The sequence below is a fragment of the Lepisosteus oculatus genome, chromosome 5 (genome assembly GCF_040954835.1).
Source record: "Lepisosteus oculatus isolate fLepOcu1 chromosome 5, fLepOcu1.hap2, whole genome shotgun sequence".
In the NCBI taxonomy this organism is placed as follows: Eukaryota; Metazoa; Chordata; class Actinopteri; order Semionotiformes; family Lepisosteidae; genus Lepisosteus; species Lepisosteus oculatus.
Window position 1 is genome coordinate 49,602,627 of NC_090700.1, and position 207,222 is coordinate 49,809,848.

A 207,222-nucleotide genomic window follows, 5' to 3' on the forward strand; every position below is an offset into this window, starting at 1 on the left:
TTACTAGAACCCTATTATTAATTGAATAGGGAAAGCTAAACAATGTTAGCAAGTCTCAAGCTATTGGAATCAAAGAAACTAAAGAACTTGAGGACTGTGGTTGACATTTGCTGCTGTAAATACCCACACCAGGGCTCTGTGCTCTGTTATTGTGAGCTTATAGAGTTATGTAGTACAGTATGTTGTAATGTAATGTAAATACATTTTTCTATAGCACACCAGACTTAATACTCTAATTCAATTTGAACAGGACTAAAGCATTGGAAAGATGCACTGAAAAGGCTCACAGACATCTGATGAAATGGAAATTGCAGCAATAGCTTGGTGAGATAGTGCAAGGCTTTTAGGTTGAGGCTCTCTGTAACAATCCAAGAGAGAGGATATTGGAAATGAGACATTTTGTTCCTTATATTCCAAGTTTCTTTATAATTATAACTTGTGTTGTCTTTCAAAATGAAAATCACAATTTTGAAGTTTTTTTCATAAAAGGCCTGTGCTTTACAATTTAATTTTAGCTGCTGCATATTGAGAGTTTTAAAGAAACAAGAGAATAAAGAGTTTGACAGCTTGACAGAGATTGATTTTATTCAGCTGTACCACAAACTGAAACTATTTCTGTTTAAATATTATTAAGACCATTGTTAAAACTATCAGACATCAATAAAGAAAACGTCTATGTAATTTACTTTTAAAATATCAGGTTTTTTACATTTAATACAATCACACTACACATCACAGAAGAAAGCAAACAGTGTAAAGGAAATTTGTTTTTCAGCCATGAACGCTGAATGACTTGTTTCTGATGCAGAAATTATAGAAAGACTTATTCACCGAATTATTTTTATTCTGATTTCTGTTTCTGAAAGCAGGAAATAAATGACTTAGGATACCTCGATCTTTTTATTTGGAATCTAGACAATTTCTCAGGTGCATTATACCCCTGACCTTGAAAAGACTTTGTCGTGAAAGCTTTAAGAACACCTTATTAATTACATATCGTTGTATATGCAGCCGGAGTTGTAAGCAAGGGCTATTTTCACATGACATCGTGTGGTAGCTTTCTCCATACAATGAAGCTTAGGGATTGTGATTGGGTGTCTTTCGTCTTTCACAGAGGCTCGAGGGAGGATCGTTTTATTTGCTGTGCTTCAAGAGCGATAGTGGCATCGGATGCAGAAACACGTGTTCTGATGTGACACGCAAAACGTGTTGAAGCCAAACGTTATTCCATATGCCTCGCTTTCTCTTGCGTAGCTACTGGCAGATTAATGAGAAGTCACATTAAACCGAAATACCAGACTGAAACAAGACGAGATCACACCGGCATACCAATTAGTTTCGTTCGAATAGACTGAAGAAGTTCAGCGTTACCATCATTTGTGCTCTTGGAAACTCGTGCATTAGTTTTCTACTGGCGTCCTCCGGGGTACAACACCCAGGCTCAACCGCCCAGAGACGGGAACTTAGGACCACTTCTGCCCTCTCAACCGCCATCTCGTCACAGCGAGTCAAAATAGTTTTGTTTTCGCCCTAATAGCTCTGGTGGCATGTTTTCTTCGCACAAAGCCAAGTTCTTTCTTAAACCACACTCTCATATTAGAAAGTAATATGACCTCCAAAAAGCAGAAAAGGGAAAATAAAGGAGGACATACTGTAGATGTGAATACAGGTTTAAGTTTGGACTAAATGAAGGAACGTATCACGGACCGTTGACTATAATGACTGTAATCAAACACAATTATATTCATAACAGATCTTGCCTTACAACCATCGCTACAAGCCCATCATGCTCATCGGTTACAACCGTCGTGGGCATCAAAGAGGCAGAACAAAGTTAATAAGGTATGCCACGGGGTGTGCCTTTACTTCCTGCGTAATAAAGGCTAGTGAAGATGGTTATCAAAGAATCGTTCCTTTTGGATGATTTACAAAGCTTTATGTTCCACAAACGAGTCTTTGAAATGTGTAATCGACTGGTGGTTTTCGGAAATCGTGGACACCGTTTTGAAATAACGCAGTCGTCCATTTAAAATACATTTATTTGGCATTTGTCGTTGCTCAACGACAACCTTAGTGTTGCATAGAGAGAGGAAACAGTCTACATACAGTATTAACTAATCCGTATTTTTACATATACTCGAAAATAACCTATTAAGTCTAGTCACGGCTATAGACACAAAGGCACAGGAGTATTTAGCATTTCAAGGAAACATATGATTTTCTTGATTATTTTATGAATTTCGTATTAAAAGGAGGCGTAACTCATTCCATTTGTTTTTCAAAGACAGAATCCAATCAAGATGACGCAAAGTCTTGCAGGAATTCGTTTTAAAAGGACTGTTCAGTATTCTGCGTACGTATCTTCCAACCTGTTAGATGTTGCGTTTTCAACTGACCCGCAGTCTGCTGAAATAAAGGGGTGGAGTTTGTGCGCCTTTCCCCCGTGGCTACAATCATGTTCCTATTAGATTTTCTACCTTGCAAACGCACTGAATGAAGAACGAAGCCTACATCATACAATTACTTGCAGTGAGAGTTGAGGATTAAAATCTCCTTTGAAAAGTGACCTGTAGGTACTGTACTGTTTACCTTAGAGGCTCCTTTAACTCATGAGAGGATTAGAGCTCAAATGAAGTTGAATATAGTGCTGTTTTGTCAACAAAGCACATTAGAATTTCAAGAGAAGGCTCTTAAAATTTTTGGATCACCAGACAAACTGATCCATGGTGATTTCTTTGCGAAGCAGGCTGGTAGAAAGACAAACCAATTTTCAACGAAAGCATCAAACGTGAATGATCCATGGGTCATGCGATTCGATACATCCTGCTATAATTTTCCTATAAGTTTGTTTCAGCGATAGCAGAAGCGTGATCCTCCGAATTAGAACGTTTTTTACGTCATCTGAGAAGTAACCGCTAGATATATTCCCTAGTGCTATTACCAGCCTCATTATTATTTTTGATAAAAACGAAGCAAACTTAAATACACGGCACAATACATTATTGCTTACACTTATACAGCGCTTTTCTGGACACTCCACTAAAAGCGCTTTACAGGTAATGGGGACTCCCCTCCACCACCACCAATGTGCAGCCCCACCTGGATGATGCGACGGCAGCCATAGTGCGCCAGAACGCTCACCACACATCAGCTATCAGTGGGGAGGAGAGCAGAGTAATGTAGCCAATTCATAGAGGGGGGATTATTAGGAGGCCATGATTGGTAAGGGCCACGCCAGGGTAACACCCCTACTCTTTTCGAGAAACGCCCTGGGATTTTTTAATGAGTCAGGACCTCGGTCTCATCCAAAGGACGGCGCCTGTTGACAGTATAGTGTCCCCCTCACTATACTGGGGCATTAGGACCCACATGGACCGCAGGGTGAGCGCCCCCCTGCTGGCCCCACTAACACCACTTCCAACAGCAACCATAGTTTTTCCCAGGAGGTCTCCCATCCAGGTACTGACCAGGCTCACACCTGCTTAGCTTCAGTGGGTTGCCAGTTGTGAGTTGCAGGGTGATATGGCTGCTGGCTAAACAACAAAATGAAACAACTAGGCTTAACAATGGAGCCAGTGAATGGAAAACGCGTTATACTGTACATCATTATAAGCAACAAGTACTGTAGTACTGATGTGGACTGAGAGACACAGCGTTCTAGAAAAATCACCATGTTTTCCTCTTGTGGCTTTGAATATTAAAACCATGAATTAGCAAATCATATAATCCAATTAATTGTTATATACTGTATGCTATGGCTTGTGTGATGACCAAATTACTTCGGAAGCAGGCAAGGAGTTGCTCGCCTCGCAATTCTTAAATACAAAATTAGATAACTGCAAGACGCTACCCTTTCCAATGCGCCTGGCTGTTTGATAAGCGCAATTTAACAATGTGGCTGTGGGTAAACGATTACATAAAGCAAAAGTGTATTTTAGGTCACCCATGTAGGGTGCGTAAAAATAGTGCACTACTGCGTAAAAACAATACCTATTTTCTTACGTTGCGTAAACGCATTATATTCTATGCCGACTTGCAGTCTGGGTCACTTAGGTTCAGTTTGCACAATACACTTAAAATACTGCTTTAGTGTCAGATGAGTGCTGCGAATGTCGAGCAAATTGTAAAGATGTGCTTTTGCACGTGCGCGCGTTATTTTAAGTTGCATTAATGCCAAATAAAGTTAAAGGATCCTGACATTTCCATAACTAGCTCGGAAGGCATTGTTAGCTTTTGTGTTTTGGGCAATCATTAATTAAACTTAAATAATATAAACTTAACCTGGACTGAAAATGTATTGATTTATTTATTGTATTTATTTGGAACAGTTACGGCAGTTTTGGTTACTTAGCATAACAGAGTTATTTACGTGTCACAGGATAAGTCTGTTGCCATAAACGAGAACAAAGAGAATTGCTAGCGGGATGATAAACGAATTATTTCATTATTTTATGTTAAAAAAGGATAAAGTTATCTCCGTTAACTTTAACGCAATGAGTCACCCACGCAGCTTTTCTTACGCACTTAAAGAGGCATCAATGGGCGGGGAGGGGCGAGCCATGTGGAACAGATAAAAGGTGGCAGGGAGGCGCAGGGTACTTAAAGAGCATCTCTGGTAGGCAGAGCAGAACCGCACGCACTTCGGTAGTGTTTGCCTTGCAGTTGGTGTGCAGGACCATGGAGAGCTCCAGGTTATGGATGAGAGTCGTGGTATGCGCTGTGTTGCTGTCCGTCGTCTGCGGTGCTGAAACTAACGATTTGGAAGAAAGAGCCTTGACGGACTTCTATCCGAAAGACCCAAACCTGACCAACGAAAAGCAGCTTGTAAGTTTGGTTTCTTAAAAGTTTTTCTTTCACCTATAACGTATTATCAGATAGTACATATATATGATTAAGTGTCGATCACACAACACTTACGTACATTTTGGATGAAAACAAAGCCGCACTTCAGCTCTTTGGTTTGAAAAACATACAAAAAGCGGAATTTTACAAAGTGACGATCGTACACTCACTTTATTTTGGGCTTTCAATCGGGAATCGAAAACTATTCGATGACCTAAAAAAAAACAAATTCAAAACTCATCCATGAGAGAGGTAACGCCAAAGCTGATCAAAAATAAAACCCTCGTGTAAGCTTTTGTGACTCACAAAATATGTCATCCCAACAGCTTGGAGCTCTGCAGGAAGTACTGGAAAAGCTACAGAGTAAGAGGATTCCAACCTGGGAAAAGAAATTTGGGCAAGTTCCAACGGTAACTATAACCTGAAAACTAGAATGAAAACTTTTGAAGACTATAAGAAATGTAGAGAAGTCAAACACAGGCTTCTGTAAACCGAAGAGCCGTACAGAAGATCGATATTAGGAGTATTAGAGATTTTATTCAGCTAGAAACAATAAATGGAGTAAAAATTAGCATGTTTTGTCTTTATAGATCTGTACGATTTTGATCATTATAACTGTGTCGTTTGATGTTGTTTAGAATATTCAAACCTTTTTAGATTATTTAGGTTATTTAGAGTACATGATGCATGCTATCAATACTGTACTTCAGGTATAAATAATAAACATACCGACAGGTAGATTAGACAAGAGGGGTTTCTAAATCGCGCCATTTAGTGTTTGTTCGAGCAGAGGGGAAGCGCTTTTGTGTGGTGGTCTCCGGTGGAGGTCGTGCTCGGTTCACTCCCTTCTCTCTTCCTCAGTGCGATGTGGGAGAGCAGTGCGCGGTGAGGAAAGGCGCTCGCATCGGCAAGATGTGCGACTGCCCGCGCGGGGCGTTTTGCAACTTTTTCTTGCTGAAGTGCTTGTGAAAACGACCTGAACGAAGACAAAAACAAACTCAATTAAAAATATCAAAATGTAATATATATATATTTTTAGGATACAAAAGGAAATGTTATCAAGTGGACGGTGGGTGAGGTTTTGAAAGACTGTTAGAACCTTTGGAGCTCCTAAACGTTCCTGGACATATTTTATTGTTTATTGTATGTTTATGTGACTTAAAACAACTACATGCATATTAAAAGATGTTATATCTTGTTTTGTAAAGCAGTCTGTGTGGTCACTGAATTCACTGTTCATTTCAAATGCAATACTGCTGTTTTTTATTGCAATTTGCAAAGAGCAAAGTGTGTTTAGAACAACTCCTTAGTCAATGGTCCCATTAGCGAAGACCTTATGTAACAAAGGGGGAGCTACTGTACAGTACGGTACAATTCACAAGTAATAACAGGGGTTCTGACTCAACGCTCTTAAAGGTAGGGAAAGAGCCACCCATTCCTGTTCATTTATTCATATCAAAATTCATATTAAATAACGGGAACGAACTACAGAACGTTTATTTTTACTTACAGTGATAATCTCTCAGTTACTGTGCAAGTGGAGAGTATATAGTAGGAAACTGGGACAACTAAAAGCTTGCAGAGTGATTCACTGAGCTATAAGCAGGCATTTATGTGCAAATCTGTCTGAATAAACATTATAAAAGACCGCACATAATTTAGGCAAATAATCATATATTACCATAAAAGTGTTACATTTTAAATCCCCCAGACTGTGCGTCAGGGAGCTTTTTTAAACACAACAATGGCCTTTTTATGTGTCAGAACAAAGTGACAAAGCAACCATCACAAAGTTCTTTGGAAGTAATTAGCATGGCTTTAATTAAACATACAATAACAGCCAGCCTACCAATACATTGTTAACATAATAATTTTAACATTCTTGCTCACTCCGAAAATATATCTCACAACAATTGCAGGAAAGGGACGATTATACTTAACCTCTGAGTCTAGGAAATAACAGAGTAATAGAGCTAAACAGGAATATTTTAATAGTGCAGGCCAACTCAATTTTTCTTGCTGCATATCATACTGAAGTGATAGCTGCAGCTATTAAAACATTTATGTAATAAAGCATATGAACCTAAAAAAAGATATGCCATTTTTGTACATATTGGAAAGCCTAAATAAACGCTATTGGGATGAGTTTCGTTTTGCAATTCCCAAAAGGTACATAATAGAGATAAGGGCTTATTAAAGCCTGGTTGCAAAGGCTTTGTGGTTATTTTCTTAAAAGCAATCAAAATGCATTTACCTAACATAATAATGGAACAACGATGCAAAGAGAAGGACACTATCCTAGGTATCTACAATGAGTGAGTGGTGCAGTATTTGTAATGATGATTTGAATGTATGACAATTCAATGATGCTGAAAAAACAAATAGGTGTAGTGAGAGTGTCTGATACACTGTCATTCCCCCAGGGGTCATAAATTAATCACAATCAAATATGTTTAGTCAGAATTAAGGGTGACTTAAAAGGCACACAGTGCTTAGAGTTCCGAGAGCTGAAGTTGTAAGGAAAAAGCACCCATACAGTCAGTGCATACACTGCATTAACAAGTTACCTTTAAGTCTAAATGAACAAGATGATCTATTAAAGATATCAATTAACACAGGCGATTAAGAGCTCACTGAAATGAACACCAGCAGATGCCTGAGAACAGAGACTGTGAACCAGTTCCCCATATCACTCCATCCATCTCCTTGTTTGCACTGATTAGAAATGAACTGGTTTGATGGGGAAAACACATGAGGTAAGGTGGTCCATAGTTACGTTTCCATTATGGCCAAATATATCATTCAAAATGGTATGTTTAAATAAACTAAAGATTGAAAATGACGTGAACTGTTAGGGGATACAGAAGCGATAACCGATCTAACCGATCCTCTGTTTCATTGCTCTATGTGTTTCATCACTTACGTTTCTCAAATCCTCTACATTGAGGCACTTAAAACTGCATCATTTGGTTCCAACATTCTATTGCTGCCTTTTTAATGTCGCACACTACATTTTCTTACAAATATGTTGTTTGCCGACTTCTTTGTCCTCATTCTCTCATGGCAGCTCAGAGTTCTTTTCTCTGGAAGAAAGCCTGTCTGTGTAATTGGTGTTATATCACTGCGTTCCTCTGCTGGCTGCTGTCAGACCCACTGAGGGCATCAGTACACCCGCGATGCTCATATACTGTACGTAACTGCGTTTACTGTGAAGGAAGAGACTACCTTCTCCTCCAGGAAATGGAAGGTCGCTTGTCGTTGCTCAAAAGGAAGCCTCTGCATGTCCCACACGCTGCTGGGATTAGCCTGTCACCTTTCAAGCAGCACCATGGGAAATAACCAGACAGGTAGCGTGGGGTTGAAGAAACTGAAGTAAACAAAAGAATCGATCTGGAGGCCTTCGGTGAATCGTATTCACCACAAGACCAGTGCAGCAGAGAATTAGATTACATGGGAATGGACACGTTTAAATTGAGCAGATGGGCTAATTCTTTTGATCCATCCCCAAGCCTTAATTGGATTTTGTTTGTCTTAATAATAAATATTTATCTCTCCCCTTTCAATGTATTTATAAGAACTTGGCTTATTGATCCTAATCCTTTTAGGCCAGGAGATTAATTATGCATACAACACAAAACATAAATAGGCCTGGTTTTACAGACCATAAGTTATTCTCCAAGACTTGTTTACCTGAAATGACACGAGGTAGTCCAAGATTAGTGCCGTCAGGCTGCAAAACCACTGGATAATAATCGCTAGAAAAGAATGACCATTCATTTTAATCATTTACCATGTAACGTCCAACATAGATAATGATGTAAATGGCTTTTACTCTTGTAAATGTATCTTAAAATTCTGTTTTAATCAAGTGACAAAATGTCTTTAACCCAGATACCTCATTTGTAAAATAACTGGAATTTTGCAGGTGGGGCTCAGTTTACTATCTTCTCTCCTATGTCATCCCTTCTTGTTTTTCAGCACGAATACCAACAATGGTCTTTTCACAGAAAATGGAAAAGGATTCAAGTATTCAATCTCATTTGAGATCGAAAAAAGCTCAGCGTTCTGGGTTGCAGACATCTTCAGCAAGGTGCCGTGATCAGTAGAGACGCTGAGGCTCTTGATCGTGATTTGGCCGCGCATAAATGAAACAGCACAATTACATCCTGCGTCGGCTGTGGATTCCTCCTTGCAACATATGCTGTAAATGTAAAATCAGAAGGAGAGCGCTGATTAAGATCTTTTATCACATTTGTGCCTATCTGTCTTCTGCCATCATGGTTTTTTGTTCACTTGTTCTAATTTACATGTTAGTCTATGTCTTTGTCTCTTGTGTCCCTTTCCCATCTCACTCTCTTCTCTGCCTCCTTCAAAACATAACTCTTGAACTTTCATCAATTGAGTATTTCATCAACTGTCTTTCTGGGGCGATTTCACTGCATCTCCCTGAGATCCCCACCAAAACCATTCTATATCATTTCCCTAGCTATCTGACCCAGCTATTTCCTCCTGCCATTCACTGACAGCTCCCCGTCTTTCCACGAGCAATAAGGCCGAAGGCTGCAAGTATCTGGTGCGACAAACAGCCAAAGAATCAAAAAGAACTGCTCTTTCTAGCAGGTCAGCTAAAGGGGAATACTATTTCCATCACTGGGCTCCAGGCCAGCTGCTGAAGAAAGCACTGGTGTCTCTTCGACTGTCTGTCTGCTTTCAGTCTGTATTAGCTCAACTTGCTTTTATTAATAATTAATATATCCCTAGAGGCCTCCGCTTGTGTTGGCAGTAATAGCCGGGTGACCGCATGTAAATATTCTCTAAATTAAGGAAATGATTAAAAACAAACAGTATATTAGAAGCTATCACACTGGGCTTCTTTACTCAAGAAATGCCATGTACGCATTGTGTAATGTGTACTGTGAATGACCAAAACGTGCCAAGGGACTGGAATGAAGCATCTATTTCTGTTTAAGGCGCAGTCCTTTATCAAACCAAATCTTAGGCAGTGCTTGGCAAAGGTGTGTAGCAGAGATGATGTGCTACAGCTGTGATATTTAAGAATAAGAAAAGTAAACGTAACAAACGACTTCCAAGTCTATTTTTTGCTGTTCTAAAATTATTCCCATTGAATGAAGTGTATAGCGTCTGAATCTGTATTGCAGTGCTTGTACTGTAGGTCTAGAAGTGCAATAGTGCACCAGTTAAAAGCCCCTGGAACAGGAAAGAGTTCCTGCTTTAGCACACACATACTGTAGGGCAAAATTTACATACCATTAGTGCCATTTCTCCAAAAACAGCAGAGCATCAATTTATGTAACAGGAAAGATATTATTATAACCAAAGAGCCTTTAAATTAACAGTTTAAGTTTTTCGTAACACTAATGGATATTTTTGTATCCGCTGAAAAGCAATGTCAAGGGGAAATGGCTTTGCAAAATTACATCTGCATCCATTTACATACAGGCCTTCATGTTTTTCACATTTCAGTGTGTGCCACTATGGCTTGGATTATACAATCAGAAAAGGGAAAAGCAGAAAATATGTGCCCGTTCTATGTTTCGCTTTCAGGTCAAGGGTAAATGACTCTGTAAAAATGGGGCGACTTGGTGTTTAAAGGAAGATTTGCCACTTTTGAGAGAAATTGCCACGAGCAAAGGAGCTGACATTTCTGCGACTGAAGTAATAATCCTGGATGATGATGATGATGTTTGACAAATAAAGGTCACTTAGGCCTAATTAAATGCATATGCAAGCAGACCGTTTCCAGTCCCTGAAACACAATCTCTCACGAAGCATAATAAACTGATTTTCAGCATTATGTCAAATTTGACTTGCTAAAAACCAATAACCCCCCCCTCCTCCCAGCATGAGAGAAACAACCAGCAGCAAAATTAAAAATAAATAACTTAGACAAATTAGATGTCTCTTTCAATGCACAATGTTTTGCCCCTTTTAAATTTAATGTTGGATTTTTAATGTCTCGTGTTTGCCTATTACTTGGCTCTACTTTACAGAAGAAGAACAACAATCTGATGCCCAGAGTAAGTAGAAGGGGATGTTCTGAGCTACACTCCCAGCCCCATGCACAAACCAAGCATGCCCCCCTCTGTCACAGTTCCAGGATGGGTCATGCTAACTGGATCAGACAGCTGGTGACTCCCTTTGCTGATTGACAGATTGAGGAGCATGCAGCGTTCCCAGGGCTCTTCTCGGAAGCAGCGAGTGGAGCAGGAAGGAAGAAGGAACGGGGTATGGGAGGAACCCTTGGATTGTTTTTTTCTTACCTTCATATAAACTTTCCAAATCATTTGAAAGTCTTTGAACTACAAGCATGAGCTGTTTTACTGCATCTTGTTAAGCAATAGATCTTACCCTGAACTCTTACTGTGATTTACTTTTATGTCCATGTTTCTCCAGGATCTGCAAATGTGAAGGTCCTGGTATTATATGTATGGTTATAAAATCACAATATTCCACTAATTTGATTTAGGTAGCCTATCAAAATGCTTACATTCCCTACCAAACCATGTTTTTGTAGACAATTATCTATTTCAGCTCATTATAAGTATTTGGTTGACACTCTTTCGTTCATTTGTCCATTTACACAGCTTGACATTTTACAAAAGCAATCCAAAGTCTCTCACTCACGGATACTACAGTAATGTTCCCACATAGGACTTGAATGTACAACCTTCAAACTACAAATCCAGAACCTAACCACAACTCCTGAGCAGACTAGTTGAAAAAAACATTTTTAATGTCTATTGACCAACACCACCACCACACAGACTTTAAACATGTGAACCTGAAATATTTCGGTATACTGTGGTTGTATTTGATTGCAAATATTTCCCGTGCGCTGCAGTTGAAACTCAGTTTACACCAGTTTCTGAGGTTTTTCTGCCCTCCAGAGGCTGAAGGCAGAATTACAAGCGTTACCATGAAGGAATTTGAAATCAGTTCAAGGACTGAGTAAACCTGACTCCAGATTTGGGGTATGCACAACTGCTAGAGATTATTACATAGTTCAAGCAGGATAGAAAAAGTCAAACTGCACTTAACAGGATATTTTAGCTGAATAAGAATGCTGCTTCATAATGAGAAAAAGTACCTGTGTTTCAATGTTGCTTTACCTTGACTCCAGATTTGAAGCAGAACATTAGATTTACCTGCTAAAGGTACATTATTTAAAGTCCAAGTTGTTCATATAAATTCTAACTGCATTTAATGTGATATTCTATCTGATTACAAATAACGTAGTGCAGGTTTTAGACTGATTATGATCCTCAAGAACAACATACGACTATAATGCTTGGGCCTTTAAGGGAGGTGTGGGATAATTCTATAAAGATTACTTCTTTATATTGCCATTAATGGCTTGACAAACCTTGCAAAAAACACATACATTTTTCTGTTAAGAAGTATATTTAAACAGAAATGAACATGATCACTTACGAATTTACAGTAAAAAAAGTAATCTGGCCATTTAAATATATATCTGAAAGCTGTAGAGGAGTAATTTTACTGTCTTAGAAGAAGTAAGCAACCTCTTTAACATCTGGCACAATTGTTAATACAACATCTGGGATTGATCCTGTTAGTAACTCAACAGCTACAAAGACTGTCATCCTACACAATCCTACATTTGTAAGTCTTCACCCCATACATTGCTTAATGTCATTTGTAGTTGTCTTTGTCTGCACTACTTATTTCTTAATGAATGGTTCACATTCCTGTGGGTATATTGTGCAATTACAGACTCATTTTCAATAACACTGCAGTGCATGTACTGTACTGTATGTAGATATTATGTACCACTAATTATTGCCCCAAATATCTGTTAATAGCTAAGTGTTTAGTCAACTGTATAAACAAATATTTTTTAGCAATGTAAGATAAATTAGAGAATCAAGCATTATGATCCAGCTTGCAATTAAAAATTAACTATTTAGGGCATGTTTAGACAACAGAACACAGAAGTCTCTCACTATTTGAAAATTTACAAAGGAAGTTTTCATCAGAGGCTGGCAGCTTCTTCTATTGCACACTGCCACATTCTTGTCAATAGACAAACTTCTAAGCTAAGCCCTTAGAAACCCATAACATGTTTCAGAGTAGACCCAAAAATATCATAAAGAACTTTCCATTAGTAGTCAATGTACATATGATAAAAGATAAAATTATTTGGAGAATAAAACCCTTAAAAAACAATTGCAAAAACATCTGTACTTGGGGGAACAAAATCCAGCAAACAAAATCCCAAATCAGTCCAAGACAAATAGTGAGACAACTGACCATGTTTCCTTTAAGCAATAGTATGCCATGTATGCCATGAAAGGAAACGGCTTAGATTTCCTCATCACCAAACACTCCCTGCAGTGTGCCTACATACCTCTGTCTGAACTGGCTAGATGTTTTGACTTTGTTTTTTTGTAAAAACCTAATTCAGCCCACATATTTCCAGCTGGAGATTTGTAATTACAGTATTAAACTCTTAAACTGTTTTTATTAAAATAACATCAAAAACGGACTTAAATTTGGAACAGATCATTTTATACAGTGATCAGAACTACAGCTAGATATTACACATTTGGTGAACATCTCTGAAAGCTCTGTTTGGACACTTTAAAAATCATGTCTTCTTAACAGCTGAATATAATTATAAAATGTTTCCTGGTACTGATCATTTTTGAAGCAGTGAAGACTTTACCATATTAATCAGAAATTTAACATAAATTGTATTTTTTTCTCCTGTGCATGAAAATCAAACCTTCTTTTACATAGCTCAGTCTCAATTACTTACTTTTCATTCTTACGTTCACTCAATAATATCTTCATATATATTTCTTGCTTCATTCTGAAGTGCTTTAAGCTTCACTTCATGCAAATCATTTTGTCTAAAATATCTTTTAATAAATCAAATGTATATGATTTTCCATATTTAACAGAAATTGTGTTTTGAACAGAAGTATAAACTATATTAAGAACTTTCCAACAAGCTGTTCAACACTGATCCCCGATAACAGAAGAAGTACTCACTTGAACCTGTGGAACATGGGACAGTTTTCATAGTTTCATCACCTAACAAACCTGATGGTTCAAACAGAACCGCATGAACCTGTATGAAGGCTATCCAGCCTTGATGCAGATCCAATGTTTAAAATATTTACATCAACTAAACTTAATATTTTTTGCGCCCAATTTAATTTTAAGCATTGCCTTGCCTCAGCACCAAATTTGTATTATAACTCTGTAATGCCATCTTTTGGTTGTGCTGTCACTCTTATCTAAAGCCAATGGTATTTTTTGTGCCTGCAGGGCTTTCTACAATAAAAGGCAACATCTACTGCGTCCCAGAAGGATGTAGAAGCACCATAGGAAAAGCCTAAAAAAAAAAGAAAATTATGACAATTTTAATTTAAAGTGTTCTTGAGTCGATTGCTTGTCTTATTAAAGGGCTGCAGCTTGCTGTTCTGGCTGGAAGGGATAGCTGAGTGCTGGTGGGAAACCAGAACTCCTCAGCTGATCGTCTTGTAGGACCAAGTCTTCCACATCCCCACCCTGGTACTTCCGCCGGCAGATCTTCACCGTGACCTTGCGGCCCTGGAAGATCTTCAGGGCCTCCTTGGCTGCCATGGCTCTGGCACTGTCCTCCCCACGTCCGTAGCCCGTGCCTAAGTACACAGTCTGGCAGCGCAGCTCACACACCTGCCCCTCCTTCTGGATGCGGCTACTTGGCAGGTCTGGGATGTCTTTCAAGGGCACAAACGCACAGGTCAGGCTGGCCTTAGAAGACTCCACACAGGCCCGCAGGATCTCAAAGTGGTTCAGGTTGGGCCCAAATCCCCCGGCTGACACCAATTTCCACGCCACTGCCTTGTAGAGACGGTTGAAGAAGGGCTGGTGGGCACTGGGGGCGTGTGGAGGAGGTCCTAGCTTGGGGGGCCGCATCGCTGCTTGTGAGTTGGCCCTGTTTCCTGGATGGGTCTGCACGTTACTCCCCAGACATCCTGGACCCCGGACTCCACTTCTGCTTTCTTCCCTGCCACTACCAGCCTTCAGCTTCTTCTGAGAAACATCACACTCCCCTTCTGCCAAACAGAAAATCCCCCAAAATTCCAGTAAGGTTTATTATTCTTTCTTGTGCCTCTCATTTTATTGCTAATGAAACATTTAACTATGTTGAGCTGGGGGGGGGGGGGGGGGGGGGGGGATTCCTACCATCTTAAATGGCAACAATGCATGTACGAAAAGAATCTTTAGCAAAGGACTACTTCCCATATCTCACCCGCAGTGACAGGTTATTTCAAAATGATAGCTGGTACCTTCTGATCTTTTTTTCTGAGGCAAACTTAAAAAGTTTAAAGCTTTTTGATATATTCTTTCCCTTTGAGCTTTCATCAACTACTGTTACACCAGAGGATAGAAGGGGCAGATTTCATCTCCTGACTATGAAAGGCTGTAACTGTGAGTGAGATAATGACAGGGAAAAAGAGAAACTTGCTATACTGATGGATGTAGGATTTTCTACAGCATCAATTAACAGAAAAAGGCAAAAATATTTCAGGCACGTTTGAAAAGTTACTTTGTAGTGTATATATAAGTTATTAATTTCATATAAAAAGAAAACATGATTTGTGAATTATGACCCTCACAAAATAAAATACAACAAGCACATCTGCCATGGGCAGCAACATTGCAGAGAGTATCCAATGTCAGTCCCCTGGTTTCTTTTCCAAGGTATCATGCTAAATATTTTATTTTTAGTAAAAACACAATTCTATTAACAGACCTTCTATTAAAATCTTGTGCACACCCAATGTCCTATGTGCATCACAGACAAAAATGCTGACAAACATGTAAACTGGTCCCTTGTGGAGATGCAAAATGCAAATGCTTAAGATTTTGAACCTTTCTAACATTTAGACTTAAATCTGCAAGGTAAGTGATCCTACTACATAAACAATTCAGAGATGAACTCTACTCTGCCAAAAGACTGGGACTTCTGCCACAGAATAGCACACTGTCTAGATTTGAAGTAAGATTATATTGTTCCAGTAACATGATCAGTGCACTGTGTCCTGTTACATAGATCTAAAGGCAAAAACTGTGTATTTTCAGCTATATGACCATTTACACCGGAGTGGCAGATCCTTGAGAAAGGACTTATTCTAAAGGAGTCAAAATAGCTGAGAGGGTAATCTGTAGAAGAACATGGTAAAGTACACCATCTCCAATAGGGATAAAATGCTTTTTACAAAGCTCAATCTTCCATGGAACAAAACTAATGTTATATGTACATAGCCAATTCCTTTGAAATGCACTCCTAAATAACATCGTCCTGATCTGCATATTCATAGTGATTGGCAGTGAAGCTATTACCTAAAATGCTCACTTTTCCTGGCTGTCACATGAAGAATTACACAAAATAGCACTCAGTTATTTTTTGTGTTACACCTGTGTCAAACTGCATTCTGTTTCCAATGTGGAAAGTACTCTCCAAAGGTACTGGATCTAATCATTACACACCATAGTGCAACCACTTTTGAGCCAAGTCCAATGTGAAGTGAACAGGGCTGTAATACATCACAGTTTTACACACTGCCCATACTTCACCTGTGGAGGCTGTTCTCTTTCCTTTGCCCATTAGCTCATCTCTTGTCTTGCGAACTGGAGCCTCATGCACGACCACCCCTTCTGCCATCTCTGTTATCTTGTCCATGACAGGTTGGGGATACCTGCAAGCAGACAAGAAGCCCTTTCTCTCCAGCCTAGGTCTGAAGAATGCACAGAGTACCCCACTGGAAAGCAACAGTTTCAATTTTGCAGTAGACTACAAGCTCTCTGCTTTAAGAATCTATCTTGCCTTCTTAAATAGTCTTTGAGAGCTTCTAAGAGATCACTACTATTCATTCTTTGCAGCTTTCAGACCATGTTAATTCAGCAAGATTACAAAAAAGTGTGGAGCTGGATGGGTTTATGTCACACGTTTGGATTAAACCCCCACCCAGTGCTTCTTTGTGACTCACCGACAGCCGAGAAAGACGTGGTTCGCCCAGACCATGGAGAGAGACAGCAGCTGGTCCAAGCTGCGGCTGGGAACTCCTGGAGTGATGCCGGTGAAAACCTCCATGTTCCGGAGGATGAACTCTCGCCTGGCACGCCACTGTTTGTCCGTCTCGCAGTGCCCCCGCAGGCTCTCCACCCACTGCTTCAAGTGAGCGTTCTGACGGAGAAACTCCGACACGATGTCGTCTCCACTCCTCCCCTCCGCCATCTCTGCAACCCCAGACAACTCACTTTTAAAAACCGTGCATCACTCCAATGACCTTTCCGTGCGAGAAACCACCACCTCTCGGCCACTCTGCGTGGTTTAAGACGAGTGTTAAATTAAATCTGAGCCGTCAAAAACCGGTTAAGCGCATTTTAAGACGTGTGTGGCGTATCCCAATTACAAACTGTGCTGAGATACGTTTTTACATTCGAACGTTGTATCGAGCCTACAGAACCAAATGAAAATATATTATCATCAATGTGAATTCATCTGAGAACAGTATAGTAAGTGCCCAGCTTCTGTTCGTTCTGTTTTGATCGTTTATTAAATAGTTGCAATCTCGGTACAATGAGATCTATGTTCTGTTAAGACGTATTAAAACAGAGCTCGTCTGAATCTAATAATCATTTTGTTGTCATCATACGTTAAACTATCGAATACATATAAACCACCTTTAATGGCTACTTTTTCGAAGAGAATGTTGGAAAAACTCATAATGTACTTAAGATTTTGTTTATATGTTTTAGTTAAGTGGTTTAACACAGACTATCTCAATAAAGATAAATACATTCCTAGCAGACCTCGTTTACCGGAATGTAGGAATTTAATGGTTAAAACAAGAAGAAAACTAAGTTCCCTACACCGATTACGTAGGCTTTAAGTTAAAACTGACAAAATACACTGATTTTAAAAACCTTAAACTGTTATGAACAAAGGTAAACAAACACAGGAGAGAATTTTAGAAAATGCAGGGCCTACTTAATTCTAGTAGCAAGGCTCAAGTTGCTCACACCCCTTACCAACAAAGGCTTGCTCTGAGCTCTACGTTAGATCTGGAAGAGAGAAAGTGTGTTCAGATGTCGACAAAAAAAAAAACCACAGGCAATTACAAGAAAAATAACCTAACATCGTATTTACTACGAGAACATCCAGCAACTCACCCGTTTCCCTCTGCCAGTAGTACTACATGTCCCAAGACGCAACTACAACAAATAAGAACTACAACTCCCACAACCACACAAGTCACGCTTCATCTAGGCCTACCAGTTTTAACTGGGCTGCGCAAAAAACTATACTTCCCATACTGCACTGGCGTGTTGTCGGCAAACGTCATCGAATTGCGGCGGTATGTTTGGCGGCTGCGTTAAAGAAAATACAGTACTGTGTTGAAGTCTTGGCACAATATTCCGCCTTATATCTTAAATTTCTTTTTGGAAATAAAACTTGCAATGATCCATGAACTGCTGCTTGCTCTAAGTGGGTACCCTGGTACCATATTTACGTGGAATAAACGAACCGGTTTACAGGTGGGATTGAAAAAATATTTTTCTATTGCTTTTTCTAATGCCGAAGATAGATATAATGAATATATTTCCAGCTGTTATTTTAATTTATGTTTTAAAACGCTAAGACTGAAACATGTAAAAAGCATCTGTAGGCTGTGAGTCTTTCTATTAGGCAATACAGAATGTAATTTGTATTGATCCAGTGTATTTTTACAGAGACATACCTATCATTAAAATGTGGTTTGCATTCATTGCTTTAACACTAGATCCAATTTTAGAAAACATTATCATTGCCCTCTTGTTATAGAATGTTTTCTTCGACATTATTAACTGCATTTATTTGCCATTGTAATTCATTACGTACACTCTGTCTCTGTTCGGTTTAAAAGAGCATTGTCCCATTCAACGACAGGCAAAAATAAATGTGTCCCAGTGGTCCAATGATCTATGACTGTGCTGCAGAGAGTCGGTGCTCAAGAGGAGATGTAAAACTGAGGTCCGGATTGCTTAGTCACTAAAGATCTTATGGCATTGTTCAAAAGAGTAGGGGATTACCCCCTGTATTTCTCCCTGAAATTCACCTTTAATCCATCTATTATAATCATGGCGGTGCTGGTCATATCAATTAGATTAGCCACTTGCACTCAACAGTGGGTAGAAAATAACGAACTGATTCACACAAGACCATAGCTTTCCAGTGTTACCTGTATACCAAGAAACCATTAGGTCCGGCAGAAGTTATCAATTAAAAAAGCAGCTCTGGTTTACCACGGACAAGGCATTAGAACTGCTGTGCTGAGAAAAATTTACCACTCTGGAGTCTGTTTTTGATTTTGCCGTTACTTTATAGCACACATTTACTTGCACCCACCTTACCCATATCATCTATTATTGTGTATGTATTACTCTGAGACCTTTTTGTTTTTCCCTCAGGTGTCCCAGGACCTGCCCTTCCTCCATCCCAGTGAGAGCAGTGTCCTGAACAGAGTGTGCAAACTGGGCTCTGACTACATCCGCTTCACTGAGTTCATTGAGCAGCACACGGGCCACGTGCACCAGCAGGTGAGGCACTGCCACCACAGAGACAGGGGCCAGAGATGCGCGCCGGGGGCTGAGGACTTTGGTCTGAGAATGTCTAGTGAGTTTTCACTCCTAAAGAACACGTAGCAAACAAAACAGCAAAAAAGGAAAAACTATTTTCTGGGTTGCAATATTAAAATAAATATGAAAAATATTAGCTATTAAAAGGAGCTGTATCCTATGCTGCTTGAAGTCAAAGGTGCAGAAAAGATTTGGGTTTGTTTTTAGAGTTCAGGCATTTTTTTACGGGAATTCAGATATTGTACTTCAAAACAAAATGTTTTCTGTGGAAGGCTGAATATTTTAAATTAACCTATGTTATGTAATAAATTATGAAAACTAATTCAGACCCTCTACTGCTATTTACCAGCTACTTGCTGTAATTCCAGTGACTTTAGAGAGGCTGATTTATCCTTTATTAAACATTGTAATTTAGCCTGAAAGCAACCTACAGGTTACCTGTTTCCCCTGCTTTTGTAGTGTTCAATGTCCCAGGATGCAATTGTAACAAGGAAGAACTACAATTCCCACAACTGTGTATAAAACACTTTGCTGCACCTGTATCTTTGCTGCTCAAAAACCTATATGCATTATATCAAAGCAATGTAATTATCCTTTCTTTCACTTCAAGTAAAATTGATAATGCTTAACCCCATTATTTTATACATCAGGTTGGGACCGCAGATAAAATACATTTTCATAGACCTTCCTCCTTTTGCCAGGATAAGTAATGCTCAAAATAATTATTAGCGGGATAAGAATAGGGTTTTAACAACTCTTTGTCAGGTTGCGTTGTGTATCTAATTAGCCTTTTCCTCCCACTTTTTAGGCATTTTTCGTTATTAGGAAATTTCCGTCGCTCGTCTAGTGAACGATAATATGACAATATTAAATGTTTTTGTGGAATCTTAGTCTGGTCTGAAAGCAAGCTCATGACAGTGTGAGGGGAACATTGTAGATCTTGCATGTTTACTGGAACCCTGACTGTTCACTGCGCACACAGGAGCACCATGCTTCCCAGCCAAACCAGTCTGGACTCCATGGAATCTACCTGCGAGCATTCTGCACCGGGCTGGACTCCATGTTACAGCCCTACCGCCAGGCCTTGCTGGACCTAGAGCAAGAGGTAGGAGGGGCGGCTGAGCCGATCCTTTCTCTGAACTTTGATAGTTACCAGTTCACACTATACCACACGCAGAATTCTTCTTTCTGCCTCTGTACAGTTGAGTCCAAAGCTTCCCTTCCTGACTACTTATAATACCTTGACTCCCTTCTACCTGGCACTTTCTGTGCTAAGTCTAAAAACTGATATTCTCCCGATTCATGAGACAAAAAAAGCATTACATTGATAAATACAGAATTTATATTAAGTATACCAGTGTACTTCTGATTTTTCATTCATGTTAAAATGGTTTTGCTTTTTTTCAGTTCCTGGGGGATCCCCATCTCACTATCTCCCATGTCAACTACAGGCTGGACCAGGTAATTCAGAGCACTCAGACTTGAAGAGCGCAAGGGTTTTATTATTTATTCAGTAACTACAATAGTTTTTATTACACAAAGTAGTACTTTATAATGTATCGTCAGTGTTCTGATTCCACATAAAATAAATGGTATCAATTTTTTCTTCACTTTTTCAAATTCACCAGGTATAGTCAATGTAGTGTGAAAGAAGCACCAGAAATCATTCTGAATGTAAAAATTTAAGCACAATCACTTATACTGTGGGTGTGATCAGGGCTGAGCTCAGACATGTGGAAACAGCTGTTTTCATTCATTGTTTCTGTGTTTCTGCTCTCTAGTTTCAGCTGCTTTTCCCATCTGTTATGGTAGTGGTGGAGTCCATTAAGTCCCAGAAGGTACGTTTTGCACTGCACCTGGCTGTGCATGAGCTCTGACTCGAAAGCAATTGACAGGTCTGCAGGAAGAGAAATGGAATAAATATTAATGCTCTGTCATAGGCTGTGGAGTTTGTCTCCACAGGATGAAGTATATAAGGATTAATACATTCCTGTAGGTGAAGAGGTCATGCTGAATGTTGCATTTCTAAGTAAAAATATTGATAAATTGTGTTGTTTTAGTGCTAGTTCTAAGACTTGCATCGTTAATCAGTACTGGCGAACTCATTGGTGCATATTGATGGTGTATCAGATGAATAGATATGCCGGTTAAACAATTCTGATGTTATTTTGCATTAGAATGGTATGTGTTAATATTATATAACCTTAAAGGGAGTACAGTCATCTTCTGTTCATCCATAAAACACCTTGGATCAGCAATGCAAAAAAGAAATTGACCAGTGGTGCTGATTCTGTGCACTCCTGTACATTTTTTCTGAGTCTGAAAGGCCATATGGGCTAAACAGTATATGGTACAGAAAACAGTTTGGCTATGTCCTCTCCGCTGAGCAGATCCATGGCTGTCAGATCCTGGAGACGGTATACAAGCACAGCTGTGGAGGGCTCCCCCCTGTCCGCACGGCCTTGGAGAAGTGAGTGGTGTCCCCCTCTTGGCTCAAGACTGATATCTCTGTTTTAAATGTTTTTGTGCTGTGGCTCTTCAAGCCTTTTCTCTGAAGATCACAGTTCAGCTGTACAAGGAGTATTTTTCCTAACACTGGTTGCTAGGAAAAGTTTAGGTCATATCGATGACCTTTAAACCAGCCATACTGTATGTCCTGGTTTGGTGGCTCCCTTTGAAGCATTCACTGTTCTGCACTGCTTTATCTAGCTGTGTTACAGTTTGACCTGTTGGCTGTGTACTTGCTTTCCACCTTGCGTGCTGGTGTTCAGAAGAAGGGCGTTCTCAGTCTGGGTCTGTCACGCAGGATCCTGGCAGTCTGCCACGGGGTCATGTACAAACAGCTGGCAGCCTGGATGCTGCATGGGTTGCTGCTGGACCAGAGCGAGGAGTTCTTTGTGAAGCAGGGCCCCAGCGCAGGGGGGGCGACGCCTGCCCAGGAGGAGGAGGAGGAAGACCTGGGGATTGGGGGGCTGAGCGGGAAGCAGCTGCGAGAGCTTCAGGACTTGGTGAGTGGAGCAAACAGGTGTGGGCCTTAAGGCAGACAGGACGCAGAGTCAGGGATATATAGAAGAATCCCCTTGATTTGCAAATTGGGTATGAGGAAAGAGGAAAAGAAAGGAAGTTATCATTCTGTGACTATAGAAGGATTCAAGCAGTGAGGGAAGTGAGAGACAAAGGGTGAATGCTTCAGAATACTTGGACTCCTTGAGTGAGATTGCTTTAAAGGGGAATTTCGCAGACTGGTTGTTAAAGCTCAGTAGCAAAATAAATTCATTGACAGTGTAGAAAAAAATTACAAATTTCAAATTAAGCGAACAGTCTTGAACTTTGTGAATGTACTGTAACTTGCCATTTTGTCATAAACCCCAACCTGGCCATGGGCGAGAGTTTGTGAGAATTGTGCCGTGATGCGGCCCTTCCTGCTCACTGGTTAATGTAATGACGAATGTAATGTGATGTATGAGCAGATAAGTACAGGTTGTGCAGCAGACATTTCACTGCAGAAATGTTCCAACGTGATCTGCAAGTAGAGTTAACAAGTAAGTAGTAACAAGTAAGCAAAACGATCTCAAAGTTGAGAGCATAATTTCTGTTGGATTAAAAGAGATGTATTCACAAGCCTGCTTCTTTACAAACTTCCTCACTGGAAGTTTTGTTGCCCCGGTCTGAATCGCAGAATATGGCACTGTGCATACCTGGAAATTGAATCTATTTTGTGATGTAAATTTGAGGTTTTATACGTTTCTTTTTACATTTTTCTTTTACTGTGGTTTAAAATGCACTCGGTGGTTTTGGGAATGATGGACCTCTTGTGGGCACACCCCACACCACAGCACTACTGCCTTCCTTTCTGGTCTCTGCAGCGGCTGATTGAGGAGGAGAACATGCTGGCTCCATCCCTCCAGCAGTTCTCCCTGCGTGTTGAGATGCTGCCCTCCTACATCCCTGTCCGCGTGGCAGAGAAGATCCTCTTTGTGGGCGAGTCTGTCCAGATGTTTGAAAACCAAAATCAACACCCATCCCGATCCGGTGAGAGAGCCCTGCCAGAGCCATTTTGAACATATGGTTACTCCTCGTTGTCTAGCCTGTATTAACACTTGAAGCCTTGCCCTTGAAAGATTGTAGTCTCTTTGGCAATCCCTGCAGATTACTAATACTTTTCACATAATGCAGAGGCTAGCCTTGGAACCATTGTGTCTCTGTCTTTCCCAACAGGCTCTATCCTGAAGCACCAGGAGGATCTTTTTGCCGCAGAGCTCCATCATCTCAAACAGCAGCCGCTTTTCAGCCTGGTGGACTTTGAAAACCTCATTGACAGCATCCGCAGTACGGTGGCTGAGGTATTTATTTGCAGATGCACTTCATTGTTATTGCTGAAAATTGCAAAGTTTAACTTTGAATATCACATTGCATTACTGTAATCAACACATTTGCTTCAAAGGATAAATTCTTCTTATTGGAATTGTAAATTACCTCCCAAAGTGTGAGATGGTTCATAACCTGTCTTGGTGTTCTGTCTGCAGCACCTCTGGACACTGATGGTGGAGGAGTCTGACCTTCTAGGGCAGCTCAAGGTGAGATGACAGCAGCACAGCTTTGCATACAAGCAATTGTGGTGTATTTAGATTTCACTATGTCGTGTGCTGCCCATCTGGTTAACCCTGGAGTGATATCCTGTACGTTTTCCTTGTAGATCATTAAAGATTTCTACCTGCTGGGACGTGGAGAGCTGTTCCAGGTGTTCATCGATCATGCACAGCACATGTTGAAGACTCCGCCCACAGCTGTCACAGAGCATGGTAAAAGATTGGGACTTTAGGATCCGATTTAATGAAATATGGTTCTGTATATTCTGTTCACTTTTGCTCTTTCTCTGTTTCTTTGTTCCTTTTTAGATGTAAATGTGGCATTCCAGCAGGCTGCTCACAAGGTTCTTTTGGATGATGATAACCTGTTACCTCTTCTGCATTTCACAATTGACTACCAGGGCAAAGACTCAAAAGGTACAGAATTGAGGAACCTGAGGTGTTATTAAACAGTTGATAACTGCTGAACTGTGTTACAATAATCATGTTTGAACCTAAAGGGGCTACAAAGCGTCGTCAGTAATAGAGGTCTCTCTGCTTCAGAGTCTGCTGGGAGTCGGGAGGGAGCCACCCCCCCTCAGGATTCCTCTCCCCGTGAGGTCCCACCCACTGGCTGGGCAGCTCTGGGGTTGACCTACAAAGTGCAGTGGCCTCTGCACATCCTTTTCACACCTGCCGTACTGGAGAAGTGAGTGTTTGTGTCAAGGGAGATTACCGTCTTTATATCCATCTTCCTCCGTTTGCCCTTGCTTGCTTCTGAGAATTCCCTCAGACAACATCCCTGCTACACCCTTTCTCCTTGTCAGAGAAGTATATCTCCAGACAGTATGTCTTCAGATATGACCCTTTTCTTTTTCTGTCAGATTTCAGAGCTTTTACCCGTTGTCCTTTTTGTGACATGCTTTCCATCCCTCCAAGCCAAGCAGGTGTCCTGATATCCCTTCCAGGTACAACGTGGTGTTCCGCTACCTGCTCAGCGTTCGCAGAGTGCAGTCCGAGCTGCAGCATTGCTGGGCTCTGCAAATGCAGCGCAAGCATCTGAAATCTAATCGGACGGACGCTGTCAAGTGGAGACTGCGCAACCACATGGCTTTTCTGGTCGACAATTTACAGTACTACCTCCAGGTATATCTCCACCCACATACTTGTAATGACATGTTATTATTAGAGCCCCTGGAGTAAAGCATTTCTTCTCCTGGACAGTGTTTCTAAAGTCTCACAAACTAACCTGCGTTACAGTGATGCAATTTCTTTTGCAATACAGGTGGATGTGCTGGAGTCGCAGTTCTCCCAGCTCCTGCAGCAGATTAATGCCACCCGAGACTTTGAGAGCATTCGGCTGGCCCACGATCATTTTCTCAGCAACCTGCTGGCACAGTCCTTCATTCTCCTTAAGCCAGTAAGTAGCACCCAGCAAGACACAGTCTCATGGGTTGTTTTATGGCCTTTTGATTTTTACATCTCCAAGGTTTATCTCATTCCCAATCTTACGTGCAGGTGTTTCACTGCTTGAATGAGATCCTGGAGCTTTGTCATAATTTCTGCACCCTTGTCAGTCAGAACCCGGGTCCACTAGATGACAGAGGCACCGCTCAGCTGGACATCCAAGTCAAGGTTGGACATTTCGTTCTGCACAGCTGTGGAGTGTAGCTGTTGAATCACTTTCTGAATAAATGGATTAAACAGTGTGCAAGCTACAGATTAAATAAATATGCAAATAATTTAAGTTCATTGAATGTCCATATAGTGTTGTCATTACAAAAATCATGTAATACGAGAACCAAAATGAGTCAGTTTTATTCACTTATTCCTTTCATTATCCACTGACCTCTGTGCTTCGCCTTTCTCCCTCAGGGCTTCAGCCGACAGTCGTTCCTGCTCTTTAAGATCCTGTCCAGTGTTCGCAATCACCAGATCAACTCGGACCTGGCTCAGCTGCTCCTGCGGCTTGACTATAACAAGTATTACACCCAGTCCGGGGGCACACTAGGAAGGTAGGACTGCCAAAATAGGAGAAAACGAATCTGGAGCTGGTCCAGATTGTGAAGTCATAAATGATCATTGGGCCTAGACTTAAAGAGTACTACATTAAGGATTACATTGCGGAAATGGCGAGTTTTGTGTTCCAGCTATGTTCAGCTCCATTGGAAAGCCTGATCGATTGCGATGGTTGTATTGCATTTGACGTTTCCATGAAATGTAAAATAAATGTTATATTTTTTCATTTCTTTTTAGTTTTGGATTATGAGATGATCCCGAGTCCAAGGCTTTCTCTTGGCAGCACTGAATTTAATAAAGCATGGAGAAGGAGATCACAGTTTGGTGAACGTCATGAGATACCAGAGTCATCTTCCCAGCAAGTTAAAAGGCACAGCAAAAACACCATGACTCGAGTATTACACTTGATTTATTCTGGATCTCTCGTATCGTCCTGTTGCATTGTGTGTGACAGACTTAGGAACGGAGAGCAGTGCTTACTTGGAAGGACTTGCCCCTGGAAGACCTCCCACATTGTTTGGGCCAAAATCTGAAGACAGATCACAGTTCTTGTGCGAGCCAAAAAGGATTAAGGAAGCAATCGGGAAACCTTTAAGTAGCACTTTCTATAATGTATGTAATTGTAAATAAGCCTGTTATTGTAAAGATGTTCAATTTAAAAAAATGTCTCATTGGTTAAGTGGTAGTAATGGGTTTATAGCTGAAATAAATAACCCTTTTAAGGCTTTTGAAACCTTTTTTTCTGATTTCTCGAGAAAATAAGATGTAAAAAATAAAACCATAATAGAATGAAACAGTTTATTCATAAAAATTGAGGGATAAAACTATATACAGGAAAGACATGCACCAGAACAGTTACAAACACGGGACATTTTGAAAGCCTGTGAGAGGGGTTCTAAAGGCAGGGGGAGGGGTTAGGGAGGGGGAGTGTAGTCGTGTCTGTACTGGGGCTGGCTGTCGTAGGCGAGCTGCTCCCCCACAATCAGGCTCTGGATCAGCCACTCAGGCGACACCACGGGCAGCTCCAGGGCCGCTGCGCACTTCAGCACGGACTCTGGGCACGAGCGGTCCGTCACCAGCAGGTCGAACATTCCCACCGAGATCGCTGCTGCCGGAACAGGGAAGAGGGCCGTCATCAATGAGCTGCTCGCAACTTAGATGTAGCCGAGGTGACGGTTTATTGTGTGGCATTTACATATTAAATTAGGAGCACCTGATGACTATACACGAATCACAAAAGGTAGAGGGCAGTAAATAGAAAAAGAAGAAACCTGGACTACTGCACTGTACTTCCCACACCTTTGTGTCAGAGCAAGTGGATTTCTGTTAAGGCATGGCTTCAAGATTACTTAAAAGAAAACAAGTTTAATGAGTTAATAAATCAGACATTCCACATCATTCACAGTCTCTAATTGAAAATGTTATACATTTAAAGTATAAAGGCATCATTTTCCATGAAATAATGCAAGTGGATACTAACCCAATGACTTACAAAATAGTAATGAAACACAAAAACTCAAGTTTTTAAAAGGGTTCAGAAGAATTAAACGCAAGTTCCTTTGTTCAAAGTTGAAATTTAGATCTTGAATGGTTACCGTGACAGCTGCTAGAGACCTAATTAATCAGAAAGATGGTTTTAGGTCAGGCTGCTTGTTACTGTGCAATATGCAAACATGCAAAGTCAAGGTAGGACATTTTGTTCAGGGTTTGTCAGGTTTCTTGTGACATGAACACAGCACAGGGTCTTGGCCTCAGGACACAATATGATGAGGAAGGGCACTCACGCGGGCTATCAGGGTCCACTTTATACTGGCGCACGGAAGAGGCTCCGCCCATCATGAGGAGTTCGGCCCAGAGTTCCACAGGGTGCTCCGAGACCAGCAGGACCTGCAGGGACTGGAAAGGGCTGCGGCGAGGGTGCCTGCAAGTACAAAGCATGGGTCCTGAGCAGGACTGGGAACCAGCACTTGCAGTACTTAGACGTGCTCTTCCCATCAAGCACTGTGACAAAGCAAGCTCTAGCATAAACCTTCTAAACATGGGAGAGGTTAGTGGAGAAGAGGTAATCGAGAGGAGGCCACCCAGGATAGGATAGCTCATTTGGTTGCTGGTGGTAGCTAACTGGTCTGAGTTTATCTCATCCAGCCATTTCCTGGGAGAAGCCAGCTTCAACACCAGAGCTGGGCAGTATTTTCCACATTCCCCACAACCCTTTGTGTAAAAAACGTTGTTTAAATATTACTATGTGCAGCTAAACCCCACTCCTTCATAGCAGCAGAAATTGTTGGAGAAAAAAACAATCCCATCTTCTGAACTGTTTAAATTTGAGACCGTGAGGCATATTAATTTATGTCAAAAAGAAATAAAGCAAGGCTCGTGTGAAACTGCTCATATCTTGAGGGGTTTTGGTGCACTTCTTCAGCCTAAGTAACCCAAGCCTCATGTGCTCCTTGTCTTACCACTCCACGATGCGGTTGTCTGGTAGCCCCACTCCTGCAGGCAACAGGTAATCCTTATAGTTCAGTAGCTTGTTATCGCGGCAGCAGTACTGCACCCACAGGTGAGAGACACAGGGGACCCCACTTGCCACACACAGCAGGTATTTCTGGGTACGGCAGTACTGGTCTGCAATCAGGAGGCTCTGATAGGCTGCATTGCACTGTGGAGGCAGAGTTAAGCTGTCAGCATCCCAGAGATTTATCATCAGAGACGTGATTGAAACATTTCAGTCTAATCAAAATCTCTCTGCACTCCTACATTTTTAACATCATTAATACCTCTTTTGCTCAGTTCTTTCACTGCACTGCCAGTTTGTAAAACATTCATGTCAGTTTTTCCTTTCTCGAGCGTGCTCAAGCCTCTTCCTTCTGTCCTTAAATTACAAATAAAAAGAATAATTTGATGTTTTTTTTTTTACATGGATGGAGTATCCTACACTTAGGTGAAGGTGGAAATCCTGGTAGTGGAAAGTTCAAATTAAAACGGAGAAAAAACATTTCAAAAGTTTGAAACTGTCCAAACTGTTTAAAAGAGCATACCCAGGGACACAGTGATCTGGGAAACCAGGTACAGAGCTTCAGCTGGAGTAGGACTAGGAGAGAGGAGAAGCTCGAACAGAGTGCAGTATGGTTAACCAGATCACTTTTATCAGCCATATACAATTTCTTGCATTAGGAATTTGTCTTTTCACATACCCCAGTTTGCTCTCCATGACACACACAGGCACACGGACGGGGAGAGAGAAGCTTGGGGTCAGAGTGCAGAGTCAGCCATTTATACGGCACCCCTGGAGCAGCTGGGGTTAAGGGCCTTGCTCATGGGCCCAGCAGAGTAGGATTCCTCTGCTGGCTGCGAGATTTGAACCGGCAACCTTCCAGCCACAGGTGCAGATCCTTAGCCTCAGAGCCACTGCACCGCCTGCCCTCACTCACCTGTCCCTCATTGAAGTCCTGAAGGATGTAGCCCCCTCCCGTTCTCAGCTGGCTTTCTGTGTAGTGCTTGTTATAAGGGGCTGTTTGCACATACTCTGTCAACAAAAACGAACATGTCACACCACGCCTCTTCCATTTACTGCATTGTGGTCTGAATTTGAACTCATTTCACACTAAGCACTATTCACTATTTTGGTGATTGGTGGAAAACAGTGGTGGAATTGTCCCAGTAGTGCAGCAGTGTTGTAGGAAACGGCAACATTCTCCATTTAGGGTTTTTATCTATGCATGCTGACTGGACACATACAGAGGTGACTTATGTGGGATTGATAACGCAGCCATGTGAACTAATTTTGCTACCTTTGTTCGAGGAAGGTGCACTAGCGTGCTGAGGCTGTTTTACTCCAATACTAATTTAAGATTAGTTACTTTCTTTACAAAGCTGATAGAGGAGACTGCAGTATCCTAACCTGAGTTGCTATCACAAGAAAAAAAAAAAACATAATGGCTTTTAGCTCTTTAAAACATAAAAGAACCTTATGTAGATCTTCAAAGGGTTTTTTGAAAAAATTGACTATTTTTATGGTGAAAACAGATAAAAAAAAATGGAGCCTCTTCTGGTGGCTGTACCAGGCTGCCTCACCCTCTTCTCCCTCGCTGCCAGGCTGGTTGGTCTCACGGTCGCTCTCCGAAGAAGCGGTCAGCAGGAAGGCGTAGCCCAGGAAGAGCGTAGCGCTCTGGGGGAGAGGCCCATGGGTCTCCACCAGCTCAGCGGGGTCCGAGGGCAGTTCGGCGCCACTCTCGGAGGTGTTGCATGCTTCCACACGCCGCCCTGGAGAGAGAGGAAGGGGGCAAGAGAAAATAAAGGAATCTGCAGCACGTCTGCTTAAGGGCTCTGAGGGGAGTATGAGAAGGAACCAAATAGGACTCCCATTGCAATGCAGCAAGATCTATTTCAGTTTACTTGAGCTGCAAACACAGTACATAAGCCTAGAGCAACAGCTACAAATAAGCCATCTTGAATGAATCTGCATAACCAGACACATGAAAATAAAATAATACTGGAAATGTTGTGCTATGCTTTTGTTTGCTATGTGCAATTGGCACAAGAGCCTACAGGTAGCTTAAACCTGAAATGGATCATCAATCAACTGCTGTGCAATGGGAGTCATCTTACAGTATGTGCTTCCCTGATAGGAGTTCAGTGACACCAAAGTGTGAGCCAAAAACAAAGCACCTGTCTATTCTTAACCAGTATATAGACAGGCATCCAAGACTGGAGAGAACATGGACACACAGCAAACCCCCAAGAATGGAACTGGCTCTCTTTTTTCAGTGAGTTGTGACTTGTCCCCACTTCCATAACACTTCCTCACATGCAAACAGTCACAGCATTGGACTTACAGATGCTCCACAAAAAGTACCTAAAAATGAGAACAGATGAGTCACATACCATTTTTGCAGAGAAGGGAAAAGGAGGACCAGAGGTTAACAAGAATTTATCAAGGGCAAGATGAACACAAAAATGTTTTCCCTTGTAGATGACAGGAAGCAACACTTGCAATACACTTTAGAAATAAGACATCCAAACACGATTTCAGAATTGCAGTGAAAAGACAAAAAGCAAACTGCCTTTCCAGAAATCCTTAATTATAATCCACACCCAAGAAATGAGTTGAATTCTATCCGATGTCATATGTTAGACGCTATAGGCAAAACATTTTGTAACTCAAACCTGATATTTTATCCATACTAAATTAATAATGGTTAATGATGCACTTGCGAAAATATCAACACTCAGGTGGGGTTGATGTTAACCTGTTTTTTTGTGCCGTGTTTGTTTTGAAGAATGACTTTATAACACATTTTTACTCAAACAGACCTTAGTGGTGTATGAACAAATCGTACGTACATATGTCTTTAAAGTATTTTTCACTTGTCTTTGTTTTTTTTGTCTTTCTCCAATGCAAGCTTAAGTTTCGTTCTGTGCAGAAGCAGAAAGTAATACGGATTCATCCCATTCCCCTCTAAAATCCAGCAATATGTATTTTTAATTTCACATGAATATATAGGCCTACAAAAACAGGCTCAAAGGCAAAATCCCAAAAGAGAAGAAAGTATCACTTTTTTTTTCACACTTAAAGTGTAGCTAAATAAATCTTGTGCTGGTCCTACAATTGCAGATGTATTAACCCCTCGTGAAGCTCCACTACACAGTGCCTTTGTTTTACATTAGCGTGACTCAGTGGAGATCTGCAACTCCACTTGAACTATGAAACAGGGAAAAAAAATCAGACCGGATGTAAAATCAAATCCATTTTATTGATAAAAGCATAAATATGTAGATATAAAAGAAACAAGAAAATGTGATTATTTCATAGTCTTAAAAGTTCACACTGATTCTTTTCAACAATTAAAACGAAGGGGAGGGCATGTATAGGGCAGGGGGAGGGATGGGGTCAGTCATTGTCATTTATCTCCCTCCTCTCTGGGTGGGGTGTCCATACCAGTTTTGGGACAGGCAGACTTCCGCCCTCTCTTGGCGGGACACTTGTCTTCCTCAGCAGCGTTGATGAGCTTCCTCTTGCCTGTGTTGCCGGGGGCTCTGGGGCTCTCGCTGGGCCCGCGGGTGGGGGTCCCACTGGCCCCCACGTTCCCTCTGCGCTTCCGCTTCCCCTCCACCAGGTTATCTGTAGCGGTGAAACTCTGGTTGAAGACCAAGACCTCAAGTGCCATCGCAATACTGCCCCAGTTTGCTATTCAGAGCACTACATCTCCAGAGAGCACAAACTCTTACTAAACAGAGCGGTGCCCAGGAATAATTTCCACCAGGCCCATCAACCCAAATTATTCTTGCCCATGACTTCTGCTTCTTCACAATTTCAATGCGATTCGCTCTCAATTTTCTTCAGTTTTCATAGACTCACACCTTACAAATAGCACTTTATAACCTACGACTTACTGTATAATCCTGTCAATGTATTTTGTAAATAAACTTTTCATATCAAAGACAACGTAAAGAAACTTAATATCATCTGGAGATAAACCACTGGAGACTTATATTCTGCAGAGCCAGGAAGAAAGCCAAGTCAGCCAGGCCCTCAGCAGGCCTGTTCCTCCTCCTGCCTTACCCAGACTGATGTCAGAGGCCTTGGTGAGGGGAGTGACGGGCTCATAGGGGCCCAGGCCAAACTGCTCCCTGAGCCGGTTGCCCTGCTCCAGTGACAGTATGACCGCCATCCTCCGGTACCACTTGCGTTGGCCATCCTTCTCCACGCAGTAAAAGAAGTCAGAGCCCTCCTTCTTATGCCCCTTCACCACACCTGTGTGGGCGTAACAATCACATGGGAAAAGGAGTTGGGACACATCTCACTGGATGAAAAGGCAGCACTTCAGTACTGGGCTGTGTGGCTTGAAAAAAAGACAGCACACAGTGCAAGTCTAAAGTTGGAGCAATTGCACGGAACCACACAGCACCTCTTAACCTCTCAGGTTCAAGGGGGAAAACATGTTCCACACTCCTTGATACTCTCGTTTTCCTGTTTGCTGGAGTTTGCCTATTAGGTTTTCACCCTGTCTTTGTGCATCGTGTGTCTCCTGCAAGGGCTGTGCATATTTCAGTGTACGAGTATGAGACAGGAACAATCCTGCGTGGGAAGGATCAGAAAGATTCTCGGGGTGTGCACACATTGTAGTGGAAAAATACAAATGGAACACAGATCTTTTTTAGGCGGTGGGCACTTAAATAAATAAAAAAAAAGAAGCCTTTTCCTTCCAATTAACAAACAAAGCATCATTTGAATTCCTACAGTATAACCACTTAGTCACCGGGCTTCACTGATCTCCCCAGACTAGAGCCAAGCCAACAGGGCACACAGGAGAGGCTGGGGTCTCAAGCTCTGCCTTCTGCAGGCACATGCCCTTGAAGGTGTTCAACTGACTGCCCACAAAATGGGAAAGAGGCATTTGGATGTATCCTGACTCTGGTCAATCAGCCAATAAAACCACTCTGGGTCAGGCGAAAGGTTTGTGTTCACCAGCACTGAACACATTTCCACGTGTGGAAAAACGGAACGAGTTAAAGGGTGCGAGTGGACGTGGCTCGGGGGGCTCTGTGCGAGTTCGGCTCACCTGCACTGAAGTACTCGTCCTCGGAGAGCGCCGTGACTTCGGTCTCCAGTGGGATGGGGTCGCACAGCAGGATGTCCTTGCCCAGCACATCGCACTCGTAGCCATCGTCGAAGAGCAGGCGGAACCGGCCCGCTCCCGAGTCGCGAGTGATGCAGCCGGAGTAAAAGTAGCCATTGGAGGACCACTTGGCCACGACGCGCAGCCCCACAAAGCTGCTGGCTCCCCCTCCGGTGTCAGGAGACTGGGGCGGCAGCACCCCAAACTCGGGGGAGTTAGAGCGCCGCAGGGGCCTGTGCTCAGGAGGGCTCTCCGACACATGGGCACACATTTGGTTATAGGGCTCATCCTCGGAGGACGAGCTGGGCAGACCTTGGCCACCGTCCCTTGATGTGGGGGTCCCACACTCCCTGCGGAAAGCGGGAGGAAAATACAGCTGGTCACCCATCCCGAGCTGCTAATCACTGACTTGGTGCTCTTAGCTTGAACAGGACGCATCCCTTCGTCGCACTGGTGGACAAAGTCATAGATTTCAAAATAACAGTTCAGAGAAAACAGATGTGAATTACAGAAATAAAAGTAAAAAGGTGGAGAGACACGGGGAGAAAGAGTGTGCACACCAGGTTGAAATACAGACATATGAATGAGATTCAAGGCTTCAGATCACGTTTGTACTCGGTTATAGAACTGGTATAGTTCTGGTATCTGCAGAATGAGTCCACAGGTTACCGAGTGTGCTGACAGGTGTGAAAAGGGAGATGCCGTGTGGCTCCTTCCTCCTATTCTCATAGGTCTCACCTGGAGAAAGGGGTGCGGGACGTAGGCCTGCCTCGTCGCGCCCTTCCACGGGGTGTTAAGGGGGTGAGGGGCCCTGTTTCCAGCTCTCTCGCTCTGTCTTCTGTCCCCCTGGACCCACCTGGCCCATTTGAGCCCCCCTGCTGCTGACCACATGCCTTCCGGGGGCTGGGGAGACAGACAGAGAGGGGTCAGAGCGCACACCCTGCAGGAAAGGCCTTGGGTCTAGTCTGCGCAGGTGGCCAACAGCAGTGGGTAGAGACGAGGCTTTCATCACCAAGGTGGGCTGGGCTGGGCTCTTGGTTCCCGTGTGGGATTTGAGTTGGTAGTGTTTTGTTTGTGATTTCAGAGTGGGAAAAGTTGATCTAAATCTAAATATAGTTTGTTCTTGGTGTGCTGGGCTCATTCATTTACCTTTCTTACCCGTGAGGCCGTTCTAAATAAGACCGTGGTGTCTTTGTTCTTTACTGCATGGACACTGTGCGCTGTGCTAGTCCTGAGCTGCCAGCCCTCATCGCACACCAGCCCAGCTTGCGTCACAAAACTGTGGGAAGATCATCTTTCCGCCACGCTAACAACATGCTCGCCTTCGGACTTCAGTGAGGACGATTTGTTAAGGAAAAGCAGGTTTCTGCACTTCCTGATTAATCCTAAAACTTAATGTTTAATTCTCTCTCACCTCATGAGTGAAAGATTAAAGACACACGGAGTTCGGAAAGGCAGCAGGAAGCTGGGGGGGCAGGAATTAAAAACATGGCACAGAGGAGGAGACAAGTGTGATGACACAGAGAAGGGCAGACAGGTGAAAGAGCACTCCTCTGTGGGGCGTGGGGAGGGAGACAGAAGGACAGGGGAGAAGAGGAGAGAGGGGAGGCACAAAGGAGAGTTACCTGGCGAGCCTGGCAGAGGCTCCGCGGTGAGGTGGCATGATGAAGCCTCTGGTGGCATCCTCGGCGCCCATCCTCCTGGCAGGACCAGGTCCCCCACTGCTGGCCCCGCTGGAGTTGCGCTGGAGGCTGGGCGTCTTGGAGGAGAGAGAGCTGACGTCACCCAGGTCACCTGAGGTCATGGAGCCAGCAGTACGGGATGGGGAAAGGTCGCTTTCCACCACGCGGCAATCCACCAGGGGCTCCTCCGATTCCTGAGGCACACACACCGCGATCAGCGATGCCCCACGGCACCTCATAATGAACAGCCAGATTGGAACAGCGTAGACAAGTTCCTATGGACTGCTCTGCAGGGCTTTCTTACGGTGCAAGTCTCACACAGCCCTCACCTCCGTGACAGTGCGGTCCACTTCCTTCCCGTCCTCGTAATACACATCGGTGATGATGCGGGTCACGACCGTGCGCACCTCCCGAATCGTCCGCACATGCCGTCGGACCGACTGCCCCGGAGGGGGTCGCGGAGGGGGGGACTCGGGGTCTCCCTGGAATACAGAGCAACACCTCAGACCTGACGCACAAGCCCCCCGTCCCCATTATCACTCACCCTAACAAACTCAGCCTCTAGCTTGATTAAATTTGTGTTGCAAATTTTTTTTGATGGTTATTTTTTTCCCCCAACACTGCTGGTGCTAACTTGTATTTAAGTTGTACGTTATTTAACTTCGTTATTGTTGCTGCTGCTCTTCTCCGTTTCTGTTTGGCGATTCCTTAATGTCATTGTACTGGAGCTTACATGCAAATAAGCATTTCACTGCGCTTCGTATGACAAATTACCTGAACAGAACTGATTTTTTTTTTTAAAACAAGACTCTAATGAACTTAATCATTAATTCATCCACAATTTCAAAAGAGTAGGAACTGGTCCAAATACATCTTAAATGCCCATGTGCAGCTCGTTAGGCATCTTTACTCATGTGGGTTTCAAAGTATCATTGCGGTCTTTAGATGGCTGGTGTTCATTCCACAAAACATCATAGACCCAGTCACAAAATGGCACATTGTAATTATCAAGAGAGTATTCATAGAAACACAAGATATAACGCGCACTTCAACAAAACAAAATACTCAAACTGTAATTATATACCGAGACAGCATGCGTTACTAATGAAGTCCCTGCTCCAGTACCTTGCTCATTACCTGCCGGGGCCCACTAGCGTCGAAGCTGGTTTGCTGGGACACCGCCCTCTGCTGAAGCTGGAAAACGAGCGAGGATGTTACAAACACTGGATTGAAAAGGTTTGATAACAGGTTCATTTAAGACCTCTTACAATGTATCCAACTGCTTGCACCCTCTGTCCAAGAGCTGCTCCATCATCGTTTCATTACCAACACTCAACATAATGATCTTTCCAATCGAGAAAAGTGCTGTTAAATGTTACATTAACGCACGGCTCCATATACGTCACGGAAATCTCATAGTTTCACTCACAGGTCTATGCTGACACAGTAGAATGACATGTTTAACTGAATGTATTTCACTTTGCACCTTGGGGCAGTTAGAAAAATCCTGCCTCTACCAAAAGTATATAAAAAGGTCCACAGGATATCAAAAAATGAATACTAAAATACATTTCAATAACCAATAGAAAAGGAAACCTTGTTGATCGTATCCGTCAGTAACAAAATTGAACAACTTAAAAATGCCCTATACGCTACATCTGCTCCGGTACCTTCCTAGGAAGAGTGGGGGTGCCGGTGGCATCAAAGCTGGTCTGCTGGGACACTGCTCTCTGCCTCAGCAGGGCCCTGCTGGCGTTGTCAGTCTGCACGGTGGCGCTACACCTCTCCTCCTCCTCCTCAGCCAGCCCCGGTCTGCCCTCTGTCTGGGTCGCAGTTTCCTCCAGCCGCCCAGATGCCAGAGCGTCTGTCTGGATCTCCTTCTCCCGGACGCTGAGCCGCTGTGCCCGCTGCCGGACCGAGCTTCCCTGACCCGCCTCTTCCTCCGGCGGGCGGCTCGAGGACTGGTCGGACTCCTGGGGGGCACGGCTACAGGGCACGTGTCGAAGAGGCAGTGCCTTCTGTCCCTCCTCACCTGGCTCTCCCTCCTCCGACAGGCCTCCTCTGCAACAACACAGCTGCTGTCAAGCACACTGCGAACAACACACACTTCACCCTGTTGGTCTTCAACATGGTGGATGATCCTGAGCAGTTCTGTAATCTACACGTGTTTAGCCGTTAATAAATACACGCGCACTCACTCTCATAAGAACTGTAAGATCCAGGAGTTTGGACTTCAGGCATTTATTCTACAGCTCAATCTTCTTAAATATTCAACTAAAACTGTATATGCTTCATGGCACGTTGATTCAGAATGGAAAGACAGCTCAGCGCAAAATAAAATAATAAAGAATTCTGATAATTGCCAAGCAGCACCTTGCTTTATCAGCATGTTGTTGAAAGCAATATATGCTTTCAGACAGGCTGGGTTGAAACACGCAGCTCAGCCAAAAAATGTTCTACACCGTACACTGCAATAAAGTCAACAGAAACAATGATTCAAAATTGTTAGATTTTATAACTTGTTTTTTTAGCCTGCTGTTGGGTAGAAAGATTTACATTAATTAAAATACACTTATTGGTTCATTGATATCTCATTGTTTTTTTAAATGAAGGGACAGATTTTGATTTTACAAGCTGAAGCATTATAGTTAAGGAGCAAGAAAGGGTTGGAGTGGAAAATTTCAGAACAAACAGATAGAACAAATGGTTCATGCTCACAGCATCACTTAAAACGGCAACGGGTGTTATTATAAATATGTTTATTGCAAGAAACTACCTGGATGTGTTTCAATTAGATTTCTTTCAAAATTGTTTTCCTAGTATTAATGAAAAGGTGTCATTCAAGTCTGAACACACCACGGCACTATTTTATTTATATTTGTCTATTGATTCGGTTCCCAAAAGAACTCTTATTTTACATTACGTATGTGGCAGCAATCATAATTTCCAATTTGTAAATTATGATATTTACATAACTGTGGAATTATTTGGTATCAATGCAGCTGTTATTAAATGTGTTGTTCCTTTAGAAACCAGTCAACAACAAGGTTAAAAAATCCTTTCATAGTTGTACTTGTTAGCTAGTAGACCTAAGTAGAACACCTGAAGAAGGCTCCATAGCCAAAACGTTGTGTTTCTTTTCAGTATGGAATAAACCTTTACCTTATCCTAAGTAAAACAATGTTTTGACTCTGTGAATTTAGCCTTTCATGTCATTTATTAGGCATGGCCCAGAAAAAATATGTAAAATAACAGTGGCATAATTTAATTAATTAGGTATACAATGCAATCCTTACTGAAAAGGAAGATGTAATTCTTTTTAGAATAAAAATGAGAACCTGCTGAATGAGATCTTCAGTTCAATTATTTGCTAGCAAAAACTCTTGAAAAACTAAACAACTTCCTCTTGTTTGCAATCTTTTTCAGTTTTCAATTGATTTTCTCTGGCAATTAACGCGAGGGAGAGAGCAGCTGTTTTGCAGGTCAGACTCATTTGGATGTTGGCAGCCATCTTGTCTGGGCATGCTGGGAACACAATGTGCCAAGCCAGCTGGCCGGCAAAGAGTTAAATTATTATATAAGGACAATTATTTACAGCTGGGTCCTGACACACACTCAGTCCAGCCAGAGAGGAGGAGAGCTAGGACTTAGAGATCCCCGAGAAAAACCTTGAAGTGACTTTGCAGCAAAACAAATCCAGTTGCTGCTTCTCCTCTTCTCTGGGGAGAAATGCTGGAGCTCAGAATAGCACCTCAGTCCAAGCACCAAAATTCACAAGTGGGTCAGGCACTAGCACAACTAACAGCAACCATGCTGACGACACAGCCAAGCCACTCCAGGACCTACTTACAGGTTTCTAAAGATGTGGTGCACCTTGGGAGGTTTAAATATACTTTCCAAAGACCGCAGAAGGTCATCACTGCACCAGAGTGAGCAGAACTAGTAAGATGTAAATGGTCTAATCAAATGCTGAAGATAACTTTGAGATAACTGCATATTTGAATGAAAAACAAATGGTTAGAGGGTCAAAAATGTAGAATGAAAAGTGTGGTTTGAATTTCTAGCTTAGCGCAACAGATTCTAAGCAAGAGCTTCACAATACTAGAATTTCTACTGGCAGTAATGAGCAATAATAGGATGCATAGCTAAGATAACACTGAGAAACAGTAACAATGCTTTGAAAGTGCCAAAGTATTTCTTGCTAAAATTCTTCAAAAACAACAGCAGATGGCACAGGAGCCAATCAGAATCTTGCAACGGGCTTCCTGTGTGGCTGACAGAACTAAGATAAGCCTCTGTGCGACTTCAGGTCTTCAAAGGCAGGAGGGGAAGGCAGCACTGTACCTGGTGGGGGTTCTGGGCCTCTCTTTCCCCGCTGCCTCCACCTGCCTGCGGACCTCACACACACGGCTGAACACCGACGGGCTCCGCAGGGGGCTGAGAAGGCAGAGAGCACGGTCAGCCGTCTGACAGAGAGTGGCTCGTTATCGCCAATGCCAACCGAACCTCTAAAACAATGCTGGCACAATGTGTATTGTAGCCTTTTTAAAGGCCGCTTTTTGCTCACTTTTTGCAAAAAAAAAAATGTTTGGATAATTTAAAATAAGAACGTAGCAGGAGGGAGAGGAACTTTACACTTTGTTTCAAATCAACTTGCAGTTTCTCTGAAGGTGACACATTCCAGTGCTGACCGGTCTTATTCTATGCGGGCCTTCAGCGTCCAGGGAACTGACATTACTGGAGGAAACTCCATTTAATACGGAACAGTGTCCAGCCTTTAATAACCTCATCCATGTTATGAAACATTCAGGGAAAATCGGTATTTCAATTAAAAGTGTATTATACACCAGGGATAAGTCTAGCCAAATGTCTAAATGAAATCCTGCTTTCAGCAAGATTGAATCATTGGCTAAAATTAGTGGACAAACCCTGGAATCATCTCACTGATGGAGCCCTTCTTAATAAGCTGCTGCATGCCTAGCAACAGTGGCAGGTTACCTGGTTACAGCCTTAGCAACAGTGGTAGCCGTGGCAACAGAGACTTCCTCTTCAGATAATGCTGGTTCTGGAAACAAAAAGAAAATTAATGAAAAGCACTCAAGCTGAGCATCAGATATTACCACTATGTAAGTAAACAATTATGTAACAGCTGCAGTAAGGAACTGCCAGCTGCATGTGAGTTTCTTTTACCAATTTATTTTTCAGTACGGCTAAGGGAGCATTCAGAGACATTATTGATCACCAATATCTTTTCAGGTGGCAAATAACTAGACAAGGATGGGAAAAGGACTTGAGTAATTTCTTTGTGGTGTTTTTAAACACTACAAAGATAATTAAAAGTGTATTACACTCCAAACTGTAGAGCATAAAACAAAATGTCACATTCAACGTTCACAACATTAATTGTCAGCCTTGCGACACCAGATCGTACTCTGCAGACTGAAACATGCCGACTCTGGGCTCTCTTCATTCACTGGGGTCACCAGCTTCATCCTCAGGCTCAGTTTTGCATCACGCTCTGCCACCGCGAAGGCTGAATCGCTTGTGACCCCATCTCCGCCACTCTCCTCTGCCATGATGTCACTGGTGGTCATGGCTGTCTCCCTGCTGACATCACCAGTGACTGCAGCTCTGACAGAACATGACCCCACCTCTGCAGAAGAAAATAACCAGAAACACTTAAGACGCTCACAACGCAGTTTAAAAAAAAACAACAACAATTTGTTTAAGGCACATCCAGAGGTACGAAACCCTGCATTATGTCATCATGGATCCGAATTTTAATCAATAAGAGATCCATTTAGATTTTTACGATGAAATAACTTGTCCTGAGAAGATAAACCTCCAAATCCAATTACTATACTTAAATGCTCACAGAACAGATATGCTGTCACCTCTACCACAGGTAGGTCAGGTATATGTGAATGTTAGAAAGCAGGTAAACTGAGGCATAATGGAGTTTAATGGAGGCATAATTTAAAGGAAACTCACCAATAGGAGTGCTGTGTCGGGGAGTCAGTTTAAGATGGTCAACTGGGGGGGGTGTGGCAGTAGCTGCTGGACGAATCAGCTCTCCTTCCTTGGGAAGAGTAAAGTGAAACGGGATTTCTAAAGGACAAGACAAAAGAGTACCATAAAACTCAGCAGCATATGTATTAAAACACTCCAATCACATAGCTGTGATTTATGAAAAACATCCAGTTTATTCTAGCAATATGTAAAGATTTGTGACCAAATCATATCTTTGGAGGAGCTGAACTAAGAAAAACAAAGACAAAATCAATGTGAAAAATTTAAAAGAACTTTTGCAAGTCTCAGACAACTTTCTTTTAATCTCTAGAAAGTTACACGTGAGGATTTGTCTTGAGCTGGCTGAACCAGGTCAATCAAGGCACACATATAAGAAGCACATACCCCCAGAGCTGTCACTCAGGCTCTTGGCAGCAGAGTTCTCTGCACTCTGACTTTCCAGCTCTCCAGGACACCTCGTGTCCACCACCTTGTCTGTACGCTCTGCTGCCTCGTTGGTCTCAGAGGATTTCTCAGAGGCCTGGTGCACGGAGCCATTACTAGAAGGTACAGACTTGTCTCCCATCATATCCACTTTTGTTCCCTTTGCTTGAACATTATCTGGAATATCAGGAACATTGGCAGAGTCCTGAGAGGAATCCAGGATCACTGGCTGGGACGATACAGTTTGTGCCTTGTTGGGCTGTAGGGTCACCTCCTCGTCTTCTTTCTGGAAGTCCCTCTCACTCTCCTCTATTACTATCACACTGCTGGGAACGTCCTCTCCATCCCCAACACTTTGCCTTTCCACCCCTGGGGGACTGTCCCGTTTTGGGATGCTAGGCTCCTCTGGTGCTGGGAAAGATTCCTCTTCTTCCATTGGCTCTGGAGAAAATGCTTGGCTCTGAGACAGGGCAAGGCAGAGGCCTGACCCCTCGTCCTCTTTCTTCTCTTCCTCCATCTGAACCGGTTCTTCCTCTGAAGTGTCCACAGTCACATCATCACCCTCAGGTTTCCCTGCATTCTGCCCGAATTCCTGATCTGAAGCTTTGATCGAGACGGCCTCCTTGGATCTGGATTCTTCGGGAGCCTCAGGACTCCTGGACTGGATTTCCATTGCCTCCTCTGGAGTCCGAGGGTCGGCATCCTTGGGAATTCCTGAGGAGGACGGTGCAGATTCGGAAGTGGCGGGCTTAAGGAGATCAGCTGCTGCCGGACCCTCCTGAACGCTGCTGGTGGTGGCCAAGTCTACAGTCTGAGGGTTAGGGGAGGAGCTGCTGGGGCTGGCTGATCCTGCTGGCTCTGCACTTTGCAAGCTACTTGGTTTTGTCAAGGCTGTTGCTTCTGATGCTCTCTGCATGTCTGTGGCCGAGCCAGTGACCGATGCATTGGAAACATCTGACACATCGTTGTCCTCGTCTGCAAATTTCTCAGCTTTAGCATTCTCGGACGGGTACGAGTCTTTAGCAGTTTGCTCGATGGAGTTATCCTTTATCGCCTTGGGCCCCTCAGAAACGTTTAATAAACTACTTTCATTTGGCTGCAGAGTGCCGGTAGCATTTCCCATGTCTTTCTCCTTTGTTTGGCTTGCAGGCGTGACTGAGGGGTCATTAGTAGCGGCTCCTGCACTGTCACCCAGCTCCTCTATTTGTGTTAATTCACTGTCATCCTCCTCCTCCTTTCCTTGCGTTTTCTGGAAAAGACTGCTGCCCTCACTGTTTGTAGAAAGCTCTAATCGGAATGACTCCTCTGGTACACTGGGACCTGACTGGCAGGGATTTGCTTTGTGCTGCTCCTGTCTACTGGGCTCTGCCTGAGTGTCTTTAGAAGACCCCGTCTCCAGGGGCCTTAAGGGGCTATCCTTGGGAGGCACCTCCTTATTGCCGCTCTCTGCCACACTGCTGCTACTAGCCTCCAGGCTTGGAGTTGGGACAAATATATCCTGCAGAAATAATGAGACACAATGTACTGAGGGACTGAGGGCCACAGAGACAGTATAGTCTGGCAGCATTAAATGGGCTTGCAAGGAAACAAACCACCAGCAAAAATAACCAACAGATCACTCCCCTACTTAAGAATGACAGAATACCAAACAAAATTTGTCTGCACTTCACAAGTTTCAAAAAACTAGGTTACAGACTCAAATTCCTTTTGTGCTTCATTTTTTCAGAAAAAAACTGTTTCATCTGGCCCATTTTACAGAAATTCTAACTATGTACATTTTACTTTTAACTTAAAATACTTTAGTCAGACTGACTTTGTGCACTCATGCAGGTATATGCGTGTATATACATACATGTGAGAATTCAGGCTGGGATGGCACAGGGAGAGTTTTCTCCAGCACCAAAGCAGGGGAATTACGAGACTTTGGAGATGAACTTATGGGATCTGGGTGGGCATGGAAGGACTCAGTGGGGAGTTGGTCCGTTTCCATTGGCTCTTCTTCTTTCTTCTGTGGTTGTTCAGCTTCATCAGGAGAAACAGAAGTATCCATGGGTTCATCATCACCTAAACACAAACCAAGCAAGCAAAAATAACAGAATCACTTAACCGAAAGTGACCTGTCATTAAAAAAGAACTACAACTGGCAGAAGCAACTGAAAAGAACCATAAATGGGAAACTGCTTATTCCTAAAGCACTAAAAATTACCTGGTTCATCTTCCTGCTCTGTGGGCGAGTTGGGAACAATAATGGGTGTTGGGCCAAAATTGTCCTGAGAAGGGGCCACAAATTCAACTGAGTTCCTAAGGGGAAATGCAAGCAATGATTTAAATATCTAAATGTCAACCCACCCCTCTAGGGAAAAAAAATGTTATTTCTTAAAATCCTTCACAATTCTTTTGTTTTAACAATATCATTCATAGAATAACGTATCTGCACGACTATATTGAATGCCTCAGGTTGTGACTAAGCAACTATTTTGTTCTTTGTTTAAATTACATTGTTAATTGTTAATTACATTGTTAAATAAGACATGTATAATTTACCCCAATGATGATAAGGGAATAATAACTGTCCTATGATAAAAATATTATCATCATCAGTTTAAATATTATCATCATAAGAGACAGTGCAGAAGGACACAGCGGGACTCATACTGGGAGAGGCTCTCCTGGACTAGGGTGGTGTGGCCGGAGAGGTGTAACAGACGGAGGCTGTTTGCAGGGGTTGATGCTGGCATCCCGGGGGTCTCAGGTTCAGCCACAGTGCTATCCACAGTGGAACCTGCACAGAGACAAAGCACTCAATCTCTGAGTCACACAGCAATCAACAGTCTGCAAGTTCCTTAAAAATATCAATGGGGGATCAAAACAAAAATCAACTTGGTCTTTTAACAGACAAGAGTGTGCATTGGAAAACCGAAACAAGCTATCAGGAATTCAATTCCAAAATGTGTAGTTTTTCTCTGGAAATGGTCATGGTCCATGAGAGGACCAGGTCAAGGCCTGTGCACCTGTGTCATCCCTCTCAAAGAGATCCTCCTGAGTGGAGAGCTGGGAGTCCTCCTCCTGCGGGAACACCTCTGACCCCTGCCCCAGCAAGAAGTGGTGAAAGGTCATCTTCTTCTCATTGGTCACTTCCCTGGACTGCAGCTCAGTGGTACAACTGGAAGTCACCTCTGACCTGCAGCACAGGAATCACACACCTTAAACAAACTGCTACATCAACTGCAAGCAGCCCAGCATAAGCCAGATCATGCCAGTTAATCGTGTATCATTACAGGACATCATCAAATGTTACCTTTTCGAAACGTCATCCTGACCAGGGGGAGTCAGGCTGTTTTCCCCCGTTATACTCTGCCCCCTGGCTGTAGGAAACAAAAGAAGTCGATAAATACCACCCCCATCCTCTAGCAGGTCCAAGCACTGCAGTTATGTTTATGTTTTGAACGATGAATGAAACATCACTAAAATTGATTTCTGGAAGGTTTACAGAAGAGTCAGAGACAAAGTTTTTGCAATATACAGTAAATTAGAAGTTCCAACCTAATCCCTGTCCATGCAACATAGTAAACCAATAATAATCAAGTGCAATGTGCAACACTCACCTTGGTTAGACTGCTTTTGAGGGCTCTCAGTCACTCTCCCTGAAGTGTCTGTCTCTTCCCGGCTCTCATGCGCCTCTCCAAGACCCTGACTCTCTGACAACTCCAGGAGACCGAACTGCGACGTTCCTACTGCACACACATACAGGTATAAGCAAGGCCGTGCCCCTGAACGTTATTTGAAATGATTCTGCTGTTTTTTTTAGCATATTACAGTATATCTAATTTTTTTAGTTCAACAAAACCCAAACTAAGCCCACTAAATACCAGATGGTTCCTTAAGCTTCTTCACTTTTAAAGGGCCTTGTTTCCATAGTCAATTTAGCCTGTTCCTCCTTATTACCAGCTGCATGTTATTTACCGTTTTATTTTACCGTTATTTTTGAGCCAACCCGGCCACCTTCAAACAATTTAGGCTTTATCAAATAACACAACTTTAGGAAGCCGTGAAACGTTTTAATCGCTCACACAATCCTTCAGATTGTTTTATAATAACAGTGCCAGAATTAAAATATTAAAATGATTGAAATCTGGGAAGCACAGAAGTCTTGAATAAAAATAAACATCTGTATCCACCACTAAGATCTTTCACTCTCTAATCAGCAACTCAGTTTTGTCTCAAAGCTTGTCAAGTAATGTAAGAAATACCATATTGTGTTGAATAGTATCACATGTTTGGAAGTCAGGTGTGTGAAGGCAGACAGTACCTTCAGACTGGGCACAATGTGTGGTGGAGTCAGCACTGTCTCCCACGTCCTCTCCAGCAGACTCACTGTTCACGGTTCCCAGGGCCCTGGGCAAGGAGCATACACATCGGTCCCACCCACAGCAATTCAACCGTCTGCCTAGGTCGGCTACCTTCCGCACAAAACAGGGCTTCTCAATGCAATCCTTTCTATTCCACAGCAAGGGTTTAATTATTTAATGGCTCACTATTAAGCTCCATTACAGACCTTGCTGCAGGAAAAGAGTTACGTCATAGGGAAAAGTTTCTTTTACCAGCCTTGTAGTAACTGCTGCCCAAATCCTTGTACTGTTCAAATAAGAACACTCAGCCTTTTCATGACCAATTCCTGACAACTGAGAGGCCAGCATGAATATGTCTGGAAAATGTCATGAATAAACGAAAGGCACTGCATTAATTTCACCCAACTTGCACATGAACCAGGTATAGAATATTTAGAAATGCAGAACAATAATTCTCATTAAGTGTAAGGTGTGATCTTCCTTTGGTGTTTTCTGGTGAGATATGGGAGTTTTAACTATATTATTACTCTAACTATACGGAAGACTATTATTCATCACATACCTTTTTGGGCTCTTAAGGGGGCACACAAGCAGCTGACTGTGCTCCTCAAGGGCAGAGCTCTGGGTCTGGTTAGAATCCACAGTGGCTAAAAGAAACAACAACAAGAGAAGAACTTTGTAAAATGCCTTATCATGGAATGGTGCTCAAACACTAGTTGAAGCATGACACTGTGTAGGCAGTCCCAAGGCTTCAGTTCACCAATCTTCCTGTCTAGCTTAGGCTTATCTGCTCCTGGTCTCCCCAGAAAGTCCTACCCGAGCTGGGGTGCCCGTCACTCTGTCCCTCCTGCTGGCCGTCCCCCCCACACCCCTTGCCGCCCAGTGGAGAAGAGATCAGCTCCTTGGAGAAGAAAAAAAGACAAAACAAAGGACATTTCAGTGGGAAGTCTCTTCATTTCAAACATATACCCTACAAGATTGGTTACAAGAGATCAATATCATGCCCCAGTTTCAATTGTTTCTGAACTTCTTTCAGGACAATATGGATGATACAACTTGCACCACATCAGCTCCAATGACATTTAGTTTTTGTATTTTAGATATAACAGAAAATATGACAACATTTGAGCAGTGCAGTAAGGTCATTTTAAAACTAAAGGAATTACTAGGGTCAAATACTACTGGATGCATAATGCCAGGAGAGCACACTTGAGTATGCAGCATCTTTCAAATATGGGGAGCATCTGTGGTCACTCTCCCTCAGGGACTCACCAGAACTGGGCTGTGTGCGTGCGGCTGCAGGTTCGAGAGGCGTTTTGCGAGCAGAGTTCGATAACCACTCTCGGGGTCCTCCTCCAGGGCGCCGCTGTCGGGCTGGGAGTCCTCCACAATCAGGCAGGGGTTGTCTTGTGTGGGGAGGCTGGGCTCCAGCTCGCTGCCCCCTGGTTCCATGGAGATGGGATGGGCTCAGGCTGCAGAGACACAAACTACATCCAAGTCTCACTTCAGGGGCCGGAACTTCAAATCAATCAAACTTCCCCGACTCTGCCACCTCTATTTCCAAACCTTTAGAAAACTGTCAAAATAGGATTTACAGCCCAAGGTGTTTTCCCAGGGTGCAGATTAAATTAGATAACAATCAGAGCAAGATGTTGTTGGAGAAATAGATCTAGAAGGTCTGTTAAAAAATGAGTGTAAGGCATCTGGTGACTCAGTGGCTTCAGCAAGAGGCAGTTTGGGCAACAACCCTAGTTTTTAACGTTTCCTTCAGTACAGAAACAGTGGTATCAGCGTACAACAATGCAGCTACACATGAACATCTCAGGCAATGTTTCCTGAAATTATCCGTCCTGCTACATTAGAAGGGCAATCGTGAGTTATTAGAAGACTCACAATTCAGGGAAAAAATTAGGCTATCTTTAAGATTTAATTTTTAGTATTTGTGAATATTGCTTATTTTAAAACGAGTTTAAAGCGTTTGAAAAAAGAGCTGAGAGATTACGTTGACAAGCATACACTCTTTCATTTAACCACAAAGGTCCACACAAGCTGGTTTGCGCCTTAACTCTCACGAGGCAAAATATCAAATTCGTTCTTTGCAAACCTTTCCTTGCAATTATACTTAACCTTGAGCGTGCGGTCATAAAGCAAATTGAATTCCACAGTTCCTGCATCACCTGCAAAATGTGTAACCTCTAGCACGATCATTTATTTCCTTTAGTGTGAGATCTTTGTTAGCGGTAGCCTCTTTCAATGCAAGCAAATAAATGATGCAATGCGCATGGAAAAAAAGATACAATAAAATTACAGTTGCTGTACTCTGTTGACAAAGTACTGAACTACTGTACGAGTAGTCCCGGATCCAATGACTTTTTTGTGCTAAACCATCAGACACCGAAAAGTTACCATAAATCCTTTTCCATACTTCCTTCGGACCCTTAAATTCTTCTTTCCAATCTTACCTGATTCGAATGGGTACGCATAACCCCTCAACTCCCCGAACCCCAAAACGTCTGCCACTCCATCCAGCTCTGCCCTTTCTCTTCCTTCGCGGCACACACAACCCCAGGGACAGAGCCGATTGGCCCGCACACGTAAGGTCATAGTTCAAGCCATCCCTGTTCCTTGCCTGATTGGTTGCAAGTGGAAAAGTAAGGCGTTTTCTTGCACAGTGAGGTGAGGTAACTGTAGTCACAGAGATACAGCCTTCACCACGTGTCAATACACTTCCGTCCACTTCGTAGAAATGCGAAGACTTGTTTATTGAGAAAAAGTGTAAGATTAATCTAGCACGCTGCCCAAAACTAAGGGATTCAGATCAATTTCTTAAATCTGTGTAGTACATTACGTTTTGCTTCCAAATAATATGTAACACTCATGAGTAACTAATGAGGAAATTTAAAATCTCCGTTCTGTGTCTGACAGATACCTACTCTGTATGGAGTAAGGAGTGAAAATATGTTAAACCGATTAAATAAAGGGGGAACTTTTAGGTACATCAGACTTTGCAACAGCAGAGTGGGGCTTAGCCAGGACACCAGAGTTAACATCTCTGCTTTTACAACCAGTGTCGTATGATCAATCGTTTGACTTGTTCTGACCTCTGCCCATGGGAACTCCACCCCAGTTTTTAAGGGAGTGCCATAGAACAGCAGCAAAAAAAACATTCCAAGGGCAGCACAGTGGTCAGCATTGTGGCTTTGCACCACTGGGGCTCTGAGTTCAATTCTGGATCTGGGGTACTATCTGCATGGAGTTTGTATGTTCTCCCCATGTCTGTGTAGGTTTCCTTTGGGTACTACAGTTTTCTCCCACAGCCCAAACACATATTGGTGGGTTAACTGGCTTCTGGGAAAAGTAGACATTAGAGTTGTGTATCTACTGGAAAGAGTACTGAAAATAATAAATGTACCAAGGCTTTTTGCATTTGTCTGTAGCTGATTTTTAAGTCAAAACCTTGTTTTATTGATAAGCTACCTATTGTTTATAGAGTGTCAATAGCTATGGAAGTCACAATAGTGGTTAAGTACAAATCATGACTCAATAGTAAACTAAACATAATGAAGCATCACTTCAGTAGTGAATTAAGTGGATCTTCTCCTATTTGTACAACAGCTTGTGGCCCATTGGAATGAAAATCATTATGAAATTATTCTTATTCCTGGTGTTGTTCTTTTCTGTTGCTAATCAAATATTCTAAAACACTACTATGGCTAAGCACTTTTTTAGGTATAAGTATCAGTTGGGCTGAAATAATAAGTACAGTAGGCAGCACATAAAAAATAATTGAAAAGCAAACAGCTCACTCAGAAATTTGAGCAAAACAATTAAGCAGACTGATGGAGTCACTGCTTTCAGAAGAAAAATGTCTGCAGGTGGTTAAATGGCTGTAAATTGCTGTTATGCTCATAGAGTTGCATATCTGGACCATCTCTCCAGCATCGCAGAGTACCTGCATCTGTTGCCATAGTAACAAATGATACACAGTTTCAATTGTTCACTCTCTGACTGAATGCTAGGGGCGAGGACAGGATGGAAAATTCACAACTTACATGCAAGCACAAATCGCAGCAGGGAGGCAGCCTTTCTTGTGCGCTAGAAATACCATATTGAGAGTTAAAGAGATTCATAATTCCCACATGCTGCACTAAAAGAAAACTAACATTTAATTTTATGATGAAAGTTTTTTTTTTAATTTCTTACTGCATGTAAGATAAAGTTACTGGATAAACAGCAGACAATAACCCTTCCACTATTCACAGAGGCAGTGCAGTGGAAGCTTCTCTTAATAGCATTTTCACTATGACCTGCAAATATACTTCAACCATGCTTTTAGATTTTGAGTCAATCTTTGTCTTCTTTCTTTACAAATTGTGGCTGAACTCTTTGCCTTTTCAGAAGCTCTATGGCTATTAAATGATGCAGAATAATGTTCATTAATGTGAGACCTCAAGGCTCATCATGAATGAATTTCCCCCGGAGTGGGACCTGAGTTTGATAGGATGAAGCAGTCTAAACTACAGCAGAAGTACCTAGAGCAGTGTACATTAAATTATGGCATTATCATTGTCATGGCCACAGTAAATTCCAGCTATGCCACAGACAACCTTTTCAAATTAAGTTGACAGTAAAGCAGGCTTAACAGTCAAAACATTGTGTTTCTTCTTTTTGGTTTTTGAGTATGGAATTAAACTTTACTTGTCATATTACCATACTACAGTTTTCAGAGGGAGGGTTTTAAATCTTCTTGCTGTTAGATAGAGACTACAATTTATTTGCAAGGAGACAGTAATGTATCGAGAGCTATAGCCAGTAATTTATCAGCAAAATCTAATAGGACATGTTAGATTCAAAATCTGAATGTAATCTGAACCCAAGCCAAGATAGAATTTGAGCTACATCATCCTCTAGCTTTTAAATGGCCTTTTGTCCTTTAAAAAAAAAGCTTGTACTATAGTTACATTTAAATTAATATATCATATGTCAAATATTTAGATGGAATATAATTTATTGAATGATTTCCACATGCGGAAAATAGGCACATCAGTAAACACAATAGACAGACAGATCAAAAACTGTTTTTGATGTGGCTGTCATCTGTACTGTATATTACACATTTATTTTTGTGTGCCGATCAGTGACAACAACTGTGGGAGGCTGTATTTAGGAGAGGGGATATTGGATCAACGCCTCTTTCACCCAAAACAGCGTTTATGCCCAACATTAGGTAAATTATATTTCTTAAAAATTACAACTCTGCGTCCCCATCAAAGTAACTGATACGAAGGTGTGCTCAGATTCAAACTTGTTTGTTGATACAAGGTAATGGAAAGGACATGCATTTGATGGAAAATTGATCTATTTCTGCTCTATACCAGTAGGTACTGGAGAGATGTTAGGCATTTTGAAAATTTCACTCAAACGGATCTAATATGAGCATTAGCTTTCAGAACATTGCCGATATACCACTTTAATAATGGCCAAAAGTAAGTTAATATTAATAATGTTGAATTCTTACGAGAAAACAGTAACGTTACTTACAAATCGCTATTAAAAAGACCACGTATAGTACTGTATATAAACAGTTCACACTCAAGGACCCTACTAATATTAACCGGTAATTTAAGAAAAACACCCCTCGTATAGCCCTGACCCAGGTGGAGAGGAATCACAGCAGCTGAACGCTTGTATAAGCTGATATCGTCGGGACCAGAAATTGTCAAAACGTCGTTAAACGAGCCTGCCCTTGTAGTCACATCACCCATGTCACTACATTCTACAACGCTGCCGGGGAAAGACAAAGACCGATTCCTGGCACTTAAGCCCCTTCCCTACCACCAGCGCTTAAGAAATAGCAGTCTTACCTAGTAATGGCGATGTCTGCTTTTCGATTGATGCTTTTTTTGATGAGGATTTTGCCAAAATTGGCAATGTGTTAATTTCGTCTGCCAGGTTCCACTGTCTTTAACAGCGCCGCTTACAATTTCTCTCTCGCACTTTGCAACTCTACCAGAAACGCTGGGTGTGGGAGACATGGGTGCCACTTAAAGATGCAATGGCATTTTTTGATGAGCGCGTATATGCGTGCGACTAAGTATGTTTGTGTGTGATGTACATGTGTTGTTCAAAGGCAAGACTGAGCTGCTCCTTTCAACACGGATGAGTGAAAGATGGTTTTGTTTTTTTTACCCCAAATCCGTCTTTCGTCTCTATCACCTGAATTTCACAATTGCTGATCAGACCAGTGCTGGTGTGGGAAAAAAACATACTCCTACCGAAGAAATGTGAAGTTTGCAAAATTTACATTTTTGTGTTCATTTTGTGTCTGTCCACATGAGAAAAACAACTAGCTAAGGACCACACTGTTTTTACTTGTTTCTTTTTTGTTGATTAACCCACAGCTACAGATGTGCTATGTGTTTATAATAATTGTCCCCTAAGGGACAATAAAAGTTTATCTTTATCTTATCTTTTTGGTGAGTTATAAGTACATTAGCAGCTGTGCCCACGTGTGTAGTGATGTGCCTTGTGGATGGAAGACTTAAATGTTTGCACAATCCAACTTATGATCTATACATTTGAACATTTTAGCCCCAGGAACACAAAAAAGCTACATGACTGAAGATACTGCATGCATCCTTAAAGATCTGCAACTCCCTGTATCTTGAATAGTGCTGGTAATGTCTTACAGGGCCTTCAGACGTATCTCAGAATGTAAATACAATCTGACAGATTTTGAGCCAATAAACATGTCCGTATCCTCAAACTACATTCAGCTGAGAATAGATTCCTGATATTGTAGTTAACAGGGTTCTTAACCACAACAAAGCCCCATGAAGTGGAGGATGAGCTGCCACACAGTTGCAGAGATGCTGTGCAGTGGGTCCTTGAAAGTGTGGGAGTGCTGTTTCTTTAAAGGGAGGCAGTGGAAATGGGTGATGAAAACCAATGGCCCTGATCACCACTCTGCAGAGCTGGTACAAAATATGGAACCAATATCCTCTGCAAGGTTGCCATGGAGATGTGCTGAGACTGTGAGAGAGTCATATTGCTTCCTCATCATCCATTAAACAATGAAAGAGGGCGGGGTATGAGAGGCAGCACGAGAGCCGCACAAAGGTAGATTCACACTCTCCTGCACCACATGAAAGTCAAAATCTCTTGAAAGGCTTTACCCAGGATGGAAGCCAAACTGGCTAAAATTACACATTGAATGCCAATTTACTGTACTGTATGAACTATATGTTACACGTTCATGATTTTTGTGTGTGGCAATTTAGGGTGGTCTTCAAGTCACTCTTGCATTTGTAGTTTCACATAGTGTGTGAGGCTGAATGTCAAAAATTGTAATCTGTGAAGCAAAACTAATCTATGGTCAATAAATACTTAACATACTTAGGTGGGTACACTAGGATATGTGATTACATTCTTAAGACCTGCTTGCAGGATCAGATTTAAGCAGCTGTCACAAACAGCTACACTGACAGCTGTGTCATTTCTAAGGGAGCTATTTATAGCAGAGCAGTAGTACAGTATATTGTCATACAAGCCTACTACAATTATTTTAGGTTATTAGTTACATGCTATGGGACTCATTAACAAAACACTGACAAGACATATAAAACTGTTTGACTGCAGGAATGTGCATGTCTTAATCTCTAAAGTAAAGAAACTGCTTATTACTTGTTCAACTGCTTGTAACCTCAGGCGAATGTTATAGGGAAGGAATCTTTTTCCTTTTTTTTCAATTTCTGTAGGGGTGTAACCTCATGGAGGAACTACTGTATCGTGTCAAGTGACTGTTTCCCAGTAAGTTAAAAACTATAATAACAGTCGGACGTGTTGTTTCTCAAACCACCACCTGAACGCTTTGGGGGGAATGCTTCTTCCTTCAAAAATAAACTAATAGGCATTTATGCACAATGCACATTTTCAATTGGCCAGGTAAGGCTTTCATTCCTGCATGGGATGCTTCTGCTTCAAGGAGAACGAAATTCATGCAGCACAATTAGCTAGAAACATTTTAGATTTCCAAGGAAACTGATCAAATAACTTCACTTAGCACTTATTTGCATTTGGACTGCTGAAAATCATGTCTGGTTTGCCTTTACATATCAGCTCTACACTGAGAATTTCTGGTAAAGAAAAATAAGAAAGCATTCCCTGTATGCATTTTGTTTTCAAAAAGAGTACAAGCCTTATGTTTATTGTCCATCCTAAATCATTTAAACCTAACCCCAAGCTTTGTACTGCCTTCATACCCAGTACAGAAAAAATACTCAGAGACATACAAGAACCTAGCTCTTATTCTGCAAATGCTTTACAATGCAATTATATTAGTTTTCTTGCAAGTAACATAATGCCTATTAATTCACCACTACTGCTTTTACTTCTCCTACTACTAATAAAAATAAACCTCGGAATTTCCTCAAATGAATCACATCAGCGCGTGTGTATCTCGCCAGTAGGGAGCAGTAGAGGGTCTTGTTAAGGAAATGCTAAAATGCGGCGCGCTGGGCTGCTGAAGTGCTGACTCACTGAGGCCAGCAGGGACACCTGGGAGAAATACAGGAAGCAGCGCAGGCAGGAGAGGTCATAGCCGGCTGGGAAGCCGCTCATTCCTGAAGCCGGCTCGGCCCCTTTCCTAGGCAGCCAATGAATCAGCTTTTCGGAAGCAGGACAGAAGATTCCAGCTGATCTATTACGATACAGGCATGATTTTCAAACAATCCCTTTTACTTTACTGAAGAGACTCCCCATTTGCATTTTGAGTTATAACATATCACTGTTACATGCACATTGCATACAATGTGTGTCACTGTGTAAGTTACTGTCTTTAGAAGTGAATATCTGCTTTCCACCCTGGGCATGAGCTCTCAGAATTCAATGCTCTTCTGCAGAAAGGAATATAGAACTAATTTAATACACAGATACAGTGAACTGCAATGGAGCAGAATCAGTTGCACAACCAGTGCAGCATATCATAGTAGAAACATCATTAAAATGGCATTTAGTCATATCTAACCATTACTGTATAATTATCCTTTTCCAAAAGAAAATGCTTCACCCTGTTTGGATTTGCTGGAGAATAAAGTACTTAAAGTTAATATCATTCGGACCGTGATATTAACTATGATATCAGGCAAAATAAGGATCAGAACTACATATACTGATATGGTGTTACATTTCAGATCACAGTGGTGCTATCCGATAAACTCATCTGAGCCCCTTTCTCCTTCCCCTTGTGCCTCCCATTCTCCTTACCTTTTCTAACCTGCCTCTCCTTCTCTTTCCTGACTTTATTCTCTGTTCTTTTTTTCCTTCAATCTGTGTCCATAATTCTGTTTCTTTCTCTGTCTGATTCTGTTTTCCCCCACCCCTCCTCTCTCTCTCTCTCTCTCTCTCTCTGGATTATTGCCCAGATAGAGCTGATTGCTGCAGTGCAGTGTCATTCCCTGGAGAATAAGTGGATGTGTGGGATATCTCCTGTTCTCCTGCTCATTTTGAAAACAACAACAATAATAATAATCACTCTTTCTCCCACTTTATCTTTTTTTTAATTTCCCAGAGACATTTGTTGAGTATATTTGCTTTGACCTTGAGAAAGTAAAGCTCTGCCGGCCGTGTAGCAAACAACACGCTTGGATGAAAACTGCTTAAACTCAGGTTACACGTTGGTTGCTAGCTTTGTGTGTATGCTGTATACATAGACCCTCATGCCTTTAAACAAAAGAGCAAAAGTGATTCAGAACATTCTTCATTGTAAAACAGTCTGGCTGAACGTTTGTCTACATTCTAGGCTCTTCAGATGTTGAATACAAATGAGGGGAACCGAACGAGTGCCGACTCATCTCTGCAATAACTTAACATCAGTAGAGACAAGATGATTTCAGGATGAGATTTATTGCTTCTTAATAATTAAACAACATGAATCATGGATGTCACAATGGCCCAAGAGTGTGACATTGAGAACCACACTTCCCAAGCTAAAAGTGGGGTCATTAAGGTTGCTGCCATTGTAGATGTGTTACAACAGACTTTGAGGCCAGTTATTAACGTAGAACCTGTTTCGAAGGGATATACTGTAGTTAGAGGCAGAATATACCCACGTGAAGAGGTAACCGGAAGTATACTGAAGCTACACGTAATTGTATCTTCTTGTGAAAGTATTTTTCTATTTTTACCTTCTGAGAAATGACCGTTGATGACTCTACTCAGATGATGACACGGCTCGTATTTACTTATGCGAGACGGAGGCCTCGTGATTTCGGTGTGTATTCTGCACCGCCCAGGTGTCTCTGACATATTCCATACTTACCGACACCCGCATAAACAGAAACAGATTGAAGTAAAGGCACAGAGCTGACATCAGCAACACGGATAATGAAAACGATCTCTCCAACACTGTCAGGGGTTGTTTAAAAAATAATTTAAATAAACCCCAGCGCAAGAACTAATGAAAGCCGGCCACAGCCCCGTCTGATAACCCTACTGGGAGTGAGAGTTTGGCGTATTTCGAGAGCTGTGTCAGCATTTCTCACAGTGTGCTGTCAACAGTAGCTCTGATGCCCGACACAGAGGGTCTGTAGCCTACAAGGTCACGCTTTGGGTAAAGGAAACGTGTGCCAGGCTCTTTAAGTGCTGTTCTATGGTCTACTGGCGCTGTCCTTTAGCAAACCTAGACACAGCTGTTATTTGTTTACAGTACCTCCCCCACTGTGTATGCCTCTATGGCTTTAAATATGATAGTTCTATTTGTGCCGTGAGTGTCTTAATAAAAATATATGAATCCTCGCATTAAGAGTGGTTTATCTAAAGTGATTTGAGAGGAAATAACATTTTACATTGAACAAAAACAATTTTACGGGAACAAATCATTTCGAAAGATCCATGGGCAGCAAGCTAGGGTTACAGGAATAAAATTAGAATATGAATAACAAAATTTGGTTGATTTGAGTTAGCATAAATTGCTCCAATTCCTAACTGCGGATGAATTTGATCCTTACAACCTAAACGTCATAAATTTGTCATTTAAGCGCAGACCACGACACGCGGATGCAATCAATATGTTGTATTGGAAGACGTGGGTTTACTAGTGTTACGAGGAACCGCCCTCTGTGCACGTCTATTGGATGACCGTGACATCAAACATCCGCATGCGCCAGTAGCCAATCACAAACGAGCAAATGGCTCTTTAAATGTGCAGTGCGCCCCTCCCACCGGGACCTCCCCTAGTTTTCCGTCTCGCGGAGAGCTCGTGGCAGCAGTTGTCATGGAGATGGAAGAGGGGCCGGCGTCGGCTCTAGGTGCTGTTGCCATGGAGATGGCGCGGGCTGCGGCAGAGAAGGACGAAAGCGGTGCGCATCTGGGACTCCAGGAGCTGCAGGAGCCGCTTCAGCACCAAGGACAGCAGCAGCGAGCGGCGTCACTGTTCTGCCAGGGGAAGTATTACATGCTGATCGTAATCGGGGAAGTCGCAACAGAAAACCAGCTCCGAGCCGTCAGAGAACATACCGAACTGGGTGAGTCTGCAGGAATGCCCTCGAGTTTTATCGCGCTGCACCGCTCTATGCGCAAGTGTGCTGGAAAGGGTGTCGGGGCTGCAAAACATACCAGGAAGAAGAATCAAGTTGACGCAACGTTAGCCGAGGGAACACGTGAAGGCAGATCCTTGGGTTATAAAGTCTAACTTTCACCAAGTTCAAGTTTTTGCAATGATGAGAGAGGGCTAAGTTTAGCTGGTTTAGGCATCTGGTGCAGAAGAAACAAGAGAAACTCAAGTCAGTGAAGTCTCCAGGGTTTTCTGAATTCCGACAGATTCTAAGCAATTGGAAAAAAAAAGCCATATTTTATCCTGGTCTACCATATCACGCCTTGTTTTTTAAAAAAAGAAAATGTAATGCAATAATAACTTATTTAATACAGCCCAACCCTGTTAGCCCTGTAGAGGCAGAATCTCCAGAAAGTTAATTCATTTCTAACATTCCCGATTGTTTCCAAACTGTAAATCAAACTGTCTTCAAGATTCAAGATTTTTTATTTGCCATATACAACAAGTGTATTGGAATACTTACTCGTTCAGCTGTACCCAGTAACAGTAGAGAAGGAAAAACAGGCAGACATGACAAACAGACATGGACAATAAATTTAGACAACAGACGTTATAATACAGCCAAGACAGGACATAGTGCAAACAGTGCAGTACCTAAAAGCGCAGGTGGTAATTTGAGCTGTTTATGATACGGACTGCTTGGGGAAGGAAACTGTTTTTGAATCTATTGGTCAGTGTTCTGATACTGCGATACCTCCTACCAGAACCCAGGGGTGAAAACAGACCGTGGCCAGGGTGAACTGGGTCCCGAAGTATACAGTAGCTCAAGCTCGGTTGTGGCAGCGGTCGAGATATATCCGGTCGATGGAGGGTAGCTCGGTCCCAGTGATTTTCTGCGCGGACCTCACAACCCTCTGTATGGCTATTCCGTCCTGTACTGTGGCTCCACCTTTCCAAACCGTAATACCACCGGTCAGGACTGCTAGCAACGTCTGGATTTGATATACAGCAAGACTGAGGACATAGGTAACCAGACGATTCCACTACCTTAACATTCTCACGAGATCACGGATAAAAACAACGCTTACAAACGGGTAAACAAAATGCCAATGACGCATCCGTTAGGATGAATTCACGTGAAGCAGAAACGATTTAAAATACTTCGTAAGGCACCGAAAAGTTCCCCAGTTCTGCCTCCAGTTCTTCAGTTCTGCCTTCGGTGTGGAGGAAAACATCGCAGAGCAAGGGAGCTGATATCCCTGCGCAGACTTCATAACCAATTCACATTGCGACGCCAGCCGTCAGTCGAAAAAATTCAAAGGCCGAGAAACAATCCCTAAAGGCCCAGTGCTTAATAAACAAATAATACCGCTGACAGCAGAAATATATAAAAAAATATTTATATTTATATAATATTGCGGAGAGGCAGCAGTCCACTTTGCACTGTTTGGAGTGATGAAATGTTTAAGGATGGGGAGGGTTCCACTGACTCCATGCTCATTTACATTTCACCGCTCATAAAGGCTTTCCGGTACCACAAACCAAACAATCCACTTAAAAAGCAGGGAAAAAAAGAACGAAAACATAAGAAACGAAAGTCGAGACAACGGAAACGCAAGTTTCCTATAATAGGAAAATATGAGAGCCTAGTGACATACTGTATGTCCCTGCTTTGCTTGGTAAGTCTATTATGTATACAGTATATTGTCTGTTATTTATATAATAAAATATGATGCCCTTACCATTTTTCTCCTGCAGAAGGTTTACACTGAATAGGTTTCTGAGTTCATTTCAGCAGATGTAAGTCATGCAAGAACTCACCTAAAGCAACATTAGAATGATAAATATTCAAGTCTGAATCGCATATCATCAGAAAAAAAGCACTATTGGCAGTGTAAAGCAACACTGTATTGTAGGCCTACATTCAACAACACATAAGAACAGTTTTGGCATGCAAACAGGAAACTTAATTTAACTTAAAAACTTAAGGAACTTAATTAAAACGAAAAAAAACCCTTTTAATTAATGTACAAACATTGTTGGTACCAGCGGGGCATTGACACTTCATTTGAAACATGCAGTCTTTGTTTCTTTGTAAGGTCAACACACAGGCCTCACTGTTGTCTGTACGACGATGCTGTAAAAATCACTCAAGGAATATAGAGTCAATTTATGAAATTCCCAGATTTTCAAAACACAGCGTACAAATGAAAATCATTATTTTAAGACATCCAAATAAAGTGCTTCTTATAGTATGTACAATAAGTTGTGATTGCATACACTGGTTACAGTAAATAAATGACTCGTTATTTATAGGTCTTGCTATTGTCTGACAGAAACAGCATTTTATTTTACAGTATGGAGAACCAAATATTTGTGTTAATTTTTCAAACATAATTTAATTCATTATAGTTGTAGCACCAGGTGTTATTATTTAAACAAAATAGAATAAATATAGGATAAAAAATAGGAACATTGCTAAGAACGTTGATAAATGGCACTGATTAACACATTTTATAATATTATCAACAATTCAGCGATTCCTGTTCCAGTGTCTCTGTTGCAAAAAAGCTCTGTGTTTCTAGAAATACCTTTAGTTTGCAGCTTGAATCTTTTTATAACGTTCTGTAGAACTCTATAAGTGTTTTAGAGGTTGAAAAACCTAACAATGCAAAACAAAAACAATGGGATGAATTAAAGAAAGAAAAATAATAATAATAATAATAATTGCTTACACTTATATAGCGCTTTTCTGGACACTCCACTCAAAGCGCTTTACAGGTAATGGGGACTCCCCTCCACCACCACCAATGTGCAGCATCCACCTGGATGATGCGACGGCAGCCATAGTGCGCCAGAACGCTCACCACACATCAGCTATCAGTGGGGAGGAGAGCAGAGTAATGTAGCCAATTCATAGAGGGGGATTATTAGGAGGCCATGATTAGTAAGGGCCAATTGGAAATTTTGGCCAGGACACCGGGGTTACACCCCTACTCTTTTCGAGAAGCACCCTGGGATTTTTAATGACCACAGAGAGTCAGGACCTCGGTTTTACGTCTCATCCGAAGGACGGCGCCTGTTTACAGTATAGTGTCCCCGTCACTATACTGGGGCATTAGGACCCACATGGACCGCAGGGTGAGCGCCCCCCGCTGGCCCCACTAACACCTCTTCCAGCAGCAACCTTAGTTTTTCCCAGGAGGTCTCCCATCCCGGTACTGACCAGGCTCACACCTGCTTAGCTTCAGTGGGTTGCCAGTTGTGAGTTGCAGGGTGATATGGCTGCTGGTCATATCATAAAAAAAACTATTTTTTTATTTTTATAAAAAAATAGTTTTTATAAAAGCTGTATAAAAGTAGTAATATCAACATAACCTCTGCAATATATTATAATATATAACACTAATTAAAACAAAGCAATAGTAATATTTAATTACTAAATGATGAAAAGCTTAGTATTTCTGTTAATACGGGGATCAGAGACACCTTAAACTGTGCACAATAGAAAGACATTCACGCAAGAGAAATGGCTATGATACCAAAATATATAATAAGATCAATTCCTCTTTTTAACGGTTGTGAACTCGAGACACTTAAGTTTCCAGAACATTTTTATGATTTATAGTAAGCTTCTTGGTGCCTGGATAGTGATAAGCAAGAAAGTCCAATCTTCAAGGCCTCGGTACTTTATTTGTAATCAGGAAGATCTTCAATCAATATAAGGGGCTCATTTGATATGAGTAAATAAATATAGACAGGTAGATTAGATTTATAACAAATTCAAGCTATTTATGGTGTAGTTTGCAATTCCAATTTGGAAAACGTGGTCCTGTCTTGAAGTTGTATGAATAACAACTGCAATATATTTGACCTTCAGGCATCTGTGTGATTTATTGCCCTAGGAGAATGCTCCGTAAAGATTTTGTTATGGAATTTCTTTAGCAGGAATTACCTGGGAGGGAGGAGAAAGTGTAAAGACAGGAAGAAATGGTTAGAAGGCAGGTAAACTGTGCCGTGGTGTGGATGCCGGTGGTGTTGTCTTATAAACACGGTGGCATGACTTTTGCTCTGCGGCAGTCTCCAGTCTCTGCAGTGGTGCCTGAGGCAGATGGGCAGTGCCGTGGTAGGGTTGCTGTGTTTGTCACACAATTGCTGAGGGACAGAAACCTCTCTGTATGCAATTCTGCCTTCACTGCGTACCTCGCCATGCCAGGAGCCTCAGGGTGATGGATCACTGTTCTGGCATCAGCCTCACTCCCACAAACTACTTGGAAGCACTCAGACTGGCGCCCTGTAATTTACAGCGTGACGGCTGTGCCAATGACAAACAACAACAACAATGGATTCATCTATGCCAGCGCAAACACAGCTTTATATCCTCACAGTCCTCGGGCATACCAGTAATCAAAAGATTGAGCTAATACCTGTTTATCTTTCAAAAAGGGGTTTATAATGTAGAGGCAAAGTCAGAGCTCAATCCAGGTCAAGTAAGATAAAATGTGAAGTATTATTCCCACTAATCAGACATAAAAAACAGTTACAGCCAATAAATCCATTTGTCACTTTCAAGCTGGTTTAATGCGTTAAGTAAAAGTGCTGGCTCCATATCCAGCTGTATTTGCCCAGCCTGCATTAAGATAATTCTATCAAGATTAAACTTCTGTGAAATATCAATTAATCTTAAATCAGATATGAACCCTTATCATTTTTAGTTTTGCCCCTGGTTTTGCTTTTCAGCCTATAATACTCCTTTCCTCAGGAATTTCAAAAACTCTCATACGAATTGTGCCTTTATCCAGGTCATAACTATGAAAGAAAGAACTAAGGTGACTGTGTTTTCTTTTTTGATGAAACCTTAAAGTTCTTCCCACCCACCAGGAAGCAAAGATTAGGGCCCAGAGAATTACCAGAGGCCTCCCGCTGTGGTAGCAGGACTGACTCCTCTCCTGAGAGACATCTGTCCTGACAGAGGCAGCCATTCTTCCTAACAAAGCATGAGATTACTGGCTGTCTGACACAGCCAGCACTCAGCCCAAACCCTGTGCACAACATCAACCTGTGCATCCCTGCACCTCCATACCATGTAGACTTATGGTAGGTTACAGCTCACTGCCCGAGAAGCCCAAGACCTGAGGTGTGGAAATGTCATTTTTATACGCTTTACCTTGCTTTATTCTTCACCAGCATGCTTTTTAAATGGTTTCAATGAAGGTTAATTTTTTTTGTCCTACTTTTACCATTGTATACTGGAGCAAATATTCATAAGCATCTGCACTACCTAAGGATGGAACTGTTGTTTATGCGAAGAAACAAACACAAACGTCAGCTTGGATACACCACAGACACCAGGTGGTCAGGCTCATGGTCTCTAAACATCAACCTCTTACAGCAAGCAGGGTGCAACAGTGTGCAGATAATACTTTCTGATCACATTAGGACTTAGTGTAGCAGATAAGATTCCCTTTGCATGTAGTTTAATCCATTCCAGGATTCACTATAGCTTAATCATCTGCACCAAAGCTTATGGATTCTAGGATATTCCCAATTAAAAAGAGATCCAACAAAATAATAGTTTGCAAATATGTGGAATAGTTGCACATCATTCTAAACAACACTGTTTCACTTTCTTTAGGTGTCTATACAGTAGGTTAGTTTTCACAGTAAGAATGAGATCTGATGTGTAATGGAATTTGAACTGAAAATGCAATTTGTTATGTCAGAACAGCAAATATAGCACAAATATAGCATTATCACATAGATGTCCAAAGAGGGCATCCAAGAAAGTCTTCTCAATAAATATTTAGGTTTTACATCCACAAATACTGAAAATGCATGGATGGAGTCTTATAATTTTCTTTGCAATTTCCTGTTTTTCAGACATCTGTTTAAAGTTTTCTAACCAGTTTGGGAATTGTGACTCATACATACTGATTTACAATAGATTCTTAATAGGGACCAGAAAAGGCTGTTGTCAACAAATGATCTCCAGCCAGCGTGTGGATATAGATTTATAGACCAAACGCATGGGACGCAAATTGAGTTACAATGAAATACGATGAGATTCGGAGGCGTCATTGAGTCAGTGATAGCTCCCCATGCACAGTGGCAGCTGTGAGAGAATGCCCTTGACATTGTAATGAAGACAATGATTTCTTTCTCTCTCTTTTCGTCACAGTCACAGCTCACTGTGCTGCATTCTGATAAACATTCATGGCCTCTTACTGCGCAAACGTGTGCCATGCTTTGACAGGCAGCCAATAAGAAATGCGTTCATTGAAAACCAATCAAAATTAAATATGTTGCACCAGAGATTAATGATGAATAAAACTGCATAGCTGGTACACACAGTGTCTTTGGTACCTTAATCATAAAGTACCTTATGATTGCTGAGTTTTATTTATGCAAAACCCATTTTGTTACAAAGGTCTTTATATCTGTATATTTGAGAGTGCTTGAGATATGTTTTTACAAAAGAAAATACTTGCTTGCCAGACAACAATAAAAGGGTATCAGGGTGCTAATGATATGCCTCTGATTTGGAGTTTACAGTGGTTTTAAGGCTAGCCATTAAAGTTGAAAGATGGGCTATTTAGGATACAAGCATTGGCTAAAGCTTATGTTTAGATTAGATTAAAGAAGCCTACGTAGTTCAATGGCTTTGCACGTGGTAGCCATTCTGTCTCTGCCCAGTTCCTATTCTACCATGTAAGAAAGATCTATGACAAATATGACAAAAACTGCTGAATAGTCTCAGAATTGTTTATACCAGGTTCTGCTGGGATCCTTGGAAATTTCAGCATTTGTTATTCCCTTTCAAGTGCTGTTAAAACTCTGTGGGAAAGCAGTGGGCTGGAGGGAGGTAGGCACCATTTTCCCATTGCAGATCATCCCACTCTGAGAAAGCCAGGGAGCTTTAATGAGCTCTGCACCCTGAGCAAATCAGACAGGAACAGGACATGCAGCTGCTAACCGCAGTGAGACAGCAGCGGACATGCTCAGATAGAGCCAAAGAGACAGTGTGTGTGTCTGAAACAGCATGAATGCAGGTGTGATTGCATTCTCTTTTATATTGTAAAGCATTATGAGTGATGACCTTTTAAAATACAGTAGATCTTTATTTACCCTTGATCCACTGTAACATTCATTTGAGTAGCTTAGTGGTGAATGAGCTGTAAGGAAGGTTTGTGGTGTCTGTGACCATTTTGTACGCGTTGGATTTCAATGTGTTTTTCACTGCAAACATTTTTGAAGCATTTTGAAAGCATTACTCAGCATTAAAGAGACTGTCCATCAGGGCTTAAAAGAGCCGTGAAGACATCAAGGACACTGGAGAGTTCATTTGGCTCAACCTGCTGTACACCTGTGGCAGGATGTGCTGTTGCATTTCACATCCTGGTTGTGTTGGTGGAAATTAGTCTTCTTCCTTCTGACATGGCAGGATGGTGACCTTCATCAGTCAATCAGTTACAAAATAGCCAGTCACTATTAGCTGTAGTAACACTAAGAAAAAATGAAATGATGACTGGAAAGCGTTACAGTTTGGAAATCAGGGAACTTGGTTCTGCACGGTATAATAACTTGAAAGCAAAACCAACATGTTAAATAAGAAATGCAAGGGGGAAGAATGAAAAGAATTCCTGATTGTTGTTGAACATTAAACCACTAGGCAAATGTTTACTATGGTCATCCACGCTAAAGCAAAGTGAAATTGTGGTAAAAGTATGCACTATGGTGAAACATATTACAAACCTTTATAAGTATGACATTCAAGCTCTGTGTTATGCCTCTCAATAAGTATGAGCTGTGTGGAAAATTACAGAACAGTACGAAAGTGAGATTGCAGTGGCAAAGGGTCCTCTCATTACTGTGTGCCTGCTCTATAATGAAACCTGACAGCAGGGCTGCTTCACTGAATGAATCCAACATGTCACCTTCTAACTATGGAGATGGGCTTCAATTTTTGCAGAGAATTACTTGTTATTCTGAGAAAACTCCAGTTTTCATGCTGCCTCTGTATAGCCTTCTAAGGCACCTGCCTAGTGATAAGAAGATCTTCCAGTCTTGCTCATCTCATTTTAATATCCAGCTCTTACCTGTGTATGTTCTGTCAGACAAAATGATTGATCAGAAGAAGCTTGTCAATGCAGGGTGTTCATGTCCCTAATTCTTCAGAGATTTCCAAAGGCAGACACAACCCAAGATAGAAAGGTCTCTCTTTTATTACTACAGATAGCCGGTTATTTTACACTATGGAAAATTTTGTGTTTTCCATAGTGTAAAATATTTTTTTTCTCTGTCTCCTGCTTTACTGATTGTCCTTGTTCTTTTGACAGGAATTCGGTCATGGGATATCGACCTCACTTCCTGTGACCTTGACCAGCAGCTGCAGCAATTTGTGACACGGCACTCAGCACAGTTCTCCGCAGAGGTCAGAGGTTAGTTTCCCCAGGCCAAGGGGTTTGACGTGTCCACAGGATGGTAGTTCATTTTATAAGAGTAAATGAAAAATATCAAGCTTTTTGTGTACTGAACTACAGTATAACACCAATTAAATCACACACTCTTACAACTTCACATATTGGATTAAACATTTTTATTTGCCAGCGTAATGAACATCCATTGATTTCAGTGCATAAAAGGTTTTAACGTAACTTCCAGAATAAAGGCAACAATGAAGTTCATTTTTTGTTAATTTCCTGCATTTCCAGTGAATGTATCATATGATACAAATATTGGTAAAATCCAGTTCGGCCTAGATCTGCTTTCCAGCATAATTTAAATTGTCACTAATTTCATTAGGAATGTGTGGAGATATTCACAATCAATATTATTAAAAAAGTCATTAATGCAGTGCTTGTTGATCATCCCTCAGATGGAACACTTAAAGTCCGGTCAAGTTTAATTAAATCATATAATGCATCAGTTTTTTCTATCAGTTTTAAACATCACTGTTTTAAGTACTTGCTCAAATGCACTGTCTAGAGTCACAGATGCAACACTACATCATGATTTTTGCAAACATGTCATGATGTGTTGTTAGTCCTGTCTGTCTGTCCTCCAGACTGAAAGCAAGACTGAATGTATGGATTTTGCTATAGATCTGTGAAATCTATGAATGGAAGCTGTGGTTCTGTTTGGCAGAGGGGCAGTTCTTGTCCCAGTCTGCTAACCTTCAATGCTCAGCATTCTTACCTGTCAAGCGCGAGATGTCCAGCTAACACTCAGATATCCAGCCTACATCACCATGAAACATAATCTGATTCTATAGCCATATGCTATGCCCTGTCGTTCAACCCCAGGTAGTTAGGTAAATTATTTTAAACACAACAGAAACAGCCTGTGAGGGAACATTGAAGGAACAGGCGAGGGCTAAAAGTTAAGTTAATAGAGCAGACTGTATCTTCTCAAACAGTGGTAAGGGAAAGATGCCAGAAGCCAGTTCCAGTTGAAGACTAAGAAGATCTATCATGGAGGAGATCATGTTTTTTGTACATTGATAACAATACTGTTACACATTCAGGACAGAATAGCAGCAGACCTCCTCCTTTTGGTAGCTGTGGAACATGAAGAAGCAGTACAGAGCCTTTACTGATCACCTGCTTCCAGTGGAACTGTAAAACACAACATTAGGCTGTTCAGGGAGATCTTGCAATTGATAAATATTATGTTTCGCCTGTTAGCAACTGCATCTTGTGAAGGACAAGAAGCAAGCAGATCAGATTGTGCCTACTCCGGGGTTTACAACAGCAGAAAAGAGCTTTCTGTTTTTTTTCTGGGAGGGCGGGTGTCTTGGTACTTTAGAGAGGAGCAGAGTTTTTAAGTGGGCTACTGGAAATGTAGTAACATAGACAGGGAACTTATTGACTGAAGCTGGACTGCAGGACTCCTATTTGGGTCATTTTACAGGATAGATCGATAGCCAGAATATAAAAGTAAACACAATACCTTGACAACAAAAATAAATCAGGATACAATGTTACATAATGAATCTATAAAAATATAACCTGATCACTGACACAAGCAGATTCAATATACCTGTACATCAATATACAGTATCAATGTTATTTACTACATTGCAGGGTATAGTTCGCATTATTAGAGACATACAACAGCTTTTTATTTCATATTTCTCAATCTTCTCTAATTTTGTTTTTATCCCTCTTCCATTTTGAATTTTGTAAACTTATGTTTTCAATGAGAAACACATGTTCCATTATATGTTCAGGTATGCATAAACGTTCGAAGAAGATAGTTTTCACTTTTAAAAAACAGAATCTTCCTCAAAAGGTTGTGTTACTGTACCTTTTTTGTCCTTATGAAGCAGAACATTATTTGTTACAGTTACTCTAATGATCAGTTTTTGCAGAACGTTTGCCCACGGCAGAATGAAGATGTGGTTCCTTTTAAAATTCCCATTTTAATGGAGGTTTACAGTGTCCAAATTTTGCAGGGTTGTTAAAAATACCTCTTTAAAAAGCCATTTGCTTTTATTTCTCTTAAATAAGACCCTTCAAAAAACTCACCTATCTATAATTCCCAAGATGCTGCAGCAGTCAATCTGACATGAAACCTTTATTGCACCCACACAAAGTTCTCACCTTAACTGTAACAATGACATTTAATCATATCAATAAGCCTTGGTAAACACCCACACAATTCCTGAACACTGCCTCCTGACTATAATCTATAATATTCATGTGATAGCACTTTTTCCAGTACTGCGCTACTGCATTGACAGAAAGGGCAAGGAGTAAACAACAATAGTGGTGAAAATGTCTCTGTGATATAGGCTGGGTCAGCACTGAGGATGAACAAAAAGATTGGCAGACAGGGCTGCTTTCCTGCATGTTAATGTATCAACAGACTAATATGGAAAAGATCGCTGTTTCTTGTCAAGTGGAAACATTCTCCAGCACTTTTATAGTGTGGCACAGGGATTGCAGTGTGTACAGTATCTCTGTCTTTTAGCTTAGCAGAAGGAAAGATGATTTGAATGTTTTATGTCTGTACCAGGGAGAGTAAACAGAGCATGGAGGGCGAATATGGAGAATAAATTAGAAAGATTGTGACATTAAGGAGAGACGAGGGTAGTGTATAGGGTAGGGTATAGTTTTAAAGCTGGAGTATAGTCATAGGAAGATTAGGGGAAAGCATCACATGGAAGCAAGGGAATATTAGAAGAGCAAAATAAGGAGCGATAGGAATAGTACAGAAATAGAGTAGTCTTGAGTTTGGTGCACAAAGAAAAAGAGGATCACATAGCAAGTACATGGATAAACTGCAAACAGCCGAGAGGAAGTGCAGGGAAAAGGAGATTTGAAAAGAAAAAAATATAACATGACAAACTGCTGCAAATGATTGCTTGTCTGGACAAACAGTTGTGCAGGATTATGCATGTTGTTGTATTGTGTTGTGTGGTTAAGATGGTGTTTTTTACCCTCATTCAATACAACATGTTATCAAATATTTTAATCTATTTATCCCACCCATACCCATGTTATATACATTTGAGCCAAGAATTTAGTTCCAAGGGATCTCAATCCATACTCTGTGAGTATGGATTGAGATCCATACTCACTGTGATCCATACTCTGCTGTGAATGTGAGAACAGGAGAAGCAAGAGGAATGAAGTGGCTATCTGTCTCTTGTCACTTGGTGCTGACTGGGAGTTTCGGACTGTTGCATCACAGAGCTCGCTGGCCCGGTGCAGATCAAGCAGGGGAGTGTTGCCAGTGTCTGTAACAGTGGCGCTAGAGTTGACAACAAACGGAGTATCAATATGGAAGGTTATTGCTGCTCTAACACCACGGAGATGGCACCATCAGGGCAACCTTTATTGATACCAGAGAGTATTTGTACACAAAGCCAACTGTGGGATCTCTTTTTATACCTCCTTGTCCAGGATTGTCCTATAATTCCATGGATGATCAGAACCAAGCCTACCATACAATAATACAGCATAAGCTTCCTTCATATAGAAGTAAATCATAAATAGCTTTCATTTATCACATACTGTCTAAAAGTAAAGATACTTCCCAGCAGTGTAGAGAGCATACCACAAACATCAAAAGTGAGTTTATAAGTGAATTATTCATTAAAAAAGCCAGGATTAATAAAAGGTACAGTATCTCATGATGCAGCCCACAGTATATATTGGAAAAACTGTCTGGATGGATGCCCTCTAGGTGGGGAGTACTGTTACTGCAAGACAGAAATTTAAATGTACTTTCTCTAGCCTGGGAAGGATTTTAATATTTATTAATACACTACATATTTTACAAAGGCACATTTACAAAAGCATGCATTGTGGTACACACAATTTATTGAAATGCACTGGGTAGCCTAAACAGTGGGTGATATAGTGTTGTTAGTCCCTTTGTTAACAGAAAGAACTGCATTAAACAAATAAACCCCTTGTGACTAGGATCTGAGTTATCACAAGGACGTGGGAGGCGATGTGCCATTGATTTCAGTATGCAACATCCTTCATACTTTCACAACTGCAGAGAGCCGCAGAGAGTTCTTTAAGTCCTGCCTTGTAGCCTCCATACAACCTCTCTAACAACGTATCGCTGCAGAGTCAAACATTAATATTTATTGAGCTGTAAGGGATAGTTCTGCATCTCTGTTCCCCTTTCTTACTGCAGTGCCACGCTGAGCTGCAACACATCCCTCTCCACATACACCTCTCTCTCCTCCCACCTTCTCTCTTTGGCTGATATCTACCTTTTTATCCTTTCACCTTCTTCCTCTTGTTTTTCTTTCACCTGTCACCATTTCACCTTTTTTTTTCCTTGCTCGTGTTGCAGCTGTCTTGCACTTTCATTTTGTTTTACTGAATAAATGTTTTTTTTTCTTGTGCTCATAGCACCTCTCCTCTTTTTCCGTTCCTCCTCTCTGCCTGCGCAATTCCTGGCTGATCCCTCATTCTCTGCACTATCCCTCCAGAATGAATAATGCAACATCCTCTCTCCCCCTGCCTCCCCACCTCTCCCTCTGTTAGTGCTGGCTGAGTAAATCTCTATTACAGCACAATGGAGTGTGTGAAGAACAGAGCTGAGGGGTGTTAAGAACAGGTTCGCTCACTGAGCCAGTGGCAAATACTTGTTAACCCTGTCGTGGTCGTACCGCCACCCTGCGAGAACGATCAGATGCGTGCCTTTGTTCACCAGTCACCTGTCAAACTAATAATGAGCAAAAGAATGTAAAGGTTTCTAAGAGCTGAAGGCTAAGGGAAGATCAAAGAGCAATAACACAGCTCTGAAACTCCATTTCGGTTGCTAACATTTTTCAGTATTACAAAACAGGTTGTAAAATATAATGTAGAAGCATTTAAGCAGGGATGCTCAGGGATGCCTAGTTCATGATGGACACACCTCTGGTGCTCTGGTTTTCATTTAATCTGTGATCTTAATGATTTAATTAAACCAATTATTTAGATGAAAGCTACAGTACAGTATATATCATCAGTTTGTTTTTGTGTCTTCATCAGTGGTTAATTGAATAGTCCAAAAGCCCTTGCCCAGACTCTGGCTGTCTGGAGTTGCCTATTCGTTAATAAATTAACATTCAATTACAACCTTTTAATGGTACAATTAAAGGTCTTTTTAATTTGAACAATTATAGGACCAGATTAGGTGTCTTCACTGTCGCTAGCGTGTTTGGATTTAAGTATTGCCCAGATATCCAGTGACTTGAAACATGTATTTCCTTGCCCACAAACCTCACCTTTAGCATTTTAAATAGCCAACAACTTACTTGACATGCATTGGGTGTTACTCTTGCCATATACTGGGTGGTATCTGCTTGGTATGACCCAGCATTTGCAGTTTTACTTTTTTTTTATTTCTTTAAGAAACTTGGTTTAAAATGGTTATCTCACTGTCCTGTTGTCCACAGAAAACAGTGTTTCTGTCCATCTTTGTTAAGCATAGCTGCTTTATCTTATTGAGGGTTGAATTGTGCCAGAGCCTAACCCTGCATACACATGGTATAAGGTGGGACTCCACCCTGGACAGGATACCAATTCATTGTAGGTGAGACATTCCGTGTTGGTTTAGAGAATCCTGTTAATTAAGTTCCTTGGAAGCTGGTAGGAGATAATTATACTTTTATTATCAAATAAATAGGACTGCATGCTACACTTTTTGAGTATCAACCTATTCTAACCTTTTTTCAAGGTCATTCAACACCTTTTCCTCATTCTTCTATGACTGATCTTGTGAATGTTAATTTCTGATAAACGTGCTTGCCACTACAGTACTGACAGAAGTACCAGTCCACAGACCTCATGTTGCTCACACAGCTGGATGCATGAGTGACCACAGCTTTTTAATGGCTTTTTAAATCAATCTTCATAAAATAAAAACACCTTTCTGGTCTTGAACTGCATGAATATAACAAAACAGGCTATGACAGTGACAGGCTGCTTTTGGGAAATGAACATTCTAACATTCACAGGTAATAGGTTTCAATGTGATATGGCAATGGATTTGGAGACTTTTCAGGCTTTCTGACTTAAAAGTGGGTTGAAATATTGGTTGTTCGCAGAGGGTGCTCTTGAAAGTGTGTGTGATTATCATTCAACAGATCTCCCCATGCCTCACTGATGCAGAGCTGTGTGCTTGGTTCAAAGAGCTGCCCTGTAGATATAACTTCAAATACGGAAGGAGATGAATAAATAAGTAATGCAGAAATCCCTTCTGACGGGTGGAGGAGTCAGTGAACATACAGCACACACAAACATACAGCATTTAAAGTATAAATTTTATATATGAAATAGTGGACAGTGCAATGATTATGTCACTATACTGCAGTATCTTCCAATAGGACGAGAGTGCTCTGGAGTGCAAATGGTCTTTTAATTCACAACTAATGCGTGTTTTACTTACTCATCCACCTTGAAAAGGAATAGAAAAATGGTGGAAAAAAATCAATCTTTCACAATGTCTGCACCCAATTGACTTAGCTCCAATTCTCCCGCTAGGCCGCGTTGCCGTGGCGACTAGCAATTACTGGAAGCAGGTCTCACTTCAGCAGTTTTAGGAAACACAGAGAAGGTGAAAGGTTGTTCAATATTTTCTTTAGTCTCCATGAAGGATTGAGCCCATGATGTGTCTGAATAAGGCTTTTCAGTAATAATGTTGCAGAGAGGGCAGTATGCCTTCATATTTCATAGACAATGGTTAGAAAAAAAATCTAGGATAGTTGCCTTGTGGTTAAAGCCGGGGCAATGAGAGATAATGTGGCTTGTTTGTTGTCAATTGACAAAGAAAAGAGTTTATATTTAAATGCACCACTGACGCACGTTTTTTCAGAATTTCTTATTTACCGTATAGTATCAGCACATCATTTCTAGAGATCTTTGGAAATCATTGTTTATGCTTAGTTTTACCTTAGCGAAACACTCATTCAGGCCTTTTATGTTGAACGCAGACAAAACAGTTTTGCTGAAAAGTGATTTTATTTCCGTTATAACTGTCAGATTATCACGCAAATCACGCAAAAGGTGATTATGAAGAGGCTTAAAAATACTTTGAATCGCAGGAAACTGTGGTTCCATGGCAGTGCTCCATATTGTTCTTCACTGCTCTCCCTCTGAACTATATTTCTGTGGGCTACTGTCTCTGACATAAAAAATTGGATGACTCAAAACTTCCTTCATCTTAACTGCGACAAGACTGAAGTCATGCTTATTGGCACCCCCCATCAACTTCGTAAAGCCAGTCCTATAACCCTATCTGTTGATGGTTCTGTACTTGAGCTTCAATCTTCAATGTGCAGCATACTGTCAAAACATCTTTTTTCACCTCAGAAATATCACTAGACTACGCCCTATGCTTTCACTAACTGTGGCTGAAAAGCTGATCAACACATTTGTGTTCTCTCGAATTGATGTAATGCTCTACTCGCTGGGGTATCTAGATCTACTTTGAACAAACTGCATTATGTCCAAAATTCAGCAGCCAGAATCCTGACCAGGTCTAGTGCAAATGATCACATTACTTCTATCCTGGAGTCCTTGTACTGGCTTCCGGTCAAATTCCATGTAGACTTTAAAATCCTCATACTCACCTACAGTATAAGGCTCTGTGTGGCTTGGCACCTCAGTACCTGTCTGATCTATTATCACCCTTCTCCCCACCTCACAACCTTCACTCTTCTAATTCTGCTCTCCTTACTGTCCCCCAAGCCCGTCTACATTGTATGGGTGACAGGGCCTTCTCCTGTTATGCCCCCAAGCTCTAGAACTCTCTCCCCAAGGATATCAGAGAGTCACCTTCTCTAAACTCCTTTAAATCCAGACTCAAAAGCCTTTACTTAATTGGTTCCATTCTTCACCCCTCTGCTTTTCTTAGTACCACCATCCATGGTCTCCGATATATATTGTATATATTGTGTTTTATCTTGTGTATTCTTTTTATTTATTGTTGTTGTCATTCTGTAAAGCACTTTGAGAAGCCACCTTTAAAGGCTCTATATAAAATAAAGTTTATTATTATTATTATTATTATTATTATTATTATTATTATAGTAAATACAGTAATATGACATTTATTTTAAATTACCAGAAGTGCACAGAGCAGTGTTTACACTGGCTACCGCGAGTACTAATGAGGTCCCAATGACTTTGTGCACTCTGTTTCTTCCATGTGCTCCTTTGCCCCAGCACTGTGTCCTTGCCTGCTCTTCTCTGCTGCCCCAATCAGCAAGGAGCAGACCCTGTGTGTAGTGGGAGCCGGTCCAGGCTCCCGCAAAGCGTAGTTCAGGACCCTATAGATGGTATAATCCGGAAGTAATTGGAGAAGGACAACAGGGAGGAGACGACAAGGATCAGCATGGGTTGACAGACAGGGGGGCGTGACTATAGTGATCCGGTGCTTGGGGGGCATGGCACAGGCTAACGAGTCCAAAACAGTCCAAATTAGGAAACCAGGGCACAGTCCAACATCCAAAAACCGGGAGGTCCATCCAAGACGAAGACAAGAATAAAAACAAAGAACGGGGACATGGAACCAGGAACTAGGAAGTTAAAAATAGACTGACTCAGCTGCGGACGCAGGGCGACATGATGCTAGACGGGCCTCCAGGCGTCCGTCTTCCAATGCAGAGCCAGGAGCAGCAAGAGTGCCAGGCTTAAATAAGGAGGGACAAACAGAGGGCAGGTGAACATAGTCAACTAAAATACGAAAGGCCCGGAGCGCCCTTAAGAGAAGGGATTCCAATAATGACACTGTGTCACCCAGAATGACCTGCTGACATAGGGTTTGATTCGCCCCAGTTATATAAAACTCCCCTTGAAAGACCTCATGAGGCTGGGGCAGCTCATCACCTTATGTAACACTGATTCCACTGCCTCCACCATCAGCTTCGTGTCTGTCTGGAGCTCATTGCTCGCTTCCTGAATTAATGTGAAATTGTATTTATTTATTCAGATATATAGAGAGATCGAACACAGCATAAAAAGACATGCTTAAAATTCTCACAAGTACGTAATCTACACACATGCTGTCAAACACAGGCTGGAAAGTCCTTCATGACAAAAAGAAAAAAACAGACAGGGTTTGCCAAAGAGCATAGGAGCCACAAGGTTTTATTACAGGTTGCATATTTTAAATGCTCACCTGTCGTAGCAGAAAGCTCCCTGAGTGTAATAAGCATTCGCACTTCAGAAGAATCACTTATTAGCTAATCACTTATTAACACAACCTACAACTTGGTGCTCTAAGACACAGCCATCATGACTGAAATACAAATAGTGAGCATTGCATTCATTGCAAAGTAAGCCCAAGTACCTGACTATATCCCTTCCACCAAAATAATGTAATGACTGGAGTTTATCGCATAATTAAAAATTAAACTAAAGCTGTGTGTTTGAAGGGATACCAACCGCCTGTCCATTTGTCTGTCTGACTGCCTTCCAAAATGTGTGCTTCATATTAATGACATTATAATTTCGCTGATTCCACAGAAATGGCAGTTCTCCCTCTCACCCTTCTCTGTAGCACCCTTCTGAAGAGTTTCCACTGTCAATTTCAGTGACAGGGGGCCCTGCCAACAGTCCTTCTGAAAACCCAATTGCGAAGTCACCCCTCCTATTGTTTCTCACTTCAAAGCAATTTTCTTCAGAGCAAGGTCAGCAATGTCCATAAGTGGCTATCACCGCAATTCTTGATACTCTACAATCTCCCTGTTTATCTAATGAATGCTAAAAATATTCTGGAAGGATAAAGCAGGACAGCCACCTTGCTATGCATTAATCACATTTAGTCAAAGAGTTACTGCTCAGGACAGCATAGGGTAAGTACACTTACAGTACATGTGCTTCAGTGATATTTATGCTTATATTATGGCTCTTGTGTTAGGATGAATGTCAAGAGTAGTGTGTTGCTTCAGTCAGACCAGATATCCTCCCTTCAAAACTACTTCAAAACAATGATTTTATTCTGTGAATTGATGAGAAAATTATAAAAAGTGAGTGGATTGTCTGAAAGAAAAACCTTACACAGGGCTGCTGTCAGATTTATGAGTAAATCCCACATGGACACTGAGCTCATAAACCAAACAGAATGATTTAAATCTGTCAGCTTTGTATATTCTTGATTCTCTCTAACTCAGAGATGACAGCAATGCTGTCATCAGTGCTGATGCCGTGTGTGTAGAGATTTTGGGCTACAGACAGCTTTTTTTTACTGAAGATCTGTCTTTGACAGTAAATACAGATTAATGAAGTCAGTCCCAACTGGCTGGAGGAGTGACTAAGCTGATAGAAACAGTACCTTGCCAAAATACAGTGGGTTTGCCTATACATTCCCACCCGTAGACAGAGCACTTGTACAGTGGTGCAATGGCCCAGTGGACTCCTTGCTCGTAAATGTCACTGGGGATGAGGAAGCCACCTGAATGGATGACATATGTCCTGTAAGCGAGCCGCCATCCGCTTAGCAGGAATCTGGGATTTATTTTTAATCTCCCTCCCTGTCTATCTTAAAGTAACCATTCCCTTTTACACACTGACACCATACTGTTCAATTAAAGAGAGGAAGGAGGGCTCATGCTGGAGAATGGAGCAATACATACTGTACAGTACTTCTTACACAGGAACACAGTCTGTGCCTTCTGAGTGAGGAGCAAGAGGGGTGTCTGATTTGATTAGTGCGCTGTTTGAAGAATTTTTTCGAGTTCAAAATTCAAGTCAGGCTGAATTTGATCTGCTGACTAAGAGCTGTTGTGACTTGGCATTGTGTTTTAGAAACACATGGACATGTTTATGTATCAATGGTGGATGTATCATTTTTGTGTTATCTAGTTGTAAATCCAAGATTTAAAGACTACAGTTCTACATAAGTGATTTTCTTATATTGTGTTTCTTGAACAGTTCCTCTGTCTTTTTCATTTGCAGTCTCACTTTTATAACTGCTCGTTGTATATTTACAGTGTAACCCAAAATTCCCTGAAATAGTGCTGAGTCACAGGCAATATGTGTTAGTCTCAACATTACTATACTTATAGCACGTGTTGTACTGAACTTGTACAGTATATAGATTAGTTACATGAAGTAGTTTATACAGTAGACGGATGCATGGGAATTAGTTAGGGAATTAAATAATTATTATATCACGATTGACAGAATGATAGAATAAAGGGAGATTATGCAAATTAAACTGTTATGACCTATTGTTCGAAACAGAACGTCTAAGTAGGCTTTTCATTTAGCTTCTGGATAAGGCAGGAAAGCACAGACAACTGTTTTGCCTTTATTAGAGCTCCAATAATGTAAGGCAGAATCAAAGGCTTTGAGACCTTCTGTCTCTAGCATTGAAATGGGTCATAACAATTTAATTAGCATATATCCCATTATTCACTGGCAGATTTTTTAATACAACCTCAGATATTTTTTTGTCATCAAAATCGATCTTCACCAGTTTTTAATTCTTTCCTTTCATACAGTGTTCCGTCTCTGACATCCTCTGTGTTTCCACACCCCCATGTAATCCATTTCCCTGAAATACGAAACTGAAAATTACTTTTTTGGAAAAATACGTTTTAACTATCCTTAGTCAAGTAAGACTGGAAAAATATACTGCAGAAAACTGAGGTCAGCATGCTTTGAATCATTATTAGAATTCAATGCAACGCCCCTTGAGTTATTACTTCACGCAGAGAAAATCTGAATTTTACAGTGTCATTTTTTTCTGTTTTTACTCATTGATTGAAACAGCCCAATCTTTTCCTAAATTTTTCAATAAAGTTATGCCCACATTATTTGATCAAATCTTTTGCAAGATTCCTTCCTGAGTACCTTTTAATGGGGGAGGATATGGCTTCTGGTTTTTTCTTCCTCTCTCTGTCTATCTCCAGCTGCCATGGTTTCTGAAAAAGTTGTTCCCATGGAAACAGCAGGAAGCCACCAGTCCCTTTTCCCTATGTATAGCATAGCTCTTGCACTCTGCTTCACACCAGCTTGTGACCTAAACACTGGCATTTCATGGGCAGAAAGGACGGTAACTTCCAGATTGCTCTCTTAACATCAGTGGTGGCTTAATGGCTAAATGGACAGAATGATATCGAACCCGACTGGCAGACATTATAGACTGTTATTGTACCTTTTATAACATACTCAGGCTGGGTCCATTTGGTACACTTGAAGCAGAAAGCCTATGAGTTAAATACCATAACAATAAACCCATATAAAACCAATAAACATCCTTTTCCTAAATGGTTATGAATGATTAACATTAATATTTATCACCTCTTGCCATTTCACAGTGCGGAGGGCAAGAACTGTTTAAACAGACTTCAAATTCAGCTGTTGCCATACATTGTATTATTCAGTGTGACACAGTTAACTTTCTGAATCTTAACATTTGTGATATTCAATTAAGTTCAATTCAATTTATTTTTATATAGCGCTTTTCACAGGAAGGTTGCCCCAAGGCGCTTAACAATGCAAGTAACCATACATATTGTGAATACAGAACAGAAGACTCCTTAGTAAGGAGAAAAAAAACCTCTAGGAGTCCCAGGTCAACTGGCTGCCCAACCCCTTTGGGCATGCTAACATTATATAATAAAAAAGGGAAATAAACGAATGGGGGTATTAATCCATCCATCCATTATGTCTTCTGTATTTCAGTACTCCATGCAGATCTCTGTAGACCAGCAAAATCCTCCTAAACGATAGCTAGTGTATATCCATGATGCCCCTCTTGGATCCATGGCGGCAATGTAGCATCCAACTCAGATGGGGCCCAGCCCTGGCTCCATCCAGACATGTGGGGAGGAGACTAGGATAGTTTGGTCAGAACAGATGTATCTACCTGGTGGGCCAACATAGAGACACACAATGGTATGTACAGCAGCACCAGCAGCCTTTGTTGTGGCAGGCTATAATGTAAGGTGTGAGTAGGCTAGGCTGAAGTAATAGGTCTTCAGTCTGGATTTGAATACTGAGATTGACTCGGCATCCCGAAAATGGGGTGGGAGACTATTCCATAAGCTAGGGGCCCTGAAACCAAAGGCTTTACCGCCAACTGTTTTTTTTATCACACGGGGAGTGTTAGGAGTGGAGGTGGAGCTTGCGATTGGTTGCCTTAATAACAACAGCTGAGAGGAGCGAGACATTTAAGACTCCAGTGTTGCCCAGTCACCTACAAGACTGTCGCTCTTCCCAGTCCCTTCCGGGATTCTAACACTTCCTTCCCACAATCTCCACCATGACTGTCCCACATTTTATTCTCCCCTTATTCGAGTTAAGTTGCGGCCACTAGTCTGCTTCTTCCTCCTAAGGCAGACGCTCGCCTAAAGTGCTCATTAACAGCACCTCACATCTGCTGCAGTCTTGCTTCAGCCTGGCTCTCTCAGTGCCCAGTCCCTGCATATGGGAGATCTGATCTTCCCTCCTCTTTGTCTGCAGCTAGAACAAGACTGAAGTCTTGGTTTGATCTCCACTCTGGGAAGTATTTGGCAAGCTCTTAAGGCCCCCCCCCCCCCCGCCATTAGCACTCATTCCTCTCAGCTGTGGTCACCAAGGCAACGTGTCACTCTCTGTCGAGAGCTCCGCCTCTACACATGAACACACCCCGAGTGATAACACACCTTGAACAGAAAAAGAGCAGATATGGAAGTCTGTTGAGATTGATGTACCCTCTCAGTACTGTGAAATGACAGAAACTACTTCAGTAGTTCGGTCAAACATCTCAATAGAGAGCTTTGTTCTGATAACTCACCTGGCTGAGGAGAATGCCAACACTTATAGGGCTGTCACAATCCTCTCATGAGGGATGAACCAGGGGTCTTCACGGGTAATGAGGCAGAGGGAAAGATGCAAAATCAAAATTAGTAAGATGAGCTATATGTGTATGTAGGCAGGCAGAAGTGGGAGAGACTAGGGTTTGACATCCTCCCAGACTTTTGTAAAAAAACTCAATTTCTGTAGCTCAGTCAAACCTTGTTTAAGATGGATTAAAATAGAGAACTTTACAGGGCTATTTCACCTGGCTTAGGAGAATGACAATCCTTCTGTAAGTTCAGGGCTGTTGAAGCCTCCAAAAGCAATGAGAGAGACCATATAATGCCAAAACAGAATTGTTATGTTACAAAGACTAAACGTAAAATATGAATGAGGATATACAGTACAGTTAAGAGTTGGTACAATTAACAGGGAAATGTAAGGTCCAAAAGAAGCTTTAGTATCATTTCAAAATTGACCATAGATAGAAAGGTTTAGGTCATGCTCTGGATAATAATGGTTGAGTGAGTGTGAAGAAGGGAAATGAATGAGAATCTGTGGTAACAGAAGCCAAAATCCTCACTTATGAAACAAAGTGAGCATGTTTAAAGAGGTCTGAATTTGATGTGAGCTCTGACACTAATCAAGGGATTAGAATGCAGCTATTGGGATTCTCAATGAGCAGGAAATTATGCTGTGCCAATCAAAGAAATATCCAAAAAGTGTTTGGTGCTAAAGATGGCTTAGTTATCACACAGAGGTAGTTGTGTAGGAACTTCTAAAAAGATATAGGATTGGCATTGGTCCTTGGCATTGGTCCTTAATTTCTGAAAAGGATTGGCCTGCAAACTAGTTTGAGCAGCACAGGTTAGGAATTAGTTACAGATAGAAGGAAGGTGAGACTTCTGGGAAGGTTCACGAAATGCAAAGATTAGAACACCTTTACTTACAGTATAAAATCTTCTACAAATATATGAGTGAGTGGATGACACAGATTTGACAGATTTTGGCTCCAATGGTACCCCAAGGAAGAAAACAATAGGGTACAGTTTGTAACACATTACAGAAGAATCCGAGAGTATTCATGAGGTGCGAAGGATGTATACTATTTTTCTGTGTATGAACACTAACGTTTATGGAACAAGTAATAGGTTTATTCCATGCTGAAAAAAAGAAGAAAGACAGCACAACGTTTAGGCCGTGGAGCCTTCTTCAGGTGTGAGGTCCACCTGAACCACTAACATTTATGACCAGTGTGGTGCCCGGGAAAGTTGGAGGTATTTGCTGACCTTCTGTAATTGAGCAGTCATTACAGAAATGTTCTGCTTCTCCTGGGGAAGGAGCTACAGCCTTAAATCTGTAGGCAGGGTAACAGGGTGCTGCAGAGGATTTACAGAAGAAGCAGAATCACTATTGAGAAGATAAGTGATGGAGGACTTATCTGAGGAGTGATGTGCATAGAGTAATTTAAGTGAGGAGTTTTAAGAGCTGACATTGGATGAAAGGGAAAGAAAGGGGTTAGAATAATTTTGCTTGGAAAAGGATGCACCTGGTGAAACGATGCAGGACTGAAGATGGGTTTGGATGTTGCAGATGCTGTGAGCATACTGCTGTGGCAGGAGAGGGATAAATGGAGGTCAACGTGGTGAGATGGCTGAGAGACTTGCAAGAACGCAGCATGGGCTAGGTTTTGGGGTTTTACCTGGAATATAATGGCTTACTGTTTTGGATGCGCTGCAGTTTGGATTTCCTGGAGCAGCAGGAAGAAAAAGAGAACCCACAGAGAATAGCAAGGAAGATCTGTCTCAGGTGAGAGGCAATGTCAAATTCAAAAATGAAGGCAACCTTTTTCTTACTTTTACTTGGTTTCAAATCAGCTGGAGTTTTCATGGCTTACTAAGTCAGAGGAAACTTTTAGTTTTTAAACCTGACATAAACACCAAATGCAAAAACAGTAAGTACGCAAGAAGTGTGATATTTATATTAAGGTTGGTGGAATTAGTGTTTGACGTCCTCTGGAACTTTGGTTTAATACTTATCCCTGTAATTCATAACGATTGCATTCTCTTAACAAAAGATACCTCACCAAGGAAAGGTGTTCCTAAACAGATAGATATTCGCCATCTGCTTTCCATCTGTCACTGGTTAGAAAGCTGTAACCTCTGACCTGGAGCCTCATGCCCCCAGTATTACTTGCAGGAAAGAAGGAGTAGTGGTGGCCAATCAAACTGCATTAAAGCTTTCTCTGCATCCCTTGAGACGGGCACTGCTTCTTTTTTACCAAGCCCTCAGCTGTTGTCTGCACTATCCACTTAATTACCTCTCAGCCCTGCAGACCCAACTGTTAATGAAGACCACAAAATGACATGGTGAAAGATTGCTGTGCAGGCTGACAGATGCCAGAGCTGCATCGCTTTTGCACACCCCAGTGATTTAACTCTGCACCCTTTACCAGGAGACCACACTGTCTCCTGTTGTCATAGTACTCTCAGAGGTGATAGTTGCGCTGAGCTTCTAGGAGGGTGCAAGTCTTTTCCCTTCTCCCTTGGGGTTTCTCAGTGCTGGCTTGTAACACATGGTGAATAGAAGGTGCTGGTAGTAGGTTGGGGAAAGACTGACAACAATTCTTTAAAATAATGATAACTACTCTTCGTATGATTGATGAAGATTTCTATAAAAATATCCCAGTTCTCTTTAGAAACATCCCATTTTTATTAGAGAATTGTAATATTTCTGTAGACAATGGTGGGTTGATTTCATAAGGGAAAAGAAGAGTGAGAGAGAGAGAACTGTGAGTCTTTTTCCAAGCATTGCTTCTGTATAAATGTCGTTCATTCAGTTCACTGAAATACTCCAGATAATTTTAGGTGAAATGCAACAATAAAAGCATTGCAAAGGGTAAAAATATTAAACTGTAAGAAACAGACAGTGTTCCAATGCAGAAGCTCACTGCAGTTTAAGGTCTTTTTTAAGGTACTTTTATTTTTATGTTAAATATGTTAAAAAAAATGTTAAAACTGGCATTCATATACTGTACCAGAACTTGTATTAGAAATTCATATTACAAGTCAAATTAGAACAAGCCAGATGTAATAAACTACAGCTCTGGAAATAGTTATATATATATAGTTACAGTGAATGTTATTCACTCTAAACAGTTATTCATTATAACCTCTCTAAATCGCTTAGAAATAAATTAATCTTCTCTGTTTTTTTGGAAAGGCAAGAGGAAAATGCAAAGCTTTAACATTAAAATCTTGAGGCAATAAATATTAAATCTCAGATTTCATAATGAGATCATTTGTGAATGAGGCATTATTTCTACAGTACAAGTATTTCATACATTGTGGGGGCTGATTAATAATTCAGTGCAGGTTATTGATCTGGGTCTTTAATATCTCTGCAGTTTCTATGTAAGAGCTGTGGGTCAGCAGGATTTGTTTCAGTACAACCTTATCATGCCATTGATTTCAGACAGGGCCCTGCACCATGCTTACAGTACATACACGTTGGTTTTGTTACTAGATCACCTCTATTTTTTGACAAAAACCTTATCTGTTCCTTTCAACTTCTTCAAGGCAAGAGTCTTCAGAGAGATTAGTGAGAGACTCATGCAGGAAGTGCACGTAGCACAGGATTAACAAAAGTTTTTTTTTATGAAATGCATTGCAAATATGTTTAATAGTATATTGTAACGCTTACGGCTGACAGGCACTGTGTAAGAGCCGGCGTACCAGAGCAGGTGATGTCACCGCCCTTCCCTGTGATAGCAGGACCACAGCTACTGGGCTGTGGAGAGATCTCTCTTTAGCTCACGGGGCTAGGTTGCTGCAGAGAGACGCGGGAGTCCCGGGTTCGAGCCTCAGTCGGGATGGGGCCGACCTGATGCGGCAAGGGCGACCGCCTGAGCCCACGTTGCGTTACAATATAATACATGCCAAAATTGTCCTGGTCGTGCTAATTCCAACCAGCCTTCGTAAATTGCCATCTTCTGAATTGCCTGTATAACGTATGGATGATTCAAATTTACTTTTCAAAAGCACAAATACATTTTGAGTGGGTGGCTTAGTGTAATGGTCTATAGAGCATTCATTAATTCTAGACATTCTAGACATGGACTACCAATGTGTATTGAAAATTAATGATTGCAATGTCGCAATGCTTAAATAAATGCATTCTCCCAAATTGAGTTTCCAAACATGAGATGAGACATGAGTCCCAAGTACAACTATGTTTGATGTTGATGGTTGGAAAGTAGACAATGCCTCACTACCACCTGCACACACCTCCTAAGATTAAAATAACATTGGCCAATAAGTAACCAGGTGTTCTGAGAAGCAAAAAAGGGCTGTAATAAGTGAAAGAATAGTTATTCACCTTTCCTTTTTACACAGAAGATTTACAGGTACAAACTAAATCTGTAAAGTAGAAAAATGGTAAAAAGGTAAAAATTATAAAGTACAAATACTGGTCTATACAAGGGCACAGCAAACCGATAGTCAAAATGTTCATGCCAAACTTTTTTTTAATATGCAACTGCTTAACTTTTTTAGGTAAAAAGTCTTCTCAAGTGAGAAGGAACAGAGAAGCCAGGACAGAGAAGTCTTCTGAGGACATTGCTGGGTACAATTTTGTGAGTTCCTGGTAATGCTCAATGTAGCATGGTAACTTCAGAGACAGAGAAGTAAGAGGGAGCGAGAGAGCCTTTGGTGATGTCTGGCTGATGATTTCTGAGTGCTGCTGAATGAAGAGTTCTAAGCCTGTCACTTTCCATTAAAGAGGAGTGCAGAGAGAGAGGGGGGTGCAGAGAGAGGAGGGCCAAGGGGGAGGTGGATATTGGGGCACAGGGAGCAGAGAGGACACATGCTGCCGTAAATGATCTGTGCTTGAGAGTATTATCTGACCATTGTTCCCCGCCAAGGAGCTCAATATAGGGGCGGAGAGATGGACACTGCACGAGCCACCAGACTGTCCCTCCCTCCAGCACTGTCACATGACTACAGCCAGCTGCTGCCTGGAAATGGAGAGAGTTGGAGGTGTGGGAAAGGACTGAATAGCTTAGATAATTCGGTATTTGTGGGATGGGTGTGGCCGCAGATCACTGCCGCAAACAGTTGTCTGTGATTTCAATCTGTGCAGTCAAACAAAGCACATTGGGCCCTGTGAAACCCCCAGCAATCCCCAGATGTCTTCACAAGCACTGCTGTTCTAGATAGGTGGCTATAATGGATGTGCCATGGGTGGGTTTGGGGGTGTCAGAGTGAAAGAAATGTATACAAGTTTATATTTCTTTTAGTGATCCAATGATGGGATTTCTTTAGGTACAAAAAATAATTTTGGATTATTTGGATACAAATGTAATAATGAAGCGTGCTCACAAACACTTGTCAAACTTACAAGTTACAGAAGCCATTATGAACATTTCGATTTCCTTTGCATTCTGAGAAATGCCATTTTGCCATATCATTTCACTTTACTTTTTTGTTGCTTCATTTTTGGACAGATGTTTTTGTAGGTTTGGGTTGGATGAGATGATCTAAAATGGGTGAAAACTGATTAAACAAAATAATTTATCACAGGCTAAAGTATTTGATTTCTATCCATCAATTATGCTGCTTACCATGTTGAAGATTGTAGCACACTATAATGCAAGCACAGGGCACAAGGTGAAACTGAGAACTCACCCAAGTCCATAAAACCTCTCCAGAATATTTTTGGGAGGTGGGAGGAAAACAGAACTCTTGGACAGAAGAAGCAAAATTGGACAAAGTTGCCTGCTCAGATACTGGAAGAATATAGAACTAAGGCAAGAGCTGCTGTTTAGTGATTAATTGGGAAAATGTATCAAATTAAATAATATAAAGTTGTCAGTTTATTTCAACTCAGGCTACACATTATCTCCATTATTGTTTTCTTAACAAAATCAAATAAAAGTTGAGAGGCACATGCTTCCATGTGGCTTTCCAATACTCCTCTCAGTGTGTCTTGACATCTTTAAACTGAGTATCAGATGGTTAACATTATGGACATTGGTATGAATTTTGTTGAAAAGAAAAGGAGGTTTCAGTCTGTCCAACAGAGCCTTTAAATAAAAACAATCAGATGAAATACAGACACAATGTTCTTTACTGTCATTTTTTATATTGTTTCAGGTGTCTCCATATCACAGAATGTGTCAATCAGGACATCTTAGTGGAGTGTAAAAACAGAGACTGCACGTGACTCAGATTTATCTCCAGACTGAATTGCTTTTGGCGCTGCTCTCTTTGTGTCTGGGAGATGAGAATGAGATTTCTTTTTTAGCGCACAATTCCTGCATCCCAACTGCTCCCCCCTGCCTGTCTCGCACTGTTTCTCTGCCAGCTGAAATATTACTTTCAGAGTCTGGTAACTATTTCAGTCAGAGATGTCCCACCCCGCAGCTGCTGGAATAGAGGCAGCTGTGTGTGGAGAGTCTTAACCCTCCCCCCTCCTCACACGTACACACCCCTGACACCCCCACCCCCCCCTTCCTCTGATTTTCCTTCCAGGGCCTCTGTTTAGAAGGGCCCAGACTTCCTCTGCTGGATCGTGGGTTGCCAAAGACACATTTCTTTCCCCAATCAGTATTAACTGTTTCAAAACGGTGAATGAAAGACTGTCACTTCCACTGAAGTGGGGGTGGTGCATTGAATATTTTGGAAGAACCTACTGTGGTTTTAACAAACTTCAGGTCTCGGACCCAGGTACTTTGTAATAGGGTATAATTCAATTATTTGGTGTATAAAATCAGCAATATGAAAATAGCTGCAAGCCCCTTAGCTGAGATTAACATTTCCCACCCTCCTCTCCTTAAAATATGTGTAGGACAAAGTTTCTGTGCCAGTGATCTGTCTGTTAGATATGATTGCAGGGTAGTAGAGAAAGTTCAAGGTTGAAGAAACAGAGCTTTAGTAAAGCACTTGAGAAAGGAGTTTCTATTCTTATTCTGAAAAGTGCCACCACTATGATATTATTTAAATGATCCAGTGCCTTTTAAGTCAAAAGGCTTTTTAAAGGAATGCACTCTGGTTTCTTTTCGTGAGGCACAGATTGTGGGATTGAGCACTTGAAGTAACAATGTTAAAACATAGAGTAGAGTGTTGGAGTGTTGGAGAGCTTAAGAGCTGATTATAAAGATACATAAAAGAGTTCACAAGTGTCAAGAGTGAAGCCTGGTAGCATTCAGTGCAGTGTAAAGCTTTCTAAAAGGACAGAAATTCTGTGATTCTTGGCTTGGATATGGTATCAGTGAATAAGAAACATTTTCAGACATTTTAGTCATATACTGTGCTGGTTTTATAGAAATATTTCAATCTACAATAATAGTATATAGAGCTAAACTTTAAAAATACATTTTCTGCACATATGCAAAATGTATCTACAGCATTTGCTATATGTGTGACCTTAGATGCAACAGTAAATTTCTTATATACAGTCATCATAATACTATACATGTAAAAGTGACATACATATATAATATCAAAGAGTGTGACAGGTCCTTCCAGAGTGTTGATTTCTCTGGAAGGCTCATTCCATTCATTTCTTCTCTTAATAAACAGCCAAAGTGCTGAAAAGAGCAACGGCGAGCTCATCAGAGAAAGCACCCTCCACACTATCTCCTGTATATTTCTATACACTGTTGTTAATTGGAGGCCGGGACAGATACACAGCACTAGGTATTGAGTCTTTGTTCGAGCAGAAAATGTCTACCCTTATTCTTATTAAGAAAATAAATCATTGCTTTAGACAAGCTGATCTTTAATCAAGTGCTTTATCAGTGATGACTTTTGGCTGTCAATAAAAACAGAAGCCATCTTTACATTTATCTTTCCACAAAAAAGAAGCCTGGGGGAATTCAAAAACATCTTCAAATTGAGTGAGCCCTTGGAGGTGTTATTCTTTGTCATTGTGTCTAAGAAGACTGCTTTCCTGGTCTTTTTGACTGAACGTTAAGCAAAAGAGTCACTGGACCCCAAAGCTCTGGAAAGAAACAGCTTGTATGTCGTCCTCTTTGAAGATGTTCACATGCAGCACATGAATTTAAATGTTGCTTATTGATTTTCTCTGAGCTCTTTCAGTCGGAGATGCAAGAACTGTGAGGGCTGAGCAAAGAGCAGTATGCTGCAGAATGAATGTATCACAGAGAGAGAATAGTAGAGAAATTTAATTAATTCATGCTTCTGTTGCTAACTATTTGGATTCCATTATGAAACTAATAGGAACATGTTTTAATATTTAGATTAAGTGCTTTTAGGGATCAATTAAGGTTGAAGAATCAGGATGTTTTGATTCATTCTGTATTTCCCATGATTACAATCAGATCATATAATTTAAAGTTTAACCACAAGCATGAACTAAAGAGGCCTGGAGATTTTGAAAATAATCTTAATGTTTCTTTAACTTTCTTGTATTTTCTGAAAGATATGCTCCCGAGATCAACATATCAGACAAGGTGTATCATGTTAGCTAGGTACCTTCAATAAATGTTTACATTTTTGTATTCACCAGGACAATAGTTGTGAAAAAACACCATTTAGATATTAAGGGACCTTATTTAACACAGCTGTTATATGCTGTTCTTCCCAAACTAAATTATCGTGTAACTGAAAAACATGGGAGTGGGTTTTCCTTTCTGCCCCTTGTTTCAGCAGTTTCTTAGAGATATTTAGAAAGGAGAACTGTTTTTTTCCAGATTCTATAGACTATTAATGGCTAGATATTTGGTACTCATGTAAAAGTAAGCTTGTAGCAGCATGATTTACTTCACAATTATATTGCTGTTATGCTTTTACAAGCTCTTTTTATAAAAAAACGTGAAGATGGGACACCATGGGTGTACAATGTGTCCCCCTGAAAGAAATTCCTTCCTGCAACAAATTGATTCCACAGAATGCATAGTCAAGGAGGCATGTTGCAAGAGGAACTGCATTCAGTACAGCACAACATGACCTGTAATGGATTCTAAATGCATCTGATTCTCAGATGGCAAGTGTAAGGACTTTGGGCTGAATCAATAAAGTCATTTACCGCTGGGATTGGCGCCTGCATATACTCCATTATATCCATTCAAATAAGGGAGAACTGGATCTTTATGAGCCCTGGGATAGCCAAGACGCAACATTTTACTGCAGAAGTATCTTCAAAAAGTAAACTAAAATGCATGATGCCGGGTTTCTTTGAGTGGTCACTCAAATAATGTTTAAATTAAATATTAATAAGAACCCAAGGGCAATAAGTTCCTAGTTAACCAAAGTAGTGAATATAATAAGAGAGATAAAAATCTTATACATTAAGAGTACACAGTTCTCACTGACCCATTCAAGAGAACTAGAATTACTTTGGACATTCTGTCAGAAACTCTTTTTAATGATGGGGTTTTAGGGACTGAAAGTAAAACAATAGAATAATGTAAATAAAAGGGATCTGTTATAGTGCTCATTCTCATTATTTCACTTTAACCATTTAAAAAAAATACCGCATTTTAATTTTGTCAGCTGAGCATCTGGATTGTAGTCGGTGAGCTTTCAAAAGCACCTTCAATCCTCGCTAAAACAAACAGCATGGCATTGATTTAAGATGGCAGAATGAACACACAGTTAGAAGAGGGTAGATCTTAAACTTTGTCTAGTGCCGATGACATTATTGCTTTATTCTTTATTAGAAACACTTTTAAATGAAATGTTCAAAAACAAACAGTGCAAAACAGCATTTTACAATACAGATACACAGTTATTGTTCCGACTGATTTCCTTGGTTATCGTCTGAATTAGACGTACAAATATCTGGCTATTAGCCATGTTGTAGGGTGCTCTAACTCTAAGGGAGGAGCACAAATTGTTCTACTTGCACCACGTATTATGTATACAGTATGTACTCTGTGTCTTGCCTGGAAGGGTATATGGAGTGTGCACTTTCCAGTCCTGACAAGTTAGCAAGCACAAGTGACTGTTCTCCATACTCATGGACTACAGTATGGCACTTTCTCTTGGACCAGGATTAATGTAACACCCATGGATCTCACAGATGAACTGAAATGAACATATCTCATGAGGGGTGAAGCAGAAGGGGGCAGGGCTTGACTGGAGACAGTGCCAGAGAGTCAGTTCGCGGTTCCCATGACATGTGTAGCTAACAAGAACTCCCTGAAGACAAGACATCAGGCAAGGATTCCCTATCCATCTCCAGCGGTGTGCCATTACGTACTGTATAAACTCAGCCAGCCAATAGCACTGTCTGCGTTCAAACCTGCAAACCTAAACTTAAGTAAGTAGGACAAATGTTAAGCTTCAGGTGAAGGTTTCACTTCTGAACATTTAATGGAGGAGAAAGCCTGAAGTTTTCTTCAGCTGGAAATATTTGCTTTTATTGGTGTGTGTATGGATGGGAGGCACGCGTGAAATTCAATGGGCTCACCCCTGGAGGAAGGGCACGAGTAAAGGAGGCACGATTAAGTCAGGAATGTTTCAGCAGCGAAGGAGTTAACCTCTGGCGCATTGTCGGAGTAGCTGGGCGGCCCCTCCCTGGACCGCAGCCGGAGAGCGACCGGCTGGAGGCTGCAGACTGTGTCACTGCATCTCTCTCTCTCTCTGCTGCGCGGCTCTGTCTCCGTATCGGCTCATCCATTCGCCAGGGCCCCTCCCTCTCTCCGCCCGACCGGCGTGCGCACACGAGCGGCTACTAGCTCTCCAGTGCCTCGGCTCCGAGTCTCGCAAGCTGTTGTAGAAATAGCGCTGTCTCGTCAACGGTACGTACACATCTTCAAGAGGAATACAACAACCTGGTATTGTAACTGCTACATAGACGTAAAGAAAAATCCGATCGATCAGTTTTATTCTATAGTGAATATGCTGCATTCTGTTTCCTCTGGGTCGCAATGAATTTCTTGCGCTGTTTTATAGAATTGTTAGATGCTGAGGTGACGGGAGAGGAGGAATCGGATAAGGATAGTATGATAGACCGTGATGGTTGTGCGTACCTACAGTCTGTTTCTGCTGCTGTTCGCCATTCCACTAATCTGTCGTGCGTGTCCTTATTTTATCTTAATTTTAGCTATGTTGTGAATTAGGAAATAACATTTCATTCGTGGTTTTTGGGTGCTCTCAGTTCGTGGGGGTGTTGGACGTAAACAAGTGAAGAATGCAGGTTCCTGGCCGAAGAAAGAATTAAGTAATTAAATAGTCAGACAGCTACTTAAACCTGCACATATGTCTCAGAGGTAGTGGAGATGGATTCCGGCCGATCTAATAAGGTCTCGGTTTAACTGGAGGCGGAAAGAAATCTGGAGGTGATGGAGATTGGAAGAGAAGTCGCTACTGCCGGTGTGCAGAACACCCAATGTCTGCAGAATCGTATATAGTCGTTTTATGTATATAAAACATGCTTTAATGTGTCAGTAACCCAATTCTAAATGCAAATAAGGATTAATGTTTTGACGTGTTCTATACTGGAGGTACAGCCTACATTTGATAATTAAAGCTCTTCAGTCTTGGCTTTCTGGGGCACCCCGCCCCCCCGTTTGATTTACATATAAATTGTATTAATATATGGATGGGCGTTATGCAAACATCATCCTTTATGTGGAATCTGGGCTACTTGTTCGGCGGGGGCTAAGTTGAAGTTGGAAAGCGTTTGGTATGTGACCTCGTTCTAAATGCGACTGGTCTTCAGAGAGAGAAGGACGCAAAACCCGCCGAAGTGCTCGGCTGTTGCTTCCTGGGGAGGACGTGCCTCAGAATGAGCAGGGAGATAGATGGGTATCGAGTGCTAGTTAGTATTGCTACAGTACGTGGATGCAATCAAGACAGATAACAGCTGACAAATACGAACTGCAATAGAGCTATGCTGTACTATACATGGATAGCTACCGCTGCGTAATTAACAGCAGAACGATTGACGCATCTGTGCTGTTTAGCTGCCCAAAATATAATATGCTACAGCAAACAAATAACGGTTGTATTATGCATATATATAAATTATCATTATTATTGCATCATAATAGAAGTTATATCTGCTATGTCGTGTAATTGGAAAATTTTAATATCACAAGTTCGCGCTGAGTAATAGACATTTAGAGTCTATTTTAAGCGTCATTTATTCTTCTGACCTCATATATTACTGCTGTTACTGGAAATTCCTACTAATCTACAGTCGCTACAGCAGAGCCTTTTCCACAGCTTCTTCTTTAAGTGTGAATATGGGGAGTTGATTGATGCTTCTGCAGGGTATGCCATGAACTACCGAGCGGTCGTGTTTTGCGTGTGTGAGACAGGGAGCGAGAGCGTCTGTCCCAGGCCGCTCCATTGTGTGAGTCAGCGGGGTGCAGTGTGTGACTCAGGCTCAGGTTCTGACTCTCGGGACAAACCGAAGGAAGGAACCGTCTGCGGGGCAGACCGCGGTATCTATCAGCCGGTCCAGTGCAAGGACACACCAGGCTGGCATCACTGACCTGCTTAGTGCTTTTGATTTGACAACATTTTTTTAGGTGTGTAGAAAATAAAACGCCACTTGGAAAAAATACCCCTACACTCTACTGTACTGGCAATTAGACTTCTTTACATATTTTATTATTATTCACTAAATTTAAGTCGATATTCCCGTTGTGCATTCGTGTTTGGAGAGGTAAGAATCTGGGCTTGAAAATATATATTTGTATATTATGAATATTTATATGAAACCCAATACAACACTGAAAAAAAATAAAGGAGCAGTTTTCCTCTGTTGTTATGGAACTGCTGAGAGAATGACTCCTGACAATATAATTGCTTTATCAAAGCCAAATACACACTAGTAGTTGTAGTAGAAATTCATTTATTTTAACTAGGTATTTTTTAATGCTTTGCGCATAAGATCCATCTTTGAGCAGTCTCATTAATTGCCATTCAGTTTTTTGATAAATATTCAGGGCAGTTGAATGAATGTTGTTGAAAAATAATCATTTTTCAGTCTTGCATGATTGAAATTGTTTGGCGTCTTCCAATAGCATTTGTTTCCTTGCAGTCTGTCCCTTTGATTACATTTTCTGAATTAACAAAAGTTTTCTGGCTCTACTTTGTGGCAAAGGGTTGTTTTATTCTCTCTGCCGTTTCTTTTTGTTGTTCACTTAATGCATTGAACCCCTTTGGCAGTCAGACATACAAAGTCAGTCACTACAAGGAAAGAAAGCAACAGCCACAAACCACCCTGACTGTCCTGAAACTGAAAAGATAGAGTACTTTCAGTGCTTATAGGGAAAGCATTTTAAAGTACTAATATAAAGCTTATTTGAGTATAGCTCAATGTTTGGAACAATATTAAATGACAATATTTTAAAGCCACACAAGGTGTCTGTAAGAGCTCCACTCTCTCCAAGGTCGCCTGTTCCTGAAGCTTTCTGTATTAGCTAATAGAGAAAGGCAGAGTCACTGTGACTACACGAAGGTCCCACAAAGCCCATTGTCAGTCATCATACAGAGGCACGTTGTTCTCGTTATTGCTGCTTGACAGAAAGCTTTTGAAAAAAGAGTTAATTAGTGTTAAAGGATACTGTTGGAGAGCACACCTTGAGAGATAAAACGCAGGTTACATATCAAAATAACTCTCATGTGATAATGGGCTGTTCTCTCAGTCCATTCAGGAATAGTACTGTTCAATGTCAACATCAGACGCCCTTAACCTGTCACTGCAAGCACGCTATATTTGTATGTGTCAAAAAGAAATATGGGGGGGGTGGCATGATTTATGCTTCTGACAGCAAAATTCTGATCTATAAATCTCGCAGCAATTGGCACATTATGTTCCAGAAAACATATGAAATGCAGAGATATTGCTGCCACTGCCACGATTGAACCCAATTAGAACTATTCATCGTTCATGTTACCTCTCCCAGTTTTATTCCAGGTCTTACTTATGGTTAATTGATGTTGGAAATCTGGAATTATACATTTTCTATTCCATTTACGTTAAACCGGGTGAGGGTGGTTATGCCCTGGAGAGTTGAACGGAGGAGAAGGAATATTTCAAGGCTTTTATGCCAAGGGATGGGGATAGTTGTGTATAAAATCAGTTGTTAAGAAATAAACATCAGAGAGAATCACAGCTGCAGAGTGTCAAAATTGAGGTGAAATATACTTATTTATATATATATACAGTATATATTCCCTATATATGCATATTCTAAGAATGAAATTGCCTTTGCCATAATTGCTTTGTGTTAGCAGCAAGGGTGAAGGAACTGGATGTGAGAGTTTGTGCTGAGCTCTGTGCACACTGTGCTGAGCTCTTCTATATTTCCAGGGGGTGTTTAGGTTCTTAGTGGACCCACTCTGCCCTGGTGCCAGTATGCTTGCCTGACTGTTAATCCTTTTGCCAGCTGGTTACTCGTGCTGAAGTTGCCCCAGTGATTATGCTCTGGTGTTGCCCGCTAGGCCTGGAGAGCAATGCCAGTTAGAGCACAGAGGTGCTGGTGACACATCCCCGTCTCTTCCTTCAACTCTGCAGGCTCCCTTGTCCTTGACTGGCCTCAATCTATCATCTCACATCCCCGCTGGGGCTGCTTCTCATTTTGCCATGTCCCAGACCCAGAAAGACTGAGAGGTGTCGTCACCGCAAGTTAGAGCTGAGACATCAATAATGCAGCGACAACAAACCTGGAGAGGAATGGTGGGGAAACAGCCCCGTTAAAGATTTGTCAGATTTGCATTGTCAAATGATATGTACAAATTAAAATGGCTTACCATATAGTTTTTCAAAAAGCACTACATATCTCTAAAAATCAGACCTTGTTGCTTAATTAACTATTAATATTATTAAGTTTAACCCTTACAAATTACTGGAGTTGTGTCATAAATAAAAATCTTTTCCTGAATCAAAAGTCATTAATTCCCACCTAAATCACAGAACTTGCTAAGAGATGGACAGACACACACATAAGGAATGGAGAGAATCTAGTAATACAGGCAGACAGATTCACAGACAGATGGGACAACCATGCAGACAGGAATGACAGGATGAAAGGGCTGGGAGCTGGCAGGGACGGACAGTGGAACATTCTGCACAAGTAATGAATTACCCTCGTATCTCTTCTGTCCACACAAGTGCTGGACTTGTCTTTGTGGACTGAAGTGTCACGTATTCATTCACTTGGCCAGAGGCACAAAAGGTGGAGCTTTAATTCATAAAGATGGACTTTGAGACATTTACTGGTTACTGATTAGCACTGCAAGGATGCAAGAACACTTTCCTGTTCTAATTTATTTCATGCTTTTCTGAGGTTCAGACCAGCTTCAAAACTCTACTGTTTATAATGTTGTTTAATATGTGGGAAAGGTTAATGAAGTTCTGCGCAATGTCTGGTGTGCATACTACGTCAGCAGCACATGTCATTTTAGAAATACTGGAAATAGCTGCACCACTGAAGTGATGGCATCCGTTCTGGCAGATGTCTGGAGGATTTAATTTAAAAAAACTCACTTATCTGGCAAAACAAAACAATCAATCACCCTCTGTGTATCTTTTTCATAAGATCCCCGCCTGCACAAACAAATTGCTCTTTAAAGAAAAAAGCAGAATGTAACACACAAATTGCAATAAAAGAGTCTCTATGTGACGTGAAGAAAAAACAAAGAAGAAATAACTTCATCTACATCTGTTCTTTGAAATCTAGAACAGGTGGTAATGAAGTTATTCTAGATATTCTGATACTGGTTCTGTTTCCAGCTGGAACAGCAGTCAAACTTTATTAAAACTGGTGATTATAGCTGCTTAGCTGCTAACAGCTGCCACACAAAGCCTCTTGGAACAAGACGCATTGTTACAGTAGTGTAAGATTTAGTAAATACAATACATGCTTTAGAGCTTTAAGTCAGATTTGGTGGTGAAAATTATACCTGGATTTGTTCTTTTCAATGTGTGCTAGCCAGTGAACTACTCTATGTAAGTAATAATAATAAAAATAATAATAATAATAATAATAATAATAATAATAATAATAATAATAATAATAATAATTAATAAAGATTCTGGGCCAAAAAGGATTTTGGATAAAAAACATTTGTTTGAGTGATGTATACAATAGATGCATGTTTCTGTAGTGCTACCCAGCTAATTTCCTTAGGCTTTTTATTATGGTTGTCTATGTATTGCCTATGCATAATCAATCAGATTTATAGCTATAATCCTGTAATAATGTCAGCTACTTGCTGACATTATGCTTTTGCACAAAAAAATGATCCATTGATAACTCACTTCCAAAAACGAGTCTAATGATTGATGCAAACCATAATTCAAATTAAGGCATTGATTTTCTTGCTGTTATTGGAAGCCAGACTCTTACTTTATTGGGGAGCTGTATTTTATTCCTGATAAATAGCTAGGTCTTTGGGCAATGGTAATACTGTGCTTTTCAGAAGGAACATTCATTATCAGTACAGTGTCCCCCGCTAGGCCTGTTCATAGATTCATTGCTGGGGTGTTAGAACACTGTATCACTGGGCACCATGGCTTTTTCTTAAACATGTGCTGACTGTCACATGAACAGGTATGTTAGTAAAAATTATACTCACATATCATAATTATACTATATAACATATAAAAATTATATAAAATACAATAATAATACGGTTGCTATTTGATTGGACTCATATTAATTAATGTGCACTTGTTGACTGTATCCATACACAGATGGTATCTTGTACTGTCTCCAATGTAAAGAAGGAAATGTGTCTGTTTTCTTTCTTCTCTCTCTCAATACAACTTTAACTGTAGTAGGACTTTCAGTTAATGTTAATCTGTTATTGGATTATCTGTTAACATCAAATTCAAGAGAGAAGCAATCAAGAGAGGTCCCTTGCTTCAGATTCACCACCTGCTGTCATTGAACAGAAGTTGGGGTGGAGGTCAAATTCTAATGTCACAGTTCGGCTTCCCTGCACATTAAAGAATAAAAGCCGCTGAAATCCTGATCTTTGCCCAATGCCATCATGTACTCAGCCCAGCCAGCTAAAGCCAAAGTATTAAGTCCACTATCGCTTTGTTCGCCAGATCGTTTCATCATTATTAGAATTTGACCAACCGACTGAAATGAAAGTTAACAAATTACATTTAACGAATGCAGTTTTTTTTCATTAGTTTATTTCAAAGAGTCTGGCTTGGTATTGGAACACAGAGGCAAATGAATTGAGCCTCACTGGGAGCCTGGAGACCTTTGTGCCATTGATTAAGCATCGCTTAAGCATGTAATACACAAGGCTATAATGTAAGAGGGGTTTAGCATGTTACGTGAATGCAGAGCAACTAAGGGGAAATGTCCATAAGCATTCTGAGATTGTCCAGAGGTGTTGTTCAGAAGGCAGCATTGGAATCTCGAGGCAGGAAAGTCTGATTTCATTGCATTGCTGTGTAAAAGCACACTTGAATGGGTTTTGGAAAGCAACAGGAGGTTTTGGCTTCTGGGGCACAAAGGGACAGTGGGGGCCTCAGTGACATATGATGTCACTGGCCCCCCAGGGAGCCATTCTGTCTGGAAAGAATAACTTGTCACTCTGGATTGCAGTGTTAAAAAGCCCCGATTCTGGCTCTGGCATTAGCAGCTGACATAATCTCTCTTTCCTTCTGTTTCTCCGTGGAAATTCCGGGAGTGTGCTTTTTTTACTCTATTCAGTCATCTGTGGAGAGTGGAAACTTGAAAGGGGTGGAGAAGGAGCTGTATTGTGCACGTGTCCTCATGTACTGAAAATGCATGTGGGATTGAAGCTACAGTACGTACTATCCCTGTGGCCCAAAGCCTTTTGCAGTTAAATCAAAATTAATATGAATTGAACTTAACAGTAGTTAATAATAATAATTGCAAACACCAGTTTTGATCATTATTGATCCGAATCTTTGGATCACAGGAGACTATATATGTAGGGAAAGAAAAGCTTATAAACTTTGTGGTTTTGTTTAAGATGTTCATGTCTTTATCTTTTAAAAATAATGATTCCCCCACCTTACGCTTGACTAATGGACAAATGCCTTCTTAGTATTTTACATTGGGTGAGTGAAAAATGAATACACTGAACACAGCATTTTATCTGGAGAAGCTCATCCTGTTCTGTAGTGAGCACTTATATTTTGGTTGTATGTTTTAATTAATATTGCACAAATGGGTATTTGTTTGTGGTCAGAGCTGAGAAGCACTCTCTGATTTCATGTTAAACTGTAACGAATCACAATGTATTATGTTAGCTAGATATGTTTTCCTATATGTAGAGCTTCACAAATGTCAAATGCTATATATAGTTACTTTTTATTCTAGTCACATAGTGCAATGTTTACTTAGATTACCTTTATGATCCAACCACCTCCCAGTCCACCTTACATGAAATATGTCTAATGGAGATCTATGTATTTTTCTTGCACCTGTTGTCACCTAGCTTGGCCATAGTTGGTCTGTTATTTTTTTATTTAGGTTGTTTTTTTCTATGTTGCACTGAACTAGCAGACTCTCAGATATCCAGAACAGATTTTCTTTTATTGCATTTCAGACTTTCAGCTCTTCTGTGTATATTTCTATCTCTAATCCCCTGATTCCTCTGCTATTCCTACAGGACTGAATTAGTTTTGCTTTCACACCCGCAGTATTAAATTGCCTGGACTAAACCCATTGCCTTGAAGATCACACTTTTTCAAATGCTCCACTCTTTTGAGTTTCCTCTCTCTCAAATCCATAGTATTGAGTCCTGCTGTCTTTGTTTAATTGATAGTCTCGCACACCCAAAGTGTGTGTGTGAGAGACCCAAATCCCTACCTCTGAGATCCCTAGCTATGGAAATGTTAAAATGTCATGTCCTGTCAAAACCTGCTTGTCAAAACCCTGCTTAGCATGCATGGCTGATTTTTGTCAGGTGTAGGAATGGTACAAAACCTCCTGATTGACAAAAATTACCAGAGAAGGACATCTTTGCTTCCCCTGCTAGAATGTCATCATTCTGTCCTCTAGTTCAATTTCCATAGTTATCAACACCAGAGCTTCAGTTCTAGGCTGCCTGCAAAAGTAACCTATTGTAAGACTGCATTTTTATGTGTTGCTAGGTTGAGACTAACCTGTTCTTTGCATTTCCCATTTAACTCCAGCCCATCACCTGTGCCGTATCTTTCCATCTGTTTCCCACTTACTGTCCTTCATATTCAGAGCACCGTGTGGGGTTAAGGGGATGCAGCTTTTTGCAGTCAGCTTATTAAACCTGTTAAGAGAGTCTCTTTGAGCTGTTCCAGCTCAATTATCACTATTAATTATCACTAACGCTGAGAGGAAAATACTGTAATAGAAGTGGATCCATCATGAATGTTCTATGTTGGCTAGGCCTCCCTTATAAGGTCAGGTTGGATTTTCTTTGGTCAGATTCAGCTGGAAGCAGCAGTCAGCTTGTTTACATAGCAAGAGAGAAAGTGTTTTTGTGTGTGATGGGGGGTGGGAAACGCAGTTAAAATGTTCCAGCAGTGTTCCGAGCCTTTGAGGCACAGCAGCACAGAGGGGAGGCCAGCAGCCAGTGCTGGAATTGTGTAGGAGTCTGGGAGGCTGTCTGAGGACATTAGAACTGCTACTGTAAACAATCATGGAGAAAAGCTGCACCTTTCAGCCAGACAGTCCAGACAGCAGAAAGATAATGCCAACAGATACTGCTCATAGGTAAAATGTAATGTATATAGTTATGCTGTGCATACTTACAAATTGTTCCTGTATTGCTAAGCATAAATCATTTTTAATTTACAAAGGAATAATAAAGCAAATGTTGGTTTATTAATTTGAATTGTTACCTGGAATTAGTGAATGAAACCAGAAATGTAGCTATTTCCAGATCACACCCATTCCCTTACTGAATTACAATAGAATCTTTAGAAAAAAATGAGTTAACCACAGCAGCTCATAGGTCTGTCATTTACTATTAAACTGTTCTGTTTTCTTTAACACTTCTTGACTTACCATACTAACACCTGTACCACAAAGTCCATTTAGAAAATGCAGTGGACACAAACCTGTGAATACAGTGCCATCCCACTGATTTCCTCTCGTCCCTCCATCGTTTCTGTCGCACACTCCTTGGTCCTTCAGGCAGGGATGTGTTAAATCATATTTTGTCATCTTGTCAACAGTGAAGAAGTAACCTGTTTAATACATGTCTTGCAATTGGCAGGAGGAAATTTCCCCTTGGGCTTCCTACACTCAGTGCAGGATTGCAGTCTCATCCTGAGTTGTGGGATTTATGGGCAGAACAGATAAATCCAACATAACGTGTTCTTGCTCAGAAGGTTTAATGGCACCCACAACCTATCACTTTCTGTTTCTGTTGAATAAGCACAGATTTTCACTATGCTTAGGGAGGTGCTTTAATCCTGCAGAGATGGGCTTTGGTAAGCAAAGAATCTGGAAAACATCGAGAAGCCAAATATAATAGTATGAGTGTTAAGCACTGTCAGTGAACACAACGGATTCTGTTTACCAGTAGGAAGAGAATGTTGCCCTGCTAGGTTGTTATGTTGGAAAGCATGGTCTTGTCGGTACTTAATATTCATAATAGTGTTTTATTCACTTTTTAATTTATATAGCATATATGCATTTACATCCAGTCCAAGGTGAATCCTGCCTTGTGTCCGTTGCTTGCTGGGATAGGCTCCAGCTCCCCCACAACCCTGTATTGGATGAAGCAGTTAGAAAAAGGATGAAAATACAGTACTGTATATACTGTATTGCCTTTAAATAACAGACACTGTTCATACATATTAGAAAGCGAGAAATTCCTTAATGCAAAAAATCCTTGACCCATGAGCTTGTAATACTGCATATTATAAATTTTGACAGTTGGAATCATGGAACGAATGATATGTTACTGCTAATTGATAGTTTACAATAAACAGTGGTTCGGTAGTCACAATTGATCTGGTTAATCAATCTCTTCATTTGAGCCTTACAGTAACACATTCCCCCACACAGACAAATTCACACTCTGTGTGTTTGTGTGTCTTGTTTGGTTGGGTTCCTCATTATAACTGTTTAGACTGTCAGTTTTGTTAAGTGATTTTCAGCAACATAAGGTAACACTCATTGATGTCTGAAAATTGCCACCTAGATTTCTGATCGTTTTAGTTCTGAACATATTTCCTTCCTACTGTACAGTACAAAACAATTTCATGAAGGGAAGAAAGGATTTATTTGGAACCAGTTTTATGGACAAAATGGCCTCTTGAGCTGGGCTACCTTTTACAGTGTGACAAAACAAATGATAGGAGCCAACGGTGGGACTCCACACAAAAACCTCTCCCTTTTTATTTCAGTGTCTGGAGTCATTAATGTTCATCATCTTCTAAAACACTTTGGCCTCCTTCATAAGCTCTCAGGAAAGAGAGCTTTCTGCTCTTATCCAATTGATAGTGTCTCTCAGTGCTCTGCGGTGCACAATGCCAAGTGCTGATGCCTTTCAATGTTGCCAGGCCTAAGTGGAGGGAGGGAGACGTCAAGCCCACTTCTGGTGAATGATGACACTGCTCTTGCCACCCAGCTCATGCTCGCTGGCTTGCCTTGACACAGACTCTCCCTCTGTGTGTCTGTGTCTCTCTGGCACCAGCTCCTTGCCACCTGCCTGCCAGCTCGTCCTCATCCAGGCACCCCACTCATGGATGAGTCTTCCCAAGCTCCTCAGTCTCTGAGCACACATACAATGGGTTACCATTGTGATGGAAGAGTTGTGTTGGGGATTTTTGGGGAGATGGTTGCCTTGACAACAGCTGCAGCAGGATTTTGTATTAAATGCTGCGTTGGTTTAGCTGTACAAAATGGCTCCCTCTGTGACTCCCAGTTTGAGGCTAGGCGTCTGACAGTAAAAGAGGCCGGTTTCTTTCTCCACACAAACACATAGCCATGCAAAATTTGACTGTAGACCTAAGACTGTCCAGGAGAGGACACTATTTGTCTCCACTGACATGTCTAGCAAGAGTCATTATAGCATCACCTGACAACAATATGGGTTATACATGTATCATTTCTACTTTTACTGCACAAAATTCTTTCAAATTTATTGCCTGATGTTGGAAAAAAATTACCTTGACAAACTGGGGGTTTGCCTCTCTTCCAAATAGGTTCTTGGAGTTTGTCCTGTGTCCTGCAATTTTTTCTCTCTCAGAAAAGTCTGTTCACAGAATTTCAGAATACATACTCTAAAGTGGAGCAGCATTACACAGCAATGGCCCTTTTTCAGGTAAAGTGTTTTACAAGTAGATTAATGGATAGGTTATGACAGGATGACATTCAAAACCCCTGCTGAGACGTTAAATCAAGGTCCTGACTCTCAGTGGTCATTAAAGATCCCCGGACATTTCTCAGTAAGAGTAAGGAGTTATCCCAGTGTCCAGGCCAGATTCCCCCCCTCTGCCTTTACCGTGGCCTCCAAATTGCCCCCATGTATGTTTGGCTTGCACCTGCCCTGAAATAGACTGGCGCCCCATCCAGGGTGTACCCTGTCTTGAGCCGGGTAGGCTCTGGCTTCTTGCGATACCTTATGGTAAAAAAGCGGTTTGGGAAATGATATGACATAACGTGACTGACATTGATATTTTTTTCATTGCAACATTATTCTTAGTAGTGTGAAATGTATTTGTGCTAACTACTTGTAGCTAGCTATGCAGAGTCCTAATTTTCAAAACATCAGTAATAAATGATCATCAAGAAATCTTACTTTCTATACAGATGGGCAGTAATGCCTTGTTTTTGTCAGAGTCCGGTTTTAGTAGATGAAGGATGAAGTGGTCAGATCTACATTTGAATTTGCTACACTTAAAGCATGGGAAAGTCTATGTAAAACAAAGTGTAGTGAGTTATCAGTACCACTGATGCCTTTTGAATAACAGTTCAATTTCTAACCCCATTTCGCTTTGTCATATTATTTTTAAATGGCTCAGGTCATGCATGTACAGTACATTGATTTTGTTTGAAATATGGACACATACTCAAAGGTAAGGTCTATATCTCACTAACAAATCAACGGATTGCTATCCTCTGAGGTTAGACAGTCTAAACAACAGTTCAGCCTGTCTTAAAAGCAGTGGAGATTTAATATTGTATTAACTCATTCATATTTCATTTGAAATTGAAACACATAATTATGCTTGTTATAGCCCTTGTTGTTGATTAGCAAAACCGTATAATTCCACTACAGCTTGTCTTTTGTAACTGTTCATTTTTCCACAGTCACATATTTCTTTATGAATTTTCTTTCGTTTTCAAGTCTTTTCAAAAACACAGTTTAGTCTCTAAAACCCCCGGTGATCGGAAAGGGTGAATATACCCAAATTTGCTGTTTAGAAAAGGTGTCTTTTTTTTCCTCTTTGAGTCTATTTGACATGTATATCCTCAAAATTGTTTTCAAGTTTCCTTTGAAAAAAACTGGCATTCACAGACATAAGAAGCAGTCAAAACCTTAATCACCATAATCATCATGATCATAAGCCATAGATTATCACCAAATTAAAATATGTGGGGTTTTTTTCACAAAAGAAATGCTTCATAAATCATAAGGTAACACTGTCTATTACACAATGAAAAATAACTTAAGTGATGACAATGTGAATGTCATGTTCAGTGACATTATCAAGAAGAATTGACAGCACTTGGTATTTTGACAGACATGACCAGCAGGGAGCTATAGACATGGGCAGTGGTAGTGGTAGGGCTGGGCAAGACCCCTCCCTAGGTGTTGGGCAGAGCTTGAGTAGCCCTGGTGAGATTAACACTGATGCTTTAATAGGATTAACGACGGAAGCTCCCAGTGTTGGCCAAATCACACGACTTGGATTACAGGAGGAAATTAGGACAAGTTTCCTGAAAAAGGTGCTGTGAGGAAGACGAAGAGAGAAAGGAGAAAAAGAAAGATTATATGGCACGTGTCATTGAGTGTAATGTGATTCAGATAACATTCAGATGGTTGTTTTGAGAAATGAAGCGGTCTTTCTTCAAATGCTGAGCTTCAAGAGGCTTAGTTTTCAACGGATAAGTGTTGTGAGCAATGGAGCAGCAAACAAAACATTTTTGTGTTTCTCCTATGAAATAATGTTTTTTTTTTCAGTGAATGCCTGAATATTAATTTGGCTTTTTGGATAATGTGGAATGATTTCAGACATCTTCCAAAGCATCAGTGATTGCCATCACAGTGGCTAAGGATCTTGATCAGAGTGGCTCCTCCAGGGGCTGTCCAGGGTCCTGAAATCAAGTGAGGCCTCTCCCACCTAGCAATTACTAGATATTTATATCCAATATAGCAATGTGATAATGCTATACAAGTCTTTTATTATAAATCTAATCTGCAATGCTCAGTAGCTGCAATAGTTATTTTGGAGAAGAATAAAACACTACATTTTAGTGAACAATTTGCTTGCTAAGATAGGCTGGCTGGATGGATTTCTTTCATAATATTGGATATTTTCCTTATGTAAGGCTGTATCATTTGTTTTCCTTCTCACAGAGTAATACCAAGGCAAAATACCTGATTGTACACAATAAAGAGAATTGGCCTTTTTCTCTTTCTTTTGAGTTCATGGAAAGCAATGTTAAAGGGTGTGATAACATGAATATTAGAAAGTCTTTTTGAAAGACTTGGGATTTAAATAAGTAGATAAAAAGAATCTTTACTGAAATGAGTCATAGCAAAAGCGTCTTGAAATATTTTGAGATTTCGCCAGCCAAAGCCTTGCTATTGCACAACCCCTAGACTCTTAAAAATAGTTTTAAACCATTTATGTTCATAAAAAATTACTTGTTGTTTTCCTTGACGTTTCATGCTTGTTAAAGCTTGAGAAATGAATAAAAAATTAGAAGTTGGCTGTACATACCGCACTTCAAAGACCCGATTAAACCAACCAGTAAACCCGAGGAACAGACTTAGGCTGACATATGTGGCAGCACTTGAAAAACTAAGCAGATGGTTACATTCACACTTTTTAAACAAACTCTGTTTTAGCACTTGGTACAAATGGATATCTCATTATGGTTTGTCATATGCATATGCATTAAAGTAATATTGTAAGAGAATAAATATTTTTATGTTTGTTTTTAATCATATTCTCACATTCAGTTGGCTGCACTCAAAGAATTATTTTAAAAATACACCTGAAAGATTAATTTGAATATCTCCATAAAAGTGGCTGTGTGTGCTTATCTATTTATGGAAAGGTGTTAAGACAAAGCATTACTGCTGAGTCTGGAAGACGCTGAGAGATGGAGCTGTCCCATTCTCCCCTGGGAACTGGTATGGGGGGCACTGGGATGAGGAGGGAACAGCCTTTCTGATGCTCCCTCAGGCTCTGTGGTCAGGGGGTGGGTGGGGGAAGCTATGAGCAAGAAGGCGTCACAGTTTCTGTATTTAGGCCGCATTTCCCTCAGGCCCTAAGAGGCTTATTGCATTGGCCAGCAGTGTGCACCCTGGTCTCTACAAAGGCAGGCCTGCACAGAAGTATTCCGGGCTTAGAGGGTACTGTGCAGCATGGCGGAAAGTTTGAGAGGGCCGAGAGAGCATAATCTGTTGTGTAAGTATAGTGGCTCAGTGGGGTTAGGGGCTGGAGAACTGGCAGGTGCCTTTGTGGGCGCGGTCAGTGACAGGCAGTTGTGCTCGTTTGTCACGTAGGCCTGGGTCAAGACAGGGTTTGTGTGTGTTGGGAGAGGTTATTTCATTGAGACTGTTGTTATTTAATTGACTCTTTCGTTGGAAGGTGGCATGGGATAGTGACAAGTCATTTGTCCAGTTTTAATTTTCCTGTTGTTTCTTGAACATGAACACAGTTGCTTTGAGGGATATGCATCTACTCTAACAGTATTTTTTTACTTTTATTGATTTTGCTGTTGGAAAAATGGAAGCCATTGTGGGTTGAAGAGGTTCATATGTCATATGGAACTGAGTCCACTTTATTTGTGCTTGTATCCTTCTATTCATACTGTATGTATGCATTTGTGTCTTTAGTTATTTGGACAGATACTTATTCAACATGAGATGCTGTGGTTAAGGCTTGAGTTTCTCTGGTGTCCGTTATTTGTCAATGGGTGTGCTTTATGACAGCTACCTGTAATACCTACAAATATTTTATCCTGAATTTTTTACAATTAATAGTTATGGTCTTTCAACTGATATTATCAGTAAGAGACAGCTATTTGGGAATCCCTAATGATTTCAGTGATTTACCAGCAATGCTTTCTTATTATCTAAGATGAATTTGGTTCATAAGACTGTGGTAAGTTGTCAGTGATGGAAAAATTCAATAATTTTTTTCAAATGCCTTTGAAGGTGACTCTTCTATGTCAAATTGCTGCTATGTCATGCAGTTTCTCTGCGAACTAGATGCTCAATGTCAGCAGGACTCGTACTGGGGATATCAGCTAGGGCTGCTTCTTGTCAACAACACCCATGGAAAAGCAGGTTGCTGAGAGAATGTAGTTGTGTGGAGATCAAAAGGACGAAGTTGATTTATTTAGATTTCTCCCTTCAGCACTGTTAGTCTGGTGTTTTCTGTGATGGATGTGACACTCCAAGAAACATTCATAATTACTGAATTAATTAATTAATTTTTAACTAAGAGAAACTTTGAATATGCAGATAGCAAGAATTGGGAGTCTTAAAAGACAGAACAGTGTCTCATTAAACCAAAACTATAGAAGAAGGAGTTCTACTGGAATATTTACACATTTTGGACTTGTTTCAATGCTAATGTAAGTGATCCAGGCCAGCAGCATTTTTATGTGCATCTAATAGTAGCCAAACTCATTGAAGGTTACTCTCTCCCCCTTTTCTTTTGTTTCTTTTTTCAACAATAACAACAAAAGCTAAAGCACAACATGGCTTAAGGTTGCTCTTTGTAGAACATTTCCACATTCTAATCTTCTAACTAATAAATCTTACCCCCTTCCTAGTTTTAAGAAACCTTTTTGGCAAGTAAGAAATAGAATCTAGAAATTTCCAAAAAGGTATATCAATGTTTTTTTTTGTGTGGGAATTCTAGTGCTTTCTGCTTCTTTAGTTATAACTTGCTAATGTATTGTATCAATTTGTCATGAGCAGCATTTATTATTAACATATTCACCTACTCTTAATATACACCTACAGTTTTCATTATTTTGTTCCTAACCCCTAGGCTCTGAATTCAAGTAGAAGCTGCCCAATCCCACACTTGTGAGAGTATCTAAGATACATGTGCAGTCTTTAACAATGCTGGCTACCACTGCAGAGTTTAGTGTTAGGCTGTGTAAATAGGAACTCCCAGTACAGCAACACAATGAAAATCTCAGAATAAAGGACATTTGAAAGAGTTCTGTTCAGTCTGAACTTGACAAGTGAAGTCTTCAATGCTGAGCTTGTGTCGTCTATAAATAATAACTCCTGATGTTTGCATGAATTCGATCACAGAGCTTCAGTAATTAAACAGCGTGGCAACGCTTCCTGCGTTGTGAGTCTGAACCTCCTCTTCGTCCCCCTTTCGCACTAAAATGATTAAATCCTTTCTAATTCTCTATTCAACATTCCAGTGACATCCATCACTGCCCTGTTTGCCCCTATTAAATGTTTATGAGCAAAAAACAAGATGGCACACAATAGTACAACATTTTTTTATTTACATTTAATTTAGCTTCTGTATTTTTAGCTCTTTCACTTTACTTTTTTACTGTACCTAATTGTATTTCAATTGATTTTCTCACTGAATCCCTCTCCTGTCATCAGCAGAGATAAAGATCACTCTCTTGAGTTGTTAAAACTTCTGACATATCCTTTACCTTACGATCCAGTGCAGCCAACTTCATAAGAAGTCGCTGGCCTGCTTTTAAAGCACTAATCTGAACTCTAGCAGAAAACCTCTGTCTGAGTGTTGTCCTATCTTACTTGTACTCTTTTTTCTCTCTACGTAGTCCCATCCCCCACCATCTCAATAGGCTGCAGAGAAAATTGCCCATTCCCCATAGAATATGCTGTTCTGATTCTTGCAGTTAAACATAGCCGATAAGCATTTCATGCTAAATATAGTTTGTCTGATTAAGGACTGGAGCACTGCTGCTGTGTCAGTTCCCGATCTGTGCAGCACTGTGCATTATCCAGGCAGCAGGATTTGTTTTCTTGCACGAAAATGCTGCAATGCGTCTCGGAATGCCAGGACTGGGTCAGTGTGACGGGGCTGCCGGCAACAGCCAGCCAACCATCTCCATAGCAACAGCCAATAGCATGATGGCGTTTGCTGACTGAGGAGATGCGACGTTGTTGTGGCAGTAGTGCATGGAAGTGTGATTAGCTAATTAGGTTTTCTAAAAGTGCCAAAAAGATAGCATTTTAAAAAATTCAGACTGAGACACGTAAGGCCGTATTGAATCATAATTAGGGTGACACTTGTTGGTTATTTAGTTTTAACTGAGTTCTGTAAAAAAAAAGAGTGACCTTAAGAACTAGTTATGCTCTGATTGAAGGTTTGGTCTCTAGAGTTTTAATTTGCCTGTATTTATTTTTTTCCCAAATTTACTAGCAGGGATTGGCATAATATCATATGTCAGCATAAAACCTTTTTCTATTGTAGTTAGTAGTGTGGCACGTGTACATTTAGAACATATAATACTGTTATATGCTTATTTGAGCAAAACAAGAGGCAAGCAAACTCACCTTCAGCAAGCCTTTTAGCTTAAAAAGACGAATTTATGTTTTTATAAAAGGCATTTTTTTATTTGTAGAGTAATTGGAGAGAAATGATTAAATATTACTTAAAATACAGTTCTAATTAAGATTCTATAAACTTTGAAGGAAGTCACCTGTGTTTTCAATAAACAAAAAACTCATCAGCCACAATTAGAAAATCATCTTCTGTACTTGTACTCTGTACTCATTTTATCATATCACTATGCAGTAAAAAATAAGTTAAGACAAAGTTTTTTTTTAAACTGTGATTTCCATTCCAAGGATCTTCTGGGAAAACATGCATATGCTATGCAGTGCAGCTCTTGAATTTGCTCATCGTTGTTCCTCTGCATCACAGCCCACCAGTAGTTTCACAGCACTGTGATACCCGACCTGTCAGTCTGCGTTCTTCGTGAGAAATGGCATCTGCTAAGCCTCTGTTAGCCAATCAGACATGCCCTGGAGGATTTGTCTTCCTGGGAGAATGTTGTTGCACAGAACTCTACGGTGGCAGGTACGCTAGGACAGGCTTCATGATTCAAAACGGGCAAAAATATAGGATTTTACTTTTCAGACTGTTGTACTTTTAAAATGAAATATTCAGTTGGTCACTTAATTTGCGGTTTGGGTGCCAGACAAGAGTCAAAATTAGAGTGATTTCTCTATGCTATGTCAGATTTAGTGTAGGGTGAAAATCCTGTCTCACTATTCAATCTTTTACTTAGGTCTTCTTGCTGTAAATATGATTTTTAAAGACACTATAGGAGCTGTTACACTGTTATATATCCTATATGAGAACAAGAGACTTGGTACTTTTACTCAAAATACATTTTAACATTTTAAATTATTGTTCACAGGAACAGCCTTTAAGGCCTTTAACCCTCCTGTCTGGCAAGAGTCTGCAGTCTTCGCTGTTGGTAATGATTCAGGTTTCAAAATGATAACCCCCTGTGAGACAATAGGGTTTCCCTCCAGATGTTTCTTATGGCAATGTTATTTTACCCTGGCCTATTATTAGATTCTGTACTGGTATTTAAACAAAAGGAATTAAAAGATTATCTACACACTGGTGGCATGACAGAAATGCTGACATGTATCACAGCTAATCCAGGTGGGTGTTACAGAAGAGAAAAATTGACGCACTCTGCTGCAGACATTGCAGTAGGGCCCTGCTCTAACCTAGCCTTCTTCCTGCTGCAGAATGTTTAGTTGTTAGAAAAAAACTCAGCCAATTTAATTTCACTCAAAAGAAGGTTTTCTCTGGTGAAGTGAAACAAACGCAGCAGATTTGATTCTGCTCTAGGGAGTGATGATATAGTCAATCTCCACAGTCTGTAATAACCGCAGAGAGAGGCTTTCAGACACGGCGAATGGCATTACTGTCCTCTTCTGCACTTTAATGCATTTGTTTTCCGTTTTTGTAGAGACTTTTTAGTGGCCATGACAGGAATCGACTGATAAAACTGTTTGAGCGGTCCTCCATTTATCTGCAAAGCAGCTGCGTCATGACAAAGCGCCATAAGATCATTCTGAGACTTTCCTATTAATGTTCCTCCAAAGTGCCCTGATGACTCTTTTGGTGGAAAGCCAGTCCATTAGCACTACCATTTAAAAGGCTGTTTCATGTTGTGTTCAATGAAAAAAAAAATGCTTATTCTTGTAGAGATTTTTTTTTCTTTTAATCTATCAACTGAGGAATCAGAGCTGCATGTTTGCCTTCTTTCACAACATGGCCTTCAGAATCTGTATTTTAGATCAATTTTCTTGTTTGGTGTTTTGTTTAAATACTAACAGGAAATGTACACTTGTGTACTCTGATTTGATGCACACTTGTGAGCCATTGATTTAGGAATGTGGTGATCATTTGGAACGTCAGGTTTGAGCAAGCCTCAAATGACAGTTTGCCACTACAAGTAAGAACCCTATTTCGTGGTTTTGCAGTACGAAGAGAAGCTTTGTGAACCATATACTCTAAACATTTAAAATATAAACTGTTTATTATAAAACATAGTTTTTTAACATTGTTGACCTCTAATGAAGATGAGATGGCAGTAGATTTCAGGTCTGTCAAAACCCCCTGAGGGCAATTGACTGGTGTTCTGCACAGAGTATCATAAAATTAAACGTCTTCCAATTTCAGAACCAATATTGTGTTTATTAAACTTTAAAGATGGGGTGGTTCAAAATGTGCAATACATTTTTATAGGTATCATTAAGCCAAGGCAGCTTTTTTTGTCTATGAAATGTCAGTACCTTTCCTTATGTCTCTTTTTAACTCTGTCTTCCACAGGACAAAGAACTCTGCATCACAAAAGCGATGTCCTCGAGACGGTTGTCTTAGTTAATCCATCAGAGGATACCATTGCCTCTGAGGTAGGTTCCCTGTTGGCAGGTGACTTTGGCCTTCTGAGCCTTGCTGTCAAAATTAACAATACAAAAAGTGCCAACACAAGAAGAGCTTTGTTCAAGGTGTTAACTTTGAACCAGTTTAAGTAATAATTATTCTGTGAAAAGTTCCCACGTCTGCATATGTATATTAATGTATGCTGTAGACTACTCTCTAAAATTGTCTTTGATTTATGCTGTCATGATATCTGGTCCAGTAACTTAATGCATGTAGGTGGATATCTAAGTTATTGCAAATAATATACAAATTATGTGATGCAATCTGATGGTCATCATGCTGGTCTGTATTTAACACATTCCTGTCAACCTCTCTACACCTGTCTAGATCCACTCTCTGATCACTGACTCAGCTGCACACAAGCTCCTAGTCCTGAGTGGCCAGAGCTCTGATCAGGGAGGTGACCTTATCTTACAAAGTGGGGTATTCTCCTTTAAAAACTTCTCAGACATCTTTGCTGATCCTGAGGTAAGTAACAATTTTTTTACAATCGTTTGTCACATGGACAATTTCAATGTAATATACCATGTTAAATGAAAGTTATAAGGCACAGTGTGTTTAGTATCTAGTTTTTTTGCATGGGTGCAGTAAATTAATTTGGACTGAGAATACTAAAGGACCAATCCTGTTTCTGTCTTTCATCTCACAGGTGAGTAACCTGCTGGGCGGAGCAGCCCCAGAACACCAGGCCACTCTTACGGTGATCTGTCAAGGGGAGGGGGGCTGGAGCTCCCTGGGGCAGCAGCATCAGCACTTTCGGGAGTTCTTGGACTTCAGACTGAACCCTGACCCTGTGCTGCCCGAGATGGAGGGCGTTTCGGAGTTCACAGAGTATGTCTCCGAAACTGTAGACGTGCCCTCACCTTTTGACCTTCTGGAGCCCCCTACCTCAGGGGGATTTCTAAAGCTCTCCAAGCCCTGCTGCTACATTTTCCCTGGAGGGCGAGGGGATTCTGCACTCTTTGCAGTCAATGGCTTTAATATCCTCATTGATGGAGGCTCCGAAAGGAGATCATGCTTCTGGAAGCTCGTTAGGCACTTGGATCGTATCGACTCTATTCTTCTTACACACATTGGAGCAGACAACTTGCCAGGTATAAATGGACTCCTCCAGAGAAAAATAGCAGAGCAAGATGAGGAGCAGTCACAGGGATCCACCACCTATAGTGACTGGATGAAAAACTTGATCTCACCAGAGCTTGGAGTGGTCTTCTTCAATGTTCCTGAGAAGTTACGAATGCCTGAATCCATGCTGAAAGTGAAACGGAGCATTGAGGAGGCTTCCCTCACCTTGCAGTACCTCAATAAGCTTGGGATCAAGCCTGAGCCCCTGTATAGAGTAGTGAGCAACACTATTGAGCCCATCACTCTTTTCCACAAGATGGGTGTAGGCAGGTTAGACATGTATGTGCTTAATCCAGTCAAGGACAGTAAAGAAATGCAATTTCTTATGCAGAAGTGGGCTGGCAACAGTAAGGCTAAGACTGGAATAGTACTGCCCAATGGAAAGGAAGGAGAGATATCAGTTCCTTACCTGACATCAGTCACAGCTCTGGTTGTTTGGCTTCCTGCTAGCCCCACAGAGAAGATTGTCAGAGTCTTATTCCCTGGAAATGCCCCACAGAACAAAATCTTAGAAGGTCTGGAGAAATTAAAGCACCTGGACTTTTTGAGATACCCAGTGGCTACTCAGAAGGATATTTCCTCTGGAGTACCTCCTCCAGTGTTAAAACAAACTAAGATGAAGCAAAGGACAGATAGCAAGGAAAGTCTTAAATCATCCCCTAAGCCTCAAGCTTCAACAAAAGTTTCTAAGAAAGAGGCAGATGCTCAAGATGAAGCTTCAGTCGCTGAAACCAAAACTGAGCCAGCAAAAGAGAACAAAAATGAAAAGAAAGAGGAGAAAAAACTGAAGGAAGGAGATAAAATCACAGTCAAGTCACCAAAAGCCAAGACAGAAACAATTGAGGCTGCAAAGCTGGAAAAGAAGAAGCTATCAAAAGAGAAGACCATAAAAAAACATCCTAAAGAAAGGGTGTCCAAAATGGATGAGAAGAAAGACAAAGAAAAAAAAGAGATCAAGAAAGAAAGGCGTGATGTGAAGAAAGAAGATGCTGTTAAAAAAGAGGAGAAGAAAGAAGCCAAGGCGAAGGAAGACAAAAAGAAGGAAACTGCCAAGCCAGAGCTAAAGAAGATAACTAAACCTGACCTGAAGCCATTCACTCCTGAGGTCAGGAAGACGCTGCATAAGGCTAAAATGCATGGCAAGCCCAAAACTGATAAAACTAAAGCCAAAGCAGCTAAAGAACAGTCCACTGAACAAAAGCCTGTTGAAGGTACAGAAGAAGGGCTCGTGGGTTCTGAGCCTCAGCCTGAAGTACAACAGCCTCCTCTAGCACTGGAAGACAGATCCATTGTTTCCTCCCCAGAAGATCTAACCAAGGATTTCGAAGAGCTTAAACAAGAAGTCACACAGCTGGGAGAAGAACCAACAGAGGATACTTTAACAGTGTCCAAGCCACCAGCAGATGACACTTTGATCCCTAGCCCTTACCAAGAGGAAGATACAGAAGAAAGGATTGTCTCACAAATCGTAGAAGACAAAAAGTTTCCTCCTTTGGAGTCCCCTGATGAGGGAATTACAACCACAGATGTTGAAGCCGAATCTCCACATGATGAAAAGCAAATTTCACAGGAAAAAGAGCCAGAAATGGCATCAAAGATAGGAGAGAAATTTGAGGATGAAGGCACAGCAATGGAGGAAGAGGAGGAGGAAGAGCAGGAGGAAGGAAAAGAAATAGCTGAAAAGAAGGAAATAGAGGATGAAGAGGATATGGGAATGGGGGAAGAAGAAGACGGAGGAAAATGGAAGGAAACACAGGAAAAAGTGGATAGAAAGCATGAGGAAGAGGAGATGGAAAAGCGTGAGAAATATACTGAAAAGTTTGAGATGAAAGAAAAAGAGGAACCTAGGAAAGCTGAACTAGAGGAAGATGAAGATGAAGAAGAGGGAGACGTAGTTGAAAAGGCAGAGCTGGAGGAAGCAGAAGACTTAAATGAAACAGCTGAGGAGGAACTGAAGGTCACAACTGAGGGAAAAGAAAAACTTGACAAGGATGCAAAAACAACAGATGAGAAAATCTTTGCCAAAGAACAAGAAGATGAAGATGCGTATCTGTCCAACATAGCAGCAGCAACAGCTGCTGTCACTGCAACTGTACAAGGTGCAACAGCAGCTGAACACATCTCTTATATTCAGGATGAGACTATTCCTGGTTACTCTGAAACTGAGCAGACCATTTCTGATGAAGAAATTCATGAGGAAACAGAAGACAGAATACCACATCTACGCTATGAAGTTGGTTCCTATGATATTTCAGTTCCTGATGAAACAGGCTCATTTGATGCCATCCATGGTATGCAGGAGATGAAAGCAGCTGCTCTGACTGATGTATCAGATTTGGCAACAAAGGGCTTCATAGGAGGGCAAGATCCAGCATTAGCTGTGTACTCTACTAACATTATTGCAGCACCCTTGGCAGAAGAAGAGCACATTTCATCAGCCACTTCCATCACTGAATGTGACAAATTATCATCTTTTGCCACTTCTGTTGCTGAAGATCAGTCTGTAGCATCTGTGACAGCACCACAAACTGAAGAGACAGGAAAGAGCTCTTTGCTTCTTGACACGGTCAATAGTATCCCATCTTCCACTCGTACAGAGGCCACCCAAGGAAGGGATTACTTACCTTCTGCTGGGACTATTTCTCCTACTTCCTCCTTAGAAGAGGACAAGTGCTTCAAGTCCCCTCCATCAGAGGAGTACCAACCCATTGCAGTAGAAGGAGATGCTGCTGGGAGGATGACACAGCTCCATGAGGAGGAAGATGAGGAAGAGGAGGACGAAGAGGAAGATCAGACTCCTAATGTTGAAATGCCACTTGGAAAGCTCCAAGAAGGCTATGCATCTCCTTTGATGTTTCAGGACACAGAGAAGGATTCAGAAATATTTATATCATCTGAAAAACAACCTGCTTCCACATCTGCTATGGAGACCATTACCCAGCTAGCTGTGGATGACATCCAGACTTCTGTCTCCACAGGTGATACTAAGGATGGGACTTTTTCAAAGGCCTTTTCCCCTCCTCCCTCTCTTTCCAGTGCTTTGGTGACAGACTCTAGTGGATTTCCAGATACTGAGGAAAGATGCCTCAGTCCAGATGACAGTACTGTAAAAATGGCCTCCCCAACACAGTCTGGTCCTACCAGTGCAGGACACACACCTTTCCATCAGTCTCCTGTGGAAGAAAAATCAGAAATTGCCCCAGGACTGCAAGAGCACAAGAAAGATGAAAATGAAATAATTCAACAAGCAACCACAACAGAGGTATCTCCTGCAGAACAGGAGGAGGAAATAAAAGGCAAGGAAGACGCAGTCCTTGAAATTCCTAAAGAGGCAAAACCAGAGACGGTCACAATTCCAGATGTTGACAAATTATCATTGCTTGAACAGGACACTGTAGCAATGAAAGAAAGTCCACCCAGCCCTCTACCTAAAGACTTGCCACCACCCAGCCCTCTTCCTAAAGACTTGCCACCACCCAGCCCTCTTCCTAAAGACTTGCCACCACCCAGCCCTCTACCTAAAGACTTACCACCACCCAGCCCTCTTCCTAAAGACATACCTGTTTCTCAGGAGCAAAAGAAAGTTGATGAAGTGCATGCTATGGAGCTCTACTCTACAACAACTGAGCTTCTACCAAGGGAGGAGACAAAGCCAGATTCTGTAGAGGAAGAGTTAACCATACAGAGGAAAGATATCTCTCCTGTAGAGGGAGAAAAGGAGCTTCTGGCAAAAGATATAACTGGTGAGAAGGCCTCATTTCAAGAAACAGATGAGGAAGAGGATGAGGAAGACTATGAGGAGAGAGATATCAAGGAAAGTACAAAATCCAAATTTCTGGAAGAGAAAGAAAGCACATTTCTGGATGAGGAATATACCTGTGAGGCTAAATCTCTAAAAGAAGAGAAAATTGAGGAATTCCCAGTATCTATGACTAAAAACATCTTGTCAGAAAAAGAAAAGGAGCAAGAGCCAGAGAAAAGTTTTGAATCACCCTACCTTAAAACCACACAGGCCAAGTCACCTGAAAGACATGCAGCATCTCCTGTGGACCATGAAGCAAAGCCACAGGTAGTATACTCAGATGAAGAAGAGGAAGAAGAAGACGAAGAAGATGAAGAGGATGCCATCTGCATGGGAGGCGCAGGGTCTAGGCCTTTGTCACTTGAGGCAAGCAAAATAGATTTCATGTCTGATGATTTGCCATCTGTTCCTTCCTCTGACAAAGTTCAGCCTGATCAGTTTCAACCAGAAAAGAGAAGTGATTCCTATGCAACTTCTGCTTTGACAACTGATGTAAATATGGTTGATTTCTCTAGCAAAGACTTAAAGGCACAAGATCTGACTGATGCCGAAGACCGGTTGACTTATTTGCAAGGTAGAGACATCTCACCCGAACCAGAGGAAAAGGTTGTGTTGTCTAAGGCAGAAGAGATTATAGCAGTACCTTCTTGTACAGACATCTCTACCAGCAGCACCTCGGTGATCCCTGAATCTGTTCTTCATGCTTCCACTGCTGAGAAGACCTCTGTGGATTCAGTGCTTTTTGGTGCAGAAAGCCAGAGCAGCACAGAGCAAACCTCTCCTGATGAAACATCCATGCCTCCCCTTATTCAAGGCAAAGCTGATGACCATTATTCTCTAGATGAGCCAGCAGTAAATATAACCAAAGATGAAGAAAAACCAGGGAAGGAGGCAAAACGGGAAATGGAGGGTGAGCGTGAGGCAGCATCTCCAGGTCTCCCCCCAACATCTTCATTCTTCATCCCAGAAAAAGACCAAGTAAAAAAGACAGTTGAAGACAAAAAAGAATCCTCTCAAACAATGGAGCTGCATTCTCCTAAAGACCAAGAAAAACAAGACCTGTCAAAATATTCTCCTGAAGAAGAAAAACCAGCAACAAAAGTGGAGACATGGGACTTAAAGGAAAGCTTCCAGTACTCCATGGGTGAAGACGAGGCTTTAGGCATCCACTACGATGACAATAAAACAGCAGCAGAGAAAGAGCTGGACAAATCCCCAGAAAGAGCAGAAACTGTGGATGTGTTCACGAAGGATGAACAGCACAGGGAAGAACCAATCTCATTCAGCCGAGTTGATTACCACACAGAAGCGTATGTAGAACCAGGGAAAAGTGTTCATTTTGGTCTTTTTGACTTAGAAAGGGAGAGCATTGCTGGAGAACTTGGAGAAGATCGTGAAAAAGGCCAAGAAGAGGAGCATGAGAGGGAGGAGAGACAGCCCACCCCTTTTGTGGTTGATAAGAGCTTTACATACACTGAGATTTATGACAATAAACAAATGCCAGATATGGAGCCCTCTTCCTCTGCCCTTAGTCATATGGAGCAATACACTGATTACTTGGAGAAGGAAGTGCCTTTGGAAAAAGAGAAGGAGGCTGATCAGAAAGATCACAGTCCTTCTTCTCATCCAGTTTCACCAGAAGTCAAGGATAAGGATGGAATGTCTCCTAAAGAGGAAGAGACCCTTTTGAGTGCACAGAGTGAAAAAGAGTTGTCTTCACCTTTGTGGACTCAGACTAAACTGGATGAAAAATCTCAAACTGCCTTGTCAGATTTTGATGATGTTCCTGCAAAACAGTCCATGGCTAAGAAGGATGAAAAAGTGATTACAGACCAAGACAAGGAGAAACAGTATACATCTGAGGCAGAAAAATCAGAATCTCCTTCTAGTCAGTTTTCACTGGAAGAGAAGGAGCTCTTTTCTCCTACCGCTCAGCCAGACGACAAGGACAGTCAAGCTAGCACAGCCTCATATAATGAACCTTCAGTTCAGCACCTGGATGACAACATCCTTGCATCTGATTATGCTTGCAAAAGTATGGCTGGTGCCAGTAAATCAATGATGACCTACTATGAGAAGGAAGAGGCAATTGAGAGGGGTGAAATGAGATTAATGATGGAAGAAGAGCAGGAGGACGAAGGAGAGGAGGAAGAAGAGGTGGGAGAAGAAGAGGAGAGTGCTAGCGACTCAGATTTGGAGAAAGGTGCTAAAGAAAAATCAGAAAAGGAATCCAAGGCTGCATTCTCTGCAGCTGCTTTGGAATATTCATATGAGAGCTTCACAGAGAAAGACTCAGTGTTTCCAGGGAAGGAGGAGGAAAAGAAACAAGAAATCTCCTGTAGTGAACTAGACTACAGCTTTGATATACAAGGAAAGCCCTCCACTTCTGCAGTGTTTGAACCTTCTCCCAGCAGCAGCCAGAAGGCAGAGGTAGAAGAATTTCTTCAGAAAGAAGTGAGCAGTGCATCTTCTCTGTTCTCTGGCAGCTACACTGAGATCAGACAAACCGAGGCCAAAGGATTTTCTTCTGGGGTTGAATACTCCTATGATGAGGTTAGGAAAGACTCCTTCCTTGTGAGAGAGCTGGAAACACAAGACCAGAAAGACAAGAGCCCTGGACCTGATCATCTTGGGCTCTCCTTGACTTCCAAGACAAGTGAAGATAAATTCTTCCAAAGTGAGAAAGATCTTGAATTTGAAAAACAGAAGACTCCTGACCTACTGAGTAAAAAACTGGGGGATTCATTCACATCTGGTTTTGACTATACCACCACATCTGCAACTTCATATTCTTCTTCCTCATCTTACAGTTATTCCTCTTCAGCTTCTGCATCTCTCTGCACTTACCGTCCATTTGGAGAGGAACTGGAGGCTGCAGCTGCCACCTCTGACACACTCTTTAAAACTGATCTCGACAGTACTGGCTTTGAATACTCCTCTTTTAAAGAGGAGCCTTCCTTAATCATGGAATCCCCTTTCTCAAGTGCAGGAGGGATGGTAAAAGATGAGTACCTGGAGGTTTCTGAAAAGCTGGTTACAGCCCCCACAACTGCTGAGTCGTCCTCCAGTCTCACGCGATTTTCTCCCCTCAGTCCCTTTGAAGAAGTCAAACCCTTCCCCCCAATGTCTCCTGCTGCAGATGAATTAAAAAAAGAGCAGGTTAGCTTGACAGACACCACAACAGAAAAGGAACATCATCTTGACACTTCCTATAAAGCTGATTGGGCAGATGAACCAGTATTATCTGTGGGGCCAGGAGCATCTGCCCCTTACTCCCTTTTGTCACAGTCCATCGAAAAAGAGACCACAGCACGGAGTCTGTTTGATGTCTCTCCATTGCAGCCAGCAGATTCCACTTCCAAACGGTTCATGGAAGAGATGGAAGCTGCTGAGGAGGACACTTATTTCTGTGAGATGGAGCAAACCACTTTACCGTGTCGGATCGAATGCCAAAGAATTCCAACAGCTGAACCAGCTGAGCAAAAAGCAGTTATGGCAGCCCCAACTGAGGCCATCTCCCCCTCTCTTACCTCGGCCAGCCCACTCCCAGATGTGCTGGCATCATTTTCTGCTCCACCAACACAGCCTGCTGCACAGTCAGCAACTGCAAATGGGCCCACAGAAGTTAGCATGAGCCCACCAGCAGCTCTCTATGGAGTGACAGATGCTACCTGCACAGGAGCAGCAATACTGGAAAGAACAGAGAAGAAGGAAGAGGAAAAAGCTATGGAGGAGAAGAAACAAAAAGAAGACGAAAAGAGACAGAGCTGCACACTTGAATGGGAACCACAACAACAGCAACAGAGAGCAATGGTATCTCATCCACATTCCCGAGAGGAAGACGACTATGAGGATGATGATGAGAGGGAGCCAGATCGTCCAGCCCGCCCTCTCTCCTTGGCCTCAGGCGATCAAACCTTTCACTCACCGTTCTACCCTGAAGAGCTTATGAAAGCAGAAGAGGATTCTGAACAAGTCCCTCCAGATGTCTGCTTGGGGGCTGCCTCATCTTACTCTCCGTCAGCATCTGTTAGATACTCCTCCTGTGAGTACAAACACCGTAAAGGAGAGCTCTCCCCATCTTTCATCAACCCTAGCCCACACCAACTCTCTAGTGAGGAGGAGGAAGAAGAAGGGAGTGACCAGTCACAAGATGGTGATGACAACCAACAGCAACAGCCATCAGTCAAGCGGAGATCCCACAAACAGCAGCGTCACCACACTCTGCATCATGCTCACCATGGAGATAACAATGGCAGTCAGTCGCATCATCTCCCTGGTGCCATGGCAGCTGGCCTAGGGGTAGCTGGTGAGGAAACCCCTCCAACCTCAGTTAGTGAATCTCTGCCTTCACAGTCTGACTCTGATGTGCCTCCTGAGACTGAGGAGTGCCCATCAATTACTGCAGAAGCCAACCTGGATTCTGATGAAGATGCAGAGTACTTGCCTGTAGACAAATCTGCTGCGGTAGGTGGAGGAGGCAACCATCACACATCCTCCTCCAGGACATCAGACAGAGCTCATGACCCCCCACCTGCTCCCATGGTAGACCCTTTCCCTCAACCCCCACATCCTGACGTATGTATGGTTGACCCAGAGGCACTGACCATGGACCAGAACCGCACAGATAAACTGCTCAAGAAGGACACAAAGACTAACAAAGGCCTGCGGAAGACACTTGGAAAGCCCAAGTCAGCCTCACCTGGCCGCAAGGGAGAAACCAGGGTCAAGAGATCCCCCACCCCTGCCAAGCAGGCTTCCAAAGACTCATCTGAGAAGTCTCAACGAACTGCCTCTGTGAAAAAGAAGGAGGGAGAGAAGGCTTCTAAACCACCTCGGGTGTCTGACATTCAAGGATCTCGAGGAGAGGAGAGAGACGAGGTTTCCAGGTCCAGCCAGAGTCACAATCCAAGCAAGGGCCTTGTCAATGGAGTCAAAAGCAACACAGGTACTGTTTACTTACTGATTTATTGAAGAAAAAGCCTGATAATCTTTTTGTAGGTTCTTTAACAATGTTCACAAGCTATTATTACTGCTGCAGGCCACAATCACTATATAATTAAGAGCATTACGTCTCTAAAAATAGTTGCCCTATACAAAGTAGAGGATCTAAAGAAGGAGCAACTAATCCCTGTAGCCTTTTTCTTGGAATTCTTCCACTTCACCAGTGATATCAAGATTTTTTCTCCCCCAGTATAAATCTATATTTAAAGGTAATAAGTACACATTAACAAAGTTCTTTTGAGGAAAAGTTTGACAGTATAAAATAATCCTAGCTCTTAATGATCTGTCAGTCATAAATTCAACCTGGAAGTCTAAGGTTCATATCCAAGTCCAAGCCCCATTTGACCCAGCCCATTTATTTAATTGAATTGATGGACATTTATTCTATCTAGGAGTACATCACAAATCCAGCATTGCTGTTCTTGCCCTCATAGGATCCAGCTCTCAGAAGTCCACTTCCGGGGCGCCCCCTGGACCCCCAATCTATGTGGATCTAGCCTACATCCCTAACCACTGCAGTGCCAAGAACGTGGACCAGGAGTTCTTCAAGCGCATCCGTGCTGCTTACTATGTGGTGAGCGGGAATGACACAGGCAGTGGAGAGCCCAGCCGCAGCGTCTTGGATGCCTTGCTTGATGGCAAGGCTCAGTGGGGCTCAAACCTGCAGGTAACTCCACTTCTCCTGAGATCATTAGTCTGCAGTATTCCTTAAGTGACTGCTGTTCATTCTAACATAAAAAATGGCTTCCCAGGAGCTCTCACTGGCACAGCCACCAGTTTAAGAGCTGTTTGCTTGATGGCCATACTCTTTCATACATGATGTGCACATCAGTGACTGTCAGAATAGTTGTGTAGACAATTCTAGAGTTAAAAAATTGAATTATTAGCAATAATCAAACTAAACAAGACTCCGCCATCTTCCTGCTTTTAGGTGTCTGTGCCTGTTGCTTAATAAGTCGCTGACTATCTGCTTTATATGAAAATAGATATGCCATCTCCTCATTTACTGGAAACGCAAAAAGAAAGGAGGAAAAAGAAAGGAACTGTGATGAGGCAGCAAGAACACTCTGGCATTGAAAATGAACACAGTGTGGGAGATGTCAACATGAAACTCTCCTTTTTTGGAGCTCTTGGTTCATTCTCTTTATTCACTTTTGAATGAACTATGATGTTTAACAAGAAGAGGAAGAGAGCTGGTTTAAAAATGATAAGGTGCAAACAATTAACTGCCCTCCAATGTCTGTTTAGTGAATTCAGAAATTATAAGTATTATAGTACCTGGCTTGATGAAGGGATACATTTCTGACTTGGGACCTTATGAAACATTATGCAGTGTTTTGGGCTGATCACCAAAAATGAATACTACAACAAATAGTGAGAGGACCATGAATGTATACTTGAAAATCCATTTGACCTATTAACATGTTATCACTATAATTAAAAGTAGCAGTGTACTTGGTGAATTTGTGGAACACTGTCCTGACAATGAAGAAAGGAGCCTGGAATGCTTGTGATTTGAGAATCCTGATTGGCTGAAACAAAATATTAGGGCTAAAGCTGCAGTGTTTGACTTGTGATGATCTCTTTCTCTTACTCATCATTTCTTCTCTCTTCTCCTTACAGGTGACCCTGATCCCCACTCATGACACAGAGGTGACCCGGGAGTGGTATCAGCAGACCCATGAAAAACAGCAAGAGCTCAACATCATGGTGCTGGCGAGTAGCAGCACAGTGGTAATGCAGGATGAGTCTTTCCCAGCCTGCAAGATTGAGTTCTGAGTCCTGTGGGTGCAGTGTCTCTCTGTCTTTCTCCTTGTCTCATTTTCACCCCCTGTCCCGCTTTTGTCTCTGGGGCCTTCATCATAGACAAGTGACAGGGATTTATTTCTGCCTTCTTCTGCTCATTCCTCAACATTATAACACATCCAGGGAATCTCCTTCTTGTTCAGACCTCTTAACCACAAATCAGATTCCCAGTGCTTGCTACCTTTCGGTCTTGGGAGACTGAGCGATCACAGATCAAGGACATTAAGAGGATTCAACCTTTCTCTTTGCTTATACTGAATAAACGTACACACAAACTCCAAATAAGGGTACACACACGCGTGTGTACACACCAAGTTTGAGCCTGTCACACACGTTGCAGAAGTTTCACTTTGTGAACACATCAGGTGCGGCCAGCACATTGAGAACCATTAATTCAAATAATACAGTACATTTAAGCACTTAAATAAACAAACACCTCCTCTCAGACTACAGCAAGGGGTTTTACAAAACTTACCACACTCTGAAACAGAATAATGCTTGGAAAACAACAGGCTCCCACTTGGTGCAGGTTTTCATACACTCCTGTCTATGTGAATTAATTGCTCCCTTCATAGAATCATTAACCCAAAGCCCACTGTGTCTGTCTTTACCCACGGGGTAACTGGGACATTGGACTAATTCAAATCTACCACCCTTCCAGCAAATCTTTACAAAAACGATTTGACGAAATTAAAGCACAAGCAGATGTTTTGTTAGTGTTCAGTATACAGGTGATAGACCCCATATCTCCATCCCTAGGGACTCTGCTAATGGCCAAGCATGCCTCAAGCTTTCTTCTGTGTGATCATTGGCTGTTCCTGTCACCCCATGGATTCAGACAATTCCCACTAGCCATAAAGACAAGACACTATGGAAACCCTGTACTGGTGCAGGACATTTGAGTTTGAACTCATGTCAGCACTGGTAATTCTTAAACCTCCTCTGTGCCATCTCTGAAACTTTTACTTGAGTTTGCCCAGCCTTGCTGATAAATTCAGTGCCTACTAGTAAATGGCACATAGCCTGCAGAATTTAGATGGGAAAATTTAAGCCTTTAGGCTTTTATTTTTTAAAGCGTTTTGATTTAATTCATTATTTTATTCAATAGCATCAGGACTGACAAAGGCATATTAAAATGCAATGAAATGTGCTAGGGCGGTTATTTCAATGAGATTCTTTAACTGTTCAGATGAGCCGAGATAGTGTGCAGAGTTGCACAAAAGAAAATAGTTACAGCTAATGAGCTCTTCATGTCCTGTTTCCTATTTTCAGTACCTGGCTTGGCACTGACAAATGGACTATGTGAGCAGCAAAAGTCCCCCCTGTTCCTGAGAGTATGAGGAAACACCCTAAGCTCTTGCAGTGTATAATATTTATGTTTAGAAAGAAATGTGCTCAACAATTTCAGAAGTACAGGGTATCAAGTACACGAGCAGAACAGTGACCCTGCCCCATTCTGCAGAATTTGATTTCTTTCTGACAGAGTGAATGCCAGTCTTTCACAAAATGCCACCGTCACAATGCATTTGTTGAAAGAAGACTTTTTCTCTGCTTCATGCCAGGGTGTGGAGCAAACGAAGGACATTAGGGACAGATGAAGCTTCTAGCTAACGCAGAGCAAACTCCCAAATATCATTCATTAGGACAGAACCTGCATTTTTTTTTGGTGACCTGTATTTTTTAAAAGCTTACGCAGAGAAGTAAAAAAAAAAAAGTTTAATAAACAGTTCAGTATTCATAAGCTGGAAAAACAAAACTCAGCAATCTGGGCTGACAAACAGAACCTAATTGAAAAACTGCGGCTTTGACACTTCATTTCTCAGCTTACTGGAGGTAAAATTGTTTGCAATCAACTAGAAGTACTCTTTCTGAAGTTTAATGCTGAAAAATATTTCATGGACTACATCTGGTCATTATTTACCCAGAGAGGGGAGTTTATAATTTGTCTTATAATAAATATATAGTTTGCATAGTAACGAGGATACTTTATTCTTGCAGGGGATTTCTATGTGATAGTAGGAAATGGCGCTTTTCTGATCTCTGTTCAGTTCTTGTCATTGTCTTATGTATTGTATTTTAGTGAACATATAAATATATATAAATATATTAGAAGTATAATAATGACTGTAGTGGAGTAATAATGAAAGGTTGAACCCTTTAGAAATCTTATACCTTAGCTTACCAAGGGGTCAGGAGTTGCCTGTATAGCTGCTTTAATTCTGTCCTCTTCTGTACATTTCTCCTGTTTTTCAATCAATGGATTTAAACTCCTGTTTGGGCTTGTTAGTTGGAGACTGTCAGGCTGTGTTAAAATAGACAGGTGCAGCTGGTGTTATATATATAAATATATATATACATATAAAAAAAGGAAAAACAAAAAGAATCAAAAAAAGTTTTTAAAATGCTGCTGTAGCCAACTAATCTAAAACGAATTAAGTTAACCTCTGTTCTTTTTATTTTCACTTTAAATTTTACCCAAGAAAACTCTGTTTCAGAAACACTGGAAATATATATATATATCCAAGGAGTAATACATTAGTTTAATTTTAATAATTCATATTTTACACAATTATTCCCTAATTTATTCTGGGCAATCTATGTTCTTTTTTGACATTATTTTCTATGAGATTTGGCTTATGCACTTGCCAATGCTGCAAATGTAGCAATAGAAACTGTTTGTCATTCAGTGGGTGTGCTCTGAAGCTTGACTGAATTGTGTGACTCCAGTTAAAAAGAGGTCTGGGATAGACTCTGCGATTGAGTTCCTGTACTAACAGTGAGGGAGAGTACGAGTATGTTCCCACAGTGAGGATGGGAAGGTGTGATCGTCATCCACATGTGCCTTGAGGCTCTAAGTCAGAGGTTGAATTTGAAGTGTCTGGTTCACAGGGAGCCCCTTTCACTGATACTAGGCAGGCAGGTCTAGTATAGATAGCAGCGAGAGGGGTCTGCAGAGCCAGAGGTCAGGGAGGAAATTTTAGAGGTCACATCAAGGGCATAAAAAAGCACCAAGAGGGAATGCATCTTTTTGTTATATTTAGTAATTTACTGTAGGTGACTGAATACTATAAACTATTGATGTAGAAAGAGAAAAAAGATATCAGAAGCTCCTAAGTGAAGAGGATGCAAATGATCATTTTTAAACATGCAAACCAACAAATGCTCATGACAATGGAATATGTTTTACAATTGTGAGATTTTTGCGAACATTCAAAGTGTGAACAAAAACATGTTCTTAGTACTTTTGCCTGTAAAATATACTTATAATCACCCTTTAAACCTCTGAGAATGTGGTGGAATCTTTCAAAATTTGTGTTGAAAGCATTTTCATCCCTCTACAAGCTTTGTGTTTTAAAACAAATTAATTTCACTGGGTGGGTCTTCTTTATAAAAGCAGTGAACTTTCAAAGGATTAAGGTTTCAAAAAAATCTGCATATAAAATCTGACCATTATATAGTGGTCATTTAAGTTGGAGGGCATGGAAGTTTTGGGGAGGGGGATAGCTATTTTAAGTGCCCAGAATAGGGTTTATTATCCTTTAAACTCCAAACTCTTCCAGTTGGGACCATTGATAAAATATCTTTTTTGATATCTTTTTTGGAATTCTGGGCTTGTTGCTTGTAGATGATTTTTAACAAAGTGTTATATATTTAATTCTTTTGTTTGCAGTCTAATATTTTTTTTTCATATTTATTTTTTGTTGTTGTAAAAGTTGCTTTTTATTGACAGTATTGTCTAATTTAAAAAAAATATTATTTTTTTTTTCCACGATTGTGATTGTTTTTTAAGTGCCCTAGTTGGGATAGCACTAATCAGAGGTGACTCGTGTTGTTTACATTTCTTTTACATTGAGGAGTTTAGGGAGTATTGGAATGACAGACAGGAGCCTCGTTGAAAGAAGAGTGTGTTTTTTACAGTATACGTGCCGTTTGTGTCAAGTGATATGAAGGTATGCTCTTTCAAATGCTGCATAATATTTAGCGAACAAAAAGATTGTTGGGGAATCAGGGAGCACATCTGGCAGCTTTGACAGTGTCTACTGGGGTCCGCGTCACTGTGAGAGCCAAGCAGCAGGACAGAAGAGAGCTCTTCCTGAACTCTGCTTGATCAATTACTAGTTGTTTTGTGCAGAATTTATCTAATTGTGGGCCAGCATCGGGTTTACTAGGGCTTTCCTCTTTTTGTTTTATGAGTCACGGGAATTAGCCAAGGCAAAACCAGGGTGGTTATCCCGCAATACCTATAGGGATTTAGCCAGGATTAGCAATCTTGTTCCTGTATGGAATCGTGCCAATAGTACAAATTTTCTTCAAAACCCAGAGCAAACAGAGTAGCACTAGTAACTAGAAAAACTAGCTGCTGTCCAGTAAACTACCTGACTCAGCACAGTCAGCCCTCAAATTGGGTAGCTCTACAGTAGGACCAGCCAACAAAGGAGGTTGAATTCATTATTTTGCTCATTCTTGCTCCTTGTGTAAAATGTACAGTGCTAGCTTTTCCGTGCATGCTGTTTATAGTTAAGGAAAACATAACATAGCTGTACAATACCCAGAACAAAGCTGTGATGTAGACAAAGTCTTTACAGCCACTACAAAATAGGAGCTATCCATGCTTGAGGGTGCTGCTATTTCTGTGCTGTTTATTTTTTATTTTTTAGATACATATTAAATAGCTCTCCACGCACAAAAAGGGGCTCTGTGGGAGGGGCATTGAGGGTGGTGTAGGCATTGCTATTGTGGAGACCCAGAAGATAATGGTTTTGGGGCCTAACTATGATGTTGAGTAAATATATCTCAGCAAGACTCTGTAGCCTTTCAAGGTTATTTTGGGCTGCTGGCCTTTTGACCCCTCATTGTGTCTGCAGTCATTTCCAAGTATCTTGAAAGCTGGAAATCATGTTTTTTCTCCCCCTGTCTTCGACAGCAGAGTCCGGTTTTATAGTACAAACATTAGTTACATTGAACTGAGACATTTGTTTTAGAGCACTAAAATAGTCTGCTGTTTTGATTTGTCTTCTGTCTGTTTCATGTCTCTCGAGATGCTAGTTCTGTTGTGATTTAGCCAGTTTTCGACATCTCTACAACCTGTCCATAGCAGCAGGCACCCAGAGGCCTTAGCAGTCAGCTATGGGTGCCTGAATGGAACAAACATGTCAGCCAGTTCTCGAGGTAATAAAATCAGAACAAAAATAACAACTGAGAACTTAAATCTTGCCTAGTTTCAGAAGTGAATGCACTAACTTGAAAAAATAAACATTTTGAATGTCTTTGTAGAGTTTGCTTAACTCTAAAAGCTGCTTTGACTTTAGAAATAAAATAACGGAACAAAAAAACTAAAAAAAAATATCTTGATGAAAGGAAGAACAGATAATATAAGAAAGTGTGAAAGAATGTGATTTACAATACTCAGTGCTCTTGCTGTCTGTGTGCAGATGCAATTTACTTTGTACTGTTGTCTGTTTATATACTTGAGGATAGGCAAGATCCATATTCAAGAGGAGATTTACAAAGGAAAAAGATTTCTGTCTTTTTCCCATAAAAATGCAATGAAAAAAACACTAGGGGTGTTCACTGGGACTGCAGATTTTCACCTACTTGAATCAGACTTCCAACAGATTCAAAAGACTTAACACAACTCTACATACAGTATGCTCACAAAATACAAACCTGACTGCCAGACTGGGCGATCTGATTGCTCTAGTTTTAAAAAAAAAGACAGCTTTCATTTTTATCCAATTTTATCTTGGAAGTGATGCATTTTTCAGGAAAAGAAAGAGTCAAATCTAAAAAAAATGATGCCGAAAAACCTGCTGTGCAAAATGCAGGACTTCGGCCTCGGCTGCATCTTCCCAACTCTCTCCCGAAAATCATCATCAGACAAAACATACAGATCATTTAAATAAGCCTTGCTTGTTTCTGCATGTGATCTCTTATCGGTTATAATCCTGTATGTAATAGTTTAAAAGGAAATTAAACATAAATGCTATTTTAAAAAACAAAATCTATGAAAAAAAAAGCAAATTGTCTTAATGGTACTGAAATGGCAGATGTTACCTGGCCGCGCTGCTCTTTTCGCCGTGGGGTGTTGTAAAGAAGGCGCTGTGATAGTTCTTCTTTTTTTGCGCTGTATTAATCTTTTAGTTCCTCAGATATTTTGTGTGCAATATTCTGTATCTCTCTTTAAATCTAAAAATAAAAAAATAGAACTACTGCAAATTTATTGTAAAACGGAAACAGCCTGGTGATCACCAATAAAATACATTTATTGAAAGTCACCCAGCACTCTTCTGTGTCTTTATTTGTTTCCTACGGTGTGAAATGTAAGCTATTCTGGTGCTGGCAGACCTGCTTCTCAGAACCCACCAAGCAGGACACGCCCCAAGGGACTCGTGTTCTTGACACATTTGGAACACAAGTACACGAGGAAGCAAGCTGTCTGTCCCATTTTGGACACGCATTTTGGCCCTTGCTTATTAACCCAAGAAAGCCGCTCCTGAAGCATTCACACTTTTGAATAATGGCTAATCTACAGCACATGTGGGATCACTAAATCTTTGGAAGATGTATTTTGAAAGCATCACAATCATTTGAGCTCGTATTGCTCCCTTCTTTTTTATGGAGTGGCATTGTAATTATGCATAGAAAACACACATTGTACTGTGGTTTACTCATAGTCAGGTTTCGTGTGGATACAGTTTACTAAATATAACTCCATGCTGGGAAAGGGATGATGCAGAGACGTTGGCCCTTTGCATCTCATTCATAAATACTAAGGGATGAAATGGGAGCTGATGTAATGCTAAGAAAATGAAAGAACGGATGAACCCTAATTAATCTCCAGTTGCGTTTGAAAGGAGGACCATGGTTTTGAACAATGTACAGATTGTGCTGCCAACTTGCTATCCCTCTGCTGAGGGTATAAGTCTGTATGATCAGTTGGTGTTGTTGGGAGGTGGTAGGGGTATACAATACTCACACTTTTGTAATTCAAATAGGCATCGTTAACATGAGGAAAATGTGAAAGGGGAGGGCAGGAGGGGCACTTGCATACTGTTTATACACACTCGAAGGAATTCTGCTGGTTTTGTTTTGAACGTGAACTGAAATTTTTCACATTTCTGCATAGGCAGGGACAGGGAAGTGTAGGAGGGTTACAATGAGAGGGAGAGGGAGAGGGAGAGGGAAAGAGAGAGTACTGTTTGTGCAGACAGTGAAAGGAAGAATTCAGCTCTGTAAACAACCAGCCCTTCAGAACCCAGGAAAGTGAGACTGGAAGCATACTCTGATCTGGGCCAGTGTGAATGCAGTCATGCTGTTAATGGACCACATTTCCATTTGTACAGTTAAAAAATTCCAAATTGTTTCCAATTCAATTTTTTCATTTTGTTCAGAGTTAAACCAACAGCTACAACATGTTAATGAAAAAGGGAGACAATGAGTAATACGTAAGATATTGACACAACACATCTCTGGTCTAACCCACTTGATACAGGACATCTATTAGTGAAATCAAATAATTATTGTTTTCTCTTTCCATCTGTGGGTCTAGAAAGAATAAATTTGGTGGGAAATAGAGAGCTGGTATCAGCCACCTGTCCCAGTGAGTGTATAGTACTTTTCAAATAAGTATAATGTATTTCATTCCAACAATAACCAATTTTTGGACCTACAAAGCTCCTTCAAGTCCCATCAATTACATTGCTTGGTACATGCTGTCAGGTCAATATCAAGAGCTGTTCTTCATTGAGGAGGTAGTGTGAGGAGGTACGTTTTTGTCCTTTTTCATTGTTTTATGGTGAATATGAAGACCATGCCTTCCAGATTTAGTTTCCAATTCCACTAAGTTTTTGGCTGCAGGCTAACAGACTCCCTCATTTACGGAAGTACTGTATCATTTCAGGGGGCCAAGAGTAATGACAAAACATTTGGCAAGTGCTTATTATGGCAAGTGAAACTTATTCTCTAATTAATTTCAAACCTCAAATATTTCCTGGAGGCAGTGCCCAGCTTGATGCATTCACATTGAACAAATAAAATCGACGTGTGGAAAATCTTTGAATATGTAGCAAAATTGTACGTTCTTGAGTGTAATATAAAAAAACAACAGCAACAAAGAAAAGAAATTAACAACTGCATTCCAGCCCAGAGGGTATACTAGGGGACTTGGTTTATTCAGATCTACTGCTATTTTATTTCACGCCTGGTTACAATCAATGTGATCGTCACTGCTGTGCAGCTAGGAAGAAAAAAAAACCTTTCACTGTTTTTTTTTTAAATAAACTGCCTTTAGTATTTGCACAACAAGTGAAGTATTGAGGCAAGCACAATCCCCGCTTTCAGGGACTGGCGATTGAGCTGCGAGGTGCTGAATGCCAGCCTGGCGCAGGCTGAATGCCCAGGAGGATGACATCATGGAGTGAGTCACATGGGCTTTTTAGTGTGGAGGAGACAGATGTTGCTGGAGTAGATTTTTCAATTTTCTTTCTTTTCTTGGAACTTTTTTTGGTTTGTTTCACAAAGGACTGGGGGGGGTAAGAATGGGTCTCTTGTGTTGTTTTAAGGCCGGGCTGTGCTGGTAGGGAAGGAGGTGTGGGATGAGGGCAGTGGGGGGTAGTGTTTGAGATACAAATACTGTGCCCAGAAGAGCAAATCTATTCCAGACTTGCTACTACACACTCGCTACAACACACAGGGCATGTGCACAAATGACAGGCACTTCCTTTGGTAACAAGAGCAGTTATCTTACAACCCAGTAAAAGTAGTGTTTTCTTGATAGTTTATATCTGTTACTAACAAATAATATCCTGTTAATTAGTCCTTTTGTCACTATAATTTACACTTCACATAAAACCAGTACTATTTCAGTATAACTTCAATGGTTTCAATATTGCTCGGGAAGGGACATTCTAGTTATCGTTGAATAAGCCAGTTTGTAAAGCTACAGAACTAAAGTGATGTCACTCAGGGAGGTATTGCTGTCACTTGTCTGTACAAAGCAAATATCTGAGTGTACTCAGCAGTGGTAGTGTTTTATCTTCAAGGAACTGCATTAGTTGAGAATAAAAGGATTATAAACACTTTTACAATTCTGTTGTTTAGCAATCCTATTTTGATTTCTCCATTCTGTACATAAATAAATGATTAAATGACATTTAAATAGCCTTTGTGTTCTGCCAGTACTTGCTGGCTTTTATGGGCCTTTTTCACTCGTGTTTGACTTGACTTTGGATAGCAAACAGAAGCAATAAGAGGCATTTTTTCAGTCAGTTGGCATCAGATCAAAGTAATTAAAATAAAACTTAAAACTTAAACTAGAAAGGAAAAGGCATGGGTGAAGGGCGTGTAGAAAACAGGGCAGACTCAAAACCTCACTCAAAGGTACAAAGCCCTTTTTAAATGATAAATAAGCCCAACCCACAAGTTAGAAAAATAATGGCACTATCCAGTTTGTCCACAACACCTCTATGCTTAATATTAACATCCTGTCAGCCTCAAGTTGTGCATTGTGCACAAGGTCTTATTCAGATACAATGTGTTTGTGGGACTCTATTTCAAGCTTTTTTGTTGGGGCAAGCACATATTATTTCTATGTTAAGGCAATGCACTTTAATAAAGGTAAACTCTCTGGTTTGTCCTTGGTAATCTGTAAAGCCCAAGGCACCAATTATAGAACAAGAGTAGAAACACCAATTAACCTAGGCAACAACCTGTCTTGTCTTTAGACTGAGGGGAAATCGGAACACCCAGACAAAACTCCTGCAGCAGGGTTTTCAGGAAAAACATGAAAACACAATGCAGAAGGAACCCCTGGCCAATCTGAACCCTGGATTGAAGAGCTGTGAGACAGCTGTTCAGTCACAACACCAAAAGCAGCCCCAATTCAATCATCATTATTACTGTCATCTATTAATTAAACATCATAATGGTTAGTAAACACAACATTTAATCTGTGGAGTCTTCTTCAGACTGAAAGGTTGCGTTTATTTTCGTTGCCTTTCAGCATGGAATGAACCTTTACCTTTTCCTTTGCAGCCTACTCATACTGACACAGCTACCTACTGTACTCAAACGTCATCACAATGATTTGACAACTTTATGTCTACTTTATATATTCTGATGGCATGTGTTTATGCCGTACTTTACCCATAGTAGCTCAAGTTCTCATCAGTATCACTGGTGGTAACCATGGGAGCTGCCAAAGAGACTGAAGAAATACTTAGAATCTTCTAGAATATTTGGAGACACTGTAGTGTATTTCAACAGGAGCCGTTAAGGTTTATCTTATGAATACAAGATGCCAATACCTTATGCCAGACTAGTAACTACTAGAATGATCAGATTGTGTGCATGAATTTTATCAGTGTTTCCAAACTTGATTTTATTTTCCACCTAGACTTTATACCTCTGTGCTTGATTGACAGTAAACACTATATCTCATAGTTGCTAAGGGCAGGTATGGTTTGCATTTGACTTTGTCGGAAGTCTTACTACTTGCATTGTGTGCATTATTATATTCTGATATTAATAACTTGCCTTTACCGACAGTAACTGGTGCTGCACTGACTTTTCTTAGAAATCCAGCAGCTCCTCTGCCCTGCTGCTTGATGCACAAGGAATCCAGCACAGATTTTCCTGTAATCTTGCCTCAGTCTTCTTTCCGAGAAAGGGGGTCACTGAGTTGGACAGCATCAACAGCTCTCTGACAGAAGTGGGGGGTCTTTCATCTCCCCTATTTCTGCTGATACTCTCCCATTGATAGCTCCAGGCAATTGAATTGAAAGGAGAAATTTTATTGCTTCCTCTGCAGTTTCAGGAACAGGTTGATAACCCTGCAGGGGGCTCTTTTCTACCAGATCCTCTTAGTTGAGTAATGAGGGGGCTAGGCAGGAGTGGGAAACTTCATAATTACCTATGATTAGTCTTTCAGTCTCAGAAGAGAAAATGCGCTTTTTGACCATACTGACATACAGTATGGTCAATTTTTTCTACCCTTGCAGTGAAAGCCTTTGAACACTACACACAGAAGCACCAAGCTAAATATCAAATTCTCACATACCATACTGCAGGTTTTTATATTCATTGGGTGGTTTAAATGCATTTAGCAGTTCACATTTGAATTAAAGAGTACATTGGTTGGCTTAACTTGATTAATGGATCAGTTCATATTACCTGTGAAACTGTTGTTACATCATTTTTTTTATTTCCCTAATTTTGGGCAAAAACAGTAGTTCAGACATCAAAACAAAAAACACAGAAAACATACACAAGCAGTCCTAAGACTGGGTTATGCAGGAATAAGTAGCTCAATGTCTGCGAGAACACTGCTGCTCAGTTATGATGGCTGTCCACAATATTCTTCCTGTCTCCTCCCCCTGTTGCAATCACTGCCACTTGCTGACCCACACCCCCTCCCCCTGCCTGGCTGTCCATCAGAGCTTTTTTAAGTAGCAGGGGCACTCTAGCTCTGGGCCTTCAGGGTAAGATCTGAAACCCAGTGCTAATTGAACAAAAACGATCTGTCTCGCTGCTCAGATATTTTTATCCCACATCAGGCAAGAGGGCAGTGAGGGCTGTGAGGACAAGACTGCTAGTCACAGAGGGAGCAATTTGGGACAACTTCAGAATTGACCAGGGGGAGTTATGGGGGGGGGGGGGGGGATAAAAGTTAGCTGAGAGTGGGGAAATGGAAGTACTTCTACTTTCAGAAGGGGAAGGAAAGGACATTTTCATCAGAAAAAAATGGGATGGTATGTGTTCGTGATACTTTCTTGTCTACCTGCATGAAGTCAGGGGCTCCATACTTAGAGTATTTATTTAAAAAAAAACTTAAAGCAACAACATTAGAGATAGTAAGCTGGGTGAGGTGTATAATACAGATTAAAAATACATGACAACATTACTGCATGTTGACCAACACAGGAGTGTCACCCTCTACAAGAAGGAGTTGCAACTGTTTTCTTTCTTTCTTCCTGTTCCCCTCTGGTACAGAGTCCCTAAAGTCTCTGCATCTGCCTCTCTCCAGGTGAGACGGGGAGCCAGGTGACCAGCTGTCAGAGGTTCCAAGATGGCGCGCGCGTGTGTGTGTGTGTGCGTGCGTGCGTGCGTGCGTGCGTGTGCGTGCGTGCGTGCGTGTGCGTGTGCGTGTGCGTGTGCGTGTCAGCATGACATGCCATTGCCATGCAGTGTGCATGCCAGAGCAGGAGATTATATAAGCAGGCAGGGATGATGGCACTGAGGGGAATTCATAGTGCCAGCAAGTGACAAGGCGCCAGAAGAAAGGTGGTAGCGAGCACTCAATGACAAAGGGCACGTGGAAACAAGTGACAGATCTGCTGCTCCTGCTTTGCCGTGGAACAAATAGTTGTTTCCTAAGATGCAGGTATATATACAGTAGGGCAGCTGATGAGAACTTTCGAAATATTACACACAAAAGAAGGTCATACTGAGCATCTAACTCATTTGGTGGTTAATACTGTAGCGCACTGATCAGACGATCTCATTCAAGAAAAGAAGCATGGGTATCTGTTTCAACAAGGCTGGGTAGAATGGGTATCCCATAACTACAATGCTCCCACAGTACTTTGCATAAAGATATGCCTTTTGTGGTCACCCTGACATGATATACGGTATGGTAGACATGACTCAGGGACACTATGGCCAGGAACCAGAAAAATCAGAAGTATTAGGATTTTAGGGGTTTCTTCCAGAACAGAAGAATCATTAGGAAGCAGTGGGTTCAAAGGATTGGGCAAGTTAAACTGGAATATGTATCGCAATAGGCTATAGAAGCTCACACAGAACAGTAGGGTGGTTAGATAGTGTTGTCACTTTAGAGTGGCATAACTGAAAAAGTAAAAAGTACAGAATAGGCTTTGATAATGAGTGCCAGGCATAACTAACAGAGAATATAAGAGATAAGATTACCTCATTTACCATATACAATTTCTCATATTAGGAATTTGTCTTTTCACATACCCCAGCTTGCTCTCCATGAGACACACAGACTGGGAGAGAAGCTTGGGGTCAGAGCACAGGGTCAGCCATTCATACAGCACCCCTGGAGCAGTTGGGGGTTAAGGTCCCAACAGAATAGGATTCCTCTGCCACGCATAGGATATGAACCAGCAACCTTCCAGCCACAGGTGCAGATTCTTAGCCACAGAGCCACCACACCGCACCACACTGCAAATGTTAAATGTTAAATGAAGCAACAAGAAATAATGCAAACTGCATAAATTAACACCCTTGACAACTTTTATGTTCAAAATATTATATTTGGGGCTTGATGATTTAGAAGCAGCATTTCCTAGAACAAGATTCATACTAAATGACCAAATTAAAAATACCCTGTATGTACAGTATGGGGACAGAGGAGAAACACAAGAACGTGTTAAGGTCAAAGCTGCAAAATTATAAAAAATACTTTGAAAAACAATCCCTGAGTTATATTCCAGCAGAAAGGTGAACCATGAGTAGATCAAACTGATTTCATGCTCCACTAGCCTGGGCAAGCCCTGAGATATAGTGCTGCAGGTTGTTTTTCTATTGTGTAAGGCTCAGGGTGAGGGGGCCGTGGGCACTGGGCTGTGTCATTGCCATCTGCAGAATGAGTCGGGAAGGGAGGTGGGTCAGTGTCCTGACCAGACACTGCTGCCAGTGCATTATACAGACTCAATGGTCGGAGGTAGAAAATCTCTCTTCGATTATCAAGTTCTGTTCATTACTGCATGAACAGATACTGTACATCAGCAAAAGAACCTAATATATTTTTGGCAATGGGAGACTTGTTCTTTTTTACTGCAGATTTGTTATTAATATCCTCTCAACAGAAGCTGGATACTGTTTAATCACAATGGTACAGTATGTCTGGCTTTGCTAATCATTTTGGTTTAAGGAAACATTTTCTTTTTGGGACGTGTATCTTTCATATCGAGAAGAAATATTGCTGCCTGTAATCTCTGGCAAAGTTTTGGTACCTCTGGTTTTGAGGAAGCATGCAGGTTGTCTCAAAGGTCAAGGAGGGAAATGCATAAAGGCTCATTCCATTCTAATTACATGACTGTGCATTTGCTTTAGGGACCAGTGGAGACACATGTACTTTGAGGTCAGCTGAATGGTACAATTAAGCCTATGGGAAAAGCTGAGAATTCCATTATAATAATACTTAACAAAAAGGTTTGTGACAGCAATGGCAATCTAAAAAATAAAGGATAGTCGAAGAAACCAAGGCCATGAAAGCAGTGTCTTTGACACCTCAGACATTAACCTCAACAGCCTCTGCAAACAAATGTGACTTCCCATGGGAAAGAAATTCTAAGCACAGACTGCTGCTGCCCTGAGAATGATGTTGCTGTAGTGCACAAGCAACGAAAACCACTTTTCACTTCTGCATTTTTACATTATCCTGTTTTTACCTGTTTTATCATTGGACTCTCTAAAATAAGATGACCAACTTTGAGATCCTGATTTGTAGACATTATTTTATACAGCATGAGCCATGTTTTCTTCTGCAGGTGGTAGGAAGACCCTGTAGCCTTCCAAGGGGCTGGCCAGTCAGACCCTTCTCTGACTGCTACATGATAGAGCTGCTTTCTCCAAATCCTGTGTCTGTTCAGCTTTCATTGCAGCTGATACTAATGGCCTGCCAAATGAGACCCCCCCCCCCAACCCCACCTCCAATAAATAGGATGTTTCTGTGTCTGTGACAGGAACACCAGCCCTCTATGTGTGTTTCTGCAAGGGCAATAACGTAATAAAGTGATCACTTAATAAAGGACAACAGACTGGACAGAAAAATTGTTATTGGACTTATTAGTGTAGTGGAATCCCTTTTGCAAACATGAAGATAATCACCGATCAAACAGGATTGTAATCTACAACAGTCTGTTTCTTTCTTTCCTTCTACCCTCAGGAGAAGGAAACCGCATTTGTTCCAGAAATTATGCCTCCTGACATTATACACAGCATTTTTGTCAGAGTCTTCGGGTAGGTACTAAATCTGACAGCTTTTCTTTGTAAGACGTGCTTATCTTAATCAAGCTGTGAAGACGCTGATGTCAGGGTGGGAGAAAAGAACACTGGAAAAGGTCAGAGCTCCATAAGAACAGGCCAGCAGAGTCGGGTGGGTGGAAGTGCTGGGGAGAGGGTGCTTTGGACAGCTGTCTAAGCCCAAACAGGGCACTTTTCAGCCCTGTTTGAAGTCCAGCAACTGACAATTGTATGATGAGCCAGAGATGCTGTCTGGACACGAGGACCTACAAACCTCATCAGGACACCACAGCCACCAAGACACCCAGACAGTGGTTGCCATGACAACAGGTTTTTCAGGAATCTTCTACAGAATACGGATCAGAGCAAACAGCTCCTTTGCTCTGTTACTAACCTAAGTGTACACAATTTAATGTGGCTCTTCCCCAGCACTGCACTGCACCTGGAAACTCAGTGAGACAGAGTAGCCTGATTTGGCGTTGAAAATGTGCAGCCTGCTCTTGTCTGATATTGAGAGGCAGTTTGATCTAGTGGTCTGAGATGAGGCCCTGGCAACAGCTATGGGATGAGAGGACAGCAGTTTGGCTGCTATGGAGGAAGTGATGGATGATGTTTGTTGGTTTTGGAAACAGGAGCTGGGGCTGGTTGAATGTCCTTACAATTTTAGTTGAGACGATCAATCAGCTACTGTATGTGACCCTAAAACAATATACAATAAAATGAAAGTGCTGATGAATGAGAGTCTGTAAATTTACCTTTCGGAAATACAGTACTGCATTCATGCAGATTTAATAGGGAAAATAACTTAAAAACTAGAAAAAATTGGCAAGCAAAAGTTCTGTTTGTTTTCCACATTAAAAAAAATCAATTGCACATTATTTAATCATCCTCTATGATACTGTACGTAGGTCTGGAGAAAAAAAAACCTGTGAAAATGCTGCCACAAAGTCTATAAGACCTCTTGCATCTCTACATTCCAGTTAAGGAAAGCGATTTAAGCCTGAGATATAAGGATGTACATCCTTCAGAACTAATAATAATCATGACAGATGGCATAATTAATGGGAGTGTTCAGATCTCAGCTTGCATACAGATAGGCAGAAGCCACATGCAGACCTAACGTGTGAGCCCTGTGTAGGAGGCTCGTAAAGAATTGAACACTGGAACCAGCAGCCGAAGACTTTGTTTATGATGCCAACAGAAGGCATTATGCACCGTTCAGGATTCTGTAAAAGAGAGCGTTATAAAAGGATTAGTATTTTCCCTTCAGCCAGCACCCCACTTTTCTGACAGCACAGCCTCCTGTTCGCTTAGCAGCTCCATGTAAAGACAATTAGAGAAAGGGAAAGTTATCTCCATGACAACAGACCGACGCTAGCAAATGAGCGATGAGTCATCACTGGCCTCATAAGGGGGAGAGGAATAAAACACATTCCTGACCAATAATCCCCACATCTCCCGCTAGACCAAAAACAGACTTAGCTAAAGGCAATTAGCATTGCGCTTTTAATTATTCTGATGCTAAAGAAATCAGGAAGGTCAATTATTCCTGATTTGCACACTATGATAGTTGAGCAGTGTTAATAAGGGGAGCTTCTTTTGTATCATTTTATATTGATCAATAGTGAAAAATGGCTTAGGAATGTCAAAGAGAGCATTCAAAAGAAAACTGCTTTTTGAATGGGCTCACAGTTTGTGCAGTTCATTTTATTCACAGGCAGCTCATGCCTGTATATTGTACTGCTTCTTTTTCAGGCTTTAAGTTCATCCATGAGAAACGCAATGGGACAAAGGGAGGTTTTCAAAATGATACACATCATCTTTGTGTTTACACAGATACACCACTTACTTTGATGAAAGATAAAGCAACTGCCAACAAAACATTTAGACTTCAGTTTTTTTGCACGAGAACTGGAAAACTAAAATTCTTGCTGCTTATAGACTGCTATTCTATTTCAAACACAATTACTATTCAGTATGAGAAGAAAGAACATGTACTGTATATCCCTGCAGTTCACACAACACTTTCATCTGCAAAGCGTCAGTAATCCTGGTGCAGCAAGTTCTTGTTAGTGTCTTGTGCGAATCCCAGAATCCACCCACATCCTCTGCAATTAGTTTTGCAGTGTGCTTACAGTTTTACTGTATTACATGTGAAACCGGCAGGCATGCGATCCACAGGAAAACGGCTGTGCAACTTCCTTTCTAATTGAAATGTCAACAGTTCCTCTTGGAATCATCAGTATCTCTAGTCTCCCAGGCATCGTCTTGGCACATGGGCATGGGCACATGAAGGGCAGCCACTTTCTGTACACTTGCTGTTTACCTGGTCTCCATTTACACAAAAACAAACACACAGGATTTCAAACACACATGGTGCACAGCCAGCTGCCCCCTCTCCTGGATCTTTATTGGTACCTTAGATAAATAACCATAGAAAACACTATTACTGGAAAAACAGCACCCAATCTGGAAGATTGATGATTGAAGAGGGATTTCACATAGATGAAGGAATGGAATTACAGACCTGACCTGCAATTGTCAAGGAAGTTAAAAGAAGGTTAAAATACAGAACAGTCAGCTCGATATCTCTGCAGCAAGGCAAAAAGAAATCCTAAAAATTATGTTACAAAACAAAGTGGAAAATCGAATGCAAACGTCAAAATTAAAAGGAAACCAATGATTTCACTCTGCATTCTGTTCGTTAATGAATGAAACTGATTACACAGTACGCAGGTGTACTCCACTGACCCCAAAGGGGCCTGTGAATCAGGGAGGTTTCCCAATGGCAGCTCTCAAGGTCCCATTTAATTTCCGGAGTGACATTCAACCACGTACAGGGCTTATTCAAATCACCCCTATCCATGCTGCTTGCTCTCTTGGCATGCAAATAATCATTTTCCTATAAACTGCCTTTGCATTATGCTAACTCGGGCATATTCCCATGAGAGAAGAGCTGCAGCAAAAGTCTTTTTGGCAGGTTAGGTTGTGTTTTACATCCCACTGATTGCATTGGGATTTGAACATTTTTGTCTTTAAATTCAATTGATTGCACTAGGACTTTGCTTTAAAATCAGCCATATAACAAAGATGACATCTTTCCAGGACTACTGGGTTTCTGCTGATTCAAAACTTCGCCCCGCCCTCCAAATCAGCACCCAGCTTGCCTGCCCATAACTTCTCTCACCCACAAGTCACAAGGGGGGTAAATCCCACCAGCGCCCTCCCCTTCACTGGGGTCGTCCTAGAAGATCGAGCAATCACATACAGCAGACATGGTCAGAATTCAGCTCAGCTGCCACCCAGAATCACACAGCACTGAAAACTCCCATAACCTTTATTAATGTGATAGGCAGGGTCTCTGCATAGCAAAGTGAAATCATCCATCTCCCATACAGACAGGAGCGGGAGGCTGGCAAATAACAGGGGGAGAAAACAAATATCTTGCAGAGCATACGGAAGAGCGGAGGATTTATATACTTCAGGAAAGGACAGATTAACTGCCAGGTGAAAATGAACTGAGACTTTGCAAAGCCTTGGAGGACTATAAACAAATTAGATGACTAACAGGGTTGGCTCTCTTGACACCCAACCAGGGTCAGTGTCAGAAAAGTGTCAACGGGATGCGGCTGCTGTCTGAGCAGAATTATGTTCCCCTTGTGGTTCGGCTCCTCAAGGGGTCTGTTCAGTTCAAAACCCAAAAGTACCAACCCACCTCGGCCCATACGTGTGGCTGCTGGCTGCAGCTTGCTGTCTGACTGCAGCGCTGCCCCCTCCTATCATATCCTCAATAACAAAGTGACCTTCTAAGATGATGTGAAAGCAGGCACACTCAAAGAACCCAATTAGGATGTGGCATTCGGCATCTGGCTATATTTAACATAATTAGATTATTAGGGAGAAAAATGACATACTTAGCAGTGCAGTGTATCTCTGTAACCCAGAGGAATTCATAAAGTAGCTCACCTATTCCATTTGAAGAACCTCTAATACATAATATTACGTGTAAATGCATGCGCGCACGCACACACACACACACACACAGATAACCTTCTGGTACAAATTACTGCTCTGGTGAAAAAGTAATCTTTGCTAATCTGCTGCATCTGGCTCCTGATCCTTAAAATCTTTAATTAATAACTCTGTATGCAAACTGAAGGGATTTGGTGCAAAATCAATACTTTCAAGGCCAAGAAAAAAAAAGACCCAACAGGCTCTTTGCACTCTAAAAACACATTTTCAGGAACTGTAACTAATTCTTGTCTGCTTTATGGAACTTGATTATTTTTGGAAAAATCAGAAACAAATTTAAAAAAACAGTTTTTAAAACACAGAAATACATTTTTGCACCAAACAACAGAGTAATAAACTAATAAACTAGTGTTCTTGTAGTACTTGTAGTATTTGTTTTTTATAAAATGTTTTTAAAAGATTTTATTTTTGCTAGATTAGAAATCACAAATCTCCGTGTAAGGAAAATGTTTGTGCTAAACATCACCAAATTGAATTTAGTGCAGACAATTCCTTATTTTTGTAATGGGTCAGCGACAGTAATGCATCTATCCTTTATGCTTATCCCATGCTGAAAATGGTGATTAACATGGTGTTTTCTCTCTTCTCTTTTCAGCGTGGAATAAACCTATTAGGTGTTTCTTTGCAGACTAGGCATGCTGACGCAGCTACCCACCTGAACTACTATGCTTTATGCAGCCTGACGTACTGTAGTTAATGTTAATCTGCCACATCACTGTCAAACATTCATTACTGAATTCACAGACTGAGAGCTTTTTCTTTAATCCCTTCCCCACATTAAAGGCAATATTTTTACACATTAATCAGCTACGGTGAAGATTTTAAATTACAACTAATACAGTAAGATTCTCTGTGTCAACATGTCAAGTGCTGAAAGCATGGAGCTGGGTGGTTCTACAGACCAGAGAGGAATGGCCAGGTTAAAGTATTAAGGAATCGCAGAGGAGGCACTGGGAAGAAGAACAGTCATCATTCTATGAAAACCCAAAGCTGTGTGGTGTAGCGATTATACTGTAATTGAAGACCTGGAAAAGTGGTAGGGTGCATAGGAAATATAAAAAATGAACAGAGCTTTAGAGACTCAAGGACAGATGTAAGGATCCTGGGGGAGTGTATCTGTATGGCCAGGAGTGAGGAAATGATAAGCAGTTTATTCAGCTGATAAATGAGTTTTTGCAGCCAGCAGTCAAAAGAATTCAAGAGCCAGATGTCCCCTTCCCCCCTCCCCCCATTTCCCCATTTCTAGTGCAGGTGTCTCACAAAACATGATAATTAATAAAGAGCAGCAAAGAACAATGCTCCAGCAAACATGACACATGGGTCGCAATCTTCTTCTCAGAACACTGGGGTGACAATATACTTCTTTGCTACGGATGAAGGAAACAGCAACCAGAGAAAACCATTTCTGTCCCATTTTTAGATATGGGCAGACTTAAACCAATTCAGACCTAGATACTGTATAGCAGAATAAGTTCCAGGCTGTTATTTATTTTTCTTAAAATACCTTCTGAACTCCTTTGTTAGCAACAGTAAGTGTCTCACTTGAGTTTAGGGGACCAGAAAACAACTCTCCAAGCAAGTATCAAGCAGTGACAGCCACAAGCGAATGGCTATTGACAGCAGATGATAATGGAATGAAGATCTGTTTGACAACTGAAAAGCTCTGTTTTTCAGAGACAGATGACTAGGACAGTAACACTAAAGACTACAGTTCACTATATCAGTTCCACAATAACCACTGCTTACTATAAAGACAGTGTACAAAGTACATGTCAACCCGAGTTAGATTATGCTCATAGAAACCACTGAATTTATAGCTAAACTGCTAACACACAAATTTAGCTAAAATCACTCAAATCACTATCACTCAAATTTTTATATTATTAATTTATTTTCAGATTCATTAACACAGAGACAATTTACAGTGTTTGCTTCAGAGCAGCATGGATTTTTCTAACCAACATTAAATAATGCATCTGATTCTCCAACATATTTCAGCATCAATACTACACAAAAAATCAGAATTAATTCATTCTGATTACAAAATACAGTATCAGTTCATTCTTCACTCAGTGCAATTGTTGAACATAGGCAAATAAACAATAAATCCAATTATAAACAGCAGTTTAAAAATGTTTTGAAATTCCATGTGTGGTTTTACAAATAAATAGCAACATGGAAAAAAATGTTGATATCAAATGAATTTAAACTCGTTTGAAATTTCAGGTTTAGAAACTTGATGTCATATCTATAGAAATAAAAACAGACATGGCATCAAAACAGTCTTAAGGAGAAACCCACTGTATTTCATTGATAACTGAGATCCACTGAGCATTGCTCCATGTTCTTCTGATGTATTCTGCAGTGAAAATGTCTTCCTTTTACTTCAGTGGCAGGTGATACTTAAAAACTTTGGCAATAAAGCACATTCAAGTGTTCGGATCCACAGGAATCCACTTAAGAGTTTTGATATATTTTTTGGGGGAAATGTTGGAAACAATGGCAACTGTACTTCAGCGATTTTCCCTCTGTCTCTCGAATTTAATCAATGTCTTTACTCCAGCGGCTAGTTTAGAGACGACAGGCAAATACTGATGGTGACCTCAAGCAGATTTTCAGATTATTAATAGGCCTAATGATCTTTTAAATCTGCAGGAAGATAACAAATTACAAATCTTTCTATTTATCTGAGGCTATAAAAATACATTTGTAAAATTAATATAAGACGTTAATGTGCACTAGACAAACAAATCTTCTTTCAAGATCAGAGTGTAATGAACGCAGTGATTGTTTTGTACCATAACCAAAATGGTTAAAATGATACCAATTTTTTTAAAAATCTATATTTTTATACCCATGGTTTGGTGTCAGAAATGACAGAATTTCATTCAGCTTCCAGATTTACTTTTCAGAGTGTTGTCGACAAAGTGCAAAGTTAAAATATTGCCAAAAGGAGTACGTTTTTCGGGACACTGAGCCAGCTTTAGCATTGGATTCAGTGTATAAAAGCTGTAGAAAAGTGTGGGCTACAATTTTTTTGCTTCATCCCTGGTTGTTTGCAGTGAAACAAATACTTATCTTAATGCAATTATTTCCTTGAAAACTTTGAGAATATATGTATATATACTGTACTAAACTGTTTACGGATATCAATAATTGCTATTCTTGCAAATAACAACAGTGATATTTTTCAGTTCCCACAGATTAAGGGCCAATGCATGTGATCACTCTGACTCAGATATACTCTGTGTAATGGATTACAAGGTTTGGAAGAAAGGTTTGGCTCCACAGCAAACATGAAGGCGACATCTGACTACCGAATTTGACTGCCACAAAACAATAATTTGCATTGTGATTGAAAACATGATCATAACCCAGATCATTACAGGACCCAACCACAAATGCATTCATAAAACATTAGGGGATACAGGACCTTATTTAACACCTGTCTAAGCTATGTCATCCTTTTGAACATCTAATGGTAGGAAGAATTAAAACAACGCCCAAGGATCACAACAACATTGCCTCTTCCTCTTGCTGAGTCACTAATGCTGTGATACTTTTATGCATCTAGTGGCATCCCAGGATGCACCAGGCTACTGGGGATGATCTCCTAAACTTCCACTGTCTCTTGTGTGTCAAAGAATTCCTCTGTAGCCTCAGGAGTGAGGGGCGTTTGTGCATTGGATCCTGTCTCAGAACTGCTCTCTCCGAGCTCCAGCAGAACAGGGAGAGAGCCAGGGGTCCCTCCCAATTCCACCCTCTCCAGGCTCAGCTCAGCCAACTGGGAAACGGGCAGGTCTTGCTCAACGTGTTTGCTCAAGGGTTCTTGCGATTCTGGGCTGCTAGGAGTGGCTAGAAGAGGCGGGTGAGTGCAGCTGACAGGCTGATCTGTACTGTTAAACTGCTGGTCGCAGGACTGCTGAGGACTGGGGGTTTTGCTATTAGGCTGGGTTGCTCCGGCGGCGCTGGTGTCAGTGGGTGAGCTGCTGGGAAGATTGGCAGTAGAGGAGGGCTGGCTACTCCCCTGCTGACTGGAGTGTGCCTCCTCACTGCTCTGGGGTGTGAGAGGGGTTTTGTCACTGAAGCTGAAGCGTGGAGACATGTCAGCTGTCGTGGGTGAGGAAGGGCCAGCACTGGACACTGTACTGGAAGGACCACTGCTGTCTGCACAGGCAGAAACAAAAGTGTTTTTTACCATTCAGTTCTAGGAAACCTGGACAGTGATTAGTTTGAGACTCCCTTCCCTTCTTTTAGTTTTATAAGGAATTTATGATCCACTCTCCATTTAAGTTAAATCAAAATGTATAATAAAATAGGAGCAAGCAAGCAAAATAGAATGACCTGATTGCTGAAATTTAAAATTAAATACAGTATTTTGGAAATTTAACAGTACTTCAGAGGCTTTGCCCTGACTAAATTAATCATCAGCACAGTACATGATGAAGGGAGAGAAAGCCCGACAGAAAAGAGCAGACAATGAGAGTCCTGCAGTCAGAAATAGCAGCAGATGCTCCACAGGCCAGTGCAGACTGTCAATGAGGGAGCCCTGATTTAGTCCTGATAAATTGTTCCCTGCCTTAGGAGCTCGTCAAATAGTAAGCAGTAACATAATGTGGTGCAAAACAATGTGAGGTTTGGCAACAGGTTTACCATTAACCATCCTGTGTTTATGCTCAGTGTTTAAACCCAAGCAGTGCCCTCAGGCCTTCTGATCTTTAGGACTTTTAAAGCAAGTGCAAAAAAAGCCTAACCCTGAGGCACACTGACTTAGTGGCAATGCAGAATTGCTCTGGGTTCTGTGGGTTCTCTGCTGTAGCAAAGAAGACAGATGAGGACACCGGAGTTAAGTGCTCTGAAGTATTACTTCAGTGGAATACTCACACCAGGGTGGGCGGTCAGAGCGGTGTCTCAGGGACAGGACAGACACGGAGGAGGACAGCACTCTCTGAGGAATGAAGGCATCCACTGCAGGCTGGTTTTGGGAGTCAAACATGGCTGAGAGAGCTGCACAGGCAAGGGCAACAGCACAGCTGTTGTTATTAACGAATCACAAGGACAGATGCCAGAAATTAGAACCCGTTGTTCACTACAGCAGTACCATGAGCATTAAACCAATATGGATGAGACTAGCAGCTGTTTGAAGAGGAAAAAAAAAGTTTAGTTAATTTATTTTTCATACCATTGTACCAATAAAAAGCAATGTTGACTTGATCACTACATGTGATCAATTATAGGTGTTAATCCTGTCCGATTGCTGGGAGAATTATTTCTGCTGTTTCAGAATTATACAATGTAACTAATTTTCTGAATCTGTCTTTCCGGTAACAAGAAAATATGAATAAGATAACACAAGGGCTAGGGAGGAAGAGTTAAGATTAGGGTCAGAGTTATGGTATGATACCTCTGGTGGCTCTGGAGTGGGAATCATTGCCACTCTCACAAACGGCAGTCAGGAACTCGTTGACCTGCTTGAGTGAGAGCGAGTTGTGCAGTGTCTCCAGTGGGTAGATAGAGGGCACCATCGAGCAGCCTTCAAATCCTGCAGCAGAGTGGAGACACAAACCAACAATCCCACCACCCATCCATCAGTCTGTGCAAAGAGGTCTCAGAGTGAACTCAGACCTCACAAGCAAGCGTCATCTCAGGAACACCATTACACACCAGAGATCACTGCTTAGTCAAGCTGGTCTTTACCTTTTACTAGTTGAGTCTTTGCACTTGCAGAGGTTCCCCACAAGCACTGCAGGTTTGCACACACAACCCTACTGCTTTTTCATTATGAGTTTCTAAGTGAGCTACTGGAGTCACACAACGGTCAATCAAAGCACCAATCCATTCAGAATGACAGGCTCAATTTCCAGGAGACGTGATCCATACAAATACACATACTGCAGTCTTGTGCCAAGGCTGAGGCACTTTAATATAGATATATGTCAATGTATAGAACATCACACCACCATACTAAGCAAGCATAAGAGATGACCCAAGAAGTCAGCTCAATGCTGTTTGGATTCCAATTATGCCAGTGTTGTTCGATCTTAACAATACTTTTTTTTAATCAAACTCCTGTTTAAACATGACAAATGCTAATCATGGGCACCCTGTGCCCCAAGAAACAAGTATTTTTTTCTTTCTATAAACATTTGCTCTGCCAGCAACTGGTGTGTACAATAGTTATTGCAGACTGCAGTCAGGAGATATGTTGTGTAAATGGTGGAAATGACAATTTGGTAAAAGTTAGTATTAACTTGGAGTCAGCCAGACAGACTAGTACAAGTATCTACGGTAATTTGTTGTGAGCAATTACTGTACATCCTGCAAATTATCATCATCATCATCTGCAAAAGACATCCCCGTCAGGTTGTAAATCAAGACAATACTGTACCAGAACAAGTCCTAATGTACTGTGATACAATATGAAGTCTGCTTTTCAAAAGTGAAAAAGTCAAAAGCTTCAGCCTTTTCACACAAATTGGGAACCCTTTAAGAATTCTATTAACTTGATGTCACTATGACGTAACGACAGCATAGGTAAATGCAATAATATTAACATGAGTAAAGAAAACAATTACAGCTGAAAAACCATGAAGCAATTTCAAGTACCTCGTGCAGCATCTAAACAAGCCTCTGATTCAGCCTAATCCCTAATTTCATGCTGAATACAGTGTTGCTTGCATTTTCGTGCAGACGGAAAATGACCACAGCGTACCCTTACAATAGAAGGCAACAGGCCCTCAGAAGGCAGAACAGTTCTTTAGCTCAAGATTCTGTGTATTTCAAAAGCAGGACACAGACTCTAAATACAGCACTGGTGACTATAAATGATTGGCACATCTTATCCTCACACTAGAGAATATGAGGAGATCGACTTGCACTAGCTTCAGGAGCTCGAACAGGACAGGAATAATTCTATTAAGCAGATGTTGAGAGGAACACTTAATCTAATAGTGAACATTTCCCCTAAAGACATTTTCCCACTGCAACCTACCAGCTGGGGATAAAAACTATTTTTTCCTTAGTCCCCCAATGTCACTACAGAATGTACCTGACAACGGAAACTGAAAATTATATTTTTACTTTCTAAAAAGAAACTTACTCCAGGCTAATATTCAGTTCACATTTAGCCACTTTTTCATGCTGTATCCATTCCTCAGAGATACTGTCTGATCCCTGCTACTTCAATGGGAGGCAGGGAACGTCCCTCACAAAGGTGTGCTGGAAGTGCAAATCTTGGCATCTCCCTGATAGGAAGGCATTTAGCCGACACACAATATGCAGCAATATTTCATAGCACAGTAGTGATGTTTCCCTGTGAGACTATGCTGATGCTTATGTCACACAGCACATGCAATGACTCCATGAAGCAGAAACAGCGTGGAACACTGGAAAACCCCAAACAGTCATGATCAACATCAGCACTCTGCTTGGTGTACCTTAACAGGCATAGTCCAAGTCTGCTGTACTGAATATTACACTCGACCCACTGGGTCCACTTATATAGTATATTGTTTCACCCACACAGCAACTGCATTATAACACAAGACTCCTTGTAAGCTTAAGAAGCTCTGCACCACAGCCAGTAACTTCTGAAGCCCAATATGCCCGGGTCTGAAACTTTCAATAAACCCTGAACACAGAAAGAGAGCACTAAAACCTGTCTTTTTACGTACTGAAACGGCATTACCGTAAATGCCAAGAGTTATCCAAACAAAAGCCCACAGAGCAAAGCTCAGCCAGAAGACGGGGATTTTATTTAGTTTTGTAGCCCAGCAGCTGCATCACTATTCAAAGAGTGTGAATACCGGATTGCTGGCGTGCAGCCGCTGTTTCACACAGTCCAGCATTCTCAAGAGACAAATAAGTCAATATAATCGGCTAGGATCAAACATGGCAGAAAGAGCACAGCCCCACTGTGGAGAGAGAGGCAAGGAGAGAGCCATGGGCTGCTAGAACTTGGATGAGAGATGAATAACATAAACAGATTGAAATACAATTTAAATATACAAACGGTCAGAAAAGCACACACTAAAGAGCTTTCCTCAAATCACAGGCACACATGCAGAAGGAGTGCAACGCTACACAAAGCCGAGCCAACTGTGGCAGCAGCCCCCGCCGCAGGCACAACGGAGCAGGGCAGGGGGGGGACTGCAGGGCTGACCGTAGAGGCACTCTATGGTGTCCTGGCCGGAGATTAACCAGTTGCGGAAGAGGCGCAGGTGGTAGGAGCACTGGTGGAGGTGGTGGGCCAGCGCCGCGTCCAGAGAGAGCGGGCGCCCCATAGCCTGGTCTGTGGAAAACCGCCGCAACAGCTGGGCCACATGGTGCTCCTCCAGGGGCTCTGAGGAAGAAGAGGTAGAGCGAGGAAGGACAGAGCAGAGCAGAGGAGGAGGAGCCAGCAATATCCTACCTGAGGTACAGCCCTCGGCTATTCTTACACTCGCCCCTTTCAAGGCCAAGGGGATGAACGCTGCGTGTGCTGGTGACCAGAATGTCCTTCATTTACTGCTGCAAAGTTTCATCACAGACGTGTTGTCATAGACGGATAGAACAACTGGGCATTCCGAAGACCATGTTTACCCTGTTTAGTCAAATAGTTTTGATTGACCACTTGTGGAAAAAACTAATTACATCCTAGAGCTACTGTAACTTCGGAAAAGAACTACAACAAATCAAGCTCCCTGTACTGAGCGTGCTGAATATCAGTCCAAAATGAATCCTTCACACCTTTATTTAGAGCACTATGTGCTACAGAACCTGGACACAAACCAGATCAAAAACAAATAAGTTTTTGTATGGCATACTAAGGTTTGAGGACACATTCAAAGATTGCGTGCTTGACCTAAATGCTAGTCCGGTAAACTTTAGTTACAGGTTACATGCTCAGGCATTTCAAAAGCCCACTTAATCTGGCTAAAAATGCATTTCTGTTACTCTAATGCAATAGCCACATACTGTACCATGTCACTGGGGTTAAGCCCAGTTGGAATACAGACAAAGAAATGTCCGCCACTTGCTCTCTGTACCATCCAAACCCAGCTACAGTATTTCAAGATACAGTAGAAACACTTTTCACCTAGGCCTCACTGCTAACCGCTACCGCATGCAATAAAAAAGCAATCCCACTTTCCAATCCAGCTACAACATACTCCCTCTATTAAGTGGATGTGAGAGGTGCACAAACATGAAAATTAATCTTTTAAGTTTAGTTCAAATTTTATTTATTTTCGTGTTCTTCTCTGAATCACATTGTACCAAAAGACAGACACCCGGTATGTGTGTAATACCACTAAATGGGGGAAAAAACAGACTGGTTAAATCAGACTCTATTGATGATGCTATACTTTGATTTTTTAAGACAATTAGATATGAGATATCTAGTTTCTTTTGTTTATGAGACAAAATGCTTTTAAAACAGCTTATTAACTACAGTTACTTGCTGTAATGTGCATTAGCAAGCTTCAGAGGTTAGCACGTATTTCTAAGCACATGCATAACGAACCCTACCATTGGAGTATGATGGACAAAGTGGATCCAATCTCCCATTTCTCATGTTTAAGTTATGTTTAAGTTATTGCACCTATTCAGGAATCTGAATCCAAGGTCTCTACAGGTCCAAGAAAGCCACTGTAGACTTAGTCAAAGATATACAAAGCATAGCCTGTCATGTTTCTTACAATCCAAAAAATCTAATAGCTTATCAAATTATTTTCCATTTATGTTTTTAAATCAACAGCTCTGTTAAAATAATTTAATTGTCAAGGGCCAGCAATAAGTAATGTAACTCTAGCATTGCTAACATGAAATTCACTGAGGTTTACAGAGTCACTTTGGCTCCTCAGCAATCCCATGTTTAATGGAAATGAGGTTATGCAAAAGAGCATGCAATTCTGTTATCTGTGCATTAGCTGTAAGAATCCAGAGTACTATTGTCACAATAATATGCATGGATATATATACTGTATATTCTTTTTTACAGTTGTAAAAATCTTCACCATTTCCTAATGTTGAAACCTAATTTAAATATTATCAAATTAAACATCAAAGTACCTCTTTTGCATTTTTCACCTGTATCTGACTTGAAATACCGGAAAAGCTGATCAATACCGAAATGTCATGTAAATAAAAAACAACAGAAATTCATGCTAGCAACATGTTGCTACAAGTGCCGCTATAACAAAGGTATACAGAGGTCCAGAGGTACAGTATGCAAAGACAGTTGTGAGTTGTAGAAAACACTGTGTAAATCTTGAGTATGAGATACAAATTCTTCAGTAGTTGTCCTGCAGCCCATAAAAATGAACAATCCTTAGAACTTCACTGCATTCACCCTGGACTCCGATAATTACTGTATATCTGCCCTTATGTAAAGACGGGCTATCTGTTAAAAAGGAATGCTGGTTAATTAGTTGAATTATTATGAGAGTGCATCACAAAGAGATACAGAAAAACAAATGAGGTGATCTTATTTTGGAATTACTGTTAACCGGCAGATGGATTAGGTTGGAGAGATACAGAGATAAAGTCTGCAGAATGCATACCTGAATATACAAGGTGAATAGTACTATGATATATTCTGCATTGTGAGCTGAGGCGGCAATGTGATATATTCCTAGCCGTTAGGATTAGATCATGCTCATCAAATGAAGTGAAAATCCACGCTACAAACAAGAATTACATTCATTAAGCACCCACTGTTTGCACTGTTGCTCTAATCAACAGCCTTCTGTAAGGTTATGAACACAACCCCTGTTCCGAAAGCTGATGTAGACTAACCTAGGGAAAAAAATAGATGCAGATACTGTCAAGTCACTTTGTTCTGGTGGTGTATTTTTATTTTGTCACAAAGCTCAGGATCCTGAAAGAAAGTTGCAGCCACACAACTCAAGTCAGAACATTCAAGCCTTTTTACTCTCAACACTTTAAGAGACAATAACTTTAAACATGAAAGTTATCACATTAAATAGAAATGCAAAAACCCCAATATCTATAAATAGCAAATTATGGTACAGAAGAAGTAGAAATGCGAGTTAAGAGTGGAAAAGTTTTTTCACCCTTGGTAAAATTGCAAGATCAAAATCCAATTATATTAAACTTATGTCTAAATCATTTCAGCAGAAACAAGCACACATACGACAGTAGTTCAAAAAAGTTTGAGGTAGCAACTTTATAGGATGCAAAGGAACAAGTAATAGGTTTATTCCATGCTGAAAAAAAGAAGAAAGAGAACACAACGTTTTGGCCGTGGAGCCTTCTTCAGGTGTGAGAGAGACAGGCCCTGTCTCTCTCACACCTGAAGAAGGCTCCACGGCCGAAACGTTGTGTTCTCTTTCTTCTTTTTTTCAGCATGGAATATACCTATTACTTGTTCCTTTGCAGCCTACGCATGCTGATGCAGCCACCCACCTGAACTTTATAGGATTTCTCTTCAGGAGCTAAAGGTCAATAATTTGTGTGTTTCACATCAGATATCCTGGTAAAATAATTCACTTTAACAAAATTAATAACTACATTAAGAATATGCTTTTTTAATTTGTGTTTATAAATGAGGCATATGTTAGTTCCTTTGAACTAACTCCACAGCTCTTTTGCTTCCATAATGTTATCCAATTGCTCAGCTCCCTAACTAACCTTTTCAGCATTGTTCTTTCTTGTTCCTTTTTTTCTTGCTGTCTTCTATCCAGCAAGAAAGGAACTGATGAAAGCAGGTTCCATTTACTTTGTTGCTTATCAAGTTATAAAATGTATTGTATCCTGTGCAAATAGAGCTTGATTATTTTTAACATCTAATGAATTTTTAAACATAAAAATCAGTGTTTTGTTATGCATTATTTAGTTGTGTGGATTCATAGTGCATTAAACTTGAATGCCACAAAAAGACTGCATACAACACACACATGTATGATGTACAGTAAGAGGGCTGAAAATGTTTCACAGCACAGTACATTAAAGAAATCATTACTGTATGTTTCTTAATTTATACACTCTGCTAACAGCTAACTGAGCACATGCTGGTCAAGGAACCTTCCTTTTTAGATTCACATGGAAACAAAACTTTCATCTTGGAAAAAAGGCTACAGTATACAGTATATCCTTACAGACGTGTTGCATACTGGTTACTGGCAAATAGAAACAATTCATCAGCCAAACACTGTGAATTGCAAATGAATCCTCTGAAGACAAAACGGAGACAATAAGGAATTCTCTTTGATATGTCTTTTTGATAACCACTGAGTCAGCAGGAAAAAGTACCTGGCATAGAAAAGCTTAAAATAAAACATACAGAAAACATCCTGTATGGCTGCTTGTGTCTGAAGCTAACAAGTTTCAAAAGGCTTTTTCCTTGCAGTTCACATCAAAGTATGCCCATTGTTTTCAGGGCTCCAGAGTTAGCTACTATTTTGGTCACAAGTGAAGAGGAGTTTATTGGCCTTGGTGCAGTGCCTTTTGACAAAATTCAGCATGCAACCTCTTACAGTCTTGCTAAGGGGAGGGATTCAGGCATGAGAAATGAGGTCTTCAAAAACTGCTAAGGCCCTCACATTTCACAAGCACTTAAACAAACACAAACAGATCATTTGTATTCATTCAAATGAATCAATCAATTAACTCAACGATGATAAAGACAGATAATGAACACAAATCACAGTTTAACCCTTTCCCCATTAGCAATAACAAGCTCTAAGGATTGGGCCTTCAGAATGTGCCGAGGCAAAATGCTTCTGCTAGCTTAGCAGGCCACACAAATCCTCTGGCTAAACTGGCAAATCACTCACTTAAAGACAGATCTTTCTCTTATTATTTTATGAAGTAAACTACCATCTAGAGGCACTCCCTTACAATCTGCTGCATCTTCAGAGTCTGTGTTCTCAGCAAACAGTATTCTGTATGTGGAAAAACTAGCAAAAGTCATCAATAACAGGGGAAGGGTTAATAAGTGGTGCTTTTCAGGTGATGGTTTAGATTCAAAACATCCTGAAATTATATAGATTATAAGATGTATATACACACACATGGGTATATATACACATACATCTATCAAGAAACATCGAGTCATTGGGTGAGAGTGACAAATTTACGCAGGAGTTTACAGACAGTATGTAAAAATGGGAAGAGGGTGAGTGTCCAAGCGAGACGGGCAAAGAACAAATAAGTCTGGTTAGAAAGATGTGAAGAAGGCAGCTCAGTAAAAAAGGAAAACAAAAATAATAATAGTAAGAGTGTGTTTTTGAAAGACATGCAAGACAAGGGATATGGAGAAGTGGAAATATACTTGAAAGAAGCAGACGTACCATTAGTCGGATGCTTTGCAAACGACACAGAAAATCGCTTTACTGCCGGCATAGACAACAACTCTGAGGAAATAAAAAAGGTCACTAGCATTACCATCTCTTTCACTCTGGACCGGTAACGGGGGTGTGTGTCTGTAGGGGATGTTGGCGGAGGGGGCTGTGGTGGGGGGGCAGTGGGGGAGGTGTGAGACACTGGGGAACTGAAGGATAACGATTTGTTTAATCAAGGCTGTGCTGGGCTAGATGGAGTAGAACATTCTGGAAAGCTGTGAATGGTGCAGGGTATATAATGTTTCAAAAGAATGTAACAGACATACACTTTCACATCAGAAAGTGTTCGTAGCCCAGTATGACTTTTGGAAGCAGTAATTGTAAGTACAGATACTGCATTTGGTGGTTACCCAAATACTATCTTAAGCTAAGCTGATAAATGTTTAACATACTGTATAATTAATTTTTGTCATTTTGGTTTGTTTTTGACACCTACAATTTTCTAGGTTTACAGTAGGTCCCTTTGGAAAAAGATCTTGAAAAAACAAGGCAAGGCAGAAAACAATGGTGAGCCCCCTCAGTTCTCAGTTTTGAGAACGGAAAGATTAATCACTATTCCACTGAACCATTTATACTTTTATTCACCAAAGGTTACCCAAAGTAACCAGTATTATGAAAAGAACTGCTTAGATCACATTTGTGTGCTGAGATTCAAGCATTGAACTCTGATTTTCCTTTAGAAGCTGCCATGAAAGCTCCAGTACTTTCACAGTGTACATCTACATACGTCCTTAGACAAGAAACAGGACTCTGGATTCTCTCTGGCTCTTAGCAGGTGACAGACAGCACCACAACAGCGAGCACTGCTGGACATACCAGCATACAAGAGATAATAACTTCCCAATAATGAGAAAGACCCTTTTCTGAGCCCTTCAAAAAGTCCAACCAGAACTTTTATCCGTATTAAAAATCATCCTGCACACTTCCAGGCTGGGTAGGCTTTTCCAAAACAGAATTAACTTAGATGTTGAAAAGATGTGTCAAAAGTGTCTTATTTAGCTTACCGTATAGTCATTTTTTCTCTTTCCCTCACCCCCTCATACACACTCACACAAGCTCTAAAAATGTGTTTTGTGATTTTTGTGTCTTAATCTGCTAAAAAGACAGAAAATGGAAAATAACTGAATGAAGTGATGATGCTCTAAAAAGTGATCATTTGGTGGTTCAGACAAAAAATATGATGACCAGTGTGATGAAAGACGACGGAACGCAGATAGTGGGCTCTATGTAACCTGATGCAACAGCAGTGTTATGTCGTCTAGACACAAAAGATCATTCCCTAAAATGGCACCTTAACCAGCAAGCCCTAAGTGACGTCACAGCGACACCTAGTGGACTGTATGATAAGATGCAAAAGAAACCAATCTATAATCATATACATTTTCTGAATTACAATTGAGCATTTACTAAGATAAATCATTAAGAATATTTATTTCCCATGATTCCATAAATCCATTTTTTTCCAGTGCCTTTTTTCTTTGTTCTAACATAATTTCGTTTTGTTTTAGCTTAGTTTTGCATACATTCCTAGCATTGGTTAGTTGTGATACATTCCTATAACACTGTTTAAATAAAAGCATATGCTGATTTTCTGGTAAACAATTATGTCAAGAAATGAAAACTGCATCAAGTTAGTCACAATGCTGTCAATAACAATGACACTGCTACTTCAATCAATAACATGAATGAGTTGTAACCCTGTTGGAATTCAAGAAATTAAATGAAGTTATAGCTGTGTTAAATATTGTAACCTTTAACATAACTCATGTTCCATCCCTACAATACTTATAAAGAGAACTCACTAAAACAGTCACTGGGGTAAGCTCAAAAGCAGCAATATACCAGCAGAGAATGCTAAAACACCACTGGCATGATAATCTGTGACAAGCAGCCTGTGACAAGCAATAGAAGAAGAGTGTGGACCTCTCGTGGCTTTATCTTGTAACTGCACCAGCTTTTGTACATGAAGAAATAGAAACTGTATGTGTGGGAAAACAGCATCTTACACCAGACCCAAGGAGCAAGGGATCCATCTATCTCAGTAAAACTGTTCAGATGTTATTCGGATTATAACAGGATAATATGGACTACACAGCAATTTACACCCTGTGCTCAGATTGTTCATGTTCTATTATGTACAAAAAGGAGGAAGACTGTTTCACCAGACTTAATGATACTGTCCTGATGTACTGTAAAACGATGTGCAGGTCTGTTGATTTAATGTTATTTAAGCATTGTAGAAAGATAATTCCTCTGAAGTGCATTCAAAACAAAACAAAAATCACATTTTGACTATAGGTTCAATAATATTTTCATTTTATCAGCACATTTTATTTTGCTTTACTTAAATTGAAAAAGCCTACCCTGATTTACAACAGCTGTTCTAAATCTACCTGCTTTCACGGCCACGGCCAGTATTATTGCTACTTTACTGTAGGTGTGCTTATTTCAGAGCAAACGTGCCAGAGCAGTCACCAAGGAAACCAACAACAGTGAACAGTGATTCTGCAATTCAGATTAAACTGTATAACATACTGTACTGCAACTGGACACTGGCCATCCCATCAGAGCCAGGACATATACAAGGTTATTCTGAATGATTTCAGTTTCAGAGGATATGTTAGAAACTGAGTTTTAGGTAAACTTCTGTTTCAAACAATCAATCAAGGACTGAATGTCTTCATAAAGCCCACTAGCCTTGAGTATGATAACTACAGATGCAGGGGTGATGAGAATGAGGATGATTTTGAATATGAAGATCACACTGCTTTGAATTATGACACTGCTGATGGAAGGGAAATACCAAACCAGATAATTGCTGAGATCTTTAAAGTAATTGAACACACAATGTAGCATTACTGGAATAACAATGTCATTCTGTTCGCTAAATATGTAATGCATGTGTCACTGCAATCGGCATTGCAATTGAGACTCAAAACTCTTTTTGAATTGATCTTATATGCTTCTTTATGGTGCTACTTTCTCCTTCGTTCATCCTTATGTAAAAAAAATGTAAAGCACTAGTACATTTTTTCTGCAAAATTCCAAAGTAAAATGAAAGCAACAGAGTTAGCATAGTAAGGCTTTAGCAATCATAACAGCATGAAAAGCACAGGCAAGAATGCTTAAAATATAGCTGCATCGGCCCCAAGAGTTCACAGGAGCCATGGCTATAATATACAGTTTATATATCATGTTAAGTACAGTTATAGGACACTTCACGCAAATCACTTCAATTTAATTTGTTTGGGGGATATGAATTTCAAACCAATGCTGATGGTAGGTACAATAGTTAGTCAAAGTTAAAAGTTCAGTACATCAAAAGTCAATTCCACATCAGCATGAAGCTATGATTCCTCCTATATACAGATTGCTGCACCAGAATGCGGTAAGAGAAACTGACCTGATGACACAGATTAGAATTACAAATGAATGAAGCATCCCACTATGGGATTAGTGATTATTTTTTATCTTTTAGGTGAGCAGTCCTGAGAAAGGGCTGCTGTCTTTGAAAAACATTAGGTTTAACTTCTTTCGCATACTAATGGCGATTAAAATGCTCCCAGACACCCCTCCCATGTTAATCACTGCTCTGTGGGTTCTGAAAGTAATGCCTTTCCAGCACAAAGCTAAACCCTGTGCAGTTACAGTAATGGATATTGACCTGGGCAAGACTTTATATAATTGGTGCTAGTCATGTCGATATAGGTTGATGTTTTCACCACACACGTTTTGTAACTCAAAAGGGAATTCTCCCCCCCCCCCCAAGACAACACCGTAAGACCAAAAAAAGCTGTCCCGATCCCTGTGATCAGCATGATAAGAAGGTCAGCTGAACTGTGTCGATTAAGAGTGATGTCTGGACTGATGCTTCGCGATCACCTATCCTGTGTCACTGCTCAGGTTTTAGAAGTAAAAGAATCATTACAACATACCGTCTTTATAGGACAGACTGCCAGTGGAGAATTTTTTGCGGTGTGTACGAGCGTAGTCTTGAAGGTTGGGGGCACTAGAAGAGCCTCCTAGGACTGTGGTACTGAAGAGGCCTGCGCACTGAGACCCTGTGTAGGAGAGCCACAGGGCAGGGAGGGGAGGGATTAGTCTCCACAACACCGCATGCAGTTATTCAAAGAATGTTTTTTTTTTCCAGACACAATGAGGGGGAAAAAAGGAGTTAAACTAAACCACATGCCAGACACCAAGGTCACCTTAAACACCTGTGTGTCAGCCAAATCTTACACTTGAGCCAAATACTGAAGGGAAAACTTTCAAAACATTTATGGCGTCTGTCAAAACATGATGTGAAATCATAAAAGGTCAGTGTGCCAGCAAAAGAAAAGGAATACAAAACACTTTATGGGATGCTAAAAATTTACTGCTGCTATCTTGACAGTTTTTAAATGTTATACTGCATGAATAAATACATATTCTCTTCTATAGACACCCTCTCTCATATTTGACAGATCTCCACTGTCTGAATTACTTGAACAACAACACGGCTAATGCAATAAAGCTGTGGTTTGTATTTCAGAACCATGGTCAATTTAAAAATTACAGGATTGCAAATAAAATTAACTTCTCCTATGCAGCCTAATGTATTCCTTTTATTTATAGCGAGGTATATACTGTACTGTAGGGGTACAAATCTCCACAAAACTAACCTAATATACTGACCATATTCTGCAGTCACCTACAGTACAGTATATGTGAGAACTAGCATATGTATAGAATGAAGTTAGTTCATTTTCTGAATAGAAAATAATAGACCTCAGATTAGTCTGTTAATAAGGAAGTTGCAGTTGCACTAACACCGTATCATAGACTTTGACAGAATTAATATTTTACTTCTTTTGAAGTAAGAAGATATTATTACCACTATCCTTGAAAGCCTCTCTACAGTCAAGTGACTGCAGTGATGTATCCTTCCTACTGGAAGCATAATTAATTTATGGAAACTGGCCAGACTAACTTAGATAGCAGAGGACAGTCCAGAGTGAATAAGCAAACTGTAATTGTATAAGCACCTCGACTGTACCCTGCTCAGATGTAATCAGAGGGTTACTGCACATGATACGGAGGGATAAATCACGAGCTATGTGATCATGAAAACTGGCTATTCTAGACACATACACCGATCACCTCTTTAGCTCAGATTTGGCACAAGGAATGCAGTGACTGATGGCAATGCTGAGCAGCTGGAATCGGACACCAACCTAAGCCGCTCTGTTTCATCTCGGGGGACTGCCGAGAGCAGGAGGGGAAGAGGCGGTAACCTCCTGTCTTGGAGGAGGAGGTTTCGGAGAGAACCTGCACGAAAATAATGCCAGAGCGAGGTCAGGGCAGTCACAGTGCAGGCTTTCTTCCAAAGATCACACACGTCACGTCAAGCACCCATGCCAGCTCTGAGGCCTACATGACAACCACAAGCATGTTCTGGCAACTGTCTCCAGTAATGATTTTAATCTACGACCGACTAATTTACTGCACTTACGTAATGTTTGTTAAACCTTCTATGTTTCTTGAATACTCAATCACTCATCCCAGCACGTGGCTTTTGAGATTTGCAGTGACCAACATAAGGCAATGTAAAGCTTGAGAAGTTATTTTAATACTCTAGGCTTAGAGCACGCACACCCCGTGTGTTACATTTAATAACTGATTAAATATTGTGCTTCAGAAATGAAACACATCAAATAATACTGTATGTTGGAGTGACTGAGATTTCTTTAGTTTTTGTTCTAAAAACCTCCCCGAGGGTAAAGAGCACAGAGGAGCAATGGAGATGGTTTCTCAACTCTGTAGTACCTCCATGGAACCAGTCTTGCGAGTGCGCGTGAGGGGCGATTTCTTCTGAATGCTTATTGGCTCAGAGAGTGGAACAGCCCGGTCCGGCTCATCTTGGGACAAGTCTTCCAAGCTGCCTGGGTCGGTCTGCTTCTCCTCGTTCTGTCACACAGACAGTCTGTTAGAGACCTGGGTAAGCTGTGCAGCAGCAAACACAGCTTCCTTCCCCCAACCTGGAGCTGCTTGGGCACTTGCCTCAGCAGATGCAGGACGAAACCCAAACCCCATGGGCGCATTCTCCTCCTCCTCACAGCCTTTAACCCCGGGGCTGAAGTGCAGCTCCACATGGAACCTCTCCTCTGATGAGGGGTCCTGCCAAACAGCACAAAAACAATGAACATGGAATCACCTCTCTAGCACATGTGAGTTGATCAGACCCTTATAACCATATAGGTGTAACATAAACAGCTCTCCACTCAGCTCCAACAAGGCATGATGAATAGGTTCATTCTTTTAACATAACCCCACCCCCCTGCCACAATCTTTTCCTTTATTTTGCCAAAAACAAAGAGGACACGTAAAAGTAGGGGAGTAAAATTTCTGGGGATCTAGGCTTTCACCAGCTGATCTTTATGTTTCCACAAAGGGGAAAGCAATTGATTTAGATCAATTTCACATTGGCCTGATGCTCCAGCTTCCTCTAGGCTGCAAGTTGTGGGACTTGTCCAGCCGGTCAGGGGAGCAGCAGACCTTGTTGTTGTCCTCGTACAGCATGATGACGATCTGCGTCATGTAGTTGAGCTCGGAGACTGCACTCAGGTAATCCATCGCACGCTTCCACTGCTGATCCTTCTCCTCCTGTCAGAGACACAGACATCAGCATCAGAGTATCAGTCACCGCTAGGCACTGCGCATTAGGTTACTAAATCTTAGCAGAATATACTGTATACATATCGTCTTTCCCAAAAGGCCATGCAGTGTGAACCAGTTCACTCACGCTGTACTGAGTTTCAGTACCTTGGACTCTTTTTCTCCCAGCATTTCAAAGCGATCCACTGCCCCGTTCCTGTTAACTCCCCAGTGTGTTTCATGCTTACATTCAGCAGGCCTCCATAGCGGAAGATGCTGAGCAGGGAGTGCACATGGCTCTCGCTGGTGAAGTACAGTCGTGTTCGCACGTGGCGCCCTGGAGACATCACCCCACGGGAGTACCTGAACAACCAATCAGAACAGCCTGGTTTTAACATCACCACTCTGCAACAGCCTTGATATTTTAAAAGGAAAAAAAAACATGCAATGTGCTGAACTATTTTGTTGGGCTTCTCTGTATTTTCATATTAAATTTAATCTTAAACCTATCATCACACAAATGTGGATCTTGGACACTTAACACACATGCGTAGGAGTATAAATGTGATAAATGTTATTCTGTGCAATGTCACCACCCTTTGAAATCTGGACAGTGCAGAACTATGCTGTTCATGAGGATCTAGTCTTTTACTGAGAGCAGACTTATCTGCTGTTTGGCGAGTGGCACTGTGAATGCACAGAGCCTGCAAGAATCCGGGACTGGATCCCTGCAGGGACAAGGGAAAGCCAAACTCTTCACATCTACAGTGATACAAGTAAAACTGCGTTTTCCAAAAAGCAGACATTGAATTCATGAACAGTCATCCATTAGAACCTTGCAGTCTGTTCTGATGAGAGAAAAGGTAAAGTCATTGTTAAGGTTACGCATTGTGGAGACTCACAGAGGGTGCAGCTTGTTAACCGATTCATCCTCATGCGTCCTTTGCAGGTCTAGCTGGATTTTCTTCACCAGTGGGAGGCAGTAGGCATAGGAGATGTCCAGCTTCTCTTCTTTAGAGATGCCATATTCCTAAAGCGAGCAACGGCAACAGTCAGGTAAGAAAGAAGGAGAAGTCTGAAGCAGGACGTCGAACACTTCAGCTCCTACCTGAGGGATGATGATGTCAGCCAGAGCACGGGAGAGCCTGAAGAGCTCGAGCGTATCCTCTAGCCCCAAAGAGCCGTTGTGCTGTACGTCGTACTTCACGCAGTCGTAAATGTCAGGGATCTTGCTGATGTCGTAGCGCCCACTCTTCATGCGGAAATCCCGCTCCAGCTTGGACCAGCGCTGCAGCATCAGCTCCAGGGTCTCGCTGTGGTACAGCTGCAGGTCTGTGAGGAGCAGGAGAGTGGTTAAACTACAAAGACAACTGGGCTTTCAAGCCTACAACCCATGTCTGCTGCCCACCATGAAGGGGCTGAACGGCAGCAGCTACACTTGAAAACCGAGGCTATACTGAATGGCATGCAGTTCTGACATCACATTTAATCAGGTCAAACAAACACCAATACTACCTTCGAAGCACAGATGAATTCATTTGTTGATGCATTTTTTAAAAGAGTTCCCCAAACAGTTAAATATCTCTAAACCTTACTGACCAGCTGACTTGGGGTCCTCAAGTCTCCGGCGGATTTGGGAGGTGAGGCTTTGGATGAGGGCGTAGACGCTGTCACAGGTCTTGACAGGATTCCCCACCACTTTCATAGAATTCAACAGAGACGAGCTGCAGGTTGGGGCCAGCTTGGCACAGCAACAGAGAAAACAGAGATCAGCCTCCGGTAATGCATACCACTATTCAATTCCAGCGCTAATAGGACAGAACAATTCATCTTACATCCAGAAAAAACAGATATTATTGTTAATTGACACAAGAAATATTTAGAAGCTTACAATTTTCATGAGTTTAGAAATTCAGTCAGTTATTTCACACAGGTAAGGCTAAAGAATAAAGATTAATGACTGTTTGGAGGCAAAGAAACAAAACCAATGTGAACTCCTTCTCATTGTTCTTAATAACCTACTGTATTACCAAGGCAATTACACTACAGTAGGTCTTATGTCATCTGCAGGCTGTCAGGTGACTCTGGTAACAAAGAACACACAATCATGTTCTACTTTAAAGACCAATTTAACATTTAACTGCTCTTGATTCCCTGGACAACTAATGACCATGGGAGAAACAGATGTACAAGACTGCAAAAATAAAACAAAATGGTATAGATACTGTAGGAGAGCGTGTGACAAAAGGACCACTGGATACCCTTTCGAAGTCCTCCTCTGTAAAGTCCTGATCCTTCTGCATGATCTCGTGAAGCCGGGCCTTGACACGGTGCTGGCAGCCGCTGAGCGAGTCGCTGTCACTGTCCAGCAGCCCGTTCATGTTGGCGCTTTTCACCATCTGCACCAGGATGGGCGTGAGCTCCCCCTCCAGAGCCAGCAGGCCCTGCAACACACAAGGCTAAACCTCAGGGACTATGAGCTACAGTATACACAATTGGACAGTTATCTACACTAACATGGTTCTTCATCAGCCAGTGATCATCAGAGCGATTAAAAGAGTAAGCTTACCTCCTCCCTCCACATTAATAAGTATGACCATCAGAAAGTACTAGTTTTCTAAAAGGTATATTATCCAGGTCATAGCCGATTCCTGTTACAGTCAGCATCTGTACAATACCTTGGCAAAGGCTGCTGCTGTCATCTGCACCCTGCCCTCATCAGAGGCGTAGATCTTAAGGTCATGCCGATAGGTGCTGTGCAACCGGAGCAACCCACAGCCGGGAAACCCAGCGTAGTCCCCTGCAGTCAAACATCACAGAACAGGGACTTTTCACACAGAGGATCAGCTGAAAGCCTGGATATACTGTACTTACAGTAGACATGACCAGAAACTGAAACATGTCTGCCTTCACTGAAACAAAAGTGGAAAACCTCTACCTGAAACAACACAAAGTAAAGGAGTTCAGTAAGTCACTGGTAAGATATTGCACAGTTAAGCATAGATTATCCAGACCTTGTTGGTGTGGGAATTCTGAAAAGATTTTGAAAGAAAGTGAAAAATGAAATATTAATGTTTGACAGAGAACGCAGATTCATCTATAAATGGTTGTACACCACCATCCACTGTATACTGGTACTGTAAGTTAATTCTCTTTTGAGAAAATCAGAGATACAACACATCAATGAATAAGTGCATTTCCATGGTGTACAGTATATAACCAGTTAAATGAACAAAGCACATTTAGAGAATTAACACTAAACAAATATGGGTCTAGAAACTGATATACATCCATATATCCATTTGGATATAATGTAAATCCAAAATAAAACACAACAGCTGAATGAAAACTGGAACCCTGCATTTTTTTTCAGCTGCAATTGGCATTTATACAATAACAATAATTTGACTTTTGCCTCCAGCACTGCAGAGAGAATCAGTGCTGGTGCAACATGGATAACATTTAAACATATCTTTGAATAATAAATACAGAATTTTTAGCTTCTTGTTCCTTTTCATGCACTTACATATTTTAATTTTAAAGTAGCATTAGGTCATATGTAGACTACTTCATCCTTGGATCATTTCAGATGATGTCAGGCACACTTGTGACCAAGGAAAATTATAAAACCAAATCAAAAATCAAATGTCAGAAAAAAATCAAGCTAGTTCTTATCAGAAGGTGGGTCAATACAATTATTCCATGGACTTTTTCAGATCGTCTTTTACACACCCTGTTGGAGAAAAAATACATAAATGATGTGTTCATGTTTACATTGCCATTTTAAAAGAGGACAACTTATGTTTAAAATATCCAGGCAAGACCTCTTTACTGTTCAAATATATGGAAATGCAGCCTCATACCACAAGGATAAGGCTGGAATGGGATTTACTGTATTGTAAAAGAATTTGAAGTGCGTGGCATATAACAACACTGTAAAGGAACTCATCTGCATGTCTGCAGCCTACAAAGCAGGGCCTGGAACAGGCAGCCCATGCTCATTCAAAAGCTGAGATGAAGACAAATCATGATGGGGAATGGGGAAAAAATAAATTTCATTTTAAATGTCAAAGTGAAAAATATCAATGAATATCAGCAGGTGAAAGAGCTCAAACTCAGGAGTTTGCGCATACTGTATCACCCACGATGACAAAAAAAAGCCATGGTATGAGACCATTTCACTGGTTGCTCAACTAAATTACAGGAGGTAGCTTTGCTGTCAAATGCTTTTAAAAGTAGAAAACCTCAAATTCACAGGATAAAGTCAAAATTGTAGCCAAGTGTTAACAGCCCCTGCCCCCGTCAATGACAATAAAATAATTTCAGTATAAAATCAAGTAAACCTAAGACGTTGTTAAAAAAAAACAGAAATATTAATCATAAAACACCACTGAATTAAGATAAATCCACACACAAAGTCATCAAATAAAAGGAATGTAATAAAATACTGTACAGCTTTGTGTCTGCTCTGGATTACCAGAAAGATATCTGCAAATATGCATACATAATTATTCCTTCTTGCACACATTAATATTCTAATGGCTTTATCAACCCCCTATTAAGACTTCCTTTAACTCCCTGCCATTGTTTCCATTGATATGCAGTATTAAGACTGCTAAACGAATGGAATGCTAATAACAGCACCATGTCACACTGCCTCTGATTAACCCACACAGTCTCAGTGCTCAGCATGCGCTCTGCAACCAGTAACCTGTAGAGTCCGCACAACTTAAAAAGCAATATACTGTACAGTATGAACAAAAACATGTATCCTTCTTGCATTCTCCTAAAACGATGTGCTTGAACAGACTGCACAGCATCAGTGACGAGTTTGAAAGTTTTAAGATAATAACAAATAATAAAACTTATAACGAAACAGTATGAAGAATCTCAAAGCTATTAGGTGAATCATTAAGAATCCAAAGTTAATTCTGCAACGCTGTAGCGAGGGAATGAATTCCTGAACGGGCTGAGTCATGTGCGCTTAATGCTAACCCATGCTGGGGATTTTTTATTTTAATTTTTATCCACTTAAATCCCAAACAGACACAGGCTGTATTAATTTTATTAACAGCCTTCAAAAACAGGGACCCTCTCCTCAGTATTTAGTAATATTTTGCCTCCATGTAATGCAAAACATGGGGGAAGATATTTGTTTTTTGTGGTGTTGTTTAGCACATCCCGAGTTGTTAGTCCAGTGGATGTGTTAAAGTGCAGCAGGGTTTTAGCAGGGAGATGGAAGCAGCAGTGCTTCAGGCCAGTGTTAATATGGAGAAGGAAAGGGAAGAGGTGGCCCAAACCCTTCTTACCACAGTCAATAGGGGACTCACACCCCAGGGCGCTGCGGCTGCCATCTACTGTAGTTAACGAGTCGGAAAAGGCAGGAAAAACAGAGAAGAATTAAAAGGAAAGTGACACTTCGGAACGTAACCCCCTTCTTGAAAAAAACAAACAAACCAAACAAGATTCCAAAGAAGCATGCCTTCATTTGGACCTCATTATCTTTTCTCATTCACCATTATATATATATATTCATATGAGCTTAACATGCAGAAGTTAGGATACCAAATAAAAAGGTTAGAGAGACCCAGTAACTGGTAGAATGAGGATCTAATCATCTTTTATTAAACCGGAGAGGTCTACCAAGAACAAATTTCCATTTAAAGCGATGACACTGGGGAAACTAATTTATAAATCAGAGATCTGTAAATCTATACTTAACCATGACAAGTTCATTCATTCTGGTCATGACTTGTTTTCCTTCATTTCTTTCATGCACAGCAATGCAAATTTATAACGATTTAGTTTTTAAACAACAAAATGAATACTTTTGTCATTAATTAAAAATATTGACAGCCAATTTTAAATACATGCATACACGAGTTATCTATAACAACATTAAGACTACTGTGTCAAGCTACATTTTAGTATCTCTAAAGGTTGTGAGTGCATTAAAATTATGAGTGATGATGAAATATGGATTAATATTAAAAGCTTCTCAGCATATATATTTAGTTCTATGAAAATGCATTTCTGTTTAAGTCAATGATCTGGAAATTTGTTTGTCTCATGGCATGAGTTTTAATCCACTGGCAGTCACTTTCATTATGATTTTAAATATTAATTAGGAAAAAAAGCAGTGGAACTTTTGTCAGGCTTCTGCCTAGAAAAATGTGAATGATTCACTCTATTTACAAGTCAAGGAATAATATTTTTTAGGTGACACTTCACTTGCGAAAGAATGGGTTTGAATGGTTGAGTGTGAGTACCTTCCGAAATGCCTGTGTACAGAAACAAATCAAAGAAATGAAGTGCAGAGAGAAAGAGAAAATGCAGAGCTGGAAGAAAAAGATTGTTTAAATTAACTGGAAGCAGAGAGACAGTCACAAGGCTGAAGGGTTTTACACTTCTGAAGAAATGCTTCAGTAAACCTGCAAAAACACAGTCAGATCCAAAGACCTACATTACACCCTGCTGAACAGTCAAGGTAATCTATCTCTGCATTTTCATTTTCATCTCCTGTGCTCCTGAGACTTCCATGGAGTTCAAAGAAACAGAGAAGGCTTTTTAAAATGCATCTCATCTGTGGTTTATTTAATGGGCCCTCTAAAGAAAACAAATTGATTCTTTGCTTTGAAAATGTGAGAGATTTCAGAATACTTAAAAAAGTCTTATAAGCTATGCTGCCTCTAAAATATTTTCTGATCTTAACTCATTCAGTTTAATATCTGTGATAGTAGTGTATGTTATAACTTAATTTAAACTAAATTGTGGCCAAATATTTTCTTTGCGTTTTTCTGGCAAGCTGACGATGATCCGAACTGATGTTCCAATAGGACTCACACAGTGCAAAGCGATGGTGTGCTTTTTAATCACCAGATAAACTGATCAGTGCTGAGGTCTTCTGAAACCAAAAGAACAGACAGAGATAACAACTGTCTTCCTTCTTTGTTCCCTCCAATGGACTGCCCACGGTCCATTATTCTTTTGATATTCCTTTGAGGAAAAGAAAGACAGAAACACTAGGACAGCATGCCGAGTTCCTCACATGTTAAATGAGGAAACGAGTTAAGTGGTTGGTCGTGTCCTCGTACTCTGCTGGACTGATAAATGAAGGTGTGTACTGTACATGCCAGGGCAACAGTGGCCCAGCCGCACCTTGCCCTCCTGGGTACATGCAGCGGAAGGCCCGGCCCAGCTCCTCTGCCTGCACCCTGCCTGCCGGAGTCAGTTCTCCTCCCCACTTCAGCACAAGCAGCAACGAGGGGCCCTCCTTCCGGGAATCTGCAGGAGAAACAACAGGCCTCAAGGATCACATAACCAACTGCAAAGGTTTCGTTTCAATCTATGGAACATCTCTTGCACTACCTCACTGAACCAGTCCCATTTCATGCACTGGCATTGATATCTACTATACTACTGTCTAACACCTCAAACCAGTATGTCTTATTCATAAATGACTGCAGGCTATAATCTGTTAAGATACCTGATCTCCCAATTACATCTGCATTAGAATATCACAGAACCCCTGTCTACATCTTCCTTCCTATATTATTACCTTCTTCCTCGCTGGAGGTTTTAGGTTGGCCATGGGGCAGGTAGGTCAGCTGCACTTTCCTGTTTATTCCAGAGAAATGGCCATACCTGCACAGAGGAAAGGAAACCACCATTGTAAACTAATATCCGCAAAAGGAAATTCAGTACACGCTTCACACACATTCTATTAGATACTGCAGCTGACAGATCTAGCATGGTCAGAAAATGATTTCCCTTGAGCAGTATTCAAATGGATGACCTCCAGGTGTTTAGGCTCTGTCACGTTTTTTAGAAAACAGAGAACTGTGACCTTTGAAATTTACTGTTCTCCATTGATCTGCCACGCATCTTTACCCAGCAGAAATTCAGTGAAAGCCAAAACCACCGGGGCGTACTGAAAACATCTCATCTGGGCGTGGTGGCCAGCCTACAGCACTGCAGGTTTTCTGGATGCTCTGTTGTAAATGTAAAATGGTCTCTAAGCACTTAAGGGCCAGATAAAGGTGTTCCATAAGGAAACCAAATACTAAAATATGGCCAAAAAAAAAAAAACTGAAGAAGAAAGAATATAGTAAACTGACACCCTCACAACTTTGGAATTTAGATCACAGCAATGCAAAAAGAAAATGCAGATATAAAACTCAGTACAACTTTGCATTTACAGTATGTGGTAAGGAACAACAGCAAGGGAACAATAAACACAGACACGTGGCAGCACAGCACACAGAAACAGGATGAGCCTAAAACAAATACACAGCTTCTTTCTCACATGTAAGCTAAAAATAAATCAAGCTGATTTCTAAATATTGTTCCAATAGTCAGCAAGAATAACAACAACTGCAGGGATCCAGGCCAAAGAAGACATTATGAAAGTCAAGCTGGTGTTGTGGAAGTTTACTGCACAGCTACCACTTTAATGACAATGATAAAATGGGTAAACATCAAAAGGGACAGGGTTAAGGAGTGTGTACCATAGTCATTCACACTGGATTTCCCTTCGAAGAGTGTGGGAGAAAAACAACTATGTAACTATGTAATGGCATGTTACATAATTATGCATTGTTAATGCATAACTACTGCATAACAATGATAAAGCATCTGATCTTGTGCCTGTGTGCACATGAATGTACAGTAATTCAAGATATACAGTATTCTAAAACTGTCGGCACAGTACAGTTTGTCAGGACAAAGTAACAGCAACTAAAAGTGAACTGGGCAACAAGCTGGCATGACTGCATGACGACATAGAAGGCACACAGCCAGGGAACGCAGCTGAGCAACTGGCTGAGGCATTTTAGAGCAAAACAAATATACAGTATAAGTGACAAACCAAGAGAGACCGACAACAAAAAAGTGCATCTTTGCTACAGTTTCGCAGTAATGGAAAGAATAAATATTATTTGGAATAGCCATGACTCCTCTCTCTGTGAATATTAAATGAATAAATGGACATCACCCCAACTGTCTGCATACATCAACGCGGTAAAATCTAAAAATGCTCTGCACATTTTTTATAACATACACAATGTTTAGAATTATGTAGCAACTTCTTCAAACACTTTTTCTTTTCCTGTTCGAACACTCACATCTCCAGCACAGTCTTCAGCTGCTCCAGCTTGGATTTCTTCTCCTCGATCTCACAGTCATTGTGCTGGCCCAGTTCAGCCAGTAGCTGTCGGGCAATGTCCAGCACCTCCTGGAGAATGACATCCAATCAGCAGGTAACAGCAATGCGCTTGGAGATGCAATAACGAGTGGACTTGTACACATACAAAGACAATTAAAAGAAAAAGACTTCTCAGATACAGAGAGTGGAGCTAAATCACCCAATTCAAATGGTACACTAGATTTATAATACTGAATGCTTAGCAATCCGACTTCAATATGTAGTGGTTATAATAACTACAGAATCTCAACTAACACTTACAAATTAAAGATACTATCAAGCCAGATATTCTTATGGATATTCTTATTCTATGTGGGTGCAGTAAGTAAGATTCTTTTTTTTAATTCAGCAGCACATTCTGTACAAAGAACAATAAACCAAATGGCAACAGACTCTCTGAAGTAAGAAGACAGTCTCTGATGTAGCTAGTGGTTACATCTCTAGACTGACATACTGTAGATGTCTTCTCTTCACCTGTAACTGCTTTGGCTTCTTAAGTTTCAGTTTTCCTGTCTTGTAGCCCTCATATTTCTCAAACAGATCAAAGAACCTGAAAGAAAACCACAAACTAATGTCCAATTTATATATAAAGACATGCTGATAAGGTAAATAATGAAAATACAGTAAAACTTATCACACACATATGTAACACACTCAGTTACATATTAAAATTCACTTACAGTAGAATGATACTGTATACCCAGTATATTTTCTATATCAGACTTGGGCATGTGATTGTGTCTGAATAGTAACTACACAATTGGAGTGTGACAAATCATCAAAGGTGGAAAGAATTATTCCAGAGAAACTGGAAAACAACTGAAGTATGAAGGTCTTCGAGAAAAAAAAAAATCAATACACTAAAGTCCACTCATGTGGAATACAAGATGTAAAATCAACAAGATGACAAGTTTCACAACTACAACAAAAACTCACATCGGGTTCCTCACTTCCATCTTCATCTTCTGTTTCGGGGTTCGGTCTCCATGTCGGATCACTGCAATAACACAGCGCAGCTCCATCCTGACAAAAAGCAACAGTGTCAGGAGGCTGCTGGCACAGTGTGAAGCCAATCAACATACACTCATCTGTAAAAATCTTTTCTTACTCCCCCCCCCAGCTCTGCAGAGAACTCAAAAGAACTAAGAATTCAGAAACAAAGAGGAAATGATATCCATTTTAATCTCGTATCACAATTCCAATTGTGTACTCACATGGTTCCGGAAGTGGTAGGTACTATGGGAATGTCCTCTGCCTCCGTAGGGATTGACCAGGGGATTTGGAACTGGGGAGCCAGCTCCCGCATTACAATATTACTGACAGAAATAAGAAAGGTGTATTTCTAATTAGTCTCTTCTAAAACCATACCAGACTGGTTATGTTTTTCTTTCTTTATAAAAATTGGTCCCATCAGATGCATTACATAAAATTATGCCTGTACAGTGTAGTGTTCTAATTTTCTGATTTATCAATACAAACATGTTCTGAGGTAGTAGTTCAGGTGGGTAGCTGCGTCAGCATGCGTAGGCTGCAAAGGAACAAGTAATAGGTTTATTCCATGCTGAAAAAAGAAGAAAGAGAAAACAACGTTTCAGCCGTGGAGCCTTCTTCAGGCTTCACGGCTGAAACGTTGTGTTCTCTTTCTTCTTTTTTCAGCATGTTCTGAGGTAAATCAGTATACAGTGAAACTGAACTGATAAATCAAGGTAAAAGAGCCTGACTGTTGGGTACACTTATCACTACCAGTGAAGAGTATCCTACTTACCCCAGGATCTTGGCACAGTCATCATAATACTTCATGGAGTTCTTCACAAAGCTGAATCCATTAACATCACAGACATAGGAGTGCCCATTGGCTCGTAAAAGGTCAAACCCACACACTGTTTGCTGAAATCGAAGTATGAGTCAGTCAGCTTACGATATCCCAAGTATTCAATCAATTCAACTTTAATTTAAATGAGTGAGCTCACCAAAATACTGCGAGAAACAGAACAGGGCTGCTGATTATTATAGTAAATGTATTAAAAAAATGTTTTTTTTCAGGGCACATCTTCAACAGATATGACCATATCTTAGGTCTCAAACAATGACCTGGGATTTATGTGAGCTGTGAGTTTCTTTTTTCAATTAGAATAATTTAATGTTTTCAATACTTCCTTCTGTTTTTGAGCTTCTTTACTATCATTTACATTACTGTGAGTCTTGATTTTTGTTTTCCTCTCGGTTCAGCACGATGCCGAAGAGTGTCAGGGAAAAACACACCTCACTACTTCCAAGCTAATATATGTATGGCTGCAGAATGAATCTGAGAGGAGTCACCTTGAAAGCCATGCACACTTTGCGAGCTACGAGTTTCTCCATGGCAGTGAGCATCACAGGGTAACGGATCTCCTTCCCCTCACTGTCTCGCTCCACCTTCCCATCCAGCGCAGGAGACTTGCGGGCCTCAGCATGAGCATAGTCCGGCCCTACGGTGTACACCTGTGTGTCACAAGAAACACGCACAAACACATCATTTAGCTGCTGGCCACCACAAACACACACAGGACACCTGATCTGCAACCACACCTTCACATCCGTCCCGTCTGTTGGCATGAATTCCTCATAGATGTAGGAACCAGTCTTTCGCACGCTGCTTTCTGGGGAATACACACTGCTGCGACTCCCAATCTACAGAAGCAAGCACAAGGTTTAAGAATTATACTGCTCTGAAAGTGTTCAGTGATACCCACTTTAATTTTATACAAGAGCCACGCACTATTACATTTCAGCCTGGCATTGCTATGGTTATGAGCATCGAGCAATTACTTTCAATACACTGTATTTGTATTTTTTTGTGTATTACAGCATCATTCTATGTAGTTGCGTTATGATTAAGGTGATATTGCTTTGCAAAAGCAGTGCAGTTCAGTTTTGCTTTATCCACGCACAAAGCTGTTTTACTTCTATCCCCCAAAAAAGAAAACTGCATTATCACTTTGTGAGCCCCCATCTTGATCAATGCAACGTGGAGCCATATTTTAATGACACACGTTTCTGTATTGGTTTGAAAACACAGTAGGTTACGTCTACAGACTTTCTGTTTGATTCATAACCCCTGTTGGTTATTGCCATATAAATAAATACAAACTGAATGATTGCGGCTGCTGAGCTTGAGAGAGAAGTCAAACGAGAGAAGGCACCTTTCTGAAGAGGCGCTGGCTGCCTCCACCAGCTGAGGTGGGGTAGTAGATATACACATTGTGATCCTCTGCGCTGACTGGCTTTTCTACAAACGGCTTTTGGAAAACCTCCCCATTCACCTCCACGTGGTCCTCTCCTTCAACCAGGTTGCATTCTGTGAGCAACACAGAGACATTGAGAGTCACAGAAGAGAAGGCATCACTTCACTGGACACAGAGGTATAGAATGAGTGACTAAATGTCAAGTGTGGCAAAGAGTACAATTAGCTACAAGAAAAGAGAATGATTACTGTACTTATGCTAATATGAAACAACAGCTTTCCAATTAACACTGTCATTGTTCTCTTCCCATGGCTAGAGAAGTGCAGAAGGGAATTAGCAGGGCATGCTGAAAAAGCTGATCATTTTCTTTGATATGTTACTGGTTTTATTCTGTACCAGCAAACCAACATGGAATTTGAATAAAGACAAGAAGAATTGTAGCTTTCATATCTTTTGACATCACTGGCCTTTAAACATACGGAACCACAGCAAATTCACAAACTGAACATTACCCTTTAACTTCCAAGCTGTCTAAGTCTTAAATCCCCTTCCGATCTTTAAAGTTTTGGTATTTTGTACTGCAGTTTTATCATTCAGCTTGCTCAGTATATTTAAGTGAAAGTTGAGAATACATATCTGGGAGCTGAGAACACTTTATATATAAACATTACATAGCATTTCAAAACCTGGCAATTGTCAAATACAATAAAGGCAGAAAACGTCCTAGACAGGTCAAAGCTTAATGTTTACACATATTTTCATCCATACATACTTTGGTATTAAAGTAATCTGAAAGGTAAGATGACTGATACAAGGAAATGACACCATTTGTATAGAATGCCTTGGTTATTTACTATGATATAATTTACTTTGCTAGAAAATGAAACCAAAAACAGATATTGCCCCACCAACCAAACATTTTAGACCATCTGGATGCCTCAGCTAGCTCAGCATTGCATGTTAGGTTAAACATATTTTCAGACTGAAGAGTAAAAAATTTGAAACATCTTACTAGATGGTTGCACACACACCTTCTGGTTTGTCTGGGTCCCGGTTCAAAACAGCATAGCGGGGTAAATCGATCCCTTCTTCTTGCAAGATCCGATACACCTCTCTCCTGTGAAATAATCAAAAGACTTTAAAAAGTATGGACTCCTATCATTCAACATACTGCTCTGGTACTTTGCCCCAGATCACACTTTCCAAGACAAATATTTTTTATAAGACAGATTCTTACAGATACTGAAATGTTTGCTAAGATCTATCCACTATTATTCCTCTTTTTCTACATCTCACCATTAGCACAACTACATAGCCTCCACATTGCAGTGATGCTTCAATACAATACCTGTCTTGTATGTAGTACTGCATGTTCAGGTCATTGATGAGAAGTGGGCTCCGTAGTTTTGCATAACTCACTGCTTTGTCAAGAGGAAATCCTGGAAGCATATGCATGGAAACAGAGAACTGTTTAGACTTGAAGGCTCGTATTAAAAAGTACTTTCTCTTGTTTTTGCATTTCAATATACATTTTTCTCAGGACTTTATATGAAATAAATACCCAGTTCTACAGTGTTTTTAAAAAATTCTAATATTTTTATCTTAGAAATAATAAACCATTACATTCATACTGTGCACTACACCAAACCTCAAACCTTTCCTTATGTCCATGAACACTGTGATCTATTGGAGCCTTAGAGTGCAAATTTATGTTTAACATAAATTCTACCTATAGTGTACTTGGACAGTTTTCACAGATCACAGCTCAGCGAAGGATCAGACAGAAAACCTCTTCAACTGTATAATTCTTATTTATGCAGCCCTTCTGTTCTTACAATGCATTGATTAATATTCTGTCCAACAGAATACACCTGTACCTCTTTTTATGAATTTAATTCGCACCCTTTCGTAACATAAATTCCTAAACAGAAAAACCTACTGAACATGATTTCTTACCAGGAAAAATTATAATCCACTCCGGATCACAAAAATGTCACCTCTACTTTTTTCACTCCAAAAAAATGACAAAAAGAAACAATAATGACTAACATTCATACTGTGGTTTGTGTTTTTAGTAATAAAAAAACCCACTTACCTAACGCAGTTATATCATTAATCATTCATACATAAGTATACTACTGTACAGTAACCACTAAATTTTCTATTTGTGTAATTAAACAAACCCTGTATGATATTTGTGCGTTTCATTTTCTTAACACCTTTAGGATCCAAGGCAAAGTCTAATATTCTTATGAAAAGCAAAGGCGCACAATGCATGAAGGAAGACGTGGTGAGCTGTGTCACGTCTCCCATGCCGCTCATTGTGGCTCTGCGCTAGATCCCCCTCCACACGAGCTAGTGGAATGTGATGGGAACACTCAACATGAAACGGGCTGTATGACATCTTCCTCTTCACTCTCTACACTTGGCAGAGGTTTCCACATCTTTCTTCACGTCAATTCTTTGTAGTTTGGAAGTTGGCTTTCGTTATTCGTTAGATGTGGGTAAAAATTTACAGTACATGCTTCATAGTATCCAATTTTCATAAAAAGAACATTCTTGAAAAGAGGTACAGTATGGGCATGCAAGGTGATTTTTGTCATTGTCAGTGCATTGTTCCTGGAGCGCCACCGGGAGCTCCTCTGCAGGTGCTTCCTTCCAGCACACTCCAGACAATGGACATGCCGGGGGTCCTTACCTTTAGAGTGGAAGGAGATGAGGCAGTCGCAGAGGGGCCAGTTGTCGACAGGCTCATTGAGTATGACGTCCTCGGGGAAAATCACCACTGTGATGTACTCGAACTTACAAAGCCGCTCCAAGATCTGAGTCATTGGTTTTGACTTGGATTTCTTTGTCATTGCGCAGATCCCCACCACGATCTGCCGCTCTGGCGGCTGAGGAGAGAATCCGGAAATCCCATGCTTTTAACACCGACAGTTTAACATCCATCACGTAAAGGCCTTGCACTCACGTCTGCAGACCTGCACTCAAATCTCCCCATAAAAAAATTAAATTACAATACAAAGAAAAAAATAAATGTCCCCCTACATTCAAGTTAAGTACAGTACAAGTCATTCGATGTGCAGTTATTAGAGAATTATGACATATAAAAAGACAAAAATGTTTGTATCATTAGTTTTGTTCATTTTTGAAAACACCCTGCAAATCACCCATTATTCATTAGTGTAGTGCACAACCCATCCAATAACCAAGCACTTTGTCCAACATAGGGTTGCTGGTGAGCCAGAGCCTATCCCGGCAATCAATGGGCACAAGGCAGGATACACACTGGACTGGACACCAGTCCACTGCAGGCCACACACAGACATACACACACTCACAGGAAGGCCAATTTTCCCAAAAGCCAATTAGCCTACCAGCAGGTCTTTGGACCAAGAGGAAACCCACATAAACATCGGGATAACATACAAACCTCCCTGCAGATCTCACCCTAGGAATTGAACCCACGTTCCCAGATCTGAGTCCTGGCAGAAATACTAACCACTGCATCACCATGCTGCCCAATATTGCCACACATGAACCCTACAAGTTATTTGGCACCAGTTTGTCCTTCTCCCCCTTCCCCTCCTCCACGTCACGCTCCACCCCAGAGCCCCCCGGTTCCCCTCACCAAGTCCGCCTCCTCGTCATCCTCGTACAGATCCATGTCTGTCCTCATGCTGGTGTCCCCAAGGCTCTCGCTCTCATCGTCCTCGCAGCCCACGAAGAATCTGGGAGCGCCGCGCTGGCTCTCACCGGGGCTGCTGGGCTCTGACATCACAGCCCGCAGCGGCAACGCTCAGAGTCCTGCCGCGCCATCGCACGCCAACACACAGTGGAGGGCAGCGCAGGGCACGAGGCCAGGGGCACGGCAAAGCACTGACAGTCTCGAACAGCCTGGGAGGCGAACGGGCAGAGACTGAAGAAGGGGAAAGATTGACACTGAGAGAGAGAGACAGACCCCCAGACAGACAGGGCCCAGGGACCTGGGGGAAGCTGGCAGAAATTTAGATCCTCTTAGTCAGCAGCCCTGTCTCATTCATCTGGCTTGGAGTCCTCAGGCTGGCTCAATCGCAGACGCTTCTAGAGCTGGACGTGGAACAACCCATCCCACGCTATCAGCTCACGGGCCAGCACCTGAAAAAAGAAACAAAATACATGTGTAAAAGGTAATGCAGATGAGCGAGGTTTCAAGTTTGCTTTCATATTCAAAGCAGAATAAGCCAGAACAGAAAGAGAGCACAAGGAGTCTTAAATAAAAAAAGGTTTTTACTATTTCTTCTCTCTTTTAACCATCTTGCCCCACAGATACAGAACTTGTTGCAAGGCAGCAGACAACAGGACTCTCTGAGTACTGAGTTTTGACTAGAGTGCATCATGTCAATCCAAGCACATGAGCAACGCCACATTAAAAGCTTTTTATCTCCTGGAACCAGTCATTACATAAGCAAATCCTCCTGGTTTGGAGCCCAGCTAGTGGTACACTGTGTCTCCAGATAATGATCCAGTGCAGACAGAGACGATCCTGAAGCCTGTCATACCATGTTAACAGTATCTTTAACACTTTTTTGCTGCAACAGTTCAGATTTTATTCCACGTAGAAACAATTTAGAAACCAATGTTAAAACAGTAGTACCTGCTTTTACGTGTCTGAAAGATAAATTAATCTTGCACACCCTCTGCTCTCAAATCCATTTCCAAAACACTGAATTATCCCCCACAAAATGACCGCTTTTCCACAAAAGATAAAATGTGAAAAGGATATGTATAAACATTTATATAGCATGATAATGCCCTTCAGCTCCAAATGTTTTGGAAACACTCACATGTGAAACTTGTTTCAACAACACATGTACGGTATATTATACAAAACTAAAAAATACAAATTAAGTCAGATTATTGTAGTTACCAGCCAGCATGTAATTACATAGACCACACCTAGTGAAAAACTGTATAGCACCTACCTGATATTTTATTCTCACAGTCAATACGTTTAGTTTTGTTCTAGACAAATGATTGCCAAAGACATGGAAAATCCCATGTCAAATCCCAAGGAAGAAAGTTCAGTTGGAACCTTCTTTCCTTACTTCAAGTAACAATCAAGGCTTGTGAACAGTTAACTACAAAAGGAGATGTACTGTACAGTAAAGTGATACTCCAAATCTATGATTCTGATGTGGAACAAAACATGCAAAAATGCTCTGTTTTAAGTAAGAGCCTTTACTTTGTTTCCTTAAGGTAGGAAGACAAAGAGACTCAAAGAAACAAACTAAAGGACCACAGAAACAGAAGTTTAACGTACAAAATCAAGACAAATGACAGGCTTGTAAACAGTGTACTACTGTATCTCCTAGTTTTCTGATTTCAGGTTTCTGATCAGTTGCTTCTGGACACAGACTGAAAACGATACTGGTAATTCATAGCCTCTGTGTAGTGCAGGAATACTTTTGTACTGCATACAATACACTTTCAGAAAAGTCATCTGCAGTAATTTAATATACTGATGACATTTTCCAGGGAATATCGCTAAGTGTACATCACTAATAAAAAAATATTGATCCTTTTTAGCTACAGAAGCAATTCACACCATAAACGAACTTTTGTTAACGAGAGATTACAGTTGTTGTGGTAGGTCACCATGCAGTCATCTACATACAGTAGTACAAAAAGGACTGCAGAATGATTATAAATATTTTTACCTGGAACAGCAGTCAGCAGCCTTGGTCCAGGACAGTCACAGCCAAGCATGTTTTATAGGAGGCTTTTAATGGACAATGGTTTCAAACCCCTTACAAGCCTAGCTGCAACAGGTGAAACAATAACCTCTCCCCTTTATTTTCTCTTCTCGCTGAGAAAATATGATGAGATACTTTGGCAAGATAAAACAGAGGAATCTTAAGCCCTGAAGAAATAAGGTCCCACCCACGAAAAAACAATCTGTACCTCCCTACATGCTGCGCAAGGCCTGACAGCATTTAGAAATGGTATTGAAAGACAGAGTCTAAGCAACTGACAACTGGGAAGAAGAAAGTGATGTGGTGTGTAGTGGTGAATGGACTGACAGCTCTCTGTGTGCACCAGTCTTTTTACTGCACCTGGCTCATGGAAAATGGAATTAAGCACATACCGGTCAGTGAGCATTAGAGAAGGGCTGTCTAAATCCTCACTCTTGGCTCCACGGTGTATTTTTCTGAAGCCCTTATCACCTTGGAGTCCTAGGCCAGGCAGAGACACACTGGCCTTGAGAGTGCCTCAGCTTTGTTCTCTGTCTCTGAGAACCTCCCATTTCAACCTTTGAGACACGGCTGAAATCTATTTTGTGGATTTCCTGAGGCTGTGATTAGGAAGGAAGGCTGAAGCTCAGCAAAGTACTTATTATCTTTGGCTCCAGTACCTTTTTTTAAACCCTCTCAGCTACAGAATAGCAAACACGAGTATAATAACACATAGCCCTGTACTACATTGAAACCATAAATACACAACATTGTTTACTGCTCTGTTTATTTTATAGCACATGGCTTTTGCAAACAAACTATTAAACAAGAAAGGTTCATTTTTCTGCCAATACTTATGGGGTCTTGCGTGGTCAAATAATATTACAACTATAAAAAAAAGACCAGGAAACTTTGAAATTACTATTGTTCAATTATTATACTGTACAATCAAAGCTCTGGGATTAGTCTGAAAGGTGCAGAAGATCTGATTTAAAAGCAAGACCTCAGTGCAACAATTAAGACGTGGACTCCAAAGCCCATATAAAATATCTGATAATATTATATTAGAAAAATTAATAATTAAATTATTTTAGCTGAAAAAGAAAATAAATGCTGCAATATTTACAAACAGGTTTAAAAACTCAATGAAGTACTATTATCATCTCAGACGAGAGACCCACTCCATACTGAAGAAAGATCATTCCCCCAGGATGGGCCGAGGCAGAATACCGATTAGGACCAAAAGAGATTTAAAGACTTTCCAGAATCTGACCAATCCATCTGTATTTATTAATACATAAGATTATTACAATTCTACAGACAATGCTAATACAATAATCTGAGGATAAGTGTTTGCGCTGAGAGAAAAGGGTCACTGCATTAACACCTTCAACAGCTTAGGGAAAACAACTCCGTTCTGACGGACAGAAATTCAAAGCATAATTCTAATTCCACACATACAGCATATTTGCAAGAGGATGTGAATCAAGAGGTGACATATAAATGTATGAGCTCGATGCAGAAAAGACACACAAAGGGAATTCTGTTATTCAAGTTTTAAATCTAAGATTTTTTTAAAGGGTGCAGCAAAAAAAACCTTTTCCTGGACTTACTGTATATGGAAGAATCATTTGCTTAAAAAATATTATTTGACCACTTTTTTTCCCCATCAGCACTAAATCTGTCAGTACACTACTCACCTTTGTGTGCTCAGTGCAGAAGATGAACATAATAATTGTACTGTCGTTATTCACAAAAAACAAAACCTCTGAAAGCCCAGGCTCAAAGATCAACCTTTTCATATCTCGAGCACTCAAGAGAACCGGATTAAAAGTCAACACCACCCAGTTTTTAATGCAGCAGTAGCTCCTACAGGTTAGGTTACTGAAACTACACAAACTTCTCTTTTTGCTTCCAATTGTTTGGATACATTGTGACATGCATGTAAACATACTACTTAAAAGAAAACAGTAAACCAATACATTTTCATTATTAGGCAAATATTTCCCTTATTCTCTTCCCTCATTTCCCTTTTATCTACCAGTTATTTGACACATTGTACCAAGCACGTAAATGTTACAGAAGAATTATTTTATCATTTTTACTTTTTAAAGTAATACATTTACCTTATTAAACAATCAGAACAGAATCCTAAGACTCTACAAATTCCTTATCAATATCACATGTATGACACAGAAACTATTAACTATTACTCTTACGCTCTGCATACATACAGTACACAATATGTGAAGCAGAATGTTCTAAAAATATTCAACTTATGCACAATCATAAGTAAAACCATAATAAAAATAAGAATTTCAGTTAAAAAAATGTAATAGAAAGAAAAAAATACTTTCAGCTAGGCTTCGTCATTTGGGAGGTAATTGCTAAAATAATCCAGTGAGCGTGAGAGTTTTCACCATTTTTTTACATCCAATCTGACACAAAATGTCCCATAATAAATGTGCAAGGCAAAGTCCAGCTGGGCTACATTGAAACTGTGCTCCTCATTGCCCTTACTATAGAATAGAAGCAAACATGACTGCTCCTACTTTTAAATTGTTTTTCACAGCCAAGTGGGGTTTTCCCGAAACAAATCCAGCAAGATGTCAACCCCAAGCAGCCGTCCCCTGTAGGAGCTGAGCGCTACCCCTCAGCCAATGAGTTCAGAAGTGCACCGTAGGAGACAGGACTTCCATTCTCCAACAACTGCCTGCCTCAGGGCAGATTTCAGAGAGGCCATTTTCCAACAGGCAGCACAGAGAAGGGGGACACTCTCTGAAAGCAGAGAATAGGGAATCCCAGGAGAAACTTGCTGTGCTGAATATGAAGGGCAATATGATTACACCAGGTATTATAGTGACCTCTTTAAATCTTCTGTTGCACCTGTCTCAAGACAACCAATTAATTACCAGAACAATAGCTAGGATCTTTCCATGTGAATAATACTTAGGGTGGGCTGACAAAAGCAGCTTATTATAAAGCTATGCCTTGCAAAGATGAAAGTTGTTCTCAGGTGAACATAAAGAACTTCAGAGTGCTGGGATATAAAATGTATTGCTTCTGATAAATTATCTGTGTTATTTATTCATTTATGCTGGAATTATCAGAAGACGGAAGGCCAAAGAATATAGAAGACTGCAAAATAAACAGATGATTTGTCAACCAATGCCAATGACATGATTAAGTTCACCTATGATGTGTGAAGCGGTTTTCGAAATGCACTAGGTATTAAGGCATCTAGGGCAAAAATCGAATGAAAAATGTCAGCAGACCTCAAATGTTATTACTTTACAATAACTGATTTTTAGTTTCATTTAGTGTTTGGTGCCAAAGGTAGCATATGGAAACTGGAAAACTGACATGCCATACTTTCATTTACACACACCCCTGCTTGAAGTTCATTATGTGTATAGCAGGAAACATGACAATTAACAGCTCTGGGCAGCTACTGTAAATGTCTTTATTGCTCTCAAAATATATTTCTAACAAGCATGTTTTCCAACTTTGTTCATCTGATTGTATTGCTTATACCCTTTCACCTTGAATGCCCCATACAGTAAATAAGAAGCAATCTGCATTGCAACATTCACAGGGTTCAGTTTATGATAAGATAAACCAGGTTAGGTACAAATGTCTGACATCTAAAACATAAAATTGCTTATCGAGCTTTTGAATCTAATGATACCCTTAGTTAGTAAAATAAAATTATGTCATGTGAAACAGTTACAGGATCCAGTCCAAACATGCCCGAAATATATACAGTACCGTAAGCAGAATCAAAATGAATTGAAAGATAACTGTTGTCTCTAAACATTCTCTTGCTAAGTGTAAAGAGTTAATTTCTGCATGTTGTACTACAGTAGTTAGGTATAATCCCTCACAGAGAGAAGAGTAGTGATTAGATCCCAAACCTTCATGTTGCAGCTGTTCTGTGGCCTCACACTGATTCCAGGACTGCCTTAAAAGTCTAAAAAGCGTCAATGGATCCAGGGCACTGGGGATGTCACTGAGCTCTTGCCTCATGCCAGGAATGTGCCGACAGAGATGCTCTGCTTTCTGATACAGAAAGTTCTCACACACTGTGAAATGGTTTGCCTTTAAAAACAACCACACTCACACTCAAGCAAAGCTTTCCTCTGAAGAACCCAGGACAAGCTAACGAATGTTTATTAAACTGAGAACTACCGCAGCATGAACATAACTTAGACTATTATAAATTAAACTGCAAGGAGGAGAAATAACCTGGGAAGTTAATTTCTTTTAAATACTGGACTGCCTCCAGTGGATTATGCCCATTTTGTTAAACACCAAAAAAATCTTAGTTAACCAACCAATGGCACAGTATTAATTACTGACTGAACATACAGAATAGTTCAGGCAACAGGTTTCACAGGAAGCAAGAGACAGTGTGGATCTGAATGCAGTCCATTGCAAGCACTATTTTTTAAATGGCCTAATAGCACTTGACCAAACCAGATGGGGGGAAAAATATCTGGAAACGTTGTGCTTTTTCAAACCTCATACACATTCCACAGGTTTAATGTCCATATGGCTTCTACAGAAAATTCTACTGCAATCTCCCCTCTGGTTAGTCAGCTTTCTTAAGTTCTTATATTTAATTAACAGTAGGTAGGACTGCTGTTACACATTCAACATTTAAGTGTTTTAAAGCGCTGAATAAATCAACTGCGAGCTCCAAGCCTACATTGCAGTAATCATTGTAAGACAGCGAGCCTCTTAATAACTTTCTCAAATCCAGTTACTCTTGACGTGCATCGGGCTTTCCTACTTTGGAGACGACCTAACCCTCTCCCACCTGTTCAGTGCTGTACAGTATCTGATTTTGAGAGCTGGGCAACTGACTCTGTGATTACTACTCCACGTTAGAATTCAGCTCTCATTGCCGCACAACTGTAAATAAGTGTTATCATGCGCCCTAGTAAAAATACCGTGGCTACTGGACAAGTCCTGGTGTTACGATAAATACACTGGGAACCACCGGCAACTGTTACGTAAACAGCTGAAGAAACGAACAGTGGATGTTTAATCACATGTTGATCCATTACCCTTAGCTAAGAAAGAAAAGCGGAACATCTCATGCATTCCAATTGTGCTTAAAGAAATTTGCACCAAAATAATAGCCAATCAATAATATCACTTGAAGGGTCACCGGTATACGTCTTAGCTGAACCATACAGGTAACAACCAAAAAGTATGAAGGCATATTCTTGTTTACGGTAAGTTTACTTACAGCTTGAAAGACTTTGTTGACGTTTTCTTGCTTCCTCCTCTATTGACAGCTTGTAAGTGCAACCTACCTCCCTAGACGGACCCGGAAGCACCATTCGTTTGATTAGCGTAAATACGGGCCAATAGAAACCCATAACTGACAGAGTAGCCATATTCATCCGGCAACGACTAGCCAATAAGTTCCTGGAAATCATTGTTCCTAACACTTCAGATAAAAAAGAGACCTCCAGTGCATACTGTATGAATCATAGAAGAATAAGATAGGGTTCGTCGTTAATACCGTTTTTTTAATTTTATTCATTAAGAGACTTGCACCATACAGATGTAATCATACAGATAAGCATACATCAATTCATAAATTACCCCCAGTTTGTCTTTAGGTTTGACAAAAACACTTATGGTATTAATCTATGACTAAACCAATTTTATGCAATAGACATCCTAATATGCTGTAGCATATTTGTTTTCATGGATTCCAAAATGAAGATTTATTATAATTAATGTACTGTATATCATTAAAACATGAGAGCGGGATACACAGATCAACAACTGAAGTGCTGTATTTAAAGGTGTAGTGATCTACTGTACATGGGGCTTCATTCTGTAGTCATGTTTCTGGGACACTTCTTTTTTTGTTCAGTTCTGCTAATTAAATTCTGTTACTGTTAGTCAAGGTCTTTCAATAATCATTCTCACTCTAGCTCAACAGACAGGGTGTTCTGAGTTGACAGGGAGAACTGGAGTCACTGTGATAGGCAGGTGATTTACAGTAGAATTGACCATGGTGTCTGATAGGTCAGAGTGATGAATAATACTCTGTGTCCTGCCTCTGCGTGCAGACGGGGTGCATACAGACACAGACCTCCCTTCCTCATTTGGAATGCTTTCCCGATGTTCACTGCATTAAGGCCAAAGCTGGGGTTGTTGCGTTAAACCATTGTTAACACTCCAGGCTTGTGGTTGCTGGGGCACTTTTGGATGCCAGCGTTCCAGTCACCAGATGCTAAACCATCAGCTTATCGGTGATCTGAATTCTCTGCGTCTGTAAGGATGAAAGTGGGTTTTTGTAAGTAGCTCACTGGTTACAGTGCAGGGCTACAACGTGTTTAGTGCTGAGCTGTGGTGTATTAATGATTGAAATACACTAAGGATACACAGTATAGCTAATCAATTAAAGGACTGCTCTGTAGTGTACGTAGTAATTGCTTACTTGGCTCTAATGTGTTCCATAACTCAATGGCTATAGAGCTGGTTTGCAGCTTATTCAGTAGCTCAATGGTTACAGTGGTACATTATGCTGCAGTGTTAAAGTAGCCCAGAGGTAATGTTAGAGTGTCGAGCTGCAGTATAGAGGTGAGATTGAATAATTCAGAGTACAGAATGCGACACAGCAGGTCATAAGTTATTTATTAACTAATAGTGCTGATCATTGGGACTTTGGGTCGCCCAAGGCGTAAGGAGAGAACTGAATATTCAAGCGAAGGTCAGGCCTCGGTGTTCCTTCCACTTGCACACATTGTCTGTTCAGTGAGAGGCCCCTTCACTGCAGTGGCAGCCACAGATTGACTTTGACTGTGACACGGAAGTGCCTTTGGGAAGCTCTCCAGCTCTGGCCCATTAGTGACATCAGAGTGTGATCCCTGTCTAAAAGAAATTCCCTTGGGAACCTGACCCAGCCGGGCGTCAGTGCTTGGCTTGCTTTCTGCTGGCACCATGCCTCAGTGATGTCTGTGCAAGAAGAGCTTGTCACGGTCTGTATGTGAGTGTGAGTGCGTCTCCTGCATGTGTGGCGGGGGTGGTCACAGTCTGCTTCTGTGTGGCGGGTGAAAAGCCGTTTTTATAAACAGCAAGGTCAACAGCCCGCACTAACAAGGCTCTCTTTTGAAGGCCTGGAGCTGCTGAGCAGACATACCGGCACATGCAAAGCCAAATACATACTGTGTGCACACTGCACACACAAACACTTTGTGCTCTGGTAAAATCGTAAACTGTTTTTAACAGGATGCGTAGACCTAAGGACCTTCAGAACATCTTCTTGAACATAACTCAAATTTTGGAATTGTGGACGTGTTTTTAGGGCAGTTCTTATCTTTACAAGTGAGAGGCATTAATACATTTTTTGAGGCTTGGTACAAAATAACCATTCTCAAGCCACAGTGATTAATACTGCCACTAGAGGGCACTAAATGACAACAAACAACCATGATACTGTACCTTTTTGCAACTGACGTTTATTTTAAATTATTTATGGCTCAAATGGCTTTTAAATATTTAATAGGAACTTTAATTTTTGGGGACTAAAGCTGCTTATATAGTATATTAACATGTCTTCAGTGCTTTCAAAGTTTTGTATTTTGGATATAAATACATACACTGGAAAATATTACAAGTCATTACAATAACATGAAAATTACAAAGCAAGCAATAGCAAGCATGTAAGGGCAGTGTGGATATGCGTGTAATAGCAATAATGTAGACACCATATTGATAGGTGTTTCATATTCACAGTGAATAACTGCAACAAGCAAATTACATTACAAAATTAAAAATGAAAACATTACTGTGATACAGTGTAAAAATGACGGAAGGATGTAGTTAAATGCTGAGATGTTCCAGGAATTTCATTGACAGGGAAGAAAAGATAGTTTAAGGAGTTAAGAGAAGCGAGGAGGAAATGGCGCAAACCAGGCAGAAATATAGGAGTAGATAAGAGAATCCAAGGGTGAAAGATTTGAGCAGCTTTAACGTAAAAATATAAAAATGAGAATCAATGGAAAGAGATGAGTGTACTTTGCAAGCTAGCGTAGAAAGAAAACTCTAGGGTACCCCTGACAGGACTCTGGAGAGCACCATTTGAAAGAGAGCAAGGCACAGTTAGTCTAGCCCTAGGCCTTATATATTGCAAAGGAACAAGTAATAGGTTTATTCCATTCTGAACCTGAAGAAGGCTCCACGGCCGAAACGTTGTGTTCTCTTTCTTCTTTTTTTCAGAATGGAATAAACCTATTACTTGTTCCTTTGCAGCCTATGCATGCTGACACAGCTACCCACCTGAACTTATATATTGTATGCAATTAGTGAGATAAGAACACCAGGTGCGAGCAGAGCTTGGAGTGTCCCCAGGAGAAATGAGTGATCCACAGTGTTGAAGGCAACAGAGGGAGGATTAAGACAGAGAAGGTGGTTGCAGGAGCTGAATGAACACAATCATGGGAAGAAAAGATAGAAGTTACAAGAGTGATGAGGGAAAACCAGGCTGGAGATGGTGAAGAAGCAGGTGCCGCAGGAGGAAAGCAGAGAGCTGGCAATGCACAGCACACTCAAGGCGTTTTAGAGAGAAGGGATCAAAGGGAGGCAGTACAATAGTTCTGAAAGGTTGAGTGTTCAAGAGCAGGGTTGTTTAAGTGAGGTACGCCGTAGATCTGTTTCAAAGCAGATGGAACACAGCCCAAGAGTAGAAATGTGTTAGAGGGAGAAGAAATATAGGGAAGATCAGGAGCAGCAGCCTGGAAGAGACAAGTAGGGGAGAAGTCCTGAATGCCAGTGGTACAGTAGGTCTACAGCCCTGGAGCAATGAGTCAGAGAGTGGTGTAAGGGAGGAGCAGATGGTGAGTAATAGAATAGAGGGCTGAGAATAGAAGATATGAAGTGTTGGAGTGCTCATGAAAAATCTGAGATTGTGGAGGAGAAATAGGAGGAGAAATTTGGATAAAGGGAACTGAGAAAGGAGTAGAAAGTTAGGAAGATCTTATGGGAATTCTTGGTGATAAAGGACTGGATCAAATGTGAGCATTAGGCAGATGTACAGTAAGTGACCAAGAGAAAGATGAGAAAGAATGCAGAGGTGGAGGTAAATCGAGACAGAGAGTGGGGGCTACAATAGAAGAATACAGTGAAGGCTGATGAAGATACAGTAGAATACATGGGAGATAGGGAAGGAATCTCAACCGAAACCAGAATAATCAAGAGGGCTCAGAGTGAGCAAAATATCTTTCTTCTTGTACTGTATATTGAATTATTTGTAGTCCAGACTTATTTATTAACTTGCTATAATACAAGTTAATGTGTTTTTAAAATTTAAACTAAATAAAAACTAAAGCTTTAGAAAATTCTGCTACTAGTGATTTGGAGTATTATATAATGTATTTGTGTATTTTCTGCTGCAGGCTATATCCCAACTATACCATATTCATGCCCAAGCTTTCTTAGACTTACACTTCTTAAACTAAAATATGCACTCTCTGCTTTCTCCTGAGTGCAAAAACTGGTTTGCCTTTGCCCATGATAGGAGTATGAGAACACTCTGCAGAAGTCTGGTCCATTCGTCCTGTTGATCCTCCTTCTGGACTGGCACTACCTTTCTCCCTCTCTTCCTCCTGGCTGGTGACACAAGAACAGCTCTGTTCCTAAGCCCCAGCCAGCCCACAGCCTGCAGTACATGTGTTTCCCATTTGTGCAGCTAGCGGTGCTGCAGAACGTGTGGTACAGGGGGTCAGTCCAGGACAAGAAGATCCATTATGAGAGCCAGGGCCTCCTGAGGCCAGCCACTGCACCCACACTCCATCCCCGGCAACGGTCAGTCTGACACTCTGGCTCTGGCATACAGAACAGCTTGTGTGCATATTCTTTTGCAGGTCTGTTGGTGTTCTTATCAAACAGAGAATAGTCAAAGATCTCTATTGGATTTCAAAGCATAGTGATGACAACATATGAATGGTCCACAGTGTAGCTTTGCTGAAGGCTTTGGAAATAAAGCCCCACTCAATGCTAAAGAACCTGCTCCAGTGAGGAGTCAAGCAAGGGTGATGTAGATCCACATGTAGATGGTTAAAGGAATTTAGAACAGGGTTTTTCATCCATTTTACCCATGTTTTATCTGAATATGTATCCTTGCAGTTGAGAAATACTTTCAGACACTAACATCCAGTCAAAAATTAGAAGTTCAGTGAGAAGACTACCATGTTGCCGTATTTGTATTTACTGTAAATCCTGACAACAATATAATGCTAACATCAATAATTTCATTTTAAGCATTTTGACAGTGTCCAAATTTATAACTGAATGTGAATGTGAAATAAGACCTGTCCCCCTTTATGGTATCATGTTTGATATGATATTATTTGGGAAATAAGTCTTAAACTTTTGGTGCTCATCGTGTTGCTTATGAGACTACTGCATAACCAAATAAATTGAAAGCACTTTATGTTTTGATTTTGTTAGTACGTTGAGAACTCCATGATTTAGAATGCTTGTTTCCCATTCCATCTTAAAGTTAATATGCCTATCTAATTAAAGTTAACATGTTATCTATAGCACAACAACACTTTCTGGGCTGTTTTCTCATCATTGAAGCTTTGAGATCAAAATCCAACACAAACAATGCCAGTGAAATACATTTGATAGCTCTTTTCAACCAATCTTCATGAGTTCCCTATGGCACAGCTGTATTTGGAGTTTTCACTGGCTGTTTTGTTAGCAGAACAAGAATCAAGAAATTCCAGCAGTACAATCTGTCTGGTATTGGCACCGTAAAAAGAAGACCAGGGGAACAGGGCTTAAAATCGTGGGTCATCACATTGTTTGATCAGCACAAAGAGCAAAGAAGAAGAGAAGAAGATGGCATAGAGTAGTGCTTTAGAAGAAGAAAGTTCAGCCCTCCTCCACCACAGAGACACAAAATCTTAATACTCAATTTATTATTTGGAATATACAAGAAGAGCAGGAATCTTCAATCTTATATTGCATAAAGTGGTATGTGCTTGAATTACTTTAACAATAATGGTCAGGAGCTGAAAACCAATGCAGTGCTTTAAAAATTAAAGCATGTTTGTAAAAAAAACGTCTTTGTAAATTGGTGCTGTGGAACAGTAGAAAAGTACTTGGCCAATAGCTCAATCTGAGCTATTGTAGGTACAGGTGTGGCATCAGGTAATCTTTGGTGTACTAGTGAAAAGGGAATGAGTGCTTCCTTGGTAATTTCACTGGAAAACATCCCATTCTAGGGAGACAGCCTGCAGATAGAAAAGTGACCCACTAGCATGGAGACTGCGAGACAATTTCCATTCAGTGGTTGACTGTGTTGTACCTCATTTCAAGAACCACTGTAGAAATCACACAAAACACATAGGGTTATAAGCTGTACCAACTGCAGGTTCTGTTTGATTTGTCAAATTGTGTGTATGTATCTGTTAGAGACCTAAGGGCATAATTTTGGATTACCTGTAAGTAAAAGCTTTGTGAAGCTTCTCACATAATTTCCAGGATAATACTACTAGTGTTCTCAGGATCTCTTCAGCCTATATTTGGTGAGAGATGGAAGAGAAAGGACTGTTCAATTTCTTCTACTGTAGACCTAGGGGAGCAAAGAGCAAGGATCTTGTTTCATGGAAAGAACTGTATTCCCTGTACTTGAATGGAAGTTTCTTACTGTTCTGAAACAATGGGACACTTAAGCTAGTTAGAGCAGTCATCCATCATAACGAACCAGCACTGCAGGCCCTACAATTTGATTTTGAGGGGAGATCTAGGGGTCAGAAGAGAACGTTGCCAGTTTATGATCAATTCATCTAAAAAGAGTCCTGTTCACAGATGGAGCCTGGGCATTGGAAGAAAGATTGTGTAGAGGAGCAGTTGACCCCTCTAGAGCTTTAAATCTGCACACTGTACCTTTTCGTAGGGAACCCTTTTGTAAAATATAGAAAATAAAAATGATAAAAAGGCAGGTACTGTGCAGATGAACTGTACTTAATTCATATGTAAGAATAAGATAAAGAAAAGTCAATATTTGAATGGAAATCCCTCATATTTGATCATCTTAAGCACTGAAAAACAATTTATCTCTGTTCAAAAGACATTACAGGACAATAAAATGGAAACTGTAAAGTAAATTGACTATTATTAAATCTGTGAATTGTGATCTGAAATGTCTCAAATTAGAAAAGCTATCAACTGATTTAAATGTTTCAATTTTCCTTGTTTGCATGTCAGCACTGCATCAAATAAATATCTTTATACAGTAAGTATTGTTATCTACAGGGGTTTTACATACATGCATATACCGGCAAGACATTTGAGTTCACAGAGTATTAGTTTCCAGCATGCCTCCTCTTTAGTGTGCTGTTCCTGACTATTGAATGTTCATGGCTGCAACTAATTGCCACTTCCAGGGCTCAGATAAGTTGTGGCCTCCCTGCCACCTTACTACCAATATCATCTGCCACGCTCTCACTGTCAGCTTGAGTCCTGTGCCACAGTTAACTAATTTTCTCCAGATTTTCCAAGACTTCAGACTCTGTTTTGAAGTACAAGCACAGCCAATCTGAACCAGAAGGAATTGTAACAGGAACACCATTATGTCACCATCTTAAGTTTTGTACAGTTTACTTAGGGACAACATAATTTTTTGTGCAAGACTAATACAACACGTCCAAAAGGTACATGACTCAGATGATGTTCTTATTATTTGTTTGGATAGGCTTGCGTGAAACAACCATATTTCATATGCATACATGGTATATGACAAACCTCTCTTTCAGACATCGGTGAAACAGATTTCTTATGCAAATACATGACAAAATACCATTTACCATGGTTGTGATTTTGCCCCTAGACTTAAGAAGCTTTTAATTTTTATTTAATTTTCTGTAAATATTTATTTATAATGCCCCCTGCCCATTTGTAAAGAAAAAAAAGACATTTACACACACACGTAATAAATACGCATACAGTACACACACAGGCCTGCGTACACTGTCTTGGCTAATGATTCCCGATTGCTCAGAACGAATGCAAGACGGGGTCTGTCGACGTCGTCATACGTCTCCCTGCTCTCTCTCTCAATCAGCACAGTGTAAAGAGACTGCTGATCCCTGTTCCAGCACCACACTCAGAGAAGAGAGGCTGGTTTGTGCTTGGCATAAGGAAACAGTGTTCCCAAAAACAGGCTGTTCCCCTCCCTCTCCCTCAGACAGCACAGGGCCTGATTATGAAACGTCTCCAAGCGAAACCTAAACAGCAGCAAGATCCCAAATTTTGTGAAGCGTCCTTTCTTTTCTCTTGCTTTTAACTGCAGAGCAGGCTGAGGCCTTCTGGTGCCAGTGGTCCTACAGTTCTGGGGGCCATCTTTTCCTGCTCCAAACTGCTGAAAAATCAGCCCTTTGTTCCCTGTCTGCACACTTGAGTCAGTGGGGAAGAAGGATGGAGGGGCAGGGGCAGATAATGAACAGGGAGTTGTAATTCTTAGTGGGGGGGGTGTCAAATAAGAAGGGTCAGGAATTACCCCAAGAACTTGATTAATAAGAGACAATTTGAACCCGGTACTGTAAATTTAATATTATAAAGTATGGAAAGAAACCCAACACCTCCATTAAATTGTATGTTGAAACCCTCCATCAGAATGTAAAGGAAAATTTTCCATTCAAGTATCCATTCAGGATAACTAAGGAGGTTTCATTCATCAGGGTTTTGACTCCAGAGCTGCTCAGAAGCAAAACTATAGTGAGTTTGGGAGGTCTCATCGAGGTCTTGTGGACTTCATTCCAAATTCCTGATGTCTAACATGAAATTTACAAGACCATGCACAGTACGTTATGCAGAATCCAGCACGTCACTGTGCCTGACTTTTGGTTTACCTTTTCAGAATAGAATGAAACATCGAATTTATACTTTTACATTGTATATTTTAAGCTAATTATATTGCATATGTTTTTTGACTAACAGAACAGCTACACACTTAATATGTCTTTTATAATGTTTAAAGAAGCTATGACACGTTTCAGATTTAAACTCAATAGCAATATAAACATTTTTGGTATTTGTTCCATTTATAATAAATTAATCTTGTTTCTGTTATTCAATGTTTTCTCACAGGGCAATATCAAAGTTTACTCTGGGGTGAAGAACTGCATTATTGGGAGATTTTATGTCAAAGCTTCACAGTATCACTACTTCGCAAGCTAGTTTTGTGTCATTATTAAGTCAAAAGTTTTCCCTCCAAAATATACTTCTTCCATTTGATTAAATTCCATTCATCCATTTTTTTAGCTACTTTATCCAACACAAGTTCATGGAGGAACCAGAGCCTATCCCGGCAAGCAACGGGCGCAAGGCAGGATACACACTGGATGGGAAACTAGTTCATCACAGGGCACACACGGACACAAACACACACTCACACCAGGGCAATTTTTTTAGAAGCCAATTAACACACCAGTATGTCTTTGGACCATAGGTGAAAAAAGGAGCAGCCAGAGGAAACCCTCACAAATAAGGAGAAAAATTACAAACATATAAACTCCATCCAGATAGCACCTCAGGAATTGAACCCAGGATCCCAGCACTGCAACGTGAGACAGAGATGGCAGATTCCTCTTAAAGTAATAGTTGGTTTGGAGAGGAGTCTACTTAAAGTAATCATCAGTACTTCATGAGCTTATTTCCCCATGAATAATCATCAATACGGGAGGTTGAGAGTATTTCTTCTTAAATTAATCATTAGTCCAGGAGTGAGAGAACATTTCTCCTAGTTATGAGTGCTTCATGAAAGTATTTCCACTTGAAATAATCATCAATGTATCATTAGAGTATTTCAACAAAAATTAATGATCAGTCCAAAAAGGGCCATTTCACCATGAAGTAGGGTGGTAGAGTGAGAATATGTCCTGTTAAATTAATCATCAGTCAAAGCTGGTGAGAGTATTTGCTCTTCAAGTAATCATCATTCTGGGATGGTGAGAGTATTTCCTTTAGAAATAATCATCAGCCCACTAGGATGAGAATATTTCTAATTGAAGTAATCATTAGTCCAGGCAGTCAGATGATTTGAAGATTGAAGTAAGTTTTACAAATATGAATGCATGTGTCATAATCTGGCTTTCATCATTTGAGTCTATTCCACAAAATGTGGGTCACTCAGAGTACCTGTGTTCATGTCATTAGAGCTAAAGTGAACTGAAAAACGTTTCTGTAAGGTTCTAGAAGGATTAAGGGGCTGTTGACTGGATTCTTAATGTGGCTTCAGTGGACAGTGAACTCATAATTATTACTGAAAATGCAATAATTGCCAGGCAACTCCATGGTTTATCAATGAGTATTAATTGAACAAGGATTACATGCCAAACAGAAGAAATACACCTCCTAGGCAAAACAATGTTATAGCTCCATCACCAAGTGAGAGAGAGAGGGCCATGAGTGCTCACAAAATGTAGGGAATGGCGAGCAATTTTTTTTTTAGAACCAGAATATCCAAGGGTTTAAATAAAAGAAACCACTTGAGTGCAACCTTAAAAACACAGATGATCAAACATTTTCTCCTGGCTAGTTTGTTTCTTTATGTTTCTAACATTTGCTGTCACAAGCCCTTTTCTACCTCTCCCAGAGGAGTGAACAGTGGTCGCCACTCCTAGCTCCAGGAGCTGCTGCACTGCGTTTCGGAAAGTAGCCCTCACCCCGGTGGTTTAGTTGGCAGGGCTGAGGGCAAAGGGGTGGTGGATGTGTGAATAAGAATTAAGCTGCCAGCCAGAATGCAGCTGAGAGCCTTGGTTTTTCAGAGCTGCTTCTTAGGTGTCAAAGAGAGAGGTACACTGTACTAAATGGTTACAGCTAATGAATAGATTTAAGGGCTGCTAGGCTTTGCAGCCACAGCTAAATGGGCCCTATTCAAGAGACACTGGCCGCCTTTCCTCCCTGCTCTGGTCTCTACACAGAGCTCCACTAATCGCACTGCTACAATGCACTGTTCACTCCTCACAGGAAACAAAATAAATATGTTCAGGTTAAAAAAAAAATGTTCTCATGGTTTACAATGGAGCTTTTCTTTAAAAGAGAGCCTTTTTTGCCTCTGCATCCATCCATCCAGGAGAAATGAGAATGAACAGAAGATTGTGCCAGCCTGATATGGGTTTTAGTGGGTTTGGAAAAGGACCCAGCACAGTATTTTGCTTTCCTTTTGGGTTTGATCAACCTTTTTTTTTCTCATGAGAAGATATAGTTTTGCTTTGTTTTGAATGTTATCTACTGTAGCTGTGAGCAGCCTGCATTAAGTCTGGCTTGGACAGAGTCTCAAAGGAAATGTTAGTCAGCCCCTGTGGTTGTACACTAGCTTTAAGGATTTGGGGGAATTCTAAAAGTATTTGGAACACAGAACATAGGGGTGTTCAAGCAAAGGATGCTGTAATCATCCCTAGAAAGTTAAATCCTGAGCACACTGTTAGAAGGAGATCAATCTCTTTCAGTTAGAAGATTGATACTGGTTACCACAGTGACAGAATACCAACAGTTTTAAGAAGGAAAAAAAAGAAATCCAAAAAAATGATTTGGTCAATATTTACTATTCTCTCAACCATGCAGTTAGTATTAGTTAAGCTAAAGCTCTGAGGCTTCTCTCTATAAAAAAAACCCTTTCATTCAAATTCACAGAAAAAATTAAAGTGCTGTTTTCCCCCTGGAGGCAGTAGGCGCCCTGACAAACTGTGCGAGAGGCTATATCAATATTCCAGTGTGCTGTGGAGATAGGAAACTGAATCAAAGGAGCTCTATATTGCTTGAATCAGCCCGTCCCAATAAGGATTTTGGATGACGTATGTGAACCTTGTGTCTCTAGAGGTTCTTTTAATAATAAAGGAAATTCATTGCTCAGTCTCTCCAATTTAGCAGAACGGGCTGGGACGGCATGTTGCAGTACCAACGAATGACGACTAGGTGGAGCCACAACATGCTGTCTGCAGTCAAATCCCCAGCTCAGTCTGAAGGGAATGGCAGCTCGATCGCGTCAGGTGTGTCAGCAGGAGAAAGCTCCACTGCAAGCGCCCTGAAGAGGCATTCCAAGTGTGCTGAAAAAAATATAACCCTGAAACTTGTACTGGTCCATAATAATAATAATAATAATAATAATAATAATAATAATAATAATAATAAACCCCATATAATACAGTATCTAAGAATACATATTTTTTGTGGCTTGAAAATCCACACTTTTATTATACCACACACTGTATTTAAACCAACAGCTACTGTAAAAAGAAAAGATAACACGGAACATTAGGAAATATACTATGAGAGGGAAAATGGCATATAAATATTTATAAAGACAGCATACATTCTTAAGGAAGAGCGGATGACATTCCAGCCTCTGAGATAGCTACCTCATTTAGAAATTATTTTTAACTGAATAAGTATTTTTGAACGCCATAAATCAGGTTGTTCAAAGGCGTCTGCTGGTCCATCGGTCTCTGTCTCCAGGGCTGGCTGGCTGTTGTGAGGCGGGCAGGGGTACAGTGCATACACTGTCACTGCACGAACGTCTGCAGGATCCTGGAAATTTCCATCTAAGGAAAAACGGAATGTATGAAGATGTAATCTCCTTTCAGTCAAAATCGCATCGAGCAAATTTAAGGTAACAGCAAAGATAAATCTACTCCGCTGTGTGGAATCACCATTGTTGATGTGCATCTCTTTCCCCACCTTGATGAAAAGTGAAAATCAGTAAGGATTGCTTTAATTCAGTACAGTATTTCACAATTTCTGATTTCTAAGGTGCTATCTTTTTTTTTGGTTTCTTGATTCACAAGCAGTATTCTGTGTCCTGCTGTGTATAGAGCTACTGTACAGTGTACAGTATAGGGTGATTATTAAGGTTAAGGGTTAGAGACAGGCTAAGATTAGGTTTAGGATTAAAGCTAAAGTTAAGGTTGAAAATTGGAGGTAAAACTGGAATTAGATCTGATTTAGGGGTAGCATAAACGATATGTTTCATTTTAGAGTTGCAGATACAGTTAATTTTAGGGTTAGAGATGGAACAACAGCTAGGGTTAGGGTTGGATGATTCAGGTTAAGGCTGGATCAAGGGTTAGGGTGAGGTTTAAAGTAAGGGCTTGAGTTAGGTTACAGTGGGTGATAGAGTTCATATTAATGCTAATATTAATGCTTTTGGGTGGGACAGGTGCACGTGTTAAAGTCAGATTACCTGTCCGGCTGACAGTTTTCTGCTACCATGTGTTCTTTGGTGTTTCCTGTGTGCAGGTATCCATGATGTGACACAGAATGTCTGAAATGGGTCTAGTGCTGCCACCAGGCTAGGAGGATTCTGGCAGCATGGAGGAGAATTGGGATGCAGATTTGTGAAAGCTGACAACTATACAAACCAAGTAGAGAACTAAATGACAGATTAATTCAATTCACTCCATCACCCAAGACACAATTTGTCTTTTGAAGTCACACATACAATTTTGAGATAATGTTCTATTTACAGTTACATGCTACCCTTTCCCCACTGAAGACAAGTCTAACTGCCGGAATTACCTGACATGTTGTGTTCCGAGTACAACACAGTTTCTCTCTGCTACTGTTATGTTGTCCATAACAAAGGGTATATCTGGCCAGTTAAATCTAATACAACAGTAATCTGAGGAGTGACCTCAAATGTCCACAAGCAAAAAAGGCCTGTTTTATTTTGAGATTGACACTACTAAAACAACTTCTTAACTTGGTCCGAATGAGTGCAGTCTATAGTAATTACATGAAGCTTGAGTCAGTCTCAATTTGAGTCCAAAGCCACTTAATTGCAGCCTGTTCTTCAATTTAAGCTTTTGTGTGTTTTCAGGCAGACCCAAAAGGAAATGTCTGGTAAGTGAGAGAATACCCTACTGATTATATATCTCATGCTATTACCTTTAATTCTATATTTGAGATAATTTACACTGTTGTGTTCTCTTACCACCAAAGCAGTCCTCCTTTCCTATAATCAATGATTCCTCTCCTACCTTGGATTTAGAAATAAAGGAAACAGTAGGAAAGTAAGCGGTGGTCCAAAAGCTTAGCGTTGCATTTGAAAACAGGTGTACTGTATGTATGATTTCCAGCTGACATCCCTGAAAATGCTATTGAAAGTATCCCTCAACCTTTACTGTTGTGCACATGATGAGGAAAGTTTAAGGGAAACAGAATATCGTGTCTGAGAGAGTTTTTGATAATGTTTCCTTTTCAGTGCTGCATGATGTGTACTTGGACTTAAAACAGTCAATTCAGCACATTTTACAATCTTGAAATTTAGCACAAACTTGCATACTGCGCCTATTTAAAGTATGGATTCAAGCCTTCTTTGTAAGATTTTTCCACTTCAGTTCATTTACAGATGAACCTGCAGGTTTAGAAATGGGAAGTAGATTTCCCACCTTACCTTCCAGACACCAAAGCAAACAGTTCTGTGCAAAGCAGCAGATTTGGTTGGAGTGAAAGGAGCTTACAATTACAACTGGCTTGAGGAACTTGCCATCTGCTCTCCAGGCCGTGTGAAGATGTTTTGTCTTCTGTGTTAAGATGTTCATCAACTGTGTTAGAATGAAAGAGTGCTCCCAAAGAGTGCTGAAATGTGAACGAAGTGAAAATGAAATTTGCCTGCTGTCTTAATGTACCTTGGTCCCCTTTTCTACTCGACTAAAATGTGGTATGCAGCCTGTGTAAGCTGTGCTTTAGAGAAATTTCCTCCACTTCTTTTCTCAGTTACAATGCTGTTATCAGTTTCCTGGCTCTCAGATTTTCATCTCTTACAGAGGGATGATATAAAGCCACTGTCTTTCCTTAAACATACTATCACCATCTCAGCAGAGCTTTTTCTAGACTAATGTGCTGTGATGTATAAGCACTCCTCCTGGGGATCGGCAGCTCCGCAGACTGTACTCTTGAGTTTCTAAAGAGGATGTTTTTATGACATAGTGCGTTAGTTTAACAATCTGTTTCTCTTTTTTAGACAAACAAAATCACTTTCAGAGATTGGAGGTTTAGAATGGCTTAAGGAAACCCATGCAGGGGACAATATGCTTAGAAACTGGACATAAAGCAAGTGCATCATGAACATATACTGTACTACAGAACAGGGATTTTTGATATACAAATGAGACCTTAGGAACACGGTCCCATGAGCCACAGCATTTTAAGAAAACAGACACTTACATCACCCATCCACCAGAGACCTCCCAAAGTGTTCCTAGGATATAAAATCACCAACACATCTGGCAGTTAATGGTCCCTTTTGTATGTGTGCCTTATGTCATTGGTCAATGGTCCACAATTCTTACAATGGTTAGAGTTGACAACTGTCCAGCACCTTGTTTTGTTTGTCTAAACCACAACAGCACTGCTGATAAGCACTGTAATTGACTTCTTAAAAATGTAATTAAAAGTACACCTAAGTTTTCAGAGGTTCAGTACAGCCAGCTGCTGAGTGTTCATCTACTTTCTACAACTTCATACTTGTGCAGTTTTAATGCTGTGTGCATTGCATTTTGATTGTTGTGGGTCAGGAGTAATTTATAGAGGCGCTGCAAGGCTTTTAACTTTGTTGCTCCAGAATAACTAAGGATGTGCTCTTTCAGAGCTCAGCAAGGCATCTATATTAATTCTCTAAACCTTGCGTCTTCATTCGAGAAATAAATCAACTTCTCTGAGTTTCTCTGTATCCAAAGACTGGGTAGAAGAAATGCAAACATGTAAAAAGGAGGCAGTAAAAGTCTAAAAAATCTGTTTTTATTACCATACTTGTCTGGCCGGTGGTGCTTTATTTGAATCACAGCCCAGGTACCAAACAAAGGGTCAGCTTGTTTGATATTTCCTTTCTCTAAAACACTTCATTCTTCTATAGTTGAAGGGCAGACAAGGGTGCTCATACAGTATAATAAATATTAATAATGACTTGCTCTCCACTGCAAGTGGGAACTTTGTACAAAGAGTTTCATTGCTTTATTCAGTGGTTAATTTTTATTTCATTAGAATATTTCTCTTATTCATTGCAGATCTCCTTACTGTTTTTTTGCAGGTGCTGGAAGGAATGAAATTAGAAGTGAGTGAATACGATATTGTCTAGTCTAACCTCTGTCAAGGCAGGGCTTCATGGGATAGCACCGCTGCAGGTTTGCATAGATTTTTAACTTCTGTGAATAAAGGAGGCTATGACTAAACCTACTGTAGTTGTACAACCAAGTATGGAAGAGGTATGGTAAGAACATTAAAAGAGTCACATCTCTCACAAAATGTTGTTCTGTTTCATTTTGGACATGCTTCATATTGGAGCATATAAAATTATACAGCAGAGGCCTTTCAGAATGAAAAAGAATGATCAATAAGTTTGTTTCCGTTTCTAATTCCCTTTGGAGACCAGATAATAAGCACTTGTGATTCTCCACAGCAGAACACACTTGCTTTGCTGAATTTGTTTTTCCTATAACAGTATCTCAGGTAACATCTGTCCACTGAGGTTGTGACAGGTGCTGAGTGAAAACACCAAAGTTTTTCTATTGGACATCAATGCAGAAATATCAACAACTCTTATGTTCTATAAGTACTATATCAAATAATTGTACCCAATATAGTACAAACAGGCAGCTAATGTATGGCTTGACTGAAAACTGAAAGAACATGTCATTAAGACATCCATCTAGCTCATACAGTAGCTGTGTCAATTATTATTAGACATTATCAGAGTGTATAGAGGTTCTAATATGGAACTATGCCAGCATACATTTGCTGCGAATTAACAATTAAAGGTTAATTCAAAGTTGAAAAGTAAAAAGAAAAGTCACAACTTTTTAGCAGGTGGAACATTTTGTTTTGTCTTGGAATTAACCTTCAGAATTAAGAGTGACCAGAATTAAAGTCTCTCAGAAGCCTTCCATTCCATTCATTAGGATTCTAATAGAAGGATCAGCCTGTGAATGTGATGATTTCTGACAGGAAAAATGTGAACTCTTTGCTACCATTAAGCAGACCAAGTAGACTTGCAGTTATGTTTTATGTTGTTTAAAGCCAAGCAGTCATTATAATCCTCTTCCCCTTCCTTACCTACCTGTATTTAACAGTCTTTTGGTTCTTTGATTTTCTCACTCCATCTCTGCAGTACAATGTATAATGTATAGTTGGCACAATGCAGGAGAGAGCCGATGAACCTGGAAATTTTCCTTAAACAAAAAACAGCCTTGACCCACCCACACTGTTGCTAGGGCAACAAGCTCTCAGGAAGATGTCAGCTAAATGGAAAAATCCAGATGATGGCTTTCCCACATCGAGCAGAGGGACAAAAGAGGACAGGTCTCCAACGAGATGTCACTGGATGCCATAGGGTTCAGCATCACCTACAGTAGCAATGCAAGAGAAACAAATACAGTACTTAGCAAAGTCTATACAATGAATAGGCACACGAGTGTACTTTGCCCTCCCTCCTAGCCCCATTACTAGCCACCCCCCATCAACAAGACCTGGAATCAGCCCCTTGTTGGCTTGAATGCTTTTGTATCCTTCTTTTGTGGTCCTTTATAGTAGGATACGTAGAAATAATTATCCTAGGTGCCATCCATTCATTTGTTAATAGAAAGCTGCTTCTCTATGTCAGGGTCAAAACAATTTAGAGCCTATCCCAGAATCCTGGGCCACAAAGATAAACACATCCATGGGGTGGTGGGAGAAAACGACAGCACTTTGGGAAGTGCACACAATGACAAGTGGAACATGCAAGTGCAGAAGACACCCTAGCCCAAAATCTAACCCAGGACCTAGGAGCTGTGAGGCAGCATCGCTAACCATCATGGCTCTGCACCACCCTAGGCTAGGAGCCATTCTAGCTCAGTTTGAATGGTTTGATAAATCTGCCCACTTAAATGCCAAGTACATTATTTTCCTAAGCAGTCCTGGCTTTAACAGCCTTGAAAACATTTCTTAAATAAACACAAAGTGCATAAATACTGTATACACTGGTCCATTGCTAACAAGATTTCCAGCATTGTTTGTTAAATAACGACACATGAACATTTTTTGAGAAATCTATTTTCAGTGTTTTTCAACAGCACATCTTTGAAACCGTTCCATTAAAGTAATTAATTCCAAAAAACAAGCTATTTTTAATGGATGTTTACTGGATCCAAATGAATGACCGAGGACAGGGCAAAAAGAAACTCTTTCATTGAGGTGGATTAAAAATTGTACGGATGACCACGCCTGTTTAGGATCCCCAAGGACACAAGGACACTAAACATACCAAAAATAGAGGAGTAGTTAAATCAAATTCAAACCTGTAAAATCTTCGTTTGCCCTGGTTAACTGAAATAACGGTTCTAGCAGTTGGTAATTAATCATATCTGTAGACATTTATAGGGGAGTTGTTTCCTTCATACCTTCCCAGGTTGCATTTCATTCTTAGGCCCTGACATTGGCCACAGAACTAGTTTTTGGACAAGGAGAACAAGAGTTTATTGGAACTTACTGTAGAAACAGGGGATAAAGCATTTTGTGTGGGGGCTAGGCAGGATCAGACAGCTCTTAACTGATGAATAGCATAGCTCCATTCCAACAGCTAAGAATAGCTGGAAGAAATGAGGGACATTATTCCCTACCACACTATTCCACCAAACATCAGCACTCCACGTACAGCAAGTTCAGTGATTTATAGTGATGTCATCAAATGCAAAATCAGCAGACACTGTGAAGGGGAGAGTCACCTCTGTGATTCCAGGTGTGTCCACGTCCGAGTACGTGTGAATGAACATGTTCAGTATTGTAAGATATTCTACTGCAATTGGAAGAAACAGGAACACTGTGAAACCCTTAAAAGCAGGGAACATGTTTTAAATCCTTATTAATTATTTAACTGGAGATCATCTATTGAACAAACTTTAATTATTGCTGTATTACTATCAAATACAGCCTTTTCCACAAATATTATGTGATTTACAGAGTTAGAATTGTAAATGTAAAAGAATCACCACCACTAAAGGGCATTTTTTCATGAGAGGAGTTCATGGACACTAAAATTGTTTACTTCCTATAGGACCTTGGATATGAACCTAATGATTTTCAGACTCCTCTTTGAGCATATTGTTTCCAATTAATGTTTTTACAACAATATTTGTCAGCACTGGGAGTAAGCGAACTTCTATTTACCCAGATATTAACAAGTGCATAGTGTTACATACTGGTAGCAAGAACATAAACCGTAAATACAATATAAGGAAGAAAACACAGAGAAGAGTGCACAGACACCGCACATCCCAAGTCTTCACGTAATGTCCTACACTGAGGCTGAAAGAACTGAGTCATTTAGTCTTGAAAAGATTAGAAGAAGACTTGATTCAGATGTTCAAAATCCTGAAATTCGCTGACCAAATCAACCCAATGGGCTGCTTAAGAATCAGCAGTAAAAGTTTAAACCAGAGAACGCAAATGGAATCTATGAGGAACTTAAAACTGAAAGAAGGTAATGCATTTTATACAAAGGGTTGTGGGAGTCAGGAACAAGTTATCCAGCCAAAACGTCAAAGCTTACAGCCTTCTTTCAAAAAATGACTACATGAGATATATAATTGATTCACATATTAATTAGCTAATAGCAGCTAAACCAAGTTAGTCTCATCTTGCACAGCAGGACTGGTAAAGTGCTTTCAACTAATGATAACATTTTTTTCTACTCTTGATTTCAGTATGAGAGCTGTTCTTTTGGTAATGAACTTGGAGAATAAAACTTTTTAATGGACACCTAAATTGTGAGAGGCTGTTTTTGCCTTAATTGGCGACCTTTCCACATTCGAGGTGCAGGTTTATTATACCATGACATAGGATTTACAGCTTATAGCACTGTATTCTATCAAAACTCACATGGTGTAGCTCGAAATTAATACATTTTTAAATACCAACTTGAGTTTATTGTCCTTTTCAGCATTTTCTGTGAAGGTGTAAATCATCCTTTGCTCATGCACCATTGTGCTGGTGTTTTTCAATTAAGTAAAAAAGGCTTCAAAAAACCCAGAAAGGGTTTTTCTTTCCAAATAAAAGGAAATGGCATCCCAGGAAATGTCAATATCAGAATGTAAAACAAGGCCCAGACTCAGCTTGCAGACACATAAAGTATAAAAGATACACTAATATTACCATTCTTACCATGTACTGTAAGTAGTAACCTGTTACTGTAAATCAGTTCATACTGGGAATTGACAGGAAAAAGGCATTTTGTTTTAAATAAAAACTGTTGCTCTGTGCTGTTTGGACTTCATAACTGTAATGCATATCGTTGAAGAGCCGTTACCAAGCAATCCAAATTCAAAATGAGATGATTTTTAAAAAAATGCATTTATTGCCATTTCCTGCATTAACACAGGTCTCACTCTCCTGATGCCCAGCTCCACATACTGTTTTAAGAACGTTGCAGGCAAACCACAGACGTAGGGCTGCCAGGGGGCTGAATGGAGCTCTCTGTCTGAGCCCACGGCTGCTCTGTTTCTGTTTTTCTTCCTGCACTAATTAATGTGATGGATGGAGAGGGTGAGGCATAGCTTTTCTTGTGCTTTATCGTCACTCGGGGAGTGATTCAGCCTGCCCGAGAAACAAGAGGCAAAAGAAGTGGCAGGGAGGAGGAAAGTGTAAAGGAGGGATCTGTCACATTACAATGGAGAAAGTTCCCTTTGTGGCTGCTGTGCTAGGAGAAGGGTAGACAAGGAACCCACTCAAACTGCAGTTTCTAACATTTAATGAACCCCACTTCTTCACTAGTGAGAGCCTCCACCTGACACCCTTTTCTTTTTGGTATGGCAATTTTTGGTAATTGGTGTGCTGAATCCACCAATTATATTGTGATTTATTGTTTTCAATGAACTTAGGATTCCAAGGAGATGCTTTACCATATTATGTACAGTACAGTACACAGAGCAAAGAAAACAGGACAGGAAGATACCTCTCATTCAGTAATACATTGAACAGCAGACATTACTATACATATCCTCTAGCATTGCAAAACATAAAAGTACATTACCTGTCATTAGTTTCCCCAGCAATATCAACAGAAAAATTCCAAAACCTTTGAACAGTGTTGCACAGAAAACAATAAAAGATTGACTCCAACTTTGAAACCAGTCACACTAGAATATGTAATCTTCTTCAAATACTAAAAACCTATTAAACTAGTTTCACATTCATGAAACTGTCAAAAATTGTTCTTTTTATGTTATTTAAGTTATTATGATCATGATGGTCTAAATGTACAGTCTGAGTCAGAGTAATGATTCCTGGAAATGTAATACATTTTTTCTTATACAGTAAGTGTTCTCTCTGTATACACTGACTCTTTTTCTTTTCGTTATTGATCACCCATTCTATGCAACTTATAAACACATATACTGTAGATGGACAGAAATATTTTTGTTCTTTTGTTTTCTTAATATTGACAACTCCTAGTCTTCCATAAGCATTAACTGTAGAATTGCATGAACCAACTAGGTCCTAAAGAAAACTCACTTATAGTAATGCAGCTACAGTACTAAAGGGTTAGTATAAAAGCTCTCTGGACACCTAAAGTATTTTGTACCTTATCTTATTATCCTAATGATTTGCCAGCCTGTTTGCAGATGCCTCCAACCCGTGGGAAGATGGGGGATATTCCATCAATTTTGCTGTGGTCGCAGTCTCACCATTACTCTCACAGGCACTGAATTCATCCCAGTGCACGCCAGGACTCTTAATCTGTCCTTGTGGGTAGGTAAAGGTCCTGTATCCATAACCCTCATCTCACAAGCAACGTATTCATCACCCAATTATAAAACAACAGCCCTTTATCAGCAGTTAATAGCTTCATTCTGCTATAAACCTAAGGTTAATGCAGGTCTTGCATGGAGTTTCAAGCTCAGAATGGAAAAGCAGCTTTGTCAGACAGGAGGAACATGATTTTCCATCCAAGGTCAACACGAAACTGTTTATGAGCATTGAAAGTGGTGAAGAATTCTGGGAAGAAAGAAAACCAGTGACACCTACCCACACCCCATTGCTGTCGTTACATTCCTGTGAGTTCCCATTAACACCCGCCCGCCACACCACAACTTAAAGTTTATTCACATTTTTATATTACACTGTTACATATAAGACAGTGAGCTCTCTAGTCTGACCATTTCCATTTGACCACAACATTAATGCTTCTTTCAATGTCTAAAATGGAAATAAGCTTACCTTCTTCTTCTGAATGGCAAAAGCATCACTATGTGGATCCTGAAACAATATAGCTGTCAGCTGAGGATTCATTTCATGCATCC

General features: G+C 40.8%; 6 protein-coding genes across 26 annotated transcripts; 3 read left to right on the forward strand and 3 right to left on the reverse strand.

Annotated features, from left to right (window-relative positions):
* The first annotated feature begins 4,589 nt into the window (after positions 1-4,589).
* cart3 (cocaine- and amphetamine-regulated transcript 3) lies at positions 4,590-6,049 on the forward strand. Its single transcript, XM_006628773.3, has 3 exons — positions 4,590-4,824; positions 5,169-5,252; positions 5,704-6,049. Exons 1-3 carry the CDS (start codon positions 4,678-4,680, stop codon positions 5,809-5,811), a joined length of 339 nt encoding a protein of 112 aa, XP_006628836.1. The 5' UTR covers positions 4,590-4,677; the 3' UTR covers positions 5,812-6,049.
* Positions 6,050-11,575: 5,526 nt separating this feature from the next.
* Positions 11,576-18,123, reverse strand: cdkn2aip (CDKN2A interacting protein). 3 transcript variants are annotated; one of them, XM_015343174.2, is made up of 5 exons: positions 18,055-18,123; positions 17,914-17,946; positions 16,869-17,118; positions 16,456-16,577; positions 11,576-14,930 (listed from the first exon to the last, which is right to left on the reverse strand). In XM_015343174.2, exons 3-5 carry the CDS (start codon positions 17,114-17,116, stop codon positions 14,290-14,292), a joined length of 1,011 nt encoding a protein of 336 aa, XP_015198660.2. In that variant the 5' UTR covers positions 17,117-17,118; positions 17,914-17,946; positions 18,055-18,123; the 3' UTR covers positions 11,576-14,289. The 3 variants fall into 3 exon arrangements, with proteins under 3 accessions (XP_015198660.2, XP_015198662.2, XP_015198661.2); XM_015343176.2 differs by lacking the exon at positions 17,914-17,946 and having other exon boundaries at positions 18,055-18,097; XM_015343175.2 differs by lacking the exons at positions 17,914-17,946; positions 18,055-18,123 and having other exon boundaries at positions 16,869-17,904.
* A 78-nt stretch (positions 18,124-18,201) lies between these two features.
* Positions 18,202-26,813, forward strand: tubgcp4 (tubulin gamma complex component 4). Its single transcript, XM_006628841.3, has 18 exons — positions 18,202-18,420; positions 19,333-19,461; positions 20,483-20,605; positions 20,908-20,961; positions 21,282-21,338; positions 21,891-21,970; positions 22,307-22,508; positions 23,367-23,532; positions 23,719-23,843; positions 24,027-24,077; positions 24,197-24,302; positions 24,399-24,506; positions 24,633-24,777; positions 25,037-25,214; positions 25,354-25,488; positions 25,587-25,703; positions 25,944-26,083; positions 26,325-26,813. The coding sequence occupies exons 1-18, from the start codon at positions 18,343-18,345 to the stop codon at positions 26,335-26,337; spliced, it is 2,007 nt and encodes a 668-aa protein (XP_006628904.2). The 5' UTR covers positions 18,202-18,342; the 3' UTR covers positions 26,338-26,813.
* Positions 26,814-26,871: 58 nt separating this feature from the next.
* Positions 26,872-52,283, reverse strand: tp53bp1 (tumor protein p53 binding protein, 1). 9 transcript variants are annotated; one of them, XM_015343167.2, is made up of 29 exons: positions 52,055-52,283; positions 47,463-47,662; positions 47,007-47,091; positions 46,753-46,837; positions 46,151-46,236; positions 45,447-45,575; positions 45,140-45,206; positions 44,853-45,022; positions 44,497-44,623; positions 44,048-44,142; positions 43,694-43,905; positions 41,803-43,339; positions 41,380-41,496; positions 40,820-41,041; positions 40,387-40,453; positions 39,733-39,825; positions 37,059-37,449; positions 36,514-36,582; positions 35,718-35,870; positions 35,332-35,582; positions 34,445-34,609; positions 33,650-34,056; positions 32,650-32,841; positions 32,026-32,208; positions 30,162-30,350; positions 29,519-29,613; positions 28,547-28,746; positions 27,872-28,008; positions 26,872-27,195 (listed from the first exon to the last, which is right to left on the reverse strand). In XM_015343167.2, the coding sequence occupies exons 2-29, from the start codon at positions 47,640-47,642 to the stop codon at positions 27,002-27,004; spliced, it is 5,898 nt and encodes a 1,965-aa protein (XP_015198653.2). In that variant the 5' UTR covers positions 47,643-47,662; positions 52,055-52,283; the 3' UTR covers positions 26,872-27,001. The 9 variants fall into 9 exon arrangements, with proteins under 9 accessions (XP_015198653.2, XP_015198651.2, XP_015198652.2 ...); XM_015343165.2 differs by having other exon boundaries at positions 47,463-47,677; XM_015343166.2 differs by lacking the exon at positions 52,055-52,283 and adding an exon at positions 48,653-48,774.
* A 5,093-nt stretch (positions 52,284-57,376) lies between these two features.
* map1aa (microtubule-associated protein 1Aa) lies at positions 57,377-129,056 on the forward strand. Its single transcript, XM_069190608.1, has 7 exons — positions 57,377-57,712; positions 66,078-66,179; positions 110,931-111,013; positions 111,372-111,512; positions 111,694-120,919; positions 121,410-121,642; positions 122,599-129,056. Exons 1-7 carry the CDS (start codon positions 57,463-57,465, stop codon positions 122,752-122,754), a joined length of 10,191 nt encoding a protein of 3,396 aa, XP_069046709.1. The 5' UTR covers positions 57,377-57,462; the 3' UTR covers positions 122,755-129,056.
* Positions 129,057-143,668: 14,612 nt separating this feature from the next.
* Positions 143,669-185,248, reverse strand: ppip5k1a (diphosphoinositol pentakisphosphate kinase 1a). Of its 11 annotated transcripts, none has more exons than XM_069190609.1 (32): positions 185,172-185,248; positions 177,835-178,340; positions 176,902-177,097; positions 175,552-175,642; positions 175,235-175,320; positions 174,162-174,316; positions 173,548-173,649; positions 173,299-173,460; positions 172,745-172,866; positions 172,194-172,295; positions 171,916-172,002; positions 171,454-171,529; positions 170,900-171,009; positions 169,336-169,421; positions 168,936-169,061; positions 167,087-167,131; positions 164,456-164,577; positions 164,039-164,221; positions 163,377-163,518; positions 162,886-163,109; positions 162,680-162,807; positions 162,026-162,140; positions 161,679-161,786; positions 161,184-161,300; positions 160,950-161,090; positions 160,358-160,451; positions 159,080-159,205; positions 155,094-155,156; positions 149,963-150,142; positions 147,206-147,343; positions 146,686-146,808; positions 143,669-145,968 (listed from the first exon to the last, which is right to left on the reverse strand). In XM_069190609.1, the coding sequence occupies exons 2-32, from the start codon at positions 177,979-177,981 to the stop codon at positions 145,415-145,417; spliced, it is 4,251 nt and encodes a 1,416-aa protein (XP_069046710.1). In that variant the 5' UTR covers positions 177,982-178,340; positions 185,172-185,248; the 3' UTR covers positions 143,669-145,414. The 11 variants fall into 11 exon arrangements, with proteins under 11 accessions (XP_069046710.1, XP_015198700.2, XP_015198702.2 ...); XM_015343214.2 differs by having other exon boundaries at positions 167,087-167,134; XM_015343216.2 differs by lacking the exon at positions 167,087-167,131.
* Positions 185,249-207,222: the final 21,974 nt, after the last annotated feature.

Excerpts from the sequence above, each read along its gene's own strand:
- cart3 (XM_006628773.3), top strand. The coding sequence starts at position 4,678 with ATGGAGAGCTCCAGGTTATGGATGAGAGTCGTGGTATGCGCTGTGTTG. Across the intron at positions 4,825-5,168 it reads TGACCAACGAAAAGCAGCTT|CTTGGAGCTCTGCAGGAAGT; the intron begins GTAAGTTTGGTT and ends TCATCCCAACAG. Across the intron at positions 5,253-5,703 it reads AATTTGGGCAAGTTCCAACG|TGCGATGTGGGAGAGCAGTG; the intron begins GTAACTATAACC and ends TCTCTTCCTCAG.
- cdkn2aip (XM_015343174.2), bottom strand. The coding sequence starts at position 17,116 with ATGGCGGAGGGGAGGAGTGGAGACGACATCGTGTCGGAGTTTCTCCGT. Across the intron at positions 16,578-16,868 it reads CACGTCTTTCTCGGCTGTCG|GTATCCCCAACCTGTCATGG; the intron begins GTGAGTCACAAA and ends GTCTGCTTGCAG. Across the intron at positions 14,931-16,455 it reads AAAGAGAACAGCCTCCACAG|AAGGGGAGTGTGATGTTTCT; the intron begins GTGAAGTATGGG and ends TCTGTTTGGCAG.
- tubgcp4 (XM_006628841.3), top strand. The coding sequence starts at position 18,343 with ATGATCCATGAACTGCTGCTTGCTCTAAGTGGGTACCCTGGTACCATA. Across the intron at positions 23,533-23,718 it reads TCAACACCCATCCCGATCCG|GCTCTATCCTGAAGCACCAG; the intron begins GTGAGAGAGCCC and ends CTTTCCCAACAG. Across the intron at positions 24,507-24,632 it reads CCAGGGCAAAGACTCAAAAG|AGTCTGCTGGGAGTCGGGAG; the intron begins GTACAGAATTGA and ends TCTCTGCTTCAG.
- tp53bp1 (XM_015343167.2), bottom strand. The coding sequence starts at position 47,642 with ATGGAACCAGGGGGCAGCGAGCTGGAGCCCAGCCTCCCCACACAAGAC. Across the intron at positions 43,340-43,693 it reads CCCAGCCTGAATTCTCACAT|GATATATTTGTCCCAACTCC; the intron begins GTATGTATATAC and ends TTATTTCTGCAG. Across the intron at positions 34,057-34,444 it reads TCCCGCACCCCTTTCTCCAG|GGAGTGTGGGACCCCCACAT; the intron begins GTGAGACCTATG and ends CGCTTTCCGCAG.
- map1aa (XM_069190608.1), top strand. The coding sequence starts at position 57,463 with ATGGAGATGGAAGAGGGGCCGGCGTCGGCTCTAGGTGCTGTTGCCATG. Across the intron at positions 66,180-110,930 it reads GTTCTCCGCAGAGGTCAGAG|GACAAAGAACTCTGCATCAC; the intron begins GTTAGTTTCCCC and ends TGTCTTCCACAG. Across the intron at positions 120,920-121,409 it reads TGGAGTCAAAAGCAACACAG|GATCCAGCTCTCAGAAGTCC; the intron begins GTACTGTTTACT and ends TTGCCCTCATAG.
- ppip5k1a (XM_015343214.2), bottom strand. The coding sequence starts at position 177,981 with ATGTCAGAGCCCAGCAGCCCCGGTGAGAGCCAGCGCGGCGCTCCCAGA. Across the intron at positions 167,135-168,935 it reads CATGTACCCAGGAGGGCAAG|TAGATGGCAGCCGCAGCGCC; the intron begins GTGCGGCTGGGC and ends CGTTAACTACAG. Across the intron at positions 146,809-147,205 it reads CCACTCCAGAGCCACCAGAG|CTCTCTCAGCCATGTTTGAC; the intron begins GTATCATACCAT and ends TTGCCTGTGCAG.